This window comes from Cervus canadensis, chromosome 5 (assembly GCF_019320065.1).
Source record: "Cervus canadensis isolate Bull #8, Minnesota chromosome 5, ASM1932006v1, whole genome shotgun sequence".
In the NCBI taxonomy this organism is placed as follows: domain Eukaryota; kingdom Metazoa; phylum Chordata; class Mammalia; order Artiodactyla; family Cervidae; genus Cervus; species Cervus canadensis.
This window is the reverse complement of record NC_057390.1, coordinates 12,738,608-13,026,965: the sequence shown is the minus strand read 5'-3', so window position 1 is coordinate 13,026,965 and position 288,358 is coordinate 12,738,608. Positions and strand designations below refer to the sequence as shown.

General features: G+C 41.3%; 5 protein-coding genes and 1 pseudogene across 14 annotated transcripts; 3 read left to right on the top strand and 3 right to left on the bottom strand.

The window, feature by feature from the left end:
* The first annotated feature begins 1,531 nt into the window (after positions 1-1,531).
* On the top strand, positions 1,532-6,690 carry ANKRD53 (ankyrin repeat domain 53). Its single transcript, XM_043468065.1, has 6 exons — positions 1,532-1,813; positions 1,922-2,098; positions 2,395-2,594; positions 3,804-3,968; positions 4,314-4,434; positions 5,971-6,690. The coding sequence occupies exons 1-6, from the start codon at positions 1,532-1,534 to the stop codon at positions 6,688-6,690; spliced, it is 1,665 nt and encodes a 554-aa protein (XP_043324000.1).
* A 2,687-nt stretch (positions 6,691-9,377) lies between these two features.
* On the bottom strand, positions 9,378-15,243 carry TEX261 (testis expressed 261). Of its 2 annotated transcripts, none has more exons than XM_043468236.1 (6): positions 15,063-15,243; positions 14,097-14,176; positions 12,799-12,952; positions 10,951-11,018; positions 10,189-10,291; positions 9,378-10,004 (listed from the first exon to the last, which is right to left on the bottom strand). In XM_043468236.1, exons 1-6 carry the CDS (start codon positions 15,130-15,132, stop codon positions 9,889-9,891), a joined length of 591 nt encoding a protein of 196 aa, XP_043324171.1. In that variant the 5' UTR covers positions 15,133-15,243; the 3' UTR covers positions 9,378-9,888. The 2 variants fall into 2 exon arrangements, with proteins under 2 accessions (XP_043324171.1, XP_043324172.1); XM_043468237.1 differs by lacking the exon at positions 15,063-15,243 and adding an exon at positions 14,822-14,974.
* Positions 15,244-36,910: 21,667 nt separating this feature from the next.
* NAGK (N-acetylglucosamine kinase) lies at positions 36,911-46,327 on the top strand. 2 transcript variants are annotated; one of them, XM_043468232.1, is made up of 10 exons: positions 36,911-37,295; positions 39,310-39,394; positions 39,714-39,812; positions 40,580-40,721; positions 41,503-41,613; positions 42,297-42,409; positions 43,635-43,722; positions 44,673-44,770; positions 45,284-45,362; positions 45,997-46,327. In XM_043468232.1, the coding sequence occupies exons 1-10, from the start codon at positions 37,267-37,269 to the stop codon at positions 46,185-46,187; spliced, it is 1,035 nt and encodes a 344-aa protein (XP_043324167.1). In that variant the 5' UTR covers positions 36,911-37,266; the 3' UTR covers positions 46,188-46,327. The 2 variants fall into 2 exon arrangements, with proteins under 2 accessions (XP_043324167.1, XP_043324168.1); XM_043468233.1 differs by lacking the exon at positions 36,911-37,295 and having other exon boundaries at positions 39,320-39,433; positions 39,599-39,812.
* A 2,815-nt stretch (positions 46,328-49,142) lies between these two features.
* PAIP2B (poly(A) binding protein interacting protein 2B) lies at positions 49,143-89,598 on the bottom strand. Of its 3 annotated transcripts, none has more exons than XR_006269382.1 (5): positions 89,409-89,597; positions 57,552-57,700; positions 55,957-56,133; positions 53,908-54,980; positions 49,143-49,579 (listed from the first exon to the last, which is right to left on the bottom strand). XR_006269382.1 is itself a non-coding variant. In XM_043468235.1 (5 exons), the coding sequence occupies exons 3-5, from the start codon at positions 57,687-57,689 to the stop codon at positions 54,924-54,926; spliced, it is 372 nt and encodes a 123-aa protein (XP_043324170.1). In that variant the 5' UTR covers positions 57,690-57,700; positions 66,361-66,443; positions 89,409-89,598; the 3' UTR covers positions 49,143-54,923. The 3 variants fall into 3 exon arrangements, 2 of the variants coding, with proteins under 2 accessions (XP_043324170.1, XP_043324169.1); XM_043468235.1 differs by adding an exon at positions 66,361-66,443 and having other exon boundaries at positions 49,143-54,980; positions 89,409-89,598; XM_043468234.1 differs by having other exon boundaries at positions 49,143-54,980.
* Positions 89,599-136,049: 46,451 nt separating this feature from the next.
* ZNF638 (zinc finger protein 638) lies at positions 136,050-266,564 on the top strand. Of its 6 annotated transcripts, XM_043468231.1 has the most exons (29): positions 182,267-182,339; positions 184,145-184,253; positions 194,563-196,078; positions 200,473-200,534; positions 207,307-207,345; positions 208,072-208,364; positions 209,470-209,747; positions 213,138-213,284; positions 214,193-214,315; positions 229,724-229,782; positions 229,996-230,048; positions 234,898-234,948; positions 236,642-236,713; positions 237,483-237,569; positions 238,019-238,087; positions 238,639-238,676; positions 241,101-241,232; positions 243,322-243,450; positions 244,627-244,668; positions 245,178-245,312; positions 246,790-246,915; positions 249,429-249,466; positions 255,476-256,694; positions 257,294-257,359; positions 259,188-260,142; positions 260,951-261,055; positions 263,793-263,891; positions 264,606-264,724; positions 266,244-266,564. In XM_043468231.1, the coding sequence occupies exons 3-29, from the start codon at positions 194,765-194,767 to the stop codon at positions 266,307-266,309; spliced, it is 5,916 nt and encodes a 1,971-aa protein (XP_043324166.1). In that variant the 5' UTR covers positions 182,267-182,339; positions 184,145-184,253; positions 194,563-194,764; the 3' UTR covers positions 266,310-266,564. The 6 variants fall into 6 exon arrangements, with proteins under 6 accessions (XP_043324161.1, XP_043324160.1, XP_043324162.1 ...); XM_043468226.1 differs by lacking the exons at positions 182,267-182,339; positions 184,145-184,253 and adding an exon at positions 136,050-136,178 and having other exon boundaries at positions 264,612-264,724; XM_043468225.1 differs by lacking the exons at positions 182,267-182,339; positions 184,145-184,253 and adding an exon at positions 136,052-136,178.
* On the bottom strand, positions 265,107-265,299 carry LOC122442822 (annotated as a pseudogene).
* Positions 266,565-288,358: the final 21,794 nt, after the last annotated feature.

Below are 288,358 nucleotides of genomic sequence, written 5' to 3'. Positions count from 1 at the left end.
AGGAAGAGGACTGAGGCTGGAATGCCTCAAAGTCCTTCTCACCCTGGCTGCATGTGATGACTGCCTAGAGAATTTCACAAGATACCCACCGCTCAGGCTAGAAACTCGATCAATCAGTTGACTGTTGAACAATGTGGGGCTCGATCCTCACACAACATAGTTGGCCTTGCATAAAAGTGGTTCTTTTGTATCTGTATCTCGTTTACAAATTCAACCAACCAGGGACTATGTAACATTTAGTATTGAAAAATATGTGAGTAATGAAACCGCACAGCTCAAACTCGTGTTGTTCAAGGGTCAACCTGTAATTTGAATCACTAGGTGTAAGTCCTCTGCACTGGTGTTTCCCCCCAGGTGACTCTAATGTACAGTCAGGGTTGCAGCTACTGTATAGAGGCCGAAGGTGAAGATAAAGAGGATTTACTTGAAGAGGTCTTGAGATACACCCTCCGACCCTCCACACACATAAGGTCCTACTGCCATTGTTAGAATCCTGATACTCCAAAAGCAACAGTTCCAAAGAATCCTTCAGTTTCCAGGAAATCCTCAAAATTTGTCCTTGCAAAGCATTGTCACTTTAATCTTAATTTGAAGTCAGTTGCTAAGGCCCCACCAGAGGCAAATTTCCAGTAGGATTTGCTGGTTTTTAAGGTGCTCTGGAGGGGTGCTAACTCCTTCCAGCCACTGGGATTGGAAGGCAAGTGGGTTACCAAAGGAGGTTTCCCCGGAAAGGGGGAGAGGTGCTTCTGGGTGGAGAATTGCATTTTTGCTGCTCCCTGCTCCCTGTCACTGTGGTCTTAAGAGACCCTCCTTTGTCCATCATAGACTTTTCCAGGGGCAACACTAAAAAGTCAGGCACAGAGGGGAGACAGCCGTTAGAAGTGGGCAGTGTGGTCAGATAAGCGTAGAGTTGACTCTGGGGTCTCAGGCACCCTCTGATAGGCCTGGGGTGTTTCCCCTGAGAAAGGGTGAGAATGTGGTTGAATCAGTAACATGCAACACTGTTTCAAGCAACATTTGTTGCTTGGCTACTTGGCCAAAGTCATGAGACTGATTTACAGTGTACCTGTTTCACTGCAGGTGGAAGTAGAAAGGAATATAAAACGTTACTGGAGGGCATTTTGGAAATATCTATCAACGGCTTAAAAATGTTCATTTCCTTTCACCTAGTAATTCTACTTCCGGGAATCCATCCTGAGAAAACAACCAGAGAGGAGCCGTTTTGTTTTCTGCATCGCAAGTGAAACGGCAGCGCATCCATTATGATGCTGGGCTATGGTTGCGTCATAATTCACGTTCAGTATGTGGACTGACAACGGAAGCTAGCTCATTGTATAAGGCTGAATGAAAAGAGGCAGCAACACGTATAGTATATGCATACACATAGCGAAATAGATCATGATTTCTGTAGGTAATGGGGTTTTATTTTTAATATCTTCATTGCCCTTCTGTTTTGTTTTGTTACAATCAGCACTTATTAATTTTATAATCAGAAACAAAAGCTACTCGTCTTTCCGTGTGGGGTCTTGAGATGACGAGTCTCCGAGATGCGTGGGCCGTGGGGTGGGGTAACCGACTGGTCGGTGACCCGGCTAGGGAGGCGCCCCGGCCCGGCCCCTCCACCACGACCCTAATCCGGGAGCGCCCGCCGGCCTCCGCCCGTAGCGCCAGCTGGCACTTCAGCAAGTGGGCGGCGGCGCCCATCAGCAAGCGGCGGTACCTCTCCGGGGACGTACACCTGCAGCTGGTGAAGGCGGGCTCAACCACCCGCAAAGAGTCGGCGGTCCGGCGTCACAGGTGGGCCCGGGCGTGGGTGTGCGGGCTCGGGGCGGGGCGGTGAGGGCTCAGGCCGGGCCGGGCTGACCTCCCAAGAGGTGCCCGGGGGGCCCTGCCGCCCGTCGCGCCCTGGGCCGGCCTCTAGGCTCACGTGCACCTTCCTTCCCGCGCCGGCTCCAGTTCCAAGAGTCTAGCGGAGGAGTGGAACCAGAGGGCGATGGGAGAAAGCTACTACGAGCTGTTCGCGGCCTCATTGGGCAACCTGGAATGGTTGCGGTTCTGTCTAAATCAGCACCCTGGCGAAATCGTGGCCGATGACAAGGTAAGGCCTTGGAGCGCAGGGGCAGGAACCGGAGTCCTCTCCACCCTACAGAGAGCTCTGCACCCAGTGGTTACCTGGCAAGTCCAGCTTCTGGGTGGACGGTTCTAATTCAGCTTCCTACCGTCTGGAGGGCAACTTTGGGGGAGCGAGTTAAGGGCATGGGAAAGGGGAACGTGAGATTCCAGGGGGCACAGAGGAGAGGCGAGGGTAACCCCAAGAAACCCTCTCTAGGTTAGGTTGTGGGACCCGGGGCCCAGTCCTGTTCAGCCACTTCCTGTCTTCTCTGGCCCCCGCAGGGTTTCACTGCCATCCACTTTGCAGCCCAGAGCGGCAAGCTTGCATGCCTGCAGGTCTTGGTGGAGGAGTACAAGTTCCCCGTAAACCTGCCCACTAACAACGGCCAGACACCTCTGCACCTTGTCATCCATGCTGACAACAAGACCGTGGCCCTCCCCTGCATTCACTATCTGATTAAGCAAGGGGCGGCCCTCAACATGTGAGTCCAGCCTGTGTGGGGAGAGGGGCTGGCAGGCTGGGCAGATAAGTGCCCCACTTCCAGGCAGGGAGATTCAAAGAGGAGAGGGAGAGGAGCTGTGGGGTGCCAGGACTCAGTTCCCACATGAAGCAGTCACGTGGTAGTGGCTGAGAGGCTTTGAAAGAGGGCAGACCTACTTCATGTCCCCATTTTGCTACCTGCCATGAGACAGAAAAACCTCAGGCAAGTCACTCAATCCTAAGTCTCAGTGCTCTGGTTCCCAAGCCTGTCTGTATACTGGAATCACCTGGGGAGCTTCAAAAATACCAATGCCTGTGTTTCAATCCAAAGGAGTCTGTCATTTAATTGGCCTGGGATGTGGCCCGGGCTTTGAAGGCGCAAAAGAGTCCCAGCTGTTTCTCATTTGCAGCACAGTTTAGGAACTACTGCCTCAGTGTCTTCAACTGAAATTTGGGTGGATGACAATGCCTATCACATGAGACTACTGTGATAATTGAGAAAGTGAATGGACAGCTTAGAGGACACTGCATTCATTCAAAATACTTATCCAGCATCTAACGTGCTGAGCACTGGGTCAGAGTTGAGGAATATGGTGAATATAACAGCCATGGTCCTTGCCCTCCTAAAGCTGACATACTAATGTAGGAGTGGCCAGTCAACTAGCAAACCAATGAACAAAATGACAGTCTGGTAAGCAGTTATGAAGGGTAATGCAGCTGTGAGTAAAGGGGACAAGGAGAAGACCTATTTGGGAATGGGCAGTTACCTCTAAGGAGAGGATTGAAAGGAGCCGGCCAGGTGAAGAGCCAGGGAGAATTATTCCAGGCAGAGGTGCAAAGGCCATGTTGGGAGAGAATGGGGCAAGGTCAGAAGACAAAGTTGGGGAGGAAGAGGGCCCATGGCCAAGCGTGGGGAAGGGGGAGGAGGCCTGGGTGGTTAAAGAGATGAGATTCATGGTCTCTGCACTCCAGCCAACCCAGCTCTCCTTTTGGTAGGTCCTCATGGTCACATACTCCATAATCAGACTTTTGGTGTTCATTTAGTCCAAACCCTCCTTCAACAGTTGAAACTGAGGTACAGAGGGAAGGGACATGCCAGGGTCACCCAGTGGACTGGTGGCACAGCAGGCCTGGGAGCTGGTTTGCCCACCTATCTGATGCCCTTCATCCTTCCTTTCTCCCCTCTTCTCCCTGGCGGGGTCCTCCACAGTCAGACGTGCAATGGCTCCACACCTCTGCATCTGGCAGCCCGCGAGGGCCTGCTGAGCTGTGTCAAAGTCCTGGTGCAGAAAGGTGCCAACGTCCATGCACAAGATGCCACCGGCTGCAAGCCCATTGACTACTGCAAAATATGGAACCACCGAGTCTGTGCCCGGTGAGGGTGTGAGAACCACCCCCATCTGCCACCCTTCCCCAGGGCCCTCACCCAAGGATGAGTCTGCAGGGGGGATCCCCTCTCCAAGATGCTATTCCTGGGGTTCTCCACAGGGCCTCACCCCTGGGGTTTAGCATTACCTTGAGGTCCTAGCCCTTCAGCAGGAAGGTGGTGATCACTTTCGTCTCTCACAACCAGGGAAGTAGTTAACCAGACGGGGGATGGCCCATCTTGCTCACCTCATCTCCAGCAGCTCCCCCTACCCTCACCAGGCCCTCAGCAGCAGCCAGTCTTCCCAGCCCAGGGTGAAGCTGAAGGGATGACACACCCCCGCCTTGGCACCAGGTTCTTGAAAGATGCCATGTGGAAACGGGACAAGAAGGACTTTGCCCATGAGATGACGAAACTGAAGAGGCTCAGGGACCAGCTGGCCCTCATGGAGGAGGACTACCTCGCTGAGTACCAAGTAAGGGGTAGGGCGGGCAGGGGTGCTGGGCATCAGCTGTGATCCAGGTGTGTGAGCATGACTCCCGTGTGTGGTTGGTTAGAAGAGTGGCTAGAAGTGGTCCCATCCAGAAAGAGCCTCCCCGCCGTCTGAGGAGGGAGCTCCAGGAGGGTGCCAGAGGGATAATGCTGAAGAGTCTATAGAGGTGGGCAGCAGTTGGCTATATGAACCATCAGGGAAGAGCTGACCTGGGAGAAGGAACAGACAGCCCGTGGAGAGGCATGGGGGACCATGAGAGCATGGTATATGTCAAGAAGTACAAATTCAGAACAGACAAGGAATCAGATGTGAGCTGGAGACTGACAAGCTAGAGACTCGGCAGGGCCCCAGATCAATGTCAGACCTTGACTGGGGCAGAAAAGGAGAGTAAAGGATTTTAATGCGAGGTATAGCTGCATAGAATGCAAGAACCAGGAAACTCCAAAAGAAGATGCTGGGACTCCTAAGTGGATCCAGGGGTGGGGAGGGCTTTGGGGCTGGCAAAATCTGGTATTTCAGCTCTGTTCCAGCTGCATTCCTCTCATTTTCCCTGTCATACCCCCTGTTGGTCCACCCAGCTCTCAGTCACGTGTGTATCCAGAGGAGGCAAAGCCCATCTGTTCCTGTGTCTCTAAGATTTCCCCTCATCTCTTATTGGCCTCAATTGGATCACCTGTGCATTCTTGTTCCAATCCCTAGAGCTCAAGGAAAGCCATGTGCTGACCGACTGAAGTCTGGGGCAAGGCTGATGGAATTATGATGATTGGCTTAGCCTAATCAGGGGGGCCTACCTCTGGAGCTGGGTCAGTCTCCAAACCACCTGACCGCTTAGCAACAGTCTGGGAACTGAGACGGGGATGGAGGAAGGGGTGGTTCTGTGACAAGCTGAAGGTTCAGCTCTAGTGGAAGGAAGGACAGACATCATCACCATCCAGTCTGGAGCACCAGCCAACTGTCTCCCTCCCTACCCTGACTGCTCAAGGCCTCCACTTCCAAGAAGCCTGCTCAGATTCGCTCCATCCAGTTGCTGGCCTTCCAGACTTCTCTGTTCTCTCCTTCCAGGGTCAAGGATAAGTTTGCACCACTCATTTGCCTTCCCCCCCCGCCCCCCCATCAAACCAGAAACTTTTAAGGCAGGCTGGGAACTCCTTTATGGGGGGTGCAGGAGTTTCCCCCATTAAGACTCAAGCTTTTCCATAGGGCAGGGATCGGGTCTCCCCTCTCAAGCTGGAGACCTCACCTAGGGCAGAGGCCGAGTCTCCATCTGACTGGAGGTCTCCCTTGTGGGAAAGGCTCTGTCGCACGAGCCAGGGGCCCCTCCAGGCAGTGTTTTCCTCATCAGAACAAGGCTTCCACAGGGCAGGGGTTTCTCTCATCAGACTCTGGGCTCGCAAAGGGCAGGAAGGTATCTGCTCAACTAGACCTGGGGTTTCCAGGGCTACAGCCACAGGGCCTGCTTTCACAGAAGCACAGGGGGAGCAGCTGTCCAGATGTATCTTGTGCCTTCTGATGTTGCAGAAGGAGCACCAAATTCTGAGAGAAGCTGACTTCAAGAAGTGGCTCCATCGCAAGTTGCTACTCCAAGACCAGTCCCTAATACCCAGCGTTCAGCGAGAGCCCCGTGCTCCGCCCCGGGCCACGGCCCTCTCCAAGACCTGCAAGGACGGGGTACTGTGGCCTCCCACGACCTTCCACCCCTCCCCGGAGGCGCGCCTGCAACAGATACAGCAGCCCAATCTGCCCTTGCTGATGCCTGTGCCCACCTATAAGCCGCCCACCATCAGGCGGCCCAAGGTGTGGAATCTTAGCAGCAACCCCGCCAGGTCCCCCACCGCCCAGATCAGCTACCCACAGGGTGTCCGCCTGGGTGTGCATCCCGACCCCCGGCCAGAGCGTGACTTCCGCTGCTTCGTGGAGGTGAGGTCCGACGGGCACGGTGGCGCGCACCTGCGCACGGTGGCCGGACGCCATGTGGAGCCTGTGCCCCGGCTGCCTTTTGAAGTGGTAATCCGCGAGCTGTACCCTTCGGTGCGGCCCTACAGAATGAAGGTGCCCCAGGGCTTCTGCTCTGTCACTATGGGAGAGGTGCCCCGGAAGCGGCACTTGGGTGACAGCAGCTTCTGGACCGACACGCTGAGCATGAACCTGCGAGAGACATTCGACGAAGCCTTCCTGGCGGCTGTTCAAGCCCATCAAGGACTCCCCGCTCTGCCTTCCCCTAAATCACCCGTCCCTTAAACTTACTTTGGTAGCCTCTCCACTGGAGACTGCTCAGTGAAGGCTGAGGTATGGTGATTCTGTGTGGATGGGGAGGAAGGGGGAATGCCCACAGGCTGCCCACCCTCAAGCTCAAGGATGGCAGCCCCCTCCCCACAAGCCCAGGTCCCCTTCTCTCCACTAAGGAATCTCCCCCAGGAGATCCAAGTTAGGGCAGTATCCCAAGGCTCAGAGTGGGGATCCCTCTGTTCTGGCCCCTAGCACTGGAAAAGTGACACCTTGGCATCCCCATCTCCCTCTCCTACCCCAAACAGCTCACCAGAGGTGAGGATTCCAGGATGAGGGACCACTTTGAAATTCTGCCTCTTGTTCATATTAAGTCCTTCCTGCTGCAGGTTCTGAGCCTCATTCTGCATTTCCAGATCCAGAACAGGGAGGAGGAAGGCTAGTGTTGCCCTGCCGTTGGCTTTCCCGCCACTCTGGTCTTCCTTCACCCCAGTTGCCAGTGGGGTCTCTACAGTTCAGAGCAGCACAGGCGGTCTCTATATGGAGGACGGAGGTTGAGGCTGAAAGCACTCCTCCTTCCTCCAGGAAGCTCACCTGGATCCCCTGCTAGCCCCTGTATACATCACTGCAAATCATTCATTAAACAAACATTTATTGAGTACTTTCTATGTGCCAGGTGCCAAGCTAGGCGCTGTTGATACAAAAACTGGACACTCCCTGCCCTCAAGGAGCTTACAGTCTAGTGGGGAGACAGACCAGTCAGCGGGCAGGTAAGACCAAAGTGATCTGTGTGGTGTGCTGGAGGGAGACGGGACATCGAGTTCCTTGGAGGAAGTGAAGTCTAAGTTGAGAACTGACAGAGAAGGTAACCAGGTGAGTAGAATGAAGGAGAAACAACGGGGCATTTCTGGATACAGAAGGCTGAAATTCAGAGTGCAAAGTGGCCAGTGACGAGGCCAGACAGGCAAGCAGGAACCAAGCCACCACGAGTCTCACGAGCCATGCTTAGGGGTCTGGACTTTATCCTGAGGGCAGTGGAGAGCCAGGGAAGGTTGCAAGCCAGAGAGAGACTGAATCAACTATGCATTAGAAAGACAACTCCAGCTGTGGGATAGAGAAGCCAGAGGCTGCCACAATAATCCAGGTGAAAGCTGATGACAGTGGAAGTGGCTCAAATAAAGAGATGGCAAGAAGGTAAACTTGACAGTTGTTAGAGATTGGATGTCCAGGCAGAAAGAGAAACCAGGTGTCTGGTTGGGCTCCTGAGTGATCTTCGGGCCAAAGCAGGTACCCAAAAAAGGCAGGTTTGCAGAGGACAGCAACAAGTGCTATCTGGGCCACAAGATTTGTCTGCGTGCCCAAAGGTAGCAGAACGGTGGTTCAGAGGACCAAAAGGGATGCTGGGGTTGGAGGTCAGCTCTCAATTCCTTGAAGCCATCAGCAAGGGACAGGCTTCTCCAAGGAACCCATGACAGAACCCTGTACACAGGGTGAGGGGAGGAGCCCGCGCTGGCCTAGAAGGAGCAGACAGGGAGAAGCAGCCACAAAAGGGCTTGGGAAGCCAGCAGTGATGAAACCTGCCCGACGCTGCAGAGACGTAGAAAGAGATGTGAAAAGGGTCTGCTGGACTTAGCACAAGGCCACTGGCAGCTGCTGGAACACGAGCAGTGGAGTGAATGGAGGGGCAAAGCTGCCACTGGGGTGAGAAAGAAAGAGACTGCAAGAGACAGCAAGGCCAGCTGCCGGCCAGCAGTCAGGAGGACACTGGCCTCCAGCGTCCTGGACCTTGTCCTGCCTTGTCTGCATAGGACAGAAGGGCCTGGCACTGAGAGGAGGCCAAAATGGCTGCTCCTCCCCAGGAAAGGGGAGGGCTGGTTATTTTTAAGAGAAAGGGAATACTAAAGCCAAGGGAATGAAGGGCTACGGTGGGACTGGAGGCAGGAGGTAGAAATAAGGTTTGCAAGCACAGAGGTCTTCCCCGTGGCTGAAAGGTACCATATGTGTGCTGTCCATCTCTGCACCTGCCCGCTTTGCTGTGAGGTATCGGACATGCCGCTAATGGCTCCCTTGGGTACTTCATTCCCATACATACTGCTGAGTACTCGGAAGGCACTATAGTTGGAGTGCAAGGTCGACAAATGCTGCCCTATGCCCAGGACCTGGACTGTCTTCTTAGAAGACAACCACCTCCCAGGAGCTGTGACCACTCAGAAGAGAGGGCCAGCCCTGTGTGCTTAGAGTAACACACAGCTTCTCCCACCACCCGTTTCTTACAAAGCAGGCTGTAGTCCAGGCTGCCTGGAAGCCAATTTTTATTGTTTCTCCTCAAGCCCGAGATAGAAATCAGGCAGAAACCACTCCTCTTCCCTAGGACAAGACTTACAAATAGGATATCATACATGTTCTCCTGAAAAATCTAACCCAGTCCCACACTATCCCCTCTCTGCCCTCAGCCTGGCAGTCACAGAGCCCCAGGGAAAGAAGAGACGGAAGAAGAGAGACGGGGATTAAGGAAGGTTGCCTCCATTTCCACTCCCCATCCCCCCGGCAGGTTCGGCTCCTCATCTCTGTCCCCTTCCCACTATGGGCCACAAGAATGGTCCCTTCGGAAGGGCAAGACCCAAACGTGGACAAAGAGCCCTGGTGCAGCAAAGCCAGTCCAGGCGGAAAGTCTGCAGGAAGAAAGATGAACTTTCAGGGTATTAAGGCAAACAGTGCCACCTAGAATCTTTATTCAAATGGGAATCAGCACTTGGACAGAAATCACAGTTCAACAGCAAAAACTTTTTCTTGCAAGTGCTAAGTCACAGCCCCTCCCATGGCCGTCTGCCCACTGGCAGTTATCACTGTCTGCTCTTCAGCTTCATGGCCCTGGCCCTACCTTCCCAGGCTGAGCCAGAACTCCTGACCGATCACAGGAGGGAGCAGGAGGGCCACGGGCTCAGCTTCTGTGCACCCAGGTGGGTGGTGGCCTCCTGGCTAAGCAGGCCCCGACTCCTCCCTGGCAGCCTCTGAGGTCTCAGCCTCCAGCAGTATCAGATCTGACCTGAGCTGAGCCTCCTGAGGAGGGTGGGGATGAGGGCTTCCAGGGGAGTGGAGGGAAGGAGGGCCGGGGCTGGGGGAAGGTGCCTTCCAACTCTCGGCCCCCACCCAGTGCAGAGGCCCAGGGGCCTGACTCTCCAGCTCCTGCGCCAGCATCCCCTCCCCAGGGGGTCAGTATATCTTCTGCCGACTGGGTAGAATGGCCTCTTTGATGAATGAGAAGACAACCAGGATCCCTAAGCGTTTGCCCCGCTTGCCTTTGGTGAAGTAATTGGAGACCACGTCATCTGTGGAGACACAGGCAGGGAGATGAGAGTGTGTGTGTGTCTGTGTGTGTGTGTCTGTGTGTGTGAGTACAGTGCTGCCCACCCAGAATTCAAGTGTGTCTCTCTCAAGGTGCGCTCTGCTCCCTCGGCAGCTCAGGCCTTGCCGGTGTCCTCCCACCGCGACCCCTTCCCGCCCGCTTCTCACCTCCTGGCTGCATGGTGGAGGGCAGGACGTTCTCCCCAGCCGAGAGTGACACGAAGAACGCAAACGGGATTATCCACAGACAGAAGGTGAAATAGGCCAGGACCTGGCAACAGAGACACTGAGAAGATGGTGCCTGGGTGGCGAGGCTGGCCCAGGAGTGGCCACCGTGTATCTCAGAAGGGTGGCCGAGGGCACACCAATGGCCCCACGTGGGCTCTCTGAAGGGGACCGGGGCCCGTGAAGCAGAGACAGGACAGCCCCAGACATGGAGACTCAGTGGGGAAAGGTGGAGACTGAAGATGACCACGATTCAGGCCAAAATCCCTGAATCCTGGTCACCAGGACAAGCAACTCCTCAACCGAAGGATGTAGATGGAAGGCAAAACCATGACCAACCCGTATCTCCTGGAAAAGTGACCTTGTTCTTCTCCAGGGTTCAAACTAGAGCAGCAGGGCTCAAGGCTGTGGCCCAGCCTTGCCCGGTGAGGTTGGCATCAGACCAGGTCACCCCTCGCCCCTTCCTGACCTCAGGATGTCAGGCTGGGATCCTGGGAGACCCAGTGGCCTTCTTCCTCAGCCAAAGGGTCCCTGCTCCTCACACTCACAGCTTTCTAAAATCATCGATATTATTATTTTTTTAATGTGTTATTCCTGAATAGTCTCAGTTTCAAATCACAGCCAAATTCACAAAGAAATCACACAAGTCCCCTTTACCCCTGCTGTCTCTGTTAGTAGTCTGAGGACATACTGAAGACTTCTTACCTCTGAGAAAGGATAATATTCCTCTGCAAAATACTGAAACGCTAGGTAATGATTCACCACCACTAGCCCTGTTGAGGGAATGAAGAGTCAGTCAGTCTCAGGGACGACATAAAATAGACTTTCAGCCTTCACAAGGCCCCGGAGGTCGGAAGCCAAGTCTTGGTCCTGACTTTACACACGACCCAGAGTGCAGCTTGGGCCAAGCACGCTGCTCTCCAGCTGTCTCCCATCTGTTAAAATGAGAGAATGAGCCCCCCTCTGCCCGCTGCCGAGTGCACGTGTGAGTTACATTAGAAGTGGATAAAACACTCCTTGAATGTCACAGAAATGAGACTTCAGTGCTACACAGCCCAAAGCACCGCGCCAAATGACTTGGTCTAGAGCGGCAGTAAGTCCTGAAGAGAGCTCTGCACGGGCGGTGGGGGAGGAGGAAGGGGCTCCTGGGTCCAGGAGGAGGCGCCACAGACAGAGGCTCTCACTCCTCAGGAATAAAGGGCACCATCTGCTGGATGCTTTGCGGTGCAGTCTCAGGGTTCCTCAAAGTTCCGGGTCTTTCCTTATCCTGCCCCAGGGTAAAGCTGGCTGATCTGAACTGGTACGTTCTGCATCCCCACACACCTCCTTCATGTGCAGCCAGATTCAGACAGATCCTGGGGGGACCGCTGCTCAGACATAGGCATTCCTGTTGTGGTGAAGTGAAGGGTAGACATCCCCTCAAACCCAACACCCCTCACATATACCTTGCCGGCAACAGCATGGGTCCATCCTCTTTTCTCCTCTCTTGCCACTCCCCTTCTACAGCAGGGACAACATCTCTGCCATGCCTAGCCATGCTCTAGGGCAAGGGCTTGCTGGAAGACAGCATGGTGCCCCATGCCCACAGACTTTCAGAAAAACTCTCCTGGGCAAGTTGAGGAAGTGACAATGGGAAGCCAAGGGAGCGTGCTACTGTAGGTGGGGCTGGGGGGAGTGGAGAGCACCCTCCCACCCAGGAAGATTCAAGAGGGGCATAGGATCCAAGGAAGGACACCTCACACCAACCCCCACAGAACAAATCTTTCAGCGGAATCAAACCAAGGCACTCAGTCCTGGCCTGAACACCATGCCCTCCTGTGAATGACGGTTTCTTTCCAGGTTCTCTCACAGAAATAGAAAAGTAACTCTAAGCAACCCCAATTCCATCTGACATCTTGACAAAAGGCTATGACGACCAGTAACAACTGAAGGGAGAAAAGGCAATCCTGGTAACCAGATTCTGTCTAGAACCTTTTCCAGAAATAACTAGAGCATCTATGTGCTGAATGACTTTCCCAAATATCACTGAAGAGATGAAGACACTAAGGTCAGAAAGGGGAACTGACTCCCCGGGGCCAGAGACTGGTGGCAGAGCAAAGGCAGGAAGGCCAGGGTCCTCCGAACACATTTGTCAGCCCCAAGGCAGCTGTCTGCAGGGAGACCCGCAGCCCCGTGAAGCGCACCTTAATCAGAACTCATGGCCAGACGACTGGATGGGGCGCTGCCTGCAGGCCAGGGAAAGGCTTTGGGCTTTTCCTGGCCAAGTGGTTTCTTAAGGGCTGTAACTACTCAGCCAACCCACTTCTTTTCCCTTCTCGAATCTTTCAAACCCCACCTGCCCCAGGAAAGCCGTCCCTCTCTGAGCATCCCAGTCCTCCAAATTCTAGTCACTAGAGCCAGTGTGGGCTCCCGGGTCCTCACGTGAGAGCCCCGACCTCCAACCGGCCTGGCCTCCTGGAGGACCTCAGTGGTCTGCCTCCCCCTTCGGTGCCGTAGACGGAGCAGGGCACATCCCACCGCCTCAGCTGGCCCTCCCACTCTGTCCCCGCTCACCGCACGACAGGATGAAGTTAGGTGAGGTCAGCATGATGAAGGGGAAGGTCTGGAGGAGGCCAAAGTAGACAAGGTTGGTGAAGAGGCCCACGCCAATCATGTAGGTGGGGAAGCGCTCAAAAACGTAGAGGCCAACCAGCACAGCTGTGGAGAACTGAAACAGAGGCACACGGTGCGGGGAGCGTCTTCCAGGCAGCCTTCCTGGACTCACTAACCCCTAGCCTACGCAGGGCAACACTGTATTCATGCTTGTCTTTCCTTGTTTCATAGCCACAGTTCTGACCTCCCCGACTAGCCTCTTGGCTCCCAAAGGGCAGCTCTTTTTAATCCCAAAGTTTGCTTGACAGCACGCCACAGTAAGAAAAACAGCTTACACTGTGACCCCAACACACATACATACATGTGATCAAAGTTCAGATTTCAATTCTAGTTTTTTCCATCCCCCCTTTTTTTTTAACGCTGATAATAACCTGCTGAATTGATTGCACAACCCAATAATGAATCACACCTGCAGTTTGAAAAACACAGTTCTGAAAGACTTATAGTTGTCAGGGCATAACACATGGCAGGCAGTTAGCTAAATGAAGGACTGACTCCTGTATCAACACCTACGAGCTGGGTCCCTGAACCCAGGGCTGAGCGCTATGGTCTTGTTTCCACCATTGACTCCCTACCCCAGGTCATGCCCAGAGAGAAAGTGGCTGCTGACAGCAGGTGATTTGAGAGGCGGTGGACCCCTCCTGTTCAAATATGCCTCCAGCCCCTTCCCAGCCTCTCCTGCAGCTGCAGAAACCACCAGCAGTCTCTCCTGTGGCTTTGACATCGACGGCAAGGATTGTATCTTCAGGAAGAGAAGCCTTCCATGAGCCCTGAGCAGGGCAGGGCCTGGGCCAGGGATGGTGTCTCCCTCTTAGAACAAGTCACTTGGTCCAACAACTACTCAAAACTGTCCTTAAGGTTCCTCTCAGTTCTAAATGCTGTGAACAGAGCAAGGGGCTAAGACCACTGAAGACAATCAAAGGCAAAGCCATGGTCCTGTCAACACAGAACAGGCACTTGGCTCTCACCGTAAGGAACCGAGAACAAGGCCTGCAGTGAAGCGATGCCACTGGGGAAGGAAGCTCCCTAAGCCCAGGCGAGCAGACCCAGGGGACCAGGTACAGAGGAAGGAGGTGGGGGATGGTACCCTCAGGAAACAGCAAGGTCAGAGGTCTCATCACCCACGCCAAACTTTCCCCACTTTCTCCTTTTGAGGCAGGTCAAGAGTGAGGGGGATCCTGGGGAAAGCTGTCACTTACCCAGATCATGTATTTTATGATCCTGCTGGTTGCAACTGTGTATTCTTCTATCAATTCGGCCAGGTAATAAAGTCCGGCGGCTGGAGGCGGGGAGGAGAGCAAGGCAAGCAGGGAGAACATTAGCCAGGGTCACTCCCACCATCCTGACCAGCCCGCTATCTGCAGCTGGGTCCCACCCAACCTTTCATGAGTCCATGAGGCAAGGAACAAACCAAACAACCCGTGCGTTACCCTCCCAAGTCATGAGTAAAACTTTGTCAAGGCAACTAAGGAGAGATTTCACAAAAGTGAATGGAAACCCGTATTTGATGCCTCAGCACAAAACCTAACCTCTGGCCCATAGAAGGGAATTTCTTTCACAGGTGCTGGGCTGAGAGCTGAGCACACTACAAGACAGACAACGTCCCTTCCCTGATCCAACTTTGAGGGGGAGCGGTTGAGTAGTAATGGAATCAGACGATCCCAGTGTGACAGGTGCTACTTTAGAGGAAGTACAGGGCGCGGCTGGACCATCAGACCTCATAAGGAGGGCTTCTCGGAGGAGGTGAGATCTCAGCTGGGATCAACAGGAGGAACTAGCCAGGAGGGGAAAGCGTGTCAGAGAGAGTAGGAAGCACGAAGGGCCAGAGGCGAAAGGGCGGCGGTAGGGGTAGGGGAAAGTTCGGCGCGGCCGGCTCTGCGAGGACGGGCGCGACAGCGGTTGGCGGTGCGCGGGCAAGGGGCACCTGAGGCAGCCTCTCCCGGGCACCGCTGGGGTGGACTCTGTGACTCCTGGATGGACCCGCGGTCAGCTAGGCTGCTGGGGCCAGGAGGAGAAGCAGGACCAGGAGGGACAGGAGGGGGCTGCGAAGGCGGGAGGGCCGGGCGGGGGTCTCGCCGGTCGCCCCGGCGCCCTCGTGATGCGACCCCCGGCGGGCACAGATGCGGGAGCGGGAGCCCGCGCGGGGCCGGGTCGCGCACTCTCACCGACGGCCAGCGTGATGAAGGCCACCTGGATGAAGAGCGACAGCCAGCTCAGCACGTACATGAACCACATGGCGCCCCAGCCCCGCCCGCCCCCGACCACCGGGACGGGCCTGCGCGCTCCGGTTCGGGCGACAAGGGGCCGCCGCCACCGTCGCCGCGTCCCCGCCCCGCGGACGGTCGTGCGCCGCCGCCGAGAGCAGCCCGGCCCGAGAGCCGCCCTCGGCCGGGACAAGACTAGCGCCGCCTGCCGACGCGGAGGGCCAACCGCTGCTGCCCCCAGCGGCGCGCGCCCGCGGACCGCCGGGCTCCCAGGGCTGCACCAAGAAGAAGATCCGCTATGCAACCCGGGACGCGGCGCTAGTACCGGAGCTTGAAAAGTAACCTCCGGCCCCGCCCTGTGCACTCCTGCGTCAGCCTGGAGCGTGATCTCGGGCCTCCCAACCCCTCCCCAGCAGCTTCGGACCAGAAGCCTCCAGGCAGGTTGCCCAGGGCTTTCTTTTGCTCCTGCAGGTAAAAGGAACAAAATTCTCGAGTGCCAAGCACTGTGCTAAAGGCTAGGCTGTAGGTTCAGGGTGGAAATTAATCTGATCCCAGGAAAGTTACTTTGCCTCAGGTTGTACCTCTACAAGTGGCACAGGTAGAAACTGGGGCATCTTTGATTAGCCATCCTGAAGCCTAACTCTCCCTCTCTGTTGATTTCGTCCGTTAGGTGCTGAATGCATTTACTCCACCTCTGGAAGGGCTAACTGAGGGGCCGCAGAGAGCAGGGCAGCCCATCAAGAAGTCCCCCATCTAGTGGCGGAGGCAGGCATGCAAAGATAAGGAATGTATACGGGGCCTCTGGTATGTTTCTTATCAGAACATTTTTCATGCATAAAAATAAATACATATTCCTCAAAAAATTAAACAGAATTACCATATTATCAAGAAATTCCACTCCAGGGTATATACCCAGAAGTATTGAAAGTACTCTTGAGAGTACCTTGGACTAGGAGGAGATCAAACCAGTCAATCCTAAAGAAAACCAGTCCTGAATATTCATTGGAAGGACTGATACTGAAGCTGAAGCTCCAATACTTTGGCCACCTGATGCGAAGAACTGACTCCTTAGAAAAGACCCTGATGCTGGGAAAGACTGAAGGCAGGAGGAGAAGGGGACAACAGAGGATGAGATGGTTGGACTTGATGGACATGAGTTTAAGCAAGCTCTGGGAGTTAGTGATGAACAGGGAATCCTGGTATGCTGCAGTCCATGGGGTCACAAAGAGTCGGACACGACTGGGCGACTGAACTGAACTGAACTGAACTGATTCAAGGTAGAGATCCAAAGAAATATTTGCACACTCATGTTCATAACATTATTCACTATAGCCGAAAGATGGAAAGAAAATAATTCAACAGATGAATGGATAAACAAACTGGTACATGCATACAATGGAGTATTATTCAGCCTTAAAGAACAGGGAATTCTGACACATGCTACAATATGAGTGAATCTTGAGGACATTATGCTAAGTGAAATAAGCCAGCCACAAAAGGACAAATATTGTATGATTCCACTTACCTGAGGTATCTAAAGTAATCAAATTCATAGGGACAGAAAGTAGAATGGTGGTTGGTTGGAGGGGGAAGGGACAGTGGGTGATAGGGAGTTACCGTTTGATGGTATAGAACTTCTGTTTGGGAAGATGAGAAAGTTCTGGAAATGACTGGTAGTGATGCTTGCATGACACTGTGAATATACGTGATGCCACTGATCCGTACCCTTAACAAGGTTCAAATGGTAAATTTTGTGTTATGTATAGTTTACCATGAATAAAAAATACATAAGATTACAAAGCAAAAAAATTCACTGAAATACAGATATCAAAAAAATTTTAGATAGCTGTGTGATATAGTCATATATATGTGACTTCCCTGATGGCTCAGTGGTAAAGAATCTGCCTGTAATGCAGGAGCCACAGGAGATGCAGGTTTGATCCCTGGGTTAGGAAGATCCCTGGAGAAGGGAATGGTAGCCCACTCCAGTATTCTTCCCTAGAGAATCCCATGGACAGAGGAGCCTGGTGGGTTACAGTTCATAGGGTCACAAAGAGTCAGACACAACTGAAGTGACTTAGCACACAGCACACACACACACACACACACACACAGCACACACACACACACACACACGCTTCTTTATGAATGCCTAACATAACCTGTTCTAACAGAAAGTCTAGTAACTACCTGCCTGTGACATAATAAGAAATATAAATATATATATATAGATATAGATATAGATATAGATTCAGTCTCTGCCCACAGTTCCTGACACAGAACTCCTAAGTTCCTTGGAATTTCCTGAGTGATAGAAGCATCTTTTGTTCCAATGAGGGACTCTTGGTGAGCTCCTGGTTAGCTTCAGGATGGGGGCTGGTCACCAGATTAGAAGTTTGGAACTTTTTTTCTTTTTTTGACCACGCTGCTTGACTTGGTGGGATTTTAGTTCCCCAACTGAAAGGATCGAACCAGGGGCCTCTGCAGTGAGAGCTCGGACCTCCAGGGAATTCCCTAGAAGCTTGGAACTTTGAATCCTATCCTCTGTCTGGTAGGAAGGGGAGCAGGGCTGGAGATTGAGTTAATAATCATGAGGAAGCCTCCACAAAAATCTCTAAAGTATAGGGTTCAAATAGTGAGCACATCCACCTGAGGGGAGGGTGATGCACCCCAACGCCCTGAGGACAAGTTCCTGGACTCAGTCCCTTCAGACCTCACCTCTTCATATGGCTGTTCATCTCTGTCCTTTATAATGTCCTTTATGATAAACTGGTAGACATAAGTAAATGTTTCTGGGTTTGGTGGGCCATTGTAGGAAATTATCCAATCTGAGGTGGGGTATGTGGGACCCTTAGTTTTGCAGCCAAGTTGAACAGAAGTGTGCTGCCACAGGGACCCATGACTGTGACTGAATCTGAACTGAAGGAAGGGCTGTGGGACCAAGGTCTTAAAGCTGTGGAGTCTGACAATAACTCCAGGTAGATAGTCTCAGAATTGAATGCAATTGTAGGTACCCAGTTTGTGTCCAGAGAGTCACAAAATTGATGTGCAGAAAAAACCCACATGTTTGGTGTCAGAGTGTGGTGAGTAAAGAAACCGTTTTCCTTTACTACCACAATGACAGAGAAGGGATGAGTGTAAATATTTTCAAAATATCTTCAACCAGGTAAGATGAGAAAGTCACAGATATTGCCAATTCTTGTGAATGTGTTGACTGCGTTCATAATGGAAGGAAATGTTAAATTTCTGTTGACCTTAGTGTAAATAAAGGGAGTTTTTTCCCGTCCAGGTTGCTGGAGTCCTTCAGTTCTGTCTCCCTGAATTTTATATCTGCTGACTTCTAAGGAGTCCCCACGCCCCTGGTTAAGAATTTCTGAGGGCTGTGTATAAGAAGTGTGACCTGTGTGCTTATTTACAAGGCTCTTCACTGCAGCACTGGGAGAGACTGAGAACAACCTAAATGTTCATTAATAGGAAACTGGACAAGTACGTTTTGGTACATTCTAAAGCACAGCCATAGAAACAATCGAGACTGTTCTCTATGTACCCGTATAGGAGGATCCCCTTTTGAAAAAAGCCAAAGAATAAGGAGAAAGAATCTGCATAGATATTTCTTTATATGGACTATCTCTGGAAGAGTCCATTTGAAAATGGTCACTTTGCTTGCTTCCTAGACAGAGAGAGGAGCTGGGTTCAAGAGTAAGAGAGGGTGTTTCCTGCATGTCTTTTTATATGCTTAAAGTACTGAACTATGTAAATATATGTAAATGTATCACCTATTATAAATTAAATGTAAAATGTAAATGAATGTAGTATGCTGGACCTGCTGGGATGCCTCGAGTTGTCTGTCCTTACTGAGTTTCTTTGTGAGAAAAACATGGTGCCTTACAAGTCAGTCACATGACCTTCCTCCTGATGGGCCCAATAGGGGAGCTTCCTGGTCAAGTCTTTTCTGTTGGATACTTTGTATTTGAGACACAGAAGTATCAGTGAGTAGAAGTACAATAAAATCTCAATTGATCTTAGTTTTTATTTTCCTGAGCATTATCCTCCCAAGGAAGGAGGAAAATATAATAAAAGTATCCCCCCATCCCTCCCCAGAATTGTAGATAAGGGAAACATGAAGCTGAAAAAGGTTAAGGGCATTCTGATGACTGATCCAGGACTGTTATTCCACAGCTGGGCCTTTTTACTTCCCTACAGTCTTAAAGCCAAAACTGGCACCTGGTGAGGACTCACGTTTCCTCTGGATAACAGGAAGAAACTAGAATTTCCCAACAACGCAGAGCAGGGCTCAAGGAGGCTCTTTGGGACCTGTGCTTAGGCAGGAGGTCACCAGAATGTTAAAAAAAAAAAAAAAAAAAACCAGCCGCTCTTGAAATAGAAATTCGAGGAAGCAGAAGGGCTCTCATGCTCAATTCAGGGAACCCAAGAGTGAAAAGATTTGTAGAGTCAAAGGTTTACTGATTTACATATTGACAGACCTTGGTAACTTCATACATTTTTACCAATGTTACACAGGCTCCTTTAACTTTTACTGATTCACTAACTCATATTATTACTATTTGATGCCTGGGAGTATGGGAATCCATTCCCATATATCTCATGAGGCTCTCCTAGGGGAACTAGACAGCAGGTGGATCTATTCTCAGAAAACCATCCCTGATTTTTGTTTCTTTTTATAGTTTCTATAAATGTACTCTAGTGCATATATAGTGTTCTTACTCTGTGCCAGACACTGTTCTAGGTGATTTGTATGTTTTAACCCATTTAACACTCACATCTACCCATCTCCATTTTACAGATAAGAAAGCGAGGGAGGAGGTTCAGAGCCTCACCTAACGTCTCAGGGCTAGTACTTGAGGAGCTGGTGTTTGAATCTGGACAGTCTGGCTCCAGAGCCACGTGGTTTTGTCTGGCCTCTTAAAGTAACCTGCCTTTGCTGTCAGGGTGATTCTGCCCGCCTGGTCGTGGGCTGGCCACTGCCTGTCTCCCTGGAGGCTGCCTGGCCCCCTGGCCCCGCCTCTTGTCCTTCTACCTTGATCCTAGTAGGAGGTAATGAATACAAAGGGCGGTTCTGACTTTGACCACCTCTGCTCACCTCTGGTCCCCTCCAGCGTCTGCACTGACTAACCTCCCACTCTCGTACCATTACACCTGCACAGCACCCGAGGCTAGGGACTGGCTTTAGTGGGTTCTGCGGTCCTCGTGGCTGTGTGGCTGGGGCCTGATCACCCCTCCGCGCTGGGAAGGGCCAGGAAACGCGGAGTGGAAAGGCTGGGGGGTGCGGCTCGAGTTCCCCTGGCCCGGCTATGCTCACTGCCGCCCTCTAGTGGCAGCTAGAGGCGCTGAGCGGACCAAAGCCAGGGCTAGTTCGATCGAGAGCCAGCTCACAAACACACTACACACACTCACACACACACACACACTACACACAGTTGGAAACAGGGTCTACATCAGCATCCGGGCCTCTGCTGCCCCTGCCTGGCTTGGCTACAATGGTTGTCGTGTGAGGGACACGATGAAGTCAGAGATAGGCAGGGACAGGCTGGAGACCCAGGCCCCTCTTCCCTGCTCGTCCTCTCATCCTGCTGTGAGCTCTTGTCTCTCTCCTGGCCAGTTCCCCCACCCCAGAGAAGCACAGAGTCAGGGGTGGAACGATTTAAGAGCATGTGCTACCCCATCCCCACTCCATGTGTTACATACAGGGTCTTCACGTGATGGCCCCTCTTTAAGGGGCCCACACCCAAGAGGAAAACTTTTCCTGGGATGGTCCTTGTAGTCAGGAGGCTTATTCTTTGGCACCTCACCTCTCAGGCCTTGGTTCTGCAGCAGATCAGCCAGAGCAAAATTCTAGGAAGAAAGAAAACCACAAACAGTGAAAAACAATGGCCAGTCCTACCTCCGCTTATCTGCAGGCTCATACAATCTAGGCCTCCCGATCCTGTTTCTCTGCTATGTGTCTGCCCCATCCCCCACCCCCACCGCTGCACCCCCCAACCCTTTCCCCACCCAAGCAGCTGCCCTGGTGTTCCTGGAACTCCTCCCCCATCCTGTCACCTGCCTGGGGCCCCAACTCAGTGGCTGAGTTAAGGAGCTTTCTAGTGACAAGTCTTCAATAGGCTCTATTATTTGCCTCAGGCTTGTCTTCAGCTTCCAGACCTGAGAGGGCCTGGTTGGGGGTGAGGGAGGGAGATGTGTAAGGGTGTGAGGCTGGGGAATGGCAGAAAAGAACAAGGCAGGGAGAAGAAAGCACTCTAGGACTTGGCAAACATCACCGGATACCCTTACGGATGTCTCTGTCTCTCTCTGTCACACACACACACACACACACACACACACACACACAAGAGCTCCTGAGCAGGGTTGTGGGGAAGCAGCTGGCTGATGGAGGTCCAGTCAGGGCTGGGAGCTCTCTCCAAGGAGAGGAGGCCGCCGCATGAGCCCAGACAGCAGACAGCCCTTCACGCTTGCTTGGCCCTTACTCATCACAAAGCCCTGGAGTTGCAGGCAGAGTGTTTTCCTCTTGTGACTCAAGCAGCTCCAAGTGGTATCCCATGACAGAGAGTCCTGACTAGAAGAAAAGGGACTCTCTGATGAGCCAGCTCTCCTCCCCTCCCAGTCACAGGCAAACTGGGCTGAGTTGGTCTCCCTAGTCTTCCTGGCACCACACGCTTCACCACAGAACATCCTGTGGTGGTAACCAGTGCCAGGAAAAGTGAAAGTGTTAGTCACTCAGTTGAGTCTGACTGTTTGCAACATGGCTCCTCTGTCCATGGGATTCTCTAGGCAAGAATACTGGAGTGGGTTGCCATTCCCTTCTCCGGGGCATCTTCCCCACCCGGGGATCGAACTTGAGTCTCCTTGCATTGCAGACAGGTTCTTTTTACTGTCTGAGCCACTAGAGAAACCCAGTTAGTGCCAGGGAGAACTCCAATTAAGAGGAGGATAGCAACGATCATCACAGCGTCAGCCACCAGAACAGAAGTCTAAACACTTCTGTCCCCTGAATCTTGGTGCTGGAGTCGTCAAGGAAAACACGACACAGTCCAGCCCTGAGTGGCCTTTACTCAGGTGGAGAAAGAGCAAGGGCAGCTTCCGCAGTGGGCCTTGGCCCCTCGTGGACCGCAGGTGGCCCTCATGGCGGTGCAGCTGATGCGGGCCGGTTGGCCTGTGTGTGCCCCTCTTGTGTGGAAGCAGAAGGACCCCAGCCCTTCCTTCCTGTTTGAAATAATGAAAGCTGGGGGTTTGCGAGAGGGCCATGGATGTAAATAAACGCAGACAAAAGGAGCACAAACTGAGCTGCAAACAGGAAAAGATGTTCCCACGTGAGGCGATAAGCCCGGCACAGGCTGCGTGGGCTTTTTCTCTCTTGGGGCGAAAATGTTCTGGGCCCAAGGCCTGTTCTCCAGCCCAGTGAGGGTAGAAAGACTGCACAAGAGAATGCCTTTCCCACCAGATACACTGCCTCCGGATATCTACTCTTCAGATATTTCTCTCTCTCACACACACACATGCCCCACTACCACCACCAAGCCCTCTCCTTCCCGTTGTTCTCATACGGAACACTTTTACCTCCTATGCCGGCCTCCTCCGCATCTGCACACTTCTTGTGGTCTGCATATCGTCACCTCCTGCCATGGGCAGAGTCAGGTGCTTCCAGCACAAGGAAATGGAGATCTGGAGGCTGAGGGTCTGCTGCCAATCGCCCCTGTTCCTTCCTAACAGACCTTCTGTTTTGCTTAGAGCCGCGATGTGCCCTGATTTTCAAATAAAACAGGAGGTATGGTCAGCAGGGCGTGACTTAGTGTTTCCAGATCCCAGAACCCTTCCCATCCCTGCTTCCTCCCCACCTTTTAGTTGTAGGAGGCACCACAGAGTTTGTTTCTGGCAACTCAAGAGTCCTAACTGCCCCCGGGGAGAAGGTTACCAGGGCCCCAGCTTCCCCAGCAGCAGCTGCGTCCATGTCCCCCTGGTTGCTTACTCTCTCTGAACGGAGAGTCAGGGACGTCTCCATTTCACTTGCACAGCCTAACAACTCCTCAGACCACTGGGATTAGACTCCGGGCTGGGGCCCAGGCTGCGGCAGTTTCTCAAGCGCTCCCATGGTGCAGGACACCCCCCTGTTTGCACAAGGCTTCCGCAGGGCAAAGCCAGGATGGGAACCGCTGCCCCGGTGGGGCGAAGTGCCCAGGAGAGCCCAGGGCACTGCAGTCCTGAGACCCCACCCGCTCAGGTAGTCAGGGGCCATGGTGTCTGAGGAGGGGCCGGCATGTAAGGTGAGCCTTACAGTTCTCCTTCTTCTTCCTCCCCTTCCTTCCAGCTCCTCCTCAGCAGAGGGCTTCTCCCCTAAGTTTTCTTGGCCCTACTCCCAGTCCCAGTCCCTCATGGCCCTGGAACCCTACTTCTCCCGGCCCCCTGCCCTGCACAGACCCTTCTCTCTCAACTCACAGTGTTCTTCCTGCCCCCCTCTCTGCCCATCCAGCTTCTACCAGTCTTTCAAGACCCTTTGAATACTCCTCCTCCAGGAAGCCTTCCTGAGTGCTCCAGCCCATTCTAGCTCCCATCTTCTCTGGCCTCCTGTCCGCACCTGGAGTCTGTGGTCCACACCAGGCTCATTTACTGCCTCCTGGTGACTTTTCAAGAGTTGACGCCTTGCCTCCCCAGCCAGTCTGTGAAACCCATGCCTGCCTCTCCCCACCTCGCCCCCTGACCCCCTGCCCCCACCCAGTCTGGTCAAAACCTGGGCGAGGCACTTAGAGAGGCTCTGAATCCAGGGCCCTCGTTGCCCCTCCCAGCTCCACCTTCTCCCCTCCCCACTCCCAAGTTTCAGTGAGGGTCCACTCCTAGGAGGGTCCAGAGGGAGTCAGGTTCAATGGGAACACACAAAGATGCAGCTGCGGCCACTGGGATGGATACCCTGGGCAGAGGGCTAGATTACTTCTTAATTTCCTCCCAAATTTAAGTCTCTGAGCCCCCCACACAGCTGAGCTGCCATCCAGCCAACCCGCCTCCTTGCCCCGCCACCACGCGCCATGCCCCTTCAGGGTAGGCAGCAGCCGGGACGGGAGTCTGAGACCACAGCCAGAGGTCAGTAAGAGGCCAGGATGAGTGTCGGCCTGGTTTGGGGGCTGCCGGTCTGGCCAGCCATGCAGCAGCGGTTGACATTGACAGCAACGGCAAAGGCAGAGCTACAGTGCAGGTCTCTGCCGGCCAGCCCCGCAATCCCGCGGCCCCCAGAGCTGTTGTCTCCACCGCCTTGACAAGAGTGGAGGAGGCAGCTTCTCCCCGAGAGCCTCGGGGTCACGCTAGGGAACAGGGTGTTACTGTTTCAGAGGCTGACAGGCGACAAACTGCAAGACACCTCACGCACTCACACCCAGAAAGTCACGTACCCAGAGAGGCTGCAGGATCCCCAGAGGCGCCCAGCTGCAGACATACAGGCATGGGGGGCTCACTCACAGACACACAAACAACCAGGAAGGACCCAGTCTGACACAGACACCGGATACACACAAGTATACACGCTCACACAGGCCCGCAGACAAAGCTGCACGGGGAGACAGACACAGGCCCCATGCCTGCCGTCACCCTGAGACACCGCAGTCCGCCCCAGCAGAAGGAAGCCTTTGGCTGGGTTGGTGTGGTGACAACGGTTTTGCTCCCCTACCACCTCCCTTCCTCTCGTCCACCCAACCTCTCCCAGAGGCCACCTGTGGCAGAGCCCACTAAGCTTCCCCTCCTGGGCCTGCGAGGCTCCCTGTCCAGGGCTTCTGGGTTTGGGAAATGAAAGACAAGGTCTGAAGCCTGCTCTGGCACATTTGCTGGGGTCTAGAGCCTGCCCTTCCCACAGAGAGGCGGTGCGCAGAGCGGGGAGGCCTCCAGCTCTCCCCAGGCCCAGCCCTGCCAGGCCTCCCGAGTCTGGGCTGAGAGAGCATGGTCCAGGGTATCCATCGTCCCCACCAGCCTCTTTGCAGTCCCATCACACCATCTGCCAGTGGCTCCTCGCGTCAGAGCACCCACAGGCAGCCTCGCCTCTGGCCTCTAGGATGCAGCTTCCAGGCCAGTTCTCTGAGAGAGAAAAGGAGCCTGGCAGTGGCTTCTCTGGTTTCTGGCCACCCCGTGGACACGTCGGCCGAGCTGAGGGGCCCACATGGGGAGGCCCGGCCGTGCTGGACAGTGGGGGTGGATTTAGCAAGCTGAGTTGGACAAGGAGGTTCTCACTGAGGGCTGTTCCCAGGTCTGGCCTGTCAGATATCCCCTCAGCTGTGGGGTCTCCCTTTTCCTCCCATCCACATCACACACGGACAGCACAGTGGAACCCTAGCTGGGTACTCTGGCCCTGCTTTCCGCACCCTTGTCTACAGCGCTCTGCTCGGGGTAGTCATGAGCTGCCTCCTGCTCATGTAGATCAAGATCACCTCCTCCGAGGGGCCCTCCCTGATCACAGACTGAAACAGGAACCCCAGCCTTTTCCTGTTTGCCTTTCCTCTTAGCACTTTCCTCTACCGCGTCCGCAGAGTAGTTGTTTACTGGCTGCTTTTTGGTCTCTTCCACTAGAACAGAAGCCCCTGGAGGGCAGGGACTTCAGCCTGCTCAGTCCTAGAAGCCTCACCTCTCACTAAGTAAGCACACAAAGCACGTAGTAAACATGCTGAAGGGACGTGAGCAGGTGTGTGCACGCACACTGACACACAAGTCCTGGATGACGAACTGGTAACACACCACACACATTTACACACACTACACATGTGCATGCACACACCACACGTGTATGCACACACCACACACGTGTATACACACCACATGTGTATGTACACATCACGTGTGCACACACACTACACGTGTGCACATACCACACATGTATGCACACAGTACACGTGTTCACACACCACACATGTGTACACAGGCACCACACACACTAACTCTCAGGCAGAGGCACGCGTACTCCCGCATCTCACTTGGCCCAGCTGCCCTGAGCCCAGGGGAAGTGTTATCACCCACACTCCGCAGCGCAGGCAGCCTCCAGCCAGACTCCACTCAGCCCTCCTGCTGCTAACTCAGGCTGACATGCCGGTGGCACATGGGGCTTCTCGTGGAAGCCGCGGCAAGCCCACTGCCACTGTGGTGGCTGCTAATTGGCTCTGTGTTGAGCCCTGGGTCACCGCTCGGTCAGCCATGGCTGATACCTTCTTCCCACTTGTCTCAGGAAAGGCGCTGCTGTCCCCTCTGCTTAGGCCTCAGACAGCCGCTGAACCACACATGCCCGGCCACGGGGGACCGGCTGGACCAGTGAGTCCTGCTGATGGTGGCTCCTGCCCCTCACCCTCCTGAGAGATCACAGAGATGGCTCAGCGCACAGGACTGGCCTGGGGGGATATGGTGTGATGACAAGGGTGTGAGGAGGGCTCCAAGCCCAAACATCTATGCAGGATGACCTGTTCAGTATCTGAAAAGCCACTGTTAGAGGGACAGACCTCTAGGTCCATCTTTGCTCTCCCTCATCTGTTCAGTTCAGTCACTCAGTCGTGTCCGACTCTGCGACCCCATGGACAGCAGCATGCCAGGATTCCCTGTCCATCACCAAATCTCAGAGCTTGCTCAAACTCATGTCGAGTTGGTGATGCCATCCAACCATCTCATCCTCTGTCATCTCCTCTCCTCCCACCTTTGATCTTTCCCAGCATCAGGGTCTTTCCAAATGAGTCAGTTCTTCGCATCAGGTGGCCAAAGTATTGGAGTTTCAGCTTCAGCATCAGTCCTTTCAATGAATATTCAGGACTCATCTCCTTTAGGATGGACTGGTTGAATCTCCTTGCAGTTCAAGGGTCTCTCAAGAGTCTCCTCCAGCACCACAGTTCAAAAGCATCAGTTCTTCTGTGCCCAGTGAGGCACTCCCTCATGATTTCTCTTAAAGTGCACACCCCCTAATGGGAGTGGGTGAGGAGAGGAAGCCCCACAAACTGGAGTACTACAGTCGATCCCTGCTGACATGCATCTGTCAGGGTTGGTACAGATGCTCCTGGCACCCCACTTCCAGGGATTTTCCAGGGGTTTTCCAGGGATTGAGTAGAAGCAGTTGCCCAGCCTCTCGCCATCCCCAGCATTAGGGTTCTGGGGACGATGAAGTGGCTTTTTCTCAGCCAAGGCTGGAATCCTCAGTGGGAGCTAGTTTACGATGCTCCTCTCAATGAGGCAGTGCCCAGGCCATGAGAAAACTTAAGACTTGGCCTCCTCAAAGGGGTACCTACCTCATGCCCACCTTTCATGCCTCCAGAGCCCAGCTTGGACCCCTTCACACTTTCACCAGGACCCAAAGTCTCCCATCAGTTTGGGATTAGAATACCTCTCACTCTGTAATCCATCCCCAAATCCTGCCTCCTCCAGGAAGGACCCTCCTACTACTCTGGCCAGATCTTATAACCTTTGTCTACATCCTTGCCCCATCTATCCTACTCAAGGGATTGCAGAACTCTGGGCATATTTGGGTGATAGCATGCCTCTCCTGCCTTTCACCCCCTCAATGCCCCAGCTCAGGGGTTCAAGACTGAAAAAAATCCCATCTGGTCATCCGCTCCAATGGCCTCCTTTGATATACCCCATCACTCAGAGAGAGGCAAGATGCTGGGGAAGGACAAAAAGAGGCTCTGGGCAACACTTCCTAGGCCGGTCACGCCCTTGCTCTATGTCTAGAGAGCTGAAAGCCACACTGCCCCTCCTCCTTAGGAGTCAGAAAAGGCTGGAGCCAGCCAAGGTCTGCCTGAGCCAGTGTTTGGGGAAAGATTCTGGGCTGCCCCGGAGAAGGAGGTAAGAGGCAGGGAAGGAGTGGAGGAGGGCAAACCCCACTTGGCTAGGCCGTGGCTTTGTCCATCTCCTCCAGGCCCTGGGCCTCCAGCAGAGATGACCAGGCTCTGGGAAATGGTCCAGGGCTGCTGGTGGTTTCAGCCCAGAGGGAAGCAAAGTACACCTGGGACTCTAGGGTGAGGCGGCTTGGAGAGATGAAAAGCCCAACTTTTAAATGCCAGTGGATGATTAGAGAGAAAAAGAAAGTGAATAAAATAGAAATTACACTTCCAGCTGGATTACCCTCTGAGATTACTGAGCTGGAAAAGGACCATAAAATTACTGAGCTCCAGGACCATAAGATAGATGACCCTGTAGATCAATATTCTTTCCCAGAGTTTTCAAACTGGAATTAAGAGAAAGTGTGTGTGTGTGTGTATGTGTGTGTCTATGTGTGTTGGAAGGGCAGAGATATTAGGCACCTAATACCTCTTGTGAGGTAACACTTCCTTGGTACAAGTGTCAACTACAAATTGGCATTTGCCATGGGTGCTTGCCATCTACCTCTATAAGGGTTAAATCGTGTGTTGCTGCTGACCTTCAACACCCCCTGAAAGGAGTTCATGGTGGAGAGCTGAAATGAGGCACTCTGTTCTCCAGGAAAACCTGCAGAACAGATCTTTGGATAGATATTCTCAGGACTGATTTTATGAGCCCAACTCGTGTGTCTTCTCATATCTCGATGAGCTCTAAAATCGGTCATGGTGACACTGTTCTTCGTGGCTAGCGAAGGCTTCATGAGACTAGCAGAAATCTTCTGGAAAAATACATGCTTGATTGCATGTATTCCACCTTTGCCAAAAATCATATATATATATACTGACTTTCCCCCCACCCCCTGCCTCTTTGGAGCAGTTTCCCAGATCTATCTAAGGTGCTATCTCCTGGACTGCAGTCCTTATTTTGCCTGAAATAAAGAAACTCTTAACTCTCACTTTAAGCTTTTTTTTTTTTTTTAAGTCAGCACAAGTATCCTTGCTTATTGAGCCATTAAATAGGATGAAACTGGTTGTTCTCCTTTGGGGCTTTTCTGAGCCTTAATGTATTGATGGGCAGCAGGACTCCCCAGGATAAGGGTGGGGCAGGAAGACTAAAGAGGACTCTCTTCTGAGGGACCACAGGAACTCTTTGTTCTGGAAGTACCAATGAACATCTCTCGAGGAAACATCATTTGGGAAACAATGCTGAATTGATCTGTGGAACAAATACCTCATTCTCTTATTCCCAGTGACATGTAAATCCTGCTCTCTTAAATTTTGGAAGACAATTTTATTGAACTGAAAACTCAACATTTCTCCTCCTAAAGACTCCTGAGCCATATAATCTGTCATGGGTCATTGGGGCAACTGACAGAGTTGCCCTCTCCAGGAGTGATTTTTTTTCATAGAGTGACCAACTCATCCTATTTTTAAATGAAATCCCTCAGTCCTGAGCAAACCAGACCATTGATCTCCCAATTTCTTAACAGGTATTGAAATATCAGGGATTGGCTCCAAGGAGATTGGCAGGCAGGGCATCATGAAAGGTATTGTTTTAACTGATTAAGCTGTTGCAAGAAAGCGTGTGGGGCATGAGAGGATGGTCACTTCCCAGGTCTCAGATGAGTCCCTGGGACTAGGTTCTTGGCTTTGCACAGGAAAGAATTCAAGAACAAGCCATAGTAAAGAGAAAGAAGGTTTATTTGGGGGAGATACACATTCTGCAGACAGAATGTGGGCCATCTCAGAAGATGAAAGAGGCCTGGAAACATGAGGTGGTTAGTTTTTATAGGCTGGGTGATTTCATAGGCTAATGAGTGAGATGATTTGTCGTTGCTGTGGTTTGGTCACTCAGTGGTGTCTGACTCTTTGAAACCCCATGGATTGCAACACACCAGACTCCCCTTGAAGATCACATCCAGGTTACTCATCACCTAAGAGAAAACAGACACTAATCACCCCTGCCTCCGGACAGTATCTATCAGAAGGTAAGCACAGGCTTATCGGTTATTGACTGGTTGGAATGTAACCGTGGGCTTATTGATTATTAACTGTTTGAACACATAACACGTGAATGATGGGGTTATTGTGATTGTATTTACCCTTCCTTTGTAAGCATCAAGGGATTGGGGAGGTGGGTTTGGACACGTACACATGGGGTATAAAAGATTTTCACAAATGCTGGTTGGGGTCCTTGGCTAAGAGGAGACTCTGCCTTGGGCCTGCCGGTGTAATAAACTGCACTCCACTATCTGTATTGTCCTTCTGAGTGAGTTTGTTTCCCAGAAAGCATGGCTATAACAGGACCTTCATCAGCAAAGTGATGTCTCTGCATTTTAATATGCTGTCTAGATTGTTCATAGCTTTTCTTCCAAGAAGCAAGCATCTTTTAATTTCATGGCTGCAGTCAATGTCTGCAGTGATTTTGGAGCCCAAGACAATGAAATCTGTCACTGCTTCTGTTGCCCACCAAAATCTTGGCTTTCTCTGCCCACAGAAGCTGAATAAAAAGACAAAGAAAGTTTGAAGGAAATAGAAAGGTGCCTTTAATCCTCAGCCGGTGGAGGAGGGGAACACAGTAGGCTCATGCCTCAAGGACTGTGGGCCCCCTTTTCATAAGGAGTATAGGAGCTTCATATAAGATGAGGGCTTGCAGTCCGGGGTCTAATGAGGAACAGAGGTGTAAGGATCTTGTATTCTTCCTATTGCATTGTTTCCAACACAGTCATAGGCTGGAGTCAGTAACTCAGTAATTGAGTCTGGCAGTCTGGTGGCCCTGCAGCCTTCTCTTTATAATTCAAACAGAAAAACTAAGAGTGGTGGTCTGTGAAAAGACTGCTATAAAGGAAAGCACCAGATACAGGGTGTGATTAGCATAGAGTCAAAGGATAATAGGTGCAAAAGGTAGTTCGTTCAGAGTTAGGGGCAGAAAAGCAAATTTAGTAACAGACTAGAGATTAGGAACAAGTGAAAACTAGGAATCTTCAGGAAGAACAAACCCTGATAAAAGACTGGGACAAACTGGGAAGTAGGAGTTGGTGAAACGTTTACCACTGAAAAAAACAAAAAACAAAAAACATTTACCACTGGCTTTACATGTGACAGACTTCCTAGAAGAAATTCAGCTCACAGCCCTCCTTCCACATACACTTATTTCTGGGGTTCCTGTTGTACCACAGTGTCAGGAGAGGTATCAGCTGCTGCAAAGTTGAATGATGAAACTGGGAATTCTATAATTATTTGAGCAGCTATCATGACCCATGTTTGATCCCTGGGTTGGGAAGATCCCCTGGGGAAGGAAATAGCAACCCACTCCAGTATTCTTGCCTGGGAAATCCCATGGACAGAGGCGCCTGGCAGGCTGCAGTCCAGGGCATCACAAAGAGTTGGACACGACTGAGTGACTAACACTTCACTTCACTTCATGACCGAAAGCATGTATCAAGTGCTCCTAATCCACAGAGAATCTGGCCCGTCTGGTAGAATGGAAAAGGCTTGGAGTCAGAGAGGACTGGTTTAAACCCCATCTTGGCCCCTGACCTCTGGAGTTTCAGCCTCTGTAAAATTTTTCTTATCAGGGACTTTGTGGTCAGGGGATGCGATGCTGCTGCTCTTCTCCTGTGATTCCTGTATGCAGCAGACTGTAGGGGGAGTCCAGGTGCCAGGAGAAGGGAACCAGCCTGCCCTGACACCTGCCAAGAGGATAGGTTTCAAAACGGGCAGTGTGCTCTGGGAAACTGGATGCTTCATGGGCTGAGGGAATCTCAGGAGCTGTTAGGAGACTGGTTGCAAATGAGCAAAGACCCTGATGGGAAAACCTCAGCTCTCAGCAGATGCCTGGAGCTGCCCTTACCCACAGCCCCCTGGCCCTCAGACACAAGTGTGGGAAAACAAGAGGAGGAAGGACAAGAGGTCAGTCTAAACCCAAACCTGAAATCACTTTCTCCTGTAAGCGGCTAGATTAAAAGTGGAGGGTTGAGACAGAAATTATGCTTAGTTGTAGGAAAATAGGTGCATTTTGAACCCCTGAGTCTGTAGTCTATAAAAAATGGACCCATTACGCAGGACATGCTTTCACGTATGTCCTTCTACACTGGTGTACACAGACCAGAGACCACCGTTGCTCTCACACACGGCAAACATCTATCCAGTGTGTGCTGCTAAAGGTCTAACAGCCAGCTTTCTGGGAAATACAAATAACAACAATGTGATTGGCACCAGTTGCTGATTTCTGTGCTGTAAATACTCCCACCATGGTAATTTAGAGCTACCAATGCCGTATCACTGAACAGTTAGAAAAATATGAACAATTAGCTCTTTGTGAGCTAGTGCGGGCCAGCTCCAGCACAACGGGCAAAGTTACATTTGTACACCTATGCACCCACTCAGAGGTACCTAGATGTGCAGGATTGCTTAGGTTCCTTTGAGAAGTGAAATGCTAATTCTGTACATACACTAATACAGAAACATGCATAAAGATAAAATCTCAAATACATGCCCTTGTAGATGAATTTAGTCACTTAGAACATATACAAATATGTAAATATATACAAATCTACATATAGATCAATACAAGCCAAAACATGCATATAAACACATATATAAACACCCTCGTGCCTAGGAAGAGGGAGTAAACCAACCCGATTTTCTGGGGTAGTTGGCTTGACCTAAGGCCCCCCTTTCATTTTTTTTTTTTTTAAGGCCCCCCTTTCAGAACCACATCAGATCAAGGCAGAAGAGGCTTGAAAGGCAGACTGTGTACAATCATCCACACTTGCTTCTTTGGACACCTCACCCCTTTTGAATTGTTTCTGGTGGACCTACAGGTGTGGAAGAGCTCTTGCCTTCCAGCTACCAGCCTCAGAGTCCCACCTCCGCCCTTAGTAAGGCAGCCCCTCACCCCTCTCTCTTCCCCTGTAAGAAGCCAACTCCAGCCTGTCTCTGCTCTCATCGTAGAACAACAAAGGACAAGGTCAGCATTATCCCCACCCTAACTTCAATCCCTCCCCATGACTTCTGCCCTGCTCCTCATCACTTCTTGTTCATCTCTTGCTTGGGTCATTGCCCCAGCTTTCTGAGTATCTTCCTGCTTCAGGCTCTTCCCTCCCATTTATCCTGCTATAAGGAACCTGCCAGATTAATTATCCTAAAGCACAGTGCTGAGGTCACACGTGCCGTGGTAACTTCCCAATGCAGGACACATCAGGGCTCGATCCCTCTGAGGCCCCCTGACCACTTGTCCAGCACCCACTTCCCCAGTTCACAATTTCACTTCTATTTTCTCCAAACGTCTTCCTCTCCCCAGTTTGTTCTGCAAAACGTCTCTGCTGTAGAATCTGCTCGCTTCCGTCTTTAGTTCACAGTAGTATTTACTACCTCTCATATTTGTGGTAGAGTGCTTTATAGTTTATAAGTACTCTTAAAACCATTCATGGACCTCCTGTTATATGCCTGATACTGAGGTTAGCCCAAGAAATACAGTGCTGAGTGAAAACAGATGTGGTTGTGCTTTCATGAACCAGGTCAACATACCCTTTTGAGTATCTTGGATCCTCAAACCCCCTGCTCCAAAATCATAAGCGGATTTGGGAGGGAGGATATTTTTCCACTATTTTACCTGACCCCTCCCCCACTCCTCAGGAAATATGGCCTCCCTGGAGTCATGGGGATTAAGTAGAGAAGACAGAATGAAACTGGCTTGCAGATTCTTAGAGGACTTTACCAATCTTGTGAGCGTCACAGGAGCAGCTGCTAGGGCATTGCAAGGCCAGTACAAGGGGCACTAAACCTTTACAAAGCTATATAGTCATTAACACTTGTCTGCATTGCAACATCTTTATTTCCTTCCCATTATAGTAACTACCCACACCCATTTTAAGCAACATCTTTTATTTGTGTGAGCCTAGGCTAATTACTTTGATTTCACAGTTTCCTCACTTGTAATATGTGGTTAGAAATCTGATATTTTCATGGGGTTGTTGGAATGATCAAATGAGATAAAGATACATAAAATAACTTTATAGAACTTTAATGTACAACACAAATGGATAGCCATTTATTCAACACAGTTTTCTTCTTTAAATCAATCATATTTCATAAATAGGTACTTAACAACTTTGAAATGTTCTGGCCCGGATGGCTAGGAGACAGGATATAGAATAGCACAGTGCTAGCGGTAAAGAATCTGCCAACACAGGAGATGTAAGAGATGCAGGTTCAATCCCCGGGCCCCCTGGAGGAGGGCATGGCAACCCACTCCAGTATTCTTGCCTGGAGAATCCCATGGGCAGAGGAGTCTGGTGGCTACAGTTCATCAGGTTGCAAAGAGTTGGACAGGACTGAAGCAACTTAACATTGATGCACATGCAGTAGAAATGTGAGTCACATATGTAATATTTAAAATTTCTAGTAACTATATTTTAAAAAGATAACAGACTGGCAGAATTTATTTTAATAACATATCATTTTAATTCACTATCTCCAAATAATATCTACATGTCACTTGTGTAAAAATTACAGGAGATACTTTTATACTCTGTCTTGGTACTAAATCTTAGCTGTCCTGTATTTTACACTCAGTGCATCTCATTTGGACTAGCCACATTTCAAGTGCTCAACAGTCACATGTGGCTACTCTGTTGGGACAGCAGACACTAATTAGCAAGGCCAATAAAAATTAGTTAAGATCTATGCAGTACTTTATGATTTCCACAACCCTTTTGATACATAAGTCCCGTGTAAGTCTGAGTAGGTGGCTGTTTAACATCTCCATTTCATAGAGGAAAAGAATCAGCAATTCTGTGTACTTTGCTCGAGGTCATCCACTAGCAAATGGTGAACTCAACTCTTATCTTCAAACCTTTCTTGTGCTTCCTTTTCTAACAAGAAATACAAAGGGAAACTTTAATATTATCATATACATAGATCCAAAGGCTCATTGTACCAAGGCATGAAAAGGAACAGTTCTTTTAAAATCTATCTACAATTTCCTCTTCAAAAATCCTGCCAGTTTAATCTCACCAGAATATTTTACTTCCATTATCCTAAAAATGTGTGCTTTGGATAAACACTTTCCAGGTCTGAAGTACTATGGATGTAAATGATACAGGTGGGCTTAAAAAAAATCCTACCTGTCTCTCAGATACTCTCTATGATGTAGGGGTCTACTTTTAATTACTCTTAGGGGTTAAACTGAAGTGTTTCAGAGTCCCAGATAGGTAAGAAGTGAAAAGACTCCTCTTTTCTAGTTTTTTTTTTTTTTTGACTGTTTAATGGATTTATTTTTTCCATTTATTTTTATTAGTTGGAGGCTAATTACTTTACATGGTAGTAAAGTAGTGGTTTGTAGTGGTTTTTGCCATACATTGACATGAATCAGCCATGGATTTACATGTATTCCTCATCCTGAACCCCCCTCCCACCTCCCTCTCCATCCCATCCCTCTGGGTCTTCCCAGTGCACCAGCCCGGAGCACTTGTCTCATGCATCCAACCTGGGCTGGTGATCTGTTTCACCCTTGATAATATACATGTTTCGATGCTGTTCTCTCTAAACATCTTTTCTAGTTTAAAAAGCACATATGCCCCAAATGTTCAAAGCATAAACAGATCCAGTTGGCTGTCAGGGGAAGAGGCGCCTAGTGCTGGGTTTCTTTTATAAGATCGGCAGGCATGTCCGGGAGATGGGGGTGGGGAATTTGGGATAGGTTAGCTTGAGAATTGCCCTGCGAAGTCCCTCTCCCTAGACTGATGTTCCTGAAGAGATGTCAATGGCAGCTGACTGCCCTCCTAGCCCAGGTTGCTGCCCAGAACCGCCTGGAGATGCCCACGGAGGCGCGCAGGTGCCCCGGCTTGACTCCCAGACCGGACTAGTATTGTCCCCCTTCCGACATCCCTTTCCCTGTCCCCATCCCTATAAAGAATGAGAGCTCAGTGGTGGCTGGAAGGTAACAAAAGGCTTATAAAACCTGTCAACAACAAATAATCAGTCGATCTAAGAAAGAAATGGAAAATTTTATTCGAGCCAAATTTGCCGATTATAACTCAAGAAGAGCATCTCAGAAAGCTCTAAGAATTGTTTCACCTGTTAGAAGTTTAAGCACAGGGATTTACCTGGTGGCCCAGTGGCAAAGACTCCATGCTCTCAGTTCAGGAGTCCTGGGTTCGATCCCTGGTCAGGGAACTAGTTCCCACATGCCGCAGTTAAGACCCGGCAGAGGCAAATAAATAAATAAATGTTTAAAAGGAAAAAAAAAAAAAAAAGAAGTCGAAGCACAGTAATACAAATTTTTTGAAAGACAGCTGTACATTAAATATTATTGACAGTTTACAGAATCCAGATCTAAGTGCCATGTGACCCTCTATCAAGAATGAGTGTTATCTTTAAGTCGTCGTCTTACTGATGCCAGAATTTTGCTCTTTATGGTTAAGCAGGTATTTCTGCCGAAAGGGAGGTTCACAGAGGCTTGGTCCATGCCTAACGCAGATACGCAATGCACAATAGGTGGGGGAAGAGGAGGCCAAAGGGCAGATAAAACCTTGAGTTTACATTTTTCTTGCCAAAAAAAAATACGAGTTTTATTTTACAAACCAAATCTGCTAGTTTGCCTGGCATACTACAGCCTCCAAATAGCCTCCACAAAGAACCCAACTTTCTCTGTAAGACAGTAAAAACTGAACGCTCCCTTCTCGGCTTACAAGGACAACCTGGAGAGCTTTCTCGGTTTCCAGCCCGCTTCTAGTTACTCTTCGTTACGAATATTCACACAAGCGAAGTGTAAAGTGTGCGTGGGTACTCATGGGCGCATGGTGTGACTCTGCCATCGCCGGGCTTGTGTTGGGTTGACCAGTGCGATAATTCTTTAAGACCTCCAGGGATCCCCGGTCCCATATCGCGAGGCTCTGCCCGCGACCTGCGTCACGGTCTGTTTCACCTGCAGTCTACGTGGCGCCCAAGCTTTGCGCATGCGCGAGGCGGAGCTGCCACCAACTTCCGGGCAGAGAGGGGCGAGCGAGGCAGTGATGGGTCTGGCCTGAACGCCCCGGGCTTTCGGGCTCCTCCACTTGGGATCCCGTATCCGTCTCCAGAAGCAGGGCCCAGGAGGTGGGGAGGAGGCCTGCAGGAGCCGCCGCGGACTGCACTTACCCAGCCGGGCGCACCAGCCAGACGGGCCGCTCCGGGGCTGGGGGCGGGCCGCGGCGCCACGCCCCACGCACGCGCACGGGGAGTCAGCTGGACCGCACCGGTGTTCACGTGACGCGGGGCGGTGCCCTGCGGACTGGAGGGAGGGAAGCGCAGCCGGGAGGGAAGCGAGCGGCGGGATCCGCGGTGGCGGTAGCAGCAGCATGGTTACGCTGTACGGGGGCGTAGAGGGGTGAGTGCGGTCCGGAGCGGGGAGGCCGGGAGGGGCGTCCTGGGCCACTCTCTGGCACCACGAGAGGGGGTGAAAGGAAGGCCGTAGCCGGGCCGGCAGGCTGGTGACCTCCCGCCTCAGTGAGGGTTCGGCCACCTGGGCTTTGGGGCCTTGAGGAGGAGTGTGTGCAGGCGCAGCGGTGCCCTTGGGTGCGCGGTCGTGTACTTTGCAGGCACTGTTTGCCACGGCCACGCCCCGGGGTCCCTCCTTTGTGTTTTGTGGCGGAAACACGCCCCTTTCTCCCACGAAAGACCCACTCCATCGGAGTTCTGCTGGAGCAGCTCTTTTTTTCTTTTTCCCCATTCCTGCTCCCGAGAGTTTTGCAGAACAGGTGTCAGGTGTGAAGTTGCTGGACTGGGGGTGGGGAGCGGGAGTGTGGTGGAATCCGGAACAGTGAGCTTTGCCAGAAGGTATCTGGGATTTAAGGGACATCACAGGTGGCGCAGTAGTGAATCCGCTTGCTGCTGCAGAAGACGCATTGGATCCCTGAGTTGGGAAGATCCCCTGAAGGAGGAAATGGCAGTCCACTCCAGAATTCTTGCTTGGAGAATCCCATGGACAGAGGAGCCTGGTGGGCTACAGTCCCTAGGGTTGCAACGAGTCAGAAGCGACTGAGCGCGGGGACACACAGACAGACACACGACCTAAAACTGGGGTGGTGGGAGTGCTAGCCTGTCCTGATGTCTGAAACCCCTCCATTTTTTTTTTTTTTTTAAGCTTCTCCGTTCTTACTGGCACTTAAGGCTCCTCACCCTAGATCCAGCCCTCTTGTTCTTGCATATTTCCTGCTGGGAAGCTTGTCTGCCAGACTTTTTGTAATAACTTTTTTCCTCCGTATCACCATGGGCAAGACTCTTGCCCTATCTGGGCTTCAGTTACCACATGTGTGAAGTGAGAAGAGCGATGAACAGAATGATCGCCAAAGTTCCCTGCCAGTGACAACATTCTATGAATCTGGGTGTGTCAGATCAGAGTAGAGAGTGGCTTTTGTCTGAGCTAGAGCATTTTTTAATCTGAGCTTGGACGACGACTACAGCAGTCACATCTCACTGCAGACGCATACATGGACCCCAGAGTCTTTTCTTTCACATGCATGGTTAATGATCGGTCTCTCCTGCCCTGTATCTATTGCAGTTTTTTTAACTAAGTACAGAAGTTTGTGTTCATCCTGGTCATATTCATGTGTAACATATAAACTTTTTTTCCAGTTTGTTCTTTGGGGACAGTGTGCCACCTCATGCATTAACTACCCCTTGAAACTTCTTGTCATCTTTGAGTTTGATAAGCAGGTCTTCAGTGTCCTCTTCTGATAGTCCTAAAAGTACTGATCAATAAAGAAACATACATCACACCACCACAGACCTCCTTCCAAACTACCATGTCCCAGCATTTGACCATTTAGTTGCTTAAGCAGGTATTAACTCTCCCTCCCATCTGGTCAGTGTCTCTCACAAGGGTGTCTTAAAGACCTTGGCAGCTGAAGCTGCTAAAGGCAACTTGTAGCTATTGTGAGAGAAGTAGAGACATGCAGTTCCTTTTATCTACCTGTGCCAGGTGTGAGGGTAAATAAATGATCCAGAGCTTGACCCCATGGAACTTAGAGTCTAGTGAGAGGCAGACAGGAAAACAGCTTAACACACTTTTAATACAGAGGAGTCCGGGGTGAGTGGGGTGGGGAACAGTGACACGGCTGAACTAATGGTGCTGTGGTGGCTGGCCACACATCAGAGGTTTCAAGGGCAAAGGGTCTTGGAGGATAAGTAGGATGCCTCCTAGGGAAGCTGAATGGGAACTGCATTTCGGAAGTCCAAGAGAATAGCAATCACCCAGCCACAGAGGAAGGTTTGGGAGTGGTAACTGGGTTTGCTAAAACTATCTCCCTCGCACTGGGCTCTGCCTGTGACAAGGACTGCACAGGTTTAGCTGTATCTGCAGGTTTTTGAGTTAAGACTGAGTGCCCCCTTGTGTTCTGTAGGGGAGGAACACGATCCAAGGTCCTTTTACTCTCAGAGGATGGGAAGATCCTGGCAGAAGCGGATGGACTCAGCACAAACCACTGGGTAAAGGCCACACTGAGGGGACGAGTAGGCTTGATTGTGGTTTTTTTTTTTTTTAAATATATATTTATTTATTTATTTGACTGCATGAGGTCTTAGTTACAGCACATGGGATCTTGTTCCCTGACCAGGGTATGAACCCGGGCCCCCTGCACTGGAAGCACAGAGTCTTAGCCACTGAACCACCAGGGAAGTCCCTTGATTGTGGTTTTATCCTCTGTAACTCCTGTTAAGGTGGTGGCTGGGGGCTCACTTAGCAGCCTTTGGGGCAACACAGGTCATGCACGCCTTTGTAACTCCTCCTTCCCTTGATTGGGGCCAGCTGATCGGGACAGACAAGTGCGTGGAGAGGATCAACGAGATGGTGAACAGGGCCAAACGGAAAGCAGGGGTGGATCCTCTGGTTCCTCTCCGAAGCTTGGTGAGTCTGGGTCAGTGCTTGGGAATTAGGTCACAGCAACGCTGAGACAGTGAGTTTGAACTGGAGGAGCCTGGTGACTGCAGAGGGAAAGACACATACATTCTTGTGGCTGCGTTGTCACCTACAAGCCACAGGATTGGAAGAGCAGAGGGATTTGGAGAGCCTTGAGGCCTTGGTTTGAATCCCAGCTTTGTCACTCAACATCTGGGTGACCCTCGGCACGTCACTTATCTTGTCTAAGCCTCAGTTTCCTCATTTGGGAATGCAGATAACAGTAGCTACCTCAGTTGCTGGGAAAGTAAAATGACATGATACATCCCAAAGTGGTTCGCACAGAGCCTGATGCATGAGCGCTGGTTAAATGTTAGCTAGTATTCCTGGCTCAGAGCTTACTCTCAGGTCACTGAAGTTCTGGCTTCTCCCTGGACGTGTTTGTGAGATGTCCTGCAGGCATGGCCAAACCCCATGCATTCCAAACCAAGCTCCTCTCTCCTCCGCTTGCTCCTCTGCCTGGTTTTTCTAAGGGCACTGTGTCCTTCCCAGCTCCAAACCTGGCAGTGTCGACTCCCTTGTCTTGTCCATGCTCCGTCCCGGTTCTTGCAGCCTCAGCCTTCTGCTGAGGCTCTGTGGGGTGGAAGGAGGACTGGGCTGCATGAACAGGGAAGGCCCAGCTGTAGAAGGCAGGGGCAGTCATCAGGAGGGGAGGGGGTTGAGAAAGGAGCTGGGTCTGGGCCTCTGCTTGCTCGCTCACCTCCCGCGTGGCCTAGGGCCTATCCCTGAGCGGTGGGGATCAGGAGGATGCGGTGAGAATGCTGATGGAGGAGCTGAGGGACCGATTTCCCTACCTGAGTGAAAGCTACTTAATCACCACCGATGCCGCCGGCTCCATCGCCACAGCTACGCCGGATGGTGAGGAGGTGGAGGGAGGGGTGAGGTTGAGAACCGGTTTTCTTGGGGAAGCCCCTCAGGTTTAGCTGGCAGAACTTGACTTGCAAATGTCTGGGGAGCAGCCTCCACCATGGCCCCCACTCCTTTCATTAGCAGAAGCTTGCTAGAGCAAGGACTAGACAGAGGAGGGAGGGCAAGAAGGGTGTCTTCATAGGAAGTGAGAAAGGAGTCAAACACGGGAGTCCACTGCAGAGGAGGATTGGGCTGTGCAGTGATGAAGCTGGCTGGGGGCAGCGACCAGTGTTGAAAAGACACTGGGAGGAGCTCTGTATTGGGAATGTAAAAGCTATGGGCATCATGAGATGGCCTGTTTTGCCAGCTGTACCATCTTGGAGAAGTTACGGAACTCTCTGAATTTAAATTTCCTCATCTGAAAAATGGGGATGATTGTCTTCTTGAGGTGGTTTAGGGTCTTGAATGAGTAGCACCGTGTGAACGGGGTCTCACACAACCCCTGGCACACGGCAGGGACTTGGTAAAGCAGGTAGTCACTTGAAGGCTGGCTGGGCAAGGAGACGCAGACTCGGGTTCCTCTTTGGAGAAGGGCTCTATGTGACTGGAGTTCTTTTGAGACCCAGGCCCTCCACCTTCAGGCAGGAAACTAGCTTGGCTGGGTTTTCTTTACAAAGCTGGGTGGTGATCCCTTGGCTTGGGGCTGGTTTCTGTCCTTTCTTTCCTCAGTCGGAAGCTGGGAGCTCTGTGCAGAGCCTCGGCCACACTGAGCCTCCTGTGCCCTTTCCAGGTGGGATCGTGCTCATCTCTGGGACGGGCTCCAACTGCAGGCTCATCAACCCCGACGGCTCTGAGAGCGGCTGTGGCGGCTGGGGCCACATGATGGGAGATGAGGGCTCAGGTGAGCTCACGCCGACTGGGCCTGTCCCAGGGTCCTGGACCTTCCCTCCCTGCAGCTCTCCATCTTCCTCTCCCCTCAGCCTGAAGACCCCTCGGGACTCTTGGGGGGACAGCACCTGAATCTGAGCTCAGGGTAATGACTAAGAGATCGTAGAGATGCAGTTGCTGGGTGAGTGGCAGGCCCTGCTCTTCAGCAGTAACTTGCACCCTGGACTCAGATTCATGCCTCAGCGTCACAGCTGTTGCTTACCTCTGTTGACCTTTGGAGGGAACTGACACTATGAAGGTTAAGGTCATGGATGTCAGGAGCTGCATGCTAGTCTGCTAGTGGGAAAAGGGTATAGAAACTCCTCCCACCATCACTTCTTTATAGGTAGCAGGTGTAACGTTTTCATGAAGGCCGTTATGGTCTGGTTCCTGGCAGTGATGACAGTGGTTTGAGGGGCAGCTGGCTGACCCAGCCTTTATTTGGGGATGGGAGCGGAAGTGACACAGCTTCACTTGTTCTGTCTCCTCCTCCAGCTTTCCCTTATGTGGATCAGGTACAGTTTAATTAAAGGACCCCAGACTGGGAATCGGGGCACCTAATTCTCTGTAATACCCAACCCCGTCTAGGTCTGAGTTTCCTTCCCTGTGAATTTGGGGAGATTGCCCTATCTTCTTAGTCCTCTCTGCTCTCTGCAGCCTACTGGATTGCACACCAAGCAGTGAAAATAGTGTTTGACTCCATCGACAACCTAGAGGCGGCTCCTCATGACATTGGCTATGTCAAACAGGCCATGTTCAACTATTTCCAGGTACTTGCACCCAGTAAACATGCCCGTGTGGATAGGACAGCGGGAGACTGAGCAGGAGTGGGTTCGGGAGAGGGACTGGGTGGGCCAGGGGAAGTCAGGGTGAATTGTGGGTCAGAGCTGGAGGATGGAGAAGTTGTCAGTGGGGACAGGATTCAGAATGAGGTGGGTGCTGCTTTCCCCGAGTGTCAGGCATGAGAAGTGGGGCCAAACTAGACTTCATCCTTGGGTAGCTAGACTCTGCGGGGAGGTGAAGGCAGATGCCATTTTAGGCTGGAAGGAGAGGTGCAGGGTGAGATTGGGAGCCAGTGCACACAGACCCAGGGGCAGCAGATTCGGTCTTCCCAGGTACGCTGGACTGTGAGCCACCTCTGGCCTGTATGGTCAGGGAGGAGAGCGGTTAAAGAGGTGGGCAGGGAGAGCTCTTGGGAAGGTGCAGCCTCCCACCCAGGGCGGCAGGGATTGACTGTCCTAGTCTGGGCTGTGCTCATTTGCAGTGGGTTAGGAAACAGCTGCCTTTAGCTACACTAGAGGTGGACGTGGGGAGGAGAGAAGGGAAATCAGTTTATTTGATAGGCATCTCTCTGGCTGAGGGCCCTGTGAGCAAGCAGGGGTCTCACCTGACTCAGCAGATTGGTTCTGAACTCCACTAATATGTCTGCTCCTCCCTCTCTTATCCTTTAGCCATTAAGTTGTTAGAAAGATTAACTGACAGGGTGTGTGACATGCTTAACACGCTCAAATTTTTGTGCCTCCCCCCCCCCCACTTCATTTTAGTAATGTTGTCTAGGGAGTCCCTCGTTCTTTGGGACCTTCAGAGGCGTCACAGGTGTATAAGTTTGTTGTGGTAGAAGATGGACCTGTGGTGAAATAAACGTGTGGGGAAAACAAATCAGTTTCTTTCCGATCTACTCTGTGACATTTAAGGGAGAGGTGCGGTGAGCAGTCGTCCTTAGCACCTGAGGAAACTGTAGAGCACGCTTTGGTGAGACCAGACTGCTCGGCGTTGTGTTCCAGCGACCCCTAAAGAGCAGTAGATGCCATGCTGGGGAAAACAGAGAACTTTTCTCAAACGACGCATCTTAAATCCTTGTACTCTCTCAGGCTTAAACAAATATTACTCCAGCTTTTCTAACAGCAGAGACGGCAGGAAGGCCACCTGGGTGGGCAGACTGGGAATTTCCCTTTGCCTCTGCTGACTGTCTTGTGCCCTCTCTCTGTCTCCCAGGTGCCAGATCGGCTAGGAATCCTCACCCACCTGTATAGGGACTTCGATAAATGCAGGTTTGCTGGGTTTTGCCGGAAAGTTGCAGAAGGTACTGGAGATGGGGCAGGGTTTTATCTAATTTTGTTCTGCAAAGACCTTCCTAATAGGAGGATGGAGTAGGATTCAGATGGGGATTGGAAGTCAGTTTCCCTTTGACCAAGTGACCTTAGTTTTCTGCTACCATGGGCCTTGGTACTGGTAGGCCATAGGGTGGAAGCAGAAGGATGCTCAGGTTGTGTGGACAGGTGTTTCATGTTGCCTGTTTCTCTTCTTGACAGCTATCAGGGCCCGTGCAGGCTGTATGTCTATATCTGAGACATTCATGAAGCAGTTATCCTTTGGGCGAATCTATAACTTTCTTTTTTAACTGGTGATACCCAGAGGACGAGGGGATCACAGAGAGGTTAGGCACATTTGGTTAAATACCAGGAGAAGTTGAGCGAGGTCTCGTGTGTCTGCACATTGCTTTTTCTCCACTGTACAGGCCATACTCCTTTAATTTCGATTCCTGCAGCCTCAGGGCATTTTAGGGCCCCCTTAGATCCTGCTGGCCTGAGGCCCTTTCAGAGCAGAGCCAGGAAGGGACTGGGCTGACCAACAGCAGACTGTTGGAGGTGGGTGGCGGGCCCTGGCAGCAGTACCAGCTATGCTCAACTTCTGGCTTCCCAGAGCTGAGAGACCCTCAGAGACAGACTGAGTGACTCAGTGAAGTTAGAGACAGACCAGGCACCAGGGGGGCTCCTTTCTTGAGTGCCTGGAGTGAGCCCCCTCTGTGCAGGACACTGTTCTAGGGTGGAAGTTCCTAGTGGGGGGTGGGGGAGTGAGGACGAGAGGCCCCCCCAGAGGATGGCTTACCCACCCGTCAGCAGGCGAGCCTCGACTCTGGCTGAGCCCTTGGCTGGCCATGGTACTCCTCCAGGGCTGCCCAGCAGCAGAGAAGGAGAACAAGACGGCAGCTCCCTCGGTCCTCACCCGCTCCATTTCCTCCTCCCTGCCCAGGTGCTCAGCAGGGAGACCCCCTTTCCCGTTACATCTTCAGGAAGGCCGGGGAGATGCTGGGCAGACACGTTGTGGCAGTGTTGCCAGAGATTGACCCGGTGAGTTGAGCGGGAAACAAGAGGTTGGGAAGCTGCTGACCCACATCCAGCTCTTTCCTGTTAGGATGAGGTTGTCCCTTCAAACTCTTCGTAAACTGGATACAGCTCTAAAGTAACTGAGGATATGAAGAAAATTCTGTGGGAAGTCTGTAACCAAAACAGGGTTTGGTTCAGTGCCTGCCCTTCGAGGCCGGTCCTGTGGTGTTTGTATATATAACAGATTGGTTGACTGTCATGTCATGCTGTTGAGTCTGGTTCAGTCCTGCTTTTATCCCTTCCCCTCCCTTCTCTTTCCTTGCTCTCTGTTGCTCTTTAACCCATTGTTCCTTTTCCTTCTTTCCTTTGCCTTTTTAAATCTATTTTCCTCCCTTTTTTCTTTTTCCTTGAGTCCACCTTCTGGCTCTTGGCTAGAGGGAGAATGTCTAGGGTAGGTTGGGTTGGTCCTAAGAAACTGCCCCCTCTGGCATCAGCGAGGCTTGGTCGCCCCCAATTTCCATTTCTGCTTTCTGCCAGGTCTTATTCCAGGGAGAGATGGGCCTTCCCATCCTGTGTGTGGGCTCTGTGTGGAAGAGCTGGGAGCTGCTGAAGGAAGGTGAGCATAGGCTGGGGGGCCCTGTGGGGATGGACAAGGGCGAGGGATGGGGCTGGAAGGCGGGTGGCCTGGGCAAACTGCCTGCCTCAGGGAGGACTTGGGACCTGGGCCCCGAGGCCTGGACAGGCTACTGATGTCTCAGGCCAAGACCCTCAGCCTTCACGCTTCCAGGGAGCCTTTTTTCACTGTCCCATCCAGCTTCCTTAAACTCTTAAAAAGAGTTCTTTTACAAAGGATTTACTAAATAAGCCCCACCTTTTAAAAATTAAAGACAGATCTAACTTGAAGTTGGAGCTTCTGGCCAGCATGTCGTGACAGCCCAGTCATCATAATCCTACCTAGAAGGACAGAAGTGTGCCTTCTGCTACCTCGCAGCTTGTGTAGGTGGCTCTGTGGTTTTCATGACACTGCAGTAGCTCTAGGACCCGACGGAACCCCCAGGCAGCAGGGGGGCCGCGGGCTCCAGGATCCCACAGCCATCTCTGGGCTCCCACTACCGGCTGCACCATCTGTGAGGGGTTTGGCAGGTGGCTCCCCCACAGGAGGCCTCCGAGCCTGGGCCTCTTCTCTCCCTCCCTCCGTCCCCACCTTTTTCCTGGTCTCTTATCTCTGTCCTCTGCATTCTTTGCTCCAGGTTTCCTTTTGGCACTGACCCAAGGCAGAGAAATCCAGGCTCAGAACTCCTTCTCAGGCTTCACCCTGTTGAAGCTTCGACACTCCTCCGCCCTGGGCGCAGCCAGCCTTGGGGCCAGGCACATCGGACACCTCCTCCCCATGGACTACAATGCCAATGCCATTGCCTTCTACTCCTATACCTTCTCCTAGGGCACCGGCCCTGGCTTTATCCTCTCTAAGCAAGCCCAGTGGGCATTGGGTGCTGGAAGGCAGGAGGCTTTTTCTCTCTTTTTTTTTTTTTGGTAAAAAACACATATAAAAGAAAATAAATGCACTTTAACCACTCCCCAGCTGGATGGTTATCAAGCACATTTGCTGTGTACATCCTCAGCTTACTTGCCAGCAGGTATCCCAGAGGGCTCTGAAATGGTTTTAGCTCGGGGTGTAAAGCCCCCTGCTCAGGTGCTTGACCTGTGGTCTGCAGTCTGCTCCCCACGCGGTTAGATAATCCATCTGTGTGCTGCCCCCGCCCCTCATGCTAGAAACTCATATGTTGATCTCAATTTTCTCCTGTCAATCTGGGTAAAAATCCCTTCCTGACCATGTTTAGTGGAACAAAGTGTTCTCCATGGGGAACATCACCAAGAATAACTTGAGACATATCATAGCCTGTCTTGATAGTTCCTGTAGGATTTAGGGGACAGGAGACAGTTCTAATCTGGGATAATTGTTACCTCGCTGGATTTGGTACTTAAAGGAAAACAGCAGTTTGTAGTTCTTCTGCTTGAAGGAGTTCTGAAGAGGTTGCGAGAATGGCTGAGCTCCAGGAAGGCCAACTAGACGCAGCTAGGGCGACAGCTGGCCTGGCTCCCATTACGGGGATGACACTTCCTGTTTGTCATGTGGCACCGGGAATGAGCCGCCGAGGAGCAGACATGATTTCCTGTCCTCTGGATACTGCAGTTTGATTGATAAAAACAAGCCCAGAGATTCCTGTTCTGTCCATGCTGCGCAGAGAAGACTGAAGACAGAATCTTGAGCTAGAGTGGCTGCCTCTCTGGGTGTCTAGATCGTAAGCTGTTAGCAGGCACGGATCATGTCGTAGACATCAGTTCTCAAACTTCTGTGCATCAGTTATTGATGAGCTTGTTTTAAACTTAGATTTTTCCCCCTTTCATAAGCTGATTTAGTGGGTCAAGGATGAGGTGACATGGTGTTTTCATTTCTACTAAATACTTCGGGTAATTTCTGCTGCGGAGGTCCTGGATCTGCCCTTGAGGGAGCTCTACCCAGTAACTTTGGCGTTCTTATTAGGCTTATTTCCCAAGTCAGATGACACTGTTAACTTCACTGTCTAGAGCAGAACCGTGGTGGCTTCAGTCCCATCAGCCTAGCTCAACACAGTAAGAACTCAAGCCAACTCCCTTCTAGAGGGACAGTCAGCTCTCTAAGTACGGTTCAGACCACTGGGGTCAGCTCCGTCAGCCTCCAGTGCATCCTCTGCCAACAAGCGTGCGGAGTTGGGGACACAAGCAAAGTGCCTTTACTCCATCTCAGTAACACAACTGATGAGCCACGAACTTTGGAGACATCTTCACATGATTACAGGACCAGGGTCTAACAGTATTTTGGATTTAGAATCTGAAACTATTGGTGAAGAATTTAAATAAGACATATTTATGTTCTTCAGGGAACAGCCATCACTTCATACCGTTGTCAGGGCTCCACTATTCCAGTTGACCAGTGGAGGTCTTAGGAGCACAGCGAGGAGCACAACTTGATTGACTTTAGTGCCAACTCATGAGTGCTCACTAAATGCTAGTTGAGAAAATGAAGGCAACACTCAAGTGTACAAGGTCAGATGTGTTCCTGTCTCCTTTGGCCAAAGGAGATGTGATGGGGTAGCTTATTCTCCGGTCAGGCTCTGTAACACAGACGTTGAGTACAGAAGGTCATAAGTGATTTTTAATGAGATTCTCCTTTAAATTTATAATATCCTTCCCTAATAAGATAGGATAAATGAATCGAATTCCATACTGCCAAGCCACTCGGAATGCATGTATTCACCTGAGCTCAACAGCCAAGCAAGACAGCTGGGAACAAAAACTGCACTTGAAGAGGCCAGCATTGCCTCACTCTACCTGCATTACCTCATGGACAGCATGCTCTCATCTGCACCACCCAGTCGGCAAACAGTTACTGAAATGTCTGCCAACTGTGATGAGTGCTCTGAAGGCTTTTAATATAGATTAAAAATGAATGATACCCTTATACTAACAAAGTTTGGTGAAAATATGGGCTGTACTGTTTACAGTATCTGTACTTTATTATACTTAGTTTAATGAAAATTTTGAATGAAAGTTCTAAACGATACACATCTTAAACGCTGGGAAGCGTTCAGGCCCTGTATAGAATCAGTATCTCAAAAAGCTATAAACAGGCAAGTCAGCTCAGATTTTTAGAAACCTGATTGTAAGAAGGAGGCAAAGAAAGGCACTCAAAACCCATCAGCTAGGGTCTGAACTCCTGATCTTTCTACCATATAAAATAAAGCCTCTCAGGGCCTCAATGGGAGGTTCAAGGGAGGTAAACAGTAACAAACTAACCTCCACAAGAGCAGGAATGATGCCTGCTTATTACCCTCAGCAGCCCTGGTACCTAGAACAACGCCAGGTACCTAGCAGGCTCTCAGACTTGTTCAGTAGTTGCAAGGTAAATACAGAATCCCTTTAATTGTTTTCTAGAGAGGAGTAAGTTTTGCCCAGGAACAGGAAAAATAACACCTATCCCTCAAGCTCAAGGATTTCCTGTTACCACCTCTGTTCAAAGGTACTCACATTATTGCCAATATTACTACCATGTATTAAGTGCTGATCATATGCCAGGCTGTCTTTGAAATTAAATGTGGTCAAATTTTCACAACAGCCCCAGAAAGAAGGTGTTAATACCTTGACAGATAAACAGGTTCAGGCCAGAGGCACTAAGTGATGGAGATGGGATTCACTCAGGTCTGACTTGCAAAGACAATACTTTGTTAACTTTTTAGAGTGGAAAATTGTGCAACTAAAACTGATTTATATTGAGACAAAATCACACACACACACACACACACCCCCTCTAATATAATAACCCCACTGAAGGAAAAACAGTACCACTGCCAGCAAATGCATTTTATTCTCATTTTAATGAGATTTTCAACAGCTGCCACTTTGTATAGCAAATTTTTTAAAAAGTAACTTTTTTCCATTTTTGATATTTTTATGAAAATTATTTTCTTCAATTTTAAAGCTCTGCCCCTCCCACAAAGAAGTATTAACAATTACCATGTAATGTATACATAGGAAAAAAAGGAACAGAAACAGCTTTTAAACACCTGAGAAATAGGGAAAAGGTCCAAAGTCCAAGCCTGGGCCTGCTGGAGGTGCTGAGCTGCCCTGGCCTTGTCAGCACTTCACCATCCACACCAGCAGATGCACAGGTCATGCACAGACCGCTGGGATGTACCACAAAGTTCATTCCCTTTCTCCTCTTGACCGCTTCTGCTGGCTGTCCTCTTCTTAAATCGATCCAACAAAGGCAGCACGATCTTAACACATGTTCAGCTTTGTAATGGAAATAACATTAAATTCAGAGATTCCTCTGTCTAGCTGAGGAGATAAAAATATCCAACACAGTATTGATGGTTTCATTTCTTTCCACTCAAACACATGCTCATTAACTTGTTAATTATCAGATGCTTCAGAAGCCTGACAATAGACGGCATGAAATTTTCATACAAAAAATAAGTTGCAAAATTATAAAAATTTCTGCAGTAGTTCAGGCTCCTCATGGAGCTTCTGATGACAGAGCTGGTTCTGATAAGCAGTTCCTTTGACAGGCACAGCAGCTCCCCCATGAATCCTATGTTCTCAGGGTTCCATTTAGACCCCAAGAGGTTGAAATCCAAGTTTAGTAAGACTCCCTGCTGACAAAATGTGGTATATCCATCACTGGAATATTATTTAGCAATAAAGAACAAACTAGTAACATAAAATACATGTCATGGATTAACCTCAAAAATACACTAAATGAAGTAAGCCAGATACAAGAGACCAGATTGTATGATTCCACTGAGATTATGTCCAGAAAAGGCAAATTTATAGTAGTAGATTAGTGGTTGCCTAGCTAGGCAAGTACCATGGGTGCCATGTAAACAGACATGAAGGATCTTACTGAGGGGGATGAAAAGGCTCTGAAACAGAATTGCATGTCTGTGCCACTCAGGAAAGTTACTAAAATCACTGACTTGTACACTTGAAATGGGCGAACTTTATGATAATATGCCTCAATAAAGGTGTTAGGAAAAAAAGTCCCTGTCTTGGAAACCACCCATCAAGCATTAAACATTTCCAAAGGCCCACAATCAACAAGAGAGATTCTTAATTAGTGTTGAGTTACAGAGTGAAAATATTTTCCACAGCCTAGAATGTTCCCTTACTATTTACAATATTAAAAGGGAGCCAGTAAGAAGGTAGGGCTGGGAAAGAAAGCTCAGCAGACCTCACAAATGAGACTCCTGATAACAAAACATAAAGAGCGTCTTTCTTGAAAGATGGTGCATCTGTTCCTTTGTAGATTTCTCTTCTGTCCCCTGGGGGTAGGGTGATAAAGCTGTGACACCCTGTAGAGATCAGTGTAGTTAGCTGTCTCACTGTATGACACCCCCTGTCCCCCGGCAAAATCTGGGCTGTGGATCACTATGGAGGACTGGGCAGTGAGACCAGGTAGAGCTAGTGTGGTAAAGATCCTGACTGCCAATGCAGGAGACTTAAGAGGCTTGGGTCCGATCCTAGGCTGGGAAGATCCCCTGGAGGAGGACATGGCAACCCACTCCAGTATTCTTGCCTGGTAAATCATGGACAGAGGAGCCTGGTGAGCTATAGTCCATAGGGACTGCAAAGAGTCGGACACGACTGAGGCGACTTAGCATGTACACACGAATAGTGTGAACTCAGGACGCAGTGAGCCATGTACAGAGGCCGCGTAGGAAACCTGAATATGTCCCTGGGTCAGCCTCCTATTCCCCTGTCCTTTGTCACTAGTGGCAGCTTCAAGATGGGAGAAATAGAAGATTAAAAACAGAGGGGAAAAAAAACCTTACTAAATTGTGACTAATCAAGCCTGTGGATGAAATGTGCAAGGCAGCAGAGCAGTGACCGCAGAGAGTAGTACACTGTCTACCACAGGGGGACGAGGAACCAACATCTGTGTGGGCAGTGAGAGGGGAAACGATCCACATGGTTCACATGGGTGACTGTGGGCAAAGGCAGGAGGAAACCAACATTGCTGATGCTCAACAGATCTCAGCCAGTCCTCCTGCTCTCTCCACCCACTTCCCAATGAATGAGCTCTGCATCTACCCCAGAAGAGAGTGGCCAGGGATATACAGCCTTTCCCAGTTGCTCTCCAAATCCTGGTCAAAACTGTCAGGTCTCTGGCTGAGCTCATACATCAACATAATCCAAATCAAACAACACTATTAAAGGTAATGCCAGGACCCCTAGCGAAGAACACTTGCGCCCTCCCATCTCGGCAGTGTGGCGTCCTGGGCTCCTGTGTTTATATACTGGCTCTGCAGATGCCAGGACCCCTAGCAAAGAACACTTGCCCCCTCCCACCTCGGTAGTGTGGCGTCCTGGGCTCCCGTGTTTACATGCCGGCTCTGCAGCAGCGCTAATGCAGAAGTTTCCTTTGGTTATTTCTTCACACAACTTTCCTCCCTGACATACATGGATTTACACTCTGAGGTCAAAGTGTTTGACTGACCTTACTTCCCAGCATCTGCAAACACAAGACAGAACTTTGCCATTATAGTAATACACAATTTGAAAAATGCTGATTACCTCTAAAAACACTTTAAAGTCATAATTAGCATTGTAACTTTAATAAAAGAGACCCCAGCTGTTTTGACTTTGGAAACTAAAAGGGCTGCAAAGGTCCAGCCTTTTCTTTACAATTTTTTGGGGTTTGACCTTATGTGATACCCTAAAGTCAACTGCCGCAGTCAGAAACTGGCCCAAAGACCCAAAGCTGCAGGTGCTCAGACCTAGACTGTATCCATCAAATTCTCAGTTGCAGTTCAAAGGGCTGGAGAAACTAAAAGGCATTTCTTTTTTCTCCTTGAAGAGCAAGAGATAAAATACTTTTCATTTTGGAGGTGAAGAGTCCAATAACCACAAAATCAATCACTAATAAAATAACACTGGGACCAGTCAGAATTACCAATTGTTAAAAATACATGTTCTGTTTCTATACTTAAACTTCCAGTTGCCAATAAAAACAAAACAAAAACTAAAAGAGTAGTGACTTAAATTCAACATCATAATCATCACTTAAAATAATACCAGCCTTATCCTGAAAAGGTAAAGGTATCTAGTCTGGCTTGCATCCATAACCTCCCCTAAGAGGCAAAGTCTGAGTCCAGCCTTTCTTCACTGAAGACCCAGTAAGACCCACATGCATTTCCTGCTAAGGAGCTGGCAAACTGACTACAGCTGGACCTGTGGTCTGGGTGACAATCATGCTCCCACCTCACAACATAAACAGATGGAGAAAAGTTAGAATGCAAGAGGAACCATTAGAAGCACAAACATACACATTAAAAAGGAGGTCACATGCTAGCCACTTCCTGATCCTGGGGTCAGCAAACTGCGTCTCAATAGGACTGGAAAGGCCAGTCCTCAGGTTCCACTGCTTATCTGGCAGGAAGCTTTCTTAGTCCTGACCAAATATGCCTTCTGAAACCACACCGACATCCAAGACGAAACCCCACAGCAGGAGGGGAAGCAAGCCACTGGGACCACACCTAACAGTTAGCCTATCCTGCTGTCAGAAGGGCACGCCTGCGTCAGGGTGAGGGAACGGCTCGATGCAGATCCCTGAAGGACTTCCCAGACCAGGGGCCACATGAGAAAATCTGCGGTCCTCTTTGTGATGGAGACACCATGGTCTAGAAAATGGCTCCTTCTGCAATCCCAACACACTTTCACCAGCCTTTAGAATTCTGAGCTTGGACAAGTTAATGCAGACGGAAGGAGGAACAGCAGTCCTGGAAGAAAGAGACCTCTGTTTCTACACTTCCAAGGTCCTCGCCTTATCAGAGGCAACAATTCCAGCTGAAAGCTGAAGCTGGAATTAAGACATTTCTTTATTTGTAGCCCTCCCTGATCACAAGTTAAAAGAGTTCCATTCTCTCAAGGTAGAGGCTTTGCAAATTCAGGAGCCCATCTGGCAATACGGGCTCATTATTTCAATCTGACATTAACCTGCGGCTGTTAGAAAAGTCAGCAAGGGACCTCATAAGAAAAAGGAGAAATTCTTAAGTTTTCCAGACCCTAGCCCTTTCCTTCCAACCTCTGTCCCATAAACACATACTGAATTTACAGACTTTATTCAAGTTCCATGATCTTTTCCTGACAGGCTTGTCATATAAGACAGTGGCGGTCATACAGAGGGGCCACTGTTCTCCTCAGGCCCCTGCCAGTCCTCGCCCATCCTGGGAGAACGGCCAGGACCAGAACGCTCTTTTTCAGACCTGACTCTGCCACCAACCTCTCCAGCACACAAAGGCATCTCCTGGTGCCCAGCTTAGTTCCTTATGAGTATCAACAACAACAACCAAAACATCTGTGACCTGTGGGCAGGAAAAGAATATACCCAGAAAGTTCAACCTAGAAAATGCAAAAAGCTGGGTGTGTGGCAACAGCAAAATTTTATAACTGCTGAAACTGTCCCGGTGCATCACACAGTCACAGGGTCAAGCGGGACTCACTCTCCTAGGCTTTTCTGGAGTCCTTTTGCATAATTCTGTAAGGTGGGGAGACGCATCAAACTGAACAGAGCTTCTTGCTAGCGTTCTGAAAAATACATGGGCTTATAAAAGTACACAAACCTTTCTAAGGAAAGTAAGATACAGGTGGACCAAGTCTTCACAGGGCCAGGAAAGAACTGTCAAAATAAATTTAAGACGATAACTATCAGGATTCAAGGATGATCTCTCCAGACTGAAGCTGATGGCCAGCACTGCATGCCTCTCACACACCTTTGGTAACAGTCTCTTCTTAAAAACAGAATAGGGTTTGGGGCAGAAAGGAGACAGGGGATTAGACACCATGAGAGTCGAGGTGGCAAATCCACCCTAGAGCTCTTTTACCTTGTAAATAATGAGTCTGATGGTAGCTGTAAACAGAGGCTTAAGAGTAGGTCAACAGTAAATCAATGACTCAAGTGACACCACCATCCCAGTCCTCTCCTTCTATACTTTCATTAACCATCAAAAGGTGGTTGATGAAAGCTGGTTTATCAACCATCTAAAGTACTGGTAAACCAGTACTTTTAAGCCTGTGTTGTCTTGAACGGGGTTCAGGCAAGGAGACATGGGTTCAGCAGGCCAGTGGTAATCCCAGCACATTGCAGGAAACCCCCAGGGGTCGGGGAGCTGTGTACTCTGGTTTACAACACCTGCTTCTTCCAACTGTCCCTCTTCCCATCCAGCTCAACAGACTGAATATGTAGTGCTCCAGGTGTTCACTGCCCTTGGTAAGTAGACAGCAGGGTGGGTAGGGCATCTTTAAACACCCAGATTTTCTTGGTCAGCTTATTCTTTTAAACACACAGCAGAACACTCCTGATGAGGGCATGGGGAAAGATTGCAATTTCCCTAAATCGAAAAGCTAATAAAAACAATAGGAAATTGCTTCAAATGAAAGTCAGTAGAACAAAAGAGAAATACTCAGAGGCTTGTAGAGAAAGACCGAGCGCATCAGTTTCTCTGCTCACAGTGCCAAGTTAAACCGCTGTTCCCTTCCCCGCTGTGCACCCCCTGCCCATCCCCCCCTCAGCTCCGCCTTCCTGTGCAGCGCTGTCCCCAGAGGCGGGACACACGAGTCCTCAGAGCTTCCCGTCAGCTCAGTACTTCACTCCTGGTATAAATTCCTTGGCATCCGGGTTCAGGTTACTTTTGCTCTGAAATAAGAACCAAGAGATAATAAATCCCAAGGCAAGCTGCACTTTAGCACTTTAAAATTTATTTTCTCCTTGCTTCTGTTATTACCAGTACCTTCCTCTCAGCCCAAAGGAGAGAAACACACAGAATTCCTTGCAACTTAGGCTGTTATTACTGGACTGTTCTCAGTGGCTCCTGATGGACTCAGCCCCCTGATAACCTCATTTTCTCCTCCCTGCTTTAGACTCCTGTTCCCTTCATGATGCTTTCATTAGAGGCTTGTTAACTTGGACTCAAAAAATAATTTTTCAGTTCACAAGTACCTTAACTCAATGAAAATCAAAGTACTCCATCAAACTAGACTGGTTACCACAATCCCTATATTATTTTTGTCTATCCTCTCTTTGGTTAGCTACTCTCTTGAATCACAGGATCTTGATCTAAAACCTCAGCAAACTGCCAGGCAAAATCATTCAGACATGAATTGTGCAAGAACAATGTCACTTATGGAATTCTGACATTAAGTAAACATGGAAGGCAGGGAATTCATTTATCTGGTCTTCTAATTATAAGTGGAAAACAGTCTGTTAAAGTATATTCCTTCCAAAATGAACCAGCAGTTTTTATAAGAGAATCATTCAAAACTATAAATACAGATTTAAGGGACAGTAAAAGAAAAGGACAACAGCAAATGATAATTTGAAACCAAACCTCTTCCATGTTCAAATTTTTATCCTTAATCCCAATTCTGTTTTGAAAATCCTGCTGGAGAAAACGAAAGTTTGTGATGCCGTAGCAATCACACTTCCACAGTGCTTTCAGAGGTGCAATGCGTCTTCAGTGCACCCCCTTGTTAATGCCCAGTGATGAGGGAAGAAACAGTGACTCAGAGGGCGCCAAAGCTTGCCCGAGGTTGTTGGGCCAAAAAGAGAGACTGTGACTCCAAATCCTATATTCTTTTCACTATGTCACATGTGGAACTACGTATGCTCTTACCAAAATATCTTCAGAATCATGACCATCACTGACCGACAGTCCATTCAACTGTTGTTGCAACTGTCCCATGGCCTGAGGCAGGTCTCGAGATGGAATAAACCAGTCTTGGTCTTCCTCGTCCAACATCTCCTGAAAGCAGCGGTCCAGGAATTCTTGCTCCTGCAGCTCCTCCTCCACCTGGCAAGCAAAGGGGAAGAGCTCAGACTTAACTGGCCCAGTGGGACTCACACTTTCTAGCTTTTTTTCTACCTCTTTCTTTCAGAGGTTATTACTTTGCAACTAAGAATGATCTTGTATGAGATCTACTAAGAATTATGATGCTTCTAATGAAAGGCTAGAAAAAAATATAACTTTTAGTATTTTCAATCAAATTCCATAAAAAATAAGACTGAGGAAATAATCAAAATAGCAGAAATTCCAGGTCTTCACAGATCTAATACGTGACACAGATATTTTTCACTCATATAGCACTTAACAGAAAATCATTTTAAAGCTTGACATTTTTTTTCAATCTTATTGAGAGGCAGTTCTTAAATTTCCCATTTTACAAGTATGAAAAGGGTCCAGGAACTATGTAACTAGACTACTACCTGGACAATGGAGATTAAACCAAAACCAACTCCCAGCTTCTGGTCCACATTTATAGTAATAAGGCCCCTTTGGGAGAAAAATACTTTCAGAACCTTAGAAAGATATAAAGAACACTTTCTGGCATACCAGTAGAAAATTCTTTCAAAACAAGAAGAAATAATACGAATGTTTAAACAACTTGCATATTTCTGAAAAAGAGTGTCTTAAATCTAAAGCAATATATAGTAAGGATATTTTATACTTCTTTGCAGACCTGTTAACTCTTGGTAAAGAGTATGCTTCACTCTGGAGACTAGTGTGATTTTAACAGGCCTCCCGCTTCATGTTTGGCCATCCCCTTCCTGCAGGCTGCCTGGTGACTGATTCACATTTTCATATGCCACCACCAGAGGGCTGGTCAAGCAAAAATAATCACCCAAACTAGCTAATATAGTTGAATCCAAAGGAAAAGTCACCTGTAGCAAGACTTCCAGGTATCCTACAGTTGCCAAATGCCCGGGAGTGGCAGAGCAACATGATATGATGGAGGGCATCAAGTTGTTGCAGAGTCACCTGTCTACCTGAAGTGCTTACCTGGGGCTGTTAAAACCACAGAGATATAAGACAACTGATTACTGCCGGATCTTTGTGGAAGCAGTCTAGCCTTCCCCCACCAAATACACTCTCTACCTCAGACTTGCATTCTGCCAGTCCCTGAGTTCCTACTTGGGGCATGCCAGGCTGGTCTGTCTGCACACAGCTACTGTTTCCCAGAAGCCTACACCAGAACACCATGGCATTAGATCCTCTTTTAATTAGCATGATAGAAAAATTTCAATATCATCCTCCAAGGTTATCTTCAGTTTGGTCTCTTAGCAACTGAAGTTGCTTTTTGGTCAGCCCTGACCAGGCTTCTACGTATTTTCAAGTTATTCTAAAGCCAATGAACACATTTCTCTTTTGACAGACTGATGGTAAAATATAGCTGCTGAACTACATGTATCATTAGCCTTTCACTTCTTTACCTGTCTGTTGAAATCCTCTTCATTCTCCATCCACATGTACTCTGCAAATGGGTTTTCCTTCTCATCATGTCCATTTAACACCTGGTCCTCTTTGGATTTTATACTGGGTGATGTATTCGCCACACTGGATCCATTCATTATGACAGAACCTATACAGGAGCAAAAGAAAGGATAAAATGATACAAGGATCAAGGAAATGAAAAGATTCTTCCAGATGCTTCTGATGTTCTAAATCAAAGTTGTCAACTACAGATAAACAGAAAATGCTAGTCTGTAACTAGTTACCTATACCGATGTACAATTCTTTAAGAGTTAAAAGAAAAAACATCTCAGCTTAGTTAGCCTTTCTAGGCAAGTGGGATGGGTGCTGGGTGGGAGGGGACCTTTTCAAGATAAATTTCTGTAAGTTCTAGAACCTAACCAAGATCATAGCTTCCCTAACATTTAAATAGGTAGAAAAAATACATTCTTAATAAACATTGTAAACAGCTGCCCCTTATTCTGATTTTTTTCTTTTGTTTTCTTTAAAATTTTTTTTTTTTTTTTTGCTTGTGCTGGGTCTTAGCTGTGGCATGCAGGATCTTTAGTTTCAGCATGTGAACTCTTAGTTGCAGTATGTGAGATCTAGTTCCTTGACCAGGGATTGAACTCGGGCCCCCTCCACTGGAAGCACAGAATCTTCGCCACTGGACTACCAGGGAAGTCCCTATTCTGATTCTTATTAAGCTCTGTTTTTCTTTAAAACCTATTTCAAAAAATAATAACATGTTTATGGAGTTGGTGATGGATGGGGAGGCCTGGCGTGCTGTGATTCATGGGGTCGCAAAGAGTTGGACATGACTGAGCGACTGAACTGATCACACTGGAAAGCAAAAAGGAAAAAAGTAAGGTCATCAGCTGTCTAACTATACAGAGCTAAAAATGATTCACAGTGTGGTGGATATAAGCTTGCTGACTTCCCCTATGTACATACAGACACATATACACACACCCATTCCCCAAGCACCCATTCTTATAGTAACAGCATGATGCTCCATCATTTGCTCTTTCTCACTTCCATATTAATAGAGACATTCTGTCAGTTGGTGTGTTTCCAATGTTTCTGTATTATAAAGGTGGGATGAACTTCTTGTGTTCATTTCCTCTAATGATTTTCTTAAGATGATTCCTAAAAATAGACTGCCATATAGGAAAGAATGCTTGTTTTTTTTAAGGCTCGTGATTTATTGCCAAGCTACCGTAAGAGTTTAAATTCCCACTGGTATTATGTAAGTGCCTGTTTCTCTGCACTCATGAGTATTCTTTTGGCTTCCAAATTCATTTTGGTACGCTTGCTATCATCTGGAATGTATTTATTTTCAGTTCTTTATTTAAAATTTAACCAGTCTTCAAAAACAGTTGTAGGACTTTCCTGGTGGTCCAGTGGTTAAGAATCTGCCAGCCACTGCCGGGGACACAAGCATGACCGCTGGTTCAGGAAGATCCCGCAGGCTATGGACCAACTAAGCCCTCGCACCACAACTCCTCAGCCCAAGCGCCTAGAGCGCGTGCTCTGCAACAAGATACGCTACTGCAACGAGAGGCCCTTGTGCCGCAACGAAGAGTAGCCCCCAATCGCTGCAACCAGTGAGAGCCTGGCACAGCAAGGAAGACCCAGCACAGCCAAGAATAAATAAATAAAAACTTAAAAAAGCAAAACAAAACACTGTAGTCTTTACTCTCTATAGTACCTCCCCTAAGCACTTGTAGGTGATGAGCATGGTGTTAATACTGCTTAACTATTCTGTTTCATATGTATAATTTTTCTAGATTCTCAACTCCTGAAACACAAGATGAAAGTTTTTATATTTTGTAACCTTCCTCAATATCAGGAACTCCATAAATACCCATAGATCATCGTGCTTAGGCAATTTTCCCTTTCTAGCCTGTCTCCTTTCAATCTCAGCTCAGTCCTCTACCCAGCGCTCCCGGCGGCATCTTTAAGTTTTAATACATTATTTTCTCACTTATTTCTGCCTTGGTAACATTCACGAAAAAGTTCCTCTCTGCTTCTGGGTACAGTAAAAGTTACTGCAGTTTTTTCAATTTTCAAACCTGTTATAAACATTAGAAAATATAATCTTAAAAGACAAAGTACAATAGTGAAGAGTATTAAGAATAAGGGCTTCTCTGGTGGCTCAGTGTTAAAGAATCCGCCTGCCAACGCAGGGGACACTTCCATCCCTGGTCTGGGAAGATCCAACATGCTGTGGAGTAACTAAGCCCGTACGCCTCAACTATTGAGCCTGTGGTCCAGAGCCTGGGAACCACAACTACTGAGCTCACACACAACTACTTAAGCCCATGTGCCCTAGAGCCCATGTGCCACAACAAGAGAAGAAGGAATAAGAAGCCCGAGCACCACAACCAGATAGTAGCCCCTGCTCACCCCAACTAGAGAAAAGGCCAGTGCGAAGCAACGAAGACCCAGCAAATAAAACTGTATTAAAAAAGATGGAGAAATAATTCATCGATAGTTCAAAGAGAATTTAAGACAGAACCCATGTAATTCACTGTTGGTTTAATTAGGGCACCTAGTATGAAATATATCAGTTTAATATATTTTAGAGACAAAAGAAGTCAATGATTATTTCAAATACTGCTCCAGAATAATAATCCCATAAGGCTATAAAAGGGGAGAAACCAGTTTTTATTTTTACCACTTCCATTTTCAGCATAACAATGACAGAACCAAGTATGTTCTGAATGTCAGGGTAACTGAGTAAATAGGTATTCCTAATCAGAGACTCTTCACAGGTCTTGAACCCTGATGGACAGATTACACAGTACTTTCCAAAGATTCATTTGGCAGTTGCTCACTATTCTCATAGCTCAGTTGGTAAAGAATCCGCCTGTAATGCAGGAGACCCCAGTTTGATCCCTGCGTCAGGAAGATCCCCTGGAGAAGGGACAGGCTACCCACTCCAGTATTCTTGGGCTTCCCTGGTGGCTCAGCTGGTAAAGAATCCACCTGCAATGCGGGAGACTGGGTTCAATCCCTGGATTGGGAAGATCCTCTGCAGAAGAGAAAGGCTACCCACTCCAGTATGCTGGCCTGGAGAATTCCATGGACTCATAAACAGTCGGACACGACTGAGTGACCTTCACTTCACTGTCAACACAGTGATTTCTCCCCACATTATGGAAGTCACCCACAGAGAATCAGAGCTCCATTTTCTAAAACATCTGCCTTTGCCACCAAAATAAATCCTGAGTGCCCATTACCATGATGAGAAAAGGAAAGCAGAGTTAAGAAAGAACAGAATAATCCTAATTTAAGAGGAAGGCAGAGAACAGAGAACACATTGCAGGATATACCTGGTCATGAGAAAGGGAATGGAAAATTACCACAAATTCAACATGGGGATATTACCTAATTTAACACAAACACTTTAGAAAAGTCAAAAACACTGTGACCGGGACTGTCACTACTAGGAAAGCTGTTCCCTCCACAGCAGGTTATATAGTGTTGATTTGTATTTTATACCATTCCACCTTTTCCAAACAGTTGGGAAGTTCGGTTTCTCTAAACAGTAGCAATCCAAGAGCGTAATTTGTATAGGGCTTAACAATTTATAAAGAAATTTCATATCTATGCTCTAACTAAAGGTACATATTCTGTCCAACCTCACTTAAAAAAAAACACCCAGACAGTGCTAGAGACCACAGAAGGCCCTGGTTCAGCGGTCAGGCACGCTGGGTTGCTGGGTCAGCTCAGTAACAACACTGGCTTGTGGGCCCCTTGTGTGACAGTGACAGCTGGTGCTGAACGTGCCTCCTGACGTTAGTAATGGGGTGAGCGTGGGGCGGTTTTGCTGAAGAATGGTAAATCCTAGGTTTCGAACGTCATCTTCCCACCATCAAGTCCTCAGATCAGACAGCCGTTTCAGTCGACCGCTTGCACTTCATGCGATTCTGAGGTGGGGGCACCCAGCTGGGCTGCTCCCAGATTCCTGACCACAGGACTGTGACAGTAAATGTTTATTGTTTTAGCCTGCTAAACTTTGGGGTAAGTCCTTATATAATAATAAATAAATAACACAGGTATTCAGTAAACACAGACATCTAGCTCTGCCATATAAACCACCAGTTGCCACTCGTCTATTAAGAAGACAAACGTGCAGTCTGAAGTAGGTCATCGTTTGAGGAGTTCTTCAAGAACTAGACCTCAGTAGCACATAAAGGAGTTGATGTCTGGTCTGTATCTAAACTGCATTAAGAAATCTAAGAACTATTTGAAACTCATTCCCTGCCTCCATCTCACTTTCCCTCTTAAATATGTGGCAAACATGCTGAAAATGGAAAATAATGATTGACATTTGGCTGAAGATGGTAGAGCATGTAGTCAAAACAGGAATGCTAAGCTCCTGCCAAGCATATGATTTAGCACTTTACCTTGGTCAAGAGTTTGTGTTTAAGATATTTGGCTTGAAATAGAGGTCTTGGTTCCCAACCACAAAGAACTTCAAGACTTTTAATATACCTAGGATATTTCCAGAATACTTACTTCATCAGTTCAACACTTTGAAAAGCCACAACTTTCAGATCCAACAATTTCTCCAATCCAAAAATTGGCTATTTTTTTTTGAACCTAGATGAGATTTTTTTTTCAGAAGCTAAAACTAGATTATGCCCAGGATAACAACTTGACTGTCAAGAATACTTGGAACTATTGACTCAATTATTGGGAAAAAGTCTACTAAGTAATTTATATTAAAACTAGTCTCTACTATTATATTTCCTACAGTTTTGTTAAGTTCATTTCGTCTGGTTGTTGTTGTTCCGTCGTTAGGTCATGTCCGACTCTTTGCGACCCCATAGACTGCAGCATGCCTGTCTCCTCTGTCCTCCACTATCTCCTGGAGTTTGTTCAAATTCATGTCCACTGAATCAGTGATGCTATCTAACCACATCACCCTCTGCTGCCCCCTTCTCCTCCTCCTTCAATCTTTCCCAGCATCAGGGGCTTTTCCAATGAGTCAGCTCTTTACATCAGGTGGCCAAAGTATTGGAGCTTCAGCTTCAGCATCAATCCTTCCAATGATTATTCAGGGTTGATTTCTTTTAGGATTCACTGTTTGATCCCCTTGCAGTCCAAGGGACTCTAAAAAGCCTTCTCCAGTACCACAATTGAGTCTGGCGAATACCATTTAAAAAATTAAACACTGTGGGTTAACAGTTTTACATTTTATTTTACTTCAAACACATTGCCACTAGATTCAGGCTTTGGTCTTTCCCAATTACACCTTAATAACTCAGGTAATTAGATGCACTCGCTCACTAGTTTCTGTGTGTCTACCCTCAGCCCTGTGCTTGGCAGCTATTTTCACAAGGTACACAGTTGTTTCCCTCATGGTATTCACATTCTCTCAGGAGAGAGATAAGCAAATAGTTAAGAGTGATTAGTATTAAATTAAAAGGAGAGGCAGTAGGGACTACTAGAAGACAGGAAGGCCCAATCTAGTTCAGGAGTGGGGTGTGGCTAGGGAGGGCTTCCCTGAACAAGCAACATTTAGACTGATTCCTGAAAAATTTGTTAGCTAGCAGGAGGGATGAGAGGGAAAACCATGTACAAAGACTCAGAGGCACAGGAAGGGAACTTTCAAAAACTATAAGAAGGTACATACACATATAGTTGAAGAGTCAAAGGAGAACCAGTTGGAGAATGGCCAAGGAAGAGAGATGAGGCTGTGGAAGCAGATGGACCTGATCATCTAGGACATCAGAGGCTACATGGAGAATTTTGGATATCATCCTAAAAGCAATGAAAGCCACTGAAAGCGGTTCTCAGCAGCACAGTGACATTCATATTTTGAAGTCACTCAGGCTGCCATATGGAAAATGGATTGGAGAGACAGAGAGAGGATAATGGGAGACCAGTAAGGCAGCTAAAGCACTAATCCGGACGAAAAACAAAAGGTAGCTGCTTAAACTAGGACAATGGCAGTAAGAAGAGAGTAGATAGATTCCAAAACTATTTTAGGTGTTTCTGGGGAGGAACTGGATGTGGGGAGACAAGGTGAGGCAGATATCAAGGATAACTTTGGCACAAGCACCTGGGTGAGCGGTAATGTCACTCACTGAGCTAAGCAACTCTACGGGAAGGGCAGATTTTTCTAGGGTGGGGATGGGGATTCGAGGCATAAAGGGTGATGAGTTCTATTTTGGACACATTAAATGTGTAATGCCTCTGAAACATTCAAATGGTGACATAAATAGGTTGTTTGTATGCATCAGTAGGAGAGGTATGACTAAATATAGAAATTTGGAATAGACGTCTACATACATGGTAACAGAAGTCATGGGCCTAGAATATTGCCTAGGGAGAAAGGGCAAAGTCAGATAAGACAAGGAGATAGAAAAGGAGACTGAGAAGGAAACTAGAAGAGTGTGCCATCACAGAAATCAAGGGAAGACAGAACCCTTCCCTTATAGTGAGCTGAAAGGTAGCCCCCCCAAAAATATGCTCAGATTCTAATCCCGAGAATCTGTGAAGACTACATTATTTAGAATAGGGGTCTTTGTAGATGTAACTAAATTAAGAACCTTGAGATAAGTAGATCATCCTGCATTACCCCAGGAGGCCCTAAATCCAATGGTAAGTGTCTTGTAAGAGAGAAGCAGGAGATCTGACACGGAGAAAAGGAGGCAATGTGACTGGGGAGGGAGAGACGGGAGTGATGGGGCCACGAGGCGAGGAATGCCTGCAGGCACCACAAGCTGAACAGGCAAAGAACAGATCCTCCCCTCTTCTCCCCTGCAGTCTCCAGAGAGAGAGAGTCCAACCTGATTTTTTATTTCTTGACTTTTTGACTTCTAGCTTCCAGATGGCAAGAAAAAAATTCATGTTGTTTTAAGCCTCTAGTTTGTGGTACTCTGCCACGTTAGACACAGGGGACTGATATACCCAGTAAGGCAGGTATGTTGAAGGCTAAAGTAAAAAGTGAAAGTTGCTCAGTGAAAGTGAAAGTCACTCAGTCGTGTCTAACTCTTTGTGACCCTGTGGACTATACACAGTCCATGGAATTGTCCAGGCCAGAATACTGGAGTGGGTAGCCATTCCCTTCTCCAGGCGATCTTCCCAACCCAGGGATCGAACCCAGTTCTCCCGCATTGCAGGGGGATTCTTTACCAGCTGAGCCACCAGGGACGCAAGGTCAAAAGGAAGGCTGAGAAGTGTCTACAGAATTTAGGACCATGGAGATCTCTTATGACCATGATGAAAGCAGGATCCTTAAAGAGAAATGAGGGAGAAAGCAAAATGGATGAGATATGAATTGCAGCTGACAGGAAGTAATCAAAACTCTTTCAAGGGGCCAGGTGCCAAGGAAAGGAAGAGGAATGAACAGGAACTAGAGGGATGAAAGGTCCCTAGAAACTATTTTTAAAGACTGGAGAGTCCAGACCATGTTTAAATGTTCATAGAAAGAGTCTAGTGGAGAGGGAGAGGCTAGAAATAAAGGAGAAAGAAGGAAATCTGATAGTACAGGCTAGGGGAAGGTAGGAAGAGATACTTGTTTATTCTTTTGAATAGCTAATACATTCCGATGATTCAAAATCTAAATGCCTGGGATTCTTAATTAGTAACAGATACTTAATTATAGTAAAACAGAATTACTAATTAAGAACGGATGATGAGCATAAAGTCAGAGCAAGGGAAGCACATTGGGAGAGACATTTAATCCATTACAAAGCCTTACTCCATGAAACATTCTAACTCCATGGCAGATTTTCACTTCCCTGGTGGCAGGAATATAAGTCTCCCTGTCCCAACAGCTGCTGGATAAACCTACCAAACTCTAACTCTAGAACTTGCCTTTTGTTTTCTCTTCTAATTTTTCTAATATGTGTGTGTGTACATATAACATATACACACATTTTAAAGCTACATAAGCACTATAGAAAGTAATTTTATAAATTTTAAATACATACTGTAAACCAAAAACAATGCAGGAGGCTGCAAATAAGAAATGAGTTTATTTGGGATCTTAGGAATTGAATTCAGGAAACACAGATTTTGGTAACCCCAAAAGAGGGGAAACAGAGATTTTATTTTCTTGGGCTCCAAAATCACTGCAGGTGGTGACTGCAGCCATGAAATTAAAAGACGCTTGCTTCTTGGAAGAAAAGCTATGACCAACCTAGATAGCATATTAAAAAGCAGAGACATTACTTTGCCAACAAAGGTCCGTCTACTCAAAGCTATGGTTTTTCCAGTAGTGATGTATGGATGTGAGAGTCGGACTCTAAAGAAAGCTGAGTGCTGAAGAACTGATGCTTTTGAACTGTGGTGTTGGAGAAGACTCTTGAGAGTCTCTTGGACTTCAGGGAGATTAAACCAGTCAATCCTAAAGGAAATAAACCCTGAATGTTCATTGGAAGGACTGATGCTGAAGCTGAAACTGCAATAGTTTGGCCACCTGATGTGAAGAACTGACTCATCTGAAAAGACCTTGATGCTGGGGAAGATTGAAGACAGGAGGAGATGGGGATGACAGAGGATGAGATGGTTGGATGCCATCACCGACCCGATGGACATGAATTTGAGCAAGCTCTGGGGAGTTGGTGATAGACAGGGAAGACTGGCGTGCTGCAGTCCATGGGGTCACAAAGAGGCGGACACGACTAAGCAACTGAACTGAACTGAAAAAGAGTACTCCAAGGGAAACAAAGAGTCATAAAGACAAAAGGACATAAGATTGTTAGAAGTTGCCTGACGAGTGGGGCAGAGAACATATTTGAATACATAATAGTTGAAAACTTGCCTAACCTGTAAAAGGAAACAGACAGCCAGGTCCAGGAAACACAGAGTCCCAAGCAGGATCAATTCAAAAAGGGCCACACCAAGACACACTGTAATTAAAATGGCAAAAATTAAAGATGAAGATAAAATATTAAAAGCAGCAGGGAAAAGCAATGAGTTACATACACGGTAACACCCATAACGCTGTCAGCTGAATTTTCAGCAGAAATTCTAAAGGCCAGAAGGGACTGGTACAATATAATTAAAGAGATAAAAGGGAGAACTCTGTGGGAGAAGGTGAGGGTGGGATGTTGCGAAAGAACAGCATGTATATTATCTATGGTGAAACAGGTCACCAGCCCAGGTGGGATGCATGAGACAAGTGCTCGGGCCTGGTGCACTGGGAAGACCCAGAGGAATCGGGTGGAGAGGGAGGTGGGAGGGGGGATCGGGATGGGGAATACGTGTAAATCTATTGCTGATTCATGTCAATGTATGATAAAACCCACTGAAAAAAATAAATAAATAAATAAAATTTAAAAAAAAAAAATAAAGAGATAAAAGGGAAAAACCCACAACCAAGAATACTCCACCTGGCAAGGCTTTCATTCAGATTTGATGGAGAGATTAAAACTTTTTTCAAATATATTTATTTTTGGTTGCATTGGGTTTTCATCATTGAACGTGGGCCTTCTTTAGTTGTGGCAAGCAGGGGCTACTCTTTGTTGCAGTGCATGGGGTTTCTCATTGTGGTGCATGTGTGCTAAGTCACTTCAGTTGTGTCTGACTCTTTTGGGATGCTATGGACTGTAGCCCTGCCAGGCTCCTCTGTACAAGCGATTCTCCAGGCAAGAATACTGGAGTGTGTTGCCATTTCCTCCTCCAGGGGATCTTCCCAACTCAGGGATTGAACCCGCATCTCTGAAGTCTCTTGCACTGGCCGGTGAGCTTTTTTTTTTTTTTTTCCTTAATACCACTAGCACCAGCTGGGAAGCCCTCTCATTGCTGTTGTGGACCACAGGCTCTATGCACACAAGCTTCAGCAGTTGCAGTATAGGGGCTCAGTAAATGTGGCTCACGGGCCCCAGAGCACAGGCTCAACAGTTGTGGCACATGGGCTTCGCTGCTCTGTGGCATGTGGAATCTTCCTGGACCAGAGATCAAACCATGGTCCCCTGCAATGATAGGGAGATTCCTATGCAGCATACCACCAAGGAAGTCCTCAAAAGTTTTAAAAGAAGCAAACGCTAAAAGATTTCAGCTCTACCAAACCAGCTTTACAAGAAATGTTCAAGGGACTTCTCTAAGCAAAAAAGAAATGGTCACAACTAGAAGCCTGAAAACTACGAAAGAAAAAAGCTCACTGGTAAAGTCTACATTAAAGGTAGTAAATTTAACTACATACAAAGTTAGTAGGAAGGTTAAAGGATAAAACTAGTAAAATCATCTATATCTTCAATTAAAGGAGTCACAAAACAAAATGGTAAAATATGATGACAAAAATAGTAATCATGAGAAGAAGGGAGTAAAAATGCAGAGTTGTTAATATGCGCTTGAAATTAAGAGATCGGCAACTTAAAATAAATAAACATATTGCTATAAGTAAACCTCACTGTAACCATGAACCCAAAATCTATAATAGATACACACAAAAAAAGAGAAAAAATTCAAATGCAACACTAAAACAGTCATTAAATCACAAGTGAAAGTAAAAGTTGCTCAGTTGTCTCCAACTCTTTGTGACCCCATGGACTATATACAGTCCACGGAATTCTCCAGGCCAGAATACTGGAGTGGGTAGCCTTTCCCTTGTCCAGGGAATCTTCCCAACCCAGGGATCAAACCCAGGTCTTCAGCACTGCAGGCGGATTCTTTACCAGCTGAGCCACCAGGGAAGCCCACACAAGAGAAGAGAACAAAAGCAAAATAAAAGAACAAATAGGAAATACAAATACAAAAATAAAATGGCAATAAATACATATCTGCCAATAATTACTTTAAGTGTAAAGAGACTAAAGACTCCAATCAAAAGACAAAGATAAAGTGTCTGCCCACAATGCCAGAGACCTGGGTTCGATCCGTGGGTCGGGAAGATCCCCTGGAGAAGGAACTGGCAACCCACTCCAGTATTCTTGCCTGGAGAATCCCATGGACGGAGGAGCTTGGTGGGCTACAGTCCACAGGGTCGCAAAGAGTTGGACACGATTAAGTGACTTCACTTCACTTCTTCACTTCATACATAAATATATAGGTTTCCCTGATAGCTCAGTTGGTAAAGAATCCATCTGCAATGCAGGAAACCCAGTTTGGATTCCTGGGTCGGGAAGATCTTCTGGAGTAGGGCTGGCTACCCACTCCAGTATTCTTGGGCTTCCCTTGTGGCTCAGATGGTAAAGAATCTGCCTGCAATGTGGGAGACCCGGGTTATACATGAGGGCTTCCCTGGTGGCTCAGACGGTAATGGGCGTGCCTGCAATGGGCAAGACCCAGGTTTGATCTCTAGGTTGGGAAGATCCCCTGAAGAAAGAAATGGCAACCCACTCTAGTACTCTTGCCTGAAAAATCCCATGGACAGAGGAGCCTAGTAGGCTACAGTCCATGGGGTCGCAAAGAACCAGACATGACTGAGTGACTTCATTTTCACACGTATATATACTGCCTACAAGAGATTCACTTCATACCTAAAGCACATACAGACTGAAAGTAAAGGGATGGAACAACGTACTCCATGCAAATGGAAATCAAAAGAAAGCCAGGATAACAATACCTATACTGACAAAATAGAATTTAAAACAAAGACGGTTACAAGAGACAAAGAAGGATATTACATAATGATTAAAGGATTAATCCAAAAGGAAACTGTAACAACTGTAAATGTATATGCACCCAACATAGGAGGATGTACACATATACAAAGCAAATATTAACATAACATAAATACAGACATAAAGGGAGAAATCAACAGTAATGAAATAATTGTAGAAGACTTTACCACCTCACTTACATCCATGAACAGATCACCCAGAGAGTAAATCAATAAGGAAACACTAGCCTTAAATGAGACATTAGATCAGATGGACTTAACAGATATATATAGAACATTCCATCCAAAAGCAGTAGAATACATTCTTTTCAAATACAGAGGCAGCATTCTCCAGGATACATCACAGCTAAGCCTTAGTAAAATTAAGAAAATTGAAATCCTATCAAGCATTTTTTCAACCAGAATGCTATGTGACCAAAAAATTAACTATAAGAAAAGCACTGCAAAAATATAAACATGTAGAGGATAAACAATATGCTACTAAACAACCAATGGATCACTTAAGAAATCAAAGAAGAGATAAAAAAATACCTGGAGACAAATAAAAACAAAAACACATTGATCCAAAATCTATGGGATGCAGCCTGAGCAGGTAAGTTTACGATGATATAAGCCAATTTCAGAAAATAAAACAAATCTAAAATAAACAACCTAAACTTACACTAAACAAACTAGAAAAAGAAGAACAAAGCCCAAAGTTAGTAGAAGGAAAGACATCATAAAGAATAGAGTAGAAATAAATGAAATAGAGGCTGAGAAAAGAGAAAAGGTGAATGAAACTAAGAATTGGTTTTTTGAAAAGACAAATAAATAAAATTGATAAACCATTTGCCAGACACAATAAGAAAAAAAGAGGGCCCAAATAAATGAAATCAGAAATGAAGTTATTAACAACAACATGGAAATATAAAGGATCATAAGAGATTAATATAAGCAACTATATGCAAATAAAATGGTCCAACTAAAAGAAAAGGACAAATTCCTAGAGAGATACAATATCCCAGATTGAACAGGAAGAAATGAAAAATATAAACAGATTAATAAACAGTACCGAAATTAAATCAGTAACTACAACAATGCCCAAGTAACAAAGTGTAGAACCACATGGCTTCATAGGTGAATTCTATCAAACACCTGGAGAAGAGTTAACACCACTCTTTCTCAAACCATTCCAAAAATTTGCAGAGTAAGAAATGCTTCCAAACTCATTCTATCAACCAGCATCACCCTGATACCTAAACTCAACAAAGATACAACAAAATAATAAAATTATATGCCAGTATCATGATAAACATAGAGGCAAAAATCCTCAATAAAATATTAGCAAACTGAATCCAACAATGCTTTAAAGGGATGCTTCCCTGATGACTCAGTGGGATAAGAATCTGCCTGCGATGTGGGAGACACAAGAGATGTGGGTTCAATCCCTGGGTGTGGAAGATCCCCTGGAGAAGAAAATGGCAACCCACTCCAGTATTCTTGCCTGAAAAACCCCATGGACAGAGGAGCATGGTAGGCTACTCTCCAAAGGGTTGCAAAGAGTCAGACACAACTAAGTGACTAAGCATGCATGTAAACACACCAAGATCAAGTGGGACTTATCCCAAGGATACAAGGGTTGTTCCATATCTGCAAATCAATCAATGTGGCACACCACATTAATAAACTGAAGAATAAAAATCACTGGTAAGAATTGTGCTTGACTCTGACACAAACAGGAAAATATTTGGTCCAGTAAGTAGATAGACTATTACTGTTATTTTAGGGTAAGGGTTCCATAAGTATCCTGAGTTTCCAGCAGGTGTTCTGGATGACTTCATCAGGTCAAAAGGTCCGATTCCACTCAGGTTGAGATGTCACTTCACTAATGGGCCTCTCAAGAACAACAACAATAACAACAAAACAAACTAATGGACTCCAAGCTCCATTTTAAAGAGCTCTCTTACCAAAACAGACTCGACTTTGATTTTCCCTTCACCATGTAGGACGTTATATTTTGCACTAATTTATCTGGCTCCTTGTTTACAAAGTTTTACTAAGTACATAAACCCATCAACTTTTCTCCATCATCTGGTGGAAGATGAAGGTGTAAAGGAGACAAATGAGTGGTTCAACTTTTTTGAGGTGGGGAGGGTAGGGAGGACACGTAACGTATATATACAGAGATTTTAAAACAAATTTTAGGTAAATCTTGAATTAGAATGACCTTGTCCCCTCTATTTCCATTTCATTTGTTCTCAAAGAAGCTGCATGGCCTATAACAGGAAACAAATAAGTAATCACACTGCTAGGCTCTCCTATACTGATCTCAATACACAAATGCTCCATCAGTTGTCTTTCACTGGATGCAAGAAAAGAACTTGCCAAGAGAATGTTAATATGCTTGCTAAGCAATATAATTTGTTGGGCCTGAGCCAAGGCCAGACATTTGTATATATCCATATATGTATTTTTTATTGGTAAATATTCATTTATTTATTTTTGGCTGCATTGAATCTTAGCTGTGGCATGTGGGATCTTAGCTCCCTCACCAGGGATCAAACCTGTGTCCCCAGATTTGAAAGGCAGCTTCTTAACCATTGGCCCACCAGGGAAGTCCCCCAACATTGCATTTTTGTGTGCATGTGATCCTGATATACAGAAAGGCTAAAGGCTAAGACCAATTCCTCTAAGACAGTGGCAAACACTATGTGGAATAGAACAAATCTCAATTTCCCTAATTCTTACACATCAGCAGTTCTCAAATTGGTGTTTTACAAAACATCAACCTTGTGAATGCTCTTTGCAAAAAAATTTTTTAATTAAAAAAAACTCATGGTTTCCAGTGGTTACCACTCCACACTTCCACTGTGGGGGACACAGGTTTAATCCCTGTTTGGGGAACTGTGATCCTGCATGCTGCAAGGTGAAGCCAAAAAACAAATTAATGGCCAAGTATAATAAATTCTTTGATCTGAGAAGTCTTAACTACCAAGTATTTCACTAATTAATTAATTGCCTTATTTACTTATCTGATTATTACATTTTAAATCTAACTAACAACTCACAAACCTTTATAAACAATGCCTAGGATGTTCTGTGATATTACAATTATTCTACTGGAAATGTACAGAACAGACAGCAAATATTCTCTATACAGCATTTAAAGCCACTTCCAAAGGCAGAATCAACACTTGATTACAGTCAATATAGCACGTTCTGCTTCCCCAGGTGAAGACCAACAATTGTCTGTCCTCCCAAAATAACATCAAGCAGTGGTTGGGGACTTTGACATCTCCATATACAGTATTAAATGCTACTAAATACAAGGTATTAAGTGCTACTAAATACAAGGTATTAAATGCTACTAACAGGGAAGATATTGCAAACTGAAGTCTTTAACAGATAACATTAACCAAAATATTCCTATAGGCAAATTATTATATATGAAATGTGTAACTTTTCTGAATAACAAAGGCTTCTAAATGTCTTAGACTGATATGATGACAGTTCACCTTGCTTTTAAAATGTATTCAGCTCAGTTCAGTCTCTCAGTCGTGTCCGACTCTGCGACCCCATGAATCATAGCACGCCAGGCCTCCTTGTCCATCACCAACTCCCAGAGTTTACTCAAACCCATGTCCATCAAGTCAGTGATGCCATCTAACCATCTCATCCTCTGTCGTCCCCTTCTCCTCCTGCCCCCAATCCCTCCCAGCATCAGGGTCTTTTCCAATGAGTCAACTCTTTGCATGAGGTGGCCAAAGGATTGGAGTTCCAGCTTCAGCATCAGTCCTTCCAATGAACACCCAGGACTGATTCCCTTTAGGATGGACTGGTTGGATCTACTTGCAGTCCACGGGACTCTCAAGAGTCTTCTCCGACACCACAGTTCAAAAGCATCAATTTTTCGGCACTCAGCTTTCTTCACAGTCCAACTCTCACATCCATACATGACCACTGGAAAAACCATAGCCTTGACCAGACAGACCTTTGTTGGCAAAGTAATGTCTCTGCTTTTTAATATGCTATCTAGGTTGGTCATAACTCAAATGTATAATAATATTAGAACTGTCACTATAGAAGCCTAAATACAATCTCTGCCTAAGGTCTCCCCCACCTCCATCCCTATTTTACAACTGATTACACATATACTCGATTGATAATTACTTGCTATTTATTTTGGGAATGGTCTGTTTATAACCTTGGAAGTTTCCTGAGGGCAAGAATCAAGTCTTTTACACTTTCTGTATGTGTGTTAGTCACTCAGTTGTGTCTGACTCTTTGTGACTCCATGGGGCCTACCAGGCCCCTCTGTCCATGGGATTCTCTAGGCAAGGATACTGCAGCAGGTTGCCATGATGTTCTCCAGGGGATCTTCCCAACCTAGGGATCGAACCTGGGTCTCCTGCATGGCAGACAGATTCTTTACCCTCTTGAGCCACCAGAGAAGCCCCTTTACACTTTCTAGCATGCTTTTATGTGCCCACCAAGTCTTTAATAAACAATCTGTTGACAAACTACCATTTCTAGAATGCTATATTCTAAATTTCACATCTTAGGAGGGATCTCCATGCTTTCAGGGGCCTGGACATGGGCTGAGTATTCTTCACTGAGTGTTAACAATTATTCCGCATAGCCAGTGAGTGACAGTATCACTCAGGAATCTGTTTTTACAGGTTAACTTACTCCTGAGGGGGGAAAAAACCTCCTAATTCTATTCTTTGAAAATATTTTACATGTTCTTGTTTACTATTTTAGCATTTAAAAACACCAGGTGGCTATAACATTCTCTTCACTAGCTGCAGAGTCTTACCAGAGAGGATTACCTAAACTGGAAGAAATCCATAACATGAATCTCAACAAATATCACCAAAAAGGACCACATACTCATTTTATTTGATACATTTCTAGAAAAAAAGAATTGTTTTCCACATCATAGCAGGGAAAAAGGAGCTAAGCAGTTGAAATGCACATGTAATCAGGTTAAGAAAACTGTATTCACTAGAAATCTTTTTAGGAAAGGTATCATTTAGGGTGGGAGAAACTCCTTTAAAATTAATTTGCTGTAGAAGGTGAGTCCTTGAGAGGCCAGAGTAAGAAAACTGTTTCATGGGAGAAAGTGAAAGACTTCCCTGGTTAGTGGGAACACAGTGCTGGAGTAAGGTAAAGATGAAAAAAATGAGTGGTACACTTCAGATAGTGAAAGGCCTCATACTGCATAATGTGGACTCTACCCGAAGACATTTAATTTTTTGTAAAACTACTAGGTCCATATAACGCTTAGGAGTTTGTGGGGGTTTTGGTGTGGAAATCATTGCTGAGGCAGGATTTGATGACTAAGAACAAGAATGGAACAGAAGCAGGTCATGAATTGGGAAAGTGCAGCAACCCAGAACCTCTAAGGGAAAGAGAGGGCACCACACGACAATCCAGCTACACAGAGGGAAGCACATAAGCTACCCAGATACCAGCAGGAAAAGATGAGAATAAAACAAAAGCTCTTCTACGTACTTCACTAACATTCTCTCTTAATCTCTACAGCAATCCTGTTGAGATAGATGGTCTGGTTTTTCAGATGAAATCTCCAACATTCAGAGATTTGTTTTCAAGTAAGGTGCAATCTAGTGAGTGCCAGAATTGGGGCTTAAACACGTCTTTCCGTGCCCAAAGCCCACACTCTTAGCCTCTACTCTGCACTCTCACACTTCTCACTTTAGTTCCAGATGGCTCAGATATAAAACTGATTTTTCTCAAAGATTGCAAATGGGAGTTGGGGGAACCAGGTTGAAGAAAAATGCCCCTCAACAAAAGGACTAGTCTATGGAAGGAAAATGCAAATGAGGTCACATCACACACCAGTGTGTTAAATCAGAATAAATTATTCCCTACCATAAGCACACTCAGCTCCATTTAATTTGAAGCTTGCCAGCACTCTGAGGTTGAGAAAGCAGACCCCAAATACGTCCATCCTACTCCTATGCACAACTCCAAAATCCACAAAACTCTAAAAGCTAAAAAATTTCCATATGCTTCACGTCAAAACTCAGTTGACAGTAAAACTTGGCCTGAACTGATGTGAAGCTATATATAGCCTTCATTTAATTTACTGACAGTGAATACTCTTGCTTTCCTCAGAAACATTAATGTGTGTGACTACGGGTTCTACGCCAGACCCCCCTGAAGCATTACATAACATACAGAGAAAGCATCTCTAAAATATGAAAAATTCTAAATTCCAAAATTTATCTAACCAAAGATTTAGGACCCTCTATGAAGCTGTATTTCAAAGTATTTAAAAGCGACTTAAAAAAATAAAAAATAAAAAAAATTAAAAAAGCAACTTAAAAAGAATGAGTAGATAAGAGATACTCAATCTTTAGGATTTCACAGACCAATCAATTTTTACAAGTATTTCGAGGACAACATAAGATTATAACTTGTTTTAACTAAATAAGGGTGATAGAAAACATCCTTGAAAAGTGAAAGTGAAAGTCGCTCAGTTGTGTCCGACTCTTTGCGACCCCATGGACTATAGAGTCCATGGAATTCTCCAGGCCAGAATACTGGAGTGGGTGGCTTTTCCCTTCTCCAGGGGATCTTCCCAACCCAGGTCTCCCACACTGTAGGTGGATTCTTCACCAGCTGAGCACAGGGAAGCCTAAGAATACTGGAGTGGGTAGCCTATCCCTTCTCCAGCAGATCTTCCCGACCCAGGAATTGAACCAGGGTCTCCTGCATTGCAGGCGGATTCTTTACCAACTGAGCTACGAGGGAAGCCCAGAAAACATCCTTATCAACATAATTGTATAAAAGGATATTTTAAACACCACAAAATATAAAAAGGTCTTAATTTAATGCAAAAACTTCTAATTCTTTGTATTGAATAAAAACACTATGTGGTCCTAACTTTATCTTACCACCTGCCTGACTGCTGAGTTGCATCAGTCGTGTGTATCTCTATGCGACCCCATGGACTGGAGCCTGCTCCAGTCCATGGGATTCTCCAGGCAAGAATATTCTAGCGGGTTGCCATGCCCTCCTTCAGGGGAGCTTCCCGACTCAGGGATAGGACCCGCATCTCTATGTCTCCTGCATTGGGAGGTGGGTTCTTTACCACTAGCGCCAGCTGGGAAGCCCTTTATTTTATCACTGCTGGTGAAAATTCACCTAGGACCAGCACTGGTACAGCCTGAGGCATGAGTCCATCTGGCTACAAAAGATTTCTTCAGGAAGTTGTTAAAAATGCAGCCCCCAGGCTCCATTCTATCAGACCAAGATTCAGGTCTCTGGGTGGGGCCCACACACACACTGTACGTTAGAAAGCCAGTGGTTGTGCGACGAGCTTCAGAAGCAGGGGCCTGACCTCTAGGACATAGTTCTCCTCTCCTTTTCCTCCTCCTAATCCTCCTCTGTGGGGGTGGGAGGAAAACAAGCATGTTTCCCAGCAGGGAGTCTGTCCCACCCACTGTCTGCAATACCAGTTATTCCTCCAGCAGTCAATGAGGGACCAGCTGGTCAACTTGACAGCTACGGGCGTCAGCAGTGGAACAACAGAAACGAGGTAGCAGACAAGTGAGAAAAACTTGTTGAAGCAAAACTCCTTCAGGAAAAGTGTGGCTTCCAGAGTTGATGCCTAAATTCAGAACAAGTATCTTTGTCTTTAGCTAAAATAATAACCATAATTTAAAAATATATATATTTCATATATGTACGTGTGTGTGTGTAGATGTGTGCATATATTTGTGTATTCCTTCATAGCTGTCTTCTGCACCCAGCTTCTATGCCAGGTCTATGATTTTGGCCTTCATTTTTTATCTTCAGAAGGATTATGAGAATTACTAGTATTACCTCAAACAATGTAATGCCTAACCACTTAAAAAAAAAAAATCCATAAGATGCCTGATGGTTTTTTTTTTTCTGTTTTTTTTTTTGCCTGATGTTTTATGAAGCAGATGATATTCTCCAACATATAAAATAATTCCAGTGAGTTTTCTTTTTCAAAAATAGTTTTTCTTATTCTCTTAAATGACTGTTTAAAAAATTTTAAGAATAAATATAGCTAATATCTTTAAAAACACACAAAACTTTCATTTTAATAAGCACTCAAAGCACTTTCCCAGTTAAAACAAACATCAGCCCTTCTAAAGCAAGGCTAAATGTTAACTGGAGAATACAGAAGAGACGTATAAATAACCCCCATTCTTACAGGATTAATCACTTAATCCTATTTGACCAGAATCCCCTGGTCTCTAAGCTTTGCAAATGAAATAAAATTTCTCACTTGCTATTTGGCTAGGATTTCCAATCATGAAACAAGAATTATGTCATATCCCTATATACTGCTCATTACCTGAACTCAGACACTATGCTTAGCAGCAACAGTTGAGTCTTTCATGATCTGCTCCATAACCTCCTCACTTGTTACACTCCCAGACTAAATTCAGCTTTCTTCTAGAACCGGATTTCTAGAATTTATAGAAATTAGTATACAGCAATGGTTCTCAAAATTTAGTCCCCGGTCCAGCAGCATCAGTATCACCTGGGAACTTGTTAGAAATGCAAACTACCAGGCCCCAGCCTAGACCTGTGGAATCAGAAACTCTGGGTGGGGCCCAGCAATGTGACTCTGAAGCACCACTGGTTTACAGCAAGTAGAAAAACGGGTTTCCTTCTATATGTCCAAAGCCAGGGGTACTGTATACTCTATCTTGACATGGAATAAAGACATCCAATTAAGACATACTTTCCTCACAACTCCCACCCTCAAGTTAACAAGTCAGATAACACAACAAGCTGCAAGCAGAGATTTAGTTTGAAATAGATGCTTAACAGGCATCAGTTCTCATCCAGTCTGATTTCACGCAATACATTTACATCCTCTTACATCCAAGTTCTAAAAAAAGATCTTCAGAATATGTGCCTCATATACTTATAGTGATTCTGTAACAAAACATCAACTAGGTCTGAAGATATCAAACTTACTAAAGAAGAAAAGTGGAATTATTTGCTATTAGAACTCCATTGCATTCAACAGGGAGTTCAAGTTTAGGACTTCTTTCACCTTTATACTTTCCAAGTTAATAGAATTAAACCAGAATTCTCCATTCTTCAAAAGCTTCTAGCTAGGTAGAATTTTACTGCATGACCTTGCTTTCAATGGTGACTGAAAAGCCCTGGTATGCACATTTAGTATATGTAGACAGTTACATCTGGTAAACTCTCAGATGGTGAGTGCAACCTCAGCACAAGCCTAGGTAATGGACACTGAGAACGCCACTATCAAAAGCAAACTCTCAAATAATTACACTCTTTTCTGCTCCTGTTTACACTATACTAAAATCTCATACACGCGTGCTAAGTTGCTTCAGTCGTGTCCAATTCTGTGCGATCCTGTGGACTGTAGCCTGCCAGGTTCCTCTGTCCATGGGATTCTCCAGGCAAGAACACCACAGTGGGTTGCCCTCCTCCAGGGGATCTTTCTGATCCAGAGATAGAACCTGTGTCTCTTAAGTCTCCTGCATTAGCAGGTGTGTTCTTTACCACCAGCGCCACTTGGGAAGCCCTATTAAAACCTCACTTTCCCTGATTTTAATGCATTCTAAAGGATGGGCAAGACCAGTCTACAGTCCACAAAGTATACTTTCAAAAAGCAGGTAATCCCCATGAACTGGTTCAGAACACAAACAAATGAAGAGAACCTTCTAATGATTAGTACACAGGTTCGTGCGTGCCAAGTTGCTTCAGTCATGTCTGACTTTGTGTGACCCTATGGACCACAGCCTGCCAGGCTCCTCTGTCCATGGGATTCTCCAGGCAAGAATCCTGGAGAGGGCTTCCATTTCCTTCTCCAGGGGATCTTCCCGATCCAGGGATGGAGCCTGTGTCTCTTATGTTTGCTGCATTGGCAGGCAGCTTCTTTACCACTAGAGCTGTCTGAGAAGCCCACAGTATACAGGTTGCTCAACACATTAAACAGAACAAAAATAACACAAAAGAAAATCACAGACCAATTTCCATGCTATAAGAACAAACCTAAGGATACCAAGGGCTTCCCTAGTAGCTTAGCTGGTAAAGAATCCGCCTGCAATGCAGGAGACCCCAGTTTGATTCCTGGGTTGGGAAGATCTGCTGGAGAAGGGATAGGCTACCCTTTCCATTATTCTTGGGCTTCCCTTGTGGCTTAACTGGTAAAGAATCCGCCTGCAATGCAGGAGACATGGGTTTGATCCCTGGGTTGGGAAGATCCCCTGGAGAAGGGAATGGCTTCCCACTTCAGTATTCTGGCCTGGAGAATTCTATGGACTGTATAGTCCATGGGGTCGCAAAGAGTCGGACATGACTGAGCGACTTTCACTTATGGATACCAAGGACGGAAGGAGAGTGGGATAAAATGATAGACTGGGATGGACATATATACACTACTATATATAAAGCGCACTTCCCAGGTGGTGCTATTGGTACAGAACTCGCCTGCCAATGCAGGAGACTCAAGAGATGCAGGTTTGATCCCTGAATTGGGAAGATCCCCTGGAGGAGGGCATGACAGCCCACTGCAAGCCTGGAGGATCCCATGGACAGAGGAGCCTGGCAGGCTACAGTCCATAGGGTCGCAAATAGCTGGACTCAGCCGAAGCAACTTAGCATGCACACACATGTATAAAACAGATAACTAAGGATAACCTACTGTAAGCACAGGGAACTCTACTCAATGCTTTGTGTGACCTAAATGGGAAGGAAACCCAAATAAGAGGGGATATATGTATATGTATAGCTGATTCCCCTTATTGTACAGGAGAAACTAAAACAACATTTTAAAGCAACTGTACTCCATTAAAATTAAAAAACAAAAACAAAAACTAACTCCATAAGTATGCCAGAACTATTTTAACTAAGAAATGTCATGGGCTCTAGATTGAACAACCAGGGAACAGTGAGTTAGTATGTGAAAAACTTGTTAATTTTCAAACTAGCAGACTTCACTGAAAATTAATTTTTTTTTTGAAAATTAATTTAAATGTGTTATGAGGTTGGAGCCCTAACAATATTCACGTATCTTTTGATGAACTCAGCCTTATTCATGTTATTTGGAAAATTTAATGCTATTTGTGTTCTGTAAGTTAAGAATGTCTTAAATATACTTTTAGAGACAATATTTTTAAAACATTTTCCACGCTACAAACATATAATTTCAAATAAAACAGGATCAAATAAAGCCAAATTATTTAAAAATAAAGCAAAACGAAAAAGTTATGATCAAATAGGGTTCAGCCCAGAAATGCAAGGATGGTCTAAAACTAAGAAATAGGGGAAAAAAAAAAAAAAAAACTCTACCTCAGCATCTCAACAATTAAAGAAAAATAGCTTTTATAATTCTATTTTTGGAAAGGTTTATATGCATAAAAAGGTCTAAAATCAAAAAATAGAATGTTTTGGGTGGCAAAATTAAAGATATTTTTCCTTTTATTTTGTATTCTGAATTATTACTTTAAAAAGTGTGGTTTTTATAATCAGGGACAAATGTTCTTTTCTTATTCTTATTTTTTCTAATGTATGTATGTGCCGTATAAACTAGAGGGCTTGAATTTCCTGCCTTTTGAGGTAGCTCAGACCACTTTGGGAATGTGCACTAAACAAAACTGCCCTATCTTCCTTTTTTAAAGGTCCTTCTATAGTGACACAGGAAAAAAAAAAACAATTAGGTAAGTTTAAAAATATTAGAAATGTAAATACAATTAAAAATAATACATATGCATATGAAAAAATACAAGTGAATATAAAAAAAAAAGCAGCTATTGAAGCAATGGGGACTGCCATTTGGCAGTTTCAATATTTTTTTAAATATACAAAACTGAGTAAACAAGAAAAATAAAGCTGCGAAATCTTTCCTGGGGCCTCTCTTGCAATCTTTTCCACTATACTAATAACTATGTATTCACCTGATACTAAAGAGATGGGCAGCACCTCAGATCCTTTTTTCTCCTCTCTTTCTCTTCACTCCATTTCATCCATTCTTTCATTTATTCACTCATTTTTTTGAAAAGGTAATACAAACATATGATTCAAAAACTTTTTATTTATACATATATGGGCTTCCCAGGTGGCCCTAGTGATAAAGAACCTGCCCGCCAATGAAGGAGACATGAGAGACATGGGTTTGATCCCTGGGTCGGGAAGGTCCCCTGGAGGAGGGCATGGCAACCCACTGCAGTATTCTTGCCTGGAGAATCCCATGGACAGAGGAGCCTGGTGGGCTACAGTCCACAGGGTTGCACAGAGACACGACTGAAGCAGCTTAGCACGCATGCATATATAAAGGCATATACAGTGAAATCTGATTCCCACTTCTATTTCTTTCATTGGTTTCTTATATATCATTTCAGAATTTCTTTTTGCAAATTATAAGCAATATATATTCTTATTCTACCCTTGTTTTTCTCTTCCTCATTCTTCTTACAGCTATACAATATTCCATGGTTTTGGATGTATCAAGGTTTACTTAACTAGCTCCTGTTGATACACTGGAGTTATCCTTTTCATGCAACTACAAACAATACCAAGCATAACTATGTAAATACATTAAGCTCATTTCTGAATGTGTCTTTCATGACGCTTCTGAAGTGGTGCAGGATATTAAATTACTGCAAGGTGACTCATTTCACCAGGCAGAGAAGTCAGCTCCTATTCTCATTATACATAGCAATATGTAGCAAAAGACTTAACAATTCCTTGGACCAAGCAAATGTACTCTTAGGGGACCTAGAAAAATAAAGTGACCCCAACAAAACACCCAAGATAAACCTGTTACTATTAAATACTGCATATGTCCACACTAATATGCACAGAAAGTATACATCCATCAAAATGTTAACCATTGTCTCAGTATGGTAGATCTATGAAATGCTTTGTAGCTTTTCCCTATCAATACTTTTTAATTTTACTATGGACAATAAGTACTATTTTTATAAAATAAAATTAAAAACTAAAAATGTTAATGAAAATTAAACTGGATGCATTTCTTCAGTCTATCTTTTATTTGTATACCACTTCAGAATTCATGAAGTGTTTATATGCATCATTTAATTCTTATATTACCCCTATGTACTTTCATTTTGTCAAAATGGGAAAGGAAAAAAATGTAAAAAGAGGCTACAGATGGTGAGGCAGTTGTTTCCCAAGGTCATTCAGATAGAAAGTTGGCAGAGACAAATCTCAAACATAGATCTTTTGACTTCAAATTCATATAAAAAACATGATCATTGCTTCCTTAGTTTTAACAACACCTTGGGAGTTAATCATAATCAGAATTTGACAGATGAACTAAAATTATGCAGCAAGGTCATTAATTAATTCTCATATAACCAAATCTTATTGAAAAGAAAACACTGGCAATCATCCCCTGAAATTCCAGAGTCAGAAAAGGGTGTGGATTTTCAGTATGCTCTTAAAATGCCCTACTAGAAAAATATATGTCTAATATGGCCTAAAATGAATGCAAAATAAAAGCAGCATTCTCTCAAGGTGGAAGAGTACCATTCCAAGACGGCCTCTGCCTGCCCCCACCACTGACTCTTGCTCTGGTTCTGTACCTTCCCAGGGTGTGTCTGATCACTTTATAGAATTTCAAAATATTAACAAGCTATACTTTTCAAGGGAGGAGGTGATCATATAATAATCATTTTTAAAATTTGGGACACATTGACCAAGATGATAATAACTTGGCTAGAATGTATTCTTTCTCTCCAAATGTCTCTCCTTCTTATCTATGAGATTATAGAATTATACATTATTTTACATTATTATACATTACATACATACATATTATGTATACATACATACATGTATACATATTATACATTACATTACATAATCATACATTACAGTGGACATGGAGACTACCGATAAATCTTGGTTTGGTAAAAATACATTTTAATTCATCATTCCTCAAATTCTGTTCCAAAAGATGTTTAGGTATGCTGTGGGGGTGGGCTGAATACAATGTAGCCCTTTTGGAGAGCCATGATTCACAAAGGATGTTAATATAATAAAGACTTTAGAGATGCCCTGCATTTCAGAAAACTTTAACCCAGTTTATTTTGACACAAAATTCTACTGTGGCATAACTATTCACATTTTATGCTCACAGACACTGCCTGAACAAATCTATTAACTGAAGGCCCAAAACAGATATAGCAAAAAGGGATAATTCTTAAAGTCTTTCCTACCACTAATTGTCTTCACAAAGTCCCTAATTTTGGTCTAGTGCACTCCTAACTCTTCACCCACCAAGGCACAGCTCAAATACCACCTCACTTGAGAAATCTTCCTCCAGCATTTCATATTATGAAATACTCCTTTCTCCTGGGTCAGACAGCACTTTATTCCCATCTCTATTACGTCACTTACACAATAAATCATTTATCTGTCTCCCTGGTAGCTTGTTAGCCTCTTGAGAGTAAGTTTGATTACATTTTCAGCACCTTGAACAGTGCACACACATAATGACCTTCATGATGAATTCACTACAGTGTAATAGTTCCCAAAAGTCAGTATTTGTATTTCTAAACTGTTGACACCCTGCCAACAACCTGAAGATATTATACTTTCTCCCTAAAATTTGCATCTGTTACTGAGCAGGTATGATCATAAGTTAATTCAGTTGTGACATGCCTTCCGACCAAGCCCACTGATAGTTTTTTGGTTTTTGTTTGCTGTTTTAATCTGCTAGGAGTATATAATAAACTTCATTATCTTTTTATATCTATGTGCCTTTGTACCTGCTAGTCCCTATTTGGAATGCTGCCTCAAGGTTTTATTCATCTAGAAAACCTTCCTACTCATTCTTTTTTTTTTTTTTTCCTACTCATTCTTTAAGAACCAGCCTAAGCAGTATTTTCTCTGGGAAGCTTTCCCATCCTTCCATCCTCTCAGGAAGAGTTAAGGAATTCCTTACGTCAGACATTTGTGCATTTATTACCATGCCTCAGGCACAGAACTAAGTGCCCAGGATAGAGGATGAAGATGTTAACCCTCCCTCATGGAGAATAGTCTAGTAAAGAAGACAGCCATATAAACAAATAACCACGCTATAATAATGTCAAATGCAACATCAAAAGGAAGATCTATGCAATATTTGACATGTAACAATCACTTTATTAGGTGCTTTATTAAACACTGTCTATGATCACGGTAGGCAAGTATTTTAATAGGACAGAAGTCCATGAAATTCTAAGGACCACTCTACACTCAGTTGTTTTCTGAAGAAACTGTCATCAAGGGGTTCTTTCTGTATATGCTACAGTCTGTGTCACAGATAATACATGAAACCAATCCTACTTCTTTGGCTGCAAACTCCTGGACTAAACTCAGAACTCTAAGGACAATCTACAGGCTGAACATGAGGAAGATCACTTAGGACATGGCTTGGTTCAAAATTTTGCTGTGTCCTCCATTTTGTAAGGTGACAAAAGAATCCAATCAGATACTCTCTCTTAGGAAACACAAATGGTGAGTGAACAAAACAAAAGAAAGCAGGTCTTCAGAGCTTAAATTCTAAACCTATCCTAAAACTGAAAGCACTAGGGCCAACAGACAATATGGTGGCAAAGATGATATTCCATTATAGTTACATTAAACCCTCATCATCAAAAGTAATATGTGTGTCTCTTCCTCTCAACCAACAAGGGCCTAGCACATCAGATCACCACTTCTGAAATCAGAAAACAGGCTCTAAAAGTTCAACAGCCCCTCAGATTGGGAGAAAATAATAGCAAACGAAGCAACAGACAAAGGATTAATCTCAAAAATATACAAGCAACTCCTGCAGCTCAATTCCAGAAAAGTAAATGACCCAATCAAAAAATAGGCCAAAGAACTAAACAGACATTTCTCCAAAGAAGACATACAGATGGCTAACAAACACATGAAAAGATGCTCAACATCACTCATTATCAGAGAAATGCAAATCAAAACCACAATGAGGTACCATTACACGCCAGTCAGGATGGCTGCTATCCAAAAGTCTACAAGCAATAAATGCTGGAGAGGGTGTGGAGATTTTTACACTGTTGGTGGGAATGCAAACTAGTACAGCCGCTATGGAGAACAGTGTGGAGATTTCTTAAAAAACTGGAAATAGAACTGCCATATGACCCAGCAATACCACTTCTGGGCATACACACTGAGGAAACCAGATCTGAAAGAGACACGTGCACCCCAATGTTCATCGCAGCACTGTTTATAATAGCCAGGACATGGAAGCAACCTAGATGCCCATCAGCAGACGAATGGATAAGGAAGCTGTGGTACATATACACAATGGAATATTACTCAGCCATTAAAAAGAATTCATTTGAATCAGTTCTAATGAGATGGATGAAACTGGAGCCCATTATACAGAGTAAAGTAAGCCAGAAAGATAAAGACCAATACAGTATACTAACGCATATATATGGAATTTAGAAAGATGGTAACGATAACCCTATAAAAAAAAAAAAAAAAGAGACACAGATGTACAGAACAGAATTTTGGACTCTGTGGGAGAAGGCGAGGGTGGGATGTTTCAAGAGAACAGCATCGAAACATGTATATTATCTAGGGTGAAACAGATCACCAGCCCAGGCTGGATGCATGAGCCAAGTGCTCGGGGCTGGTGCATTGGGAAGACCCAGAGGGATCGGGTGGAGAGGGAGGTGGGAGTGGGGATCGGGACAGGGAATACATGTAAATCCATGGCTGATTCATGTCAATGTATGACAAAAACCACTACAATACTGTAAAGTAATTAGCCTCCAACTAATAAAAATAAATGGGAAAAAATAAAAAAGTTCAACAGCTTGACCAAAGTCACTCAGGTGGTAGGTGGCAAACACAGAAATTAAAGACCAGATCAATCTGATCCTTCTATAATATCCTACCAACTATATGAGTAAACAGCCTCAAAATCAACCAATGACAAGTAGAAAGGCTCAAAAGGCAGAGTATATGCATGGAGTAGAAGAGAAATGTACTGGAAATCAGTATGTTAAGAGGATGTGAAGTGGGAGGGGCCGCACAGGACTTTATCTTGGTCAAACTAATCTCTAATTCCAAACTAGACCTCTCTCCTGAGCTCCAGACTGTTAGCCGTCTGTCTCTGTTATTCAAACGGAGCATCTACAAGGGAGCACCTTAGTCTCTAGTTTGTACACCACAGTCTAAAACAGAGCTTGGCTTACAGTAAGTGCTCAATAAATATTTGCTGAATAAATGAATAAGAGAATGAATTCTCAAAAATAATTCTACAGTGAGTTGCAGGGACAGTTGCCCTGAAATAGATTCCAGGGCTCATTCACAAGTACACTGGATCCTCATTATTTGTGGATCCTCTATTTGTGAACTTGCCTACTTGCTAAAATTTACTTGTAACCTCTACATCAACACTGATGGTGCTTTTGCAGTCATTCACAGACATGCATAGAGGGGCAAAAATTCTGAGTCATTCCTGAGTACGTTCCCAGATAAGGTCAAACTAGGCAGTGCTCTGCCTTTTAGTTTCAGCTTTTGTGGGGATAACAAAGGACGCAGGTCAGTAGAGGGCAGTGCAGTGCAGGAAGCTCTGGCTTGAGCGGGGTGGGGTGGGGGGCAGCCAGCAGAGCAGGGTTTCAATCTGAACTCTGGCACTATTAGGGGTTGGCCTCACGCAAGTCACTTAACACTTCTGTACCTCATTTTCTCTTCTGTAAAATAAAGAAATAGAATCTACCAGAATGAGTTGTATTTAGGAAAAGATTCAAATCTATGTGAGATATGAACATACTTTCCCTAGGAGCAATTGTTCAGTATTCACTAATTTAGTGCTCTGTGTGATTTTATATATTCTCATAAATAGTGAGAATCAACGTAATTATTTATAATGAGGTAACAAAAAATACAGATAATAATTATTTGAATGGAGGGGAGGCAGTGTGAGGCTTCAGTAAGATTTTTCAAGTAGGACCTCACCAGGCACAGAAGGTATGGAAAAGTCTTTTAAGAGAGAACAGTACCTACAGAGAAAAGCCCAGATACGTGAAAGAAGCAGGTAGTCTGGGAAAAGGCACTTCAGAAGGTCTACAGCAGTAGGACGTGAGGCGAGAACACCGTGCCACATTGCTTCTCTATGCCCCGTACACATCTTACACTATGGAACCTCTCCCTCCACATCTAATTCTTGGTTTACAGATCTCTCTTCCATCAAAGTATGAGCTCCTTAAAGGCAAGGTCTCTAGAAGAAGTCGTAGTTATGGTTCTAAATTTGCGAAGGAGTAATTACCAAGCACAAATACATCTGAAAAGATGGTACAAAAAGAAATTTGGTTTTCAACTGCACCTTATACCAACTCACAATTGTGTAATAACCAATTCATAGGTTTATAATTTGTCTAGGACTTTTATTTGATGATTGCTAATAATTCTGTCATAATTTTGTTGCTGTGTTCTAGACATCTAGGCATTTATTAGAGCAGTTTTAAGATTTTCCTCTTTTCAGTGTGATTTTCCATATTAACAGGGCTCAAACATATGGTCCACTAGACCATGCTGCCTCTTCAGATTAGACTCCTTTTAATTCTATTAGACTTCTCTACATACAAAATACAGTTTTACCATAGTAAAATACAAGGCAGTATTGATATGTGTCACAAATAAGATAAGGAAAACAACAAGAATTTTTCACAAAGGCTTGTAAAATTCTGGCTAGAACACAGCAGACGTTGTCGTTAAACTCACTGTTTACATTTCCCCACTAAGAACTAGGAAGAATAACTTGAATTTATGTAAAGTCGTGAAACTAAGCACAGTTTGAATCTACAAGGCTTTGGACACCTGTATTTTCTTTCTTCCTCCCTTCCCCCATGCATAGAGGATAAAAAACCCATCTGGCTCATCCCATACTTCAATTTCCTCCATCCCCTCAAACAAAATCCTCACTGTCCAACATCTAAATTAATATTTTCAAAACCCTAAAGTCTCAATCAAAACTGAGTATGATAGGTTACTTTTTCCTCACAAAAACTCTTGGCATATTTTATTTAGGCACAACATAGTTTGTACCATCTAGAAACATATGGCTAGAACCACCACTAATGAAACCCAAACTGATATATTATGAAAGTGAATCCAAATTATCTGTGAAAGGGGAATACAAAATGCTGTTTTTAAAGAGATTAATGCTATATAACACAAATTACAGTGCTATACAGCCAAAATATGTCCTATATTTTATGACTAAGTAGGGTAGTCAAGCCATTACTTACACTGCAAACTCTCCCACACCCCAGTTAAGCTGTTTCAAGTATAACCCAGTTCTATTTGAATAAAAATAGTAATAATACATTTAAAACTTTCTTGCTGCCAGTAAACCCTTCTCATTTGCGTTTTCAAAAATGATCACCAAACAACTATAATGGGACAAATTTCATAAAGGATATAATGATCAAGTGCCATTTTCAGGAGGGCAAGAAGCGGCTACCATTAACAAACTGATTAAAAGTCCCCAACCTTCAAAAGCTCCCCGTACTGTATATTCTGCGTCTCTTGGGTTCACCTTCCAGCTGCCTGGTAGGGGCAAGTGGAAAATGTTAGTTTCTATGAGAGATGAGGACGAAATTTAGGGGATGGGAGGGAGCAAAGGGCCGACTCGCTGAAGGGAAGGATGAAGAGAAGTGACCAAGGTCTCTAACTCACAAGAGGTATCAACAATGAAGGCTAGAATAACGCGGGAAGCAGAGAGTGTTTAAGAAACGCAAATAAGGCGGCGGGGGCGGTGGTTGGGGTGGGGGTCCCGCGAATGGGGGAGGGGCGAAGTGCGCAACTCCTCCACCCTCCCGCCTCCGGGAGAAGGACCGCAGGAGGCAGCACTGGTCATTTTGCCAGCAGTGTGGCACCCACTCGGGCAGTAAAAGGACACGCAAGCCTGAGACTTCAGTCCGAGTATTAGAAGGGGGCTGGGGGGTGGGGCAGGGGTCAGGAAAGTTGAGGGCGGGGTTAGAATACCGCGCGGGTGCGGGGAGAAAGGGACCACTGACCGCCCCGCGCCCCCGAGGGGCAGGGGCTGACCCCAGCGGTCGCCCCTTCTCGTCGAGGGCCGCGACGTGGGACCTGACGGCTTACCCTCCCCACAGGAGCTCGGGCAGACAGGCGCCGCCCCTCACAGCCCCGAGGGCAGCGCAGAGGGAGGCGCAGGGCCCCCCAGAGCCGGGAGAGCGGCGCTTCCCGTGGGTTCTCTCTCCGGCAGCCCGGCGCGCGAGCCCACCTGCGTTCACTAGAAGCCCCTCCTCCGGACCGTCCTCCGCTACTCTTCGGAGAACCTCAGCCGTCGCCGCAGAGGTAGCCGTCGCCAGAACAGTCTCGGTCCCTAGTACCAAAGCGCGAGCCACAGAACCGGGGGAGCGCCTCTACCACTCCTCAGGTTACCTCTTACTGCACACTGGCTTCTCACCCCGCCCCCGAACCCAAGCCATTGGTTGCTGGGCACCGCCCCATTTGTCTATTGGACCAAAGAGGATGCCGCTCAGTCACCTAGAAGGGCACGTGCGCTGGTTATTGGCCTAAATGAGAAGCAGTTCCCGCCCACTCCCTCAGAGATATCAGCTTCTGATTGGTACTAATGCCTGTCTTTTCGCTCCCTTCGTTCTTTCCCTCCGGGTGGAGCGTCTCCTTGCGAGAGGCACCAGCTCTGATAGGCTGAAAGGACGCTATGCTTTTCCCGGATAAGGCACTGGGCCAAGGATCCGTCCGGCCCCACGTCGGGGAGGAGCCCAAGGCCCAGCTTCTCTGGGTTTGTTTACACAGGCTCCTGCTTCTGTTTCCTTCCATTGGCTGAAACAGCAGCAGCCGCTCCCACCGGGTTGCGCCACTCAGTCTAGCGTGGTGCGGGAGGGGCGGGACGGGGCATGGAGGCGGGCTTCCCTGGGATTTCCCCAGCTGTCAATTACCAAGGGAGGTGCTTTGAGCAAGACTGGCTGGAACCTGATGCAGCCCTCCGTTGAAAAAATTTGGGAACTTGGGCTTTTTGGAGGGACTGGAGGGAAGGAGAGGGGCTCTTCTATATGTCCAGAGACAAATCTAGCTTCTTGAATATTTAAAAAATAAATAAAACCTTACTATCCCCTTGGATTTATGATGTCCAACCTTTGCTTGCCAAGACTTTGAACTTTATCCTTTCAGGGAGTGGGATTTCTTTATGGAAGTTTTTATACATCTTTGTTCCTCCCTACCTCTCATGTTAACTGTATACATAACATAAAATAGAGGCTAAGTAAGTGATTGATGATGATCCAAGCTCCAATCCAAGCTCTGAGTGTATGATATGGACAAGACACTGAAGCTGCACCTGGGGTGCTTATTCTGTAGCTGAGGAAACTGACAATAAACAAGTAACCAATAAATAATAAAACAGCTCAGTCAGAATCAGTTCAGTTCAGTCGCTCAGTCGTGTCCGACTCTTTGCAACCCCATGAACCGCAGGATGCCACGGCTCCCTGTCCATCACCAACTCCTGGAGTCCACCCAAACCCATGTCCATTGAGTCAGTGATGCCATCCAACTATTTCATCCTCTGTCATCACCTTCTCCTCCCGCCCTCAATCTTTCCCAGCATCAGGGTCTTTTCTAAGGAGTTAGCTCTTCACATCAGGTGGCCAAAGTATTGGAGTTTCAGCTTCAACATCAGTCCTTCCAATGAACACCCAGGACTGATCTCCTTTAGGATGGACTGGTTGGATCTCCTTGCAGTTCAAGGGACTCTCAAGAGTGTTCTCCAACACCACAGTTCAAAAGCATCAATTCTTCAGCTCAGCTTTCTTTACAGTCCAACTCTCACATCCATACATGACTACTGGAAAAGTCATAGCCTTGATTAGATGGACCTTTGTTGGCAAAGTAATGTCTCTGCTTTTTAATATGCTGTCTAGGTTGGTCATAACTTTCCTTCCAAGGAGTAAGTGTCTTTTAATTTCATGGCTGAAATCACCATCTGCAGTGATTTTGGAGCCCAAAGAAATAAAGTCAGCCACTGGTTCCACTGTTTCCCCATCTATTTGCCATGAAGTGATGGGACCGGGTGCCATGATCTTAGTTTTCTGAATGTTGAGCTTTAAGCCCACTTTTTCACTTTCCTCTTTCACTTTCATCAAGAGGCTCTTTAGTTATTCTTCACTTTCTGCCATAAGGGTGGTGTCATCTGCATATCTGAGGTTATTGATATTTCTCCCGGAAATCTTGATTCCAGCTTGTGCTTCCTCCAGCCCAGCGTTTCTCATGATGCACTCTGCATATAAGTTAAATAAGCAGGGTGACAATATACAGCCTTGACGTACTCCTTTTCCTATTTGGAACCAGTCTGTTGTTCCATCCAGTTCTAACTGTTGCTTCCTGACCTGCATACAGGTTTCTCAAGAGACAGGTCAGGTGGTCTGGTATTCCCATCTCTTTCAGAATTTTCCACAGTTTATTGTGATCCACACAGTCAAAGGCTTTGGCATAGTCAATGAAGCAGAAATAGATGTTTTTCTGGAACTCTCTTGCTTTTTCGATGATTCAGCGGATGTTGGCAATTTGATCTCTGGTTCCTCTGCCTTTTCTAAATCCAGCTTGAACATCCAGAAGTTCACAGTTCACATATTGCTGAAGCCTGGCTTGGAAAATTTTGAACATTACTTTACTAGCGTGTGAGATGAGTGCAATTGTGTGGTAGCTTGAGCATTCTTTGGCATTGCCTTTCTTTGGGATTGGAATGAAAACTGACCTTTTCCAGGCCTGTGGCCACTGTTGAGTTTTCCAAATTTGTTGACATATTGAGTGCAGCACTTTCACAGCACCATCTTTCAGGATTTGAAATAGCTCAACTGAAATTCCATCACCTCATGGCCATCATCAAAAAGTTTACAAACAAATATGCTGGAGAAGGTGTGAAGAAAAACAAATCCTCCTACACTGTTGGTGGGAATGTAGATTGGTACAGCCACTGTAAAGAACAATATGGAAGTTCCTTAAAAAACTAAAACTAGAGCTACCAGGTGAACCAGCAATCCCACTCTGGTGTATATATCTGGAGAAAACAGTAATTAAAAAAGATATATGCATCTTAATGTTCATTGCAGCACTCTTTGCAATAGCCAGGACATGGAATCAACCTAAATATCTATCAACAAATGAAAGGATACAGAAAATGTGGTACATGTATACAATGGAATGTAATTCGGTCATTAAAAGGAGTGAAATAATGCCATTTGCATCAACATGGATGGATCTAGAGATTATACTGAATGAAGTAAATCAGAGAAAGACAAATCATATGATATCACATATATGTGGAATCTAAAAAAAGGGTAAAAAAATAAACTTAATTACAAAACAGAAACAGACTCACAGACTAAATAAACAGACTAACAGTTACCAAAGGGGAAAGGTGAGTGGAGGGATAAATTAGGAGTTTGGGATTTATATGTACACAATACTATATATAAAACAGATAATCAACAATGACCTACTTTAATTTGCAGATGGGTGGGGCTGTGCTCTCTCCCTGTAGGTTGGCCTGAGGCAGCCCAGTCCTAGAGTTTGCAGTCTCTATGGTAGGCTATAGCTTTGTGGTAGGGGTAATGGCCACCTCCTCCAAGAGGACTTAGGCCAGCACCTTGAGCCTCCCAGGACTGGCTGTGGCCAGAACCCCTGACCCTGTGGTAGCCACTGTTGACCCATGCCTCTGTGGGAGACTGCCAAACACTCACAGGCAAGTCTGGCTCAATCTCTTGTGGGGTCACTGCTCCTTTCTCCTGGGTCCTATTGTGCACAAGGTTTTGTCTGTGCCCTCAAAGTTTCTGTTTCCCCAGTCCTATGGAAGTTCTATAATCAAATCTCACTGACCTTCAAAGTCAGATTCCCTGAGGGTTCCCAGTCCCTTTGCCAAAGAGCCCCAGGTTGGGAAGGCTGTTTTGGGGCCTAGAACTTTCATAACAGTGCAAGAACTTCTTTGGTATAATTGTTCTCCAGTTTGTGGATCACCCACCAGCAGCTCTCAGTTCAGTTCAGTTCAGTCACTCAGTTGTGTCCAACTCTCTGTGACCCCATGGACTGCAGCACTCCAGGCTTCCCCGTCCATCACCAACTCCTGAAGCTTGCTCAAACTCATGTCCATAGAGTTGGTGATGCCATCCAACCATCTCATCCTCTGTTATCCCCTTCTCCTCCTGCCTTCCATCTTTCCCAGCATCAGGGTCTTTTCTAAGGAGTCAGCTCTTTGCATCAGGTGGCCAAAGTATTGCAGTTTCAGCTTTAGCATCAGTCCTTCCAGTGAATATTCAGGACTGATTTCCTTAAGGATTGACTGTTTTGATCTCCTTGAAGTTCAAGGGACTCTCAAGAGTCCTCTCCAAAACCACAGTTCAAAAGCATCAATTCTTCAGTGCTCAGCTTTCTTTATAGTCCAACTCTCACATCCATACATGACTACTGTAAAAAACAGCTTTGGCTAGACGGACCTTTGTTGGCAGAGTAACAAAGACAGATGGGTCATGGTGGAGAGTTCTGACAAAATGTGGTCCACTGGAGAAGGGAATGGCAAACAACTTCAGTATTCTTGCCTTGGGAATCCCACAAACAGTATGAAAAGGCAAAAAGATTAACTCCCCAGGTCGGTAGGTGCCCAATATGCTACTGGAAAAGTGTGGAGAAAAAACTCGAGAAGAATGAAGAGACAGAGCCAAAGGAAAAATAACGTCCAGTTGTGGACATGACTGGTGATGGAAGTAAAGTCTGATGCTGTAAAGAGCAATACTGCATAGCAACCTGGAATGTTAGGTCCATGAATCAGGGTAAGTTGGAAGTGGTCCAGCAGGAGATGGCAAGAGTGAACATCAACATTTTAGGAATCAGTGAACTAAAATGGACTGGAATGGGCGAATTTAACTCAGATGAGAGGCAGCTGTATGGTGGGGCTAATGGTGACCTCCTTCAAGAGGACCCATGCCACACGCCGCACCTCCCAGGACTGTTGCTGCCAGTGTCCATGTGCTGCAGTGCTGACCCAGGCCTCTGCAGGAGCCCCTCAAACACTCACAGGCAGGTCTGGCTCAGTCTTTTGTGGGCTGCAATGCTCCTTTCCCTGCGTCTTGGTGCACACAAGCTTTTTCTTTGTGCCCTCCAAGAGTCTCTGGTGGCTATGGGGCTTGATTTAGATGTGATTGCACCCTTCCTACCATCTTATTGTGGCTTCTCCTTTGTCCTTGGACATGGGGTATCTTTTTTGTCATGGGTTACAACAATGGTTGTTTAGTGGTGTTCTCACAGGGGAAGATAAGCGTACATCCTTCTACTCTGCACTCTTTCAGACAAGGTATTGTGCAGGGAATTCTACTCAATATTCTGTAATAACCTAAATGGGAAAATAATTTGAAAAGTTTTAAGAAGAATTTGAAAAAAATTTGAAAAAGAATAGATATATTATACATGAATCACTTTGCTGTACACCTGAAACTAATACAACATTGTAAATCAATTATACTCCAATATGAAAAAAAAATTTTTTTTAATAATAAAATGTTATGCTTTGACTAAGCACTACAAAGAAAAATAAAGCAAGATTAAGAGAATGACTGTTTTAGGTTTAACAGTTTAAGAGCCGTTTGAAGAAAGAACATTGAATAGGGACATGAATAATGGGAACAGTAGGAAGTGGGTACCATCCCCAGGGTCATTATGCTGCACAACTAGAATCACTAGTCATAATCCTTCATGTATTTCCAACTTGGGTTATAAGGTATATGTCCTTTCAGGACTGTCTACTCTTGTTTTAAGCTTTTTTTTTTTTAAGTTTTATCTGATTAAATAAATAGATCTTATCAAAAACACATTTATTTTTTAGTTTATTTAAAATTTTCTTATGTCTTTATTGAATTTGTTACAATATTGCTTCTGTCTTATGTTTTGTTTTTTTGTCCACAAGGCATGTGGACTCTTAGCTTCCCAACAGTGATTGAATCCAAACCTCCTGCATTGGAAGGCAAAGTCTTAACCACTGGACACAATTGTGTCTCAGTAAAAGTAGAGAAAAAGAAAGAGGAAGACATAGAACCAAGGAAAATGGGAGACAGAACAGAAGAATGAAAGGAAAACCCAGAAGAACAATGAAGGGGCAGTAGCTGGGCAGCATGCATAGACAGCAACCTGCTCACAGTGGAGAAGAAAACTCAGGACTCCAGAAGTGATGTATCCCAGAAAATAATTGAATGGATATGTCAGCTATATGTATGGCTGTATTCACAGGCAGTTTTATACCTTCAGATGAGTTAGTGATAAATTCATAGAAGACTAAGGGGGTCTTCTATGAATATGAACACTAATAAGTGCAAGAAAAAGATAAAAGAAAAGGCACAAAATCATACTACTTTTGGTGGCTTAGCTACAAACAATAATAGCAAACACACACATAGCACTTACTATGTGTTAGGCACTGTTTCAACTGTTTTACATTTATTAACTTTAATCCTCACAGTGGCTTTGCAGTTGTCTAGTGGTAAAGAACCCACCTGCAATGCAGGAGACAGGAGACTCAGGTTCAATCACTGGGTCGGGAAGATATCCTAGAAGAGGGCATGGCAAGCCACTCCAGTATTCTTGCCTGGAGAGTCCCATGGACAGGGAAGCCTGGAGGGCTGCAGTCCATGGGGTCGCAAAGAGTTGGACACCACTGAAGTGACTTAGCATGCATGCACAATCCTCTTAGTAGCTCATTTTTTTTAATTGAAATTTATCTCTTTAAAAATTATTTTATTTATTTATCACTGCACTGCATCTTTGTTGCTATGTGCAGGCTTTCTCTAGTTGTGGTGAGCAAGAGCTACTCTCCAGTTGCAGTGTGCGGGCTTCTCACTGAGATGGCTTCTCTTGTGGAGGATGAGCTCAGTTGTCCAGTGGCATGTGGAATCTTCCTGTACAAAGGAATGAACCTCAGCCACCTGCAATGGTAGGTGGATTCTTAACCACTGGTCCATCAGGGAAGTCATTTTGCAGATAAGAAATCTTTGGCAAAAGGACCTTGTTGAAGGTCACACAGTGTGTTCATTTCCTCTTGTTACTCTAACAAAGTACCACAAACTTAATTGTTTAAAGCGATATACATTTATTATCTTGAAGTTCTGGAGCCTTGAGGTCCAAAATAGGTTTCAATGAGCTAAAATCAAGGTGTCTGCAGGCCTGCATTCTATTTGGAAGCTCTAAGGGAGAGTTCATTTCCTTGCTTTTTCCATCTTCTGGAGGCCACCTACATTCCATGGCCCATGGCCTCTTCCTCCATCTTTAAAGTAAGCAGTGAGGCATCTTCTCTCCCTCTGACTTCTGCTTCCATCCTTACATCTTCTCTCTCTGACTCTTCTGCCTTCCTCTTAATAAGACATATGATTACACTGGGTGCACCTGGTAACCCAGGATAATTAGTGAAAATATATAATAAGTCAAAATCCTTGACTTAATCACATCTACAAATTCCTTTTTACATTGTAGAGTAAACTAGCCACATGTTCTGGAAATTAGGGCACTGGCACCTTTGAGAAGATATTATTTAGTCTAACACACACAGCTAGTGGTGGAGGCAGGATTCAAATTCAGATAATCTGCCTCCAGAGTTCTTACTCTTGTGCTGTTGCCTCTGTGACATTATTTACATAGTCAGCCTCGTGTTGACACTGAATATGGATTAACACTGGAAGGCAGGGAGTGGGAAAGTAGATATGTGCGTATGAGAGCTTATTTCCCTTATTTCACAGCAGAAAGGCACTAGCTAGACTAAACAGATAGTTTAAAAACAAAAAATTCAAGACTATATAACCAAATTATTAACATCTGAAGACACATGTATCAAAAGAAAAGCCTAAAAAGTTGAAAAAGTTTGCCTCAATGGCAGAGAATGGAACTGGAGATTTTCATTGAAAGGCTTGGACTACCAACTGATTCTGTAAAACGTGTGCAGGTATTACTTTGATTAAAGAGATTTAATTAGAAAACCCTAAAGTGTGAATATGGGGCCTTGTTTACGGAGTTTCTATTTGCAGCATCTGCCCTGCTGGTTTTCACTCTCATGTTCCCCGGCTCCCTGACCTTGTCTCAGGATCCTGTTTCTTGCCTCTGGCTCCTTGCATGGTGATTAGATTTGGCTGAGTTCCTCAGTCTTGGCACCCTTCCTTGGACACAGCTTTGGTATTTGTCCTCCAGCTGCAAGTCTGGGCCTCTGAGTATCTAAACCTCCACTGTCAGAAAGGTGAGGGAAGACAAGGACTAACCTAGCTTTGGTGGGTTCCAGCTATGACATGTGGGTACAGAAATTCTTTCTGATTGCTTTGTGGGTTGAAGCCAAAAGGCAGAGACCAGAATCAGAGGTAAAAGTAGGGATCCTACAGCTGGGAGTTCATCTTAGGGGCAATGAAGAGAGCAGGAGCCAATATGGGATGAGTGAATAGGGGTGAAAGAATGGAAGTTTCTTCCAAGATCAAAGAGAGAAAGAGGGGACTGGGGCACTCGGGTGGGCCTTGGCTAGGGGTGACAAACAAATGGGCCATAGCCCAATGGGCCTCTCATTAAGATCATTAAAAATACTCCAATAATTTATTTTTCTAGGTTCATGGTAGATTAGACTTTTCCTTCCCTTTAAAGTTAGACACAGACATCTGACTTGCTTTGTCCAGTGAAATGTGAGTAGAAGCCGTATGTGTTATTTCTGGTCAGGTGTCTAAAGATCAAGCACATTATATGCCACACTTTCTTCCTACCACAATTGTGTAGGAAGAGAGCTGAGGTACTGAGATGGAGCCTCCATCAGCTTGGGTCATTTGAGTACTTACAATGAGCACAGCCCCCTGCCTCCTCACACCAGACATAGAGAATAAGTGACAAATTTTGTTGTATTAAGGCTCTGAGACATTGGGATTGTTTGTTACCACAGTCTGACCTGACCAATCATGGCTGATGTACCAGAGCAGTGAGTACAAGGTGGAGTTTCCATAAAATCGATGGATGAAGCCAGAAAACCAAATTCATTCAGTGGATACAAAAGGTAGGAATAGTGATGGCAAAGTTAAGAATCAAGAGCTGAGGAGAGCTGGGATGAAAACAGGTTGGAAGTAAAATTGAGGATGCCAGCTAATTTCTAGGGAAGGAGCTGAATTAAAGTGAGAAATTCTGTCTTTATTATTCTCTCACTTCTGAACCACAGGCTCATCTGATGGGTTTGAAGACTCCAGGTCAAGTGGACGTGAGAGGAGTTGAAGCATCATGATTATGCAGGTTGGTAGTGGAGGGGAACATGGAAAACACGTTGGGGGTATTCTGACTAGAGAGCTGAACAGAAACCCTGCAGGGACAAGGAGCTTTACAGAGACACAGTGATGGTGATGGTAGGTTTCCTTTGAGCTTTTGAATGAGATGTTCTCTTTGGTCATCACTCTATGTGGTGAGCAGGGTTCAGGTGGACAAAGATACACCCCTCTAAACTGAGAGGTGACCTGGGGGCTAGGTCAGAAGTCAAATGATTCTGAAGGAAGATTAACAGATTGGCCTTGGAGGCAAAGACAGGGGCTAATATAGAAAATGTCCATGCTAGGAGGTTGGGTCAGAAACATGCAAGGAAGCACTGGGAGTTAGAAGGCAACAATTCCTCGTGCTTCCCACGCATCCCTTGACTTCAGGATGGGAGTCTCACGTAACAGTAATGCACAGGATGTCATTTTTGATTCTGTACTTCACAGACTATATTCAGGGCTAGTGAGATCTAGTCAAGAAGCATGGCGACAGAACATCAACCAGAACACATGCTCCCTGACAGTTTTGGTTGTCTAGAGTGTATAGGTTTGAAAATGCAGAACATTTATAAGAGGTGGCCTGCCTGGTGTGAACAGAACACCCTGCATATGGCAGCTGCAGCAGGCTGTGATGGGATACGTGTCTTAGCCTCAGATGCGGGGCCCTTAGGAAACCATGACTAAAATCTGATTTTAGGCTAGAATTCCATTGCCTGGGATAACATTTGGCCTTCACTGGGGTTCTCTTCCATGAGAAATGGGTACAGAGTTGAGGTTAACAGACCTGACAGCCCCCTGAGATACAGTTGCCCTCATAACTTTATAATAAAGAGACTATAAAATACCAGACTGGCTGAGATAAGGTCAGGGCAGAGACGAAGTCTGCAGCCTGTGGATTACAGAGCAACTTTCTGGGACCTAACAAATCACCTTGTCTTCTGAATGAGTCAATTTTGGTACTTTCAGAGTAGGAACGGAGTGAATGAGTATTAGTAATATCAATGCCCCCCAGAAAGGATAAGCCTTGGTGGTTTGGTGAGAGGTCTGTACAAAGATCACTGGTGTCTTGCCTGGAAATGAGTGTAATGGTATGTGAGTAGAGCTTCAGCTTCAGAGGGAATGCAGCTGCTTGGCAAAAAGTCAGGCTGGGCACATGTTCAACTGGACAGTTTATTAGGGAGGGTGGTGATCATGGGGCAGCTCCTCAGCTTTCCCGTCAACTGTGTACATCTGGAATCTCTGACACTGAATCACAGGGAAGCTGGGTTTCCACGGGCCCAGGCAATGCTGGCAGAGAGCAGGCATGCTTCCTTCAGGAGAGGCTCTGGTTGTTGGTCTTGTCTAGAGAGGCCAAAGAACTCAGATAGTGTGGCAGCATGGGACTAATTGTTGGCTTTGGATACACTGCCTCAAAGAACAGCTGGAATGAAGTGATCTGGGTTACTGTCCTCTCTCTCTCTGGCCTTCCCTCCATTTCAAGTTCAGCAATATTGCCTCCTCTCATCTCTCCAATTATTTTCTAAGAAGGGTGGGGCCAGTTAACCGCAAACTTTTATTTTGTTGAGTCAAATGTTCAGGTGGTATATGACACTTGTACCTATAGTCCTCCATGCCTCTCCACACAGCATGTAACTCTTTCTCTAAAGAAACACTGAACAAATATTCCTTAAGCATTGACTTAATGAAGCATCAAATCATTAACTTCCCTGGACACCTGTGTGTCCTGATCTGGCCCTTCTCTACCTCCCCTAAGAAGGAAGACTCTGCCCAAGTACAACTGGAATACGGAAAAACCCTTTTTTTAGTTGAGCCTGGAGCACAGCACCAAACATAAGGTTCAACTGTAGCATCAATCTGAAGATGCCAGATGGAGAGATGGGAGCAGGAATGAGGCCATGGAAGACAGGGCAAAGATAGGGTATCATTCAACCCATGCCCATAGTTCAATTGGCATGGGCCGAACTAAGATCATCAGCTCCTCCTTGGAGCCTGAAATCTCCCTCCACACCACTCAGGTGAGCTAAATGCAAAAGGGTTCCATCCCGCTCGATAGGGACCCCAGTAGACCCTCAAAGGCATAGTTGGCTGATGTTGGCACTGATTTGGTCAAATAAATTAGAAGAGCTGAGAGAAAGAGATCCAGAAGCAGGGTCCAAAAACATCCCAGAAGAGAGCCAAAGTCAAGACTGAAGAGGGCAATGGTGTCGGGGCTGAGAGATGAAAAAAATCAGACAAAATTTAAAAGATGGAAGCCAGGTGAAAGGAAGATGAGGACCAAAAGCCAAAAATGGGGGAAAGAGTGTAGCCAGGACTTGTAAAGAGGGCTGAGACGCTCTAAATTCTTTTGTGTTAGGTGTCAACCTAACACGAGATAGGAGAGGATATAATGTAATTAAAAATCCAAGTGATACTAGCAGTAGTAATTTAATGGTAATGATGATTTCAGCGATCATTTAAAAAACAAGCTAAAACAGCCGTGGAATATATTTGGAATAGTTGGGAAAATACAACTATGTACTAGATGCTAGCATTAAGAAATGATTGTTCATTTTGTTGGCGTAATGGTGGTATTGTGGTTAATAGGGAGAATATTCTTAATTTTTTAGAGCTGCAAGATGAAATATTTAAGGATAAACTATCATGATAACTGAAAATAACTTTGAAATGGTTTAGCAATACAGGCACATATACTCATTGATATAGTCAATACAACAAAATGTTAACTATTTTTGGACTTAAGTGATGAGAATATGACTGTTCTGTGTACTAGTCTTTCTACTTTTCTGTTTAAATATTTTTCTTAAAAAAAGTTAAAAATAAGGCTAAAACATTAGCTTTTATAAGTGGGTCAATCAGAAACTAAAACACAACTATGTAATAAGTGATTATCCTGATGAGAAATCAAGACTATGTGTATGAAAATATGTTATCAATTATTAGTGTTGACATCCATTTGGCAAAAGGTCTTTAGCATAGAGACTTTGCAAACTAAATGAAGTTAGAGTTGGATAAGATAATTTCTGAATTTCTACAGCAGTTTCTTAGGTCTATCTTGATTTCAATGATCTAAATATTCATTTACAAATTCATCTATTTTAAGGACATTGAGAGTGATGACTTTTTTTTTCTCGAGTGCTTGCATCTATTTAGTGAACCTTATCATTTTTGTCTAGCATTTTTAATTATGTGTGTGACTGCCTAATTTATTCCTCAATAATATTGCCACCTTTTTAATGATCATGTTTTAGAATTCTTGATTTCTCTACCTCCCAGGAACATGTCCAACAAGTATCTATTTATGGGTGAACTTTAAAGATTCATGTTGTGAATATGTTTGCAGAGCCCACGAACACCACTACTATCCAATTTATCTTTTGCAAACCATTATGTTTGTATAGGAGCTTGCATTCTGAATGCAAATCTCATCCACATTCCCAATGATCGAAGGGTTTCACTATATTTTAAAGCCAAAATTCCAAGAATGCTTCCAGGTTCCAAATTTACCCCTCCTGTAATGGAAAATCTAGGGTTGACCTCTCCTGCTGAGGTGGTAGTTTCTGATTGCACAATATCATGTTCCCTTCCCTGTGTTGCAGGAGCCCAAATACTCTTTTGAGAATCTCTCCCCTCACTAGAAACACAGACTGTTCATTTAGCAATTAGAGCTGTCAGCATAGCAAGCTGGCAAGACAGCAAGCAGCTTCTGGCCCTGGGCAGGGAGCCCTTGGCAGAGACAGGACTTCAGGGCCTAGGGAACTAGGTAGGACAGTGACTCTAATTTGTTACTTCCCCAGCACTTATTTGCATCTTGTATCCTGGCAAATGACATGTGTATTAAGCATACTTACATGGTAGAGAGGAAAGTTAGAAAGGAAGTATAGCAAGAATGTAAGAACATGAATGGTCTGTAGGTCTCCAAGAGCTCAGATCTAGGTGATGCTGCCTCATCCATTCATCCCTCCATTCAACACCCACCTACTGACCATTTATTCTATTCTTCAAGCTTGGTGCTGAGGACTCACTGGTGAACGCGACCTGGTTCTTGTCTTTGAAGAACACACAGTGAGTGGAAAAGACTGAAATATAAATAATAGCAACAACAGGTTTCAGACTTTATGGGGCATAAAGAAGATATACAAATAGGACCAGAATAAACTGTGGGTCTCCACAGTTTCTACCTGCCCCTTTGTCCAGAGGACCCAAATTTCCTAACTGTTTCAGTATGCTAATACTTTCTAAGATTCCTCTTTGAGGTTTTCTGTCACCTGAACAGGAAATCCTAAAATTCCTCAATTTTTTATGGTACATGCTATCTGTGTATTTTATTTTGGCCTGTAAATGGTATTAGCCTGGGATGGCTATTTAGGTATCACATATATATAAATCTTGTCACCAAGATTTGATGGCAGTGATTATTTTGTACTCTTACATAATGGCAAGCACAGTGCTAATTATATAATAGCTACTCAGTACGTATTTTGAATTGAATAGTTACTGAATTACAGAAGTCCCTTCATCTCTCTTTCTCAGATAGTTAGTGTTAGTCGCTCAGTTGTGTCCGACTCTTCATGACCCTATGGACTGGAACCCATCAGACTCCTCTGTCCATGGCGTTTTCCAGGCAAGAATATTGGAGTGGGTTGCCATTTCCTTCTCCACTTTCTCAGATATACAATATGAAATATTAAGAGAATTGCCCGACCCGCCTTACCTTCTAACACTGATGATCAAGACCTCTGAAGAATGAATATAATTTGTCTGGATAACAGTGAATAATTAGTGTTCTCCATTTCATGGAATTCAGGATATAGTCATCAGGGAAGGATCAAGGTAGTGCTCTTTGCTAGTTAAGACTCTTTAGACACAACTGACAGAAACCCAACTTGGAATTCCCTGAAGCAAAAAAGGAATTTGTTGGTTTATTAAAGCCTCAGGATTATTATTAGAATCAAGTATCACTGGATCCAGTTATTCAGGCAATGTCATCAGGCCCTGTTTTTCTTTTTCTCTTTCTTCACTCTGTTCTGCTCTGTGGTAGCTCCATTGTTAAGCAGGTTCTCTAACTCTCATAGGAAAGATGGACCCATGCAGCTTTTGGCTTTATGATTCTCATAACATTAATTCCAGAGAAGGACAGAGCCTTGCTCCCCAACCACGATCCTAGCACATTTCATGTAGTGACTCCAAGTGGCTATAGTTGTGTCGCATGCCTACTCTTTTGACTGACTACTGCAGACAGTAGGAGGAAGCATCAGAATCATCTAGGCCTAGGTCACCTTCCCACCCTTGCACTGGGGTAATGTTATCAGAACCACCTAAGGATGGGGAAGGGAAAGTTCTCCAGTAGAAAAAGGGATATTGGGCAGACAAAAAACAGATATCCACAAACTTCTTGATAATATTTACCTAATCTAGAAGCTAGGAGAATTCAAGTGCATGTAGGGCAATGGAGTGTACTGAGGGACCATTATTTATCCTTTGGAGGAGTACTGCATCTTGATTTCCTTTTAAACACTAGCGGCATCTAACTGGTAGAAAGTGGGCTAACTGCTCCAACTTGTTCTTTACTAGTTGTCCTCTCGTATGCACAGTAGATGAGGTAAGTGGGCTTCAAGCAGGTTGTACTCCTTTTCCCAACTTACGGGAAGTTGTGGTTTATTTCATAAGTGGGTCAAAGTCCCACCTAACCAGGTCAGCCCAGAGTAAAGAACGAGGTGAGAGAATGAAACCGCTATCAGGCCTCAGTCTACATGGAGCCGTAGTGCATGGTGCTCATCTCAAAGCCCAGTCACAGACTGGGCCCATCAAGGATGCCATTTGATGAGCACATGGGTTTAACTCAGGGGTTTATCAGAGACCAAGCATATGAGCAAAATAAATTTCCCACCTCAACAACTGATAGACTGGGGTTACTAATAGTTTCTGGCCTTCCCAACTCTCCTCCCTAGGAAAGAGACAGTAATGATCTGGTTAATCATATTGTAGGACGGTAATTGGGCCCAGTTCATCACTGATCAAAATCATCATGGGCTGGAAGATGCTCACTCACATAGCTGGTAATTGATGCAGCCTCAGTTGGAGCTAGCAGCTGAAGTGTCTTGGCTCTATTCCACAAGACTTCTCCATGTGGCCTGGGTTTCTTTCAGCATAGTAACTGAGTTCTAAGGAAGTATTTCCAGAAAAGGAAGTAGAAGTTACTCATTCTTTCAGGCTTTTGTTTAGAACATCATCTCCATCTCATTCGATTGACAAAAGCAGTCACAGTCCAGCCTAGATTCAATAGGAGAGAAAATAAACTTCACCTCTTGATGTGAGAAACACTATGCATAGAGAGAAAGGAGGAATTTTGCTGTTGCTGGAGGCCATCTGTGGACAGTAGCTACCACATACAGTTTGGGCTTTACCCTATCATAATAACATGATGTATTTTTAATCTTTAAAAAATTTCCCATTTGATAGTCAAACAATATTATCTTGTTTAAATGTATATATCCTTATTCATTAACGAGGCTATAAAATACATACATACATATAAATGTTTTTAGTCCATTTATGTTTTTTATAGGAATTGTCTTTATAGTTTTGCTCATTTTTTCTCTTATGATATCTTACTGACTTATAGGAGCTGTTTATATGTCATGGATAGTAATCCTTTGATGCTTGTTTCAAATATTTTCTCCCCATTTGTCTTTTTTTTTTAAAAATTATTTATTTATTTATTCATTTGGCTGCACTGTGTCTTAGTTGCAGCATACCAGATCTTCAGTTGGGGTATGCAAACTCTTAGTTGTGGCATGTGGGATCTAGTTCCCAGACCAGAGATCAAACTCTTGCCCCCGGCACTGGGAGCACAGAGTCTTAGCCATTGCACCACCAGGGAGGTCCCCCCATTTGTCTTTTAATTTTATTCTTTTTGCTATTTCAAAAAGTAGTCAAATCTACCAGTGTTTTCCTTTAGGTATTCTAGGGTTCATGTGTTCCTTGGGAAGGTCTTCCCTATGTTAACATCATAAAAACACTTTTCAGAATCGAGGTGCTGGTGCCACTGTTTCCCACTTGAATGCCAGTCTTAAGTGTTGGGGGCAAGGCCTCTGCATGGAGATTATAGTCAAAAACATCTCTAACATGGAAAAGGAAATAGTCACCCAAATCCAGGAATCACAGAGTCCCAGACAGAATAAACGCAAGAAGGAACATGCTGAGACACATATTAATCAAACTAACAAAAATTAAATAGAGAAAAAATATTGAAAGCAACAAATAACATACAAGGGAATACCCATAAGGTTATCAGCTGCATTTGCAGCAGAAATTCTGCAGGTCAGAAGGAGTAACACAATATATTCAAAGTGATGAAAGGAAAAAACCTACAACCAAGACAATACTCTACCCAGCAAAGCTCTCATTCACATTTGATGCAGAAATCAAAAGCTTTACAGATAAGCAAAAGCTAAGAGAATTCAGCACCACCAAACCAGCTTCAAATCAAAACCTAAAGAAACTTCTTTTGGGAAGTGGGGGCAGGGTGAGGCCACAACTAGAAAGAGGAAAATCACAAATGGGAAAGTTCACTGGTGAAGGCAAACATAACAGTAGAAGTATGAAACTATCCAGGTACAAATATGATACCAAAACCAGCAACTCTGAGGAGAGCACAAATACAAGAAATACGAACTGTGATTGAAATTAAGAGATAAGCAACTCAGGACAACCTTATATATACATAGACTGTTATATCAAAACCTCATGGAAAATACAAACCAAAACATTACAATATATACAAAAAAAAAAAGAGAGAAAGCAACCCAGACATAACACTAAAGATGTCATCAAACCACAAGAGAAAAGAACAAAGGAGGAAGGAAAGAAAAAAGACATACAAAAATAAACCCAAAACAATTAAGAAAATGGCAATAGGAACATATATATCAATAATTACCTTAAATGTAAATGGATTAAATGCTCTAACCAAAAGACACTGACTGGCTGAATGGATACAAAAACAAGATCCATACATATGCTGTCTACAAGAGACCCACTTCATACCTAGGGACACAAAAGACTGAAAGTGAGAGAATGGAAAAAGATATTCCATGCAATGGAAATCAAAAGAAAGCTGGAGTAGCAATACTCATATCAGACAAAATAGGCTTTTAAATAAAGACAGTTATAAGAGACTAGGAAGGACACTGCTTAATGATCAAGGGATCAATCCAAGAAGAAGACATAACAATTATATATACATATGCCCAAATTATAGAGGCACCTCAATATGTAAGGTAAATCCTAAAATCCATTAAAGAGGAAATTGACACCACAGTAATAGTGGGACTTTAACACCCCATTTACACCAATGAATAGATCATCCAGACAGAAGATCATCAAGCAAAAACAAACCTTAAAGGACACACTAGACCAGATAGAATTAATTCATATTTATAGGACATTCCATCTGAATGCAGCAGAATATACTTTCTTCTCAAGTGCATATGGAACATTCTCCAGAATAGATCACATCTTGGACCACAAATCAAGCCTTGGTAATTTAAGAAGACTGAAATCATATCAAGCATCTTTTCTGATCACAACACTATGAGATTAGAAATCAGGACTTCACTGGTGGTCCAGTTATTGAGAGTTTACCCGCCAAAGCAGGGGACATGGGTTCAATCCCTGGTCCTAGAAGATTTCACATGTTGTAGGGAAAATGAGCCCTTATGCCACAACTACTGAAGTCCATGTACTCTAGAGCCTGTGTGCTGCAACTACTGAAGCCTGCATGCCCTAGAGCCCATGCTCTGCAATAACAGAAGCCATCACAATGAGAAGCCCATGCACTGCAACTAGAGAGCAATCCCCGCTCACCACAACTAGAGAAAGCCCGCAAACAGCAACAAAGACCCAATGTAGCCAAAAATAAATAAATAGGCTGCCATGCTCACTCTCTGTGATGGTCTACACTCAGTGTGTGGAGTGCGTTTCTCTCTGAATAAATCCACTTCTTACCTAAAAAGTAATAAATAAATGAATTTAAAACAATTTTTAGAAGAAATCAGTTACAAGAAAAAACTGTAAAAAACACAAACGTACAGAGGCTAAATAATAAGTTGTGAAAGTTGCTCAGTCATGTCTGACTCTTTGCAACCCCCTGGACTATATGTATATACAGTCCATGAAATTCTCCAGGCCAGAATACTGGAGTGGGTAGCTTTCCCCTTCTCCAGGGGATCTTTCCAACCCAGGGATCGAACCCAGGTCTACTGCATTGCAGGTGGATTCTTTACCTGCTGGGCCACAATGTAAACCCAAGAATACTGGAGTGGGTAGCCTGTCCCTTCTCCAGGGGATCTTCCTGACCCAGGGATCAAACTGGAGTCTCCGGTATTGCAGGCAGATTCTTTACCACCTGAGCTATGAGGATAGTAAACAACTGGCAAATGAATCTGGAAAGTGCTGTGTAATCTGCTATCCAGCAAGGTGCAAGACCTGTAAGAGTCTCTGATTAGGAATACCTACTATGATCAAGTGGGGTTTATCCCAGGAATGCAAAAAATTCTTCAGTATATGCAAATCAATCAATGTGATATACCACATTAAAAACTGAAGACTAAAAACCATATGATCATCTCAATAGATGCAGAAATAGTTTTTGATAAAATTAAACACACATTTATCAGGAAAACTCCCCAGAAAGTGGGCATAAAAGGAACCTACCTCAACATAACAAAGGCCAAATATGGCAAACCCATAGCAAACATCATTCTCAACTGTGAAAAACTAAACTCTTTTCCTCAAAGATCAGGAACAGGACAAAGATGTGCACTCTTACCACTTTTTGTTTTTTATTTTGGAAGTCCTAGCCATAGCAATCAGAGAAGAAAGAGAAATAATAAGGAATCCAAATTGGAAAAGAAGTAAAACTGTCACTGTTTGCAGATGACATGATACTATACATAGAAAATCCTAAAGATGTTACCAGAAAATTACTATAGTGCATCAATTAATTCAGTAGAATTACAGGATACAAAATTAATACACAGAAATCTCTAGCATTCCTATATACTATTAATGAAAGATCAGAAAGAGAAATAAATGAAATAAACTAATTTACCATTACATCAAAAAGAATAAAATACCTAGGAATAAACCTACCTAAGGAGGTGAAAACAATAAGATTCCAGGTGGCTCAGTGATAAAGAATCTGTCTCCAACACAGGAGATGCAGGAGATGCCAGTTCAACCCGGTCAGAAAGATCCTCTGGAGGAGGAAATGGCAACCCACTCCAGCATTCTTACCAGGAAAATCCCATGAACAGAGGAGCCTGGCAAGCTACAGTCCATGGGGTTGCAAAGAATCAGATATGACTGAGTACACACACACACAACTGGTGAAAGAAATCAAAGATGACACAAACAGATGGAGAGATACACCATGTTCTTGGATGGAAGGAATCAATATTACCAAAATGACTATACTACGAAAAGCAGTCTACAGATTCAATGCAATCCCTATCAAATTATCAATGGCATTTTTCACAGAACTAGGACAAAAATTTTTACAATTTGTATGGAAACAGAAAAGATCACAAATAGCCAGAGCAATCTTAAGAAAGAAAAATGGAGCTGGAGGAACCAGGCTCCCTGACTTCAGACTTCTATAAAGGCACAGTCATCAAAGCAGTATGGTATTGGCATAAAAACAGAAATGCAGATCAATGGAATAGGATAGAAAGTCCAGAAATAAATCCATGTACCTACAGTCATGATAAAAGAGGCAAGAATATACAATGGAGAAAAGACAGTCTCTTCAATAAGTAGTGCTGGAAAACTGGACATCTGAAAGAGTGGAATTAGAACACTCCCTAACACCATACACAAAAATAAACTAAAAATGGATTAGACTTACATGTAAGGCTGGTTACTATAAAACTCTTAGAGGAAAACATAGAACACTGTCCAACATAAATTGCAGCAATATCATTTTTGATCCACCTCCTAGAGTAATGAGAATAAAAACAAAGATAAACAAATGGTACTTAATTAAACTTAAAAGCTTTGCACAGCAAAGGAAACTATAAAGCAAACAGGAAGACAACCCTCAGAATGGGAGAAAATATTTGCAAATGATGTGACTGGCAAGGGATTAGTCTTCAAAAAATACAGACAACTCATGCAGCTCAATATCAAAAGACAAAAAAAAAAAACAATAATAAAATGGGTGAAATATCTAAACAGATATTTCTCCAAAGAAGACATAAAGATGGCCAAAAAGCACGCAAAAAGATGCTCAACATCACTAACTACTAGAAAAATGTAAATCAAAACTACACTGACATCAGTCAGGATCCTGTGCTGTACTTAGTCACTCAGTTATGTCTGAGTCTTTGTGACCCCATGGACTGTAGCCCTCCAGGCTCCTCTGTCCATGGGGATTCTCCAGGCAAGAATTCTGGAGTGGGTTTCCATGACCTCCTCCAGGAATCTTCCCAACCCAGATATTGAACCCAAGTCTCCCACATTGCAGGTGGATTCTTTACCATCTGAGCCACCAGGGAAACTCATGAATACTGATAAAGGTAGCCTATCCCTTCTCTGGGGATCTTCCCAACCCAGGAGTCAAACTGGGGCTTCCTGCATTGCAGGTGGATTCTTGACCATCTGAGCTACCAGGGAAGCCCTTTAGTCAGGATGGCCATCATCAAAACATCTATAAATAATAAATGGTGGACAAGATGTGGAGAAAGGAGAACACTTCTACACCACTGGTAAGAATGTAAACTGGTAAGCCACTGTGGAGAACAGCTGGAGGTTCCTTAAAAAACTAAATATAGATCCAGCAATCCTACTACTGGGCATATATTCAGAGAAAAACATAATTTGAAAAGATACATGCCTCCCAGTGTTAATTGTAGCACTATTTACAACAGTCAGGACATGGAAGCAACCTAAATGTCCATTGACTGAGGAATGGATAAAGAAGATGTGGTACATATATACAGTGGAATATTATTCAACCATAAAAAGAATGAAATAATGCCATTTGTAGCAACATGGATGAACCTAGAGATTGTCATACTGAACGAAGAAGTCAGACAGAGAAAATCAAATATCATATGATATTGCTTATATGTGTAATCTTAAAAAATGGTACAAATGGACCTATACAAAATAGAAATAGTATCATAGATATGGAAAACTAATTTATGGTTACCAAGGGGGTAAAGAAGGGAGAATAATTTGGGAGACTGGGATTGACATATACATGCAACTATATATAAAATAGATGACTAATAAGGACCTACTGCAGAACACAGAGAATTCTACTCAATACTTTGTAATGGCCTATTTGGGAAAGACACCTAAAAAAATGGATATATGTATATGTATAACTGATTCACTTTGCTGTACCCCTGAAACTAACACAACATCGTAAATCAACTATAGTCCAGTAAAAATTAAAAAATACTTTCTTCTGTCTTTTCACTATGTATAGTTTTAAAATATTTATCTATAGAGTTATTGAGGTTTTGACATGATATTTAATATTATATACCCAACAATATGATTGATATATATATTAACTTCTTATTAGTCATATTTGATACGCATATATTTCAAATACAGCAGTTTAGTAATATCATTTCAGATTGAGTGATAATGTTAAAATTTCATAGAATTGATTGGTTGGCCAGATTTATTCTGTTACATCAATGCTTAGAAGGATTTTCCTTCCAGGGTCTAGTACTAATTTCTGTTTTATTTCACTATTTTTTAAATATATTTTACTACTTTTTTATATTTCACTCTTTCATTCATCTGGTACTTACTTTGGGCTATAAACCATTTACCGGGGTAACATTTATTAAGTAATCCTCATTCAGTTATTTTGGTGGTGTCTCTTTTTGATTTTAGCTGCTCTACTGTACATTTTAACATTTAGTAGAGTTAGACTCCCTTCTGTGCTATTCTCTATGTTTTAGTATAATCTGTTTCTTTTACCCAGTTATTCTTTCTGATGAAAAAATTGGGCAATAGTTCAGCCAACCAGGGTTTTCAGAGTGACTCTAGTTATGGGGCAGAAAACTAGGCAGTCGTACCAGAAAAAATAAAATACAACACAGTGGTCCAAACTTACATGTGTGTGTTTTGGTTTGGAATCAAGGTAGGCAGCATGGGATCATGGTAGAGAATGAGAAATATGAAAGGAGTGCTATAATTCTCAGGCTATATGGAAAGCCTGAGTGGAGAGGAATGAGATATATTTAATTATTTGTTAATTAATGAAAGTATTGATATTTTGTTCACATTTTAAAAACTTTTATTGAGAAAATTTTATGTTGTGTCAATAAACATCTGATAATTCAGAAAACTAAGAGAATAAAGGCAAACGTGTCCAGGAATACCACTATCCAAAGAAAGCTGCTATTAATAGCTCCTTCTACACACCTTTCTCTTTAACTACAGAACACCCCCCCCCCCGCCCCGCACCCCCTCCCCAAACACAGATGGCACTCCTGGACACGTGATGTTCTCTAACCTCCTTTTCTCCTCTGGAAAAATATTGTGGGCATCTTTTCATATTAATATATCTAGACTAACATCATCTTTAATATATGTGTTTGTGTTGATGTTTGGCAGAAACCAACACAATACTATAAAGCAATTATCCTTCAATTAAAAAAGAAAAAAAAAGTGTAAATGTATGTCATAATATATTTAATCAGTTCCCTATTAATGAACTTCTGTGTGTTATTTCCAATATAAAAATACTGGTATTAACACTCTTGCAAATGTATCTTTAGAAATGTGTATTGTCCATGCCATAGGATAATTTATAAAAACAAAATCACTGGTTAACTTTCTCCCCAAAGGTAACCATTATATATAGAATTTTGTGTTAGTCATTCTCTCACTTTTTAAATAATCTACCCTATCTGTATTTATCCCTAAATGCCCCCACATAGAAGCTTTTAAAATTCCAGTGTAGGTCAAACTTACTTATTTTCCTTTAGGATTTATGACTTTTGCTGTATACTTAGAAACGTCTCTTCCATCTATATATTCATTAAATTTTTTTGTACTAGTTTCTTTCAATTTTTTACACTTAAGTGCAAAAAATAACCTGGAGTTTATCCATTTGATTTAGGAATAGAGGTAGGAAATCCAACAATTCTTTTTTCCAGACGGCTAACCAGTTGATCCAATAGCATGGTTTAGAACATCTGTTTCTTAGGAAGGATAATACAACTCCTTTTCCTATTCCCTGGCATAAAACCAGGAAGATGTGGTTTTGAGCTAAGAATATAATCCAGTCATTAAGAGCATTAGAGTAATCTCCACAGCCTTATCCAGGGCTTTGTGCAACTGAGGAAGGGCCATAAAGAACCACTCGGCTTCTTTCTCTCAGCAACCCAGAATGAGCATGATCTGTAAGCCTGGTGGCTCAGATGGTAAAGAACCTGCCTGCAATGCGGGAGACTTGGGTTTGATCCCTGGGTTGGGAAGATCCCCTGGAGGAAGGTGTGGGTAACCCCCTCCAGTATTCTTGCCTGGAGAATCCCCGTGCACAGAGGAGCTTGGCGGCAACAGTCCATGAAGTTGCAAAGAGTCAGACACGGCTGAGCGACTAAGCATAGCACAGTAATCCAAAGAAGGGGACAGGAACCAACAGAGTTCTGCATAATAAGAGGCCCTGACACCATGTGAGCGTGCTCTAGGTGAAGTTAAGAAATGTCCTTTCCTCTTTAAAGATACATATTGAATTAGGAGTCATGTGTGTCTGATTTAATAGTTGGTTCTTTTGTTCATTCAACCGTTTATTCAACAAATATTTATTGAGTGTCTCCTGTGTGTCAGGTACTGAGGCTGGATTTTTGGACCCATTTGTCCCTCGGGCCAGTGTCAACTACACGCAGTGGCCCTGGGCAGGGAGAATATCACTTGAAAGTTAACACTAGCAAATACCTGAAGGAAGTGAAGGATAACTGTGGGCAGGGCATTCTGAGTAGGAGGAACAGAAAGCACAAAGGTCCTGAGATGGGAAAATGCCTGGCACATTTGAGGAAGGCCAGAAAGGCCCACATGGCTGGAAAGCAGTAAGGGAGGGAGGGCAGTAATCGAGGCGGTGAGAGCGGTTAAGCGGAAGTGTAGATCCTGCAGCGCCTTGTAGGCCACTCTAAGAATGTTGATAAGATGACTTGGCCTCATTTTTAAAGGATTTCTTCAGTTGCTAGATGGGAAATAAATCACAGGGGGAACAAGTGGCATGCAACGGAGACCAGTAAGACCAGGGACGATGGTGGCCTAACCAAGGCAGCAGCAGTGAAGATGGGAGGAGTAACTGGACACTGGATGTACTTTTAGGGCAGAACTGACAGGATCCGCTGCTGAGTGGGATGTGTGAGGGGAATGAGGTGTCAGTGAACTGCCTGGGCTTGGGAGCAGGATTTGTATAGTTTGTGTGGTAGAGTGTATTTTCCACAAACGGCCACATCTCCCATCTGACATACTCATCTACACTGAAACCTGATGTTCTTCCAATTGAGCAGTGGCATCTAGGTCTTCTCCCTTTGAATCTGGACTAGCTTGCTTATAATCAACAGAATGTAGTAGAAGTGACACTGTGTGAATTCAGAGGCTGCCCTAAAACGGTTGTGTACCTTCCAACTTGTGGAAGCACTTGCTCTTGGAACTCTGAAATGTCTTGTAAAAATTCATTCTACTCTGAGGCTATCAAGCTCAAAGGAAACCAAAGCACAAGGCAAGACTATGCATAGGTGCTCTGGTCATCAGTCCTAATCTTCTCCCCCAGCCCAGGCACCAGACGAGTGAATGAATGAACCTTCGGAAAGTCCCAGTTACTGTGCATAGAGATACTCCCAGGTAAGGTCCTAGACAACATGGAGCAGAGACAAACTGTTCCTCCTTTCCAAAACCTCTGACAGAATCCACAGATCTAATAGAATTGTCATTGTTTTACACCAGTAAGTTTAATAATTGGACACTGTCGGGGCTTGGTCTTTAATCTGAAGGCAACAAGGAGTCATGGAAGTGGTTTCAGGCTATGGAATAATGTGCTCACACCTGGGACCAGGCACATGCCAACAGTGTGGCATACAAAGCCTCAGTACTGCCCGGCTCTAGCCAGCACGGATAAGACAGCGTGTGATGTGGGGATGTGATGGAACCTAGAGGTGTGCAGCGACTCTGGCTGCTGTGGATGAACTGCCCACAGCACAACTAGAAGAAAGTGAACAACTAATGCTGCTGCTGCTGCTAAGTCGCTTCAGTCGTGTCCGACTCTGTGCAACCCCATAGACAGCAGCCCACCAGGCTCCTCCGTCCATGGGATCCTCCAGGCAAGAGTACTGGAGTGGGGTGCCATTGCCTTCTCCAGAACAACTAATGAAGCCAGGATAATTATCCAGGGGGGAGAAGAGGAGGGTCTGAGCTAGTCAGGAACATTTCAGAAATGTTTCAGAGGTGGATCCTACTGGCCCATGAGGCAAATCCTAATAGGGTGAGGTAGGAGAAGATTTTCAAAATACAAAAGAATGCCACTCTTCTCACTTATTTAGTTGTTGTGAAAAATAAAGTTAATTTTCATAAAAATATGCTATCTATGTTAACACATTTTTATTATTTTGTTCTTTTATTTATTTCTTTTCTTTTGGCCACACCACTCAGTTTGGAATCTTAGTTTCCCGACCAGGGACTGAACTGGTACCCCCTGCATTGGAAGGGCAGAGTCTTAACCACTGGACAGCAAGTGAAGTCCCTATTTTTATTTTAGATCATTTGGCTCCCAAGCATTTGGCTCACAGAAGATGTTGGTATAATTCCCCACACTGGAAAGCACAGGAGAAACAACCAGTTAGAAGGGAGTGATAATGGTTAAGATTTGGATGGGTTAAGTTTGAGGCATCTAAGAAATGTTTAGGCCTCATTTGGCCATATGACAGACATCGGGGCTGTAAATAATGTCTTTGAGTGTCAACAGTATATATTTAATAATTAAAGCCATGCAGGTGAATGATGTGGCAGTTGGAGAAGTTATACAATAAGAAGAAAGAAGAGCCTAGGGCTGAAACTGAGGACTGAAGATATTTACAGGCCAAGGAAGAGAACCTTGTAAAGCATTTTTTTTTTTTAAATTCTTTATTGGATAGGTGGTAAAAGAAATAGAAGTGTCTGGCGTCGGAATAACAAATAGAGCATTTTAATATAAAAGAAAATATCAGTAATAATCCCATATTTCAAAGAGCAAGGAAGATGAGGACTGAAAACTGGCCATGGAATCTAGTAATAAGGTCACTGGTGTCTCAGGAAAGAGCAGTGTCTGTAGAGTGGTGGGAATAATGAACAACAGGCAATGGACAAGGACTTAATGCAGAATGAAAAGAAAGGAGTTCCCTAAACCAGCTGGGAAAGAGAAAAGAGCATTGAAATTGAAAATGGCAGGGAGAGGAGGGGGAAGGGGTGGTTGAGTGGATGACTCAACCTTTTGTCGTTTTACTGCAGCCTTTGTCCGTTAGAGAGGCAGGATGGTGCAGTAGTTAGGGCAGGCTTTGGAGCCAGGATGCTGGGATTTGTATTCCAGCCTTATCACCACTTACTAACTGTGAAAACTTGAGCCATTTACTTAACTTCTTTGCCCTTAGTTTCCGTATTTGGCAAGTGTCATTGTAACTACATCTTAGGCTTTGTGAATGCTTAGAATACAGCATATAGTAAGCACCCAAAAAGTGTTATTTTTCAGTAATATTACTATAATCATCATCATTACTAAATTTGTAAATTCTGTCTTCTTCTCTTAGAGAAAACTCTTGGGTAGTGATTTTCAAAGTGTGGTCCAGGGACATCTGTGGGTCCCTGAAACTCTTTCAAAGGATCTGAGAGATCAAAACTATTTTCATATTACAAATACATGATTTGCCTTTTCACTCTCATTCTCACAGTTTCCAGAGGCAACGTGATGTGTGACATTGCAACAGATTGATGCAGAAACAAATATGAAGGCCCAGCTGTCTTCTATTAAGCCAGACATTATAAAAGGTTTTAAAAAAGAATGCTACTCTTCTCACTTATTTTTGTTGTGTTGTGGGAAATATACTTAATTTTCATAAAATATGCTATTTACCTTAATATGTTTTTATTGTTATTTTAGAGCATTTCAAATATTTAAAATTTATCTGTTTAAATTTCAAATACAGTAAACAGTCAAAAGATGTTATCCACATACACAAAAACTCTTTGAAGTTACCAATTTTATTTTTTTTTTTTAGCTGCACTTTCACTTTCATGCAGTTTGTGGGATTTAATTTCCCGACTAGGGATCAAAGCTGCAGCCCCTCAATGGAAGTGCTAACTTCCCCTCAAAGGAGTCCTAACACTGGACCACCAGGGAAGTCCCCAAGGTCATCAATAATTTTTGAATGTAAAAGGAAACTGAAGCCACAAATTTGAGAATCATTGCTCTAGGGACTAAATCAGAATCAGAGTAGGAGGTGTTAAGTAGTTTGTATTCTTGTCTGGTCACACAAGACTACTTGCTTTCCCCTTAAGAAATGATTTATATTCACAGCTCTGAATTTTTCCTTGTGCTGTTCTTTCAGTTTAAAACATCTGTTTACCTTTCTTTGCTTATCAGAACTCTGCACATCTTTTAAGTCCTCTGTAACCCAGATTTCACTGGCTTAAGGTAATGTAGGTCCTCAACTGCTCTTCTCAGAAGGTGCCCAGAATCAACTGTTGCTTATTCTCCTTCCCCAAGTCTCTTTGTTATTGTTCACCAACCATATAGGAATAGCTATGCACCAATCTCAGCAGAGGCTGGGGGGCTTGTCACCTCCACTGTGGCCAGTGTCCCTCACGAGAACCCTTCTGTCTGCTAGGAGTACTGCTCCCCTTGCTCCCAAGGCCAAAAATCCTTGACTTGAACAACTGCACTATCCTTTCAGGTTTCACTTTACAGCTGGAGCCACACTTCAATCTAAGCAGAAGTGGGAGAATGACCCTCTCCCCAACTCATCACTAAACTTTGTAACCTGGGCCTCCAAGCATCATTTCTTGTTTGCCAACTCTCACAAACCTGCCACTTTAGTTTTTTCACAAGCCCCTTTCTATCACAGTCAGACACAGTCTGGGTCTAAATGAGAAACATGAAACCCTGTTCTCCATACCTTCATCTTTCTTGAACTCCTCAGGGGCTCAAGCACCAAAAATATCTTCTTCACATTAGTAGCATTTCTGCCAGGTTCTGAATCTTAATTTAAGCCCAGCTTGGATTTCCTTTTGCTGTCATCATCACCATCCTCATATATATTCTTATCCTTGCAATAATTCTGCAAGGAAGATATTATTCCATTGCATTAGTTATCTGTTGCTATGTAACAAATGACCACCAAACTTAGCAGCTTTAAACATTTAATGTCTCAGTTTCTGTGGATTAGAGGAGTCTGGGCTGATTTAGCTGAGCCCCTTGGTTCACAGGCTCCAATCAAGGTATTGAATAGGGCTGTAGTCATCACCAGCTTCCCTGGTGGCTCAGATGGTAAAGAATTTGCCTGTGATGTGGGAGACTCGGGTTCAATCCCTGGACTGGGAAGATCCCCTGGAGGAGAACATGGCAACCCACTCCAGTACTTTTGCCTGGAGAACCCGCATGGACAGAGGAGCCTGGCGGGCTACAGTTCATGGGGTCTCAAAGAGCCGGACACAGCTGAGAGACTAAGCACAGCACACAGTCGTCACCAGCCATAGGCCTCAAGGGGAGAGAATTGCTTCCCGGCCAACTCACGTGGTGGTTGTTCTTCAGTCACCCAGTCGCGTCCGACTCTCTGCGATCTCATGGACTGCAGCATGCCAGGCCTCTCTGTCTCTCAAATAAGTTTGCCCAAGTTCATGTCCTTGCAACAACACATGGTTGTTGGCTGGACTGACTTTCTTACTGGCTTTTGGCTAGAGGCCTCCCTCAGTTTTCTTCCATATGGGGCTCTCTGACATGGAAGCTTGCTTCATTAAAGCATGTAAGCTAGAAGGCAATAGAGAAAAATCCAGTAAGATGAACATCAGTTTTTTGAACCCTCATCAGAGAAAAAACTTGCAGCATTCTATTTGTTAGAAGCTAGGTCCAGCCTCCATTCGAGAAGCAGACACTCAAGGGCATGAGTAGCAGGATCATTGGAGGGCCAACTTCAAAGATAGCTGCGTACTCATTTTCCCAGATAGTGCAACTGAAACTCAGTGAGGATCAAAACTATATTCAAGGTCACTCAGGAAATGGTAGAGCTGGATGTGAACTTAAGTCCTTCTGACTCCACAACTTACCTCTAGTACTTATTGCACATATTCTTTTTTTTTTTCAGGCAAGGCTTTATTGGGCACCTGTGCTGCAGCAAGTGGGAGCAATAATGAACAACATGTTCCTTTGCCTGCTGGATCACTCCCTCGGGGGGGGGGGCGTTAGGGGAGAACAGCTTGTTCCTTATATGGGGTGAGGGTAGGGGTGCATCCATGGGTGAGATTGGAGGTGTGGCTCAAGCGGTTTGCCACCCCTTAGGTGGTGTTGTATGCAAGGGGCATGCCCAGTACCCTGCTTTTGCTTCCCATTCAGTGCTTTTGTTCCTGGCTCTTCAAAAGTGTCAGTTGGGTTTCCTGGTCTCTTTGTATCTTTTGTCCAGAATTTGCTCCAACTGTGCATGCACAGAGTTATTTTTAGTCCCATATTGTTTCTTTGTATTTTGTTACTGGAGGAGAGGTGTGTCCAGATGCAAGCATTGCAGCAAAGGGTCCCAGGTCCCAGCCTGTCTCAGTCCCCTCTGAGAGACTCCACACTTATTCTTAAGGGGTAAGTGGCGAAGATCTCTTCTTCTGAAACTTCTTCCTGCTGGACAGGTGCCACAGACCCTAGCCTACCCTAGAGGTGTAGAAGTCCCTTGCTGAATGTTCTTAGGACCTGAAGGCACCTAGGCCACTCTGCTGGAATGAGTTGAATTCCTTGAGCCATCATGAGCCTTCCTTCAAACTGTTGGAGTCTAAGAGACACAAAATTAATCAAAAGGCTAAACAAACAAGGGCCAAAAAGGAGAACAAAAATAGCTATTAAAGGGCCTGGAAAAGGAAGGAACCAGGTTACCTTTGGGAGGCCTTCCTTATCTGTTGACCAAATAGGGAGTGATGTCGCCTCTGCCAAGAAGCCATTATGCTCGGGTGTATATTTTTGGTTAACCTCAGCATTAAAATTTAACATGTTGTTCTATTTTTAGAATGGAAGGTCCGAGACCTGTTGGTCCCAGGTCTCCTTCTTGGATGGAAAAGTGCCACAAGTTTATAACAGTATGGAAGACAATAGAATACTAAACAAAATACAGCATAAATCAGTATGATTGAAAAGAAAGAGGTCATAAGAAATTGAACATCTCCTGTCGGAAAGTTTTTCACATCTTGTGGGATCCGAGAGAACAAACTAGAAAACCAGTTTTTAATCTCCCCCTCCATATTGAATAGCAAGGATTGGTAGTTAATTGTCTGTTGAAGCCTAGGGGCTTGTTGAATTTTCTTAATGTTAGTTTCTACCTGGTGTGGGAATCAGGATTTCTTTCTTTGCCGCCTGATCTGCCCTATTGTTCTCTTGGTTAATTGAGAATTTTCCTTTTGATGGCAGTAAATGACTATTGCTAGTTTTAGTTTTTGAGCTGCTTCTTTGAGATGTAAAATCTTAGCCCCATATTTTCCAGGGGAATTATTTGCTTTTAAAAGTCTTCTTTCTTTCCAGATAGCTACATGGGCATATAAAACAAGGAAGGCATATTTCCAGTCTGTATATATTCTTTACTCTAAGATTAAACTTTGAATTAGGGCTGTTAGCTCAGTCCTCTGGGCTGAAGTACTAGGTGGCAAAGGTTTTGCTTCTATAACACTATCACAATAGCATAATCTGCCCTCCCAATTCCATCTTTAACAAAACTACTGCCATCAATAAGCTATTCTTCCTCAGGGTTTTCTGTGGCCTGGTCTGTTATATCAGGCCTGCAGAATATACCTGGTCAAGTGTTTCAAGGCAGGAAGGTATTAATTCTGGGTTTTCCATAGGTATTAGTATAGCTGGGTTGAAGGTGTGGCAAGTTTTGAGTGTTATTAATAGTTCTGGGGAGTTAAGAAGTAAAGGCTGGTACTTAGTAAGGTGACTTCCAGTTAGCTAGTGGTGGCCTTTAATCTCCAGAATCCCTTGTACTTGATGAGGGGTCTTAGATTTCTAGTGGCGGCCAAAGAAAAACTTGTTGGCTTCTGTCACTAAGACAACAGTGGCAGTTACTGCCTGAGGCCACAAGGCCAACCTCAGGCCACTGAATCTATTTTGGCAAAACAGCCTATATGCTGAGGAACTCCTAGCTTTGTACGAGGACCTCCAGGGTTGTCCCCTGTCTTTCAGCTACATACAAGATAAATGACTTTTTTAAAATGGGGGGACACCCAGAGCAAGAGCACCGGTGAGAGCCTGTTTGATTTTATTAAAAGCCTTTTCTTGTTCCCTGGTCCAAAGTAATGGTTCTGCATCTGGGTCTGTAGTGGCTTCAAATAGAGGCTCAACCTTTAGTTTGAAGCCTGGAATCAAATTCTGCAGAAGCCTCCCACACCTAAGAAAATAGGAAGATTATTTTTTTTTTTTTGTCTTTGGGGTGCTTAGGCTTAATATAGCTTGTTTTCTATCTGGGGAAAACAGTCTACTTTCGGGATGTATAATAGATCCCATAAATACAGTGTACTTCACTTGTTTTGAGATTTGTGCCTTTATTTGGGACACTCTGTAACCCTAGATCTCAGGAAATTAAGAACTTCAATGGTATTTTGATCTGTGGCCTCCATGGAGGGGCTACATGTTAATATATCATCCACATACTATAGAATGGCCCCTTCCCTTAGTTCTTTTCCTAGGATCTAGATGAATAAGTGTGGACTATCTCAAAACACCCAAGGCAATATCGTCCAGGTATATTGTTGCATTTGGCTCAAGAGGGGGTTAGTCCACTTGAAGGAAAACAGGTGCTAGAATGAGAGATGAATTGAGATGCAAAAGAAAGCATCCTTAAGGTCAAGCACAGTAAACCATTTAGCATCTCCAGGAACCTGGACTAATTTAAGGATTGGCTACAAGAGGTGTATAGGGACCACTGTCTTATTTATTCCTGTAAGTCTTGTACCATTCGATATTCCCCGTTTGGCTTAACAACTGAAAGAATAGGGGTACAGCCTGGAGATGGATAGAGCACCAAGAGGCCATGTTTTAAGAATTTATTTATGATGGGTGGCAAACCTTTTTTGCTTCCAACTTTAAGGGACCCTGTTTCTTGTTAGGATAAGCAACTTCTGGATTAAGGCTAATTTTTACAGGTTGGATGTTTATAGCCTTCTCAGGGATTCCTTTGTCCCAAACTGGAAGGTTTACTGTGTATAGAATATGGCTGGCAATAGGCTCTTGTTCTCACAGCTGATTTGTCTTAGTCAGAGTCAAGAAAAGGACTGCTCAGGAACTCCAAATCATAATATGGTTCTGAGGGAGCCCAGAAAGTTTCTTCCACTAGTGGGGTAGGACACTCAGGCACAACCAAAAAGGCATGCAAGATCAAACACTGTTCAAATTGACAAGTGGGAGGCCCAGTGAAGAAACAGGTGCGAGGCTTTCCCCCGGCATCAGTCATAGTACAGCTTTTGGAGGAAAGAAGCCCAGAATGAGAGATTGGGATGGAGTAAGAGGCTCTTGTATCAATTAAAAAACTGGTTTTCTTACCTGCCACTTTGAAGACCACCCTGGGCTCCTTGATGGAGATAGGACATCTTGTTGTGGGGAGCTGCCAGAATCCCTGGACCACTTCAGTCATCCAGCACAGCCATCTCAGGATTGGGAGACCCCATCCCCTTTGGGACTGAACAGGCTCACTTCTAATGACCTGTTTGCAGACTGGGTATGGACCAGGGATTTCCTTTTTGCCACTTTTGGGCCCAGTGGCCAGTTGACTGACATTTAAAGCATTCCCCCTTGCTGGTTTTACCTCCAGAAGGATGGTTAAACTTCCTTGGCCCCCTTGGATAGTCCTGAGGTTGCAAGGCATAGCTGATTGCTATGGCCATCAGTTTAGCTTAAGGCCTGGCCTGCTTGTTTACATGTTGGATTCTCTCTCTTCCTCCTCAGCTTGATCTCAATTATTAAATACCTCAAAGGCTGTGTCATCAGGAGTTGGGACATCAGGGTTTGTAGGCCTAACTGTAATTTTTGGAGTTTCCATCTAATATCAGGGGTGGACTGGCTGATATTATGTTATCTTAGCAGGGACTGACCCTTGGGAGTGGATTGATTGGTGTTAGTAAATTTTCTAAAAGATTTCACAAGCTGTCCTGACTTTCTTTCTTCTTGGGTCATGCCTTTCACCTTTTCAAAGTTAACTGGCTCCCTGATACACTTTCTCATCCCTTCTAATGCACATTGGATCATGTGCCTCCTGGCAACTGTTCCCTCCCAGGAATTATAACACCAATGGGTTATAATGAGGCTCCTGATTTAGGACTGTGTCTCTTACTCATAACAAAATATTCAGGTTGGACCCTGGCATGCTGGTCAGCATGCCCCTGATCTGCTGCGCAAATGCTCTGTTTTTCCTCAGGGTACAGCAAGTAGATAGGACTATTTGTACATCCTTCCAAGTTAAATCAAAGGTCAGTTAGGGCCTGAAACCCTTCAACAAACTTAGAGTCTTCAGAAAACCGGCCCAGTTTCTTTTCGCATTGGGCTAAATTAATAACCTCAGATATGCAGATAACACCACCTTTGTGGCAGAAAGCAAAGAGGAATTAAAGAGCCTCTTGATGAAGGTGAAAGAGGAGTGAAAAAGTTGGCTTAAAACTCAGCATTCAAAAAACGAAGATCATGGCATCCTATCCCATCACTTCATGGCAAATAGATGGGGAAACAATGGAAACAGTGACAGACTTTAGTTTCTTGGGCACCAAAATCACTGCAGATGGTGACTGCAGCCATGAAATTAAAAAACTCTCGCTCCAAAAAAAAACCCTCTCGCTCCTTAGAAGAAAAGCTATGACAAACCTAGATAGTGTATTAAAAATCAGAGATATTACTTAGCTGAAAAAGGTCCATATAGTCAAAGCTATGGTTTCTCCAGTAGTCATGTACAGATGAGAGAGTTGGATCATAAAGAAGACTGAGTGCCAAAGAACAGATGCTTTCAAACTGTGGTGATGGAGAAGACTCTTGAGAGTCCCTTGGACTGTCTCTTGATACTAAAGAAAATCAACCCTGAATATTCATTGGAAGGACTGATGCTGAAGCTGAAACTCCAATTCTTCGGCCATCTGATGCAAAGAGCTAACTCATTGAAAAAACACCCTAATGCTGGGAAAGATTGAAGGCAGGAGCAGAAGGGGACAACAGAGGATGAGACGGTTGGATGGCATCACCAACTCAATGGACATGAGTTTGAGCACACTCTGGGAGATGGTGAAGCGCAGGGAAGCCTGGCGTGCTGCAGTTCACGGGGTTGCAAAGAGTCGAACGTGACTGAGCTACTGAACAACAAAGTCAGTTAAAGAGAAGTGTACTCCAGTTGTCCTCTCACCATTTGCCACTTCCCTAAGAGTGCACACTTTTCCTGATCCTGGGTGATAGAAAGTTCCATTACAAGTTACTCTGGAGGGACTAGTTTCTTCTTTCTGGGGTAACGGAGGTTATACAATAAAGGGATACAGGAAGGCGGAGTTTGGGACTGGTCAGAGGGATCTGGAGACACATGGACCTCCAGGGAGGTAGGTGGCTCTGGATAAGTAGGAGACTTGGTTTCCCCCTGAGAACTGGGGAAGATTAAATCATCTAAAATGTTAGGTGTTAGGAGTGCTTCCTGGTTCCCCAGGCTTTTGATTACAGAGCCACTTAGAGTGGGGTTTTGGTAAAGGACCATGAAGGCTCAAACACAGAGAATCTCTGCCCATTTTCCCATCTTGTGACAATAAAGATCTGATTGCAAGGTAGTATTGTAATTTAGAGACCCATGTGCAGACCATTTTTCTCTATCCCCCAACTTATATAAAGGCCAAACAGTGTTACACTAGAGTTTAAAATTTTCGCTTTTCAGTTTGTCTATTTTTTAAAATTTCCAGTTTTTAAGGATACATACCAGAGGTGTTTCTTCTGGCTTAGAAGAGGATCCTCCCATGCTGAGTAGCCTGCAACCAAGAGTGCTCTTAGAAATGAAGTTTGGCATCCCAAGACATTTTACCAGGAGGCCTTTGTCAGAAGGGTGTCGGAGGGTCCTCCAAATTTCCTTCTTATCTAAAGGGATTTTGACTGTCCTCTACTTTCCTACCACCTAACCAGATGTTTCTGGTTGACCCAGTCTCTTGAGTGAGGAGGCCTCAATAGAGGACGTTTGAACCAGTGCCGTGCATTTCCACAGCTCTTCTTGAGGGGAATCTGCAGTCTATAAAGCCTATGCCTTTCAGAATGGGGAACACATTTACATCCATGGCTGATTCATGTGAATGTATGGCAAAAATCATCACAATATTGTAAAGTAATTAGCCTGCAATTAAAAAAAAAAGCCTATGACTTATAACAGCCTTCCCTGTGTTGGGATGTATTCCTCATGATTGAGCATCTGCAAAACCTAGGATGTGGGCTGCTTGGAAGCCTAATAGGTAGTCTGTAACAAGGTATGGGCTGCCAAGGCCTGGAGTGAAAGGGGTCCTATAGGTGCAGAAACGAATTCCTGGAAGAAGTGGAGTTCCACACAATAGAAAACGCCAACAGGGTCAGGACCTGAGGGTCCAGAGGTGGAAGTATTTTCATAGGGGATTTTTTTTGACACAGAGTAAGGTGAGAGAGTAGATAGCAGAAGAATCCCAAATCCTTTCCCCTATCTGTTTAGCAGCTGCAATAAAACATGAGATACTGATAATTCCATCCGACATAAGCAACAATGAATTTGGACAATGTTTCCCATAAAATTTAACATACCAAATGAACCCAATTAGGTTAGATCTCTCTTTGCAATGTCTTAGGGGCCCCTTAAAGAACCTCAAAGTTAACTGGAAGTCAAAAGAATTTCAATTAGAATTTGATATTTGGGAAGTCTGTCAAAAATCTCGAAAAATTTTAAAACACCTTGTCCGACAGAATCATAAGTCACTGTGAAACTTAGCTCAATTATTCCTTGAGCTAAGGTGAAAAAAAAATTTCAAAAATAAATACAGATCACTTAAAGGCACAGATACTCACACAATATGATATCAAAAGCAGTATTCTAGGAAAACTTTGTTCTCTTAGAAAGAAACCAAATCTAGTCCTGCATCAGCCTACTCTTAATAAATACATTTACCGAATTAAATTTAATCTAACCTTAGAAAATCCTGACTACACACAAAACTCTTTTCTTAGTGTTCCTTTTTCACAAAACTTTTGCAACTTTCTGTAGCCATACTTTGTCCCTCATTCTTTCCATTTAGAAACAAATAGTTTTTGGACAAAATCACCCTTTTTTTCTTTCAACAAAATATATTTCCAAACCTCATAGCTTCTTTTCTGAAAACACACACCCCCTTTTCCTTAAACAACCATGAGCTATTTTTCATCAGCATTCCATAGACTGACAGAGAACATCTCAAGGTGGCCATCAAACAGCTTTAGTTTCCCTCTCACCAAAAGACAAAAGTGGGTAAATTTAGACCTATTTAGAAATTAATGTTTCCAATATTTTATCTTATTTGAAATGGTCTGGATAGTCAGTGACTTCCTAACATTTAACTTAATTTAGTTTTAAGTTACTAAAATTTGGAGGGACTGTTTTAGATGGATGTTTCCAAAACATAATTACTCCTATAGAGTTTACCAAAAAGTTCTTATCCCAGTTATACTTACTTAAATATTTAATCATGTCAGATTATTTTCCCTGCTGGCAAGTTTCATAAAAAACAAACAAACAAACAAAAAACATGTCCTTACTGACTTTTGGTAACCCTAGGTACAGTAAAAGTATTATACTTAATCCTTAGGGCTCTAAAGACAAGTCTATGTTAATTAAACCCACAAGATTAAGCTAGCTTTAATACCAGTCTTTTAAAAAATTTTTTTATTTGTTTATTTTTGGCTTGCTGGATCTTTGTTGCTGCACGGGCTTTTCTCCAGTTGCGGAGAGCAGGGGCTCCTCTCCAGCTGCGGTGCGCGCATTTCTCATCGTGGTGGCTTCTCGTGGCGGAGCATGGGCCCTAGAGCATTCAGGCTTCCGTAGTTGCGGCACGTGGGCTCAGCAATTGCGGTTCCCAGGCTCTGGCGCACAGGCTCAGTAGTTGTGGCGCCCGGGTTAAGTTGCTCCAAGGCACGTGGGATCTTCCCAGACCAGGGATTGAACCCGTTTCTCCTACACTGGCAGGCAGATTCTTTACCACCGAGCAACCAGGGAAGCCCTAATACCAGGTGTTATTTCAATATTGAGTATTTCCCATCACATGAGCCTGAAATGGGAGTGCCTTTTATATTTCTGTATATAAATGCTTGATTTCCTTCAGGCCAATTAAATACAGCTAATTTATGAATTAATTTTTACATTAAGACAGAACCAGATACCTCATAGTTTTCCTGCTTCAATTTAAAATGGTATCTTCCCGCCCAGACTCAGTCTGGGGGACTAAGGATGAATCAGATAGTTCCTGGAAGCCCAGGCAGAAAAGTTACATTGTAAAGGCAGAGGAGAGAGATGCAAGCTCCTCCAGCTCAGGGAGCAGCACAGTTAGACTGCAAAAGCAGAGGGAAATGTCTAAATGTAGCATGGTGCTTTGTTTGCCCCAGGAGATTGAAGGTTTTAAATGTCTTGATTGCCAGTGGGCTTTGTTCAGTGATTTACCAGTTTTGCTAAGAAGCAGCAACAACAGCAGAGTTAAGAAACATGAAGACGAAATGCAAAAAGAGAACACACACATAGAAGGTGGTGACTGCTTTTTTAGATATTGATACCAAGGGCCATGCTTTCCATAACCACCACCTCGTAGTTGCAGAAAACCCTAGATGTAATGATAATGTAATCATTTTGAATTGTATGCATTATTACAGCAAAGAATTAGGTATCTTGCATGATTGCTCTCTTCTGTGTTTAGTAGGTATCCTATGCCAATCTTGCTGTGGAACTGAAGTGCAAGTAGAAAAAACCTTTAACTATATGAAACTTAGCAACACTTATGAAAACAATTTGGTTTACTCACAGGGTAATATTTCTCCAGGTGTCATCCAAAATTCCCCATAGACAAGGCTTTCATCCTCATTAGGTGTTGACCTCAGCCTAGTCATCTGGGACTGTTCTGTTAATTGCTGCCGGGATTTTATATCCCGTTACCTCCACTTTCTAGAACATATTCTCTACTAATGTTATTGAAACCAATTTCTACTTCATACAGATGTTTTTTCAACTGCAATGAAAGTTTTTCTTCCATGAGTTGAGTACTCTAAGAAAATGATTGGAGTTATCCATTCTATGTATTTATAACACTGCTTCTTGTACTTGAGTTACTTTGATTCCATCCTTACCATGGTGTCTCCCCTCCCAAACACACTCCTCAATAAAGCAATACACTATTTAAAAAAAAAAAAGCAGAGGGAAAAATGCAAGCTCCTGTCTTTGTTTGTTCTGTAAAATCCCACCAAGTAACCCAAGGCTACTTGGGGGGGCTTCCCTGGTGGCGCAGACGGTGAGGAATCTGTCTGTGATGCAGGAGACCTGGGTTCAATCCCTGGGTCACTAAAATTCCCTGGAGAAGGAAACGGTAACCCACCCTAGTATTCTTGCCTGGAGAATTCCATGGACAGAGGAGCCTGGAGGGCTACAGTCCATAGGGTTGCGAAGAGTTGGACATGACTGAGAGACTGACACTTTCACTTTCAACCCAAGGCTAGAGTCTCAGGCAATGTGGACTGCATTTATTTATTTTGGGAGGCTGCATTTATATTTCAAGATTTACATGCTCCACGGAGACCACAATTTTGGAAGAGACTTGCAGGAGGAGTTGGACTACATAAAACAAAGATACCAATGACAAAAACTTAAAGACACAAAAAAGAAATTTTCAGGATGAAGGGGACAGGAGTCCAGGTATAAGGATCAAGGGAGAGGTAACAGGAGGGACAGATAAACCTGAAAAAGAAAGAGACAGCAAGAAAATAAAGATGAGTTTGCTGGGATGATAGGCCTTCCAGTCACTACACTATATGAGGTATAAACCTCTATCACTCTCATAAATCTCCCATCAGGGAGAGCCTGCTGGACCAGGGTCTGCACAGTGTGTGAGAGGCAAGCCTCTCCCACCTCTGCTTGTCATCCATCAAGGTGAGCCATTACCAGCTAGAGGGAGCGTGGTCTCACTAGCTGAGGGGAGTGATGCTGTAACTTCCTGCTGTCACTCTCTCAGAAGGAGAGGACAGAAATAGGAAAGAGAGTGGAGAAGTAGAGAGCTATCAGGAGAGGGAAAAGGACAAAGGGCGGGGTGGAAAGTGCTGCCTGAATGAAGATAGTGGGCCAGAAAGACTTACCAAACACAGTAACACGGAAATAAGAGGTTCGGGTGTCCACTTGTGGTGGAAGCTGCATTCAGTGGTCTCGGGTGCTCAGATCTTCTCCCCAGAAAGGGACAACTGCCCCATGTTGGGTGCTATCAATCTGATACTGACCAGGGTTCTTGGCCTTCCCCAATCAATAGAAATTGACGAGAGGCCAGACAAGAAATTCAGGCAAGGCTTTCTTGGGGCCCTGCTGGAGCAGCAGGGAGCAAGAACAAACTACAGGTTCCCTGGCTAGCTTGCTCCATTTCATATATTTTTACTTTTTATTTGTCACTTGGTCAGCTTCCTTATTCAACTGCAGCTTTACTAAGGGCAGGGAATGCTCATCTTCCTTACAGTGAAAAAAATTTTGGTGAATAGATGGACGGATGAATACACGAATCAATTAAAAGAATCCATATGTTGGAACTGTACAGACAGAAATTGCTGAACCAGGATTAAAAATAAAACAGGACTATAAAAAGTGAGAAGGGAAGAGTGCAAATGAGCAACCCAGATACACTGTTAACCCCTTGGAGTTTATCACATTTTTTACCTTCTTTGTGAAACAGCCTATGTTTTGGTGAAAGTGAAAGTCGCTCAGTCGTGTCCGACTCTTTGTGACCCCGTGGACTATACAGACTATGGAATTCTCCAGGTAAGAATGAATACTGGAGTGGGTAGCCTTTCCCTTCTCCAGGGAGTCTTCCCAACCCAGGGATCTAACCCAGGACTCCTGCATTGCAGGCGGATTCTTTACCAGCTGAACCACAAGGGAGGCCTATGTTTTGGTAGACAGAGATACATCCTGCATATTGCTGGAACTTAGGCAGGATGGCTAAGAATGCTCAAAAGGCACTGTGAATAAAGCTAGATCTACTTCCCACCTCAAATGTTTTTACCCTGTGTATTTAGGTATATTTAACTCAGAAAATCCTAACCTATGTCACTGTGCTACTTAAAACGGAAGAAAAATGGTTGCAGCCGAGATATGTATGCTGAAAGTGACTGAAGATGCAAAATTTTTATGCAAATTTGAATGTTTGGATTATTTCTTCACCTCACAAAAATTGAATTGTTAATATATTTTTGTGACCCCATGGACTATAGCCCACCAGGCTCTGCTGGCCATGGGATTTTCCAGGCAGGAATATTGGGGTAGGTAGCCATTCCCTTCTCCAGGGGATCTTCCGGACCCAGGGATTGAACCCAGGTGTCCTGCATTGCAGGCAGATTCGTTACCATCTGAGTCACTAGGGAAGCCCCATTAATAAAATATTGCCTGCAAAAGGTAACATTTCTAATAACCTTGATTTTATTGGTGGATATTTTGATATATATCTTATCTACATAGTTCCATTGTTCCTGCTTTTTGGGGCCTCTGTAAGATGCTTTCAAATATGATGTCATGCTATGGAAAAGGGATTGGTTTATGACAGTCTTACCAGTTAAGTGAGAGCTCTCTGAGAAATAGTTGCTGGACCTATCACTTCCTTTCTTTTACTGTACACTTCAATGTTTCTTCTGGTCAGGGTCTTATAGAAGGCACAATGAAGAACTGAGCAGAAGCAATAACAGTGCAGCCTCTTCTATGAAGTGGAAGAAACTAGCAGTCAAGAAGTCCATAGTCTGTGACTGTTTGTGATATTTCCACTTAGAGCTGGATCATAAGTATTAACCCACTTTATAGAGAAGAACCATTTTTGAAAAGTTGTAATAGGATTAACAACATTCCTACAACATAAAATTTTAAAGCTATCTGTTGACTAGAGCAGTGTAATGTAAGAATCTACGCTACAGAACAGTCACCTAACCAGTGGTACTAGCTCTTGCAGTTTGCCTAAAACTTTGAGAATAGTAGCTAGCAGAGCACTTCCTTCATGGCCTGAATACCTTGAGACATAAATTTAATGGCTAAGTCCTGGAGTTCTAACTATCTAATGGTCTCATTCTCATTTCCAGTTTGGTTAATTCAGTAAGAAAACTTACAGAAAGTTATCTCTTAAGACCTGTCTCCAGAAAACCTTACACTTATGAAAATGTTTACACACTTCTGTGAGATCCTGTAAGCCTGCTAATATTACAGTGTTGAGAGTCATTATTCAGAAGTTTAGTTTTCAAAAGGGGAGGATCAAAGGTGATGATCTCTGCAGTTTAAGCATTATGTAAGTAGTAGCTTCATGATAGCAGAGCTGTGCATTTTTAAAATTTTGCAATTGCCAAAGAGAATTTTTTTTTTTTGAAACTTTTGCTTAAGTGCTCAGGTCATTACTGTTTATAGGATTAGGTAGGTCATTTGCTGTTGTCAGGTTACATTTGCAATTGTTGAGCAAGACTACTTTAGCCATAAAACTATGCTAATCTCTCCAGGACATTCATTCCTCAACTCTTTGCGGACAGTACACAAGTTATCATATAGCCTGCATGGGAGTGTGAGGTCCAGTTCTATTTTCAGCTCACCTCTGGCTTGCTCTATAACCTTGGGAAAATCACTTCTAGACCTTGTGCCACAGATCTGCCATCCGCCAAATTAGGCTGGTTAGTAACTGTCCTTTGGCTAAGTCAGTGGAAGTGATGAATTCTGGAGTTGGGCAATTAGGAACTTTGACATGCTGAGAGTCACTTACAATATTGATTCTTTTCTCTGTGAACTTTTGTCACAGACAAGTTCTTGAATATTTGATTATATGTTTGCTCTAATAACACTTCAGTGAACACATAGAACAATTTTTCTAAAACTAGACAGCCCAACTACATTCCTTGCAGTGTTGTGCCGAGAGAATAAGTGTTGCTTTTTTCATCTTACCTATTCATTTACATGCACCCCCAGCCATTGTCCACAGTATACCTCAACATCACTTCCACAGGATTTTGCCGTGGCAGGGGCTTAGCCACAATCCATTCATTCTGTTTTAGTCAGTGGATGGGGATCAATATTGTTAGAACAAACAGGAATTTTTTAAAAAATTCATATATTTAAGCCTCTCCTAAATGTAAAACATTTACATTTACTTCATGTTATTTTCTTATCCTTATGTAAGACAAATATCAACTAGAGCACCCCGTCCCTTTGTAATCTAAATAAGACCTTCCCAAACATCCAGTTTGGGTGTTCAGAGCCATTCCCAAGATGACCAATCATTTCTGAGGGGCTCACTTTGTTCTGTCTTCTCTGGCCCTGAACCCTGCATCCAACGATTATGTCTTCTCACTGTCAGTTGCTTCCACTTCAGTCTCTTCCTCAGTTTCTATAAAACTTCATTCACATGGAGCTTTAGTGAGACTTTGAGATTTGAGAAAACCACTAAAATTTATATATTAGATACTCCTGTTCCTTTAAAGGTTCCATTTCTCACCCTATCACCAGGGACTTCCCACCAGCCTTCAGCCTGCTCAGCAACTCAGACCATCTCTTCTTCTCCCTCTCTCACATAGGAGCAAATATAAATTCCTCCCTTGTTTTCAATCAGAGCACCTTTTATTGTTTTGCTAGGGCTCATACCCATGTTTTCAGAGTCTCACCTTATACCAGAACAGTTTATCAGCGAATTTTTCCAAACACAGTTTTTTTCCCCCCTAAGAATTCTGATGCCATTTATTACTGAATTTCTTCCTCGTTATACTAACAATGTACATGTATTTATGTATAGTTATTAGAATTTAGAAAATAATTTTATCCTACTTTTTTATTCTTTTGCATGTACTTCTTCCCATTTATTAATATAGTCTGTGTTTGCAACTTTATTAATTAATTTTACATTGCTATCACGTTTCCTTAACTTAGACATTAAATCTATTTGCATGATGGTTTGTTTCATGGTGACAGTTTTAGGGAATGAAAATTGAGCATTTCAACATTGTAAGTATATACTAGACAGCTCAGTATCATGGGGCCAGAGCTTTTCCCTTCACCCCTCTCTCACCCTCCATAGAATCTTCAATGAGAGTTCCCTGTGAAAACTTCTAGGCAAAGCATTAAAAAATAGCACCCATAAGTTTTGATAGGATCAGAGACTCCACCCAGACTCAGTTTAGACAGGTAATTCTGTTCCAGTGAGTAACCGGAGGCTGTGCTGCTTATGTTTTGGACTAACTCCTGAGAGCCTGTCTTGCCTCACTGAAATTCTTCGGTTTGGGATCAGATGCGTGTGGTCTGTGAGAAGCTGCCTGGTACTCCCCTCCCCCTGGCAGTGCTATCCTCCCCTTGGCTCTGATGCAGCTATAGCTCTGCCTTCTCAATTGCTTGCTGTGTATTGCCTTTTCATAGAACTACAGGCTTGAAAGAGTGTAGTAAAGCTTTTGACCACAGAAAAAAAGTTTTTTTCTAGTTCTAAACTGGCCCAAGGAAAACAGAGAAAAAGAGGATGATGGAAAAAGTTCTTCTAAATCTTAAGTAATTTGTAGGTACTGAATTGTCACTGTATTTCCCTTTTCCCAATTATCCAATTATTTGAGTTGTTTCCAGTTTTATTTTGTTTAGCATTAGGAGGAGAGTAAACTTGAGAGTAAACTTTTATTTACTATAAACATTTAGTGAAAATTGATTTTTCTCACTTGGATTATTTTGAGGTATCCCCAAATGTGGATAATGGCACAAATATGAATAATTTCATAAATCTTGTGTTTTGCCTCAGTAATTTCAATAACAGTTGTCCTAGTAATTTATCAGTTTATGAGTTTAGCCATTTTCTTAGCTCTGCCAATATTCTCCTTTGTAATTTTCAATTAGCCTTGCAGTAAGGCTAATCATTTCCCCAAGATTCACTTCTTTGAGTTTCTTCATGTATGAATATTTGGTCATATGTTGTGACCTCTTGTTTAGTGAAGTCTGAGTATTGGCTCTGTTTTAACACTTTTATTGAGATATAATTCACATATCATAGAATTCATCCATTCAAAGTATACAATTCAATGAATTTTAGTATATTCAAATAGTTCTATGAAACCATCACCACAATAAATTTTAGAACATTTCTTTATCCCAGAAAGAAACCCCATACCTCTGGCCATTATCCCTAGTCCCTTCATCCCACTCCCAGCCATGGGCAACTACTAATCTTTGTTTCTACAGATTTGCCTATTTTTTGGATATTTCATATAAATGGAATTACATGATATGTGGTCCTTAGTGATTGGCTTCTTTCATTTAATATAATGTTTTCAAGGTGTTTCTATGTTGTAGCATGTATTAGCCCTTCATTCCTTTTTTATTGATGAATAATATTATACTATATGAATAGATCATATTTCTTTATCCATTCACCAGCTGACGGGCATGTGTGCTGTCTGCACTTTTAGACTACTATGAATAATGGTGCTATAAACATTCATGTACCAGTGTTTGTGTGTATATTTATTTGGGATTATATATGCAGGAGTGCAATTGCTGGGATAATTATATGTTTAACTATGTTTTCCAAAGTGGATGCATCATTTTACATTTCCCTCCACAGTGTAAGAGGATTCTAATTTCTCCACATTCTTGCTATATTAGTTTACTAGGGCTGCCAAAACAATATATCACCTACACGGTGTCTTAAACAACAGAAACTAATCTTCTTACAGTTCTGGAGCCTGGAAGTCCCAGAACAAGGTATTAGCAGGTTTGGTTTCTCCTGCAGTCTCTCTCCTCAGCTTGGAGATGGTCACATTCTTGCTGTGTCCTCATATGACCTTTTCTGTGTGTGTGCATGTCTGCTGGTGTCTCCACTTTTTATAAGGACGCTAGGCATATTAGGTTAGGGCCTCACCTTATGACCTCATGTCACTTTAGTTACCGAGTCTCTAAAGGCCCTATCTTCAAATACGTACATACATATGTATATAAAAAACATTATTGAATTTATATATATATATGTAAAACATTATTGAGTAGGAAAATGGGCAAAGGATATGAATAGAATGTTCACAAAAAGAAAGTTTCAAAAATTAAGTTTGATAAATACTGTATAGAGAGATGTGGTGGAAATGGTGCCCTGAAAAATTGCTGTAGGAGCATAATTGAAACAAAAACTTGATGCAGTCATTAAAAAGTTGTTCAAGATATAATGGAAAGTGAAGAAAAAGCAGGGTGGCAAAACTGTAGAGTACTTTGGGTGTGTGTGCGCGCGCGCGCGCGCGTGTGTGTGTGTGATAGAGGAGATTGTGGAGAAAAAAACGAATATTTATATATTGCACAGAATGTCTCTGAATAGTTATGCAGGAAATTTGTTAACAGTGGTAGCCTAGAAGGAAAGAAAACTAGGGACAGTGGATGATGGAAACTTTGTTTTCATTGCATATCGTGTATTTCTGACGCTATTTAAAATTTAACTATCACACATACTATCTAGTCATCTTTAAGGAAAAAAGAAAAAGATGTGTGGATTGTGTATCACAGCCACCAGATATTAGGGTATTGGATATCCAGGGTATTTATTAGTCTTTTTAGTTCTCGCCTGGCCTAAATCTCCCTCAACGCTCTCCCCTCCTCGTGCAAAACATTACTTTTTATATTGGAATGCACCCCATGCGGGCTCCCCGATTTATCTGTTTCCGAATCTGCTTCTGCACCCGACTGACCGCGACATCCTCCAAAGTTGGGGCTGTTTCCCATTGCCGTCTGTCCGCAAGCACCGCGGCTGGCCCTCGATAGGTGGGTGTTCTAGAAACAGCACACGAAGAAATGTTTGTCTAGAAAGGGAAAGAGACCTCGCAAAATCAGAAGCGTATCCCGCACGTCTTAGATCTTTTATTTGCGTAATGTGTTTTCCCTCCCCTATCCTCATTCACCTGAAACCCACTGTTCTAACCAGGGCCAAAAGGAAACCGGGAGGTGCCTTGGCCGCAGCGTGAGGACCGCCCCGCTGCGGCGTCGCTAGGAAGCCGGGTCTGCTCCGCTCCGCCCCTAACTTCCCGCCCTCCGCGCTCATTGGCTGTTCTCAGGGATGGGCGGGCCCCCGCCGCAAGGTGCCGCTCGACCGGGGACTCGCGGGCGGCGTGAGCTGAGAGCACAGAGCTACGTGGATTCTGCGCTAAAGCTGCCGGCAATGCCTGGAGACGGCGCTCCCGCCAGGGATACAACCCCCGCGGCGACTAGAGCCGCGACTCCGAGCTCCGTCTCCTCGACTGCCGTGGCGCCGCTGACTAGCGACCCACTGAAGAGGTGAGCGCCTACCGGCTCCCCGCAACCTCCTGTGCTCGGGGGCAGTTGGCAGTGGGCGGATAAGCAGGGGCAGGCAGGCAGGCAGGGTCCAGGCTAAGGCACCGTCGCGTCGTGGGGTTAGGACACCGCACCCCACTCAACCTCCGGCTGTCACTCCTGGGTCGACTGGTCTTTAGCGCTAAGCAAGTTGTGTTTGCTGAGGCTCTCAGCCCGTCAGCTAGCGGTGGAATGTCTCACCGGCGTTCGTCTCTCGACTTCGCGGTCCCAGTAACTCTTCTCAGATCCAGACGCGCGCAGTGGACGCGGCGCTGTGCAGGTGGGTCTGGGAAACAGCGATTAAATAAACGATAAGTTACACTGAGAGGTTTTGGGGTGGGAGTGGGGTGATGAGGGGTCGCCAGATAGCCTCCTGTTCGACTGAAGACAGTGAAATAGCTGGGATGCACTCAAGCTCTTTTTAAAGAAATTAATCTGTAGAATTGCATAATATGCTATATCTCAGCCAAAAATAGTGTTTGATGTCAGGGTAGTCACTTGAAGTCAACACTGACACGTTTGTTTCTTAAATAATACGTTTTGAGCTTTCTTATTTTAGAATAATAGATTTCTCTCATTAGAGGAATTTCTTGAAGTACAGGAAAATAAAAGAAACTATGTGAACTGTTTTGAGGTTTTTGTTTTTTTTTTTCAGCCTTCATTTTTGAGGGATAAATGGCAGCCCGCTCCAATATTCTTGCCTGGAGAGTTCTATGGACAGGGGAGCCTGGTTGGCTGCAGTCCGTGGGGGTCGCAGAGAGTCGGACACGACTGAGTGACTGACACACTCCTTCCCGTTTGCTTAGGCTTGTTTTCACCCGCCACGGCATACCCAGGTTCCCGAGTTTGGAGCTGAGTGAAAAGGCGCGTGCGCCGCCGCTCGGGTCCCACGGGGCGACCGAGGGAACTCGGCCACGCCCCGCAGCCCCGCACGGCGGCGGACGCTGGTTTGTCCCCAGACCGGGAAGGAATAGCCGCCCGCCCGGCTGCTGGTTGCCGTGATCTGCATGTTTCCCGAGTCCCCAGGAAGCCGAGCTGCACGCCTGTTAGGACGCCGCTCAAGTCTCACTCGGTCCGGGGGGCGCTTCGTAGCAACATCGGCTCTCTTTTCACCTTTGTGTAAGAGTCTTGTCTCCGGTCCTTAGAGCAACTTAAAGAAATTGCTCTGACAACCCAATACCAATACTGTCCTGCCCTCTCCCAGTCTGTGGCTTTTGTTGCGAGTAGACAGGAGCCAGGAGTGAAGAGAATGAAACACATTTTGCAGAACGAAATTCTAGTATTCCGCCTGGTATTGTGTCATGATTCTTGGCGCTGGTTTCCGGTTCGAATTCTGGTGGCATTGTTTCAGTCGGCTTTGTCCTTTACCAAGCCCCCGTGGGTTTAGTTTCAGTCAAAAAGGAGTGCTTATTTCTTATCCTGTAAGGGTTAGGAAGAGGGATTGCTGGCATGAGAAAAAGGTTCTGGAATTTAGTCTGCCTCCTTCCGAGATTCAGATTACGGATTTTTTTAAAAACTGAGGGCATATTGGAGATTTCTATGTAGTATAGTGTAATTCTTGTTCTTATCAGGGAGTTGGAAAAAATAGAATGCCACTCTTTATTAAGTGATTAGAAAAAGTATATATATATTTGAAACACTTTAAAATTCCGAATATTTATGTTGTTTCTCTTGTAAAATAAAAAAGGACTCTTATTTCAGTAAGTCTCTTTTTGCATGTGCTCAAAGGACTTGGGTTGTGTTTGGCCATCCCTAGTTGTCCTGATTCTGAGTGACTTCTTACCTGAATTTTAAATGTATTTTAGGGAGGGTAGTTGAGAGAGCTATAAATGTATATAATCAATACCTTTTGCTTCTGGGCACATTTTGTGAGGGCCAGGAAAAGTTATTTAGCACTCATCTATGAGAATGTTTTTGTTGTTGTTTAGTCACTGAGTCCTGTAGGACACTTTTCCAACCCAGGAACTATAGCCTGGCAGGCTCCTCTGTCCGTGGAATTTCCCAGGCAAGAATGGGCTGCCCTTTCCTTCTCTAGGCAATCTTCCCTACCCAGGGATCGAACCCACATCTGAATTGGCAGGCGAATTCTTTACCACTGAGCCATTAGGGAAGCCCATCTATAAGAACTTGTTGGGGATTAAAGAATTTGTTGGGGATTGCTCTTTTTGAAAAAAAAAAAAAAATTATGTTGCGTTCATTATGATTTCTGGAATTTTATAGTATGCTGTATCTCACCCAGAATAGTTTTTGATGTCAGTGTAAGTCATCAGAATGCAACACTGAAACTTGTTTCTTAAAATAATGTTTTGAACTTTTCTTATTTTATGGTAACAATATATTTTTCATTAAAGAAATTTCCCCAAATACAGACAAAATAATATATATTGTTTGAATCATCAATTTTGAAAGATTATTTTTTTCCTAACTTACTTTGGCCTGCTACTACAGCTAAGTACCCAGTTCACAATTTGGAATGGTGTTAGTGTTAAATACGCAATTTGGGAGATTGGGGGGCTTATTTAAAAAATACTGTTTCTCCATTGAAATGTCAGCACCAGCAGAGGCTATTATGGCATTTTCTTAAAGAAAGGGATGTGATGATAAAATGCTTTAGTAATTTTGAATATTATAACCACTAACACTAAATGCTGGAATTTTTAAAATGACATGTAGGAAGGTTTTGAGAACTTAGATCTTTCTGCCATTTCTCAGTGATGTGTTTGAAGCCTCAAGATTTTCCTTGCAGCATTTCTGTAAGAGCTGTGGTTTGGTATCAAGGCTAGTAACCTTCTTTTGGACTTTTTGACATGTTACATGAGCAAAATTTTGCAGTTTAGGATTTGAAGGTTTATATGGTACCTGAAGACTCACAGATCAAATTAGTAAAGCATCCTTTGTCATTTCCCTTAAGTACCTTATATTTTCTTTCCCATTACTGTCAGGTTTTTGAAAGGCATATCACTTATAAAAATTCTTTATTATTTTACATACACTTGACCCAGCAATTCCACTTCTGAGAATTTATTCCAAGGAGTGGATTTGTACACAGGGTTAGTTACTGGATGTTTGTTATGATGTTGTTTATGATGATGGAACTTTGAAAACACTAATTGTCCCTACACAGGGTAATAGTAAAATAAAAGAAATTTGATAAAATGAGAAAATGGTCATAATATAATATCAGGATAAAAAAGAACAAATTCTGTAAATTTCTGAATATTATCCTATTTTGGGTAAAAGAAGTATGAAAAGATTGAATTGTAGTGAAGCTTATACTTGATTCAGACTTGCCACTTTGAGAGAAATTCTCCTGCATAGTATAGTGATAAATTGCAAGAAGGAAAAAGAAAAGGTTGTGTTCACATATCTAGGCATTGAAACCATTCTCTCTCTGAAATAATCATCGAATACCTAGAGATGAATGGGGAGTTTTCAAGTATCCCTGCTTATCTACAAGGTTTACTCCTTTTTACTTTATTTGAACCTTTTAGTCTTATTATAGATTAATAGATTTATTGTGAGGATTCAAAGACTGGCAGGTAGGTTCTCAGGTTGCCGTGTAAGTATGCAAGTTCAATATATGTGATAGGATTGCCCTGATGTACATCAAAATGTTAAAAGTTATCTCTGGAGAGATGAGATTTTGGGGTATTGCTTTTAGTATTTTCATTATTTCCCAAGATGTTGAAAAAAATTGTATTTTAATTTTATACCAAGATAAAGAAGTATGACTTAAGATTTTTTTCTCCAAGTAGTCAATCATTTCACAGGGTTAAAGATCAGAAAGTTAAAAAACAATGTACGATGGAAAGGCTCCCTCTTTTGCCTGTTCTTCATCTTCTCAATTCCCATTCCTTCAATTTGCCTACTCTGGGTAGTCATTATTACTAGTTTATTGCTTGTCCTCCAGAGATATTTCATGCATTTCCATATCAAAATGGATTTACATTTCCCCCTTCTTAAATGTATTTGTAGTTTTCTTCCATTGCTTTTTCCACTTGACAGTGTATCATAGAAATCTTTTCATATCAGTATACATAGCATCCTCAATAAATTTTTTTTCTAAAAAATTATTGTCACAGAAAGAAAGAATAAAGGTAGAAAATGGACCCTGATCAAAACACTGAAGAGGCAATTAAAAGAAGAGTTTTCCTCATGGTTGTTGGGGTATTGAGTACAAGGCTCTCTTGCTTAGTGAAGAGGAAATCACTTTGAGGACTGATGTAAGGAACTGTAAAACCTTGCAGTTTAATTAACCAGTAAATTACTTTTAAAATGTTATTGCAAGATCAAAGTAACAATATATGTCATCGAAAAATTAATTCGGTTCTTAAAAGTTTACCACAGAAATATGGGACACATTCCTTGTTTATTTCCTGGGAGGCAACTACTTTCAATTCTTACAGCCTTTTCTTCTGTTATTTACCTCTGTCTTTCTAAAAAATACTTTATAACTACTTCTTGACTAAAATTATTTAATGGCTTTTTGATAAATTGAGAACTGATAACTTAAGATGAGAATTTGGCTCCTTTTCTCTCTATTCTATTTTGACTTCTTCCATCCTCTCAATTGAGATTTTATTTCAATATTTTGTTAAATCAGCAGTTAGGTTTTATATTATTATGACTAGGTAAATATGATTAGCCTTTTAACCAAAGATAAACTAAGATTGCTGTTTTATCTTTTCCAGTTACTCAAATGCCCTCAAACAAATGCAAGAATCTATCAGTTATTTTTTCCCCTAAGACTTCCTGTCTCTAGATCTCATTTTTTCCTATTTGTTTATTTAGCAGATTACATTCCATTTTAGGTTATTACAAACTGTTGGGTATAATTTCCTGTGCTATATTGTAGATCCTTGTTGCTTATCTATTTTATGTATGGTAGTTTGTATCTGTTAATCCCATACCCATAAATTTGTTTTCTATGTCTGTGAGTCTGTTTCTGTCTTGTATATAGATGCATTTGTATTACTTGCACATACAAGTGATATATAGTATTTGTGTTTCTCTGTCTGACTTATTTCACTACACATAATATTCTCTAGGTCCATCCATGTTGCTGCAGATGGCAAAATTCATTCTCTTTTATGGCTGAATGATATTCCATTGTGTAAGCCAAGAGTTTGTTGATGGGCACTTAGGTTGCTTCCATATTTTGGTTATTATAAATAATGCTACTGTGAATATTGTTTGTTTTGAATTGGAGTTTTCTTTTTACTTCTGGATATGTGCCCAGGAGTGGAATTGCTGAATCACATGGGAGTTCAATTTTTTGGAATTTATTTATTTATTTTTGGCTGCACTAGGTCTTTGTTGCTTTTCATGAACTTTCTCTAGTTAGAGTGAGCCGGGGCTAGTCTCTGTTGTGGTGCGCCGGCTTCTCATTGAGGTGGTTCTCTTGTTGCAGAGCACAGGCTTTAGGTGTGCAAGTTTCAGTAGTTGCAGCACCTGGCTCAGTAGTGACCCATAAAATAAGAATTGGATGCTATGAAGGGACTTCCTGGCAGTCCAGTGGTTAAGACTGTGCTTCCAGTGCAGGAGGTTGGGGTCTGAAACCTGGTAGGGGAATTAAGATCCCAAATGTCGCACAGTGTGGGCAAAAGAAGAAAAATGGAATTGGATGCTATGAAAGAAAGCAATCAGAGAAGGGGGAAGTGCTCTATAATATTAAGTATATGATAGCCAAGATGGAATTCTGAACAAAAGGGAGAAGATACAGTTCTCCTGGTTTGGTGCATAGCTGGGACTTTCCTTCTTGTCTCTCCTAGTTTGGATCGTTTGTTACATAGATCCAGCTTTGCTTCACTCAGTCACTTTGGTGAAAGACTTAGTCCAGTACTTTCTAAGAAAGGATAAATTTTCTAAGTCTTTGTGTGTCTCAGAAATGCCTTTATTTTACTCTTATACTTGATTCTCAGGTACACTTCTTCTGGCGCCCTTCTTTCTGAAGGGTATTCTGAAATTTTATGCTTATGTCACCTTACTGTGGTTCTTTTTCTCATTTATTGGGCTTTGATGCTTTCAACCTTTTTTCCCCCTAGTCTGCTGAAATTTATTTCGCAAATTCTTTCTTCCCATTTAAAATGTTCTTTTTTTTGGCCACAATTCATGACTTGAGGGATCTCAGTTTCCTGACCAGGGCTTGAACCCGGGCCATGGCAGTGAAAGCTCAGAAGTAATCACTAGGCCACCAGGCAGCTCCCTGTTCTCTCTTTTTCTTTGGTGTTTTAGTCCTCCTGGATTGATCCTTTAGTTTTCTTCTTTCTTCTTCTTTTTTTTTTTTAAATCCTTCTCTCTCTCTTTTTTTGTCAACTTCTCAAGGCAATTTTTTTCAACTCAATCTTCTAGCACTTCTATTTACTATTAAATTTTGATGATCATATTTTTAACTTTCACCGTCTCTAATTGCTTCTTTTCATGCATTCAGCTCTTATAGATGTATTTTCTTATCTTTTTAAAGATATTAATTATAGTTTTATTTTTGGAGTTTTCTTTTGCTTTTTCCATCGTCTCTGCCCTTTGTGGTCCTTTTTCCCGTTTGTTTGACTTTTCTGTTTCTCCAGGGAGATGCCTGCAGTATTCTGTAGTGTGGGAATAGTCCTTGGTGTTGACATTCTGGGAGCAGGGCCAATGAAAGGGAATATGTCGAGATTACCTGAGACTACTCCCAGGACTTACTGGGTGGTCCAGTGGTTAAGACTCTGCACTCCGAATGCAAGGGACCTGGCTTCAATACTAGTCAAGGCATAGATCTCATATGCCACAGCTAAGCCCTGGTGCAGCCAAATTTAAAAAAAGAAAGACTGCCCCCAAAGTTCAGTGACCCACTGAGAGGATCTCAGCATGTAGACACACTTGTGTGAGTGTGCTCACACTCTCGGTCGCTAAGTTGTGTCCGACTCTTTGAGACCTCATGACCACCATGCTCCTCTGTCCATGGGCTTTTCTAGGCAAGGATCCTGGAGTGGGTTGCCATTTCCTCCTCTAGGGGATCTTCCCTACCCGGGGATCGAACCTGCATCTCCTGCATTGGCAGCTGGACTGAGCCACCTGGAAGCTGTGATTTAATACAGTGAGAGGATACAGCATAAAATTGGCAAGGGGAAAAGGTAGGTGAGGCAAAGTCCAGAGGAAAGTAGGCGCAAACTTCCAGAGTCCTCTCCCACCGGCGTGACTCAGGCTGTGCTGAACTGCTCCAGCAGTGAATTGTAGCAACACGTGTGAAGTGTTGTCTATCAGGGGAGCTCATTTGTGACTCAGTACCCAGGGTTTTACTGGGTGCTGCTCACATAGGTACCCTCTGCCTAGCACACACCAAAATTCCAGACTCCCAGAAAGAAGGCAAGTCTTCTGCACAAATCGCATTGTTTGTGTTTCAGTTCAGTTCAGTCACTCAGTCATGTCCGACTCTTTGCAACCCCATGAACCGCAGCATGCCAGGCCTCCCTGTCCATCACCAACTCCCGGAGTCCACCCAAACCCATGTCCATTGAGTTGGTGATGCCATCCAGCCATCTCATCCTCTGTCGTCCCCTTCTCCTCCTGCCCTCAATCTTTCCCAGCATCAGAGTCTTCTCGTCAGCTCTTTGCATCTGGTGGCCAAAGTATTGGAGTTTCAGCTTCAACATCAGCTTTTGTTTGTGTTTAGGTGCATTAAACCACCTTTATCAGTTAGGGAATGGTGGGAACCTTGAAATCAGTTTTGCCATAGAAGGGCTAGCCTTGCTAACAGGCCTTTCAAAAGGACAGCAGTCATAGGCCTACTATGTGAGTTCTTTCCAGCGTAGGAATTGAGGGCCCCACAGTTTAACATACCGTTGACACTTGGACAATGTGGGGTTGGGCTGTGCAGGTCCACTTGTACATGGATGTTTTTCAATAAATATATTGGAAAAATGGAGATTTATGACAATTTGAGCAACTGGCAGAATGAATATCTTAGATGTAGATACTGTGCCTATCCTTAGATAAGCATAAGGTGAGTGATATTTAATGTAAAATGAATAATGTGTTAGTTTTTTTTACTGTTTTATAACTTCGATTTCAAAGAATTACATTACCCATTACAGTATTGTATGCCTGTCTCTTCCTTTCGCCTAATTGGATCAGCCTATTATCCCAGGTAAGTGGGTTTTTTTGGATTAGGAAAATGGCAACCCAGTCCAGTATTCTTTTTTTTTTTTTTTAATTAGTTGGAGGCTAATTACTTCACAACATTTCAGTGGGTCTTGTCATACATTGATATGAATCAGCCATAGATTTACACGTATTCCCCATCCCGATCCCCCCTCCCACCTCCCTCTCCACCCGATTCCTCTCAGTATTCTTGCCTGGAAACTTCCATGGACAGACGAGCCTGGCGGGTTTCAGTCCACGGGGTTGCAAAGAGTCAGACAGGACTGAGTGACTGAGCACACACACAGGTGTTTTTTTTTGGAAAAGATAACAATGTTTCCAACATTGTATTATGAATATGACTATAATATTGTATGCCATAAAAATTTTATAATGACTTATTCATTAGTGGATAGGCTAACTGTAAAGCAGTAGCATTGATTACACTCGGCTACCGTAAGACAATCATGTTGCTTCTTTGTCATTACTAATGTGTGAATTGTTATACCTATAAATATACATTTCTTTTTCACATTATCCTTTCATTTTTGTTGTCTAGTGTTAGTAATACATTAGATATCTACTGTGTTTTGTATAAGAGAATATGATGTAGGTACTAATGATTCTTTAAACAGATGTATACTTACAGTATCAATAAATACAGTATAGTGCTGTAAATGTATTTTCCCTTCCTTATAATTTTCTTTTTTTAATGTATTTTTAAAAGTTTTAGTTGGAGGATAATTGCTTTACAATGTTGTGTTGGTTTCTGCCATGCAACAAGGTGAAGCAGCCATAAGTGTACACATATCCCTTCTCCGTCCCACCCCTTTAGGCGGTTGCAGAGCACCAGGCTGAGCTCCCTGTCTTACACAGCAACTTCCCACTAGCCATCTGCCTTACACATTGTAATGTGTGTATTTCAATGCTGTTTTCTCAGTTCGCTCCACTGTCTTCTTCCTCCCCCACCGTGTTCACAAGTCTGTTCTCTAGGTCTGTGTCTCTATTCCTGCCCTGCAAGTTGGTTCATTAGTACCGTTTTTCTATATTTTCATATATGTGTTAATATACAATATTTTTCTCTTTCTGATTGACTTCACTCTGTATGAGAGTCTCTAGGTTTGTCCACCTCAGCTCAACTGACTCAAATTCATTAATTTTCTTAATAACAATTTCTTTTCTCTAGCTACTTTATTGTAAAAGTACAGTGCATAATACATAAAACGTGTCAATCAACTGTCTGTGTTATTGGTAAGGCTTCCAGTCACAGTAAGCCATTAGTAGTTAAGTTTTGTGGGAGTCAAAAGCTGTAGGTGGATTTTCCACTGCATGGGGATGGGGGTCAGTGTCGCTAAGCCCACATTGTTTAAGAGGCATCTGTACGGGGTTTCTCTTAACCTCCTTGTCTTCTGCCTAGTGCCCTATCCTTGTCCTCTACTGGTGGCCTGGAGGCTGGAGCCTTCCACCTACCGTAGGGCAGACAGTCACCTGTTTGAAACGGGGTAAGAGAGTGGCTCTGAGTGAATAGCCAACATGTTGCTGTTTACTTGTCCTATAACTAGGACCACTAATATGGTCTCAGTGTTCCTGAGATCCTTTCCATACTAACACTTACATGATGTTTGCCTTTTTCTTACAAGCATACAGTGCAGTTTCCTAGAGGCCTATAGTGTTACTATATACTGAATGCAGAAATATAAAGCAATGCCACTCTTCTCACTAATTTATTTTTTGTTTTGGAAAATATAATTATTTTTCATTAAAAATCATGAAATTATTTTTAAATGGACTAAAATTTTTAAATAATTTAAATTTCTCAGTTTTTTCTTAAGATAATAAATCTAATAGCTACATATAACCCACAAAAACAAAAGTTTTTTGGAGTGTCAATGCTTTTTACTTATGTAGGTCCTTGGACCAAAAAGCTTGAGAAACCTACATATCCCATTTTTCTGAGTCTTGCCATTTGTCCTTTTGCTGGTTGTCTATCTATACCTGTGTGGTCCAGTATGGTAGCCACTAGCCACATATTTAACTTTTAAATATAAGTTAATTGAAATGAAATAAAATAAAAATTCTGTTTCAGTCTTACCAAGTTTCAAGTGGTCAATAACCACACGTGGGTAGTGGCTACTATAATGGACAGTACAGATCTAGAACATTTTTATCACTGCAGAAATTCTGTTGGACAGTACTGATCAAAGCTGTAAAAATTTAGAAGCTGTTCTTATTTCTTCCCCTTATTCTTTTCTACTCTTATGCTCTTTGCTTACATCATGATAGCTGAGCACATAAACATATATTATTGGTTCATAAAACATTTCCTCATCATCAGATGATGGGATAGGCTTTCCTAGTGCACACACCCATGTGAAATTATGTAACTCACCACCTGGCTGGGACATGAACCTGGCCAAAACCCGTGGTCTTTTAACTGAGATCACACACTTGGTTTCAGGACTTAATGAGGCTCAGGTTCTTGATGTCTCATCACAGAGCGAATTCAGTGAGAGACAAAGTGATAGATAAGAAATAGATTTATTTAGAGAGAAAACACACTCCACAGAGTATGGGCCATCTCAGAAGGCAAGAGGTCTCAGGATATGGGATTGTCAGTTTTTATAGGGGTGGGTAATTTCATAGGCTAACGAGTGAGGTGTATTCTAGCTATTGTGGGGAGGGGCGGGGATTTCCAGGAATTGGGCCACTGCTCACTTTTTGACCCTTGATGGCCAGCCTTGGTACTGTCATGGCACCTGTGGGTGTGTATATATCATTTATCTTGCTCATGTGTTACAATGAGCATATACTGAAGCTCCAGGTTTAGTGGAAGTTGACTTGTCCGCCACCTTGAATTTGTTTGGTTCTAGATGTCCTTGGGCTATGTCATTCTTTGAAACGTTGTGCCCTTACTCTTTCCCCTATGTTTCAGTTGTAACGTCTTTTATTTTTTATTTATTTTTGGCTGCACTGGGCCTTCACTGCTGGGAGGGCTAGTTGTGGTGAGTGGGGACTACTCTCTCGCCGTGGTGGCTGCTCTTGTTGTGGAGCATGAGCTTCAGCCGTTGGGGCACGTAGTTGTGGCTCCTAGGCTCTAGAGCACATGATCAATAGTTGTAGCACATGGGCTTAGTTGCTCCATGGCATGTGGGATCCTCCTGGATCAGGGATCGAACTCGTGTCTTCTGCAGTGGCAGGTAGGTTCTTTACCTCTGAGCCACCAGGGAAGCCCAGTTGTAACATCTTTTTTTTTTTTTTTTCCATTTATTTTTATTAGTTGGAGGCTAATTACTTTACAATATTGTAGTGGTTTTTGCCATACATTGACATGAATCAGCCGCGGATTTACATGTGTTCCCCATCCTGACCCCCCCTTCCCCCAGTTGTAACATCTTAATGATTCCCTCATTTAATTAGTGACTTAAATGTGTTCTTTTTATATCTGTATGAAAATCATGGCTTTACCCATTTTTGAAAAATTTCCTCCAACAGAACATATATCTGGGACAAGAGGGATTGGTTGAGTGATCTTAACCAAAGTTTTAAGAGAGCACAGCCTATAGAATTACACAGTTCAAATCCTGGCTCTTTGAGGCGCTCAGGGCCACTGCACTGTCCACCTCCTTTGGGAACCGTGCACTTTGCAGTCTTTGTGAATGTGTTTCCCCGCATACTGTTTTGCACAGGTCCTCACTGCATACATGGAAGCATCATCTCCACTTCACAAGCAGGCATGTGGAACTGGAGGGAAGAAATTAAAGCGTTAAATGTTTAGTCATGTCCGACTCTTTGTGAATCCATGGACTGTAGCCCACCAGGCTCCTCTGTCCATGGCATTCTCCAGGCAAAAATATTGGAGTGGGTTGCCATTTCCTTCTCCAGGGGATCTTTCCAACTCAGGGATCAAACCCAGGTCTCCTGCATTGTAGGTGGATTCTTCAGTGTCTGAGTCAGCAGGGAGTACTTGAGGGAACTGGGTAGGGCATAACCTTTGAAAGAATGATGCAGCCTGAGGACATGACATAAACTGATTAGAACCAAATGGGTCCAAGACAAGTTGACTTCCACTAGACCTTGAGCCTTAGTATATGCTCATTTTAACACATCAGCGGGCTAAATGACACACCTATAGGCCCCTATATGACAGTTCCAAGGCCAACCGTAAAAGGTCAAAAAGTAGGCGGTGGCTCAATTTCTGGAAATCCCTGCTTTTTTTCCAAAATAGTTGGAACAGTCCTCCCACTCATTAGCCTATGAAATTACCCAGCCCATAAAAACTAACCACACCATATTTCCAGGCTTCTCTCTCCTTCTGAGATGGCCCACACTCTGTGGAATGTGTTTCTCTCTAAATAAATCCACTTCTTACCTATCACTTTGTCTCTCACTGATTTCTTTATGTGATGAGACATCAAGAACCTGGGTGTATGATCTCAGATAAGAAACCATGGGTTGAAGTCCCAGCCTGGGTTTTGGCTGGGTTGGAGTCCTGGCACGTAGGTTCAAGTCCCAATTGGAGTTACACAGTGTCACAAGGAGTTTAAAGGGAGAGTTCATAGAACGGACACATTTATAGAAGTGGACTGTTGGAATGAATGTGCACCAAACTCTGAATTGGCCTCTTCGACAGTAGAGGGAAATCAGCTGAACCTCTATCAGACAGAGTTCACATGCCTAGACGCAAGAATTATTTTGCGCCACTATCAGTTTTCTTCAGTAGAAGCTGAAGAAACAGCTCAATGGCAATCAAAGGCTAGAGTCAGATAATCTGGTAGAGTGTGATCCCAATGCAGCATAGTTTTCCAGAGAAGCACACATTTTTCTCTTACAAAACTCATCCAGCGAAGTTTGGATTTTAATTTGCCTACCTGTATAAAATTGCTGCAGGGAAGAACCAATTCTGACTCCACGTCGGATCTGTTTCTTTGACTTTATTTACCCTTTGCTTTGTCTTGCTTTTTTTTTATTGCAGTCATATATAATGGCCTGCCTCAGGGAACCCTGCCCTGCTGCCTGACTGTTGAAGTGCTTTTGTTAGAGACAGTCTGACCCAGCCCACCTGTGAATGGCTGCAGACAAGAAGAAATTAACACATCCCCTCTTATTTATGTAAGATAAATAGAATTTTTTACTTTACTTCCTCACCTTTTCTCCCTCTCTGTTCTATAAAAGAACATGATATCCAGACCCTGGTAAGTTGGTATTTGGAGACATTATTATTATCGTTCAGTCACTAGCTAAGTCATGTCCGACTCTTCGCAACCCCATGAATTGCAGCACGCCAGGCTTCCCTGTCCTCCACTATCTCCCAGAGTTTGCTCAAATTCATGTTCATTGAGTTGGTGATATCATCCAACCATCTCATCCTCTGTCACCCCCTTCTCTTCCCTTCAGTCTTTCTCAGCATTAGGGTCTTTTCTAAGAGGTGAAGAGTCAGCTCTTCAGCTTCGGCGTCAGTCCTTCCAATGAAGATTTGGGGTTTGTTTCCTTTAGAATTGACTGGTTTTATCTCCTTGCTGTCCTAGGAACTCTCAAGAGTCTTCTCCAGTACCACAATTCGAAAGCATCAATTCTCCCACGCTCAGTCTTCTTTACGGTCCAACTCTCACATCCGTAGATTTGGAGACATTAGTCTGCCATCTTCTTGGGTCAGCCACCTTTCTAAATAAAGTCATATTCCTTGCCTCAACACATCACCTCTTGGTTAATTGGTCTGTCACGTGGTGAGCATAGCAAGCTTGGACTTGGTAACAAAATTATCTATGTGAAAATTCTGGTTGACAGAGCTTAGATCTAGCATTGAAATGAGTAAAATTTGTATTCTGGGTTTGTTTTGTTTGGTAGGTTACTTGCTTATTTTAAGCAAGTTGTTTAGGTTTATAAGGCAAATCAGTGATGAGCTAAATAGATAATTTAGCTTCTCACTTTGTTCCCAGACTGGTTTCCCTACCAGTGCTGAGAGTGACTGGCAACTTTTAAAAATTCAACCCTGCCTGGAGCTTGGAGGACATAGTAAGCCTCAGTCCTATATTTTCACTAGAGAGACAGCCTTGTACATAGTGAACCATCATACAGTGTGATAGTTTCTGTCCCAGAGGTGGGAAAGTGTGATGTAGAATCACAAACAAGGAAGCAGTGAAATTTGGCTGGAGAGTTAACATTTTGTCAGGGCCTTGAGGACAACTAGAATTTAACCAGAATGATTTTTCTACTCACACAAATATGAGAACTTCTGATTATACTTCCAAGTAAAAAGCCAATCTCCTAGTTGATCCCCAGATCTAGCCTCCCAGTACTCACATATTGTATAAGGATTGCTCTGTATACCTGTATGCATAGTGATGGAAGTGGCAGTGTATAGAGTCTAAGATTTGGTCATAAAAGACGTTGCTGCTTCCATGTGGCCTCTTGGCTTACTTGCTCTGAGTGTAACTGACTGTCCTGTTGTGGGAACACTTAAGCAGCCTGTGAAGAGGCTCATATGGGAGGAAATCAAGTTTACTCGGGGCCAGTGGCCACCCAACTGGAGTATTTCCTAGCTTCCCTGGAAGCTAGGTTTATCTTGGTGACTAAGTTCTTGAGAGCAGAAGAGATGTGTGCAATTTCTGAAACTTGCCTTTAAAACATACGTTTGCAGTCTTTTTTTCATTATCACTCCTGTAAGGAGCCTTCTTAGACACTTTTTTCCCAAATTGCCCCCGTGAAAATTTAATACCATAGATATATCATGTATCTGTTTATGCACTGTATTTAAATATCTGTGCTTTAGCATAAAAAGGACTAGAGTTTTTTTGCCCTCTACCACCCATGAACCAGCTTTTGCCCTTTGGTGGCACTGTGTCCTTGCTGAGAATGCATGTTTTAAAGGACTGGGTTTGTTCTCCCCTTCTTTGGGCTTGTTCTCTGTCTTCCTCTTGTGGACAGAATTGTGTGGTGAGCTGACTTCAATTAGGCAGACAGAAAGAATGTAAGCAACAAAATAGAGGGAACTTGGAAACTTAGGCAGCATCACAGACCAAAGCTTCTGGCCTGTGACTAGACAGTTAACTGAGAAAGATACTCTGATCTTATCAGACTCATATATCGATAATTTGCTATAGTTTTGTTTTGCTGTGTTTTTCAGCCATTAGTTTTGTAGTAGTAGAGTGTACTAGGAGCACATACAGGATCTTCATGAACATTTTAAGGTGCATTTCAGAAACTTGAGAAAAAAATATTTGAGAATTTAGTTCTCCAAACTTCAATAAAATGATAATAGAAGGGGATAAAAAAGGCAAAAGAGAGTGGAACAGGAGACCACAGTAATTTCAAGAACCTTTTAGCATATTGAAAGTTATTTTAGGATAGTGATCCCCAAAATGTAATCTCTGGGACAGCAGTATCAGTATCATATGGGCACTTACCGGAAATGCAGATCCTTGGGCCTCACCTCAGACCTACTAAATCAGAAACCCTAGGGTAGAGCCCAGTAATCTCTTTTTTTTTTTTTTTTTCCAGTAATCTCTTTTAACAGACTCTCCAAAATGGTTCTGATGTCTGTTCAAATCTGAGCAGTGTTTCCTTCAAAGAATGGAGATTCCCTTGAAGAGTTAGCCAGTTTACAGTGTTGTCCTTCCCTCACCCTCCATGCTCACTATTTGTTGGCACTAGGGGCCAGAGAAGATGGGAATGAGATGTGCAAGCAGGGGTATCCTTTCATCTTGGGGTGACCACCGTTAACATTCTGGTTATCATCTTTTCATGCATTTCTGTATGTGTGTACATGTGCATATCTTTTAATTTTATACATATGAGATCATATTGATATTTTAATAGTCACTTTTCAGTTAATCTTTCTCTTCTTACATTCCACATCTTCGCAATGTGGTCTTATATTAGCAAGATAATATATACATTTCAGCAAAATTTAGTTTATAAGTATTTATAATTATATTGCTGAAATATAAATATTATTTAGCTATACTTTTTTATGCATATATGTATCATATATAGACACAACCCACAAGTTTTTCTCTTTAGAGGTAATTCATTGAATCAAATTTTCTATTGTTGAGTCAATTTTTATAATTTATAGTTTGCTGAGAAGTCATGTGTGTTCTTTTGATTTTCAAATTTGTTGTCATGGGGTTGCATGTGATTATCTCTTGCAGTTTATTTAGTCTCTTTTATATCTTCTTTCTTATTTTTCATCCTATGTATTTTTGTTCAGCCCTCTCCCTCCTTCCCCTCTTTATTAAAATCAGGGTTTTGGTTTTTTGTTCTTCCAAAGAACAAAGTTTTGGATTTATATATCCTTGCTGTTATTTTAAAAATTTACTCTTAAGTTTATCAATTCCTGCTTCCTGTTGTATTCTGTTTTTTATCCTTTTTCCTTACTTTGAATAATAATTTCTTTACATTTTTTAAAGCCTATCTAATGATGAAAGCATTTAAGACTCTAAAATTTCCTCTGAGGACTGTTTTAGTTTTTAAAGTAATATCTCATTGGTCTAAATTTTTCTCCTTTTCATCACCTTCTAAATGGTTTGTAATTTCATTTCTGATTTCTTTGCTCCAAATATTATTTAGTAATATGTTTGTTAATTTTCAAATATTTATGATTTTTAAAAATCTTTTTACTTCTGGAGTTTTATTGACTGATTAGAGAATACATGTAAAATGCCTTTTTAAAAATCCTTTTTCATTGTTCAGTTTTGTTTTTTCAATAATACTTATTTATTTTGACTGCACTGGGTCTTCATTGCAGTGGGCGGGCTTCTGTAGTTGTGGCATGTGGGATCTTAGTTCCCCAACCAGGGATTGAACCCCTGCCCCCAGCATTGGAAGCAGAGTCTTAACCACTGGACTATCAGGGAAGTCCCTATCCATGGTTTATTTTATTTTTTAATTGGACTGTAATTTGCTTACAATGTTGTGTTACTTCCTGCTGTATAGTGAAGTGAATCGTCTATTGTTGTTCAGTCGCTAAGTCACATCCAACTCTTTGTGACCCCGTAGACTGTAGTACATTATGCTTCTCTGTCCTTCAGTATCTCCCAGAGTTTCTTCAAATTCATATCCATTGATGCTATCTACTAATCATCTCATCCTCTGCTTCCTTCTTCTCCTTTTGCCTTCAGTCTTTCCCAGCATCAGGATATTTTCCAGTGAGTCAACTCTTTGCATCATGTGGCCAAAGTATTGGAGCTTCAGCTTCAGCCTCAGTCTTTTCAATGAATATTCAGGGTTGATTTCCTTTAGAATTGACCGGTTTGATCTCCTTGCTGTCCAAGGGACTCTCAACAGTCTTCTCCAACACAGTTTGAAAGCATCATTTCTTAGACGCTCACCCTTGTTTATGGTCCAACTCTCACATCTGTACATGACTACTGGCAAAACCATAGCTTTGAACTATATGGACCTTTGTCAGCAAAGTGATGTCTCTGCTTTTTAATATGTCTAATTTTGTCATAGATGTCCTTCCAAGGAGCAAGTGTCTTTTAATTTCATGGCTGCAGTCACCGTTCACAGTGATTTTGGAGCCCAGGATAATAAAATCTGTCACTGCTTCCACCTTTTCCCCTACTATTTGCCATGAAATGATGGGATCAGATGCCATGATCTTTGCTTTTTGAATGTTGAGTTTCAAGCAAGCTTTTTCACCCTCCTCTTTCACCATCAAGAGGCTCTTTAGTTCCTCTTCACTTTCAGCCACTAGAGTGGTATCATCTGCATATCTGAGGTTGCTGATATTTCTGCTGGCATTCTTGATTCCAGCTTGTGATTCATCCTGTCCTGCATTTCACAGGATGTACTCTGTATGTAAGTTAAATAAGCAGGGTAACAATATACAGCCTTGTCATACTCCTTTCCCAATTTTGAACCAGTCAGTTGTTTAAAGTCCACTTCTAACTGTTGCTGAGTTCTAACTGAGAAATCCACTATAGGTTTCTCAGGACACAGTTATAGGAATTAGCTATAAGTACACCTATATCCCCTCCCTCCTTGGTTTATTTTAAATGACATAGCTGCTTGAGTACTTTTGCTTTGTAGGTTTCTTTGCTTTTCATAGAGAAGGATGGAATTACTAATTGATAGAATGTGTGCCATATATTTGAGTTTTGGCACAAACTGGTTATAGAAACAGAACAAGAATTTCTTGGCCTAGGAGTTTTCTTATTTGTTAATTTTTTTCTATGGGCTTAGTTTAGAAGAGCTGAACAGTTAGCTTCATTTTGAGCTGAGTTTTCTTAGAACAAGGGAGGTTTGGATTACATGAAGTTAGGAGGTAAGACCATTAAAAAGGCAAAATAAAAACAACTTAGGCTTTTTTAGATGCAACTGGGTGTTCTGGGAAGTTAACCAGTTTTTTAAGAGTATTAAGCTCCAAACAAAGAAGGGAGAGCTTTTTGTGTAAAAAGGCTACTGTTTGCTAGTTTTGCTAAGAATATAGATTGATGTTCAAGACTTAAACCTTATGATGGGTCAGGGAAGGTGTTTGGAAGGGAAGTTGTCCCAAACTGACTGCCTGTGGACCATTTGTTGGACTATAGCAGTGTTTTATGTTTGGGGTTAGTTGCCAACACTTTAAAATAAATAAAGCAGATTCAGACTTCTCTGGCGGTTTAGTGGTTAAGACTGTGCTTCCAATGCAGGGATCATGAGTTTAGTCCCTGGTCAGGGTACTAAGGTCCCACAAGCCATGAAGAGGCCAAAAGAAAAAAAAGCAGATTCACTCACATACACACCCTGCATTCACACACACACACACACTACACATACACCAGTCTGCATTTCCAGTGTTTAAAGATTACACACACACACACACACACACACACACACACACACACACACTCTACACATATACCAGTCTGCATTTCCAGTGTTTAAAGATTACACACACACACACACACACACACACACACACACACACACACACACACACACACACACACACACACACACACACTCTACACATACACCAGTCTGCATTTCCAGTGTTTAAAGATTCCATGAAGGCTGAGATTACTTCAGTGTGCTGCAGCAATAGACTGGAGCTGGGGTGTGCCTATCCCTTTTAGAAAGACATCTCCCCTTGGATGTCCCCACCATTCCCTTTTGCCCCCAGTTTCGAGGCTAAGTGTCAATAGTCAGTTATCCTTGGTCCTTGTGCTACTGTTTTTTCACTGTAGCTTTAAGAAGGAAGGGCAGTATATTTTGAGTCCACTTTTCTCTCAAAGGAGAAGGAAATGGCAACCCACTCCAGTATTCTTGCCTAGAGAATCCCATGGATGGAGGAGCCTGGTAGGCTACAGTCCACGGGTCGCAAAGAGTCAGACACGACTGAGTGACTTCACTTTCACTTTCACTTTCTCTCAAAAGTAGGGAAAGAGAAAGCCCTTTTGATTATTTAAAAAAAAAGATTTTTGTTGTGGAAGTGCAGAATATTACTGTTTTAGTATGCAAAGTGTATCTGTATCAAAAGAGCACAAATTAAGATGTCATTTTATTTTTTCAATTTTAAAACAGACTTTATTTTTATTTTGTGTTTATTTGGCCGGGTCTTAGTGGCAGCATGTGGGCTCTTCAGTCTTCATTGCGGCATGCAAACTCTTAGTTGGGGCATGTGGGGTCTAATTCCCTGACCAGGGATTGAACACAGACCTCCTGCATTGAGAGCTCTGAGTCTTAGTCACTGGACCACTGGGGAAGTCCCAAGATGCCATTTTAAAATCAACCTGACGCAGTAAGCACCATAACTAGTATATGGAAAAGTTACAATAGGGCTTATTTTTAAATGCGAAATAAGGGACACTACTACAATATGTAGCTATTTATTTGGTAAGAAAAAAAATTCCTGGGCATCAATACCATATATCAATGGTAAGTTCCTAAAGCAATGCCTTTTGAGTAGAGCAGAAATTATGTACCTCAAACAGAAAAAAAGTAAGTGTAAATATTATTGGAAATACTGTTTCATAGCATACTGAAGATATAACCAGGTCATATAACAAATTTAAATCATTTGTGGCATTTTCAATTTAAGCTCATGAAAATACATAAAGAGATAATATCACACAGTTAACAAATTTGTGATGCCTGAAAATTTTAATGAATTGAAGAAATTTTGGATTTGACAATGAATTGGCAATATCGAGTGACTCTTACATATGTTAGAAAAGTCTTTCAAAATTTAATGTAAGTGGATAAAAATATATTAGCTTGGTTATAGATAGTGCTCCTAAATTAGTGAATAGTTGGGCTTAGCATTGGACCATGTTGAAAAGACAAGGCCTAGATTTAATGATTTGTTTATTGCAGATTTTACTAGGAATAATTTACTAAATGCTTAAAAAATGCAGCCAAGATAGTAATGATCACCATAAATTGGATACTAATTCCTGAACTTCAGATAGTTTAAGACTTTGAAGAATTTATGGTATGCATAACCCTAGTCTTCAATGTATAGTTTAGAGATGACAGTGCTTTTTTAATGGTTATAAAAAAATCAATCTGTACTTGCATACAAGGGAAAATCTTGCCCCTCAGTTTACCAGTGATGAATGACTCAACTATTTGGCTTTTTTGGTTGGCATTACAGCTCATCTAACTACTCATTAAAAAAAAGGATTATTTTTACAAGGATTCAAAAGGAGTGCCATATAATTCAGCTCTCCCATTTGTAGTAAATATATATCAGTTCAGTTCAGTCAGTTCAGTTGCTCAGTCGTGTCTGACCCTTTGCGTCCCCATGAATTACAGCACGCCAGGCCTCCCTGTCCATCACCAGCTCCCGGAGTTTAGTCAAACTCATGCCCATCTAGTCGGTGATGCCATCCAGCCATCTCATCCTCTGTCGTCCCCTTCTCCTCCTGCCCCCAATCCCTCCCAGCATCAGGGTCTTTTCCAATAAGTCAACTCTTCGCATGAGGTGGCCAAAGTACTGGAGTTTCAGCTTCAGCATCAGTCCTTCCAATGAACACCCAGGACTGATCTCCTTCAGGATGGACTGGGTGGATCTCCTTGCAGTCCAAGGGACTCTCAAGAGTCTTCTCCAACATCACAGTTCAAAAGCATCAATTTTTCGGTGCTCAGCTTTCTTTGTAGTCCAACTCTCACATCCATACATGACCACTGGAAAAACCATAGCCTTGACCGGACGGACCTTTGTTGGCAAAGTAATGTCTCTGCTTTTTAATATGCTATCTAGGTTGGTCATAACTTTCCTTCCAAGGAGTAAGTTTCTTTTAATTTCATGGCTGCAATCACCATCTGCAGTGATTTTGGAGCCCCCAAAAATAAAGTCTGACACTGTTTCCACTGTCTCCCCATCTATTTCCCATGAGGTGATGGGACCAGAATGCTATGATCTTAGTTTTCTGAATGTTGAGCTTTAAGCCAACTTTTTCACTCTCCTCTTTCACTTTCATCAAGAGGCTTTTTAGTTCCTCTTCTTCACTTTCTGCCATAAGGGTGGTGTCATCTGCATATCTGAGGTTATTGATATTTCTCCCAGCAATCTTGATTCCAGCTTGTGCTTCCTCCAGCCCAGCGTTTCTCACGATGTACTCTGCATATAAGTTAAATAAGCAGGGTGACAATATATAGCCTTGACGTACTCCTTTTCCTGTTTGGAACCAGTCTGTTGTTCCATGTCCAGTTCTAACTGTTGCTTCCTGACCTGCATACAGGTTTCTCAAGAGATGGGTCAGATGGTCTGGTATTCCCATCTCTTTCAGAATTTTCCACAGTTTATTGTGATCCACACAGTCGAAGGCTTTGGCGTAGTCAATAAAGCAGAAATACATGTTTTTCTGGGACTCTCTTGCTTTTTCGATGATCCAGCGGATATTGGTAATTTGATCTCTGGTTCCTCTGCCTTTTCTAAATCCAGCTTGAACATCTGGAAGTTCACAGTTCACGTATTTCTGAAGCCTGGCTTGGAGAATTTTGAGCATTACTTTACTACTGTGTGAGATGAGCAACTGTGCGGTAGTTTGAGCATTCTTTGGGATTGCCTTTCTTAGGGATTGGAATGAAAACTGACCTTTTCTCTGTGTGTGTGTGTGTGTGTGTGTGGCAAACATTTTTTTTTTTTGGCTCTGCAGCAGTTCCTGGACCAGGGAATCCACATGCGCCCCCTGCACAGTCTTAACCAGTGGACTGCCAGTGAAGTCTCTGGCAAATATTTTTTTAAGAAACAGTCTGGATCACTTTCACATACTAAAGTTGGTTTCCAAAAGTGAAAATTATGGCCTTATTGTCATTCCTCCAATTATGGAATTTAAGACTGAATTCTAAGAGACTTTTTGATTTTATACTTTATGAAAATGAAAAATTAATTTTCAGTTAATAACAATAAGGTGAATGGATGGCTACAAATGAAAGTATTTATTTATTTATTTGACTGTGTTGGGTCTTAGTTGTGGCATGCGTGATCTTTAGTTGAGGCATGTGGATTCTAGTTCCCTGACCAAGGGTCAAACCTGGGCCTCCTCCATTGAGAGTCTAGACTGTTAGCTACCGGACCACCAGTTATGTCCCCCAAATGAAAGTATTAAAAAAGCTAAATTTCATAATATCGGAGCATTAGAATTCTGAAGATACCTTTGAATTATCCTAAATTCAAAACTCGCTATGCAAAGCTTCATGTTTGTTTGGAAGTACCTGTGTTTAAGAGGTGTTGTCTTCTTTTATGAAAATCAAATTTTAAAAAATACACTGTATTCAAGGGCTGAGTTCTGTATTATATGTTGCATGCTAACTACATTGACATATTGGTACAGGGGAAAGGGTGTCAAGGTTTTGGTTCTGTATCAAAAATATATGAGCTGCAAGAAAATTTTAATAATTGTTTCTCTTTTAATTTGTTTTTTTATTTCAGTTTCAAATTTATAATCTCTAATATCATAATTGCTTGCATTTATGTTACATGCCTAAATCATGGTTCATTTAAAAAATGTTTAATTCTAAAAAAAAAAAAGTTTAATTCTGTTTCTGGCATTGAGTTTTCTGTTATCTTGATCTCTTCGATTATTGATGTTGTAGCTTGTCCCCTCTGTGTGTGTGTGTGTGTGTGTGTGTGTGTGTGTTCCCAGTAGGTGTTGGAATTTGTGACTCTTGTCATTGTTGAAAGGTAAAACGTTAGCTACGTCCTTGGGGAAGACGGCAATGAAAATATGGTGATCACATCATTCTAATTAATTAGAATTAATTACACTAATTAATTACACTGCTAATTAATTTACACTGCTATCACGTTTCCTTAACTTAGACATTAAATCTATTTGCATGATGGTTTGTTTCATGGTGGCAGTTTTAGGGAATGAAAATTGAGCATTTCAACATTGTAAGTATATACTAGACAGCTCAGTATCATGGGGCCAGAGCTTTTCCCTTCACCCCTCTCTCACCCTCTGTAGAATCTTCAATGAGAGTTCCCTGTGAAAACTTCTAGGCAAAGCATTAAAAAATAGCACCCATAAGCTTTGATAGGATCAGAGACTCCACCCAGACTCAGTTTAGACAGGTAATTCTGTTCCAGTGAGTAACCAGAGGCTGTGCTACTTATGTTTTGGACTAACTCCTGAGAGCCTGTCGTTGCCTCATTGAAATTCTTCGGTTTGGGATCAGATGCGTGTGGTCTGTGAGAAGCTGCCTGGTACTCCCCTCCCCCTGGCAGTGCTATCCTCCCCTTGGCTCTGATGCAGCTATAGCTCTGCCTTCTCAATTGCTTGCTGTGTATTGCCTTTTCATAGAACTACAGGCTTGAAAGAGTGTAGTAAAGCTTTTGACAACAGGAAAAAAGGTTTTTTCTAGTTTCTAAACTGGCCCAAGGAAAACAGAGAAAAAGAGGATGATGGAAAAAGTTCTTCTAAATCTTAAGTAATTTGTAGGTACTGAATTGTCACTGTGAGTATTTCCCTTTTTCTTCCCTAAAGTTCAGTATCTCTTTGGGTGTTTACATTTTAATTTTGCTGAATGTTTTGGAAAAAATCTATTTATTTAAGAAACGGCAATTTCAAAGGGTGAAATGGCAGCTCTTCACCTTTCTTCGTACTCCCTTTTGACCTTCTTTGGGGTCAGATAGGTATGACAAGAATATGTTTCTGAATGGGTTCTTCAGTAGTTCTCAGATGTGGTCCCTGTGCCAACAATTTCCTGTACTGCCTGGAAACATACTAAAAATGCAAAATCTTGGGCCCCGTCCCAAACCTACAGGATGAGAAATACTTGGGGCATATGTCGGTAGCAATGTGTGATGATTGTGGCATATGCTAAAGTTTGAGAACCACCACTATATGACTTGAATTATATCTCTGTTAGCCTTGTACCTGGAAACCTATACAAATTTTAAAATTCCTCTAGTGTCTTCATGCTTTCCTTTCATCGCTTTGGGAGTCTAGGATAAAGTATATATTGTGGTGAACTGGGGACCTTTACCCTAGCTGGCTGGGACTTTTTTGGTTGTTGCAGTCAGTGAACTGCCTTGAATGACAATTACTGATTGTTGAGGTAATGGGTGAGACAGAGATGCCATGGGTACTTTCAGAAGAAATCAGATCTGGCATCCCAGGAACTAGTGACCTAGTTCTGAGACATGGCCAAGAGCAGTTATTCTCATCTTGATTAGTTGCCTCCAACTCTGTTGCGACCCCATGGACTGTAGCCTGCCAGCTTCCTCTGTCCATGGGATTTCCCAGGCAAGCATACGGGAGTGGGTAGCCATTTCCTTGTCTTCGTTAGTTAGTGTGTGTAATTCACTGGAGAGAAAAAAGTCTGAGTATATGACTTTGCATGCGAAATCATGTGTTCAGTTTCTTTTTATTGTGGTAAAATATACATAACATGAAATCTACCATTTTGACCATTTTTAAGTATACACTTCAGTGACATTAAGTACATTCACACTGTTGCACACCTATCATCACTATCCAGCTCCTGGACTTCTCCATCGTCCCAAACTGAAATTCAGGAGCTATTAAGCAGTAACTATCCATTCCTCCCTCCATGGAACCCCAGATGACCACTATTCTACTTGCTTTCTCTATGAATTTGACAATTCTAGGTTCCTCATGTACGGGGAATGATACAATTCTTGTACCTCTGTGTCTGACTTATTTCACTTAGCATAATATCTCCAAGGTTCGTCTAGGTTGTCAGTCAATCAGTCAGTTCAGTCACTCAGTCATGTCCGACTCTTTGTGACCCCATGAACTGCAGCACACCAGGCCTCCATCACCAACTCCTGGAGTCCACCCAAACCCATGTCCATTGAGTCGGTGATGCCATCCAACCATCTCATCCTCTGTCATCCCCTTCTCCTCCTTCCCTTAATCTTTCCCAGCATTAGGGTCTTTTCCAATGATTCAGCTCTTCGCATCAGGAGGCCAAAGTATTGGAGTTTCAGCTTCAACATCAGTCCTTCCAATGAACACCCAGGACTGATCTCCTTTAGGATGGACTGGTTGGATCTCCTTGCAGTCCAAGGGACTCTCAGGAGTCTTCTCCAACACCACAGTTCAAAAGCATCGATTCTTTGGCACTTAGCTTTCTTTGTAGTCCAACTCTCACACCCATACATGACCACTGGAAAAACCATAGCCTTGACTAGATGGACCTTTGTTAACAAAGTAATGTCTCTGCTTTTTAATATGCTGTCCAGGTTGGTCACAACTTTCCTTCCAAGGAGTCAGCATCTTTTAATTTCATGGCTGCAGTCATCATCTGCCATGATTTTGGAGCCCAGAAAAATAAAGTCAGCCACTGTTTCCACTGTTTCTCCATCTATTTTCCATGAAGTGATGGGACCAGATGCCATGATCTTAGTTTTCTGAATGTTGAGCTTTAAGCCAACTTTTTCACTCTCCTCTTTCACTTTCATCAAGAGGCTCTTTAGTTCTTCTTCGCTTTCTGCCATGAGGGTGGTGTCATCTGCATATCTGAAGTTATTGATATTTCTCCCGGCAATCTTGATTCCAGCCTGTGCTTCCTCCAGCCCAGCGTTTCTCATGATGTACTCTGCATATAAGTTAGGTTGTAGAAGGTATCAGAATTTCATATGTTTTAAGAGCCAAATTCCATTATGTGTATATACCACATTCTGTTTATCCATTCACCTGTGGGTAAAATTTGGGTTGTTTCTACCTTTTGGCTCTTGTGAATTGGTGTACAAATATCTGCTTAAGTCCCTGCTTTCAGTTCTTTTGAGTATATACTTAGAAGTGAAATTCCTAGATCATATGGTAATTCTCTGGGCTTCCCTGGTGGTGCAGATGGTAAAGAATCTGCCTACAATGCAGGAGACCCAGTTTTGACCCCTGGGTAGGGAAGATACCCTGGAAAGGGGAATGGCAACCCACTCTGGTATTCTTGCCTGGAGAATTCCATGGGCAGAGGAGCCTGGCAGGCTACAGTTCTTGGGGTTGGAAAGAGTCATTTAAGTTACTCAAAATCAACTGATTGATGGAGATAAAGGAAGAGAAATATGTACTATTGAAGCGGGCCAGAGGGACTGCTGTTGCCGTCTTCTCACTTTGTGACTATGCAGTCCATTCTGTAACAGTCTGTGGAAACAGTGTGTAAATTGTTTTAAGGGTCACAAAGAGTCAGATGTGACTGAGCGACTGAACCGAACTGAACCGACCATTTATAAAGAAGAGTTATGCATGATTCAGGAGGTGAGACAAATGAGCAGTAGTGGTATTTTTAAACTTTTGGGCAGGAATATTAGTTTTAAGGGAATGTCTCACCCATTGCAGGATTTTTATTTATTTATTTTTGTTGAAGTATCGTTGAGGATGAGATGGCTGAATGGCATCACCAGTGTAATGGACGTGAACTCAGGCAGACTTCAGGAGATGTTGAGGAACAGGAAGGCCTGGCATGCTACAGTCCATGGGGTCTCAAATAGTTGGACACAACTGGGTGACTGAACACATACAGACTTCATTGATTTATAATGTGTTAATTTCTGCTATATAGCAAAGTGCTTCAGTTGTCTATGTGTTGTTTTTAGTCACTAAGTTGTGTCTCTTTTGCGACCCCGTAGACTGTAGCCCGCCAGGCTTCTCTGTCCATGGGATTTTCAGGTGAGAATACTGGAGTGAGCTGCCCTTTTCTTCTCCAGGGGATCTTTCCCACCCAGGGATCTCCTATATCGGCAGGCAGATTCGTTACCACTGAGCCACCAGGGAAGCCCCTCAGTTATATACACTCATTCTTTCATTGCAGGATTTTTAGTATATCTGACCCTCAGCTGTTAAATGCCAGTAGTTCCTGAGTTATTGGATCAATCAAAGAACCACTCCTACAGATCTTCAAACATGAGTGGGTGGGACAGGGGTTAGGAGCATTCTGTCTCAGGTTGTGAACACTAGAAGAACAAAAGAGGAAGAACATAAGAAGTTCATAAAGAAAGCAAGCTGAGTGAAGAATTAGAGGAACTGAGCACCTGGTCTTTAGGATCGGTTACACAAAACTGTGAATGCTATATTTGAATAAGGAATTTTCAAAGATTATCTTGACCATAAGGCAGACAAGCAGGTAAGGTGGGTGCACTCAGGTTCTTTCTGGGGTTTAAGTTGAGCTCTCCGTTGCCGAACTAGGGAGCTGGCAGGAAATGGACATGTGTCTAAGGGACTCATCAGTCTTCCCCTCTGACCCTCATGCAGGAGCGTTCGTTCCCCTGGGCCTTGTCTCGCCCGGGCCAGCCTGTTCCTTCTTGCTCTCAGCGGAAGGCAAGGGGAAATACCGTTGAGGGGGAGACCATCCTTGAGGTGAAGAAATATGATAGTGACTAATTTAAGAATTCTGATTTGATATAAAGTGTTACTGGAGTAACTAAGGAAACGCAGAATGAATTCTGCATAAAGAACTGTTTTGACTATTATAACTGGAAAGTCATGGAGGGACTTGGTGGGACAACTTTCCTTTCTGGTTTTGGGCATGGGCAGCCTTGGTCTAGCACTTCAGTAATAGACTAGATTATGCCCAGTTTTGGTCTCCACACTTTTAAAAAGGTATAAATTCGGGAGTCCATAGAAGGGGATCAAAATTTTTCCAGAACCCGGCTCAAAGGTTTAAATTTTTCACTAGCAATACTACAAAAGACCACAAGATGGCAACAAAAGAACTCTAAAATGCCACTTTTTTTTTTTTTTTAAGTCGATTTGGAAGCGTAACAGACCAGATGTTCCTTGATGAAAACAAGAAAAAGAGTTTAAGAATGCATATATTTTAAAACTTACAGAATAATCAAAATACTTGCTCTGTAAATTTTTGCAGAGTAAATTTGTGCTTGCTTATTGTTTAGGTAAAGGATTTCATACATGTTGAAGGACAGTATTGTGGTGTCACTTACACATGAATCTAAAAAAACATCTCAAACTCATAGAAACATAGAATAGAAAAGTGGTTTCTAGGGACTGGTGGGGAGCAGAGGATGAGTTGGTTAGATGGCATCACTGACTCACTGGACATGAATTTGAGCAAACTCTGGAAGATAGTGGAGGACAGAGGAGCCTGTTTTTTGATGTGCTACAGTCCATGGTGTCACAGAGTCAGACGTGACTTAGCAACTGAACAACAACCCCCACCACATCTTTATCCATTCCTCTGTCAGTGGACACTTAGATTGCTTCCATGTCCTGGCTGTTGCAAATAGTGCTGCAGTGAACACTGGGATGCGTGTATTTTTTTGAATTATGGTTTTCTCCAGATGTATGCCCAGGAGTATGATTGCTGGGTCATATGGAAACTGTTTTTAGTTTTTTGAGGAACTTCCTTACTGTTCTTCATAGTGGCTGCAGCAATTTACATTGCCACCAACAGGGTAGGGGGGGTTCCCTTTTCTCCACCTCTCACCAGCATTTGTTATTTGTAAGTCTTAATTTCTTTAGGATCAATTTCTAGATATAAAATTGCTATATCCAGGATGGAGACATTTTAAAAAAAGGTTTTGTTAAGGTAAAGTGCCTTCCAGAAAGACGACATCCCCATTGATATTGAATAGGAAAGCTCATTTCTGTTCCTTAGGAATAGGCGTTTCTCTGTTAAGCTCCTTCAGTCAATTTGGCTGTTTCAGTCTTGGCCTCTGTCTTTTGGCATCTTCAAGGTGGAGAGGCACAGCTTATCTTCCTCTTGTCCACAGTCTGCATCCCAGAGGCTGGCTCACTACCTTGGTGGTATATACCTTTGTCCCACCTAGAGTCATTTGGGGTGGGCTGGAGGGGGCCTGGAATGACCTTGACCCATCACCTGTCCTGTTTCTGTGGCTCTTTTTGGATCCTAATCAGATCTCCCATCATGTCTCCTTCCTCACTTTACATTTTTTTTTGGGGGGGGGGCTGTACTGGGACTTTGCTGTGGCGCATGCTTTTCTTTCTAGTTGTGGCTTGTGGGCTTAGTTGCTATGCAACTTGTGGGCTCCTAGCTCCCAGACCAGGGATTGAACCTTGCATTGGAAGGTGGACTCTTCACTACTGGACCACCAGGGAAGTCCCTCCTTTGCTTAGCATGCAGTAGAAGCTTTTGCAATGTAGTAAGGTTAGTATGGCTTCCCTGGTGGCTCAGAGGTTAAAGCGTCTACCTGCAATGCGGGAGACCTGGGTTGTGAAGATCCCCTGGAGAAGGAAATGGCAACCCACTCCAGTATTCTTGCCTGGAGAATCCCATGGACAGAGGAACCTGGTGGGCTACAGTCCACGGGGTTGCAAAGAGTCGGACATGACTGAGCGACTTAACTAAGGTTAGTATATCTGACTCACACTATTTTGGGATTTCTGTCTAGGCAATAAAGGCACCTCTTTGCAAGGCTATTTATGGTGTTTACTGTATGTTTTCAGATAGATCAGTTTGACTGAAGCTTGTTCTTTCCTGCCATAAATAGTCAATTATATGACTTAGAATAGTTTCTGACTTTGAGATACAGAAAAACCAATTCAAACAAATTCATTGTTTTACCTAACAGTAGTAGAGAGTGGGCTTCAAACTGGTAAAACTCAGCAGTGGCTCATTTATGTCATTATTGCTATTGTTGTTTAGTTCCTAAGTCATGTCTGACTCTTTTGTGATCCCATGGACCCCGTCAGGCTCCTCTGTCCATGGGATTTCCCAAGCAAGAATACTGGAGTGGGTTGCCATTTCCTTCTCCAGGGGATCTTCCTGACCCAGGGGTTTCTTTACTGCTGAGCCACCAGGAAGCCCTGTGTCATTATAGAACCCAGGTTTATTCCTCTCTTCATCTGCTATTATCTGCAGAGGCTTCATCGTAAGGCCGCCTTCTCGTGGTGGCAGGGGAGCTGCCAGTAACTCTGGAGAATACCACAGACTTCCTTGGTGATTTCTTGGCGTAGAGGCAGGGAGGATCTTATTCTACTAAAATGAAATCTTTGAATTTGTTATAGTATTGCTTCTCTTTTATGTGTTGGCTTCTTGAACTGAAGGCATGTGGGATCTTACCTCCCCAACCAGGGATTAAACCCGTATCGCCTGTGTCAGAAGGCAAAGTTGTAACCACTGGACTGCAAGGGCAGTCCCCTCACTTTAAAAAAAAATTTTACTTTTATTTATTATTTATTTATTTGGCCGCACCCGGTCTTAGCTGTGGCAGGTGGGCTCTCCAGTCTTCATTGCAGCATGTGGGGTCTTCAGTTACGGTGTGTGAACTCTTAGTTGCACGCAGGCCCTCTGCATTGGGAGTGTGGTCTGAGCCACTGGACCACCAGTGGAGAAGTCCCTCCTCAATGCTGAATCAACTACTGTGACATGAGAATGGAATATTCTGATTGGTCATGTGTCTACTACGGTGTTTGGGGGGGGGGGTGGGGGGGTGGTGCAGATCGGCAACACATAAACTACTTAGAAGTGGTTCCTGTCTGGAAAAGGGTTTGGTTACTGGAAGAAGGCAGGGAAATGCTGGGAAGGCAAAAACAACAGTTGCTCACTATGATGGTATTTTATTAATAGCAGCTCAGAGGAGGTTAATTTGACTAGAGCAATGGCCTTCAAGTTGTGGTCCCTAGACCTACTGAATCAGAATCTCTGAGGATGGGGCCATCAGTCTGTGTTTTAATAAGTTCATCAGGTGATTCTGATACTGGATGAAGTTTCAGATCCAGTGATAAAGAGGTTTCCCTCAGGGGCTGTGGAAGTGCAGTGGACTATCAGTTAATTCTGGGTATAGGGGGATTTCTTATGGGAGGCCCAATATTGTTGGGTCCTAAAGTAGGAGGCAGACCTCACTGAGTGAGGAAATTTCCATTTTGTACTCTCTAATTTCCTGTTTTTCTTTTTCACTGAAGCCTGTGAAAGCCTTTCACTGTCAGTTTACCATATTTATCCTGCCTCTTTCAGCCACGGTGACTCATCTTTTTTTTCTCCTAGAATATCCTTTTTTTTGGTTGTCACGGATTTAAACCCTGTGTATGTGCTCTGTGCTAAATCTGTTCAGTCGTGCCCAGCTCTTTGCGATCCTATGAACTGTAGCCCACCAGACTCCTCTGTCCATCGGATTCTCCAGGCAAGAATACTGGAGTGGGTTGTCATGCCCTCCTCCAGGGGATCTTCCCAACCCAGGCATTGAACCCACATCTCCTACACTGGCAGGTGGATTCTTTACTGCTAGTGCCACCTGGGAAGCCCTAACCATCCCTGAAGGTTCAGTTTAAACTTTTCTCTTTTCCAGGAAATCTTACCTGGTAATCTCAATTTTCTTACATTTAATGATTCCTTGTATACCAGGTAGCACCGTTGTAAGTACTAGAATTGTCTAAGTGAATTATACTATTTGGTTTAAAGGATATACATGCGTATTTTTAAAGACACTATTAGAATGCCCTCTAAAAAAGGCTCTACCAGTTTACACATTCACCACCTTATGAGGATACTTAGTTCCCTACATTCCCCTCGTCAGTATAGACACTATCAGTCTAATTTTTGCCAGTCTGAAAAATGAACTGTATCTTGTTGTTGTTTTGCATTCCTTTGACTTTTACTATATCTGAACATCTTTTCTTTGTTGGCTATTTGCATTTCTTCCATATTTTTCTTGTTAATATAATACCTGTGTCAGTTTGTGCTTTGTCAGAATATCCTAGAATGAGTGACTTAATAAACAGCAAAAATTTATTTCTCACAGTCTGGAAGCCCAAGACCTGGTTGCCGGCATAGTCAGATCTAGTGAGAACCCTCTTCTAGGTTGTGGCTCCTATCTTCTTCTTGTATCCTCACATGGCAGAAAAAGAGCATAGAGCTCTCTGGGGTCTCTTTTTAAAGGGTACTAGTCCCATTCATGAGAGTTCCACCCTCATGACCTAATTACATCTAAAAAGCCCCACCTCCTGAAACCATCACATTTGGGATTAGGATGTAAATTTATGAGTTTGGGGGACTGGGCGGGTGGGGGGATGAGTGGGGAGGAACACAAACACTCAGGATTTAAAATATTCTAAGTCCATTAGTTTTTTTTTTTAATTATGATAATAGTAAGTGGTAATACTTGTATTATGAAAATAATAAAGTAATAACAGAAAAAGTGATTTTTTTTCTTTTGGTGTACTTTTTTTTTTTTCATTTTAACACATATATAGGTTTATGTAACTGCCACCATAATCAGAATAAAGAACAGTTTTTGGACTTCCCTGGTGGTCCAGCAGCTGATTCCACACTCCCAGTGCAGGAGGCCAGGGTTCAGTCCCTGGTCAAGGAACTAGATCCTGCATGCCACAACTATTATAAAATCAGGTGCAGCCAAGCAAAAAAAGAAAAGAACAGTTTCATTATTCCAAAAACTCCTTTGTGCTAGACCTTTGTAGTCATACTTTTCCTCACCCATAACTTCTGACAACTACTGATCTGCTCTCCATAACTATAGTTTTGTGGCTTTGAGGATGTAAAAAAATGAAATTGTATAGTCAGTTCAGTTCCGTTCAGTTGCTCAGTTGTGTCTGACTCTTTGTGACCCCATGGACTGCAGCATGCCAGGCTTCCCTGTCCATCAGCAACTCCCTGTAGCTTGCTCAAACTCATGTCTGTTGAGTTGGTGATGCCATCCAACCGTCTCATCCTCTGTTGTCCCCTTCTCCTGCCTTTGATCTTTCCCACCATCAGGGTCTTTTCAAATGAGTCAGCTCTTTGCATGAGGTGGCCAAAGTACTGGAGTTTCAGCTTCAACATCAGTCCGTCCAATGAACACCCAGGACTGATCTCCTTTAAAATGGACTGGTTGGATCTCCTTGCAGTCCAAGGGACTCTCAAAAATCTTCTCCAACACCATAGTTCAAAAGCATCAATTCTTTGGCGCTCAGCTTTCTTTATAGTCCAACTCTCACATCCATGTGTGACTACTGGAAAAACCATAGCTTTGACTAGACGGACCTTTGTTGGCAAAGTAATGTCTCTGCTTTTTAATATGTTGTCTAGGTTGGTTATAGCTTTTCTTCCAAAGAGCTAGCGTCTTTTAATTTCACGGCTGCAGTCACCATCTGCAGTGATTTTGGAGCCCCCCCCAAATAAAGTCTGTCACTGTTTCCATTGTTTCCCCATCTATTTGCCATGAAGTGATGGGACTGGATCCCATGATCTTAGTTTTTTGAATGTTGAGTTGAAATTGTATAGTATGTAACCTCTTTCACCTAGCATGATGTTTTGAATTCTTTCAAGTTGTTTCATGTATTTGTTCCTTTTTATTGCTGAATAGTATTCACTGTATAGATGTACTAAAGTTTGTTTATCCATTCATCTTTGGAAGAACCTTTGGGTTGTTTCCAGTTTGGGATCATTACAAATAAATCTGCTATGGATATTTATTTGTATACAGTTTTTGTGTGAACCTAAGTTTTTATTTCTCTAGGGTAGATACTCAAGAGTGGGATTATTGGGGCATACAATAAATGTATTTAGCTTTGCAAGAAAGCAGCAAACCATTTCCTAGAGTGGCTGTATCATTTTGCATACCCACCACAATTTATCTTATTACCTTACTGCCTTTGCCACAACTAATTAAATCAGGGGTAAGTGCCTTAGACTTGTGAGTAGACTGGCATGAGAACTCTGCAGCAGAGGATAAGAACACCCTCAAAAATTGAATTTGAGATTCTTAAAAAGAAGAGAAGCAAAAGCTAAAGTAGAAGTGAAGCACAAACCTAGAAATACTGAGTCACCTGTGGTAGACTTATTAAGTAGGGAACAATAAGTGCCTGTTTCAGAGGGAGTGAAGAGATAAATCAGCAGGGCTGCTGTTGGATCATGAACGATGAAAAGCTCATAGCCCATTGTTCCTTGAAAACTGGCCTGGCTGCTGACTTGAAGTTTACACTTTTTATGTTTTTTTCTGTGTAGCCTTAAACTCTCGTTAATTATGAAAGGAACTATTAATATAAAAGCTTTATTGAGATATAATTCATATACCATAAAATTCACCCATTGAAACTATTGATTGTTTTTCGTATATTCATAGTTACACACTCATAATCACAGTCATTATTAGAAATGTTTTCATTACTTCAAAAAGAAACTCAATACCCACAGCAAAACAGCCTTTCTTATTATGGGGACCAGGTATAGTTCCTGCCTATCCCTAAGTAATAGGTTTACTTTTCTTGCATGCCTGTGAACGTATTCAAACAAGACAATCGCAGCTTACTGCAGGAACCAGGTATCAACCTACATTCTCAAAATTGCAAAGCTTATCTCCCACATGTGATTGTTCACTCCCAGGGGGTCCCGTGTGATGTCTTCCTCCCCCAGGCTGTAAGTATTAATAGTAAGTGAGAGCAAACTGCCCTCAATCTCACTTTTCCAGTGTTGGTTGTCATGTGTTCAGTCATGCCCTTAATCCTAAAATGGGCATCCCAACTTCACAAATAGGGCGATTAAGAAGGAAATGAAAACAAGCGCCCAATAGTAGATTTGAGTAAGCAAATCAGCACACTTTAAAATAGTTAATTGAGATTTTCCCGTCAGAGGAGCAGGAAGGAAAAAATATATATAAATTTTTTAAAAAGAACAAACCCTAAGAGGTATGTGGGACAGCATCAGACATACCAATATATTACAGGAATCCCAGAGAAAGAGAAAAGAGAAAATATGAAAGAAGGACATTTTGAAGAAATAGTATACAAAAACTTTTCAGATTTGGTGAAAGACATAAAATTACACATCTAAAAAGTTTAATGAGTTCCAAGCAGTGTAAGAGAGATCACTGGAAGACACAATATAGTCATACTGTTAGGAGAGTAAGACAAGTCTTGAAAACTTCCTTGTAGATTTCTCTCATCCACAGAAAGGAGGCAAGAGAGAAAGGACCCGTCTTGTACAAGGATGCCTCAGTAACAATGACAGCCAGTTTCTCTTCAGAAACCATATTGGCTAAAGGTAGTGGGATGACTTGCGAATGTGCTAAAAGAAAAAAATGTCAACCAGGAATTCTATGTCTGGTAAAACTATCCTTAAAAGGTGAAAGGGAGTCATATTCCTTCAACTGCCATTGCTGCCATCCCCAGGAAGATGGAAGGTGGGAGAGGAGCCCATGTCACTTGTCACTCAAGTCCTCCAGTTGTCACCCCAAAGAGTTTACAATAGCTCACGTATGCCAAGCTTGTTAGCACTCCAACTCTGATCCAAACTGGATCCAAGATTGCATCCAGTGCAGTGTCTACATCGTCAGTATTCTCTTTGACTGGAGAGAGCTCTACAGTATTTAATGGGGCCTGGAATGTGTGTGTCTCAGCTAATCCAGTGGGAGTTTCCACTGGATTACTAGAAGCAATAAGCAAATCGCTTATTTTGCTAGGCTAGAGCAATAAGCAAAGACATTGATAACTACAGCCAAATTTATTGACACAAGTGCTGTAACAGAAGGAATACCTGGTTCTGGTGCTGGTATTGAAACAGTCTTTGGTGGCCTTATCATTGGATATGACAGAAACCCTTCATGAAAGAAAAACAGTTCTCATGTGCTATTTTTGGATTTGTCTTGTCTGAAGCACTGGATCTCTTTTGTCTGGTGGTTGCTTTCTTGATTTTTTTTTTTTTTTTTGCCTTGTAACAGAAACTTCTGCTTAAATGTTTTCATTTGTATTAATTACAGATGTAATTGTGTATCTTACTATGACTCTGAAAACTATAGTGTTGGTGTTGTGGAAATGTATGTTATTTCCGAAGTCATTTTATTGAAGGTAAAAACAAAAGACAAATGAAGGAGAAATGAAGATATTCCCAGATAAACAAAAACGAAGAGAATTAGTTATTAGTAGACCTGCCCCATAAGAAATGATAATGAAAGTCCTTCAAGATTAAATGAAAGAGCACTAGACAGTAACTCAAAACTATATGAAAAAATAAAAAAAAAAGTAGAAGTATTGACAAAAGTAAATGTAAAAGTCAATACTATTGCAAGTTTGGTTTGTAACCTTTTCTTCCTATATGATTTAAAAAGTAAATCTATGGTGTAAAGTAATAACTATAAATCTATATTAATGGGTATGCATTATATAAAGATGTAGTTGGTGACAATAACAACATAAGGAGGGTGGAGCTGTAAAGAAATAATTTTTTAATAAAATCAACATTGAATTAGTAGAAAGTCTATTTTACCTAACTAACACTAATATAGCCTCTTCAGCTTTTCATTATTGGTATTTGCTTGTTACTGTTTCCCATTCTTTTACTTTCAACCTAATTGTTTCAGTCAGTCTGTAGTGCGTGTCCTGTAGACAGCATATATTTGGACATACATTTTCATCTATTTTGATGATCTCTGCCTTTTGATTGGATTCTTTAATCCATTCACATATAATATTATTTATATGATGGATTTGTGTCTATTTTACTTTTAGTTGTCTATTAGTCTCATAACTTTTCCCCTTCTGTACCTCCTTTATTGCTTTGTTTTGTATTATGTAGTTGTTTTCCTAGTGTAACATCTTAATTCTTTTAATAATCTTTTTCTTTATATAGATTGTTTTGAGTTATTTTCTTAGTTCTTGCTCTAGGGTTTACCATGTACATTTAGACTTTTCAGAACCCATTCAGATTTGTACTGACTTTAGTGATATTTAAAAGCATTACTCTTGGAAGGAGAAAAAAAAAAAAAAAGCATTACTCTTTTATAGTTCTAGTGCCTTGTCCCCTTTTCAGTGCTTTAAAAATAACATTATATATGTCACACATGCCAAAATATAGTGTTATAAATATTACTTTATATAATTTTATGTCTTTTGGAGAAGCTGAGAGAAGAAAGGAAAGCAAGTCTATATTTACAGAATTTGCTATAGTAACCTTCTTATTTACCATTTTTGTTTCTCTTCACTTGTTCCTGTGTTTTCAGGTTACCACCTGGTGTCCTTACCTTACTGAAATACAGATTTGCTTTCATTCATTTTCTTCTATTATTGTCAAAATGGATTACATTTCTATGTGTTGTAGGTCAACCATACAGTTATATAACTGTTCTTTTATAAGTTGATTTTTAAATCACTTAAGAGAACAAAGGAAAATAAATAAACATTTATATTGTCTTTCATAATTACCTTTACGTGGTGTCTTTGCTTTTTCATGATGATTTGAATTACTGTCTGCAGTCTCTTGTTTTCCACCTTAATAACTTTGTTTAGCATTTCTTGTAAGATAGGTCTCTTGCAACAGATTCTCAGTTTTTGTTTATTTGGAATGTCTTTTTTATTTTTATTTTTGGAAGATCAATTTGCTGGATATAAGATTTTTGGTTGACAACTTTTTTCCTGCAACACTTGAGTATGTCATTCCACTGTCTTTTGGTCCCCATTGTTTCTGATGAGAAATCAGTATGGCATGAGTCATTATTGTATTGTTGCTTTCAAAATTCTTTTTTGTCTTTGTCTTTTAACATATTTACAATGATATGCTTGTATGTGGATATATTTATATTTATATTACTTGGATGAGCTTCATGGATGTGTCGATTAAAAGCTTCTCATCAAATTTGCAAAGCCATTGGACATTATATCTTAATTTTTTTTTTAACTGCTCTTTATCTCCTCTCTCTTCTTCTGGTACTTCCATTATGCATATGTTTGTGCACTTACTGGTATCCAGCATTCTTCTGATGCTCTGTTCATTTTTCTTCAGCCTTTTTTCTCCTGTGTTCTTTGAGCTGCATAATTACATTGGTCTATCTTCAAGGGGCTTCCCTGGTGGCTCGTGGTAAAGAATCCACCTGCCAATGCAGGAGATGTGAGTTTGATCTGTAGGTTGGGAAGATCCCCTGGAGAAGGAAATGGCAACCCACTCCAGTAGCCTAGGAAATCCACAGTCCATAGTGTCACAGAGAGTCAGATACAACTTAGCGACTAAACAACAATAACAGCAACAATGACTGTTGTCAAGAGACCTGACTCTTTCTTCTATTAGTTCAGATCTGTTGTTGAACCCCTTTAGGTAACTTAGTTATTGTACTTTTTTACCTCCACAATGTTAACGTAAGTTCTTTTTAAAAATTACTTCTTTCTGTTTATTGACATTCTCTACTTGTTACAACTTTGTCATACCCTTATCTACTTCTAGCATGGTTTTCTTCAGCTCTTTCAATATGTTTATAATGGTTATTATGAAATCTTTGTTAAATCCAATACCTGGACCCTCTCATAGCCAGTTTATGTTGCCTACCTTTTTTCCTATGTAAGAGTCAGGCACACTGTCCTGTTTTTTTGTATGCCTTGTAATTTTTTTGTTGAAAATTAGACCCTCTAGATCTGTAGTGAATCTGGATACTGATTAGCCCTCTCCCCTGGGACTTGTTTGTTGCTCTTTGTCTACTTAATTGTTTAGTTGACTATTTTAGTGAAATCTATTGCCCCTGTAATATTCAGACTCTGTACTTGCTCCTCAGAGGTTATAGCCTTCAGTGTGCACGGACTGCTCTGGGATGACAGTGTTTCAGCAGGGGTCACTTTGTGTCTTTCCCTGATCTCTCTGTTAAGCTGTCTGCCTCTATTGGTATCACACCCAGCTTTTAGGCTGATTTTTCTGCTGTTTCTGTGTGTACCCTGGGACATAAATTACTTTGTAGTTTGGTCCAATTTAATTTGGCCTCCTTTACTAGGGTACTTTTTGAGACTAGTCTCTTGACATGTTTTCTGTCCCTAGAAGGCTATTTTAGCTTTTTCTTTTGCTGGTTCTCTCTGTTAAACTTGCTGACCTAACAGTTTAGCTTGCTGTTATTATTGAAGCTATCAGACTTCCTTTTCATTTCTTAACTCAATTTTTCCATTATTTTTGAGATAATAGAAAAATTGGCTTAGGCTTGAACTTCCCTATACTGTTTTAAATAAAGTCATTTCCTCTTAGGAGAGATTAAGAGCTCTCTGTTGTTATGGCTGCCTTTCTGCCTGGGCAAAATTTCTGAGCCACTGTGCCAGAGCAGGTGTTGGGGACAGTGGCCCACTTCTTTTAGAATGACAGCCCTGCTTAAGAGCAGATCACTGGGTGGGGGCAGTAGCCTCTGGTCTTCTTGGAATAGAATCTCTGTCCTACCAACAGCTTGAAGGAAAGTGAAAGTGTTAGACACTCAGTCATGTCCGACTCTTCGGGACCCCATGGACTGTAGCCCATCAGGTTGTTCTGTGCATGGAATTGTCCAAGCAGGAATACCGGAGTGGGTTGCCATTCTCTGCTTCAGGGGATTTTCCTGACCCAGGGGTCAAACCCAGGTCTCCCACCTTGCAGGCAGATTCTTTACTCTTTGAGCCAGCAGGGAAGCCCACCAACAGCTTGGGACAAGGCCAGTTAGGGCCACAGGATCTTTGGCCTGCTGCATCTGGGACTGAGCCTCCAATTTATGTGTGTGGCCTAGGCTTAAGAAGGGAGCCCTAAACCTCTATGCTGTACTTGCCTAAAATTTATTCTCTGTAACACAGAGTTAGGAGGGAAAAGAAATGTTGGTGGCTCATCCTTCCATCACATGAGATTGGTGGGAGTGACAAGTGAGTGAGTTATGGGTAAAGTGCCACAAACGTTCACTTCTTACCAGGAATTAGTAGATTTTCTTAAATGTTTCTTCATTTGCCGTGTGCCTTAAGGACAATTTATAGAGACTTTAAATTATTGTTTTTTAAAATAATTTTCACCAGTATGTTTGGTTCACTGCGGGGTATGTCTATAGAACTCTTCATGCTTCTACTCTTGAAATGGATCTTTTTCTTGAGTTGCTTTTGTAGCTGGTATGTAGGATCTATACAAAGATGTGTGTGTGTGTGTATGTGCGTATGTGTTGCTCAGTTGTGTCCAACTCTTTGTGACCTCATGGGCTGTAGCCCACCAGGCTTCTCTATCTGTGGAGTTCTCCAGTTAAATCCTGGAGTGGGTTGCCATTCCCTTCTTCAGGGGATCTTCCCAACTAGGGAGTCAAACCTGGGTCTCCCACATTGCAGGCAGATTCTTTACTGTCGGAGCCAACAGGAAAGCTCACATGTAGAAGTATAGTGGTAAATCATTCATAAGATGAAAATCCTGAAGGTAAAAGATTATTTTCATATTTTATGCATGAGGAAACTATTTATTTGTATTGCTTAGAGTTCAAGTCAAAATTCTGTTATTTCTAAATCCCAGGTGCTTGTTCACTGACCAATATGCTTTTGATTTGTATTTTTAATGAATTGAGACCCTAATCTTCAGATAACAAAGACATTTGTTATGTACTGCTACATAAAAAATTACCCTGAAACCTAATGGCTCAAAACAAAAATATCCTTTTTTTTTTTTTATCCTTACCATTTCTATGGGTCAGGAATTCATAGCTGGGCAGTTCTTCCTTAGAGTCCGGCATGAAGTTGCTTTCAGGATGTTGATTTAAGCTGTAGTCATTTATGCTTCACTGAGGCTGGGGGTTCTGTCTCCCAAGTGGCTCCCTGAAACGGCTGCCAATTTTGTGGTAAGTTGTTGGCTGGAAGCTTTAATTTCTCTCCTTACAGACTTCTCTGGCTTTCCATAGTGTGAGTGATCCAAGGAGAGAAGGGAGAGTCAGTCAGAGTTTACCCTTTTCATGGCCTAACCGTGCAAGTCACATAGCATCACTTGTACCACATTCTGTTCATTAGAAACAATCTGGTAAATCTAAGCTTCCTTCAGAGGAAATGGAATTGGGCTCTTTGTGAAGTGAAATGTATCAAAGAATTTGTGGACTGATTCAGAAACCACCATAAGAAGAGGCAAACAGATTTTAGTTCACCATTGCATTAGCTATGATAACAACTCAGAAAATTAACTAGTTTTCTTGAGTTAGTTTCTACAGTTCTTTATATATTATACTTGGCTACACAACTTACAGTCTGGCATAAATCCTGCAAAATTCAAGTATCAGTAAGAACTATGTTTTCTCAATGCTTATGTTCTGTTGCAGGACCTGAAATGGTGTGGGATTTCTCAAATTTTCATCATGGCCCCTTGTCTATCCCAGTAGTTAGAGTTGGATTTTAAAGACAATGGTTGCCCCCAAATTCTATTAGGATAGTTGCCACTGAGATGAAATGGCGATGAGATTCTTTGTGATTGAAACAAAGCCCCATTTATGTTGACAAATCACAGGATATGTTTGTGATGACTGTTCTTTTTCTAATACGTTTAGGCATTGACTGGGACTGTGCTGAACAGGCAGAAACTGGGCTCTGGATAGAGCTGCTCCGTACTTGTCTGACCAGTCAGAAAACAGAGTGGGTAAAAGAAGAGGATGGGGAGTTGCAAAATAAGAGTGTAGGTGAGAAGAGGATATGGGGTAGGATAGCTTTTTTTCTGATAGTAGACATTTTTAGATGGGAGTGAGAATATCTGTAAGTGGTCCAAGGAGACTGCTGCTGCTGCTGCTAAGTCGCTTCAGTCGTGGCCGACTCTGTGCGACCCCATGGACCGCTGCCCACCAGGCTCCGCCGCCCCTGGGGTTCTCCAGGCAAGAACACTGGAGTGGGCTGCCATTGCCTTCTCCAGTGCATGAAAGTGAAAAGTGAAAGTGAAGTCGCCCAGTCGTGTCCGACTCTTCGAGACCCCATGGACTGCAGCCTACCAGGCTCCTCCATCCATGGGGTTTTCCAGGCAAGAGTACTGGAGTGGGGTGCCATTGCCTTCTCCACCAAGGAGACTAGATGACATGAAATCCTGGAGTAACATGAATATAGTAGACTCTAAAGAGCCTGGCAGGCTACAGTCCATGGGGTCACAAAGGAGTCAGACACAACTTAGAGACTAAACAACAATAAGATTAAAAAAATATTTTGCCATGAATATTGATAAGCATCCTTCAGGAGATTTCCAGACTCACATCTTAATAGGCAAGCTAATCTGGTCCCCTCCCTTAAAAGAGATTGAAACTCAATGAGTTTAGTATCAGAGCAGGGACTAGAAAGGTCAGTTCCTGATCTAGTGTTTCATTCAGTGTTTTTATATTGTCTTGAGTGGTTCATAAGGCTTTGCATTGTCTGGTTCCTTGATACCTCTCCACCCTCAATTTGCCCTGCGTCCTGTCACCTCAGCTGAGCTGGCTTTCTTACTCCTCCAACACACCAACATGCTGTCTCCTCTCCAGGGAGGACCTCTCTGATTACCTTAATGAAAGCATTACCCCGCCCTTGCTTCATCATTTTCCCTTATTTGCTTTATTTTCCTTTAAAGAAGTTATTACAGTTAAATGAGATCAGATGGGTGGGCCCTTATCCATTATGACTGATGTTCTTTTAAGAAAAGGGAGAAACACCCGGAATACAGAGGCGCAGAGAAAAGCCCGCTTGAGGACACAGCAAGAAGGTGGCCAACTTTCTTGTCCAAAGAGAGAAGCCTCAGGAGAAATCAAACCTGTCCACATCTTGATCTTGGACTTCCGGCCTCCAAGACCGTAAGAAAATAAGTTCTTGTTGTTTAAGTCATCCAGCCAGTGGTATTTTGTTACGGCAGCTCAAACCAATATTCCCGGTTTCCCTCCACTCATCTCCTTAGTTACTCATGCTGTTGTGGCCTTGTTGGCCTTCTTGCTGTTTCTCAAATATGCCAAGCTGGCTTTCACCTCAGTGAAACACCTCAGTGTTTTACATTTACTCTGCCTGGAATGCTCTTCCTCCCAGATATCTCTGCAGCTTATGCTTTTTCCCACACCTTAGTCAGGTTTCTGCTACATGTTGCCTTCTTTATGATGCCATCCTATTTAAATTTTAGCCTCTGTCACTTCCTGTTTCCCTATGTCCTGATTTCTGTGTTTGTTTTTCCTCATACCACTTATCACCATCGGACATACTACATACTTACTTTATTGTCTGTGCCCCCCCATTAAGGCTGGAGATGCCATGAGAGCAGGAGTTAGTGTTGTTTTCTGGTTTGCCACAGATACTTTGGTACCGAGAGGGTTCCCAGCACAGAGTAGGCCCTTGAGTAATATTTATTGTATCAGCTGGTGGATGAACAAATGGTACTGGCCCATAGGTAGGCAAAAAGATTAGTAGGATAGACTAGAGAGGCCATAAATCCATTTTTATATATAGGAATTTAATAATTTGTTGTCATTTTTTTTTAAAGGGAAGAAATTACAGAGAAGGGGGAAAATGGTTGTTTACTTAATATATGGAAATTTCATGGTTGATCTAATACATTTGGAAGAAGACAAAGTTAGGTTGCTACTTTTTATCATAAAAAGAATTCATCTTAGATTAATTGAAAGTCTAAATGTAAAAAAGTTATAAAATTATAAGCAAAAATATAGAAATTTTAGAAGAATTTTTGGATAACTTCTGTGTGTATGTGCTTTGGGTTGGGTGGGGTGGTGAGATGAGGCTTCTTAGACGAAAAGCAAACAACAAACAAAATGCCCACGCCATTTAGAAGTCATAACAGAATAAATGACAAATTTGATTACATTTAAATTTTATAATGGCAGAAGACACTAAGAAATAAAAATTGTCAATGAGGAGGAACCAATTGCAACATATGACAAAGGGTTATATTCCTTGTATACAAGCACCATCTCCTGATAAAAGAGACAGCCAGCTCATTAGAAATACAAATTATATTAAAAGGGCTTTTTTTTTTTTTAAACTCATCAGGATCATTCATCCTCTCATCAGATATACACTGATTTTATACTGTGTGCAAAGTATCATTCTAGGTATTAAGAGATAAAGCAGTAAAAAAATCAGATAAATGTCCCTGACATCATAGAGCTCATGTTCTAGTGGAGGGAGATAGGTAAGAAATAATGAGATAAACTACATGGTATGTTAGAAGGTGATAAGTGCTATAGAAATAAAGCCATGTAAGGGAGCAACATAATGGAAATGAATATAAGAAGAGGTTAGTGTACCCAACTCTAGGGAAATGAATTAGAAAACTTAGATGGAATGGATACTTTTTCTAGGAGAATGTAAATTACAAGAATGGTTGTGGAGGCAGGAGAGAAATTCTAGTTAAATTATTATATATCATAAAATATCTAGAGAAGGTTGTTTAAGAGCAACTCCTAGAAAAAGTGCCAGAAGAGGTATTTCAAACGTGAATTCTACCAAGCTTAAAGAGCAGACAGGTCCATTGATTTTTAAACTATTTTAGAGTTTAGAGAAAGAAGTGAGGTTGTAGAGAATGATCATTTGTTAACATATTTAGTAACAATGGGAATTCATATAAGTTTTTTGAAAACTATTGTGTCAATTATCTAGTAAAATTAATTTATCTATCTCCTTTAATCTGGCTGTCTCACTATTGGGATTCTTGCCTTTGGAAATAAAAATATCAGTTGGTAAGACTGTATAAAACAATGTTTGTAGTGTCAACTTTAGTGTTCAACAGATTGAATTAATTGATGGGTGAGTTATACTATGAATATTTTATGCAACTATTTAAAAAAGAATTTATATGATTTACTTGGAGAAATGTCAATAATCAGGAAAGCAAACAGCAGGCTAAGGTGTAAATCTTTGGGGAGAAAAGAATGAAGAACATTTCTTATTACACGCGAATAACATGTTTGTGTATGTTTATATGAATATAAAGAAATATATGAAAGGAAATAATCACACTTGAACCTTCATTATTTGGAATTTGGGGATAGCTTGGCTTTTTCTTTGTTGTTTTTGGCTTGTTGCCTCTATCAAGATTTTTAGTTTGAAATGAATATCCAGGAAGATATTTTATAAAAGACTCTTCTTGCAGCATTTTGTATGCTAATTTTAATGTGAATAAAAGAAGTACATCTGTTTCGGTACTAGATAAAGCTGATGCTCCAAACAGGGTTGTTGATATTAATTTGGTGGTATCCAAAAGGCAGGATATGTGAATTTGACCAGATTTTGCCAATGATTGACTTTTTTGGTGGTATAGTAGAGTTACTTTGAGAAGTTACTCAAGTTCTCTCAACCCAAGGTTTTTAATTGATAAAAGAAAGGTTAAAAATATTTACCACATTAGGTAGGTGTTTTTATTGTTTAACAACTCAAGAAAGGATCTTTAAAGTGTTAAGCTTTTAGCTCAATAAGATTTAATTGAATTCAAATTTCCTGACATTTGCAGTGGCTATGATATACCTCGCATTATTGCAAGTCTATATCTATTTCTGTATCTTTATATAGAGGATAAAAGGCAGGCAAAGCATTACAATATCCAATGCCAGCTGAATACTGTTTATTTTAATGTATTATTGAAGGCAAAAATGATCAGGGAAGACTTCATGGAGGAGGTGAGACAATGCAGGTCTTACATATGCTCATGATTTGGACAGGACAGTATTGGACAGGCACAGAACCGGCAGAGGCACTGATACCGGTGCCGGAGTTTTCCTAGGGACGCCTGGAGTACCACAAGCCAGAGCGCCCCCTTCCGGAACCAAGTTCCTCCGGTCGGTTTCTCGTGTCTACGGGAGAGCCTGGGCCGGCGGTACGCAGGCGCCGGCAGCAGATGAGGGCTCGCAAAGGCTCGACAGACGCGCATGCGTGCGGCTCTCTGGAGGCGGTAGCTTCTTCGGCGTCGAGACTGGAGCCTGAGTGCTAAACTGTGGGGCGCAAATGGGATCCGGCGGTTAGTCGGGTAGGCATAGGTAGGACGGCTGCCTTGTGGGGAACAGGGGGCTGGAACGCGGGAGCCCAAAGCGTGGGGGTCCTGAGCCTTTCCTGTAAGATCCAGGCCGACTATTGTATCTGTGTCGCAGCGACTGCGCACAAAATGGCGGCGGGCTGACGGCGGGGGCGGGAGGAGCCTGGGGGACCCCCGGGATGGGAAGGGAGCTTGGCTCCCCAGCCACAGCGTCGGTTCAGCGCACTGCTCCGGAGGGCCAGCTCGGGCGCCGGGGCTAGGACCCTGCCTCAGAAAGAGCCGCCTGACGCCTTTGCACTGGGCGGAGAAACGAAAACAGCCCTTTGGCAAGGCCGTAGCTGCCCCTTCCCCATCGGCGCAGGGCCGGCCGGGCCGCGCCAGGCCTGACAGGAGGAAGCGGTGGTGAGGGAGCATCGCGGAGGGAGGAACCATTCCCGTCGGGCCCGGAGGAGAGGCAGTGGAGCTCGAGCTGAGCCCATTAGCGAGCGACATTGTATAAGAAGCGTGGAGGAGAAGAACGTGTTTGTGTTTGGGGTTGGGGAAGGGGGAGTTGAGGTGAAGGGGGAACGTACGATGTAGCGGCTTGGGCTGGTCCAGGGGTCCTCTGCCTGCCTTGTGCGGGAATGAAAGCAAAGAGAATGTCATCTCAGATATGAAGAGCTCATGAACTGCTCTGATACTTATTTCCAGATTTCTCAGAGGAATCGAGAATGCGGATCGCTAGTGATTCCTAGCTTGGGCCCGTTCTGTTCAAGTTGGGGGGAGAACGTGTAACCACATAGAACAATCCTTGAGGAAAAAAAAAAGAACAATCCTTGAGGACAGCTGAAACAGATCTTCTGTTGATATAACTGTGAATGAGGGAGACTTCTATTATTACAAGATCTTTAATTGAACTAGACAGTGAAGGCTGCCTCAAGCTATTTCCTCTTAATCTTAAAATTTGCTCCTAGGCGAAATTTTGGGGGGGGCGGGGACGGAAACTGTTTTATCTGGAGAAGTTTTGAAAAAAATTTGTTTCGGGATCCGGCGGTTTATGTTGGTTTAAATTCTTTTTCTAACCAGCTTTGGAATTGTGCACCCAAAAAAAATTTTTTTTATTTGTTGTAAAGGGTTAATTTATTGTTCAAGGATGTCTGTTGATTCAGATTTACAATTAAAATTGATAAACTGAAAAAACTTAAAAAATGAGTTTAATGAAATTTATACAGAAAAATGAACGCATAATTTACATTATTTCAACATAGCTTTAAATATTGTTGACGAGGTATTCTAGACTTAATGGGCCTGTGTTGTATTCTTTTTATTTTTGGCAACATTTCATACACACTTTATTTTGTATTCCCATACTTTGTAATATACACTTTTAAATAATTACATAACATACACTTTTAAATAATATGTAATATACATATTTTATGTAATAGACACATAAATAATATACGCTTTTTAATAATTAAAAATTAACACGTTAATACACTAAAATATGCTGGACCATTCCCTTCTTGATTGGTTGTTGAAACCAAGTGAGGGAAAGATAAAACAGTTGGAAGAAATCACAAAATCTCATCCGTTTTTATTACTAGCTTTATGTCACACATATCTAATACCTTGAGTATTGGTTATATTTTAGTTTTGTAACTGTGTTATTTTGTTATGGAAGGTGTATACAGCAGATACTCAGGTTTTAAAAATGCTTCTTAGAATTAGTGATCACTTTGTATTTCATGGCTGTCTTAAAGGTTTTCCTCTTGGGTGCTCTTAAGAAGGTCATCTCTGGAAATTTTGTTTTTATGTAGTGAAAGAAAATGAGAGACAAATAGTTTAGTGGAAAGAGAATAGGCTTTGGAATCAGAAGATTTGGCTTCGAATCCCAGTTTTCCTCTTACTGTCTGAGTGAGATGTGGGGTAAGTTATTTTAGTCTTCCTGAACTTTTATTTCCTTATCTGTAAAGTGGTAATAATACTGCTTCCTGCCTGGAATTGTGAGGGAGAAAATGTGTGAAAAGCCCCTATCCTTTGACACATAACTAGGTGCTTAATAAATGTTAGTTGTTACTACTACAAATTTTTAAGTGCTTAGGAAGCATCTTTTGATAGAAAATTACAACCTGTGGATAGTCCCTCTTAATAAAAAGAAGAGGCTTAAAGAATGTAGGTTAGATTGATGGAATTTTGGAACTGAAAGATCATCTACTCTTTCATTAAAATACTTTGTTCATCTATAAACTTTATGTATACCTCTTACTTTATGTATACCTCTCTTGAAGCACATATCAAAATTGTAACTATTTATATGATTGTTATGCTCATTTTTGTATCTGTCTCAATGCCTAGTTTGTGTTAGATACTCACAGGTCAGGTGAATGAACTCAGCTGATGGTTGCCTGAGTCTGGGTAAGAACACAGGCTTTGGGGTCCAAATCATGCTCTGTTTGCTATGACTTAATGTATATGGATCAGGGTTTGGAAAAAAATCTGTCCAAATGATTATTAATAAAATGCTTTATATACTGAGAAATAGTGCTTCTAGTCTGGGTACCCAGTAACACATTTTGGGCTGTTTTGCAAGTAAACAAGCCACTGAATGTTGAAATGAGGTGGTTTAGAGATCCTCCAAACTGAAAGTAATTATACTTGTGGCTAAAGCCAGTAAACCCTCTTTATATTTAACTTTACTTACTCTTTCACTACTTCAACTTATTTGTTTATTGTAGTCTGAAATTTGTGATTGAAATGAAAATGAGAGGAAGATAGGTACATGGAAAATAAGAGTAATGGAAAGGAAGAAACCATGGTAGGGAAAAGGTGAGGTATAAAATAAAACAGCTCTAATGATCAGTGAAGATCAAGAATAATGGTTTTGTACTGAAAAGAGAAAAGTTCAGGGGATATAGGAGAAGGAGTTTTTAAGGTGTGCATATTTTGATATTTTCTTTGTGCTACCTTGGGATACTTAGGTTTTGGATTATTTTTCAACTCTTGAGCCCCTTAAATACCAAAATATATTTATTGTTACAGTCTTTAAGTTTTCATACTTTTTCCTTGCCTCATTTCCACAGTCTTCATTTTGTTAAACTTTCAGGTGATTTCTTTGTTGTCTCTGTTAATGAGTGAATGTTACCAACTTTCTATTCTTTTTAATTTCCTCACTTGTTAAAAAATTTTTTTTTTAATTAGGGAAAATTTTAAGCCTATACAAAAGCAGAGAGTATTATATAATGATGCACCCATATACTGATCACCCAGCTTCCACAATTATAATTTACAACAATTACAAGTAAATCTTATGTCTACTCTCCATCCTATTATTTTTAAGCTATTCCTGTAACATATTCCTCAACTTATAGTTCAGAATTTTTCTCTAAAATTTTAGAAAAAGACATGCATATCACACCTAAAGTAATAATAATTTCTTAATGTCAGAGATTCAGTCATTTATTCAAATCTCCCCATTTATTTCTTAGATGCTACACCACCATATTGAAATTTTTGGAAATTACCTAGGTCTTAATGAAAGAAACAGACAATTACCTGCTTCTTAAGTAAAGCATTTTGTTTATTAATGTATCATTTTTTGAGCCATCTGTTGCATGTTGGGGGGTATAATTTTAATCATTTTTTACATCAACATTACATGGAGTCATGGGTTAATCAGCTTGCTGAGACTCACATTTTTAGCACTCCAGGATCAGAATTAAAGTGCTGAATCTAGGGTCTAAGTTCTTAAAAAAACACTATGCCATGTTAGTCGTAAATTTTATTTTCGGGAGTTACCCAGTTTTGCATGAAATCACTTGCTGGCACCCTTCGTAGCAGGGTGGGTGTCTTCAGATCAGTGGAAGTTTCTCCAAAGATCAGATTATTATGGATTGCATAATGGTCTGACTAACAGTCAATAGTTAGGGAGTGAACATGATGTAGAAAAAGAATAGCCAAATCCAAAAAAGTGCTTAGGGCTGATTTTTTTTTTATCATTGCCAACTTTCTGCCTGTTGCCATACTTGCTTATAGTCCTTTTTTGACTGGGTATGTAACTAAGATGTTAGGTAGCCCAGTGTTGGGTCATTAACTATTTTTGAATGAGTTAAAATGCTGGCTGACAGGGGAATACCCTGTTTCCCTTCCCTCTGTCCTTTTGCATGCTTGAATGTGCACACACCCTTATTTTTTCCCTGAACTATTATGAAAGTAACTTGCACAAACTGTACTCCTTTACCCTTTATTAGTTTATTAGTTAGTTTAGTAGTTTATTTCCTAAGAATAGGATATTTTCTTCTGTGGTCACAGTACAGTTATCAGTCTCAGTAAATTTAATGTTGATAATTTTTTTTTTTTTTTAACTTTTCTGATTTTTTTCAGTTGACCCAGTAATGTTTCTTGTAGCAGTTCTTTCTCCCTGTAGTATAGGATCAGTCTAGGATAAGGTAACTGCATTTAGTTATCATGTTTTTTTGGTCTTCTCTACTTTGGAATATTTCTATAGTCTTTTTTATCTTTTGTGAGGTTGACATTTTTGAAGAATACTGTTTGCTTTCTTTTTATTTAATAGAACATTTCTCACTTCGGATTTTTTTTTCTTCGTTTTTTTTATGTTTCCTCTTGAGTAAATTATATGTCCCTGGCCAGAAAAATCAAGTTTCTATGTTTCCCCCCATGGTACCAGATCTAGAGGTGCATGAAGTCCATCTACCCTTCGTGAATTATGATGTCTGAGCACATGTTTGGTCAAAATGTTTTTTCCCCCCTTGAACTAACTGATCTGTGGAGAGATATTTTAACACCATGCAAATGTCTTTTTCCTCAGTAAAATTTCACTCAGGAATTTTGCCTGAACCAATCTTTACATTACTATGATGGTTATACAGTGATTTTCCAACTTACTAATTCCTCTACATTTACAATGATTGATTGCTATGGAGATGTGGACACCTGGTTTTCTTAGTGGTTTGTAATTTATTACTGTCCGGTTCTTTATTGCTTTCTCTTATTCCATGTATATGTGTGTGTGTGTGTGTGTGTGTGTATGTGTGTGTGTATTTATATGTGTGTGTGTGAATCACTCAGTTGTGGCCAATTCTTCGCAACCCTGCAACCCCATGGGCTGTAGTCCACCAGGCTCCTCTGTCCATGGAGTTTCCAGGCAAGAATACTGGAGTGGGTAGCTATTCCCTTCTCCAGGGGGAATCTTCCTGATCCAGGGATCGAACCCAGGTCTTCTGCACTGCAGGTGGATTCTTTTACTGTCTGAGCACCAGGAAAGCCTGTATATATATATATATATAATATATATATATATTTATAATCCTGTTTTCCACAGTGAGAATCCTGGTTCCCAGCCTCTGCTCAATCCCATGGTATATCTGGAGTTATTTACGAATTAATTCATCCATACCACTGCAAAAAAAAGCAAAAAAACCCAGACTACTAAAAAGAGTGAGAACTTTTAAAGTTCCCTTTCCTCCTAAGTCAAATAGTGGGTTCATAAACTACTTGTGTAGTTTTCTTTTTCCCTTTTAATGAGCTGTGGTGTTCATTTGAAAAATGAATTAGTTTGCTTTCAGTTTTAGCTTTCCCCTCTTCTTCCCATCCTTTTTACATTTAAAAAAAAAATTACATTGTTAACCTGGTTCTGAAAGTCAAAATTATATAGTAAGGTGTACTCCATAAAATATCATTTCCATTTATTTCCTTTCAGTCCTTTCTGTTACCCCTTATAGGTAACCTACTTAATTGTTTCCTGGTTATCCTGCTTCTTATAACCGTTAAGCGGATATATGTGTCCTGTTTCCATTTTTTACATAAAAAGACACATATGCTGTTTTCTAGTTTGTAAAGACTTTAAGGCATTTGGCATTTTAAGACGTTTGGCCAGATAATTTAGGTATGCGTAATTGAAGATTTTGGATGGCATCACCTATGCAGTGGAGATGAACTTGGGCAAACTTTGGGAAATGGTAAGAGACAGGAGGCCCGGCTTGTTGCAGTCCACGGGGTCGCAAGGAGTCGGACATGACTGGGCGACTGAACACCAACAAATTTAAGATTTTGGAAACCCATTCTAGGCAGATGGGAACATTTTTTGGCTCATGCACTTCTTGAGGGCAGGGAGGGCAAAGATGCAGTTTTACCTCAAGAACAGCTGGGTAGTAAATGTCTTCAGTATTTACCTCTTGGTCCTGCTTACCTGTTACATTGGCATTATTTTGTTTCAGTGTTTGTGCTTTCTTACTAAGGTGGTGAGTATGCTGTCAGCTGCATTTTGGCAACAGTTTTATCAGTACTTAAGATTTCTCTCATTTCTAGTTTTAAAAAAATCCCAGAAAAGATTTCTGTATTCCAGTTTGGATCTGGTGGTTTCTTTTGGACTAATGTATTTTTTGAGAGTAGCAAAATAATAAGCAGAACCACCAAAGAACATCTCAGGGGGCATCATTTACTGGGAATGCTTTGTTGTCTGTAAAGAATCATTTATGTGTGCAGTATGTATATTCCTAAAAAAGAAAAAAAGCATGTGATTATACTCACATATCTTGTTTATAAAAAAGGTTGTGTTCCTGGAAATAATAACTGTCAAATCATTGCTATCCAAGGTTATTAATGGCTTTCATGGTAATCTATTTCTGATATTGTGCATTATTAGCAAGTTGATCTTCCATTTTCTTTCAGATCTGAAATCATGATGGTTACCAATCCTTTGTGAAGTTTGTGATGCCCTTAATGATAAACACAATGTTTCTAGTGTTCTGCTTATTTTTTCTTTGTTTCTTTGGTACTTTCATTGAGGTGTGCCACATTTTGGTATTTTTAACATCCAGCATGATATTCTGTATTTACGCTTGTGACACCTTCAAGAGTTCTGTGACTTGCATACCTTTTGTGGGACAGAGCTAAAGGTAGAAAAGAGTTGGCTGAGTGGATCTGTCTGTATATACTAGAGGAGATTAGAAGGTTGAGAACCAGTTAACCTGAGAACAGCACAGAAGTGACTGGCCAGTGTACTACTTGCGTTGTTAGTAAGTGTGAAGGTAGGTTTATATGTATTGTGAGACACAGTTGATCTGATACAGGGTATCAAATCAGGTATGTGGGTATAAAACTAGAAAAGTAATGTTAATGGTAGTTTTCCTTTTGTGGTAGGTAAGGTTATAGAAGACTTTTTATTCTTTTCTGCATGTCATGAAGATGATTTTTCTTTCCTTTGGGGAGGGTGGTCACAAACAGGTATTGCTTTTTTAATAATTAGAAAAAACAAGGCTATAAAATTTAAATTTTATGTACCCAGAATCCAGGATGGAAAGAACATTGAGAGGAGTTCAATTTGTGACCTTGCCGGTTAGTTCTAAGGCTTTACTTAATTGTAAACTTGAATTCCCTTGCTTACTTGGTTGTTGTAAGCTCAGATGAGATAATGAATATCGAAATGCTTTTTAAACCATGAAGTGCTTTAAAGTTCAAGTATGGGGTTTGATATAAATCTTTTCATTATGAATCTAATTGAAGCCATTATGATCTGCCTGGCTGATTTTTGGTGATGCTTTTATATTTTTAGATTTCAGACTTTATCAATATGTATAAAGAAAATGAAGGATTCCTTTCCATCTGAAAGATTGTATCAAAATAGCAGGTAGTTTTTGATTGTGGTAGTGAACATGTCAGAAAGTATCTCAAGGGATAGAATGGTGAATTTTTTAATACATCAAGCTATTTCTTCATTTCTGCCTCAAGAATTCAGTTTCTCCTAGATGCTTCTAGAGTTTTTCTCGTTGACATTTTATTGGATATATCTAGTTTCAGAGAGGCATGTTCTAGTTGATAGGGCATGGAAGATAGTTTTTAACTGCTACTTGTCTTCAGGAGTTCAGAATGTTTTCTGACTATTAAATACCCTGTTTTTGAAAAATATTAAACATAAGCAAATAAAATGTTGATTTAAAGTAGCAACTAGTATAGTTCATACAATGAAGTTTTGTGTACCTTCTTCCCCTTCCCATCCGTGTATGTATGCACATATACAAAACTAGAAGAAATTCCATCAAAATATTAGTTCATTATCAGTAATGATTTTACTGGTAAGGATTTCACTTGCTGCTTTTTATTGTTTTCTTTAACAAGCATATGTTGTTTATATCATCAGGAATAAAAATTCATTTTAAAGGGTGAGTATTATTTAATCACAATTGTGTTCAAAGTAATTAATAATTAAGAACTCAGATCTCAATTCAGGTTTTTCTAAGTTAGTTTAATGATGTGTTGATTCTCTGTAAATTTGTTGGGTGAATGAACCTCTTTGTGGCCAGAACTGGAGTTAAATGAAAAAGGATTTATAATTGTTGTCTTTATTTGTTCAGTTGTTTTCCAGGTGTTAATGTTGAATTTACCCTTGTCTTACTGGTTCTTGTTTCTTACCACATTGTTTTTAGGTTATATCAGTTGCATTCTCAAAAGACTTGAAGGTTTATTTTCTTTGGTGTGGGATAACCTAATTGCTAATAATAGGCTTCATATCAAGAGCCCTTGGCTTGTTTTGCTTAATTTTACTCAATCTCACAAATAGTTTTTTCCCCACCAAAATAAATATTGAAACAGAGAGGAATGAGATACGTTTGTTATCTGAATGAATGAACTGTCAGTTGAGTCAGGTGGGAAGGAATGATGTAGGGGAAAATGAACTAAAATGAGATTTTAGAGTTAAATCTGCTTGTTATTTATATGTTGCCTGATAATCATAACAGATTAGCTGATTCTGGCTTTGTTAGACTTTGGTGTGATAATGTTAGATTTGATAGAGAAGTATGAAGTTATGTTGGTTTTATACTCTTCAACCCTCCTTTTTTGTTTTCTGTTAAAATTTTCATACTTAATATTTAGCACTTTTTTTTTTTGGTAATGTTCAAACGTGTGAAAAAGTAGAGAGAAAAGGTAATGAATTCTTTTGGACCCGTCACTCACCTTCCTCAACAAATATTTTTGCTAGTTGTGCTTCATCAAACTTCGCTCACCCACTAAACAACCACACTTCACCCCTGCCAAAGTGCATCCTTTGTTTTCTAGGTTATTTTAATGAAGATCCCAAATTCTTTGTTGCACTTGTTAGGTACAATAACATTTGATTATTTAAATGCTGGTGCATCAGTGAACCTCTGTGTATAACTATAGATTATCAGTTTACAATAGTCAAGGAAAAAGTGTTTAGTTGGGGGTTGGGGAGCTTACCTTTTTCTAATCTTTTTTGCATTTTAGAGTTTTTTCAAAAAGACATTTCCATTATTATGAATTAATTGCTTCAAAACATTTTTTAAAAGCACAGTTAATTTTGGTGATTGCTTTTATTTTTGAACTTCCAGAACACCTGTTATATTGTAGTTCTTCCAGGATGGGTCTTGTTTTCTGAAGATTTGACTCTGTTCTTCTGAATCTGTTAGGATAGAGGTTGTATGTGAAAGGAGTTAGAAATTATTTTTATGATTTCTGCTTTTGCTCATCTCTTAGCCCCCTGCCCCAAATTTAACTCCCCTCTGCTTTGCAAAGATTAAAAAATACTGGTGCTTAGGAGTGTAATTTATGTGCCTGAAAGGCCCCTGCTTAATTGAGTGAGGGGAGGGAGAGTGAAACTAACGTTTATTGGGCAGCTCCTTTATTAGACATTATACATATTTATATTTCATCTAACTTAGTCCTTAACAGTAATCCAGAGAGTAAGATACTTTCCCATTTTACTCATGAGAAAACTTATGGTCTGGAGGTTAAGTAGCTTGTCCAAGACCTTAATAGTAAGTGGTGAACCTTGTAGAAATCAAACCCTTCTCATCTGACATACATTATTGGCTTAGAAATGAATTTGAATATTGCATGAATACTGCATTTATTACACTTACAGCTGAAAGTGTGCCATTGTTCAGTTGCTAAATTGTGTCCAACTCTCTGTGCCCCTGTGGACTGCAGCGTGCCAGTCTCCCCTGTCCTTCACTGTCCCTGGAGTTTGCTCACACTCATGTCCATTGAGGTGGTGATGCTGTCCAACCATCTTGTTGTCTGTCGTCCCCTTCTCTTCTCACTGGAGTGGGTAACCATTCCCTTCTCTGGGGATCTTCCTGACTCAGGGACTGAACCCAGGTCTCCTGCATTGCAGATGGATTCTTTACCATCTGAGCCACCAGAGAAGCCCGAAGTGTGCCATAGGAAATCCACAGAGAGATTCTGGTGGGGTGTGACTTTGACACAATCTTGAAGAGTGAGTTTGGTTCAGAGCTAGGGGTATTCTAGGTAGTACAGTATGAGTAACGTATGGAAGCAATAATGTTGAAAGTGGTCAGGAGATTGCAAATAGACCATTTGGCTGTAGCACACATTTTAAAATTTAATTTTACGTGTTTTTGGCTGTGCTGGGTCTTTATTGCTGTGCTGGCTTTTCTCTAGTTGTGGCAAGTGGGGGCTCTTCACTGTGGTGTGTGGGCTTCTCATTGCGGTGCCCTCTCATGGAGCATGGACTCTCGGTGTGCGGGCTTCAGTAGGTGCGGCACATGGGCTCAGGAGTTGCGACGCACAGGCCTAGTTGCTCCACGGCACAGAATCAGTCCAGAGTCTCCTGCATTGGCAGATGGAGCCTTTACCACCAGTCAAGCCCCTGTAGCAGGAATTTTTCATTAAGTATTATTGGCTAGTAAAATGTGAAAGGTAGGTTGAGATTAGATTATATACTAAATGCCAGGTTGACAAGTTTGGACACTATCTTGCCGGTAGCAATAAAGTGGTGAAGGTTTTTTTTTTTTTCGGTAGCAAACTGATTTTATTTATTTTTTATTTATTTATTTTTTTTTAAGAGGTTATATCAAAAGGATTTTTTAAAAATTTTTTATTTTTTTTATTAGTTGGAGGGTGGTGAAGGTTTTTATGTAGAGGAGTGATAGTGAAAGAAATGCTTTAAGGATATTAGTAATGACAGAATGAATTGGGATGAAGGGCAGCTGTGGTGAGAGTGATGAGAGCTTGCAGTAGGGTTGTGATGAAGGTGAAAGGAAAAAGAAAATTCTATATTAGAGATTTTGACAGGAATACATAGAATTTTATAGTTAAAAAAGTTAGTTTAAAATGGAGAATAAGATGCTTTTGAGCCTCTGTGACTGAAGGAATTGGTGTAGAGAACAGTATTGAAAAATGGATAGTTTGGGAGAAAATTCCAAAGTCAGTAAAAACAGTAGCTAAAAGTTGGCATAAAGGAGAGGGGTTCTGGACAAGTATTTTTTTTCCTCTTGTCTTCATAGATAATTTTATTAAATAGTCCTGGAGTTACTGAATATTCACATGTCTTAACTGAAGCTACATTTTGTCTTGGGCCAGAATACTATAGCTTTGTCAGAAACATGCAGTTGATAAATTTAATTAGTTTTAAATTTTTAAATCATCCCAGCAGTCTCTTTCATCTTATTACAATATTTTATTTAGAAACCTTAACCTAGGCTCTTCTACATTTTCTAAAATTTGGTAAACGCATGTTCAGGAAGACCTTGTTATCTGAAATCTCTCTCCTCCCAATTTCCTCAAAACTCTAGAAGATACCCATCCTGTGAAGCTCAACTCAGGTATTCTTGACTTCTTTCAGAAATAAATCCATTGCTGATGCTTTTTAGCATTGTTGTAATAATGACACACTCTTTATTTTGTTTTTCTTGTTAGATTGCTTGCACTTTGCCTATAGGAATCATGTTTTACTTGGCTTGAATACTTGATAATGACTGTCATATTAGACAAAAATTTTGAATAAAGTGAATGAATAATTCTGAACTCATTCCTTTCCACTAAAATCAAAAGGGCCGGGGGTGGGGTGGGGGGGAGATCTTTGGTGATAAACAACAACTGAGAACTTACCGACCACAGCAACTGAATTATATTTTCACCCCATCCCCCAATGGCATGCAGGATTTGGACACTTCTAAGAAGTTTTAAAAGGAGTTATAATTGCCGCTCTGCACCTAGGACAGCACCCAGCGCAGCATAGTGTATGGGAACTCTGGCTTGTGGTTTGGGGTTTATATTCTGGATTCAGGAAAGAAGAGCAAGTTTTGGGGAAAGTTTAAAATCCTCATAAACACTAAAAATGTATGAAATGCAGAATGGTTTCATGGCTTTGTTTCAAAATGTTTTACACTGGCTGTAGAACCCACTTCATGAAGTAGTTTGAGTTAAAATGATCTAATATTTGTGTTTTAACTTTCAGCTTTGTGTTATTCTTGGAAAATTTCGCACCACTTGTGAATTCCTTGAACCTGGGCATTGCAAACCCACTTCTGTTGGGCCCATCTCCTTTGCACTTTGCTCAGATTAAGACTCAGTTGGCGCTGCAGCAGCTGAATGCCATTGCCTCACATAGTTCAACACCACCTTATACTTTATTAAATCAGGCTTTCTTGAAAATAGCCATGTCGAGACCCAGGTTTAATCCTCGAGGAAACTTTCCACTTCAGAGGCCACGAGCACCTAACCCTTCTGAGATGAGGCCTCCAGGACCATTTATGAGGCCTGGATCTATGGGTCTTCCAAGATTTTACCCAGCAGGGAGAGCCCGTGGAATTCCACACAGATTTGCCTGCCATGAATCTTATCAGAATATGGAACCACAGAGAATGAATGTTCAGGTAACTCAACACCAAACTGATCCAAGATTGACCAAAGAAAAATTGGATTTTCATGAAGCACAACAAAAGAAGGAGAAGCCTCATGGTAGCCGATGGGATGATGAGCCTCATATATCTGCATCAGTGGGAGTGAAGCAGAGTTCTGTAACGCAAGTTACAGAGCAGAGTCCTAAAGTACAGAGCCGCTATACAAAAGAGAGTGCCTCAAGTATCTTAGCAAGTTTTGGATTATCTAATGAAGACTTAGAAGAACTCAGTCGCTATCCTGATGAACAGCTAACTCCTGAAAATATGCCATTAATCTTGAGAGATATAAGAATGCGAAAAATGGGGCGCCGATTACCTAATTTACCTTCTCGGAGCAGAAATAAAGAAACACTTGGCAATGAGGCAGTTTCGAGTAACGTGATTGATTATGGGCATGCAAGCAAATATGGCTACACAGAAGATCCACTTGAAGTACGTATTTATGATCCTGAAATTCCAACTGATGAGGTCGAGGATGAATTTCGGTCACAGCCAAGCATTTCTGCATCTGTTCCTGCTCCAAATGTGATGTGTAATTCTATGTTTCCTGTTGAAGATGTGTTTCGACAGATGGACTTCCCCAGTGAGTCCTCCAATAATCAGTCCTTTTTCCCAGTTGAGAGTGGAAGCAAGATGTCAGGTTTACACATTTCAAGAGGACAGTCAGTCCTTGAACCTGTAAAATCTGTCAGCCAATCCATTAGCCAGACAGTTAATCAGACAATGAGTCAGTCTCTGATTCCTCCTCCTATGAACCAGCAACCTTTTTCATCGGAATTAATTTCAACTGTAAGCCAACAAGAGCGGATCCCACGTGAACCTGTCATTAATTCATCTAATGTACATGGATCAGGAGGAAGTAAAAAGAATTACCAGTCAGAGGCTGACATCCCCATTCAGTCTCCCTTTGGGATTGTGAAAGCTTCGTGGCTACCAAAGTTTTCGCATGCTGATGCCCAGAAGATGAAGAGACTTCCAACTCCTTCTATGATGAATGATTATTATGCAGCATCTCCAAGAATATTTCCACATTTGTGTTCTCTGTGTAACGTAGAATGTAGTCATTTGAAGGTGAGTGTTTTTAAAGATCACTGTATCATGATAACTCAGTGCCCAAGTTTCATCTAAATTCTCATATGTATGCTGGTGTTAACTAGTCATTAAGGAAATGGCAGAAATTTTGATTGCACTGTCAACGCTTAGTTGTAATCTAAGTATTGAATTGAGTGTTAGGTTTTCTGTATTCCTGTGACTGGGCACACCACATGGATTTTTCCATTTATTTTGAACTTTTGAGAGGTTATCCCAGACAATGCAACATAAAATTTATATGACACAAACTGTACTTATAAGACAATGTCACATGAGTTACCTTTATCTGAATAAGAGAACCTGTTAGTATAAAAATAAAAACTTGGAATAAAATATTTGTACTGCACACTTTTAAAGAGACAGTATATTATAGCCTTGCATGTATCTGCCTGTCTTGAGCTAAAGATAGTTAATATTGATTTAAATATTTTCTGACTCTATTATTCTTATTTGGATTTTTAGTGCTTCATGAGAAGGAGCTTCCTAAGATAACTAAATCCATACCATAGCAAAATTGAGTCAGGATGAATTATTGGGACCAGCTGTGGGCACAGAGCATAGAGTGTAAAATGATCTTTAGAGAGAAGAGTCTTTAAAAAACAAAGAAGCTTTAGGTGTCTTCATGGTTAGGAGAGTTAGAATGAAGTGTTTTACTGAGTTCCCGAAGAATAACATAGAATATTGTTTGATAGTAATCACTGGTGGATTTGAGTAGAATTTTCTGAATATGTTTTATTTACTATATATGTTTGGAAACTACTGTTTCTTCGATTTACTAATGTGATTTGAAGATTTATATTACATGTGACCAGGAAGGAATGTATTGCAGTATTTCCTATGGGAACAAGCTATGATTCAAGGCTGTAGCATTGATTGTATACTTTAATAGGCTTAAAAGTCTATAGGTGTTTGTTCCCTTTTTTTTTTTTCTTTCTCTTTCCAGTATTGTCCTTTTATTGTCTTTCTGTTACCCACTCACCAGGTTTCAGCCACCAAGAATCTGATACCTGGAACTGATGCTTCAGTCAGAAACATTATTGAAAGCAAAGGAAGTCAGCATTCTACCTCATTTTAGCCAGATTTTCTGAGTGCTAATAATAATTGCCTTGCTCTATCAAAGGGAATAGCAAAGTCTTAAAAAATCTCAGCACTTAGTTAAAATCTAGTAGCCCTGGCCCAAGTACTGAATTGAGTGTTAGCCCCTCTGTGTTCCATTTTTTTTTGAGCTTTAGTTAGTCATGATGAATCTAAGAAAAAATAATACCTTAAAAATTTTAATTTTTATTCTGTTGAATAGAAAATATACACATTCAGTAACTATTTACTGGTTACTAGTTTTGTACATGATGCTACGTTAGGTGCTGGAATGAAAATAAACTATATAAAGTTTACATGTTGTTCTTAAGCAGTTTATATAGTCTCGCTGAGGAGAAAAATTAACACACCTAAGGAATTTTTAAAAAATTAGAAGGCAGCAAATAGTCTGGTGATTGTAATTGACTTATTTGGATAGGCTATAGGGGGAGAGAGTGAATATTTCTATCTTGATTGCAGGCTTGTATCAGTTTAGGTCAGCATTATCAACTTACCAATACTTACTGTGTATTTCACAGTGTGTAATTAAAAATTATACTTTCTGGCATCAGGAGACTTCTATACTCCAGTTAGATAAGACTTGTTGAGTGACTAGGTGCACTAAGTCTGTCTGGACTAAAGTGATCTGGGAGGGAAGACCTCATGGAGTAGGTTGAAGGTGGTTCTTGAATGATGAGTAGACTTAGATGTACCCAGGGGAAGAGGGATGACATTTCAGATAGGAGTAACAATGATAAGTTTGAGGTGCCTAGAAAAACTAGCCCAGGGAGTTTAGATGTGAAATGAGAGGCATTAAAAATCTAATTAAGATTCTTGATACGTGAAATGACACGTTAAAAAATATATTTCAGGAAGATAAATCTGACTGAGGTGTGCAAGATGAACAGGAATGAAGAGAGATAGGGTAGGACACCTAATTTGAGGCTTCCCTAGTTATTCAAGTGTGTGTTGGTGACAGTATGGATTAATATGATAAAAGTATAATAAAAATCTGACCCAGGGATCAAACCTGAGTCTCCTGCACTGCAGGCAGATTCTTTACCGTCTGAGCCCCCAGGGAAGCCTGTAATATGATAAAGGAACATTAAACATTAAAAGAAATCATTTAATGATTATTAGAGTTCATAGAAATTGATTGCCTTTTTAAATGAACAGATACCTTTTAACAGTCGGAACAGCACAATGAACCTAACTAATGAATTCTCTACGAGGTGACAAATGACAGGGATTTGTGAGCATGGACTTAGGTAGTATAACCTACCTCTCGTTTCTGTGATGTATGTTGCTGCCCTGTAAGTGTGCATGTATTTGACATTATAAATGTGTAACCAATAAATATAAATTACCAACTGCACATTTTTTTCTTGCTAAGTAACAGCTAACAATGTTCCCTACCCCTGAGTCAAAACTACAGTCTGAAAAAGACAAGAAAATGAGAAATTTTTTTTTTATAAATTGAGTTTCAGACATCAGAGAAGTCATGCTTAGTTTAGAAGTTACATCTTTTTGATTGTCACAGTTGGTTTAGAAAAGCTATGTCTTTCTGACTGAAATAATTCAGTTCAAAAAAATACTGACATAAATGGTTTTTTAAAGTAGTTGATAGATAAGAGAGTGATATGGGTAGGTGTTTTCACAGTTGGATTCTGGGTCCACTCAAGTCTACAGTCCTTGCAGCATCTCCTGCCTAGTAGGTAATTATCACTCTTTCTCTGGAGAGAAGCCCTGCTTTTGGACCCTTGTCTTATTGGAGAGTAGAAATTGGGGTGGTGTAGATATATTTACTGAACCTAAAAGTGAGGAATGTCAGTAAATTGTGTGTGTGTGTGTGTGTGTGTGTGTGTGTGTGTAGAACTGGACAGAGTATGCCTTAAATAACTTTTAGCTGTCAGCATTAGCTGATAGTTGCTATGTCAAATACATATCTAGTACTATAATTATATCTTCATGTTTTTTCAAGAAAAGCTGAAAGTCTGGATTTTTATATGTTGGCAACTTAAATAAAATACTTTGTGGTCTGATTAAATCATGCCCAATTTGGTACCTGTCAGTGTGTCTAATGTAAACAATATTTAGTTACTATCAAAGACATGGGTTTAGCAGTACTAAAGACTCTTAACTGCCAGTCTCTTCTAGCTTTCTATTGCCCTGAGCAGGGTATGCAGACTTTATTTTTTGTAATCCAGTCAGTTCCGTGGCTTAAGGAAATACTTTAGGGTTTATCATAACCTGCTGCTGAGTATTGCAAATAGCATGCACTTGTTTTCAGATAGTTCTTGACAAGGCAGAGTCCAAAATTAGTGTCAACTGTGGTTTTTAATTGGATAGTTCTAGTTCGTCTTTGGCAATGACAAACTAAAATGTTTTTGAAATGGAAATGAGTAACATTTTCCTTAAGAAAGTTTTAAAATATGGAAGGAACTGTTCAGTAACTTTTCTGCCTGTCCAAATATTGGAGACACAATAAAACATTACTCACACTTTGCTTTTAACTAATTGTTTCACTTGGGGGACTCTCTTTGAAAATTGTATTGCCTTAAAAAAAAAATAAGATGTATCTTCCAGGAGCTTTTTATGGGTGCAAAATATAATTTTAGGGCAGCTTTGTGAGTGAAGTTAAATGAGAAAGCATTTTGTTGATTGTAAAGTTCTATATGTAAGGCATATTATGTCTTTGAAATGATACTGCTTTCCACTATATCCTGATAACAAACATTTTGATCAGCAGCATTTTTTCATATTTTTACTAATCTTATCCTTTGTCAGTACATAGTGAGTACCTTGTTTGGAATGGTATTGGCCTAAGAGGTAGGATTTTTTGTTGTTAATGTTGTTAGCGTGAAGTTTAAAGTTGTAAGGCATCGAGACTCTATTTTGGAGATGCCATTTCAAATAGCCTTCTATTTATAGAGTTCTTGATACTCTGTGTAGTGTGGGTTTTTTTTTAATATTTGAGATGAGTTATTTCTCATCCATGCTTTTATTTTCTCCAAGTTTTAAATGTATGTTTGGCATCAAAATGAGTATCCATGGGTAGGATTTTTAAAATGTTTTCTATAGCTAAAATGTTTTAAAATGGCATCAATGAATTGATATTAAGTGCTTTTGATTGGAGTCCTTTTATTTGTGAAATTTTTATTGAGTAGCCATATGGCATTTATAAGTAGGTTTGTTTAATTTTTGAAAACGCAAGGGATGCTGTGTTATGTTAAAAAGCCTAATGTCATTAGTCAAATGAGGAATGTTCTAATTTGTGCACTTTTCTCCTTTTACAATAGGATTGGATTCAGCATCAAAATACATCTACTCATATTGAGAGTTGCCGACAGTTACGTCAACAGTAAGAACAATTTTTTTCATTCTTATAGGTAGCAAATTTACAGAATAGTTAAATGTTTCAGGTATGATTGTTTGATACCTTTAGTGTGGTACTTTGGAGAAAAATATTTTTAGAAAGCTATTGCTTATTTGAAATACTAATTTTATACAAATATATTTAAACTTTTTCTAAAAGAGAATTAAATACGATCCTTTTTTCTGACTTCTTCCCAGTACGTAAATTTAATATAATTGGTTCATTCCTGCTGCCTTGCCTTCCTTGGAATGGTTTATCTGTTTCAGAACACATAGCCTTCCCTTCTCCTATACTTCCCTCTCCTTCTTCCCACCCTTTCCTCAAAGGATAACTAACTAAAAACCACTCAAACCAACACTAGTATTTAATTTCAGGTCTAAATCTCTCTTGGTTTAGAACCTATTTAAAAAAAAAACACCCTTAAGTAGGAGATGAATAAGCTAGATATGGTGCTTCCTAACCATTGGTTCTTCAGTTCTTTCACCTTTTCCTTCTTTAAGACAGGGCATCTATGAAGGTAAAAAGTGTGATTTTTCTCTTATATCGTCTGGAATTACATAAAATTGTGTTCCCCTAGGATTGTTAAACATGCTGATTCAGTTCTGTGTCAAATTCCTGGTCATTATACTCATGATAGTAGCATGTTCTTGAGCAAATAAATTTGTGACAGCTGTTTTGTTTTTTTGCGTTGTTCTTTATGAAAATATCACCAAAAATTTTTTGAGATTATTCATGACTCTCCTAATCATACATGATAAACCTTACTCAGACTAATTTTTTTTAAAGTAAGGAAATTTATTAGCTCATTTAACTAGAAAGCTTGGGTGTTTCTAGTTTGAAGAAGATCTGGATTAGGTGCTCAAACAAAAATCAAAGTGTCAGTAATACTTTCATTTCTTGTCTGTTCCTCTCCTCTTTGTCCTCATGAGGACGCTTCTCCACAAAGCAAAGTGACCCCCTTAGTTCCAGACTTAAGTGCTCTGAATATCTAGCATTCCTGGAGTTAAAAAATAAAGCACTTCTTTTCTCATAAATTCTGCAGAGGTGTTTGGTTTGAGCCTTTTGGACTACTGTGGGCTAGTCCCTCTTTAAACCAGCTACAGCGGTTTAGAGGGGAACAGGGCTCCGTAGCTCGGTCGGCGCCGTGTGCCTGCGCCTGATGCACAGTGCGATGCAAGCCCTTCCTGCGTCACGCAGGCTGCGAGCAGCGGGGGAGCCGCCGGCCTGTGCGAATCTGCGGCGCAGACGGCGGTTGGCACATGCAGGTGGTTTGTTACTTGGACTGGACCTTACTGCCCCTGTAGATGGAAATCTCTCCTAAAGTCACAAATTTTCCCACAGAACCCCAGTGGGACGTCTCATTTTTATGAAACTAGGGGATTTAGATGGGAGGGAATTAGTTGCTGTAGGTAGGCATTAAATGCAAGTTACAGGACTAGCTACATGCACTGCCATTAATTTTCTATGCCAAGTGGCATTTATGCCTACTGAAAGCTTTTTGTGTGAGATAAGTCTTTTTTTCATGTACATAGCACCCTGATTTTAAAGCATGTCCTTTCCGTGCCTGCTACTTTGTTGCACTGTTTTACATTTTTACCTTTTTCAGGTACTCTTGAATAATTTCATCATGGCTTTCTCTCTACTGCTCAAAAATTAACCAATTCATTAGATTTGATTAGCTGCTTTGGATCTTTCCAAGACAAAACATATGCTATTTCATTCTTTTTTTATAAGCAGCATTGTGCTTCTGTACTTAAATCTGTTTAGTCATTCCTTTACTGATGTACGTGTGAGTGCCCAGTTGTGTCTGACTCTTTGTTACCTCAGGAACTGTAGCTTGCCAGGCTTCTCTGGCCATGTGGTTCTCCAGGCAAGAATATTGGACTGGATTGCCATTTCCTCCTCCAGGAGATCTTTGCAACCCAGGGATCCAACCTGTGTCTCCTGCAACTCCTGCATTGGCAGGCGGATTTTTTTTTAATTAACTACCGAGGCACCTAGGAAGCCCCTACTGATATATATTTAGGTTCCAATTTCTTTTCTTAAGGTTTATTATCTCTTCTGTCTCTTCACCTTACTGCATTTTTCTGAATTACGACACAGAAGTAAAATTGGTTAACTTGAGAAAAGATAGTGTGTTAGCTTTAGTATTAAAAATAATAAGTAACATAATAAAGAGCTATATGCTTGTGTGTTGGGCATTCTTTTAAGTGCTTTACACAGTGTCTGTAATCTTCAAAGCAACTCTGTGAGATATTTCAACCCTGTGAAATAATAATATTTCATAATATTAACTGAAATATTATGTGAGAGATACATGTAATGATTGTGATTTTACCAGTGAGAGGCAGCTTCTTAGCTGTCACACAGCAAATAATTGGCACAACTAATATCTAACTCACGGCTCTTTGTTAAAACTTTTCCCTCCTCAGCACTTTATTCTGAAAAGTTTCTAAGGTGCAACAAATTTGAAGGGATGATAAACATAGTCTTCCTCTTTATTAACCAACTGTTAACATTTGATGTGTCTATTTTATTATACTTTATATGCACATTTTTAATATTAGTTACAGTTTTTAAAAACTAGTTGAAAATACATTGCAGACATTATAACACTTAACTCCTTAATTCTACATCTACTTCTTAAAAAGGAAAATTTTTTTAAAAACTTTTATATTGAGGTGTAGCTGATGAATGAACAATGTTGTAATAGTTTCAGGTGAACTGGGAAGGAACTCAGCCATATGTATACATGCCATTCTGCTTCAAGCGCCCCCTCCATAAGAATAAGGAAGTTTTTCTACAGTGGTTATCTGTTATAACTACAGTATAACACAATGATTAACAATGATTTCATAATGCCTTCTAATACACAGACCAAATTCAAATTTTCCCATTTTTTCCAAAATGCCCCTCATAACTATCCTTGCCTATCTCACTCCCCATACTGTTTTTGAGGATATTTTCATAATGGTTGACTTTTGAAATGTCTTGTCTTGTAGACTATTCCACATTCTGCACCGTTCTGGTCTTTTTCCTCTTCATTAAATTCAGGTTGAACATTTTTGTCACAAAAACTTTATAGATAATATATATACTTATGTATCACATTGGGATATAGATGATGTCGCTTACTTAGGTCCTTGTTCTTAGCCATTATATTGTATTGTCATGTATTATGCTTCTGAAACATTTTAAACTGGTTAGGCAACACGCAGGCAGCAGATATAAGAACATGTATTCTAGTGGTTAACTTAGATATGAAACATCATTTCACATCTGAAATAATTACCCCCTCTTGAATTGGAAAGCTCTGGAAATTTAATAACTTCTTTGTGTTGACAACAAGCTGTATTTCCAGGATCGCACGTAAGAGAAAGCTAAGGTTTACATGTATTAAGTAACTGACTTTCAGATTGTTGTACTCAGTCATGTCTGACTCTGTAGCCCCATGAACTGTAGCCTACCAGGCTCCTTTGTCCATGGGATTATCCTGTCAAGAGTACTGGAGTGGGTTGCTATTTCCTTCTCTAGCAAAATGCAGTACTTGGTGTAATCTCAAAAACAACAGAATGATCTTGGTTTGTTTCCAAGGCAAATCATTCAACATCAGGGTAATCCAAGTCTTGCCCCAAACTCTGATGCCGAAGAAGCTGAAGTTGACCTGTTCTTTGAAGACTTAGAATATCTTCTAGAACTAATACCAAAAAAAAAGATGTCCTTTTCATCATAGGGGATTGGAATGCAAAAGTAGGAAGTCAATAACAGGCAAGATTGGCCTTGGAATATAAAATGAAGTAGGGCAAAGGCTAACAGAGTTTTGTCAAGTAGAATGCACTGGTCATAGCAACCCAAGAGATGACTCTACACGTGGACATCACCAGATGGTCAGTACCAAAATCAGATTGATTATGTTCTTTGCACCCAAAGATGGAGAGGCTCTATACAGTCAGCAAAAACAAGACCTAGAGATGACTGTAGCTCAGGTTGTAAGCTCTTTATTGCAAAGTTCAGACTTAAATTGAAGAAAGTAGGGAAAACCACTAGGCCATCCAGGTATGACCTAAATCAGATATCATATGATTATACAGTAGAAGTGACCAATAGATTCAAGGGATTAGTTCTGGTAGAGTGCCTGAAGAACTATGGACAGAAGTTTGTAACATCATTCAAGTGGCAGTGACCAAAACCATCCCAAAGAAAAAGAAATGCACAGAGGCATAGTGGTTGTCTGAGGAAGCTTTATAAATAGCTGAGGAAAGAAGAGAAGTGAAAGGCAAGGGAAAAGGGAAAAGATATACCTAACTGAATACAGAGTTCCAAAGAGTAGCAAGGAAAGATAAGGCCTTCTTAAATGAACAATGCAAAGAAATAGAGGAAATCAGTAGAAGGGGAAAGACTAGAGATCTCTTCAAGAAAATTGGAGATATCAAGGGAACATTTCATGTTCATGGAAGGATGGGCATGATAAAGGATAGAAATGGTAAAGACCTAACAGAAGCAGAAGAGATGAAGAAGAGATGGCAAGAATACACAGAAAAACTATACAAAAAAGATCTTGATGACCTGAATAACCATGATGGTGTGGTCACTCACCTATACCCAGACATCCTGCAGTGTGAAGTTAAGTGGGCCTTAGGTAGCATAACTACCAGTAAAGCTAGTGGAGGTGATGGAATTCCAGCTGAGCTGTATAAAATCCTAAAAGAAGATGATGTTAAAGTCATAATCCCTTATACATACATACATATATAAAACATAAATATATATACACACACACAGTGGAGGTAACAAATAGGTTAAAGAGATTAGATCTGGTAGACAGAGTGCCTGAAGATCAATGGATGGAGGTTTGTAACACTGTACAGGAGATAGCAACCAAAACCATCCCCGAGAAAAATTGTAGTAGTAGATGAAAAAAATTGTTCATGTTTGACAGTTGTTGATGCTGAGTGATAGACATACTGGGTTGAAGTTAAGTTTTTTGCCTTCTCAATCTGTCACATTGTGGTAGTTACAAGATGCTCCAGCCTTCATGTCTGCTCCCAAAGCAGGAAGGATGGTGCAGAAATTTTCTCAGAAGTCAGCCAGTGGTTTTGCCACCTATATGTCATTGGTTTGAATCTATCACTGGCTGTCTTCTAAAGAGACTGGGAAAGCAAATTTAGCTTTTTTTAGCCTTTGTTATGGAGGCAGACCTGGGAAAAGGCAGTTGAGAATTGCGTTTTTGTTTGTTTTTGACTGTGCTAGGTGTTTGTTGTGGCGCCCAGTCCTCTCTGGTTATGGTACATAGACTCTCTATTTGGCACACGGTGAGAATTGCTTCTGAGTTAACCTGCCAACAGTATCTGAGACAAATGTCAACAAATAAAAACTGTTTTACCTTTAGTTAGTTTTTGACCTCACTTTATTTTCTTGTCAGGTGGCTTGCTGCCTGCATTTCCTTACATAGCTCTCCTCTTGGCTACTGAACTTGTATTTTTGTACATCAGCGATTTTTATTCCCATTAACATGTGGAGTCCAGATTCTCTGGAATAGTTGAAGATGAAGATGTCTTTTTCTTGGACTTCTGTGGTGTTAACTTTTCCTCCTACTTTTTCTTTCTGTGATTACCCCTTAATTTCTTTTATTGGTGTATCTTTGTTTTACTCATAATTGTTAGTGTGCATAAGATTCTGTCCTCAGCCCTCTTTTTTCCCTGTAACTCCATTCTCTCTTTATCTCGTTAACTCTTGGTGCTGTAGTTGATGCCTGATTTCTAAATATCTCAACACTCATTGTTTTCTCTAATCCAGACGTTTATTTCCAGTTGTTTCGCAAACATTCCTATGTTCCCTTCACTTCAAAAATGTTTATTGTTCTCCATTGCCTTTTACTTAGGTTCAACCTCCTTAACATGACTTCAGGGACCTTCATAGTTTGTCTCTGTGCTGTCTTGCCAGGTTTTCTGCCTCATAAATCCTTTTTGTCATGTCCATGTTGTGGTCACACTGGTTCCTGGAATAGAACATATGTTTGCCTCTAATCCTCCTTTTATGTGTTGCCACTGTGTGAAACCTAACCTGATCCATGCCTCTTGATAACCCTTTTTAAAGGGCTACCTGAAAAGCAACCTTTTCTTTGAATTGTCTCCTGAGATCGTCTCTGAGGAACACTTGGTACAATATAAGGGGCAGCATTCATGTCTCATTCTGTAGAATGGTGTCCTCTAGAGTTCTGCAGACTGAGTGAACTGTCTTTAACGCCTACCTAAGCTGGTGTTTTATAAGCTCTTCTATACCTCTTAACAGTTTTATGTGTATTTCCTGTTTTACCTAAATAAATGTCAAGGCATTTAAAGTATGGGGAATGTGTTTCTTTTTCCTGAGTTGCCTAAAACTTATTATTTATTGAACTAGACACTCAAAATATTTTACTTTGAAGAAAATATTCATATTTTAATATACTAATAAATCACTTTAAAATTTTTTTTTAATTTTTTTAAAATTAAATTTTTTTAATTAAAAATTCTTTTTTTCAATTTTTTAAGTTTTTTTTCTTTTTTTTTTTTTGCTGCACCACACAGCTTATGGGATCTTAGTTCCCTAGCTAGAGATTGAACCTGTGCCCTTAGCAGTGAAAACACGGAGTCCTAACCACTGGACTGCCAGGGACTTCCCTTAACTTTTGTTTTGAACAGTATTCTCTATATATTGCAGGGAAAGATTGAGCCTTATAATCTTAACTGTTCATTAATATTGTTTATTCTCAAAATAGGTATCCTGATTGGAATCCTGAGATCCTCCCATCAAGAAGGTAGTTATTTTTTTTAATAGTGGTATTATTGAAATTTGATTTTCCTTTAAAAGTAAACACGTACTCTTTTTTTTTTTAAGGCACTGTTTTGAATAGAATCTCGTTTTTACCATTTTTATTTTTAAAGAGTAGGGAAATGCAATCATCGCTAGGAATCTTTAGTTACCCCAATTTACCTGTAATAGCTCCCATCTGTGAACTTTTCTTTTTTAGTCTTTTCTGAAAATTCTTTATACTTTTATTCTTATTTTGTGTTTGTGGGATCTTAGATTATAAATGGCTTGAAGGCTGAGAATGGGGTTTCCCTATTCAGTGTGTATAAATACAAGTATAGGAGTCAAATATTTGTGGAAGGCATAATCTTTGTGGGAAAATTGTTGAGAAACATTTTTTATTTCCTAAATTCTTTAATATAACTTAATACTTTCAAAACATAATTGGATATAGTAGTAATATAGGGAAAATGCAAGAAATTGGTGATATTTATTTGTGAGTAAACAAAACAGTAATGTAAGCAGTTAAAGAGGTGATCATCTGCTTTGATTGATCCTTATTCATTTACAAAACCGAACTGCATCATAACAAGCAGGTTTTTGTTTTATATAAATACATGGTATTAGAGTTTGGCATCGTAGCTTGATTTTAAGAAGGTAAATCTGTCATTGATATAAATTTAAATTTATATAAAACTAATGAATCTTGTGGGTTTTTTCTTGAACTTTGTAGAAATGAAGGCAACAGAAAAGAAAATGAAACTCCAAGAAGGCGATCTCATTCCCCCAGTCCGAGGCATTCTAGGAGATCAAGCTCAAGTCACAGATTTCGTCGATCTCGAAGCCCCGTACGTTGTATGTATAGACCAAGAAGCCGAAGTCCAAGAATTTGCCATCGTTTTATTCCTAGATACAGATCCAGATCCCGTTCACCGTATCGAATGAGAAATCCTTTTAGAGGTAGTCCAAAATGCTTTCGATCAGTTAGCCCCGAAAGGACATCAAGGAGACCAGAAAGGTCATCAGGTACATTTATGTTTGTGAATAATAAGTACTTATTTTGACTAAACCATTTCAGTTTTTTTTGTTCATTTGATTTTTTTTTTTAATTTCTGTATTTACATTAAGCTTGAAATGGTGACTTATTTATTCTTCACAAGATATTTTTAAATGTTGACATTTTGAGATATTTGGCTCAGCTTTCTGAAACTTCTAAGGTTTTTAAGAAATTAAATGTTGTAATTTATTAAATTTTAGAATTTCTGTATGAAATTTGATTCACATTACCAGCTGTTTCATTCTTCTTCCTTTTATTATGTATCATAAGAAATGTGGGAAAGTGTATCTACATAGCCAACATCAAACTTAAAAAACCAGGGATATACAGATATCTTAGTTTGCCTTAGTAATTGATTATAGACTTGTCTTCCATGAATTAATTTAAAACATTTTAAAATTGTTCAGATTTTCAGCATGTGTCTTAATGTTGGTTTAGTGACCTTTCCAGAAATATTTTTTACATAATTTTTTTCTGAAATCTTTTCAGAGGTCTGTGATATTTTTCCTTTTTCAACTACATATGTCTGAAATTGGATTTTTCTTAAAATATGGTAGCCAAAATAGTGTATCCAGCACATTGAATGCAGAATTCTCTAACTAGAGACTTCAGATGGCTTCTTTTAAGGCCAACATTTAAGTGTTCAGGAAAATAATACTCATCTAAATAATTTTTGTTTTGAAATTAAAGTTGTTTTGTAAAAATATATTGTTTATGTTAACATAGCAGTTTATTATTAAATAATATTGTAAAAATTCTATATTAGTTTCTTTTGTGGTAAATATTGATACATTGAATACAAATGCTCTTTGGAGTTCTCAGTTTTTAATAATGTAAAGGGATACTGAAATCAAAAGTGTGAGGGTCTCTGGTATAAGAGAAGCTCACTGAATAAAGGGTCTCGTGAATACTTTTTGAGTGAAGAATTAAAGACTAATAATTTTTTTGTATGTACTTGCCACCTGCTTGGCCTAACAGTGGCTCAGTGTGTTAAATATTTGGGCACTTGAGGGGTTATATTATTTTTTTATAAAGTTCTTTTCAATTGAAGTAGTATTTGTGTACTTTTAATAGATAGAAAAAAAGCATTAGAAGATGTAATACAACGATCTGGGCATGAGTCAGAATTCAGCAAACAGAAGCATCTTGAAGCAGTTGATAAAGGACCCTCACCAGCACAGAAACTCAAAACTGGCAGTGGGGCAAAGATGTCAGTTAAATCTACAAGCTCTGCAAAGAGTGATTCAAACATAGGAGGACACTGTACACGCCACAAATCAAAGAGTCTGGAAGGTGACACCGCACCAGAGAGTAAACAGATGGCTGATAAAACTGTTTCTCTGCAACGTAAGGTCAGTAGTTCTTTGTTAGTGGAAGTACGTACGTACACTTGTTAATATGACAAAGAGAAGCAAAGTTTAGAATTTTTAATTTTCATATTTCTGATGAAATTGTGATTTATTTTGATATGAAATATTTTTTTATTGATTTCTGTTTTGAATACAGGAAAAGTCCAATAATTAAAATCTTATAGATTACAAATATCAAAAGTGAGAACATTTTGATTGTTTGGTGTTTTTGGCTGACCACACTGATGCGTGTTACAAGCTTTGCTCTCTGATTGGGGAAATGGACATAATCAGTAGTATTAATGAGTTTTTGTGATCTTTGTTAGTAATCTAGGAGTGACTTTCTGCTGAGAATCATTTTTAATCTGTTTTATGTTTTTTTATAGTATAGTTCAGAAGCTACTTTGTTGCCCAGTGTAGAATACTAGTCTGTTTTCTGGGTACTAACAGGTGTATTTTGTAATATTAACAAATCTTCAAGTGTTTAGGTATACATTTCTCATAACATTGTCTTAACTTTAAACAATTACAGTTCCCTGCCCCCATAGTGCTTATATTTAACAGGATGAACTTAAAATAATCAACCTGATATTACAGAATTTTAAAGAAATATTGAGTACAGGGAATTAATTTTGAAAAGGCTAAATTGTTCTGTAACATTCATTTTGTTTCTAGATGGCAGCAGTGGAACTTTAAAAGGTTTTTTTGAGTCAATTTTTAACATAGGTGGTAAACAATAAAGTATATTCAAATTGTATATATGAATCTATCAGCAAGAACAAGACCGGGAACTGACTGTGGCTCAAATCATGTACTCCTTATTGCCAAATTCAGACTTAAATTGAAGAAAGTAGGGAAACCCCTATACCATTCAGGTATGACCTAAATAAAATCCCTTATGATTATACAGTGGAAGTGAGAAATAGATTTAAGGGACTAGATCTGATAGAGTGCCTGATGAACTTTGGGCGGGGATTCGTGACATTGTACAGGAGACAGGGATTAAGACCATCCCCATGGAAAAGAAATGCGAAAAAGCAAAATGGCTATCTAAGGAGGCCTTACAAATAGCTGTGAAAAGAAGAGAAGCCAAAAGCAAAGGAGAAAAGGAAAGATATTCCCATCTGAATGCAGAGTTCCAAAGAATAACAAGGAGAGATAAGAAAGCCTTCCTCAGGGATCAATGCAAAGAAGTAGAGAAAAACAACAGAATGGGAAAGACTAGAGATCTCTTCAAGAAAATTTGAGATACCAAGGGAACATTTCATGCAAAGATGGGCTCGATAAAGGACAGAAATGGTATGGACCTAAGAGAAGCAGAAGATATTAAGAAGAGGTGGCAAGAATACACAGAAGAACTGTACAAAAAAGATCTTCATGACCCAGATAATCACAATGGTGTGATCACTCACCTAGAGCCAGACATCCTGGAATGTGAAGTCAAGTGGGCCTTAGAAAGCATCATTATGAACAAAGCTAGTGGAAGTGATTAAATTCCAGTTGAGCTATTTCAAATCCTAAAAGATGATGATGTGAAAGTGCTACACTCAATATGCCAGCAAATTTAAAAAACTCAGCAGTGGCCACAGGACTGAAAAAGGTCAGTTTTCATTCCAATCCCAAAGAAAGGCAATGCCAAAGAATGCTCAAACTACTGCACAATTGCACTCATCTCACATGCTAGTAAAGTGATGCTCAAAGTTCTCCAAGCCAGGCTTCAGCAATACGTGAACCGTGAACTTCCAGATGTTCAAGCTGGTTTTAGAAATGGCAGAGGAACCAGAGATCAAATTGCCAACATCTGCTGGATCATCGAAAAAGCAAGAGGAGTTCCAGAAAAGCATCTATTTCTGCTTTATTGACTATGCGTTTGACTGTGTGGATCACAATAAACTGGAAAATTCTGAAAGAGATGGGAATACCAGACCATCTGACCTGCCTCTTGAGAAACCTGTATGCAGGTCAGGTTAGAACTGGACATGGACCGACAGACAGGTTCCAAATAGGAAAAGGAGTACGTCAAGGCTGTATATTGTCACCCTGTTTATTTAACTTCTATGCAGAGTACATCATGAGAAACGCTGGACTGGAGGAAGCACAAGCTGGAATCAGGATTGCCGGAAGAAATATCAGTAACCTCAGATATGCAGATGACACCACCCTTATGGCAGAAAGTGAAGAACTAAAATACCTCTTGATGAAAGTAAAGGAGAGTGCAAAAAGTTGGCTTAAAGCTTAACATTAAAAAAAAAAAAAAAAAGCTTAACATTCAGAAAACTAAGATCATGGCATCCAGTCCCATCACTTCATGGCAGATAGATGGGGAAACAGTGTCAGACTTTATATTTTTGGGCTCCAAAATCCCTGCAGCTGGTGATTGCAGCCATGAAATTAAAAGATGCTTACTCCTTGGAAGGAAAGTTATGACCAACTTAGATATCATATTAAAAACAGAGACATTACTTTGCCAAGAAACGTCAGTCTAGTCAAGGCTGTGGTTTTTCCAGTAGTCATGTATGGATGTGTGAGTTGGATGGTGAAGAAAACTGAGTGCCGAAGAGTTGATGCTTTTGAACTGTGGTGTTGGAGAAGACTCTTGAGAGTCCCATGAACTGCAGGAAGATCTAACCAGTCCATCCTAAAGTGTTGGGTGTTCATTGAAAGGACTGATGTTGAAGCTGAAACTCCAATACTTTGGCCACCTCATGAGAAGAGTTGACTCATTAGAAAAGACCCTGATGCTGGGAAGGATTGGGGGCAGGAGGAGACGGGGACTACAGAGGATGAGATGCCTAGATGGCGTCACCGACTCAATGGACATGGGTTTGGGTAGACTCCGGGAGTTGGTGACAGACAGGCCTGGTGTGCTGCGATTCATGGGGTCACAAAGAGTCAGACACGACTGAGCGACTGAACTGAACTGATTAAAATATTATGCCTATCTAGACATATTTAAAATTATTATAACAGGCTAAATAAAGCTATAACTTCAGCTTTACCGATGATGTGCCATCCAATTTCATATAGAAAAGTGCTGTTTACCAGTTCTGGACTACTTTATAGGTCTTGTTTGTTGTGACATGCTTCAGCACAGAAAAGAGCATCTGTGATTGGTTGCCTATACACTGCCTGCTGTTGGGTTTGAGTGATAAAGGATAAAACATTTCTTCCTTTTTTCCCTAGCATTTCAAAAAGTTTTTAAATGTTCCAAAATATTTTTATATGCAGAAAGTATAATAATTATTTATATTTATTAGCAGAAAATATAATATTTTAATAAAAAATGACTGCTTAAAGTACTAAGATTAATGGTAGAAAAATTATATTGGGAATTATTGTAACTATGCCCTTTGTCACTTAATTTGATTTAATTTTCATTCAATTCAAAAATAGCTTCGGAAGGACCAGTCTTCACATTATGGTCCTGTTCTTCTGATATCTGATTTACCAGAAGATGGCTGTACTGAAGAAGAAATTAGAAAAATATTTCAACCTTTTGGAAAAGTTAATGATATCCTGATTGTTCCATACAGAAAGGAAGTGAGTTATTTAATCTATTCTAAAAAGTCGTAATTGTATTTTATAAAGACTTGTCAGATCTTTCAGCTTTTACTCCATATACACCTGTTATTGAGCTATGTAAATGTTTGGAATTGAATGAACAGGGTTCCTAAATACTGCTTTATATCCCTTAAAACCACACACTGTTTTTTTTAGACGAGCACACCTTTTCTTTGAAGGTCCAGATGATATTTTAGGTGTTGGCGTGTCATAGGATTTCAACTACTCACTCTGCTGTACAACTGTGTTTTAGTACTTCACAGTCATAGGTGATATATAAATGAATACTCATGGCTGTGTTCAAAAATCTTATTTAACAAAAAAACAGATGGCAGGCCATAGTTTGCCATTCATTGCTTTAGCACTTCAGTGAGGTGATGTTAAAAAAAATGATTTTGTTTGAACAGTATTTTTTTACATTTGAATTCTATTTCTGTAACCTATATAGTAAAGTTTTATAAACTCTACAAACCCTGGAGTAAACAGAACATGAAATTAGGAGGTAAAACAAGGGAACATAGTTGGTATAATTTTGTTTGTTGCAAGAAACTTTAAAAAGGTCAAATTTAACAGCAGCTAGACTAGATCCTGCCTGCTACCCTGTTGTTCAGTGAGCCCTGCCTTCCTGTTTCTTACTCTTTTATGATCTTGCCAAGGACTGCTTCCTTCTTACCTTGGTAATGGTATAGAAATTCCATTAGGTTAAATGTCCATTTTGTGTGTGAAAACATCCTAAAGATCAGATTACACTTTAGCAAGGTGAAAAGAGGTAAAATCAACCAGCACTTGAGGTAATTTCAGTTTTATATTCCATAAGGAAGTATTAAGTCACACAGAGAATTTTAAGGTAGATTTTTGACTTAAAAGTAAAATGTGTTTCATTTTAGGCTTACTTGGAAATGGAATTTAAAGAAGCAATTACTGCAGTCATGGAGTACATTGAGACAACACCTCTTCTGATAAAAGGGAAAAGTGTGAAAGTATGTGTTCCAGGAAAGAAAAAGTCACAGGTAAACTGGATTTAATTCTTACACGCAGTTCATTGTTGTTTAGTTTAATTTTTTTTAGAGTATGTTATGTACGGAGAAATGCATAAAACTTAAAATGTTAACTCCATGGACTGTGTATAAATTCAGGTACACTGAACTGAACTTCGTGTATGCATGTGTGTGTTAGTTGTTTAGTCGTGTCTGACTCTTTGTGACCCCATGGACTACAGCTCTTTGGGCTCCTCTGTCCATGAACTCTCCAGGAAAGAATACTGGAGTGGGTAACCATGCCCTCTTCCAGGGGATCTTGCCCACCCAGTGATCGAACCCACGTCTCATGTCTCCTGCATTGGCAGCCAGGTTCTTTACCACCAGCAGCACCTGGGAAGTCCCATATGGGTTTCATAGATGTTTGCTAATTCTGTTACATTGATATTTTCCCCTACTGGATTGCTTGCCAAAATGGCAAATTGCTTGCTGCACTGTAAACAATTAAATGGTAAGCAATAGAGTAGGGGAAAATATGTAACAGAATTAGCAAACATCTGTGAAATCTCTGCCTAGGTCCCAACTACAACCTTGACTACATCCTGCAAGCCCCTTGCATATTTCAGTCGCTTATTTGGAGATCAAACCATGTTAACACTTACAGATTTTCCTCATTCTTTCAAAGTTCTATGTGGCTTTACTTTGTATGAATATACCATGATTATTTTATCAGTTCCCTCATGGATTGCTTTTTAGGTTCTAGTTTTTCATTACTATAAACAGGACTTCAGTTAACTTTCTTGTACATGGCTTTCATAGGCCTTATGCATTTTGAGGTGATAGCTATAGTGGACTTGTTGGGTATTAGGATATACTGTAATAAGAAATGCTGGGGAAAAAAAAAAGAAATGTTGGATCACCTGTTAAATAGCTGTAACAATTCACAGTCTAATAATTTATGTGAATACAGGTGTCTCTCCATTATAAATGACATTTTAATATTTGCAGTTTTAAAATCCAGTATGTAAAAAATGGTATCTACTTTTTATGATCATCTTTAATGTTGTGTTTGAGTTGCTTTTTTTTTTTTGACGTGTTTTTCAATTGTAGTTTTTGGATTTGCTATTCCCACAAGGTTTTCTATATATGTACAAGGTATTGTAAGTTGCTGGTCTCTTTCCTGTTTAGAGAAGTTGCTTTAGTGTTTGTTGCAAAGCTGGTCTGGTGGTGTTAAATTCTCTTAGCTTTTGTTATTGTTGTTGTTCAGTTGCTGAGTTCGGAAGCATGCCAGGCCTCCCTGTCTTTCACTGTCTCCAGGAGTTTGCTCAGATTCATGTCCATTGAGTTAGTGATGATACCTAATCATCTCATCCTCTGCTGCCCTCTTTTCCTTTCCCCTTCAGTATTTCCCAGCATCAGGGTCTTGTCCAATTGAGCTGGCTCTTTGCATCAGGTGGCGAAAGCTTCAGCTTCAGCTTCAGCTTCAGCTCCTATCCGTCCATTGAATAGTCAGGGTTGATTTCCTTTAGAATTGACTGATTTGATCTTGTAGTCCAAGGGACTCTCAAGAGTCTTCTCTAAGTTCAATTCTAACCACAATTTAAAAGCATCAATTCTTCTGCATTCAGCTTTCTTTATAGTCCAGCTCTCACATCTGTACATGACTACTGGAAAAACCACAGCTTTGACTAGATGGACCTTTTTTGGCAAAGTAAGATCTCTGCTTTTTAATAAGCTGTCTAGGTTGGTCATAACTTTTTTCCAAGGAACAAACGTCTTTTAATTTCACTGCAGTGACCATCTGCAGTGATTTTGGAGCCCCCCAAAATAAAGTCTGTCACTGTTTCCTTTGTTCCCCATCTATTTGCCATGAAGTGATGGGATCATATGCCATGATCTTAAGTTTTCTGAATGTTGAGTTTTAAGCCAACTTTTTCACTTTCTTTCACTTTCATCAAGAGTCTCTTTAGTTTTTCTTCACTTTCTGCCACAAGGGTGGTGTCATCTGCATATCTGAGGTTATTGATAGCTCTTCTGGCAATCTTGATTCCAGCTTTTGCTTCCTCCAGCCCAGTATTTCTCATAATGTACTCTGCATGTAAATTAAATAAGCAGGGTGACAGTATACAGCCTTGACGTACTCCTTTCCCTATTTGGAACCAGTCTGTTGTTCCATGTCCGGCTCTAACTGTTGCTTCCTGACCTGCATACAGGTTTCTCAAGAGGCAGGTCAGGTGGTCTGGTATTCCCATCTCCTGAAGAATTTTCCACAATTTGTTGTGATCCACACAGTCAAAAGGCTTTGGTGTAGTCAATAAAGCAAAAGTAGATATTTCTCTGGAACTCTGTTCAGTTTTTTGATGATCCAACAGATGTTGGCAATTTGATCTCTGGTTCCTCTGCCTTTTCTAAATCCAGCTTGAACATCTGGAAGTTCACAGTTCATGTACTGTTGAAACCTGCCTTGGAGAATTTTGAGCATTACTTTACTAGAGTGTAAGATGAGTGCAATTGTGCAGTAGTTTGAGCATTCTTTGGCATTGCCTTTCTTTGAGATTGGAATGAAAACTGACCTTTTCCAGTCCTGTGGCCACTGTTATTCAAATTTGCTGGCATATTGAGTGTAGCACTTTCACATCATCATCTTTTAGGATTTGAAATAGCTCAACTGGAATTTCATCACTTCCACTAGCTTTGTTTGTAGTGATGCTCTGTAAGTCTCACTTGACTTCACATTCCAGGATGTCTAGCTCTAGGTGAGTGATCATACCGTCATGGTTATCTGGGTCATGAAGATCTTTTTTGTACAGTTCTTCTGTGTATTCTTGCCACCTCTTACTATCTTCTGCTTCTGTTAGGTCCGTGCCATTTCTGTCCTTTATTGTGCCCATCTTTGCATGAAATGTTCCCTTGGTATCTCTAGTTTACTTGAAGAGATCTCTAGTCTTTTCCATTCTGTTGTTTTCCTCTATTTCTTTGCATTGATCACTGAGGAAGGCTTTCTTGTTTCTCCTTGCTATTCTTTGGAACTCTGCATTCAAATGAGTATATCTTTTTGCCTTTCATGTCTCTTCTTTTCTCAGCTATTTGTAAGGCCTCCTCAGACAACCGTTTTGCCTTTTTGCATTTCTTTTTATTGGTGGTGATCTTGATCCCTGCCTCCTGTACAATGTCCCGAACTTCCATCCATAGTTCTTCAGGCACTCTGTCTATCAGATCTAATCCCTTGAATCTTATTTCTCCCTTCTGCTGTATAATTGTAAGGGATTTGATTTAGGTCATACCTGAATGGTCTAGTGCTTTTCCTTACTTTCTTCAATTTAAATCTGCATTTGGCAATAAGGAGTTCATGATCTGAGCCACAGTCAGCTCCTGGTCTTGTTTTGCTGACTGTATAGAGCTTCTCCATCTTTGGCTACAAAGAATATAATCAATCTGATTTCAGTATTGACCATCTGGTGATGTCCATGTGTAGTCTTCTCTTGTGTTGTTGGAAGAGTGACTCAGTTGTAGACATATGTATTCTCTTTTATATTCTTTTCCATTATGGTTTATCACAAGATATAGTTCTCTGTGATGTACATTAGGACTTTATTGTTTATCCATTCTAAATGTGATAATTTACATCTACCAACCCCATACTCCCAGGCCATCCCTCTCCCTCCCCCCTCAACCTTGTCAATTCCAATTCTGTTCTCTATGTCTAAAAGTCTTTCCATTTTACAGATAGGTTCATTTGTGCCATATTTTAGATTCCACCCATGTGATATCATGTGATAATTGTTTTTCTCTTTCTGACTTGACTTCACTTAGTGTGATAATGTCTTTAGTTGCATCCACGTTGCTGTACTTGGCGTTATTTCATTTTTTATGGCTGAGTAGTATTCCATTGTATATATACAATATCTTTGTCCATTTATCTGTTGATAGAAATTTAGGTTGTTTTGGTGTTTTAGTTCTTGTGAATAGTGCTGCTGTGAACATAAGGGTTCATGTGTCTTTTTGAATTACAGTTTTGCCTGGATATATTCCCAAGATGGCTGGATTATATGGTAATTCTATTTTTAGTTTTCTGCAGAACCTTTTCGTTTTCCTTTACAGCTGTACTAGTTTACATTCCCATCAGCAGTGCAGGAGGCTTCTCTTCTCCATGTCTTCTCCAGCATTTGTTATTTATAGACTTTTTAATGATGAGCATTCTGACTGCTGTGAGATTGTACCTCATTGTAGTTTTGTTTTCCATTTCTCTAATAATTAGTGAGGTTGAGCTTCTTTTCATGTGCTTACTGACTCTCTGTATGGCTTTGGAAAAATATCTGTTGAGGTGGAGAAGTAACTATTGAGATCTTTTGCTCATTTTTTGATTGGGTTGTTTGTTTTTCTGTTTTTTAGTTATATAAACTGTTTGTATATTTTGGAGATAAGCACTTGTTGATCCGATCATTTATAGAAATTTTCTCCCACTCCGGGTCTTGTCTTCATATTTTGTTGTTGTTGTTGGGTTTTTCTCATAGTTTTCTTTGCTGTACAAAAGCTTGTAAGTTTTATTTGCTCCAATTTGTGTGGTTTGTTTTTTTGTTTTTATATCTGTTGCCTTGGGAGACTTAAGAAAAATGTTGGTACCATTTGTATTAGCATGTTTTTACTATGCTCTCTTTTAGGAGTTTTTTTTTTTTTTTTCCTAGAAGAGAAGATTTAATAATTGATAAAAATGTACAAAAATATTCAAATCAGAAATGCTTTAGAATGTGTACCACGAAGTCAATACTTCTCAGTGAGTAGGGAAGGTAAAAGACTTCCTCAATGAAAAAAAGCAAGAGAAAGTTCGGATTAAAAAAAAAAAACTGTTAAAGAAATTGCTGAAGTCAACATTGATTTGTTTTAGACAAGGATATTGCAGCCATCACTTAAAGTTTGGTGGCACATTCTTTAGTAGGTCCTTAAGGCAATATATTTAAGCTAATTTACAATTTGATTTGATGTTAACTTTTTAAACATCACCTCAAAATAATGCCCTCACAGTAGCCTTTTAAAATGTATTCAGATGTTCCATAAGAAATAATGGTGGCTTTATTAGAGCAGCGCCACTACAGTTACGGGTCTACCAGGTTTCCATTATGAACACTCATTTCTGAGTTTACCATAAAAGATCATATCGTCTTTAACCAGTTGGGTAGTGCACAAAAAAGCAGTTTATCAGTTGCTGGTGCTTTTTTTGTACTACTAGGTATCAAAATTTTTCCATTATATCTTCAAAATCCAACTTCTATAAAGTAAATCAAATGACCTCATGACTTACACTTTAGAATAAAGTAGAGACACCTGCAGTTATCAGTAAATTGCCACCTTTAATCCATCCTGCAGTGCCCTATGAAAGGGTCACAGACAGACAGTTATGACTGTATGAAAATATGATGGAGTTTTATGGTATTAAATAAATAAATAAATAAAACTAGACACTGAAGGTGGCAGAGCAGAAGGATATAAACTCACGTCTTACAAAAACGCCAAAATATGTTTTAAGTCTTTAAGCCATTTTGAGTTCATTTCTGTGTGTTGTGAGAGGGTGTGTTCTAACTTCATTTATTTACATGCAGCTGTCCAACTTTCCCCGCACCACTTGCTGAGGAGACTCTCTTTTTCCCATTGTTTATTCTTGCTTCCTTCGTTGAGGATTAATTGACCGTAGATGTATAGGTTTATTTCTGGGCTCTCTATACTGTTCCATTCATTTGCATGTTTGTTTTTGTACCAGGTGCAAACTGTTTTGTTTACTGTAGCTTTGTAGTATTGTCTGAAGTCTGAGAGAGTTATGCTTCCTGATTTTCTCCCCGCCCCCGAAAATTGCTCTGGCAGTTGTGGGTCTATGGTTCCACATAAATTTTTGGATTATTTTACTTCTGTGAAAAAATGTCATGGGGGGTAATTTGATAGGGATCACATTAAATCTGTAGATTGCTCTGGATAGTGTTGCCATTTTAACAATGTTCTTTCAATTCAAGAGCATGGGCTATTTTTCAGTTTCTTTGAATCTTTTTTTAATATTTTATAACTCTCAGCATGTAAGTTTTTCACCTCTTTGGTGAAATTTATTCCTAGGTTTTTAAATTTTTTTGGTGAGACACTTTTTTTCTCATGGAAGTTTTCTTTTCTTTTCTTTTTTTCAATTTATTTTTAATTGGAGGATAATTGCTTTATAGTATTGTTTGTTTCTGCCATATATCTTTTGGTGAGATTTTAAAGGACATTCTCTTTCTGATATTTCATTGTTACTGTGAAGGAATGAAACCAATTTCTGAATGTTAATCTTGTATCCTACTACTTTGCTGAATTCATTTATTAGATCTATTCATTTTTGTGTATAGTTCTTAGGGCTTTCTATATATGTAGCATGTCACCTGCATATAGTAACAATTGTACCTCCTCCCTTCCAATTTAGATCCTTTTTATTTGCTACGTGATAAGAGTTTTTATCTTGAATGGATATTGAATCCTATCAAATGCTTTTTATGTATCTATTGAGATGATCATGTGGTTTTTGACTTGTTACTGTGATGTGTTATGTTGATTTGTGTATGTTGAACCATACTTGTGAACCTGGGATGAACCCCACTTGGTCGTGTTATATATGCATCAACGATACTGACCTGTAATTTTCTTTTTTGGTGATTTCTTCCGGTGGTTTTGGTATTAGAGTGATGGTGGCTTTATAGAGTGTCTTTGAGAGTGTTCTCTCTTCTTCAGTCTTTTATATTCTTCTTTGAGAGAGTTTGCCTATGACGCCCTCCAGTCCTGGGCTTTTTGTATTGGAAGTTCAGTTTTGTTTACCCTTTCAAAGAACCAGCTCTTGATTTTGTTGACTTTTTTTCCCCTATTGTTTTCTTAATCTCTATTTTATTTCTCCCCTGCCCCCATCTTTATTTCCTTCCTTCTGACTTTAGGTTGTTTATTCTTTTAAAAATTCTTTTGTGTAGTAGATTAGGCTTTTTACTTGGGATATTTTTCTTGTTTTTGATGAAGACCTGTATCACTATGAACTGCTCTCTAAGAACTGCTTTTGCTGGATTGCAGAGATTTTGTGTGGTTGTGTTGTCTCAAGGTACTTCTTAATTTCCTTATTGAGCCTTTTTTTTTCTTCTTTTAGTAGCATGTTATTCAGTCTCCATGTACTCATTTTTTTTTTCTTGTTTTCTTTGGTTGATTTCTAGTTTCATGCCATTGTGATCAGAGAAAATGCCTGAAATAATTTCTGTACCCTTAAATTTGTTCAGGTTAGTTTTGTGCCCCAGGACATGTGGTCAGTCCTAGAAAATGTGTGTGCACTTGAAAAATATGTATATTCTGTGGGGTTTTTTGGATGCAGTGTCCGGAAAATATCTAATAAGTCTTACTTTTCTGTTGTAACATTTGGGACCTCTGTTGCCTTATTGATTCTCTGGAAAATCTCTCCACTGATGTGAGTAGGTGTTAGTCTCTGACTGTTATTGTCTTCCTGCTGATTTCTCCCTTCATATCTGTTAGTTATTTATGTATTTGGGTGCTCTTAAATTACGTGCATATTTGTTGATGAGTGTAAAATCTTCCTCTTGTATTGATCCTTTTATCATTATATAGTGTCCTTTATCTTTGTAGCCTTTGCTTTAAAGTTTATTTTGTCTGATATGAATATTGTAAGTCCCACTTTCTTTATTTTTGCATGAAATATCTTTTTCCATGCCCTCACTTTCAATCTGTATGTGTAGGTGGATCTCTTGTAGGCAGAATATTGTAGGCTTTTTTTTTTAAATTTTACACGATAGTGTATACCCACTCTTCATCTTTAAAAGTTAATTAATTGTGGCTGTGCTGGGCCCTGGCTGTGTGTGGGCTCCTCACCGCGCACCCTCAGTCGCTGGGCACGGGCTCTGCGGCGCGGGGTCAGCAGTCGCGGCACGCAGACTCCTCCGCTGTGGGGCCAGGCTTGTGTGCCCCCTGGCGTGCAGTCTCCAGCACCGGCGGTCCAGCGCGTGTCTGCCTCAGTGGCAGGCAGGTTCTTACCCAGCGCACCACTAGGGAAGTCCCCCTCTATGTCTTTGGATTGGAGTACTGACATTTAAGGTAATTGTTGCTTCATGTATTTATTGATTTTTTTTTTCTTTAAAAAATTTATTGAAATATAGTTGATTTACACTTTTCATTAAAAAAAAATGTTGAAGTGTAGTTGATTTACATATTGCCACACCAAACTGTAGTTTTCAGTTGGTTTTTTGCTTCTTCCTTTCTTTTACTTTTTGTGATTTGATCATTTCTTTTTTTTCTGCCACTCCCTTCTGGCCTGCAGTATTTCTGTATCGAAATCAACTGATAGCCTTATGTAGGTTCCCTAGTAATGAACTCTGTTTTTGTTCTGCTGCCTTTAGAATTCTCTGTTTAACTTGCCATTTTTATTATGTCTTGAAGTAGGTCTATTTGGGTTCATCTTGTTTGAGACCTTCTGTGCTTCCTGTATCTGGATATGTTTCCTTCTTTAGGTTTGGGAAATTTTCAGCCATAATTTCTTCAAATACATTTTCAATCCCCTTTTTTCTTTCTTCAATATCTGCATAGACTGACCTGCTTTATCTTGCCCCATAGGTCTCTTATATAGCTTTTTTTTTTTCATTTGGCTTTCTGTCTGCTCTTTTGATTGGGTAATTTCCATTAGTCTGTCTTCTAGGTCACTTATTCTTGTGCATTATTCATTTTGCTATTTACTACCTTGAGCTCAGCTTTCATTTTGGCAAATGAAATTTTAGGTTTTACTTAGCTCCTTTTCACAGTTTCTAGTTCTTTTTTTTTTTTTTTTTAATAATAATCTGTATTTCTCTTGATAGCCTTTCTTAATTGCTTCAGTATTTTCATTACCTCCTTTTTCAACTCAGTGTCTGTTAGACTGAAGAGTTCTATTTCATTGTTCCTTCAGGGAAATATTCTTGATATTTTAACTGAGAGTGGTTTCTCTGCTTCTCATTTTCCTTGTACTTCTCTTAGTCCGAGAGTTCAGGAGAAACAACTGTCTCGTGTAGTCTTAGAGGCTATTTATAAGCAGGAACATCCCTGTATAGCTTGTGTGGGTTTTAATATTTTTTTTGGTGTGAAGGCCGTTTTTGATTTGGATTCTTGCTGTCTCTTTCGTCAGCATGTGCTGGTTGTTACCACCTTGATAAGGAGTATGCAAGTGCACAGATTCTCAACTCATGCAGGTTCCCAGGAAGGTGGGGGCTGCAGTTGTGTTCCACTGCTGTGACAGTGTTATTTTGCAAACCCCCAGAGAGGTGGAGGCAGTGGTTGGCATCGGGTCATGAAACCCTTGGCAGCGGTGGCAGGCCTCACACGCTCCCAGGGAAGTTGACCCTGATGGCGGACTCGCGGCAGTGGCAGGCCATGCAAGTTCCTGGAAAGGTGGGGGCATTGACCTGCGTCCGTTTGTAGAACTCTTGGCAACGGCAGTGGCAGCAGTCTGTGCCTACCTCTGGAGTCTGAGATGGTAGTCACGACTTGCACCCACCCCTGGAATTTGTGTGGGCCGCCTATAAGCGAATGGAGAAAGAAGCTTCTATGACACCCCTCTCCTCTTGCGCCCCTTAACAGTGGTCCCTTGTGTCTCTGAAGGACCCAGGCTTCTTCTTAGACTCCCATCAGTTGTGGTGTTCTACCTCGTAGCCCCTTCAGACTGTCTTCACACAGCCAACTCCAGTTCTGTCCTTTGGGCCTGACCTCCAAAGCCCAGGCCTCAGTACACAGGCTCCACCTGCCCTAGTGGTTGACTGGACAAGCATTTTAGGCTGTGGGGATCAGGTCTCTCTTGGCTTTGTCCTCTGCACATCTGTTGCTGAGCTCTCCTCTGAGGCTCCATTCCTCCCCCTCTGTTCTAGCTGATCTCATCAGTGAGGGGACTTCCCAGTGTGCAGAAACCTTTTCCTCTTTCACAGCTCCCTCCTAGAGGCACAGGTCCTGTCCTGATTCCTTTCTTTATTTTCTCTTTTCTTTTGCGCTGCCCAGTTATGCAGAGATTTTCATGCTCTTTTGGAAGTATGTCTTCTGGTATTGTTCAGTAGATGTTCTTTGAAAGTTGGTCTGCGTGTAGATGTACTTTTGATTATCTGTGGAAGGAGATCGGTGCATCCTATTCCTCACATTTTTCTATTGGGTTATTTGCCTTAAAAAAAATTTTCATCTGAAGGTATTCATTATCCTAAGATACTAATTTTGTATTATACATGAGAAATATTTTCTTTTAGTCTGTTGCTTATATGATACATAAAGTTTTTTTACTTTTGGTGTACTCCAGTTTACTGCTCTTTTGCTCTTAATGGGTTTTTTCTTTTATTTTAGAAGACCTTTATACCAGTGCCAGAAAGATATGTTTCCATTATTTTTTAAATCTGTTATTTGTGATACAGTGTGTGAATGATATGACTGTTTGCAAAATGGGTAACCAATTAACCCAACACTATTTATGCCTCATTTATCTTTCCTCATTGATTTGTAAAGCTGTCTTGTGTATAAATTACCCTATACATATAGATCTGTTTCTTTTTATTTTCATATGAATACTATGTGGTTTAAATTTTTCTAACTATAGCTTTATAATACTTGTCATTTTTCTAATAGAATCGTTTCTCTTTTTTCTCTCCTTCCATGTATTTTTGCTTAATCTTAAACATTTACTCCTATATATTAGATTTAGAATCAATTTGTTCTCTCAAAAATCTTAATGGGTGTTTAATTGGTACTGTACTGAATTGATATATTTTCAGTACTAAATCTTTTTGTGCAAAAACAGGTTTTATTTCTTCATTTATTTAGATTTCATTTTGTGTCCCTCAACGAATTTTTACTTTTTTTTCCATAACATTCTTTTGTAATGTTTCTGTAACATGTATTTTGGAAGAAGTGTTAATTTTTATTTATTTGTGTATGTTATAAATATTATTTCAATTGCTATTAAAGAAAAGAGTTGTATTTTTTATGTTTTCTGGTTAGTTATTATTGGAGTAACCCATCATCCTGGTTTACTAATATTAGGTACATACATGCCCATCTCATTGGCCCGTTGTCCTAATTTGAATAATGATTACATGGTGACTGTTGTCATTACCAATTTAGAATTTCTTTCATTTTCAGTTAACGGAAAACTTCTCCAGTGGTTTATTAAACAAATAAGAGGTTTATTTATCTTATAACAGGAAATTGGCTGGTGGGTGATCTGTGGCTGTAGAGCAGCTCTAAAATATCTTCAGGAACACAGCCTTTTGATTTTTCTAATTCACTGTCATTAGCATCTACTTTTTCATCCTTTTTTGTAAGATGGTTGTTGTACCTTCTGGCATTATTTCAATCTTTCGAAGAGAAAGAAAGGAATGTGTCAGGAACACAATGAATTTTTAGTGTTCCCCCCCCCCCGCCAACAAGAAGGAGGAGTTCCCCAGCAACTTCCACCTACATTTGATTTATCAGAACTGTGACACATATCCTCCTCTATTGCAGAGAAGAATAAGGGGAAGCAAGAATTGAATACATAATTTAATAACTTAAACTTTATTTTGAGACAGTTAAATGTTATTCAGAGTTTTCAGCAGGGCTGTGACAGTGAAATCGATGGATTTTAAAGATTCATCAGGAAGTGATCTGCAGAATGAATTAGTTGGGGAAATGACTCTGAAGGCAAAGAAAGCTTAGCATATTGATTAAAGGAAAGAAGAGAAAAGATCACTGAAATCCAGTTAGAGCACTCATCTAGCCAACCAGACTACTCTAAGAGTAGTAACAGTTTGGGGTAGATTAGTAACCTTGAGAATAGAAAGAAGAAATAGCTTTTATACTATTGACTCTCAAGCAGGACTAGCTGATTATTAAATTTTTAAATGCGAGATCAATATTCTTTAATTCTATAATGTTTAATCTGGGAAAATGGCCGAGTAATGATACATTTAGGGTGTTAGAGTATTTCAAACAGATTAAAATAATTCTCTTAGATGACTTCTTTATAAGGTTGGTAAGGCAGCAGTGTAAGTTGAAAAGTTCAGTCATTTACTATTTTGATTTTCATAGTAATGAATGGCCTAAGTATCAACACTGAAAACTAGAAAACATGCCATCTACCTGTCACAGACATTGATGTTCTTCAGTTAAATATGGTTTGAATGGTGCTGAATTAAAGCCTTTGAAGGTTTACTCATGACTTCTCTCTTGTGATTGACCCAGCGGGAACCCCCAACAGAACTCTGGTTATGGCTTCTTCAAGGTTAGAAGTTTATGGGACAATCTTTTGGCCTGTTACCATAGGGGAAGACATTAAGTTTTCCTGTTAGAGCAAGCACAAAATAGACTGGAAACTCAAATTAGGAAAAAGAAGGTCAGCCCTATAGATTTCTTGGTCTACACATTAATTTTGACATGAATAGTTAAAGCCATGACAAAACCTTTCTGCCCACATTTGATGTTTCATATTAGGACTGCCTTGGACTCTGTGATTCAGAGAATATTCTCTTCATTTTGCTACTTCTTGGAATCAGTAATAAAATGTTAGAGAAAAGGTAAAAATTTTCTACATCCCTGTATTACACCTGAAGGATTAAAGTATGGTTCTGCACAGTTCTGGTGACAAACCTTGTCTGACAAATAACCTTGTGTTTAATTACAAGCCAGCGTAGACATGAGTCTTTAACAATGATTCTTAACCAGTCTGCTGAAAGCAAGCATTCTTCTTTTCCAGAAAAATGGGCACATGTTGGTACTCAAAATTTTCCTTAAGGAAGCAGGAGCTCTTGATATAGAAAGGAATATAATCAGAGTTTTCAACAGACAGAAGGACCTTTGCAGTTATAAAATAGTGCTAAGGCTCTTTAAGAAAACAAATCAGAAAAAAACAAGACTTAAAAAACTCAGATTTACTGGTTTCAGCAAGATTCGTGGTGACGTTACATCTAAAACCTAGAGCAAGCAGTCAGCTGAGATTTAAGAAGACTGCATGGAGAACAAAAACAGTGCCAGGAAGCAGTGCACAGTGGTTTGAGCATTATGGAAAATCTAATTAATAACAGGTAAAACTGAGGATATACAATCAGTTCAGAAGAGAGTTTAGTTTCATTTTAATTCAAAAACTATTTCTTGGGACTTCCCTGGTGGTCCAGTGACTAAGACTCTGTGCTTCCGCAGGGGGGTGTGGGTTCGATCCCTGATCAGGAAACTGGATCTCACATGCGACAACTAATAGTTGGTTTGTTGCAACTAAGAACCAGCACAACCCAATAAATAAATATTTAAGGAAAGAACTATTTCTTAAACATCTTTTGTATGTCAGCCATTGTGGTACATGCAGAAGATGCATTAATGAACAAGGCAGATGTGCTTCCATCCTTCTTAGGACTTAACAGTCTATTAGTAAAGGTTAAAAAGTCTAAAATAATGAAGAGGAAAGTCATGGTGGATACATCTAAGAGACCCAATCTGCATATAACTAGGATTCCAGAAAGAAGATAGCACTTAAAAACTGGTGAAGATGTTAAGTTTCACAGTTATAAAGGGGAAAGCCCTAGTGATCCGGGCAGATAACTGTGTAAATGTAAAAAGCGGTAGACCAGCCTTAGATAGCCAAGCAACTCATTCTCAGGGTTGAGTGAAAAAAAGATTGATTCATTGTAATTTATTACGCAGATTTCAAGTCAAATAATCAAGTTGTATGCTAGGACAGTATTCTCAGACATGTATGGGCTCAAAGAACCTTTCATCTATATGTATTTCCTAAAATATAATCATCAAAATGAAGAACTTAAGAAATGGAGAAGTTATGATATAAAATGGTGATTGCACCAGGCTTCCCTGGTGGCTCAGTGGTGAAGAATAAGAGTTGGACACGGTTTAGTGACTAAACAACAACGAGTAATAAAACCGTTTAAACTTAGAGTGCATGTATGCTCAGTCATTTCCGACTCTTTGCTACTCCATGGACTGTAGCCCACCAGGCTCCTCTGTCTGTGGTAATTCCCAGGCAAGAGTACTGAAGTGGGTTGCCATTTCTTCCTCCAGGGGATCTTTCTGATCTAGGGATCAAACCTGAGTCTTTTGCATCTCCTGAATTGGTAGGCAGATTTTTTTTTTATCACTGAGCCACCTGGGAAGCCCATTTAAACAGGATAAACAGGATATTGTATATTTATAAAATAGTATAAATTGTTCCGTTGAGCCCCTTTTTTGGAGGGGGTTGGGGTGGGCAAGAATAACAGAGTCGGTTGCCACTCCCTTCTCCAGGAGATCTTCCTGAGCCAGGGATCGAACCCAGATCTCTCCTGCACTGTAGGTGGAAAGCTTTACCGCCTGAGCTACCAGGGAAGTCAAAATAGTATAAATTGTTAAAAAAAAATAAAAACAATAACTTTGTCTTAAAATAGTGTCATCAAAAATTAGCATGTAAGCCACGGGTGTAAGGGCTTTTAAATTTATAAGAAGAAATCAATAGTTTCATATTTCTTTTTGAAATTGGAGATACCCATTAGTAGAATATAAGTAGGAGGATGAGTATCTTCTAAACCAGTGGGGGTAAGGGAGATGTTTGGATAAAATCCAGTATGGCACAAAAGGAAATGTCAAGGATGCCTCCAAAGAACAGAAAACATAAAATGAAAACAATTATAAGTTCAAATCATTTTAACACATATTTATTGGATGTTCACTAATTGCCAAGCTTAAAGAGCAACACACCTTTCAGTAAGGTAGTTATGGAAGGTTTCATTAAAAATGTGAAAAGGAGGTGAAGGTGTAAATTGTTCCTTGAGTTGGGAGCATTCCAAATAGCAACTGCAGAAGACTTCTCAAGTCCATGCCTATGTAGTTTGTTTTGTTTTAGGAATTTAAAGGGTGCTTGGGACTGAAAGTAGAGATATATGTGGTGATTTTGGGGTAGAGAGTGGGTGAAATGAGTAGTGTAAACTTTTTTTTAAGTGTTAGCTTTTTTTCTGAGTGTGATGAAAGGTTTTGAGTTTAGGAGTGGCAGTTATCAGTCTGGTTCTATGTTAAAAGTGGTGTGAGGGTGGTTGAAAAGCAAAGACAGAAGCAGAGACCATTATGAGTTTATTATAGTAATTAAAGCAAAAGATTGTGATAGATTTGACCAGAATGATAGTAATTAGATATCAGAAATGGCATGGCACTATTAGAAATGTCTTTGAAAGATAGTGATAAGAAAATGTCAATAAGTGATAAAAGACAAGATGTAAAATTACACTGTATAATCACAAGTTGAAAATATTTTATTTCTGTCTATAAATAGAAAAGGTAATTAGCATTTTTACTTTAGGGTAAGAAGATTTTTATTTGTGGTTATATATGTGTGTAGATTTCTTATGCTTTTGCGTATTTTGTATATTCCCTTTCATAATTTGAGAAGAGGCTTAAGGTTTTCAAAATATTTTTCCTTCATAGAACAAAGAGGTGAAGAAAAAGATGTCAGATTCAAAGAAAACATCTGCATCTACTTTAAAGTAAGTAATTCTATGATTTTCTGTGTGAGAACAAATATGCATATGAATTAAATTTTAAAAGTTTTGACTACATTTTTATTATATTTTCTCTCCCTGTTCAAATGGGACATCATTCTAATTGAATTATTTTAAACTTTTTTAGATTTAAGCTTTGTATCTTTAGAAGATTTTGGTGTTAGAATTTCTTTGCTAATTTTTTTCTTCTTTTAATAGAAAAGATACAGATGCTTCCACAGCTGTTGAAACTGTGACTGCGGCTTCTGCTAGTAAGTTGTTACTTTTAATATTCCTCCAATATGAGTATATTTTGTCAGTTTACTGGAAACTTCTTGGAAGATGATGCTAGGAAAATAGTATTCATTGTGCTTTAGTAGAAGGGATCCACATTGGCCCCTATTTTAAGTTGGTGATCCACTGGAGAAAGCCCATAATTCTTCAGCCTTGCATAGATGACCGTTTACCTTTCCCCCGAAACTTTCTCAGTCTCTTGTCACACAGATGTATATTATGTTTCAGTTACTCAGAGCAGTTTATTTTCCAGCTCTTCTGTCCTATTTCATTTCTTTTTTTTTTTTTTTTGTTAAATAGGACATGTGAATTATTTATTATTTTTGGTTGCGCTGGGCTTCCTTGCTGCGAGAGGGCTTTCTCTGGTTATGATGAGTGGGGGCTATTTTCTAGTTGCTGTGCGAGGGCGTCTCACTGGAGTGGTTTCTCTCGTTGAGCACGGGCTCTAAGGCACGTGGGCTTAGTAGTTGTGGCACCCGGGCTAAGTTGCTCCGTAGCACGTGGGATCTTCCCAGACCAGGGATCGAACCCGTATCATCTGCATTGCAAGGCAGATTCTCAACCACTGGGCCACCAAGGAAGCCCTGTCCTATTTCATTTCACAGGTCTTTATACTGTGAAATACTCCATTCATGTGGAGTCATTGTCTAAATTCCAGTTAACTTTACTTAGTAACAACCCGCTCCAGTATTCTTGCCTAGAGATACCGTGGACAAAGGAGCCCGGTGGGCTACTGTCCATGGGGTCCCACAGAGTCGGACACTACTGAAGCAACTTAACATGCGTGCATGCATTGGAGAAGGAAATGGCAACCCACTCCAGTATTGTTGCCTGGAGAATCCCAGGGATAGAGGAGCCTGGTGGGCTGTCATCTATGGGATCGCACAGAGTCAGACACGACTAAAGCAACTTAGCAGCAGCAGCATCAGTAAGTACTTCTAAAGTACCTACTTAGGAGGTACCAGGCCTTGTGCAAGGTAATGAAAATACAAAGCCAGTTAAAACTCCTTTTAGAGGGTCAAAGTGGGGCAAATTCTCATTTATTCTTTAAGGCCTGTCTCAGAAAGTGCTTCTTTTTGATACCTTTCATGACCCTTAGGCAGTTCAGTTCAGTTCAGTCACTCAGTTGTGTCTGACTCTTTGTGACCCCATGGACTGCAATAGGCCAGGCTTCCCTGTCCATCACCAACTCCTGGACCCTGCTCAAACTCATGTCCATTGAGTTGGTGATGGCATCCAACCATCTTATCTTCTGTTGCCCCCTTCTCCTCCTGCCTTCAATCTTTCCCAGCATCAGGGTCTTTTCCAATGAGTCAGTTCTTCACATCATATCTTTGATCTGCTTGCAGGTTAAGGGACTCTCAAGAGTTTTCTCCAACACCATAGTTCAAAAGCGTCAGTTTTTGGGCACTCAGCCATTTTTATGGTCCAATTCACGCATCCATACATGACTACTGCAAAAACCATAGCTTTGACTATACAGACCTTTGTCGGCAAAGTAATGTCTCTGCTTTTTAACATGCTGTCTAGGTTGGTCATAGCTTTTCTTCCAAAGAGCAAGTGTCTTTTAATTTCATGGCTGCACTCACCATCTGCAGTGATTTTGGAGCCCAAGAAAATAAAACCTACCACTTTCCACTTTTTCCCCAACTATTCACCATGAAGTGATGGCACCAGGTGCCATGATCTTCATTTTTTGATTGTTTGAGTTTTAAGCCAGTCTTTTCACTCTCCTCTTTCACCTTCATCAAGAGACTCTTTAGTTCCTTTTTGCTTTCTGCCATAAAGGTGGTATCATCTGCATATCTGAGGTTATTGATATTTCTCCCCACAATCTTGATTCCAGCTTGTGCTTTGTCCGGCCCAGCATTTTGCATGATGTACTCTGCATATAAGTTATATAAGCAGGTGACAATATACAGCCTTGACATACTCCTTTCTCAATTTTGAACTAGTCTGTTGTTCCATGCCTGGTTCTAACTGTTGATTCTTGACCTACATGCAGGTTTCACAGGAGGCAGGCAGAATACCAGGGTGGTCTGGTGTTCCCATCTCTTGAAGAATTTTCTGCAGTTTGTTGTGACCCACACAGTCAAAGGCTTTAACGTAGTCAATGAAGCAGAAGTAGATGTTTTTCTGGAATTCTCTTGCTTTTTCTATCATCCAGCGGTTGTTGGCAATTTGATCTCTGGTCCCTTTGCCTTTTCTAAATCCAGCTTGAACATCTGGAAGTTCTTGGTTCATATACTGTTGAATCCTTGGTTGAAGGATTTTGAGCAAGACCTTGCTAGCGTGTGAAATAAGTGCAGTTGTGTGGTAGTTTGAACATTCTTTGGCATTGCCCTTCTTTGAGATTGGAGATTGGAATGATACTGACCTTTTCCAGTCCCGTGGCCACTGCTTAGTTTTCCAAATTTGCTGGCATACTGAAGGGCAGCACTTTCACAGCATCATCTTTTAGGATTTGAAATAGCTCAACTGGAATTCTATCACCTGCACTAACTTTGTTTGTAGTGATGCTTCCTAAGTCTCAACTTGACTTCCCATTCCAGGATGTCTGGCTCTAGGTGAGTGATCACACCGTCATGGTTATCCAGATCATTAAGATCCTTTCTGTATAGTTCTTCCGTGTATTCTTGCCTCCTGTTATTAATCTCTTCTGCTTCTGTTAGGTCCATGCCGTGTCTGTCCTTTACTGTCCCCATCTTTGCGTGAAACGCTCCCTTGGTGTCTCTGATTTTTATCTCTAGTCTTTTCACACTCTGTTGTGTTCCTCTGTTTCCTTACATCATTCACTTAGGAAGGCTTTCTTGTCTATCCTTGCTATTCTTTGGGATTCTGCATTCAGTTTGTTATAACTTTCCTTTTCTACTTTGCCTTTAGCTTCTCTTCTTTTCTCAGTTATTTGTAAGGCCTCCTCAGACAACCATTTTGCCTTTTTGCATTTCTTTTTCTTGGGGATAGTTTTATCACTGCCTCCTGAACAATATTACAAACCTCCATCCATAGTTCTTCAGACACTCGATCAGATCTAATCCCTTGAATCTACTTGTTACTTCCATTGTATAATTGCAAGGGATTTGATTTAGGTCATACCTGAATGGTCTAGTGGTTTTCCCTACTTTCTGCAATTTAAGTCTGAATTTTGCAATCAGAGTTTATGATCTAAGCCACAGTCAGCTCCTGCTCTTATTTTTGCTGACTGTATAGAGCTTCTCCATCTTTGGCTGCAAAGAAAATATCATCAGTCTGATTTCAGCATTGACCATCCTGTGATGTCCATGTATAGAGTCGACTCTTATGTTGTTGAAAGAGGGTGTTTGCTATGACCAATGTGTTCTTTTGGCAAAACTCTGTTAGCCTTTGCCATGCTTAATTTTGTACTCTAAGGCCAAGCTTGCCTGTTACTCCAGGTATCTCTTGACTTCCTATTTTTGCATTCCAGTCCCCTATGATGAAAAGGTGTTCATTCTGTAAGGTCTTTCAGGTCATCATAGAACCGTTTAACTTCAGCTTCTTTGGCATTAGTGGTTGGAGTATAGACTTGGATTGCTATGATATTGAATGGTTTGCCTTGGATACGAACAGAGATGATTCTGTCATTTTTGAGATTGCATTTCAGACTCTTGTTGACTATGAGGTCATCATAGAAGCATTCAACTTCACCTTCTTCAGCATTAGTGATTGGGGCATAGACTTGGATTACTGTGATATTGAATCATTGGCCTTGAAAATGAACTGAATTACTGCAGTATTGAATGGTTTTCCTTGGAAACAAACCGATCATTCTGTCGTTTTTGAGACTGCACTCAAGTGATGCATTTTGGACTCTTGTTGACTATGAGGGCTGTTCCATTTCTTCTCAGGGATTCTTGCCACCAGTAGTAGATACAATGATCATATGAATTAAATTTGCCCATTCCGCTCCATTTTAGTTCACTGATTGCTAAAATGTCAATGTTTACTCTTGCCATCTCCTGTTTGCTACTGCTGCTAAGTCGCTTCAGTCGTGTCCGACTCTGTGCGACCCCATAGACGGCAGCCCACCAGGCTCCCCCGTCCCTGGGATTCTCCAGGCAAGAACACTGGAGTGGGTTGCCATTTCCTTCTCCAATGTATAAAAGTGAAAAGTGAAAGTGAAGTCGCCCAGTTGTGTCCGATTCTTAGCGACTCTGTGGACTGCAGCCTACCATGCTCCTCCGTCCGTGGGGTTTTCCAGGCAGGAGGACTGGAGTGGGGTGCCATTGCCTTCTTCAGTCTCCTGTTTGACCAATTCCAGTTCACCTTGATTCATGAACCTAACATTCCAGGTTCTTATGCAGTATTGTTCTTTTCAGCATTGGACTTTGACTTTCACCACCAGCCACATCCACAACTGGATGTTGTTTTAGCTTTGGCTCAGCCTTTTCATTCCTTCTGGAGCTATTTCTCCGCTCTTCTCCAGTAGCATATTGGGCATCTACCATCCTAGGGAGTTCATCTTTCAGTGTCGTATCTTTTTGCCTTTTCATACTGTTCATGGGGTTCTCAAGGCAAGAATGCTGAAGTAGTTTGCCATTCCCTTCTCCAGTGGACCACGTTTTGTCAGAACTCTCCACCATGACCTATCCGTCTTGGGTGGCCCTGCATGGGTTGGCACTTAGTTTCTTTGAGTTAAACCAGGCTGTGATCCATGTGATCAGTTGGTTAGTTTTCTGTGATTGTGGTTTTCATTCTCTCTGCCCTCTGATGGAGAAGGATAAGAAGCTTATGCCAAGTTAGCTCTTTCCTAAATGTAAATTATATTTTTTGTAATGTGTTACTGATGTATTTTTCTTATTGTTTTAGCGAAAACTGGACAAACCAAGACATCTGCAACCAAAGTAAATAAATCTTCAGGTATGTTTTCTATATTAGGATGTTAGACATGTTGATTAACTTTAAATTGTTTAAGATGGTTTTGTCATCAGTCTTGGATTTCATGTGATACAGTGTTTGCTGAGTATATACCAATTTTTGAAATTTACAGTCATCTAGAAGTTTTGAGAAAGCATGTTTAGTAGACAATGCTCTTTTCCTGCAGTTATTATCAAAATAAGATAATTTAACTGGCAAACTATTTCTCTTGATGAATATTAGAAATATTTCCCTTTTTCTCTCTTATTTTGGTCTTCTCTGTTTACTTTTTGTTTATAAAATAGTCCAGATAACAAACTTATGGCAAATGATGTTCTTTTTGCCTTTTTTGTAGGCTACATTATATTTTAAAGTAACTAATTTAATTTTTTTCTGCTTGCCCTAGTATTTATCCCCCTTTCTGTTTTTCCTCTACTAGAAGTAGTAAAGTGAATTGATTTGTGGTAATAGCATAGAATAGTGAAAGAAACACTTAAGGGTTCATTTGGGCTTAGGTTACTGCAGTGTGACAAAACTTGGGCATGACTAGGAAATGACTGGTTAAATGACAATATAAAGATTAGTATTTCTCTTTTTGAGCAAAAATTAAGGTCTCTCTTTGGATATGAGCAGTGGATTTGTAAGCTATTTTGATTAATTATTGTAGATGTCATAATTCATTTTAATAACTTTTCAAAAGCATGATCATATTTTCACAGAAGGTCCTGTTAAATAGGGTGATTACCACCATTGTTTATAAAGGGGTAGTGTGCACAGCAATCAGTAAATTATCCCAGACTTCACAATTTAACTTGGAATTCAGCTTGGATTTTATGACTTCTGAACCTGGTCTTTTTCCTCATATACTGTCTTGCTACTTGTTGAGAATCCTGATTTTAAGAACTAAACCTCTTGTTGCTCTCTGAATAAAAAGGTTCAGTTTTTCTTGTTCTCTGGCAGTCTTTTTAGTGACACTTAGATGATCACAGTCTTTATATAAACTTCATTTTGGAATATAGGCAATAGTAACATATGCATATGTACAAAGTGTTAGAGCAGTTCAAAAAGTTCTGTTAAAATAGGACCCATTAGGAATGAGTCAAAACAATCTTGATGTGGCCTGACCATGATATAGGTATTCTTAAGGGCTTCCCTGGTAACTCAGCTGGTAAAGAATTTGCCTGCAATGAGGGAGATTTGGGTTTGATCCTTGGGTTAGGAAGATCCCCTGGAGAAGGGAATGGCTACCCACTCCAGTATTCTGGCCTAGAGAATTCCATGGACTGCAATAGTCCATGGGGTTATAGAGAGTCAGACAAGACTGAGCGACTTTCACTTTGAAGGGCTTTTTAATCAACTGGGAGCCAAGGAAGCATGAATTGGGAGGTCCTAAATATAACTGCTTTTGGAACCATTAAAGCCATCATAGAAATGTTTTTATATCCTGTGGTTAGTAATTTTGCTTCTAGTTGATATGATTTAAGTAACTTGCCTGAATGCTATTTTTTAAGTACCCAAAAAGGGAGGTGCATTATCATTTCTAATTTAGCAAATGATCTGTGTCCCTAAAGATGATAGCATTTTATGTTTTGAATAAAATATAGTCTGTTGCTCTTATATCCTTTGTGAGGTTCTTTGAATATTGTTGATACTAATTAATAAATAAACCAGTTTTGACTGAGCTTTTGTGATTTAGGGAAGTCAGCAGGTTCTGTCAAATCTGTGGTAACAGTAGCTGCTAAAGGTAATAAAGCTTCAATCAAAACAGGTAAGACTGTTGAAAGGTTATATTAAGTTTATTCATAATTCTGTTTTAAAGAATATAATATAATATCAAAAGCAAGTTTTATATAATTTGTATCTAATAACATCTTGAAAAGTTTAGTAGATACTTCTTTGATACTTAAAACTTGACACACATATAACTTTTGTTCTTAGGTGCTTTGGTCTTTGACAGCTTTTGCCATTGCAGATATTTTGGAAACATTTCTGACAGCTGCATAATAGGCTGCTAAACCACTTCCCTCCTGTTTAATCTTTCTTTTCCTCATATGTTTAGAGTTGTCACTTCATATTATCTTTCTCAGCTTATAGAACTCCCCTAATATTTCTACTTTAAAGATTTTCTTTCCATGTTATAAGAATGTATCCTCCATCAAGAAATGGAACACTGAATTGTAACATGTTGAAACTAACATGATCTGTTTATTAATATGTTTTCCCAGTAGACTAATGTTAATTGTAAAGAATCTTTGTGAAAATAATAAAGTAGAATTTTTGTGTGTGATTTTGTGTGCTTTTGGCACATGAGGATCAAATTTGTGAATCATTAATAACCCTTAACAAAAATTGTATCTCAGTTTATATTTTTGTTTAATCTTATTGGTAAACAGATACTGGAAAAAAATTAGAAATAAATACATGGAAAAGAGCTGCTTTTATAATGAAATTGAACTAATTTACTGACATATTAGTATGAAACATGGTAAATGGCTGAATAGAACCTTCTAATAATGGTTCAACTGTACTTTTAAAAGCAAAATCTAGTGGAAAGAAGTCCCTGGAAGTCAAAAAGGCTGGACTTGTCAAGAACAAAGACACCAGTAAATCTGTGAATGTACCAGGTAAGCTTGAATTGCTATCATTCAGTACTTTTGTTTCATTAAATCCTATTGGTATACATTCGAGATATATTTTGGAGTCATTGCTTAAAAATGAAAAGGATTGTTTTGTGTTTCAAAGGAAAATTTGTATTAGCTTTGTCTTCAATCAGGTCAGCTTATGGAGACTTGAAGTAACAAAATAACCTAGCTTAAGTTCCTGTTTATATTCATTAGTTTAATTGTATTAGTGTGTTTTTCTAGACTAATAAGGGCTCAGCTGGTAAAGAATCCGCCTGCAGTGCGGGAGACGTGCATTGGTTCGATCCCTCAGTTGGGAAGATTCCCTGGAGAAGGGAAAGGCTACCCACTCCAGTATTCTGACCTGGAGAATTTCATGGACTATATACAGTCCATGGGTTCACAGAATTGGATGCGACTGAGCAACTTTGACTTTCACTTTGATCTTGCAGAAAGCTCTGAAATGAAGACAAATGTGGAAGTCAAAACCACTGAAAATGGTGCTAAAGAAACTATTTCAGGTAGGTAAATAGAAATTTTATTTTGTTCTCTTATGTTTAAAGATGAAAGATTAAAAAAAATTTACTGAGGTTTTTGTGTCATATATATATGTAGGAAATATATACATATTACATATATATATATTGTATGTTGGAAATGACAACCCAGTGTAGTATTCTTGCTTGGGAAATCCCACGGACAGAGGAGCCTGGCGGGCTACAGGCCATGAGGTCGCAAAGAGTTGGAAACAGCTGAGTGATTCAACAGCAACAACTATATATATATATATATTTTTTTTTTTCCCCCCAATATCAGGGTTATATCTAGGTGAATTTAAGAATATTGTGATTCAGATCTTCACCTTATTTCTTGATTTTGCTCTCAGAAGAAGTAAAACTGAATGTATTAATTGAAAGCCAGTTATTTTTGTAACTGTATGCTATTTAAATTTCTCTGGTCTTTTGCCTGTTACATTTTCATGAAGCTACTAGTTAATCTATTGTGGAATAAAGTTAGATCTTGATAAATAAAATATGTTTGCATGAATTCTTATTTTATTTTGTATCTTTAGCTGCTGTGGAGGCCACAGAAAATGAACCAGTCAGCAAGGTCAGTTTTTAATTTCCCCCTTTTTTTTTTAAGCTTAGGAGATTGTGACACAGTATAGTTTTCTTACTATAAACCTAGGTAAAAGATGTCAAGGTATGGTGAACATTATGGTCTTTTGTGCCCTTGTAATAGATGGGGAGACAGTGGAAACAGTGTCAGACTTTTTTTTTTGGGCTCCAAAATCACTGCGGATGGTGAGTGCAGCCATGAAATTAAAAGACGCTTACTCCTTGGAAGGAAATTTATGACCAACCTAGACAGCATATTAAAAAGCAGAGGCATTACTTTGCCAACAAAGGTCTGTCTGGTCAAGGCTATGGTTTTTCCAGTGGTCATGTATGGATGTGAGAGTTGGACTGTGAAGAAAGCTGAGCGCCAAAAAATTGATGCTTTTGAACTGTGGTGTTGGAGAAGACTCTTGAGAGTCCCTTGGACTGCAAGGAGAGCCAACCAGTCCATCCTAAAGGAGCTCAGTCCTGGGTGTTCATTGGAAGGACTGATGCCGAAGCTGAAACTCCAGTACTTTGGCCACCTCATGCAAAGAGCTGACTCATTGGAAAAGACCCTGATGCTGGGAGGGATTGAGGGCAGGAGGAGAAGGGGGCGACAGAGGATGAGATGGCTAGATAGCATCACCGACTCGATGGGCATGAGTTTGAGTAAACTCCGAGAGTTGGTGATGGACAGGGACGCCTGGCGTGCTGCGATTCATGGGGTCGCAAAGAGTCGGACTCAACTGAGTGAGTGAACTGAACTGAAAGTGTGTTTTGAGTTTAAAAATCTTGAGTTGCAAAGTAAGTCACAGAAATTGAGGTGCAGATTATCATAAATAATTGTACATGTTACTGAGCATTTTTTTTCACTGAGAAGAAATTGTTAAGCCAGCTTGGTTTTTGAGTAGAAAAACAATAGAATTTTGTGAATTTTTTTTTTTTCTTATAGAGGCAAATGGGAGAGATGTTAATACTTAGAATACCAGTTAATTTTTTGTATGTTTAGAGGAGCAAGTGGCATTTGCAGTTCTATTTCAAGGGCATTAAGTTCACATTGTTTTCCTGTGCCTTATATGTGTCATTTTGAATATATTAAAATTTCATTAATTTAGAAATTAGTGGTTAAGATCCTGAGACCCTTCAGGGGCTGAGGGTAAGTTCATATTAGAGCGGTTGCCCTATTCTTCAAGTAGTAATTAAGTAGTATGTGTTAACTTACTATTTTGGTTTGAGAAGAATATTTTAAAGCAGCAGTAGAATTTTTAGATTGACTTATTGCATTCTAGAAGGAATCATTTGTGAACACAGTTTGCATGCTATTTAAAAATCATTCTCAACTAGCTTATGAAAATTATAATTTCCTACCCTCTCACCCTCCAGAAAGAAAAGTTACAAGTTGCCAAATTTAGTGTAGTGCACTTTTGTGGATTTCACCCAACATCCACTAAAGGAAAAGTTGGCATTTTGGGGGGAGTCATCTTGAAGAATAAAATAGATCTAAGAGAAGAGAAGGCAGAAATGGAAGTATTTTGTAGTGAGGATTGGGTTATGGGGTAAGGATACTAAGAGACTAGGTAAGCTTTTTTATGTTGCTTACAAGGAATTATTTTACTCAGTATGATAAAAGGATATGCCCTGATTTCCAGTAGTCATGTATGGATGTGAGAGTTGGACTATAAAGAGAGCTAAGTGCATAAGAATTGATGCTTTTGAACTGTGGTGTTGGAGAAGACTCTTGAGAGTCCCTTGGACTGCAAGGAGATCCAACCAGTCCGTCCTAAAGGAGATCAGTCCTGGGTGATCATTGGAAGGACTGATACTGAAGCTGAAACTCCAGTACTTCAGGCCACCTCATGCGAAGAGTTGACTCATTGGAAAAGACCCTGATGCTGGGAGGGCTTGAGGGCAGGAGGAGAAGGGGATGACAGAGGATGAGATGGCTGGATGGCATCACCAACCCGATGGACATGAGTTTGAGTAAACTCCGGGAGTTGGTGATGGACAGGGAGGCTTGGCGTGTTGCGATTCATGGGGTCGCAAAGAGTCGGACACGACTGAGCGACTGAACTGAACTGAGCTGATTTGGAGCATCAAATATATTAGCATCACAAGGCACAGGAATGGGAACAGTACACGAAAGGAAAGAGTTTTAGTCAAAGACAGGCAGCGTTATGTTTTTAAACTTGTTTTTAAGCAGTGGTTACAGAAGAGAACTAAAGACCTTGACTAGATGACAGAATTACTCTGTGTACTTAAAAAGTGGAAAAATGCATTTTGTATTGTTTTTAATTTGTGGTTTAGACCAACTTTCTGAATAAATCAGAGTATTAAATGCAATTTAAATACTAACAGTGATCTGCAGTGTCAAACTTAAATAAATATAACTAAGTAAATAACAGTTTTAATGTCAGTTCTTAAATTTGTTTTGAAGGAAACAGAAGAAATGTGTCTGGTACTTATTTCTGATTTGCCTAGTAAAGGATATTCTGTTGAAGAAGTTTCCAACCTTGTAAAACCATTTGGTGGTTTAAAGGATATTTTGATTTTGTCATCTCATAAAAAGGTAAGAGTTGAAAATAGTTGTGAATTCATGTTGTCTGCAAGCGCATTTTGAAAAACATTAACTTTACAAAGCTTGGAAGAAAGGGTTTAAGAGCAACACCTCAAAATAAGTTGTCTCAAGCTAAGGCATTTTTAAAATACAAAATACAGTTAATCACTTATTTTTAAAGTTTTATTCTATAATCAGGTGTAGTTTTATGGTGGGAAGGATGGATTTCCCCATTAAAAATTTGCTTGAACATTTAACAGAAAATACCTTATATAATAATAGTTTTTTAACAACTTACAAAGTTTTGTTTAGCTGTCTTTACTAGTATTTCTGCTTTTTTTTTTACCGTTTATACTCAAATGGGAAATAACCATTTTCAGACTCACACTGATGGAGTCATCAGTACATAGAACCAGCCTAGTTTTATCTGTATGTCTTCAATTTTCTATAATAAGTGTTTATTACTTTTGTAATTTTAAAACAAAATGTGTTAATAATGAACAACTTGTAGAAAATATTTACAGGACATGAAGGTTCAGAGAAGTTTAAATAATGGAAACAGCACCCTCAGAGTGGTGGGGAGTAGTGTTCTTATAGAAAGGAGTTGGTGATCATTAGAAATTTTTGAGAGTCGAACCAGTGTACTCAAGAAAACAAAGAAGGAAGGGATAGTAAGTGTAAGTAATTATATTCAGTTTTCAGTTCAGTTCAGTCGCTCAGTCGTGCCCGACTCTTTGCGACCCCATGAATCGCAGCACGCCAGGCCTCCCTGTCCATCACCAACTCCCGGAGTTTACTCAAACTCACGTCCATTGAGTGGGTGATGCTATCCAACCATCTCATCCTCTGTCATCCCCTTCTCCTCCTGCCCCCAATCCCTCCCAGCATCAGGGTCTTTTCCAATGAGTCAACTCTTTGCATGAGGTGGCCGAAGTATTGGAGTTTCAGCTTCAGTATCAGTGCTTCCAATGATCAAAAGTAGATTACTTGAATGATTGCACAGCTCTACATTAAAAATCATTGAATTGTACACTTAAACAGGTGAACTTTATGATATGTAAACTATATTTCATTAAAGCTATTTTCTAGAAAGCACATTATTTGTAATGTTTAGAGATGGATAAAAGTTGAAAAAATACTTTTTTTAATATAAGAATTTTATGTGATAATACCTTGAAATAGGGGGAAATTGTGAAACTCTGGGAATGAATAATTCAGATTCTTAGTTTGCATCATATACCGAAGTGAATGTGCATAAATGTAAATCCAAATACAAATCTAGATTATTTATGCCCACTTTTGATTAGAGTTGAATCAATTAGGTTTTTGGAGATTTAATATTTTTCTAGATGTTATATGGAAAAATATCAGATTCACTCATATAAACATTTTAAACATTTTGAAATTAAAATTAACATAAAGCAAAATTGAAATAAAAGATTTAAAATATTTGTGTAAATGGGAAACAAAGGATTTGTATAAACATGCTATAAAATACTAAAAGTTTGATAAATATGCTAATGACATAAAGAGATAATTCATTTTAGAAAGCTACAACTATAAATAAAAATATGGACTGTTTTCACCTCATTAACTATCAAATGTATGGAACAAGGTTCAATCTTTTTACTTAACCCAGGTATGAAAATTAAAACCAAATTGTATGGTGCTCCAATTTTATACTTAAGAAAATAACAGAACATAACTTGATAACCATCACACATTTCTTTGGTTCTTTCATTCCTCATATTTCTCATATTTTGTCATTCATTGAGTTTACTCAGTACATGTTCATTTGATGTCTGTTACATGCTAGATACTGCTCTTGGTAGTAAGGATATAGTGATGAATAAGATAAATAAGATTTCCTTAGTGTCATTTACTACAGTGTCCCTTGTTATTCCTCTTTAGTATTGCCTTATGAATTTAGTCATTATTTCTTGGTTTTAGTTGTAATGTTCTTAGAGTATAGGCCTTACTTTCTAAGGAATGCATTTTTTATTTCAAAAATATTTGCGAAGTTATGAAATTCCTTTGACTTTTAAGTATTAAATTTTTTAAGGAGAAGTAACTTAATACTTTTTTTGTTCTTGTTTAAAAGGCATTTATAGAAATAAATAGAAAATCTGCAGATTCTATGGTAAAATTTTATACCTGCTTCCCAATATCAATGGATGGAAATCAACTCTCAATAAGTATGGCTCCTGAAAACATGAATTTAAAAGACGAGGTAAATAATAGATTTACCATCATATTTACCAATTATTAAAATTTTTAATCAAATTTATTATAGTCTGTTTTGTTTTCTAGTTTCCTCCTTTGGCTCATGTGTTTTTTCTCAAACACTAAGAAAGCATCTTCCTGTTTCTCCGTAGTCTCCCATCTCATTGTTTGAGAGTTACTTCCATACTGAGGGAATCCAATTCCTCATGTATGGTGGAAGGGATTATTTCCTTTCATTTCTCATAACCAGCTGGTGCTAGGTCTGATCTGTTTTAACTCCTGAAATTTCTGGAATTTGTTCTCTCTTCATCCCATTCACCTTTGCCTCACCTCTTTAAAACTCATACTAAAAATCGTTGTTATATGCTCTGCCTTCAGTTTAGTCTCCCTCCAAACCTTTTTCACAAAGTCATGACACTGGCATAAAATTCAAATCTATTCGAATTTAACTGATTTAGAAATCCTTCATTGTTTTTGTGTGGCCTACAAACATTTACTGCTAAGAGGCATGAAGCAGAGATAACTGGGAATCTCTAGAGAAGGGTGGAATGCATGTCTTTTGAAAAAGCTTTCCATAGAGAATCATTCTAATGTGATATAATAGCTGGGGTAGTTTTATATATGTCAGCATTGAAGAGAAAAAAAATGTTAAGAATTCTTGTCTCATAAGGTAAAGTTCGTTCTCTGTGCATTTAAGCCTTTTATCTAGCTTCTTCCAGCTTTGATGTCTTTGTGTGGTGCCACTCTTGGCCTGTTTATATAATTCAGTAACATCGAATTGCTGTACACTTAATAACCTTGTGATGTTTTTTTCACTAGCTTATATCCCTGTTCGTTCTCATCCTCGAGTTTGCTTTGTAATTTGAGTTCTCTTACTGTCTGCTAAATTAGATCTCTTATTCCTTGTATGTGAATTTGAGTGTCTTTCCCTAAATGGTACCCCCTTACTAGTCTTTAATGTTCTTAGAAGACTAAGAAGAATTAAAGTCTATGGTCGGGTGTGACTTAAATAACTTGTGTAGAAAGAGGGAAAGATTTTTGGAAGGAACAGAAATTTTGCTTGACTCTCATTTTATGAGGTAGTTCTTAATGCTTGTTCATATTTTATTATAAATCTTGACTAATTAAATATATAAATAAGAAAGAGTGTGCACCTTCAATCTTCTTTATTTTGCCTTTCTAGGAAGCTATATTTACAACCTTGATTAGAGAAAATGACCCAGAGGTAAATTTTGCAGTTAAATGCTTTTGTACGCTTGTTGAATTGATAAAAAGCATTGTTTGTCTTATTGTTTTCACCTGTTAAGAATTAAAGAAAATCTTGGCACTAGTTTTAAAATATTGAAGTGATGGAGATGTCATATGAGTCTTCTCTTGGTAAAAAAATAAGAGATAGAGGATAAAGGAGTCCCTTATGTGAAATATTTTTTAGATTCTGGACCATATTAACTGACTTGGATAAATATTGGGTATATTAGGTATTTTGGGTAAATGTTATGTTGATAGAAAAAAGATTATACTTCCTTTTAAAGCATATTGTTTCACTGATCATTCAGATATAAAATTAATACCACATTATCTTTACCTGTATAGTCATTTTCTTACTCGTGGGAGAGGATGTCACCTGACCTCTGAAAAATTAAATTATTGTTAATCTGTGTTTTGCAGTTTGATACTTCAGCTATGTGTGTGTGTGTGTTTTTTTTCTGTGCTGTCTCAAAAAAAAAACTACAGGTAAATGTAGATAAAATTTACGATCGATTTGTACATCTTGATAACTTACCGGAAGATGGGCTTCAGTGTGTACTTTGTGTGGGACTTCAGTTTGGGAAGGTGGATCACCATGTATACATGAGCAATAAAAACAAGGTAACAAGGGCCCTTCTCTTTTAGCTGTTTATCTTGTAGAGAATATGTAGCTGAACTGTATATTCAGTATGGTGTGCAACTTCTAATTCAACTTCTGAACTGAAACACCTGTAAACATTATTCACCCTCTGAGCAGAATTATAATATTCCATCTTATTTTCTCCTGGGCTCTAATAAGAAGGAAGAACTCTTAGTTTTAAGGGGAAATAGAAACTTGCACAGGGTAGAAAGGTAATGTGCACAAAGACCATTATCTTATGGGGAAGTTTAGACTTGAGTTCATCTAGCCTTAAGTACCTTTGTGACCTTAGCTAAGTTGTTTACACTTTTAGTTCTTATTTGTAAAATGAAAGTGGGTCAACCAGGTATTTTCTAAAGTCCTTTCCAGTGTTAAAATACACAGAGATAATTCTGTTAAGTTATATGTAAAGAAGTAGAAATAATCATACCTTATTTTCATAATTTGGCTAAAGCCAAAAGGATAAATCCTTTTTACATTTGCTGTACCCTCTGTCTTAATTCAGACATGTGCCCATGAAAATTAGGGTTTGGTTAACTATGTCTTGGGGCTTCCCAGGTGGCTTAGTGGTAGAATCCGCTTGCTAATGTAGGAGACATGGGTTCAATTTCTGAGTTGGGAAGAGCCCCTGGAGGAGGAAATGACAACCCACTCCAGTATTCTTGCCTGAGAAATCTCATGGACAGAGGAGCCTGGCAGGCTACAGCCCATGGGGTAGCAGAGTCGGACATGACTGAGCACACATGGACACAACCGTATATTACCTAGAAAGTTCGAAAGGATTTTATAGCAAACTTAACAGTATTTGCTCCATAAAATATACCTGATCTACCAAGTAGTAGATACTAATTTCTTTGACATGTTTAAGAAATTTCTTTAATCATGTTTGTCAAAGTTGAGTAGTGTTAACCATATTTACATTATTGTTCAGCCATCACCACTCTCGATCTCCAGAGCCTCTTATAAACTGAAACTTCCTGCCCATTAAATAGGAACTCCCCATCCCCCCTTTTCCTAGCTCCTGGCAACCACCACCCTACCATTCACATTTGTGTCGCTCTGAATTTGACTGTTGATATTTTAGGTACCTCATATAAGTGAAATTGTATAATATTTGTCCTTTTGTGTCTGGTTTATTTCACTTAGCATAATGTCTTCAGCATGTGTTGTAGCCTGTGTCAGAATTTCCTTCCTTTTTGAGGCTGAGGCTGACAAAATATCCCATTATATGCATGAGCCACATTTTATCTGTCTGCTCATCTGTTGATTGACACGTGGGGTTGCTTTTGCCTTTTGACTGTGTGAATAATACTGTATGAACATGCATGTACGAATACTTGTTCCAGTTCTGGCTTTCAATTCTTTTAGGTATATATTAAAAAATGAAATTGCTAGATCTTATGGTAATTCTACTTTTAATTTTTTAAGAAACTTAATATTTTTTTGTCTTCTCCAAAGGCAATTCTTCAGTTAGATAGCCCTGAATCTGCTCAGTCAATGTACAGCTTTCTGAAACAAAACCCACAGAACATAGGTGACCATGTATTGAGCTGCACATTATCTCCAAAGATGGACTCATCAGAGGTAAGATTATTTTGTATCAATTTTTGTTTGTGCTTTTAGAAAATGAAGGAGACATAAAGGTTATTTATTCTCCCAAAGCTAGAGGATGTAATCTGAAAGTAATTTTGAGAATTATTCTTGGACAGTAGTCAAACTGGTTATAAGTTTAGTTTGCTTTAAAATTTTATTTTGCAATCACTGTTCCAGTTCTTATAGTTTATGGAACAGTGTGAATTTGTCTAAATGAGAATAAATTGAGGTAATCTTAGGAAATGTAGCATATATGGTCATATATACAGAGCTATTCAATATCCATAGCATGATTATCTCCAGAATGCAGAATCTACACTGAGTCCATTTTTACTTCCTCCTTATAGAAGTTTGTTTTTTTCTTTTGTTTAAATTATTTGCAGACTCTCTTCTTGTATAAGAAATAAGATTTTACAGTTTCTTGGCTTGCACCATAGTAAAAACACTGTCGTCGTGTTACTCGGTTCATATAACTTAGTTACTATTTGTTGAATCTGCTCTCAGAGCTGTTTTTCTCACACTCTGTTCTGAATTTATGGTCATTTGCTTTGTAAAGCACCTGTATACCTCTGCTTTTCTTTTTATTGGTCTTCTGAGTTACATGTGTTATTTCTTGGACTCTGTATCTCCTACTCTCTTGGATTACTTTCTGTTTGCTAGAATACATTGTCAGCTAATTTTCCCAGAACGTATGTAAGGCCAGTAGACCTTTTGAATCCTTGCATATTTGGAAATGACTTTATTTTTCTCTTACTTATTTCATTGATAATGTGTCTAGGTGAAGAATTCTTTGCCCATATTGTTCTTTTATTGTTTGTTTTTTTAGTGGAGAAGACAGACTGTAGATAATTCACACACACACATATACACCTTATCTATTATAAAATAGGTTAGCTGTAATATATTGTGTGTGTGTCAGGTGGTTAAAAAGTGCTGTGAAGTACTGTGGAGACAAATCAAGATAAAAGGATACAGAGTGCTGAATGACCGGGTATGCCAGGGGGATATGCGTATTTTAGACTGGTCAGGCCCCTGTGAGAAAGAATTATTTGAGAGACCTAAAAGAAAGAAGAGAGCAAGTTCTACTAACGTAGCAAGGAGAAGAGGTCTTTAGAGAAAATAAGCTCTAGGGCCTTAAGGATAGTTTGGTGATTTGGGAGGATCAGTATGATTAAGTACAGTGAACAAGGCATTAACTTGATTTGGATTTTATTTCCTACATTCTGCAGATCTAAAAATTGGTATTTTCCTTCACCTGAGGAAAATTTTTCTCTTAAGTCTTTGAATATTCTCTTCAAAGTTTAATGTTCTGTCTTTCTGAAAGTAGCACTTGTACTGATACTGTGGATGCTATATCCTATTGAATTTAAAAAATTTTAAGGACAGTTCTTTAGAGAGTATTCTTTAGAGTTGTTTTTAAAGGAGTTCTCTGAAATATCTTTAGTCAGTTTTGTGTGCTTAATTTGTTCTCTCTCGTGCATTTGTTTTCTCTCTTACTAATTTATAAATAAAAAAGCAAGTTAGCTAATACAGGTATCTGGTATAGATTTCCTTCACTATCATATAGGTTGGTTTGTTTTCTAACAAACTTTCTCTAACAAGAGAAAACTGTTTGTAAGCACTGTGGATAGGGTTTATACTGCCATCTTTAGTTTTCTTTATATATCATTGCAAAATAGACGCAATACCTTACCAGGTATCCTAGTAAAGAAGGCCTTTACTCTGGGATGTCAACTCTCACACCAGGAACCTCTCTAGAAATATTATTCAATTTCTATATAGTAGAGTTCTTGGCTTTTAATCTGACAAGATCTAAAGAAAGATAATTATCAATTCAGCACACATGATTCCCACAGAAAAAGCCTTCAGCTAGTATGTAAAAGTTCTGAAATGTGGATATTTTTGCTGTTTTGTTCAGTGATGTATCCTAAGTGCCTGGGTCAATGCTTGGTACATAAGCACTGAATTTTAATTCCTGCTTCTTTGATTTTGGGCTCCAGGACATTGCTTTCTTGGTGGTTCAGATATATATTTAGAGGGATTATTGTTAAAATTTGTCCAGCATTTCTGTATATTTAGTGTAGAAAGCTTTTTAAGTCAACTAGTCTCCTTTATAAATATTAATAGAAGTCTTTTAAAATTATAATTTCACACAAAAAGATGTTGATATTTCAGGTTTTTATTCTTAGCAGAAGTGGCATTGCCAGGCTTTTAAAGTTAAAATTTTCCCTATTATCAGCATTATGGAAACTTATTTTTTTCATTAATTTCTGTGTATCATTTATTCTGTATAACCTTATTTAGAACTCTTTAAAAATGGTGGGAAAAGTTATAGAACATGATAATTATATGGACACTGAGAACTACCTGTTTTGATTTATTTTTAAGGTATGGTTTTGTCTTTTTTAGCTTAGATTTTTAAGAACTGAAAACACTGCATTGATGAGTTGAATATTTTAAATCCAGTAGAATAGACGCTAATAAAATATGGAATTATATTACAGGTGAAAGCTGAGAAAGACCCAGAACTAGGAAAGGAAAGGTATGTTTCTTTAAGTTTGCTAACATTTTTTTAAAAGTTAATTACTGAATTTTATTTCTATATTTTATGATAATTGTTTACTTACAACAAAAAGTTTATCTTCATGATAATTTTGTGTGTATATGAGTGTTGTCAGGGTGTTTCTTGTTTTGTTTGGGGGTTTTAGGGGCCTATGTTTGACTTTGGGGCTTTTTGTTACTGTTCTTTTTGGTCTCTTTCAGATATTTACTGAATTCTTTTTTTTTTTTTTTAAAGGAAAAGAGAATGTATATACACAGTTTGTATTAGATTTATAAATTTGACTTCTTTTAAAATGTTTTACTAAGACTTGAACAATTCAGCTATGTTATCATTATTTGCTAGACTTTTCTATTCCAAAATAGTTAGGCATAGTAGTAAATTTTCAATTTTTTTTGTAGAACCCTTTGAAAGTTCATTGAGTTTTTAAAATGAAGAAGATACTATTTAGTGTGTATTTTGGTATAAAACAAAATAACATGTATACTGCTTTATATTTTCAGAGGTTGAAAGTTTGTTCTTCAGAGTCTATACAAACTAGTAACTTGCCACTTTTTTGGACTGCATATGGTATATCCTCTGCTTAGTGACTTTCTCATCCTGATAAATATCATACTCATTACCACCTTTGTCCCACCAATGAATAAACCCCCGTTTTACTGCTTATCACTGGGAATCACCCATTGAGAATTCCTTTCCCTTTTATAGTAAGGAGTTTACCCTTATCTCCCAGTCAGTTGTAGTAAGAGCTTATCAATTTGAAGGAGTTTGAGTGTTTAAATATGGGAAGTTTATCTTATTTGATACACTGCCTAATTATAAGATGCCTGAAAAACAGAACGTCTTACAAGTTTTTGTCTCAATTTTTATAAAATGAGACTTTTAAATGATAAAGCTGATTACAGGTATCAGTTCAGTTCAGTTCAGTTGCTCAGTCGTGTCCGACTCTTTGCGACCCCATGAATCGCAGCACGCCAGGCCTCCCTATCCATCACCAATTCCTGGAGTTTACTCAAACCCACGTCCATCGAGTTGGTGATGCCATCCAGCCATCTCATCCTCTGTCGTCCCCTTCTCCTCCTGCCCCCAATCCCTCCCAGCATCAGGGCCTTTCCAGATGAGTCAACTCTTCTCATGAGGTGGCCAAAGTACTGGAGTTTCAGCTTCAGCATCAGTCCTTTCAATGGACACCCAGGACTGATCTCCTTTAGGATGGACTGGTTGGATCTCCTTGCAGTCCAAGGGACTCTCAAGAGTCTTCTCCAACATCACAGTTCAAAAGCATCAATTTTTCGGTGCTCAGCTTTCTTTATAGTCCAACTCTCCCATCCATACATGACCACTGGAAAAAGCATAGCCTTGACAAGACGGACCTTTGTTGGCAAAGTAATGTCTCTGCTTTTTAATATGCTATCTAGATTTGTCATCACTTTCCTTTCAAGGAGTAAGCGTCTTTTAATTTCATGGCTGCAGTCACCATCTGCAGTGACTTTAAAAGTGACATCTCAAAGCTTTTTGGGTTCCAAAATCACTGCAGATTACAAGTATATTTATAAGCAATAGATTTGCTATATGTGTTCACACAGACTTTTTTAAGTTGCACATCATCGTACCAGTTACATTTACATGCCTAAGATGTAGAAACCAATTGCAGTGTTTGCTATAAAATAAATAACAGTGCCACATGTGATAATATAGATAGACCTGCAGTTTGGGCACAGTAACTGGCTGGTAAGTAAGTTGGCTCTTCCAAAAATCCACTTTATATATTTCACTTGACAGTTTCTTTCATGTGTGAAAGAATAGTTATTGTATGTGTTTTGGTCATTTTCTCTTTCATTGTTTTGACTTTTAAAATCAGGTGTGTCTTAATTTACAGATAGTTGTCTGAGCTTATGAAAATAATTTTTAAAGTTCTAGCACTAATAATTTTTAAATTTCCATTTTTCAGTCATTTTTTTCTGATATATGTATGACATTAGAGAAAAGAGATGTGGGATATTGCTGAAGACTTGACATTTCTTTTTTCTCTCTCTTTTTTATTCACATTTCTTTATTGGGGTGATCCTGAGAAAATACTGGTGCTTATTATATTTTTTTTTGTTAAATTCATTAATATGATCCTCTTGTTTATAGTTACTGTAAAGGGTTTCCTTTTTAAAAGAAATCTCACATGGATATATTAATAATTTAATAAAATTCTGCATTTTACCTGTTCTAACTGCCCTCCATGTCAGCATTATCTATCATGTGATTAAAACTGCAAATAAGGATGCAAAATGAAGTGTTTGCAAGTTCATTAATAATGTTGGGAAAAACTCAGTGGCTGTAACTAGTATTCAGTGTTACGTCTCATTCTAAAGTTTCTTGGAAGTTTGTTGTGTTCAGTCGCTAAGTCGTGTCTGACTTTGCAACCCAATGGACTGCAGCATGCCAGGCTTCCCAGTCCTCTACTGTCTCTCCTGGAGTTTGCTCAAGCTCATGTCCATTGAATCAATGATGCCGTCCAACCATCTCATCTGCTATCAACCCCTTCTCCTGCCCTCAATCTTTCCCAGCATCAGGGTCTTTTCCAATGAGTCAGCTCCTCCCATTGGCTAAAGTATTAGAGATTTCAGCATCAGTCCTTCCAATGAATATTCAGGATTGATTGCCTTTAGGATTGACTGATTTGATCTCCTTGCTGTCCAAGGGACTCTCAAAAGTCTTCTCCAGCACCACAATTTGAAAGCATCAGTTCTTCAGCACTCAGCCTTCTTTATGGTCAAACTCTCACATCATACATGGCTACTGGAAAAACCTTCGCTTTGTCTATGTGGACCTTTGTCAGCAAACTGATGTCTCTACTTTTTAATATACTGTCTAGGTTTGTCATAGCTTTTCTTCCAAGGAGCAAACAATCCATTTAATTACATGGATGCAGTCACCATCCACAGTGATTTTGGAGCCCAGGAAAATAAAATCTATCACTTGTTTGTACATTTTCCCCATCTATTTGCCATGAAGTAATGGGACCCAATGCCATGGTCTTCATTTTTTGAATGTTGAGTTTCAAGGCATCTTTTTCATTCTTTCACCCTTACCAAGAAACTCTTTAGTTCCTCTTCACTTTGTGCCATTAGAGTGGTATTATCTGCATATCTGAGGTGGTTCTACTTCTCCTGGCAGTCTTGGTTCAAGCTTGTGATTCATCAAGCCCGGCATTTCATATGACGTACTTTGCATATAAGTTAAAGAGACAGGGTAATAATATATAGCCTTGACTTACTCCTTTCCCAGTTTTGAACCAGTCTGTTCTATTTCTGGTTCTGTTACTTCTTGACCTGCATACGGGTTTCTCACAAGGCAGGTAAAGTGGATGAAGTAGATGTTTTTCTGGAACTCTTGCTTTTTTGATGATCTAACAGATGGTGGCAATTTGATCTCTGGTTCCTCTGCCTTTTCTAAATCTAGCTTGAACATCTGGAAGTCCTTGGTTCATGTATTGTTGAAAACTCGCTTGGAGAATTTGGGGCATTACTTTGCTAGCATGTGAGATGAGTGCAATTGTGCGGTAGTTTGAACATTCTTTGGCGTTGCCTTTCTTTGGGATTGGAATGAAAACTGACCTTTTCCAGTTCTGTGGCCACTGCTGAGTTTTCCAAATGTGCTGGCATATTGAGTGCAGCACTTTATCAGCACCATGTTTTAGGATTTGAAATAGATCAACTGGAATGCCGTCACCTACCCTAGCTTTGTTCGTAGTGATGCTTCCTAAGGCCCACTTTACTTTCACACCCCAGGATGTCTGGCTCTAGATGAGTGACCATACCATCATGGTTATCTGGATCATTAAGACTTTTTTTTACAGTTCTTCTGTGTATTTTTGCCACTTCTTAATCTCTCCTGCTTCTGTTAGGTCCTTACAGTTTCTGTCCTTTATTGTGCAAACATGGAAAATGTGTGTATGGTGTTAATCTTTGATCTCATGGCCAGCTTTTATTGTATACCTTCTCTGAACGTTTTGAAACCCTGCTGTTATGGTGGGATGGGGATAGGACGGGGATGGGAAATTAGATACCTCTGTACTGAATCCTGCCTTCGTGAAGTCCTTTTTTGGTCTAGTTTCCAGAATATGATTTTGTTTTCTTTGATCTTTTAAGAGACTGATTTTTTGACTCTGGTGTTAATAATTTCACTTATTTGACTTCTCAAACTTACTCTCCAAGTTAACTTGGTGAACACTGAAGCTTTTTCCATATTAGCCAGAAAACTAGATACTATTTGAATCCTGTGAAGAAAGCAGTATAATTTTAAAAGACTGACACACAAGAACAAATACAGAATTAAGCTATTTTCCCAAGTAGACTCATGCTGTCTGTCCGAAGTGTGGACCTACATACGGATTCATTATGTTAAAAAAGATAATAGCTTTTTAAATTTACTGACAAAATGTAAATATGGTAAACAGGAAGGATTTGCTATATCCTAGAGCCAGGAATCAAAATCACCGTTTTTCTCTTTCTAAAGCCCGATAAATTGGTAGTTTCATGTAGCTCTAACTTGTAAGCCTTTAGGGTTAATGCGCAGTTCTATAATGAGGCAGGAATTTGAATTAAATCATTATTGGAAATCAGTCTCTTAAAAATGAAACTTATAAATGAAGTTATAAATTTATAATTTAAAAATGAAAACTCACCTTTTGAGAAGTAATATTTACATGACTGCTTTAATTGAATATTAAAGACTTCACAGCTTTTTCTTTATCATATTTGTGCTTGGCAACAAGTTTTTTTTTTTTTTTTTGGCAACAAGTTTTTTCTTCACTTGTGTTAAGAATTTGAGACATCAAAAATCAGCCATTTTATATTTTAGTATAAGGTATGCGAATTATTTCAAATAAAAGTCTTTAAATCATTTCAGGATACAAAGGGTAGCTTATATAGATGAATAGAATATTATTTGATTAAAGTCTGGTTACTGACTTTTTAACTTAAATAAATTCTTGAAACTCTTTGCCTTAACAGCTTTCGTATTCAAGAGGTGTTTCTCTGATCTCTTAGGAAAGTTTTCTCCTTTGGAATTTTAAGTTCACCATCTTTGAGGGAGGAAGGAATTGTTTATTGGCTCATATGATTAGACCCTAATATGATAGCAGTTTTTCCAAACTTTTAAAATATTATTAATGTCTCAGGACACAGGTAATACATCATCTTGCGGTAACTGAAGAGTAGTGTATCTTTAATTATTCTCTATAACTGGAACGATTTAACATCTTCTTGTGATATAGCAAAGGCACCTACATACTTTATAATAAGACTACCTGTTTATGTAAAGGTGATCCTATCAGCTTTGCCATAAACTTAATTTCTGACAAGAGTATTTAAAAGATATTTCCCAAGAAAGTTTTCTTGTAGGTATTACTAATAAATATAGTTCTTGGGAGATTAAAAACAAATCTGTTTCACATCCTAAAGAAAGAGGTGACATATTAAGAGTGTGAACTTGCACTTTCTCTTTATGTTCCTTTTTGGTAAGGCTCACTTAGAAAATTGTAAATTTTAAAGCATGAGTCATTAGTTTTATGAACCATGAACTTATTTTACTGTTGGGAAGATAGGATCTAATAATAATTTGCAATGTCTTGAATTCACATTCAGCCTTCTAATATCAGGGGGGGAAATGACACAGAAGGGGAAAAACTGGTTATAACTTACGTGGGTAAAAAGTTCATATCAGTAGTCATAATATTGCAATTATTTCATTGAGCTAAAAAGAAATCATTAGTGCAGTGGAGGCTCTTTTTAAAATTTTATGTTATCTATAAATTTACATCAAAACTTCTTAACCATTTTAATGTTGATTGACTGGATTTCCCAGTGCTTATCGCTATTGCATTAGGAAGTTTTAACAGTTAGCATTGGCAGGGTTATTTATGATGGTTGAATTCTCATCATAGTTTGATTTTTGTTTGTGTTTTTGTTTGTATTTTTTGTTTTTAAATACTTTTAGCCCTGACTTGAAAGACAGTCCAGTTGATGAAAGTGAGGTGCAAACAGCAGCTGATAGTCCCTCTATTAAACCTAGTGAGGTTGAAGAAGAATCTGTTCCCAACGTTCAAACAGGAACTTTTATACAGCAGAAAGAGCCTTTTAAGGAAGAACCAGAAAAAACACTATGTGTCTCTGATTTTGCTCTTGAAACATTTGAAGTTGAAACTCAAGGAGAGGAGGTCAAAGTGGAAATTCCTCTTGTAGCGTCCACGTCAGCCAGTATTGACTTATTCACTGAAAATGTAGGGGACTCTGTTTTAAATCAGCAGGTATATACCATTGACTTTGAGAAGGAAGAGACAGAAATTATTAACCCGGAAACAGAGTTATCAACATGTGATAATACATTTATAGAAGAAAAGAACATCAAAGGAATTCTAGAAGACTCTCCATCTGAAGCAGATTTCTTTTCTGGGATTACACAGTCTGTGATAGAAGCTGTAGCTGAAGTAGACAAACAAGAAACTGTTTCAGAAATAGTACCATCTACTTGTGTTGTGGCCTTAGTACCTGGAATTTCTACTGGGGATGAGCAAGCAGTGAGCACAAAGGGAATTTCTGAAAAAACTAACATGGATGAGAAGGAGGAGAATGAATTAAATACTAAGGAAGCCAGAATGGATCTGAAAATAGGAAGAGAGAAGGCTGAGAAGAATGATAGGATGGTTACAGAGAAGCTGGATAAGGTTGTAGCTGCAGTGAAAGAAAAACCTGCAGAAAACTCAGTGACCAAGGCATGTCCAAATAAAACAGTGGTTCAGGCCAATAAGCCTGATGAAACTAGTAAAATTAGTGTGCTGGTTGCATCAAGTGCATCTAGCAGTAAATCAGGCATCAAGGCTGATGTGGTCTCTTCTACAAAGGCAAAAGCTACAGCTTCAAAATCTGAAAACCAGAAAAGTTTTCTAAAATCCGTACTCAGAGATCAAATAAATGCTGAAAAGAGGCTTTCAGCCAAGGAATCAGGTCTACTTAAAGCTACAAGTGCCAGGTCAGGCTTGGCTGAAAACAGCAGTAAATTAAAACCCATTCAGAGCGGTGTTACCAGAGGAAGCAGTGGAAGGATCTCGGCCCTGCAAGGCAAAGATTCTAAACTGGATTACAGGGATGTTACAAAACAGCCTCAGGAAACAGAGGCTAAACCTTCAGTCATGAAACGGGATGACAGCAACAATAAGGTGAGGAGGGTAGGAAGAATGGCTAAGTGTCTTTGAAGTGATAAGTCTCTCTATTGTAGCTAAGGAGTAGGAGATGTAATTCCGTTTTATACGTTCATCTCCTCACTCCTTTTGCCCCCAAACTCCCTTTTCCCTTTCTTAAATGACTCCATTGATTTAAGCCAGTAGACAGTTAGAATAATAAGCTCAAATTTGTAATTAACATGTGAAAGCATTATTTGGATAAAATATGGTCAGTAATAAAACTTTGAATTAAAAAAAAATTCTTCAGTGAATCTCCTGCAGTGATTTAACATCCTGCTTCTGAAATGGGAAACTGTTTTTTCTTTTAAATTGAAGCTTCATTTATCAACTTACTGATAGACATTGTAGCTATTGAGAAGAAAAGATCAGTGAAACTGATTTTAACTACAGTTTATGGAGATGATGCCTGTACTGTTAAAATGATTGTTGACTTCACTTGAAATACCTATTAAATATTTGTATAATTAAATGTGTTTGGGTAATATTTGCTTTCTGCATTCTCTTTTTGGTTTTAAAGGACATTAATAATCTAGCTGTAAATTTTGTTTTTCTGTGTTTCTTATTTAATATTTCAGACTCTGACAGGGCAAAACACTAAGAATCCTAAAAACACCACTGGTAGAAGTTCAAAATCCAAAGAGGTAAGAAACAGTCATAATATGGACCCATCTGTTCCATCATTCCATGAGAGTTTGTCTACCTTGTAATTTGTGTCTCTCCTATAGTAATTAGCTTGGTATAGAGCAAGGGACAGGAATGAGATATTTTACTTTTGACCTTACTACCAGTTTGTTTTCTGACCTTGAGCTAAGCTAAATAGTTTGTGTTCTTAGTGTGGGGCAAAAAGTTATACAAGGATGGAAAGGGAATTAGAAAGGGAGACACCTACAATCTCCTCTCAGTAGGAGTTAGGTTATAATACAGAGTAAAGTCTTGTGTGTAAAGGAGATTGACTTTTGACTGGAGTCCTCTCCCAATTTGTGGTCCTTTTGGTATGGTTCAGTTTACCCTAACTAGATGGACTCTAAGGGTTACTGACATCTACTGCCAAATAAACATACTATAATTTTTATTTGGCTAGTTGGTATTTTAGGTTTCTGTTACTCATAGATTATTTTTTCAGTTATTTTACATTTTTCTTCTGGTAGGGGATAAATTTGAACCGATTTTATTAGGGCAGGGAGAAGTGTTACTAGTTTAAAAAGCCACAAGTAAGGATTATGGTTTGTTTCATGGCTTAATAAATTGATCATACAATTGTGTACAGATTCCTTCTCCTGCCTCCAAATTAATGGGGTATGTATTCTAATGCCATTATTATGTTTGCTGGTAATTGACCATTGATAGCATACTAAATGTGTAGGAGGCCTGCCAGGAATTGATTTTCTTTAGTATTGGCACCATTTTTCAAATCACAGATAACTCTTTTTTTTACATGTAGTTATATTTGTCATTAAGGCTTAGTAATAAGTTTTCCATGTAACTTTCTCAAAACATAAACCTTATATAGGCATACCTTAGAGATATTACAAATTTGGTTCCAGACTGCCATAGTAAAGTGAATATCACAGTAAAAGTGAGTCACATGAATTTTTTGGTTTCCCAGTGCATGTATGTTATGTTTGTACTATACTGTACTCTTGTTAAGTGTGCAGTTGCATTGTGTCTTAAGAAAATGTACATACCTTAATTTTAAAATACCTTATTGCCAAAAAACACTTAACTATCATCTGAGCCTTAAGTAACTCAATCTTTTTGTAAATAGAAACATCAAAGATCACTAACTAGAGATCATCATAACAAATATAATAATGACGAAAAAGTTTGAATAATGTGAGAATTACTGAAATGTGACAGAGACATGAAGTTAGCAGATGCTGTTGAAAAAGTGGCACCAGTACACTTGCTTATCACAGGGTTTTCACGAATCTTCAGTTTGTAAAAAATGTATCTGCAAAGTATGCCAGTATCTTAATATTGCATATCTTAAAATATGTATTATATGTGTAAATTCATCAGTGGAACAATCTAGTTAGCTGTTAATTTTCTGGTTTCATTTGAAGTGCTTTTAGTAGTCTATGAAGTCTCCAAAACTCTTGCTAGATATCATTTAACATATGGAAGTTGTAAGCTTTGACATTATATTGTTTGATAAGTGCTTTAAATGCAGTATTTTTGTGCATCATATTTTAAAACTCATACATCATTTAGGTAATAATTTTAATCTTACTTAAATTGAATTGACACTGTTAGGATTTACCTTAGGCATTGTTTACTCTTTGGCTTTTTGTGGCTTTGAAAAATAATTTCAGCTTTAGGAAACATCTCTATGCTGAAACTCTCATACTGTCTCTTGAAATTCTCGCAAATGATAGATATGTCATGCACATTTATTGAAACTATTTGGGACCTAGCGAGTTATCAGCAGTTGTTCACAATTCTGATTTTTTAAAAAAATTTTTCCAACAGGAACCTTTATTTCCATTTAATTTGGATGAATTTGTTACTGTGGATGAGGTTATAGAAGAAGTAAATCCTTTTCAAGTCAAGCAGAATCCACTGAAGGGAAAAAGGAAAGAAGCTCTCAAAAATACCCCTTCCTCTGAACTGAACTTGAAGAAGAAGAAGGGAAAGATCTCTGCTCCTCGTGTGGTTGAGGGAGAGTTATCTTTTGTAACACTGGATGAGATTGGGGAAGAGGAAGATGCAGCCGCACAGCTAGCACAAGCTCTGGTCACTGTGGATGAAGTAATTGATGAGGATGACATCAATGTGGAAGACATGGTTAAAAATTCAAACTCACTTCTTACATTAGATGAGTTAATTGATCAAGATGATTGCATTTCTCACAGTGAAACTAAAGATGTTACTGTGCTCTCTGTGGCTGAAGAGCAAGATCTTCTCAAACAGGAACGCTTGGTAACTGTGGATGAAATTGGGGAAGTAGAAGAGCTACCTTTAAATGAGTCGGCAGATATCAGTTTTGCTGCTTTAAATACTAAAGGAGATGAGGGAAATACTGGAAGGGATTCTATTGGGTTCATTTCTTCTCAGATGCCTGAAGACCCTTCTACTTTAGTTACTGTAGATGAAATACAGGATGACAGCAGTGATCTGCATTTAGTGACTTTAGATGAAGTAACTGAAGAGGATGAAGACTCTCTGGCAGATTTTAACAACCTTAAAGAAGAGCTTAATTTTGTTACTGTTGATGAAGTTGGGGAGGAAGAAGATGGAGACAATGATTTAAAAATTGAGTTAACACAGAGGAAAAATGACCATCCCACTGATAAGAGAGGTGATAGAAAAAAGAGAACTGTGGACAAAAAGAAGACAAAACTTGAAGCTTTGTCTCAAGTGGGCCCAGTAAATGAGAATATTATGGAAGAAAATCCGAAAACCGTGATTGAAAGACGTTCATCAGGTAGATACTTAGAAGTGGTAATTTTTTTTTTATGAGAGGACTACATTTAAATTTTTTAAAATATATTTTATAGTATTACTGATAATGTCATTTTTAGCCAACAGATAGTTGTGGCCAAGTGATATTTTCCAAAGAAATATGTTCAAGATTCACTAAGTTGTCTTAGTTCAGATCTTAGGCCTAAGTTACTGTATCTCAAGGAAAAAATAACAAAAACAGAAGGCAAACTAGGGTACCCAGATTAGAATTGGAATGACAGTGTTATATTTGTATTATTGAGAATAATACAGCTTTGGTAAGTAGAAGGCTATTTATGTCTGACTGCCTCTTAGTTTTTGCTTAGACATAGAATTCAGGAAAAAGTTTGTGAAGGTACCATTTCACTTTTAAGTAATATTTTGATGGTATACAATGATAGGTCAGTTCACTTTTAGTACTTTAGGGAGAGCAAGATAATTTCCAATATAGAAATCTTGAGCGATTTAGCCATACTAAGAGTACAAAATACTAGAAAGATCCCACAGACTTGTGGAACAAAATAGAAAAAAATGTGTGTAGGTTCTTTAAGAAAAGCAGGTAGCAAAGTATAGTTTTGGTCAAGATAAATGGGAAAATGAAAGGAGAATCCTTAGACTAATGCTGAGTGTTTTAAAATAGAATTCTCCTATTTTTTTTGATTAGAAATAGGTTTCCTTTCCAAATTTGTATAGTCTGTATTTTTTGCAAAGAAGTATTAAAGTTGTTATTCAGAATTAAAACTAATTTAAACACTGTTACTGTTGTAATAAATTAGACTTTCTCTTTAAAGCTACAGTGCCAACCAAGAGAGTTAGAATTGGAAAAATGCCACCATCAGAAAAAGCTGTCACAATGGAACCAGTGAAAGATGAAGAGGCCTTCCAAATTAGTGAAGGTAAACTAAGATTAATTGAAGTGGGAGAGAGAGTAACACGACATGAGGTGGTGGTGGTTAAAGTTCCAAAGATCTACTAAGAAAAGTATCGAAAAATATTGAACAGGGCAAGGGATGGGAGTGAGGGGAGGCAGGCTATTAATAATTAGATCTGGGTAAAGGTTTTTATCTTTGCATTAAAGTGATTAGTGGAGTGGGATAATAGAATAATAGGCGATCCTGTTGTAATTTGTTACTAATTTTCATGGAAATGATCCATGAAAGGTTATTCTGACCATGTTGCAGCATCAAGTAGGGATCGTTTACTAGCTAATTGTTACTTGTGGACCAGGCTTCTCTGTCCATGGATTCTCCAGGCAGGAATACTGGAGTGGGTTGCCATGCCTTTCTCCAATGTCTGTTACATTCATAGCAAAATGCTGAATTCCTTGTACCATTGTCTCTGCAGCATCCTCATTGCCCTCTTGCTTTTGTATCCCATGTTCTCTAAGGAAAGTTCGCCAGCGGTGATGCAGTCCAGGCTTGTTGACCTAGCTCCCAGCTGGGTCCTCTGTGCTGCTCCACAGTTTGTCTAGGCCTCCTTCCTTTCCCGTTTCCTAACCAGGTGTGATAGAAACTTGAAACCCTTCTGCTTTTTGTCAAACTGGATAAAGTTTTTTTCGTTTTAGTTTTACTTGATTTCTCTGTATCATTTGTTACTGTTGATCATGTGCTCTTTCTTGATGCTCTCTCTCTTGGCTAAGTGGGTACTCCTCCTTTGTCTGTTCTTCTCCATTAACCTCTCCTTGATACCAAACCATAGTCAGTGGTTTTGTTGTTGTTTAGTTGTTCAGTTGTGTCCAGCTCTTGTGACCCCACAGACTAGTCTGCCAGGTGCCTCTGTCCACAGGATTTCTCAGGCCAGGTTACTGGAGTGAGTTGCTGTTTCCTTCCTCAGAGGATCTTCCCAACCCAGGGGTTAAACCATGTCTCCTGCATTTCAGGCAGATTCTTTACCACTGAGCCACCAGGGAAACCCAGTCAGTGGTTTTACTAACTGACAAATGCTTCTAGCATGATTTCATCAGAGCTTTTCCCCCCTCAGGATTTCTATTGTGATGCGGCAGCTTCAGCTATCAGCTTGCTTAGTACTGCCTCATTTCCACAGAAAAATAAAGAAAGGATCACTTCTTTACTGCTTTTGTAACCATTTATTTTCATTATTGGGCAATATGTTTGATGAAGAACCTAGCTTAAGAAAGTCATTTCTTAAACAATTTTAAATTTAAAATAATTGTTTTAATCTTTTAATTATTATATAACTATATATATTAATAATACATGTCATTGTTGTTTTTATTATTAGATAAATTGTGCCTTTGGAATGGTAGGAGCAAATATGTTTGAGAAAGCTTGTTACTCTGGTAAGGGAATAAATTCTTACAGCAAGAGATTGGAGGCTGTTTTAACCATCAAGTCAAGAAAAGGGAGACAGTCTTTTTAATCAACTCTTTGGGACTTGATGACTGTTAAAAGGAATAAAAGAAGAGTAAATAATGAATTCAATAGTTTCTAACCATCCCCTCAGATGTGGTAAACAGTGGCCCAGTTACATGGGCAGAGCACTGAACTTGAAGTCACAAATCTCCCCTCACTTCCTGGCTATGCAACTTTGAACAAAATCAGTTTTTTACCTCTTGTGGTTTTTCTTTCTCCATTGTGAAGAAATATGGATAATAATGATTTGACCTGCCTATCTCACATGTGTTAAAAGCCAAATGGGATATATATATGAAAAAGATTTGTCAAGTGCTATATAACAGTTAGGTATTTCACCTACTGAGGGTAACTAGAATTGCTTGGAACCAGTTTTTGGTTTTGTCTTCCCCCAAGATCATATTATGCAGTCTGCTGATAACGTTGAGTTCTTTCTTAGATGTTAATTCACTTTGCTGGATTTGAATGTTTGTAATTTTACTTGTGATTCAGTCTAACAAGGGCCTCAGTCCATCAGTGTAGACTCTGTTTTTCTTGGTTGGAATGGCTTCTATAGAGGCCATCAGAATTATTCTCTGCTCGTGTGCTTTTCCCTTTAATCTACACTCTTCTCCCAAGCCAGCACTTTTGCATCACATGCTAACTGTTATCCATAATGTAGAACTTGAACTTCTCCCATTAACCTTTGAATTTTTTCTGGAATCATGTATAAATATGCTGTTAAACTTCAGTCCCATATCCTTAAGTTCATTTAATAAGGTTGAACCAATTTACCCATTTATTCCTTATATGAAGACTCTTGGAAAAATAGTTGGGTGAGAAAGATTTACTTAGAGAGATGATCCATAAATTAGTCTTTGAAGGCAGAGATTATCTGATATTAGCCTCACAAAATCTAGAAATGAACCTATTTGCAGTGAAGGAATGGAGATGCAGATGTAAAGAATGGACTTTGTAGACACAGTTGGGGGAGAGAATGAGTGGGATGAATGTAGAAAGTAGTATCAACATATATACACTATTGCGTGTGAAGTGGATAGTTGGTAAGAAGTTGCTGTGTAACACAGGGACCCAGTCTGGCGCTCTGTGATGACCTGGAAGGGTGGAATGGGAGGGAGGGAGGGGATGTATATATATACATAATTATGGCTGATTCGCGTTATTGTATAGCAGAAACCAACACAACTTTGTAAAAATTAAAGACAAATCTGTAAATCTATTTTGAGTAACTTTTTTTCTTTGAAAAATTTAATGACTTTAGTTGGTGAAGAATCTGGATTAGAGGATTCAGAACCAGAACAGAAACGCAAGAAGATTGAGGACGCTTCAGGGAGATCAATGGCACCTGATGTCCCTGAAGGTAAAGTAAAAATAACATTTTTCCTTATTCACGTGAAATAAAAATTCAGTATTATAATAAGTATTCTGCTGTTTAGATAAGTAATGTGGTGACCTTGCTTAGATGATTAGAGTGGAAATTAACAAGTTTTGCACACTGGCATTTCTGTGTTTTGACCTGGCAAAGATATTTTTATTGCACTCCTGAAGTCTGGGATATGTACTCTCTTTGCTGCTCTGGTAAAAATTGAGTTATACTTTCCCAGACAGAAATTATAGTTGAGTATTAGGACATGCTGGAAAAGCTTAGCTAGCAAACTTTGTTCATGGCCAGCTCAGATGAGCTGGGGGGCACCTTCTTTGTTTACCTAATATATTCCTCAAGTTGCCTGTCATTTTGCCTCTTCATACCATTATACCGTTTCTTTAAAAAAAAAACAAAAACAAAAAAACCCAGTGGATTCTTAAGAGATTTATTTCAAAGACTACCAGATTCTTTTCCAGTGCCCTGGCATCCTGGAAGCTCTGGGATATTGTAGAATTCATTTAAAAATAAAGACCTCAGTTTTGTGACTAGAGGTTTAATTGCTCTTGACCGCTGTGTTTGTGTATATATAAATGTATGCTGTGCTTAGTATGTTCGTCATGTTTAGATAAATTTATTACACAGCTGTAGAAAAAATAACATTGATTTTTTTTCCCCTGCCTCTTCCCCTTCTCTTTCTGAATTTTCAAGATTTAGACTTTCTTGTACCGAAGGCTGGATTCTTCTGCCCAATTTGTTCCCTCTTCTACTCAGATGAAAAAGCAATGACGAATCACTGCAAGAGTACACGTCATAAGCAAAATACAGAGGTGAGTTCCTTATTCCTAACTCAGAATCTTCAGGTGTTGCTACCACAGTCAGAGTACTGAAGTACCCTTACAATGTACGTTCTTTCCCTTGGAACAACTTTTTAAGGTTTGTGCCAGTTTATTTGTGTCCTTCACTGTATCTTGCCACTAACTTCTAGCTTTTATTCCTTATTTTCTGGTAGCATTTGCCAGAATAGATTTTGTGTATTATTTGTCCCATGTGACACTCCATTAAAGTGTGGGAAACTATATAATCTGATGCCCTCTTGCAGAGTCATGGACACATAATGTATTAATGTTTTGGACTTGTCTAGCCAAAGAATCCACTTAACTTTATTTAAACCATTTCCTTACTTCCACTACCCCCTTTTGAAGTTGTATATCTTTGGGAAGCATTTAGATTACAACCCCAGAGAATCATCATTAGCCATAGTTGAAACTGGTTCTCATTTCCTCCTGAATGTTTGAGAGTTGCTCTATAGTATCCTCTATGTTTTTTTTTTTTTTTTTTCAATTAGCAATAATCACGCCTCGGATAAACCTCATTGGCTACGATACTGCCACTGTGCAAAGCTCCTCTATGTTTTATTTGTGGCACAGACACTCACCTAACATTCTTTGAGCTGTTATTTATTTGCTGGAAGCTTATTCAATCCCCCAGTCAACTTAAAGAGTATCTAAACCCAAGGATCTAATCCCCAAGATCACATAGCTAGTTAGGGGCAGATTTAGGATTTGAACCTACTTTTGTTTTATTTTAGGCTTGTGCCCTTTAACATTGTACTATGTTACCTGTGCTCTTAAGTTAACATATCACTTTTCCACTTGAAATCTTCCACTGGCTTCATATTACCCTTAGAATAATATCCAAACTTCTTATTGTGGGTCTTTAAGGCCCTACATGATCTGATTCTTTTCTGCTTTTCTGACCTCCTATTATTGCTCACTGTGTTCCAGCTTTTTTGTCTCTTTATTTTTCCTATATTAAAGGCCCCTTTGCACCTTTATATTGCTATTCTTTTGCCCTTTCGTTACCCCTTTTGTCTAACTGGTTCTTCATCATCTTTTAAATCCCAGCTCAAACAACAGCTTCCCTGAAAGGCCTTTGACAGAGAAAAGACCTAGCTAAAATAGAGAACTCCTCCCACCTACAAAGGATCAGTCTCATTTACTATACTTTCTTTCCCTTATAATACTTACTGCCACCCCCCAAATTATCTTAATTATTTCTTTATTATTTCTTTTTCCCCACTAGAATGTAAGCTCCATGAGGTAAAGGGTCTTACGTATCCTGTTGACCACTGAGTCCCCAAGCATCAATATAATGCATAGTATATCATAAATACCAGATGATTGATGAAAAGAAGTAATGTTAATGTAAGGCACTATGTTTCTTTAATCTTTATTTTGTAGGATCAAGCTTTATAAATTGTAAATACAATGAAATGTATTAGGTATAATTGTAACACAGCAAAGCAATATCTAATAAATATTTTATATTGTGAATTACTTTTAACAGAAGTTCATGGCCAAGCAAAGAAAGGAAAAGGAGCAGAATGAGGCTGAAGAAAGAAGCTCTAGGTGATTGAGGGGGTGGGGGGAAGAATTCATTAGAAATTTGTTTAGGGTCCAGTTGATTTGTGTATTTTTGTTATCACTTAATTTGTAATTTTTGTTTCAGAAGCAAATATTCATGTTGTACAAATTTCTGATTGCCCTTGATGTAGAGAGACTGATGGGGAAAGTATGATGGGTTTGATTTTTATATCAAATCATCAGGCATGGAGAAATATCTTTTAGAAGTGTTAAAATAAATGTTCCTACTGTATATTTAAAATACCATGTTGTGTTTGTGGCTGTTTTATTAAAGACTTGCTTGCCTCTGGTTGCAGACAGGCTTCTCTACAACCACTGTGACTTGGGGTGCTTGGGGATTCTTTCTTATGTTACTAGGAATCAAGGCATGAGTGTTTGGCTTTGCTTCAGCTATCCTTGTACAGGTCAAAGATTTCTTAAAATTTTCAGTTTTTTCTGGATAAAATTTAATTATGGCATGCTTAGCCCAGGTAGGTTTGAGTAAAACTTTGCTTGAGTTTTTTAATGGATTAGAAAGATACTTTTTCTGCTTCTGATAACAGCTGTTTTTGCCAGGATCCATTTAATGTGATTCCTAGCAAGTCATTTAATATTACCTTGAAACTGCAAAGACAGAACAACTTTTACTTCCTATAGACCACAGGAATTGCTTTGTAAACCATTTGAATTATTATTGAATATGTTCGTAGGGAGTTATAAAGGTGCAAAAAAGGAACTCACTGAATTGTTAGGTTCTGGACACAGTCCTGTACTGTGAAGTTGTAGATGAAACTGTGCTTTAGACACAAGCCTACTGACTTTGAATTTTTAATATCTGATCTTCCATCTCTCTATATTGCTGCTGTTTTAGTTGCTCAGTCATGTCCGCCTCTTTTGTGACCCTGTTAACTGTAGCCTGCCTGCCAGGGCCCTCCATCCGTGAAATTTTTCAGGCAAGCATATTGGAATGAGTAGTCATTTCCTTCTCCCAACCCAGGGATCAAACCTGTGGCTTCTGCATTGGCAAGCAGTTTCTTTACCATTAAGCCACCAGGGAAGCCCCTGTTTTTATTAGAATGCACCAATTAACAAAGAGGGTGAATGGAAGGAAACAAAAAACAACTACTTTTTTAGATCTCTTACTCCCATAACAGCGCACATTACCTCACAGTCAGCAAGAGTGAAATGAAGAACACAAGGCAGCATTTCTCTGTTGTTGCTCACCACACCAAGTGCACAATCGGTTCACATTTAACCACAGCCTGAGCAAAATGGCATAGTACCACATGCCACAAACTAAGGAATGGTGTGTGGAGAGGGATGGCTTGTGAATGCCATGAGTCTGTTACAATTATTAAAACCATATAGGTGAATGAGGTGACAAGAGAACTGTTAAAAGATTGGAGTATAAGGTGCTGGCAGGCACTTTCACTGCCAAGGCTTGCATTCATTCACTCCCTGGTATGGAACTTTTATTTTTGGCTGTGCCTTTGCCAGCAAAGATCCATCTAGTCAAAGCTATAGTTTTTCCAGTGGTCATGTATGGATGTGAGACTTAGACTGTAAAGAAAGCTGAGTGCCGAAGAATCGATGCTTTTGAACTGTGGTGTTGGAGAAGACTCTTGAGAGTCCCTTGGACTGCAGAGAGATCAAACCAGTCAATCCTAATGGAAATCAGTCCTGAATATTGAAACTCCAATACGTTGGCCACCTGATGCAAAGAACTGAGTCATTTGAAAAGACCCTGATGCTGGCAAAGATTGAAGGTAGGAGGAGAACGGGATGACAGATGATGAGATGGTTGGATGGCATCACTGACTCGATGAACATGAGTTTGAGTTACCTCCGGGAGATGGTGATGGACAGGGAGGCCTGGTGTGCTGCAGTCCATGGGGTCGCAAAGAGTCGGACACAACTGAGCAACTGAACTTAACTGAATTGTGGCTTGCAGGATCTCAGTTCCCCAACTAGGGACTGAACCCAGGGCATGGCAGTGAAAGCATAGTCCTAACCACTAGATCACCTGGGAGTTCCCTAATCATAAGAATTTAAATGTGAAACACTTATTTCCTTCAAATTAGTTATCGTGACATTGAGATTCTAAATTAAAAGGAACTGTTAAAGTGTGAAAGTATAGTAGAGGTGATTTATGTGTTTCATCCTAGTAACAGATGTTGATGTTTTCACTATATGTAGTAAACAGTGGTCTCTCTACTGCTGCCTGTATTTAAGACTGGGAGTTTTATCTTAGGGCTCCAAATATAAAAGATTTTTATTTATTTATATCCTCCCCCCCCCAAAATAAGCATATATTCTTTGCATATAATCTTAGAAGTATTCTAGACTTTTCCAGAAAAGCTTGGAAATATCTCCCTCCCTTTATTCACACTACATACATGGACTGTTATTTGCATAGTAGTTTCTGCTTACTAGTTAGTTAAGGGACATAATTGGATTACAGCTTTTATCATTTCATCATAGTTTGTATCATTTCTTTATCTAGACACCAGAACAAGAAAAGGTTGTGTTCAACATCTCTATAAAAGCTTTTAGATTTTTTACCCTTTCTGGCACAGAATGTGGAAGTTTGCCTCTCCAAAATGGCTCCTTTTGAGTTCTTTAAAAAAAAAAAGGTATGAGAGTCAGGTTTTAAAACTCAAAATTTTTATTTTAATGTTTTATTATATGATTGTAGAAAATATCAAGCATTTTAAAAAGAATACAGTAATTTATCTGTACATACTTAATTACCTAGTTTCACTTCTCATATTATTGTAAAGTAAATCTCAGCATGTCATTTTACCCATAAATGTTTCATTATGTATTTCTAAAAGATAAGGATTCTTAACCAATAATATGATTAAAAATATTTCTTAAATATAAATCAAGTTAAGGTTTTCTACTCTTTCATAAATGATTTTTCTTTTACTGTTTGAATCAAGATCAAAGTTAGATCCATATATTGTTAGTGTTCATAAGTCTTTTAAATTATTTTTAATATATAGACTGTCTTCTGGTATTCTATTTAATGAAGAAATGAGATACTCAGTTCTGTAAAGCCATGCTACTCAGAATTTGGTCTTTGGACCTAGGGCCAGTCCACAAACTGGTATTAGTACAGAAATTGAAAGAAAATTTATCATAGTTTGACAGAGACTGTCTCTTGGATCTAATAATTTTTAAAATTGGGCTTGTGGTTTTTGTTTTTTTATTTAAAAAATTGTACAAATACTAGTCTGTGATTGAAAAATAGGGGTAAAAACTAAACATGCATTACATAGTTTGAGAAGCAAATTTTAAGTATTTTAATTCATAAATCTTAGTATATTTGTTGCAAAACCTTTGCAATATTAGCCTGTTGATGTTCAAATTGTTTGATTTTTGGCCTTTTTGATTTGACTTTTCATTCTTTTTAACATGACACAGGTAGTTTTCATAGGTTCCTTGCTATTAGTATGTGAAGGTTTTGCAGACTCATTTTGTATACCTCCTGCCCTAGATCTGGAGTCAGCCATTTCTTAAAGAACAGTGGCTATTTAGGGTGTTCATTGCTTATATTTGGTTATTGCTCTTCAGTAGATGGAATTTGGAATTATATGTTTTGTTTTTAAAATAAAATGCATCATGAACTTCCTTGGTGGTCCAATGGCTAAGAGTCTGTGCTCCCAATGCAGGTGACCCAAGTTCAATCCCTGGTCAGGGAACTATATCCCACATGCCACGACTAAGACCGAATGTATTTAATCTCTTCTGTCTTAAATCTAAATCTTTCTTTGTCCTATGTTAGAAATTCTGATTCTTAAGGACATCAGTTAGAATTAACAATATCAAGAGCACAACATTGTGATTATTAAAAACAAAATTTTAAACTCAAAAGCTTTTCTATATCAAAAGAAACCATAAACAAAATGAAAAGATGACCCTCAGAATGGGAGAAAATGTTTGCAAACAAAGCAACCAACAAGATTAATCTCCAAAATAACTGGGCTGGCCAAAAGATTCTTTCAGGTTTTTCCAACCCGAGTGAACTTTTGGGCCAAAGCAATACACAAACAGCTCATGCAATTCAATGTCAAAAGAAACAACCCAACAAAAAACGGGTGAAAAATTTAAGTAGACATATCTCCAAAGAGACATACACATGGCCAAAAAAAGACATGAAAAGATGCTCAGCACCATTAATTATTAGAAAAATGCAAATCAGAACTACAATGAGGTATCACCTCAAACCAGTCGGAATGGCCATCATCCAAAAATCTATTAATACTGACAGTAAATGCTGAGGAGGGTGTGAAGAAAGGGGAAACCTCTACACTGTTGGGAAGGTAAATTGGTATAGCCACTTTGGAGAACTGTATGGAGGTTCCTCAAAAACCTAAAAATAGAGCTACCGTATCATTCAGCAATCCCAGTCCTGGGCATGTATCTAGAGAAAATCATAATTCAAAAAAATACATGCAGAGTGTTCATTGCAGTGTTATCTACAATAGCCAGGACATAGACGCAACCTAAATGTCCATCGACAGAGGAATGGATAAAAGAAGATGTGGTAGTGGTGCGTATCTACAATGGAATATTAGTTAGCCACAAAATAAGGATGAAATGATGTGATTTGCAGCAACATGAATGGACCTAGAGATTGTTACACAAGGTGAAGTAAGACAGAAAGACAAATACATGGTATCGCTTATAAGTGGAATCTAAGAAATGTTACAAATGAACTTACCTACAAAACAGAAGTATGTATTTGTATAACTGATTCACATTGCTGTATACCTGAAGCTAACACGACATTGTAAATCAACTGTACTCCAATAAAAATTAAAATTTTTTTCTATTTTCCTTTCACTTTGTCTTCAAAGTATAGGGCTTTCAAGTCACCTCCAATAGTTAACAGTTATGCTGCCATCTAGATTAACACTGAGGTTTATTTCATTTTTTGTTTCTAAGGGTTACCTTTTCAATTTAATTTTGTGTTACCTAAAACATTTTACATGGTTCTAAAGTCACACTTAAGAAGAAGCCTAGCTTCTATCTCCATTCTCTTGGTTTTCTTTCTGATACAAGTAACCTTTCTTTGTTAATTTTGTAATATATTTTTATGTATATATGCAGAGTCATACCCATAGGATAATCAGATAACCTTGTGCCGTTGATTGCCAGCCTAAATGGAGATCGTGTGCTTGCATGTGTGCTCAAGTCATGTCTGACTCTTTGTGACCCTATGGACTGTAGCCCACTAGGCTCCTCTGTCTATAGGATTTTCAGGCAAAAATACTGGAGTGAAGTGCCATTTCCTACACCAAAGTATTTTGCTGACCCAGCAATCAAACCCATGTCTCTTGGGTCTTTGGCCTTGGCAGGTGGATTCTTTACCACTCTGCCACCTGGGAAGCCCAACCTTAATGGGGATCCAGTGACAAGAAAAACAGAGGTTGAAGGTAGAGGAGAAGCTGCGAATATCTGAATCCCTTATAAGAGGAGGGGATTTGCCAGATGCTGAATCTTTAATATATTACAAAACTGCTGAAGTTAAAATTACATGTTCCATGAGCTGAAGTACATCTTTTAATGAAACTTTAGTATTTTTTTTCTTAAAGGAGTGGTTTTTATAAGAAGATCTTCAGAAGATTTGAAAGGAGAGAGTGGGAAATGGAAAACGTATTCTATGCTACAGAGTCCATGAGAAAAGGGAGATAGGGTTCTGTGATTGACTCTACCATTTTGCTCTGCCCTGACATCTATGAATCTTCATCAGCAAAACATTACAGGCTTCTGAGGTATTTGCTGAACTTTTTTTAAAAAAGGGTATGTGTAAATATATTGTATATAAATCATGTTCCTGTCTTTTTCAAAGGGTTATATGGGAACAGAAGCATAAAAAGATAGTTGACAACTTCACCTATGCTGAATGCTGAGAGGTATAGATGTTGAGAATTGGAACATATGGAAAAGTAAAATATGGAAGTAACATATGGAAAAGTAAAACTTGGAAGTAACATATGGAAAAGAAAAATTACAACAAAGAGGAGGAAGGTTAGTAAAATGGAATTACACTGTTGTAAATTTTTATGTTACTTGTGAAGTGGTATAATAACTCAAGATAGATGGTGATAAATTAACCATCTACCACCAACCCCCCCCCCCAAAAAAACCTGATACGTTTAAAAAGTCAACAGAGAAGATAAATGATTACTAAAAAATAATCTAACCCCCCCAAAAAAAAAGGAAAGGGCAAATAAAGGATTAAGTTTTCTATTTGAAAGCTTACAGAAAGATGATAGACTTGGACCCTATGTGTATCAATAATTTTATGAAATGTCAATAGACTATATATTTCAATTGAACTAATAAAGTATACTTTAGGCATGAACTGAAACTTAAGTGGTTAGCACATCCTCCTTGGCCAGCTTCTTTTACTGTAGTGGTCACTAAACTTGTAGATGAAGGTTTTACTTTTCGTAAATTTTAAGTTTTCATATAGAGAAAGTAATACAACCTATGAGGGAACAACTCCAGTGACTGTAGATGTATAATTTGTATGAAAATTCTTTCTTCTGTAAGATGAGCTAATTTATCAAACTAGACATTGGAACTAGAGTCAAGAGTGAGTGAAAAAAAAGAATATTGTCTGGTAGAGTGTGGACTTGTAGTATTTAATTCTCATAATCTAGGAGTATGTGGAATATGAATCTTATCTATGTGCCACAATGCTAAATGTTTTGCAGCATTCTCAGTTAATCTTCAAAATAATCCTAGGAAATAGATGCTATGATAATTCCCATTCAACTTAGTGAGGAAGCAAGCTCAAAGAGATGGTGACTACATCTAGCAAGTGATAGCACTGGAATTGAAAACTATTATCCCAGAGCCCCATGCTTTTTTTACCCTTCAGAGTTCTGGTCGGCTGATTAGAATCCTTGGGGTCAGGAGGAAGAGAAATTGATAAACATAGTGATGGAGTCAGAGAAGGAAGAAGGATGGCCTTCCTTGCATGGGGATGGAGTATTTTGTTTACTTGCAAAAGCATTAGTGAATAAGGTGGAAAATCTTGGTAGCTCACTGGTAGGAGTGGTTTCTGGTAGGGTAGGGGATATTTTATCACTACTATTGTAGTGTTGCCTGCAGTAAATGATGATGATAAAAAGCAGTCATATTCACTTTTTATTATTTTTAAGTATTTTACAGACTGCCTCTTCTCCCAGTTTGGCCTTTATGGAATAGACCTGCCCATTGCTCTGCCTCTGTACACCCCTGCTAGTAGACTGCATTCCCCTAGCAGGGGCAGCCCTGCTGCATCTGGGGTGACTCCTTCAGCCTGTAGAACAGCTGCAGCCTCTGAGCCTCTCCTCACTTGCCAAGAAAAGCTTCCTTGTGGGCAGGAGGGGCACCTGGAGTTTGTTGGTGCCTTTTTGAAAAGATTAGCCAGAGGCTTGAGTGGAAGTGTAATTGCACCACCGCTTCCTAGGCTTGGTCACAGGGAGGACAGCTTCTTGACTCCAGGTGTTCGTAGGCCCCAGAGGTGGTGCTAGTCATGATTTAAGGACCAGAGAGAAGATGCCTGGCTGGTAACAGACACTGCAGGGGCTGACTGGGGCCTGCACTCAGGTGTCATCTATCCTGTTACCGCCCTGTTGTCTGAAACTTTCTAATTTTCAGTCCTCTAACTCCAACAGACCTGTTGCCACCACCTTCCCAAGGCAAACCCCTGTGGTCAGCTGTCACAGCCAGGGAAGGAGGGGGTCAGAACACCTCAGGGATGTTGCAAAGGTGAGGGTCAAACTTTTGCACTGAGATGTGACTACTCTGCAGTTACAGAAGTGGCCCCATACTTCACTGGGAGCTGCTGGGGCTCTTGTTTAGTGCGATCCAATCGAGTTCGTCTAACTCAATATTCAAAGCTATATTATGTTAGAAACCTGAGAAACACTTAGACAAAAGGAAATGGAATTCAACAGAAGAATGTTGAATCTGTTCTTTTCTTTCTTTGAGCCCTTGATTAAGTAATTAGCTTGTATTTCAGGCCTTTCTTACTTAAATACATTGTGTCATTAAACTTGGAATTATACCTGTGACCTACAGTTAGAAGGAAGGCAAAGATCATGCCTTCTTGTGTTCACCCAGGGCGCCTTTCTCCTTGAGTAGAAGAGCTTAGTGTGTAAGTATTTCAAACTTCCAATCTCATCTGTCCAGCATGTCAATTAAAGGGACATATACTCCAAGACCTGAGAGAGAAGGGTTGATGTGGTGGGGAAGTGAGGTTTAGAGGTGGGAATGAAAGATACTTAGGAGGGCTTATATATATGTGATTACTGATGCTTGCTTGTGAAGCACTCATTTCTTCCCTTCTAGGTAGCCCTGCCACTGGGGACCAACGTGGAAGCCACCCTACCTCTGGGTTTTCAGTTCTGAGAACTAACACATTTTCTTAGGTTTTGTCAGCATCCTCTCAGACTCATAGCTTTAGATGTTCAGGTAAGGAATTTGAACTTCATCCCACCGTCAAGCGGAAATTTGCAGTTTTGAGAGGAAATCCCATATTTAGGAAAATTACATTTACACAGTGGTTTTTACATGCTCTGACGCTGATGTAAGGGAACGACTTTCCCCCCCCCACATTTTCTGTAATGTAATATTGCTGCTTTCCTTGTTCATCTGTGGCTGATGTCCACTAGTCACCTCTTTCGTCTCCTCAGCGTTGCTTCAAGCATCCACACACACAGTGATTGTCATGTCTTGTGAACAACCCCAATCTGCGTCTTCTAACTCCCGCCTGAGTCCTAATGCCAGTGGTTAGGACCTCCACACTGACTATAGTTTCCATACTTTTCAGGCTGTTTGTTGTAGCTGTCTTGGCAGTGGAATCTCAGTTCTGGGAGGGCTGTCGGAGGTCACCAAGAGCAGTCCTCAGAAGCTTGAAATTCTCCAATGGCATTTCTACCACAGAGTGTCTGTGCATTGAAGGAGTATTTTCTAGGGCCTGGGTGCTCCCACTGTGGACAGATACAGTTATTATAATCCTTTCTTTAGAATTCGAGCCTGATAAACCTAGAGATAATCCAAGAGAGAAGTTCTTCAGGTTAGGAACTGTTAAGATATTTTTTGTTTGGCCTTCCAGATCCACTCTACCCTTTGTCACCCTGCTTTCTGGTTAGGAGGCTAAGCTGTGTGAACTGCATCCCTTGCTTGTCCACTTCTTAGTGGCTTTGAATAATGAGGAGCCAGGGAAAGAGATTGAACAGAATGAGGTTAGAGTATTTCTCCTGGCTCCCTCCCTGCAGGATCACCTCAGACAGGCTTTGTACTTCGACCATAGATCAATATTTTTTATCAAGGCTATGTGTTCTTTATAGGAATCTCCATTTAGGTTCCAGTAGCTAGTAACTGCTGATACTCTTCCTAAGGTGCTAAACTACCCGTTGTTCCCCCAGAGCCTCCATACCTTTATTAAATCTTCCGTAAGTTATTCTAATATCAGTATGCTATTTCTTTTTTTCTTTTCAAACTTTAAATTGTATTGGGGTATAGCCAATTAACAACGTGGTAGTTTCAGGTGAACAGCCAAGGGGCTCAGCCATACATAGACATGTACCCATTCTCCCCCAACCCCCACCCCCCCCCATCCAGGCTGGCACATAATGTTGAGTAGACTTCCCTGTGCTATACAGTAGGTCCTTGTTGGTTATTCATTTTGAATATAGCAGTGTGTTCATGACCTTCTCAAACTCCCTAACTGCCTTCCCTTCCCTACCAGCAACCATAATTTTATTTTCTAAGTCTGTGAGTCTTTTTCTGTTTCGTAAGTGTGTTCATCTGTATCATTTCTTTTTAGATTCCACATATAAGGGATGTCATATATTTTTCCTTCTCTGCCTGACTTCACTCAGTATGACATCCGTAGGTCAATCCATGTGGCTGCAAATGGCATTATTTCATTCTTTTTAATGATTTGAGTAATATTCCACTGTATATATGTACCACATCTTCTTTATCCATTCCTCTGTTGATGGACATTTAGGTTGTTTTCATGTCTTGTCTATTGTAAACAGTGCTGCAGTGAACATTGGGGTACGTGGACCCTTTCATATCATTTTTTTTCTCCAGTGATATGCCCAGGAGTAGGATTGCAAGGTCATATCGTATCTCTATTTTCAGTTTTGTAAGGAACCTCCATGCTGTTCTCTATAGTGGCTGTACCAATTTACATTCCCCCCAACAGTGCAGGAGGGTTCCCTTCTCTCTACACCCTCTCCAGCTTTTGTTGTTTGTGAAATTTTTGATGATAGCCATTCTGACCAGTGTGAGGTGATACCCCCTTGTAGTTTGATTTGCATTTCTCTAGTAACTTGTGATACTGAATATCTTTTCATGTGCCTGTTGGCCATCTGTGTGTCCTCTTTGGCAGAATGTCTGTCCAGGTCGTCTTCTGCCCATTTTTTAAGTGGATTGTTTGTTTTGATGCTGTTAAGTGTCATAAACTTTTTAAATTTTGGAAACTAATCCCTTACCGGTCATATCATTTGCAAATATTTTTTCCCAATCAGTGGGCTGTCTTCATTTTGCTTATTTTTTCCTTTGCTGTGCAAGAGCTTTTGAGTTTAAGTAGGTCCCATTTGTTATTTTTGTTTTTATTTCCATTATTCAGTGTGCTGTTTCTTACTGAGACAGATTGAGATCAATACTGCAAGTGGCTCTAGGAAACTATACTTCAAAACTGGGCCACCAGTTCTTTTAAACTGGTTATATTGATATCAGATAATTATACTCTAAAGCAAACTGTATTACTAGAGACAAAGAGGAGCATTGCATGACAATGAAAAGATCAATCCACCAAAAAGATGTAGCAATCTAAATGTTTAAAACCAAGCAAGAAAGCTTTAAAATACATGAAGCAAAAACTGATAGAGCTAAAAGGAGAAGTAGAAAAATCAATTATACTTGGGAACTTCAACACCACACTCTGACTGATTGATAGAATTGCTAGAGAGAAAATCATCAAGGATATAGAAAAACTGATGAAAATCATCATATCAACAGGAACTAATTGGCAGTCATAGAACACTGAGCAATAGCAGAATACACATTCTTTTCAAGCACATATAAAATGTACACCAACATAGACCATAATCTGGACCACAAAACAAACCTTGACACATTTAAAACAATCAGAATAATGCAGAATAGGCTCCTTGACCATAATGGAATCCCACAGAAATCAACAGCATAATGGCTGAAGGAAAGTTGCATGGTTCAAGGTAGCCTGGAGTTAAAACTCCTTTCCAGGTCCTCCCCACCATTCCAGGCAAAACAAAGAACTCTCTCACCCAGAGGAAAAATAGACATTAGGTTGATTACACCCAGCTCCAAGCTGGCCCAGCCTCTGGCTGATCTCCAGAGCTCCTTGCCCCCGCTGTTTAAGAGATAACTACTCCCAGCAACCTTGGAGAACAGGCCCCCTTAAGACAGTAGCTTTCTACATACATGCCTATATATACTTACTCTTTTCTTAGGTAAGTGCAGCAGCTCGCTAATCTGACTGCTGCCCCTTCTCGCCTCATTAAAGGTGATCTGTTCCTGTAGAGTGCCAGTCTCGTTCTTTTTCTGAACCTTGCCTACTCTAACTCCATACCTTACATTTTTGGTGCCAAAACCCGAGAGCTTGAGGTTCCTTCTCCACGGCCAGCTCTTTGGAGCGTGGAAGCCTGCCGAGCTCACTTTCCTGCCTGGGCTTTCACAACCTCCTCAAGAGGACGCCCTGTGCCTTCGTGAGCGGTACAAGTCCTGTGTAAGGGCTTTATTGGTTTTCCATGTACCCCAAGGAATATTGGCCTTTCTCTCTCTCTCTCTCTCTCCCTGTTTTCTCTACACTCTCTTTTTCGCAAGACTGACCAACTCCAGGACAGAGGCCTTTTGCCGTTCGACTGCTTTACACGCAACACTCCATTTAGGCTGGCCCCTAAATTAAGGTAAGATCCAATCCGGACGGTTTTCTAGAGGTGCCCTAAAACTTAGTCCTCTCCGGGTCCCGGGGACCCCCGGCCTAGGGCCACTCTGTAGGTGACAATGGGGGACGCTCCACCTCGACACAGAGCTCCCTTCTCATAACTCCTATTGCGACTATGGGTGACGACTCTAGCTCCCAATAGGAGCCTCTGCTTGCCTTTCAATTACAGGGTCTGGCCAATCTGTCCCAAAGGATTCCCCTCTGGCCTGGGTTCTCAAAAATCTCAAGCCACTCTCTCTCACTGAACTCAAAGCTAACCACTTAAAACAACTCTGTATACAGATCTGGCCTCAATACCAATTAGATAACCAAAACCACTGGCCTGAGTTTGGGACTTTCGATTTCAGTATTTTATCAGATCTCACAAACTTCCTCAAACAGAATGGCAAAGGGTCGGAGGTCCCGTATGCCCAAGCCGTTTGGGCCCTTCGGAGCAGCCCCTCCCTATGCAAGAACTGCTCCACCCACAAGGTCATTTTATGCACCTTGCCTCCCAAACCAAAGGGCTCTTCTTTAACTAACCACCGGTCACGACCTTCTGCACCCCCAGAGTTTGACCCAGTGTACGAGCCCCCTCCCTGTCTGCCACCCCAACCCTCTCCTTCCCCCTCATCCAATTCACCTACTGACCCCAAAACCTCTCCTGACTCCCCCTCAACCCCACTACCCCATCTCCCTGACTCCCCCTCCCCTCTTCCCTCCCCTCCTGCCACATGGTCACGTACCCAACATATGTTTCCCCTGAGAGAGGTAGCAGGGCCAGAGGGCCCCACCTGAGTCCACATGCCATTTTCATTGTCAGATATGAGCCAGATAGAAGAAAAGTTAGGATCATTTTCTGAAAATCCTACCAGATAATTCCTGAGACTCTCCCAGGCCTATAACCTCACATGGAATGACATATATTATATCCTAAATGCCGCTCTCACCCCAGATAAAAAAGACTGTATCTGGCAAGCAGCAAAAGCCCATGCCGATCACTTACATAACCAAGACCGGGACAGCCCAGTTGCTGATGAGGGGGTGCCTCAGTCAGTTCACCAGTGGACTTACCAGCCCAGTGACCCAGGTATCAAGAGACTCAATCATATGATTACTTGCCTTCTAGAAGGAATGCAGAAAAATACTCATATCCATGTCAATTATGATAAAGTTAGAGAAATCACCCAAGGGGCAGATGAAAATCCAGCCTTATTCTTGGCATGCCTCATAGAGGCAGTCCAAAAGTATACCAACCTAGATATCACCACCCCTACTGGGTTACTCTACCTTCATGTTCAGTTCATCAGCCAGTCCGCCCCTGACATAAGACGCAAGCTTCGACAACTAGAGAAGGTTCCTCAAAGAGACCTTCTAGAAGTAGCCTTCAAGGTGTTCAATAATAGGAGGAAGCTAAGAGAGAAAAAGACCATGAGAGAAAAGCTAAATATGCCCTTTTGGCGGCAGCAGTTAAGGGACGAGATCAGCCCGGCCCAAGTCATCCCAGACTGGGACTTAAGACCCGCCCCGGACCCTGCTTCTGATGCAACCAGTCAGGACGCTGGGCAAAGGCATGCCCAAACATGCTGCCCCCCACAAAAGCATGCCCAACCTGTGGCCAATGGGGGCACTGGAAGATGGACTGTCCCCAGGGACGCCCTGACGCCCCTGGAGAGGTCCCCATCTCCCAGACTTGGAGAATGGAATGTCCACAGGGATTCCCTGGCGCCCCTGGGCAGATCCCCACTTCTCTCCAGAACCCCAGCCCAACACTACAAGAGTTGTTCCAATGACGGGGCCCAGATTACAGTCCCCCAGCCCATGTGCTGGACATGAGCTCGGAACTTAGGGTAGACAGGATAGTGGCCGGAAAAAAGACCTCCTTTACAGTAGACACTGGAGCCTCTTTCTCTCTCTCAACTTCCTACTCTGGCCTAACTCAAGACTCAGAACTCGCAATCAAGGGGGTCTCTGGAGTTCCCTTAAGGCCAAAAATCAGCCCTCCACTACTCTGTCAATTTGGAAAATCATCATCCCTCATGCACTCATTCCTCATAATGCCCAAGTGCTCAATGGCACTCCTAGGGAGAGATCTATTATCCAAATTGGGAGTCTTTATTACCATACCCCTCGCTCAATACAGTCTCTATATTCTGCATGCAGATGGCACCTGGACGGTCCCTATCGCTCACCCCTGACCTTCCCTTGGATCTACCCGCCTTAGACCCCCAAGTGTGGGACGCTGATCACCCATCCATAGCCAAACATAATCCCCCAGTCCACATTACCATAAAAGACCCCTCGACTATAATCACCCAACAATAGTACTCTCTAACCCTGGAGGCCCACAAGGGACTTAAGCCTATCATAGACCGTCTTCTTCAAGCCTCTATCTTAATTCCTACCCATTCACCACACAATTACCTATTCTGGCAGTAAGAAAGGGACCAAACTCTTGGGAGACTGGTCCAGGACCTGAGAAAAATCAATGAGGCTATTATGCCAACATTCCCAGTAGTCCCTAATCCTTATACCCTTCTGTCTGCCATACCCCCAACTGCAACCCACTTCACAGTATTAGATCTCAAAGATGCCTTTTTCACCATCCACCTCTATCCCCTCTCCCAACTCCTTTTCGCCTTCACCTGGCAAGACCCCAAGACTCACATTTCCCAACAACTAACATGGACAGTTCTCCCCCAGGGGTTCAGAGACAGCCCCCACTTTTTTGGACAGGCTTTACAAAAGGACCTACAGACACTCGACCTAGCCCCAAGTCATCTCCTCCAATACGTAGATGACCTCCTTTGTAGCCCAACCCAAAAACTCTGTCTGCAACATAACTGCCAAACTCCTTGGGTCCCTGGGATCCTGGGGTTACCGGGTGTCCCGATCCAAGGCCCAAGTAGTACAGACAAACGTCATCTACTTGGGGCTCTCCATATCCCACCAACAAAAAACTATTCCCCCAGATAGAAAGCAGGCCTTAATTAACTGTCCACTTCCAAAAACAAAAAGAGAACTCCTGTCTATCCTCAGCCTCCTAAACTTTTTCCATATCTGGATCCCTAATTTCTCCCTCATTGCAAAGCCGCTCTATGAGGCTACTAAAGGATGTCTAGATGAGCCCCTCTTTAACCCCTCCTCTCTGGCCAATCCTATTCGCCAGCTCACCCAGAGCCTCCTCTGAGTGCCAACTCTCCACCTGCCAGATCACACCAGACCATTCTTTCTCTTTGCCCATTCCAATCAAGGACAGGCCCTGGGACTTCTATGTCAGCGGGCCGGAGACACCTGGGCTCCCATAGCCTATCTGTCAAAACAGCTGGACATGGTGACCAAGGGGTGGCCTCCCTGCATACAGGCCATGGCTGCTATCGCAGCCCTCGTACCCGAAGCAAATAAACTCTCTAGGCATGCCCCTTTAAGAGTCTGTTCTCCACACACCTGAGACTTACTATCACATCGGGCTTTCCTCTCCCTTCCCCCTTTCAGGGTGCAAGTCCTACATGCCTTTCTCCTCAACCCTTGGCTCTCATTCTCCCCCTGCTCTCCCCTTAACCCAGTCAGCTTATTACCCACATCCTCTACAACAGACCCTCTCCTACATAGCTGCAGCCTAACAGTAGATCTTACCCAAAACCCCTTTCAACATTTAACAGATCAGCCCATCCTAGACCCAGACACCCCACACTGGTTCATTGATGGCAGCTCTCAAAACTCCCCACCCTTCACAGCAGGATATGCCACATCCAGGGGGACCTTTGGCACAATTACGAGACCCAGACAATTGAAGCTTCACCTCTGCCACCTCACACCACCTCCAAACAGGCAGAACTGATGGCTCTCACCAGAGGTTTGACTCTGGCTAAAAATCTAAGGGTTAACATCCACACAGACTCCAAATATGCCTATAACATACTTCATTCAAACTTCCTAATATGGAGAGAGAGAGGTTTCCTAACCCAAAAGGGATCCCCCATTATTAATTCAGACCTGATCCACAAACTTGTAGAAGCAGCACTCTTACCAAACAAAGCTGCCATCCTCCCCTGTAGGGGACATCAAAAGAGAAGTCTCATATCAGCCTCCAACAATGCTACAGACCAGAAGGCAAAAGAGATAGCCCTGTCCCATCCCTCCCTCCCTGTCTTCTTAGCTCTGACTCCATCCGACCCTCCCACCACCAGAAAAATCCTCTCTTATCCACACTCACTCTTTCATCCCTCATTCAAGACACTCCAACAGTCCCTCCGTAACCACTTCCCGATATCCACTGCTGACCAACAATATTTAGATAACCTTACCTGCTCCTGTCAAACATGTCAACGTATTAATCCCAATTCCAACCTTAAACCTACCTCCTTTCCAACCCATCAAATGCGAGGCAGCCTCCCAGCACAGGGTTGGCAGATAGACTTTACTCATATGCCCCCGGTTGGGAGATTCAGATACCTCCTGGTCCTTGTGGACACTTTTTCGGGATGGGTAGAAGCATTTCCCACTACAAACAAAAGAGCCCACACTGTGGCCCAAATCCTCCTCACAGAAATTATCCCCAGGTTTGGCCTGCCTTCATCCCTACAATCTGATAAGGGCCTGGAATTTACATCCAAGGTCACCCAACAACTTGTCCAATTCTTACAGATACCCTGGAAATTTCACATTCCTTATCGTCCCCAGTCCTCAGGAAAGGTGGAAAGGATGAATAGAATAGTCAAAGAAACGCTTACCAAATTAACCCTCGAGGTACATCTGGATTGGACTAAACTTTTGCTGATTGTTCTCCTCAAAGCGCGGGCTTTGCCCAGAAAGCCCCTGGGGCTGAGCCCCTTTGAGGTGATGTACGGAAGGCCCATGCTCCCTCCTGGACTCCCCCCGAACCTCCTCCCATACCAAGCTTCCTACACTGCCCTCTGCTGGCGGAATTCGGCAATGCCCTCTGGAAATTCGTCAACCACAACCTGCCTGCCCCTGACCCCCAAGCCCCTTTGCTCCCTTTACAAATTGGGGACATGGTCTGTCTGTCAGATAATCCCCAGGGTGTCCTAAACCCAAAGTGGCAGAGACCATTCAAAATCACCCTGCTTACCCCAACTGCAGCTAAACTCAAGGAGGTCACCTCCTGGGTACACCTCTCTTGCCTAAAATGGGTCACTTCTGATACTGCGCTGCCCTCCTTAACTGACCCCTATCAGGTCTCTCTCACAGGGCCTACCTCCTTAAAAATCACCCAGCGACAACCTCTGTCGACCATCCAAGAAGACACTGAATGACCTGGACACTCTTCAACCTACAGCTGTTTCTGACCCAACAGCTCCAACCCTGATATAACAGAAACATGCCTAGGCAAAAGGCTGTAGTTAACTCTTATCACATTATTGAAATAGACAACCTACTTTGCCTGAGATGTCAGCCTTAGACAGATTAGTACAACCTCAAGGCCCCCCCCACAAAAAAAAAGAGGGCAAAGAGATCTTTTAAATCTTAAAGCAGAAAACTGTGAGATCTCTCTCTGTCTGGATTTATATGTATGTCTCAGTGTATGTCTTTGTCTCTGGATAATATTGCTGAGGTTAATTTATAAATGAGCTAAGCAACAGTTCGTGGTTTCTGAAAGAAAGTAAGATGCATGTTTTCAGTAAAAAAGGTATAAGAAATGGAATTACATTTTATTAACAGTAAAAGGAAGTATGGCTTATAGATGGCTGTTCTACAAATGGACAAATAAAGTGATGAATACAGGAAGTGTAAAAAAGGTTTGTGGCAAGTAGAAGAGAGTTTTGTGCATGATACAAGTTTCTTAAGACATTAAACTGCCTTTGCTAAAAAAAACAAACAAACATATGTTTCTATCCCATTACCCACTGGGGGTACTCAGATGGGGGCGGGATACTGGATCAAAATCAGGAAAAAAAACAACCAAGAACAAGTTATAATATAAAGAACTTAATTTCCCAGTTACAGGAGACCCCTGAGCCTTATAAACGCCTAGACCTCCTTTCCCAATTACGGCCTCTCCTAAAACCTACCTCTGATAACCAACACCTTACCCGCCTTCTCAACTCTTCTTTCCAATTCTTCCATTACACACAACACACATCCCAGTGTTGGATATGCATGTCACTGTCTCCCTCACCACACATAGCAATTCCCTTACCCTCAACCTGTCTGTCACAGGGTAACTATACCTCCTCTTCCCAACAAAAACCCACACAAATTATTGGGCCAGTCTCTGACAATGTCCTACTCTCAGCCTCTTCAAACCTAACCTGTATCAACTACTATAGTCCCAACTACACTGGTCTTACAAACTCCACTCCCTCCTTCTGTTCCACTTAGGTTCTCTGGAACAGCACAAATAATTATACCAACCTGGGAATCTTCATTCTCTGTGGGACCTATGCATATTCATGTCTCCCCCTTGACCCCCCTGGACCTTGCATATTGGTCTTCCTGACCCCAGGTCTAACATTCTTCAAAGAAGAAGAGGCAGAACAAATAGTCTACCCCAAGGGAAACTTTCCCACAGAAAAAGACGAGCTGTCATAGCCCCCCCTCCTGATTGGGACTGGCATAGCAGCAGCCCTAGACACTGAGATTGGGACTTCTTCGATATATCCCCTATTACACAAGCGCCCAAAGAACTTAAGAGGAAGAGGCAAAGTAGCAGAGTCCTTCATTTCAGTCCAAAGACAAATTAACTCATTAGCTTCTGTGGCCCTACAAAATAGGCGAGCCTTGGACCTCACCACAGAAAAGAGAGGGACCTGCCTTTTTCTAGGGGAAGACTGCTGCTATTTTGTTAATGAAATGGGCATAGTCCAGGGCAGAGTCAAAGAACTTAGAGACAGAATTGAATGCCACAAAAAAGAGTTACAAAACCTTTAAACTCCCCAAAACCTGTTCCAACAGGCCCTCCCTTGGTTGCTCCCTTTCTTGGGACCATTGGTACTTATCATTTTATTCCTCTTATTTGGACCCTGTCTCTTCAATCTCTTTCAACCGTTCTTCCAAGAACAGATTCGGGCCATCTCTCGAGATCAAGTCAAGATTGTTCTTTTGCTTGAAACCCTGACGGCAAGAATAGAAAATCAACACTACAGGCCTTAGACTTCCTTCCTCCCAGACTGCAAACCCCTGACCCTCATTTATCAGCATGAAGAAGCCCTGAACATTAACAGTGCCCATATCTCTTTCTCTTTTTATATATATTCCTTAAGGTCTGGAATGAAGGAAAGTTGCATGGCTCAAGGTAGCCTGGAGTTAAAACTCCCTTCCAGGTCCTCCCCACCATTCTAGGCAAAACAAAGAACTCTCTCACCCAGAGAAAAAATAGACATTAGGTTGATTATGCCCAGCTCCAAGCCGGCCCAGCCTCTGGCTGATCTCCAGAACTCCTTGCCCCAGCCGTTTAAGAGATAACTACTCCCAGCAACCTTGAAGAAGAACAGGCCCCCTTAAGACGGTAGCTTTCTACATACATGCCTGTATATACTTACTCTTTTCTTAGGTAAGTGCAGCAGCTCACTAACCTGACTGCTGCCCCTCTCGCCTCATTAAAGGTGATCTGTTCCTGTAGAGTGCCAGTCTCGTTCTTTTTCTGAACCTCGCCTGCTCTAACTCCATACCTTGCAATGGCAATAAGAAAATCACGAACACTTGAAAATTAAACAGCACCCTTCTAAGTAATCTACGGTTCAAAGAAGATTTTTGAAGGCAAAAAAGAAGGAATGAAGATGAAAACATCAAAATCTGTTGTTGTTCAGTCAGTAAGTCACATCCAGCTCTTTGCAACCCCATGGACTACATATAGCACACCAGGCTCCCCTGTTCTCCGCTGTCTCCCAGTTTGCTCAGATTCATGTTCATTGAGTCGGTGATGCTATCTAATCATTCAGTCTGCTGCCCCTTCTCCTTTTGCCTTCAACTCTACCCAGCATCAGGGTCTTTTCCAATGAGTTGGCTCTTCGTATAGCTTCAGGATTAGTCCTCCCAATGAATATTCAGGGTGGATTTCCTTTGGGATTGACTCGTTTGACCCCTGCAGTTCAAGAGACTCTCAGGAGTCTTCTCCAACACAATTCAAAAGCATCAGAATTCTTTGGCACTCAGCCTTCTTTGTGGTCCAACTCTTACACCCATACATGACTACTGGAAAAATCACAACTTTGGCTATATGGACCTTTGCTGGTAAAGTTGCTTTTTAATATGCTGTCTAGGTTTGTCATAGCTTTCTTCCAAGGAGCAAGCATCTTTGAATTTCATGGCTGCAGTCACCGTCTGCAGTGATATTGGAGCCCAAGAAAATAAAATCTATTGCTATTTCCACTTGTTCCCCATCTATTTGCCATGAAGTGATGTGACCAATGGATGATCTTAGTTTTTCGAGTGTTGAGTTTCAAGCCGGGCTTTTCACTCTCTTCTTTCACTTTCATCAAGAGGTTCTTTAGTTCCTCTTCACTTTCTGCCATTAGAATGGGGTACCATCTGCATATCTGAATTTGCTGATATTTTTCCTGGCAATCTTGATTCCAGTTTGTGATTCATGCAGCCTGGCATTTTGCATGATATACTCTGCATACAAATTACATCAGCAGGGTGACAGTATACAGCCTTATCATACTCCTTTCCCAATTTTGTACCAGTCCATTTCCCCATGTTTGGTGCTAGCTGTTGCTTCTTGACCCACATACAGGTTTTCAGGAGGCAGGTAAGGTGGTCTGGTATTCCTGTCTTTCTAAAAATTTTCCACAGTTTGTTGTGATCAACACAAAGGCTTTAGCATAGTCAAATGAAGCAAAAGTAGATGTTTTTCTGGAATTTCCTTGCTTTTTCTGTGATCTAATGAATGTTGGCAATTTGATCTCTGGTTCCTCTGCCTTTTCTAAATCCAGTTTGTACATCTGGAAGTTCTTGGTTCACGTACTGCTGAAGCCTAGCTTGAAAGATTTTGAACATAACCTTGCTAGCATGTGAAATGAGTGCAATTGTATGGTAGTTTGAATATTCTTTGGCATTGGCCTTCTTTGGGATTGGAATGAAAACTGACCTTTTCCAATACTGTGACCACTGCTGAGTTTTCCAAATTTGCTGACATATTGAGTACAGCACTGTACTGAGGGAAAATTAAGTGCTTATTTTGTAAAAGAAGTGTCTCAAGTCACTAAGTTCATAGTTACAGAAGCTAGAAAAAGAAGAGCAAAAGAAACCCAAAAAAGGAAAGTATAAAGAGCAGAAATTAATGAAATTGAAAAGAGGACTATGAGAGGGAAAAATTAATGAAACAAAGCTACTCCCTTAAGAAACCCAACAAAATTGATGAAGATTTTGTTGAATCAGCAAGATTCACCAAAAAAGACTTCCCTGGTGGCTCAGATGGTAAAGAATCTGCCTACAATATAGGAGACCCAGATTTGATCTGTGGGTTGGGAAGATTCCCTGGAGAAGAGAATGGATACCCACTTCAGTATTCTTACTTGGCGAATTCCATAGACAAAGGAGCCTGGTGGACTGTAGTCCATGGGGTCACAAAGAGTCGGACATGACTGAGCAGCTAACAAGAAGAAGACACAAGCTACTAATATCAGGAATGAAAAAGGAAATGTCACAACAGATACTGTAATTAAAAGAATAATAAAGGAATACTATGCTCAAATTAAAAAATTCAGAAGAAATGGACAAGTTCCTCAAAAATCTAAAGCCACCAAATGAAGCCAAGATGCAGTAGAGAACCCGAATAATGCTAAAATTGAATTTGTAATTAAAACACTCGAAAAAAAAATAATAATAACTCCAGAACAAGATAGTTTCCCTGAAGAATTTTTTGAAACATTCAAAGAAGTACTTTATACAATTTCTTTTAGAAAGTGGAAGGAATACTTCCTGACACATTTTATGAGAGATTTATTCCAGATACAAGGCAGGTTCAATATGGAAACTCATCAATATAATCCAACATTATCAAGAGGCTAAAGCAGATAAGAGCTGTATCTTTTGATTCAGAAATGACATTTGACAAAATTCAGCACCGATTCATGGTTTAAAAGAAAACATTAAAAATGGATGGGAAATTC

What these genes read in the sequence shown, in the direction of transcription:
- ZNF638 (XM_043468225.1), top strand. Translation starts at nt 136,063, where the DNA reads ATGCCTGGAGACGGCGCTCCCGCCAGGGATACAACCCCCGCGGCGACT. An exon ending in TTAGAGAAAATGACCCAGAG is followed by an intron (nt 244,669 to 245,177) that starts GTAAATTTTGCA and finishes AAAAAACTACAG; the next exon opens with GTAAATGTAGATAAAATTTA. An exon ending in GAAGTTCAAAATCCAAAGAG is followed by an intron (nt 257,360 to 259,187) that starts GTAAGAAACAGT and finishes TTTTTCCAACAG; the next exon opens with GAACCTTTATTTCCATTTAA.
- NAGK (XM_043468232.1), top strand. Translation starts at nt 37,267, where the DNA reads ATGGTTACGCTGTACGGGGGCGTAGAGGG. An exon ending in GACTCAGCACAAACCACTGG is followed by an intron (nt 39,395 to 39,713) that starts GTAAAGGCCACA and finishes GATTGGGGCCAG; the next exon opens with CTGATCGGGACAGACAAGTG. An exon ending in GATGGGAGATGAGGGCTCAG is followed by an intron (nt 41,614 to 42,296) that starts GTGAGCTCACGC and finishes TGCTCTCTGCAG; the next exon opens with CCTACTGGATTGCACACCAA.
- ANKRD53 (XM_043468065.1), top strand. Translation starts at nt 1,532, where the DNA reads ATGACGAGTCTCCGAGATGCGTGGGCCGTGGGGTGGGGTAACCGACTG. An exon ending in AAATCGTGGCCGATGACAAG is followed by an intron (nt 2,099 to 2,394) that starts GTAAGGCCTTGG and finishes TGGCCCCCGCAG; the next exon opens with GGTTTCACTGCCATCCACTT. An exon ending in AACCACCGAGTCTGTGCCCG is followed by an intron (nt 3,969 to 4,313) that starts GTGAGGGTGTGA and finishes CCTTGGCACCAG; the next exon opens with GTTCTTGAAAGATGCCATGT.
- PAIP2B (XM_043468235.1), bottom strand. Translation starts at nt 57,689, where the DNA reads ATGAATGGATCCAGTGTGGCGAATACATCACCCAGTATAAAATCCAAA. An exon ending in AAGAGGATTTCAACAGACAG is followed by an intron (nt 56,134 to 57,551) that starts GTAAAGAAGTGA and finishes TTTGCTTGCCAG; the next exon opens with GTGGAGGAGGAGCTGCAGGA. An exon ending in ATGATTCTGAAGATATTTTG is followed by an intron (nt 54,981 to 55,956) that starts GTAAGAGCATAC and finishes TTCTTATTTCAG; the next exon opens with AGCAAAAGTAACCTGAACCC.
- TEX261 (XM_043468236.1), bottom strand. Translation starts at nt 15,132, where the DNA reads ATGTGGTTCATGTACGTGCTGAGCTGGCTGTCGCTCTTCATCCAGGTG. An exon ending in TAACTTCATCCTGTCGTGCG is followed by an intron (nt 11,019 to 12,798) that starts GTGAGCGGGGAC and finishes TTCCCTCAACAG; the next exon opens with GGCTAGTGGTGGTGAATCAT. An exon ending in AATATTATCCTTTCTCAGAG is followed by an intron (nt 10,292 to 10,950) that starts GTAAGAAGTCTT and finishes CTCTGTTGCCAG; the next exon opens with GTCCTGGCCTATTTCACCTT.